The following is a 288,358-nucleotide window of genomic DNA, read 5'->3' as shown; positions in this document are numbered from 1 at the left end:
GTACTTGGGTACATGCTGCTACTGTTCCTGCTGGTGAAGGTGAATCACCAACCAAGTGGGCTGTTAGTCATATAATCTTTGGTTTGCCCAGTTCCACTTGTCCACATATCTGTGGTTAAGTGTACAGTGGGTAGAATGACATTTTTGCATACTTTCTGGTAGAGTTGAGGAATAGCTTTTGTACTGAAATGGTGTCGTGATGGAATTTGGTAACGGGGACACAAGACCTCATGTAACTGTCTAAAACCAGCTGCTTTAATAGTGGATATTGGACGCAGATCTAATACAAGCATAGTCGCCATGTCGTCTGTGTTCCATTTTGCGACTGGGTGACAGCTTTCATACTTGCTGCCTCTTGCAAAGGATTGTTTAACAGTCAATTGTTGAAAATTACTAGAAGTCTTCTTCTTGGTCTGCTTCCGGGATGAAAATTCACCCCATGTGAAAAAAAAGACACCAGCAATGTACCAATAAGTGGTTTGTTATAAGCCACTTAGCATAAATGGTTATATTGAAACTTAATTAATAAAAAGTGAAAGGGCAGCAAATAAAAATGCGGTCTTCGTCATGGATTATTTTAATTATTCATATAAATTGGGAGAATAAACACACAAAACACAAATACCTCTCACAAGTGGTAGAAGATCCAACTAGAGGCCGAGCTCTGCTGGACTTGGTACTATCTTGGTGCCTCCAAATTACTTGAGCGGATTGTCTGCAGCAGCCTACCCAGGCACCTCGTGGACAATTCCCTCCTTGACCCTCTCCAATCTGGCTACCGCCCCCTCCATTTTACCGAAACTGCCCTGGCCAAGGTTAGTAATGATCTCCTATCAGCCAAATCCAAGGGTCACTTCTCCGTACTCATCCTCCTTGACCTCTCTGCAGCCTTTGACACAGTGGACCACCCCCTCCTGCTGCAAACTCTTCTCTCTCTCGGCCTCTCTGGTTCTGTCCATGCCTGGTTTGCCTCATACCTCGCTAATCGCTCCTTCTCTGTATCCACGTCTGGTTCTTCCTCCTCCCCCTACCCTCTCCCCGTAGGAGTCCCGCAGGGCTCTGTTCTTGGCCCTCTACTCTTTTCGCTCTACACTTCCTCCCTTGGTGCTCTCATCTCCTCCTTCGGTCTTCAGTATCACCTTTATGCTGACGACATTCAACTCTATATCTCCTCTCCTGATCTTTCCTCCACCCTCCTCGCTCAGTTATCCGACTGCCTTTCCGCCATGTCCTCCTGGATGTCCGAGCGCTTTCTCAAAATCAATATCTCTAAAACTGAACTCATTGTCTTTCCTCCGCCCAGACTCCCATCCCACAATGACCTCTCTATTGTCGTCAACAACACACCATCTCCTCTGTCACCCAACTTCGCTGCCTGGTTGTCACCCTCAACTCCTCTCTCTCTTTTGCCCCCCACATTCATTCCCTTGCCCAAGCCTGTCGCTTCCAACTACGCAACATCGCCCGCATCCGTCCTTTTCTCTCTCAGGATGCCACCAAATATATCATCCACGCACTCATCATCTCCCGCCTTGATTATTGTAACCTCCTCCTCACTGGCCTCCCCCACTCCCGTCTCTTCCCCCTCCGCTCTTTACTCAATGCGGCCGCAAGACTCATCTTCCTCTCACGCCGCTCCTCCTCTGCCTCCCCTCTCTGCCTTGCCTTACACTGGCTCCCCTTCCCCTACAGAATCCTTTTCAAACTCCTCACCACCACTTACAAGGCTCTCTCCAACTCTACTGCCCCTTATATCTCTAACCCCCTCTCCATTCACACTCCTGCTTGCTCCCTGCGCTCGGCCATCGACCGCCGCCTCTCCTCCACTCTTATCACCTCTTCCCACTCCAGAATCCAAGACTTTTCCCATGCAGCCCCCCTTCTCTGGAACGACTTCCCTCGTTCCATCCGTCTCTCTCCTACTCTGTGCTCCTTCAAACGTGCACTCAAAACTCACCTCTTCCTCAAAGCCTACCAACCATCTACTTAACCCCCATCTCCTCCCTTTGCTCGTCCTCCCTTCTCTCCTCTTGCCTCAACTGGCTCCTCTTGTTCCTGGTCTGTTTACCCTCCCTTAGGATGTAAGCTCGTATGAGCAGGGCCCCCTCCCCTCCTGTATCCATACCTGTTCTTCCGCTTCGTCTTTACTGCATATGACTAGCCGGAGTTTCTGAAGTATTGGTACTTTTTGTTCATTGTTCTGTATGGTTTCACCCTGTATAGTCTACTGTTAGTACTGTGTGCGGTGCTGCGGATACCTTGTGGCACCTAACAAATAAATGATAATAATAATAATAATAATCTAATACAACAGCAATTTTACAGGTGATGGGGCATTTAGGCAATAGTATCATTTGACTTGCATTGTAATAAATCCCTCTGTAAGAGAGCTATAGAAACAAACAAGGGACAAGAGCTAACAAGGGACAGTGTATTGTTAAATTAAAGCAAAATGGGAAGTACACACCATATAGCATCAACATTTCTTAGAATAGATATCAACCAATGTAGTTATACAAGAAAGCATTGAAAGTAATAAGGGAACAAATAGAGCATTTAAATTGTTAAAATTAAATATTTTGTTACATTCCTTGTATTTCCATAATGAAGTTTCTAAGAAGGAAATACAGTTAGCAAATATTGAAGCTGAAAAACAGATAATATTGTAACCCTAACCTCAATGTTTTTCAAATACATAAATAGCAAGAAAAATATAACTTGCACTATCGGGCCACTAAATGATAAAGTAGAAAAACAATCCAGGTAATTGGCTGTGTTAGCAATAGCCTGTGCACACAATTCACTATTGTTTGTCTAAATATGGAAGAGGTGCAGTTGCGACCAGGGATGGGGTGGGGGGCGGGGTTCATCTTCTCCCCGGGCCACTTCCATAGTGGGCTACCTTGGGTTGGGTCACTGGGCCACCTGCATTTTTTTCCTTTAAAATGTTTGCAAAAGGCTGCTAAGTCGAGTCTTGCCTCTCGGGCTAAAATATGCCAGCCCCCTCCTGGTTGCGCCAGTGCATGAGCAAGACCGATAAAGCTCCTAGCATCCACACACATGTCCTAAAGGATTTCCCATGCAGATCATGGGAAAACATACTAACAAGCATTGCGAAGTTCAGTTTATCTCAGCAATGCTTATTCTGTTGTCCTCATCTCAGGAATAAAAAATAATCTTTTGAAAAAAATATTTTTTTTCAATGGTCAATATTTTTAAAATAACCAAAAATAAATAGCAGTATGCTGAAATCTAGCTCTGTAATTAGAATACCTGTGTGTGCCCTTAAACCTGCAGAGAAAGGTTTTGAGCAATAAAAAAAAACTCATTGTTTATTTCTGCTGAAGGGAAGTTCCTAAATAAAGTTTTACCAGAATATCGGGTTTATTTAATTTTATTTTACAGTGTGTCTATTACTAGCGAAGTTATGTTTGCCAGCCATTTTTTTGGAGCCCAAAATGCACCGAATCCAATATAATTTAGAGATGCTCAGGCTCGGTTTTCTGAAATCCGAGCCCGCCCGAAGTTAGGGGATCCGAGTAGGCTCGCGAGCCGGCTCATTACTTTTGCGCATCCTTGGATCTGAATTGAGGCAAAACGTTATTGTTGCGTTGTCGGATCTCGCGGGTTTTGGATTCCATAAGTACCTCCCTCCCCAGGAGATCCAGCTTCATTGTTCACACAGAAACAGGGGTAGCAGTGTGCTTGTCACTCTCCAATCTCCGGCGCCATTGCTCAGTGCCATTGCTCAAACAGAAACAGGAGGGGTAGCAATGTTATTGTCATCTGGCAAAAATTGACTGAAAATTTTTGGAAATTAATGTTATTGAGGTTAATAATAATGTAAAATCTAGAGGCTTTGTATTTGTATTTTCATGTCATAATTGTATTATAGGCCAAACGTAACATGGTCAGTCACTAACCTCTAAGCAGACACCATACTCCTTATATTAAACAGCTTCATCAGGCCTACCTGATGATTACAAGGAAATGAAATACCATCCAACACTCTTTCAGATGACCTGGCCGCATACCCGTGTCATGTCTAACTAAAATTTCTCTTTATTGGGGTGCTCCTGGGGACCATAACATCTTTGTCTGGATGAATGCTACCCAGGCATTCCAATGTCTGCAGGAGGTAGTCTGTTAGTTGTAGTCTGAGCTTACAAGGCCCAAATCCATTTCACATTCCTGTGGTCGCTAACTCCCACAGGTGATCTGCCTGTGCAGCCAAGATGCAAAATTTGTAAGAATTTTTTGACCTCTGGAATGTGCCTCGCTGTGTCTGTTAGGGAACTAAGACTGCAAGCTCCAATGGGGCAGGGACTGATGTGAATGACAAATATTCTCTGTACAGTGCTGCGGTATTGGTGGCACTATATAAATAAATGATGAATTTAAATAGTGGAGAATGTTCTTGTGAGTGATTTTCTCCAATAATACTAACCATTGTTGCAAAAGCCTGGAACCAGTTTCAAAAGTCTTTGGCACTTGGTTATTAGCCCCCTCTCTATGTTACTCCTCATACGATGTTCCCCTCCAGATATTTTTCTTTTACTCCTGCCTGGGGCAGATTTTGTCTTGCCATTCCTAGTAGCAATTGTGACACCTGTGCCTCTGCATTTCGTTTAGGTTTTACTCCCACTGTCCTGACAATTTATTCATGAGTTTCGGTTCTCCCATGAACTGTGCATCTAGCCAAGCTGCATACAGACCCATTTGACCCACCAAACTCTGACCTGTTGTTAAAACCCTGCTCCCCTGGCCTTGCTTGAACATTTGCTTTCCTTTCCTGTATGCCTATATTTTTTGTTTTATTCCAAGCAGCACATTCAATAGTACCCTCAAGAAACACCTTGTCTAATAATATAGTGTTTACATTAAAAGCCACTTCTGTTGTTTCCCCATAAACGTCTGCTGCATTTTCTGTTCCAGCTCGAGCTCTTCCTTCAGGCGCCACATTCACCTACCACATCGTACTGAGCAAGCAGTGCAGACAGTGCTTTTTTGAATGTGTCTGTGCTGTTAACTGACCTTGTTGTGGCCCGCAGATTATCATCTCTGCCATATGCTATCTCTGCTGAAGGGTTACCTGATCTTATGACATTGGGAGAATAATACTTAGTTTACCGATTTTGCCTGGCTGCAGGGCGATTCCACATTCATGGGGCAGCACGGTGGCTTAAAGGTTAACACTTCTGCCTCACAGCGCTGGGGTCATGAGTTCAATTCCTGACCATGGCCTTATCTGTGTGGAGTTTGTATTTTCTCCCTGTGTTTGTGTGGGTTTCCCCCAGGCACCCCGGTTTCCTTCCACACTCCAAAAACAGATTGGTAGGTAAATTGACTTTTATCAAATTGACCCTTGTCCCTGTCTCTGTGTGTATATATGTTAGGGAATTTAGACTGTAGGCTTCAATGGGGCAGGAACTGATGTAAGTGAGTTCTCTGTACAGCACTGCGGATTTAGTGGCGCTTTATATATAAATGATGATGGCAGCTATTAAAAGTACAAGGTGCAGGGCCTACTGTATGTTTTAAATGTGGAAAAATAAACATAATTGCCCAAGGGCCCCCAAAACCTATGCTGCACAGCACAAGCAGGACCCACTCCACAGGCCTCATTCCTAAAAATAAAGTGACAGCTTTGGTCTTGACTATCTGTGATTGGAGATCCATTAGAGACATTAAGGCGGGTCTCTTAAGAGAAAAAAGTAAAATTGGAAATAAGCTAAAGGATGGGGTAGGGAAGTATAATAAAGAGTATGAAGGGTACAGTGCAGACAGCCCAGTATTCATTGTATAGGTGGCCTGTCTGGAATTCTGCCCAGACCACAGTTTTTCTAAACTCAGCATTAACAAATTCTAGCTAGAACAAAGGGGGGAGTTAGAGGGTCCTTAGGCCTTTTGGATTAATGAAACTATCCTAAATGACTTTTAAAAAGTTGGAATCTTGCACAACACTGCACCCATTCACAGTCTAGTTGGGCTTTGCCTTTATTTACCCTGTTGCAAATTGTTTATGGGTAATATTTTTGATGTGGTAGGATCATGTTTGTTGAGTACATATGAACTTATTTATAGAATCGGTGAGCACAATAAATGTTCCTTGATTTTTTTTAAACATAAAAATTTGAGTCATTTATAGAATATGGAGCCTTCATCTTCCGTTTTTACCAACGCTTGGGCTTACAGTTACTAGGGGTAGCAGAGGGAGGAAGAGGCAGGCCAGTTCTGAGCTAAGCAATCCCAGCAGACTTGCCAGATTGGATGAAGATACTGTGGAAGGCAGTTCAGAATTGGTAGAGTTGGATGACACTGCTTCCTCTAGCAACCAGGGGAATGGTCTCTCCAGCACAGAGGGGACCAAAGTTACTCAGGGACCCAGGCAGATTGTGGTGGTAGGGGATTCAATTATTAGGAAGGTAGATAGGGCAATCTGTTCCCGGGACCGTGCATTCCGAACAGTGTGTTGTCTCCCGGGTGCTCGGGCTCGGCATATTGCGGATCGGGTGGACAGATTGTTTGCAGGGGCTGGGAATGACCCAGCGGTTTTTGTGCATGCTGGCACCAATGACCGAGTTAGAAGAAGAATGGGTGTCCTAAAGAATGATTTCAGTGACATAGGCGCAAACTTAAGGCAAGGACATCCAAGGTAGTATTTTTGGAATAATGCGTGGCTAAAAGACTGGTGTGGGAAGGAGGGTTTTGGATTCTTAGAGCACTAGGCTGATTTCTCGGTCAGTTGCCATCTTTATTGTCGAGATGGATGTATTTGCACCTGAATGAGGAGGGGGCTGCTGTGCTAGGGGAGGAGATGGTTAGAAGGTTGGAGGAGATTTTAAACTAGGCTCCGGGGGGCAGGGGCAAGCAAGTATTTATGGGATAGACATTGAGAGTAGTAAGGAGGAATTTAACAACGGTCAAGGGGGTGGAGAGGGGGGAAAGGGAAGCATAGCCGATAAGGAAAGGCCCTTTTTAAAGCAAAAAGAAATACCTAAGGGAGGCAATAGACTTAAGTGTATGCTTGCAAATGCAAGAAGTCTGACAGGTAAAATGGGGGAGTCAGAACTAGTAGCAATTAATGAGCAGTATGATATTATAGGTATTATGGAGAGCTGGTGGGATGATACACATGACTGGGCAGTCAACTTGAAAGGCTATTCTCTCTTCAGGAGGGATAGGTAAATAAAAGGGGAGGAGTATGTCTTTATATTAAGCCAGAATTAAAACCAAGTATTCAGGAAATTATATACAAGAATATTGGTGATAATATAGAGGCATTGTGGGTGGAAATATCCAGCAGAGGAAAAAGTTCAGAGAAGTTGCTGATAGGGATATGCTATAAACCGCCAGATATTAGTACGATTGAGGAAGCCCAACTTCTACAGCAAATTAAAAAGGCTACACAACTAGGTCAAATTTTAATTATGGGGGATTTTTTAATTTGATTGGAGTACTGAGACCTGCGGTACAGCTAGGGGAAATAGGTTTCTGAGCACGCTAACAGACCATTACATGTCCCAATTAGTAGAGGAACCAACTAGGAACCAGACTATACTGGACCTAGTAATAACAATCAAGGTAGACGTAATATCAAATATTCAAGTAGGGGAGCACTTGGGAAACAGTGATTATAATATGGTCTCATTTGAAATTAGTTTCCAGAAGCAACGGTATAAGGGATCAACTAGGACTTTAAACTTCAGAAAGGCAAATTTTAATATGGTAAAGGAGTCTATAAAGAGCATAGACTGGCACAAAGCCTTTAAAGTCTTTAAAATGTTGTTGGAAACATCCACTTATAAGTTCATTCCTATGGGAAATAAATGTAAAAGAAGTCTAAACCAATGTGGCTAAATAAAAAGTTAAGGGAAGAAATGCAAAGGAAGAGGCATGCATTTAAATTGTTTAAGTCTGAAGGGTCAGAGGAGTCCTTCCGTAGGTACAAGGAATGTAATAAAACATGCAAAAAGGAAATTAGATTGGCTAAATTAGAGAATGAAAGGCAAGTTGCAAAAGAAAGTAAGACAAACCGCAAAAAGTTTTTTAAGAATATAAATGGCAAAAGGTTTAAAAAAGATAATATAGGACCCCTAAGAAGTGAGATGGGTGAATTGATGAATGATACTAAGGAAAAAGCAGAGGTATTAAACACTTCCTTTTCTTCAGTATTTACTAGAGAGGAACAAATGGTAGTAGTAATACATAAAAATGGAAATTAAACCATACCATTAATTAATATTTGCTTGTCAGAGGAAGAAGTCCAAAGGCGACTGAAGAATATTAAGAATATTAAATAAAGCTCCAGGTCCAGATGGCATACACCCAAGGGTCCTTATGGAGATAAACTCGGATATAGCTAGACCGCTATTCTTAATTTTCAGAGATTCAATCTCATCAGGCTCAGTACCAAGGGATTCACGAATAGCAGATGTGGTGCCGTTGTTTAAAAAGGGGACGAGATCACAACCAGGGAATTATAGACCTGTAAGCCTCACATCAGTAGTGGGGAAACTACTGGAAGGTATTTTAAGGGATAGTATTTAGGGTTACTTGGTGCGCAATAAAATTATTAGTGGGAATCAACATGGATTTGTGAGGAATAGGTAATGTCAAACTAATCTAATTAGTTTCTACGAGGAAGTTAGTGGGAACTTAGACCAGGACAGCACAGTAGATTTGGTCTACTTAGTTCTTGCAAAGGCCTTTGATACAGTGCCACACAAGAGGTTGGTTTACAAACTAAGGGAGCTGGGTCTAGGAATCAACATTTGTACTTGGATCGAAAACTGGTTAGAGAATAGGGAACAGAGAGTTGTGATAAATGGAACATTTTCTAATTGGTCAAAAGTCTTAAGTGGAGTACCTCAAGGTTCCGTGCTATGGCCACTTCTTTTTAATATATTTATTAATGACCTTGGTGATGGTTTAGAGAGTAAAGTTTCTATTTTTGCAGATGACCCTAAACTCTGTAAGGTAATAAAATCAGAGCAAGATGTAGCTTCTCTACAGAGGGACTTAAACTGGAAGATTGGGCGGCCAAATGGAATATGAGGTTTAACATAGATAAATGTAAGGTTATGCATTTAGGGATCAAAAACAAGAACACAATCTATAAATTAAATGGAGTAACTTTAGGAGAATCTATAATGGTAAAGGATTTGTGAGTGCTCGTAGACAGTAGACTTAGCAATAGTGCTCAATGTCAAGCAGCAGCTGCAAGGGCAAACAAAGTATTGGCATGCATAAAAAGGGGCATAGATGCAAGGGAAGACAGTGTAATATTGCAACTGTATAAATCGTTGGTAAGACCTCATCTTGAATATGCAGTACAGTTCTGTGCACCACTGTATAAAAAAGATAATTTGGAACTAGAAAGGGTTCAGAGAAGGGCGACAAAATTGATAAAGGGTATGGTGTCATTAAGTTATGAGGAAAGGTTAGTCAGTTTAGGCATGTTTACTTTAGAAAAGATGCGTCTAAGGGGAGATATGATTACTATGTACAAATACATTAAGGGTCAATACAGAGAACTTTCATGGGAACTTTTTACCGCAAGGGCTATACACAGGACACGTGGTCACCCCCTAAGGTTAGAGGAGAGGAAATTTCACAACCAGCAAAGGAAGGGGTTCTTTACAGTAAGGGTAGTCAAAATATGGAATTCATTGCCAGGGAAGGTTGTGATGGTAGATTCAATAGATGTGTTTAAGAAAGGGTAAGACAAATTTTTAGCGGAAAAGTGTATCCAGGAATACGACCGTTAATTAAAATGAAGGATAGTAGTGGATATAGGGTAAAAATAGGACTGCAATATTGAGTCTGTGGGGATTTTCACCATTGAAACAGATTAGCGGTTGCTTACTCTGGATCAATTTCAAATATAAGTACAGGATCGCACGAGATCCAAAATAGGTTGAACTTGATGGACTGGTGTCTTTTTCAACCTCATCAACTATGTAATGCTTTAGCTGAGAGTTGGGTTGGCTTCCATCAACAATGGCAACATAGAACTTTTATCTAGTTAATTCTAATATGAATTGCTCATCCAAAACTTTAAAAAAAAAAAAATTTTGTGAAAATATGTTGTTATTGTTTTCATTGAAGTGGTCTGAAATTCTTAGATGCATTTGATGTAAAATCCAATAGCTTGGTATTAGTTTATTAACATATCTGTAAATTTCTGTTATTTGTGTCCTGAACAGTAGTTGTGACATTTCTTTTTTTTACAGGGACCTCCAGGTTCCCAGCCATCACCTCATGCACAACCTCCTCCGCACAACCCCAACAACCCCATGATGGGTCCACACAGTCAGGTAATGTTAATGAAGAAAAACTCATCTAGCTGTATTTCACTGTGGCAGCAGATTGTTTTACTGTTTTAGTTTCCCAGCCCTTTGCTCTTGAGAATGAGGGGCAGTTGAAATAGCTTAAACAATTATGGATAGACTTCTCAATGAATGAAGCACTGAGGATGTGCAAAGTTCTGAACAGCAATAACTGAAAGATAATAACTTTATCCAGTCATGTCCACAAGGTAATCAATCCCTTTCCCTTAGTCTTCATGGTAGCTGTGAGCGTAATTTTAATTACTAATCTTTCCCATCTGAGTTAATCTCAATTACTGTTAAACTACTAATAGGTACAAAGTTGCAAGTTTTATTTTTACATTATGGGAGCAAATTATCACTACTAAGCTCAGTTAGGCAATGTAAAGTGATGTAGGTTAATTACTGGTACACAAACGATCTGGCGTAAATAAACATAGGTATGTTGTCTCAGCCAAATGTACATTAATTACTCATAGTAGTAAAAAAAAAAAAAAGTCCTCAAAGCTGCTGTTCCTTTTGACACTGTATTGTCTTCAAGTAACCTTGAATGCAAACTAGGTGTAAGACTACAACAGATTTGTTGATATTGGCTGACTCCACTAAGCTGAATATCCTCCTTGAAATCTGAGTTTAAGCATCCTGCTTGATAAACTTTGACACTAGAATGACATTCATGCTTTGAACAAAACAAATGGTCCACATTTGAAGATAAACCAGGTGAAGACTTATATGTGACAAAAAATAGTTTAAAGTTTGGTTAACTTGTACTGTTTGAAATATCTTTCCTCACAGCAAACAGACAGATTATGTCTGTGTTAGGACAAACAGAACCATTGATGGGAGTTTCCTCTTAAAGGAAAGGTGGGTGTGTCACCTGCCCATCAAGCTAGGTCTGTGGGAGGAGTGTCATGTATAAAACCTTGCTTGTTTCCTTGTTCAGGGAGATCAATGCTGGGGAGGCTGGCTGGTCTTTGTGTAGCTAGTGTTTAGGGTCTCAAGAAATAGTTTGAAATCTGTATGGTGTCAAACATATTTACCATCCTGACATTAAAACTACATAAAAAGGAAGAAGTTGTTCGCGTGTGCTTCAGTACTAGCGGGTTTTTGAAACAATATATACCACCATAATGGTTCAGGGGAGTACTCTTCATCAGCTGTGACAATGTATAGTATTAGTTGATTCTCTACCTGGTGGCACATGGCTTGAATGCCAATTACATTAATGTTATGGTGTGTTTCATTAGGATCTGAGCACCTTGTTGTTTTCTATCTTCTACTCACCCATGTGTACTTTGTTTATTAGCCAGTTATTGAGAGTTAGATAGTGGAAGGAGCAGGGTCCTAAAGCACAGAATGGTGATGGGAAACTCCAGTTACACTGAAGAGGACAATTTTGGTATCTATCCAAATCAACACTCATACATCCAATTTGTCTTCTTTTTTTGTGATCTCCACAACTATGAAAACATAACAACTTCCATTTATTAAACCCTCCATAATATGTTTATAGCATACCATATTGGACAACACTAATAGATTTTGACTTATTGCTTGCAAAATAATAATAATATTGCTACCAAAACTATGCTAGGTGTGGGCTTCATTTTGTTTCATCCTTGAATGGTTTAGGTTACTTGTTAAGGGTCACTAGTTACATCCTGCACATACATTTATGTAAATAGATGAGGTGGAGAAGAGATGGCAATGTTTAATATTTTCCCATATATTAGGAGACTTTTATCAATATTTGACTCCCTTTGTCTATGTAAATGGGTTAACATGATGCAGTATTAGTGTTGCATTTCCTTCCTATTGTATCCTAAGAATAAGGCACTAATTTCTATATTATGAATCATAGTATATTGATTGTATAGTTATAAGCATATCCACATCCTCCCTGTAATATCGCTGATTTTTTTCTACTTAATTCTAGGGACACATACTCACATTTGTATTTTAATATTGACTAAATTCCAGAAATTGTTCTGTGTAGCTCACACCTCATATTAACTCCAGAAATAAAAAGGACTATGTCCTTGGAAAAATCATAGGCTTCTATGTATGTCTTGTTGAGATTATTTTGGTAACGATAGCTGCCTCACATCTTTCCCTGTGCTTTCCCTAGCTTCATGCTAAACATATCTTAACAGAACTGGGTAACAGTACAGTCTCCTGTGCCCATGATTATCATTCTTACTGTAATTTAGCTGAAGAAGTCATATTTTTATATAATAATCTAAATATATCATAGTATAACGTAGATCACAAGTGTATTTTCTGCTAGGACCAGTGTTCAAAGTGGGTGTGTATATAGTGGTATGCCATAATCCTACTGCCCTCATTGTAAAACTATCTAATTCCGTTCACTTACATTATATTATACATACCACCACTTCTACATTTCCATACCGCCGACTGTAACTTATACCAACTATTTCTGTGTTTCAGCCATTCATGTCTCCTCGGTACCCTGGTGGCCCTCGACCATCTCTCAGAATGCCAAATCAGGTCTGGTTATAGTCACATTAATATGTTTATTCACAGATGCTGTACAGGGGAGGGCTGGCAGACTTTAGCCCAGGGGCAAGCACACAGCACTGGCGCATAAGTAGAGGCCCATCTTTAAAGGGTGGTTTTTGGTACAATATATATTTATCTATATAAAAATAGGCTATTTTAGTGTTGCTTAATCCATATATATATTTTTATGTCCAGACCCAGAGCTGGATTAAGGCTCTGGGGGGCCTGGGCACTTTAGACAGGGCAACTTCCTATGATGTAGCATGGTTATCATTTTAGACAAATACACAGGCAATACTGTGTGCACTACTGTTAGGTGCACACAGTTCTGCATTCACGAGCAGTACACGGTGAAGCGGGACATACCTCCCACCTGTCCTAAGCGAGACAGTCACCCAAATTCAGGACTGCCCCAACAGATTCAGGACAGTTGGCAGACTGTCCTGCTCTCTCCTACCTGTTCTTGTCACTTGTCACCACTTGTGGCTGCTGGTTTCTTTAGCTTATTAGCTCTTTAGCTCGCTTGTCTGGATCCTGGAAAATTGGAGGCCCTATTTGGAGAAATAAATGTGTACATGAAATTTAGAAAACTCCAACTAATAATAATATTCACATTGATAAATAGACCTATTTCCCTCCAACTAACCCTGACATTAAATTAATAGTATTCCCATTTAATAACTAAACCTATTTCCCTTCCTCCACATAGCCCCAGCAATAAATTAAATAGCATTTACGTTTAATAAATATAACCATTTCCCACAACTATCCCAGGCATTAAATAATTCATAATCACTTTTAATAAATAGACCTCATTTTCCCCAAACAGTGCCACATTCAATTAATAGATCCACCCCAGCATTAAATTTATAAACCACCACAGCATTAAATTAAAGGTCCAATTACCCCATCTTAACTTCATAGGCCCCACTGTTAAATTAACTTGCCCCATCATCACAACACAAATAAAATAGCAATACACACACAATACACTGGCCCCTCTCTCACACACACACACACGCAATACACTGGCCCCTCACTCACACACAAAATACACTGGCCCCTCAATCACACACAGTATACTGCCCCTTCACTCACACAAAAAGCACTGGCCCCTCACTCACACACAGTATACTGCCCCTTCACTCACACAAAATGCACTGGCCCCTCAATCACACACAGTATACTGCCCCTTCACTCACACAAAATGCACTGGCCCCTCAATCACACACAGTATACCGCCCCTTCACTCACACAAAATGCACTGCCCCCTCAATCACACACAAAATGCACTGGCCCCTCACTCACACACAGTATACTGCCCCTTCACTCACACAAAATGCACTGGCCCCTCAATCACACACAGTATACCGCCCCTTCACTCACACAAAATGCACTGGTCCCTCAATCACACACCGTATACTGCCCCTTCACTCACACAAAATGCACTGGCCCCTCACTCACACACAAAATGCACTGGCCCCTCACACACAAAATGCACTGGCCCCTCAATCACATACAGTATACTGCCCCTCACTCACACACAAAATGCACTGGCCCCTCACTCACACACAAAATGCACTGGTCCCTCACTCACACACAAAATGCACTGGCCCCTCACTCACACACAAAATGCACTGGCCCCTTCACTCACACAAAATGCACTGGCCCCTCAATCACATACAGAATACTGCCCCTTCACTCACACAAAATGCAATGGCCCCTCACTCACACACAAAATGCACTGGCCCCTCACTCACACACAAAATGCACTGGCCCCTCAATCACATACAGTATACTGCTTTTTATGTCAGTGAGATTAGTGTGATTATAATAAGATTCCCAGTTACATTATCTGCAATACTTTATTTAAATACTTGATTTAAAGTAGAAAGATGTGACTCATTGAATTAAACTAATTTTTAAATAAAATGCATACATATTTGTATTATGCCACTGTTAGAATAATTATGTGTTTTTCAGCCCCCTGTTGGGGTTCCAGGTTCACAGCCTCTGCTGCCAAACTCTATGGATCCCACACGGCCACAAGGTACATAACCATACCCATAAATGTGCAATGTATTGTATTATTGAATATTGTTATTTTATTGTTTAGTGTCCTGATAAGACCAAATGTTATGACATTATTAATTAAAATCCACATTTGTGTTTAAACTGTTATGACAAAACCCTATGCTTTTCTGATTCTTTTATTCCCAAAACGTTATGGTGTGGTACAGTGACACAATGATTAGTATACTGGCAGTATAATCTGCTTCCTATGACACTGGACTTGGTTAGTTTTCAATACAATAAATAATATCTATGAAATTGATGATGGAAGAGACCCCCTTTAATTGCAAGGTTTAAAGTTTCGAAAGTGTTGCTCATTTCTAATAACTATACTCTGTCTTCCATCGTTCATCTAGTTGTTCATATAATTCAGTTCTGATAGACTCCTAAACCTTTTACATCTCCTCCATTCTCTTATAACTTGTCAGTAGTACTTTAAATGAAATACCATGTGTATGCATAGTGGCCAACTGTCCCTGCCCTTAATTTCCAGTGGAAGGTTTTAAAGATATATATATAGATCTAGATATAGATTTAGATTTATAGATATATATTCTTCATAGACACCATTAATGAGTGCAATGTTTACAACTGGATGCTAAAGTAAAAACATGTACAGAGCCGCCACGACAGCAAAGGGCCCTTTATTCTTGAGGGCTCTGCATTTGTGATTATATGATGGGACAGGGCCTTCCCCCAATATGTCTTGTGAGATCTCAGAAGTCTCTTACTGGTGAAAGTGGGTACTTGTCAATGTCATTTTTTGTCTCCTCGATTCAGTAGTTCAATTTACTTTGGCTTTACTGAAGCGGTCACTGACAGAGGTAAAGCTCCATTTGACAATACTTGGCAAATCTAAGCTCTTCTTTAATCCGATTACAGCATAAGAATTGCCACTGTGACTACCAGTATCCCCTGGCTTCAAACTTCAGTTCTGAATCCCCCATTATGTGTGCGTTAATTGGCTGGAAAGACCACAGTCCACATTGAAATACAGATACCCATGGTGCAAAGTTGTAATTGGCAGTCAAGGAAGTTTAACCATTTGTGGCTTAGATTGCTTACAGTTATACTTTACCTTTCTTAGGGGACGGAATTAATTTAATAGTAATGCTAGCTTAGAACAAACTTTCACCAGACCACAGTAATACCAATATTAAATTTGTGTGTGAATTCCTTATAGCTATTCTAAAAATAAAAAAGAGAAAACAACAATTCATGTTCTGCATACAGATTAATGGGACATGAAGCTTTGTAGCAGCTAGATGCAGCCCCCATGAGATATATCTGTGCACTTTAGTCATACTTGCCTGCTCTCCCTGAATTTCCGGGAGGCTCCCGAATATTGGGGAGTACTCCCTGACCTTGTAAAATGACGAAATTCACGGCATTGAATAGCGGGGGCGGGGCTTAATCGCGTCATTAAGCCCCACTCCCCGCTATTCAATACTGTGAACTTTTTGTATTTTATGGTAGAGATGGGGATATAGTGACATAATGACATCGTCACGTCCCCTCCTGCCCTCTGTCACATGATCTGTACTCCGATTTCCCAGAGTACAGATTTAAAAAGTTGGCAAGTATGGGATTAGGAACTACTCTTAGTGATTCTGATCCAGCATAGTGCAAGCCTTAACATAAGAAAATGTTGTGAAATTATTTATGATAAATATGTTGGATACTTTTTGTATTGTTCATTTTGACATATTAACAATTACTCAAATAATTGGTTAAATGTTTGGGGTTTTTTTAAATTATTTTTCCCATTCAGTCAGCACTTTTTTGATGTCGTAGACATCAGAAAAATCAACAATTATATCTCTAAAGTTCAAAATCAGATAACATCTATACTTATTGAAATTATACAAAGTACAATAGCTGCTGTATTATTGCATTCTTTTTGCATTCACCTTTTCTCTTTTTTGTATTATTATTGAACAAGATATTGTTACATGTAGAAAAGGTAGTTTGCTGGCCTGTATTTGCATAACTGTTCAGTTAATCTTAATTAGAGTTTCAAACATTGTTATGCCTGAAAGATGCTTGGTATACACCATCATTATGCTAATTAACTTGGATTGTTTATTGTTGGCCACAAAGAAAATTTATTTCACTTGTGAAAATTGTCATAACCTCACATGGTACACTTATAAAATCTGATGCTGAGGAAATAGCTTTGTTAGAATTGCTCTGAAAACTGTCTGTTTTCTAGCACTATAATTTTTTATTATTATTTATTAAAATGGTCAACAAATAATAACAAACAATTGTGCAAGTAAAGGAACATTGTAAATGTTATGTAACCATTTTTATTTTTTTGGTACAAAATTTTACAAAATAAAACACAAAATATTCTTCAACATCTAGAAAATATGAGAACATGTTATTAAATGAAGTACCTATAGTAAAGGATAGGGGTGGACAGAGAGGGGAAGGGGGTACGGATCTAGAAGAAAAAGCCAACTTGGGTTCTAACGTTAAATAATTTTAAGAGCCTAGAGGGTTTTTGGTAGCGTACAATACAAATACACTATGTATAGTGTTACATCAAAGACAGAAAGTCGAGATTTATTAATCGGGGGATGGTTGACCATGGTTCTGATATTCAATAAAAATCAATAGCATCCACAGCAAATACTCTATGTACCAGGCACGGTTTTAAGCCTCACATTGAGGGGGTTGAGGGTTTTACCAGTTTTTAACTATAAGGCTTTTGGCAGCTGCTAAAATATGAGAATTGTATCACCTGTTCTTGGTTTTCTTCTCGACACAGCACTGTGTTCCTCTACAGATGGTGGTAGGTGCAGTGAAAAGGGAGTGGACTAGTCAAAATTAAATGTGTGGTAGGGTTAGGTGATGGTGGAGCTGTCCCAGCAGTGTATGGCAATGCACGTCCGTACCTCTGTCATAGACTGTCAAATAGCTCCGGGGTGTGATGCAGTGCACTGTGAGGAAGGTTACTCACATGCAGTGGACATTGACCAACTCTGGAATCTCGCATTATTTACTGTACTTGAATCAAAAATCTGGAATGTCCTACAGTGGCTCACCATATGGCAATGTGAAGTGAGCAACAGCAATATCAGCAGCAAGAACTTTTAATAATGCCAGGGAAATTGGACAGGCAGTAGACAGCTGAGACAATCATTAACCCTCCCTGGCTCTGGGGTGTCTCTGGGAACTCCACCCTCTGGACTGTTGTCTTGCCTGCTTTCTCTTCTCCTCTGTTCTGGAATCTGTCTCTCTTTTTCTATGTGGCAATACCACGACTCCCCCTGCCTCTCTTGCAGTTTCTACCGGTCCATTAGCACATTAATCTCTGCATATAGCAGACTCTTCTATGGGATTGGCACTCTCGTCAGATTGTCTTGGAATTAGCTCTAATAGTCTTGCCTGTTTGACTGACCGTCAGTCTTCTTCACTTTTACCCTTGTCGGTTACATGGAAGCTCTGTCTATTTCTAGGGCAGCTTGCTCCATGAGACTGATCTCTCACTTTCTGTAAGGGGACTACTAATTAAATGGCAAAAAGCCATATGAACTTTGAAAACATATGTTTTTAAAAGTGTTTTTGCTCTATACATCAAGGGGTCCTCACCACTGATAGCAGTGCAATTACCAGCGGTAGCCCCTGATGGCAGTAAGATTTGATGTGTCTCACCAGCTATTTCCCATGCAAAACATCTGTCTCAGTCCCATAGAGCTCAAATGAGCTCTTCTGTTGAACATTATGAGAGAGGCATGGATTGACTCCCTCTTTTTGCACTGTGTGGTCAACTCCTTACTTTAAGTAACAGTGTGGAGTCTGGGGACGGGGATTAACCTTTAATTTGCTTCATGGTGGAGAAATGGTAAAGATCGTGGGGACTTCCCTTATAAGTAATAGTCTGGCAAATTATAATAAGTCTGCACTTACAAGGTAAGGGAAGAAGGTGAAGTAAGGAATTACAGAGGAAAAGAGTAAGATATGGAAGCTGTAATCTGTCTGCTTATATCCACTAATAATGATATACTTATTGGGAAAGCATCTACTGCCTGGAACCAGAAACTAGCATATATCCATCAACAGTCTGTATCCATGAACACATCCCCACCATCAACAGTTACAATTGTTATTACTCTACCTTATATATCAAGTGCACCCCACACCTCTGACCGTAAGCTTAGTTGTGCAGGGCCATCTTTACCTTTTGTTTAGTGTCATTGCATGTCGCCCGTTGATATAATTATCCCTTTAACATACAGCACTTTGTAATATGTCGGCACTTTATAAATAAAAGACAACAGTAGTGAGTGATAGTCTGCTCTGTTGTTTTGACACTAGGCAATGCAAAGTGCAAAAGGATGCACCACAATTTCTGTCACGTACAAGTACTCGCACTGGCACTCCCTTTGCAGGCTGGAGGTGTGTGTGTATGTATGTATGTGTGTGTATATATATATATATATATATATATATATATATATATACACACATATACATATATATATATATATATATATATATATATATATATACATACATATATATATCTACTATATAAATGCCTAGTGGCGTGTGTGGAAAAAAAAAAGCTGCAGCGCCATCTGCTGGGCAGAGTTATACACTGACCTATATATTTCTTGAAGGAGAAGTGACAGTTGGGAGTGGTTGGTGGTTGCCGGGGGTGACAGTGGGGAGTTTTTAACACCTTAAGTAGCTTGATGAAGGATGTGGCAATGAAGATGAAGGATGAGGTGATGGAGAAAAATGATGAGGTGGTGACATGTGGACAAAACCACGTTAAAAAAGGGCGCTTGCGTCGGGAAGTAACGCTCTTCCCCTGAGGAGGCATGGGCTAGGCCCAAATGCATGACAAGAACCTTAACACCTTAAGTAGCTTGATTTGACTAGAATGCATGAGTATCATGCACGGGTTAACTTGTGTGTGTGTATATATATATATATATATATATATATATATATAGATATATGTAAGCTCCAATGGGGCATGGACTGATGTGAGTGACCTTTCTGTACAGCGCTGCGGAATTAGTGGCGCTATTAAAATAGCTGATGGCGAAGAACTTCCTGGAATAACCGTATGAAAATGTTATATCTCGGTTTCATGCAGTGAGCTCCGAAGAGTCCCAGATCCAGAGCATGTGCCTCAGTCTACATCCATATTGATTTATAATCTGACTAGCTACTGTGGATGAAATGAATGAAAATGTCCTGTAGCCAGCTTTTCCAATTATTAAAGATATAGTTAGTATGTTTAAGTGTTGGGTATAGTTTTGGAATAAAGCAGGTTGCAGGGATGAATGTGACTTATGGAACAGAGATGTTGAATAGCTTGGATAAATGGGAGCCCCATCACAATTTTGCTATGGGGCAAAGATATTTCTTGTTACTCCTTTGATGCCTCACATAGTTGCTCTATACTAAGTTTGGGGCATTCAAAACATATTCGAGTGTTGGAATAATTTTTGCATTTTTCAATATATCATGTAAGACACATAGCACAAACTAATTGTGTTAAGATTGTGTGTTTTATAGTGTCTACATATACTGTACATGCTATATGTATTTGCTGACATATCTTTACTGACTTTTGGTTGTTTGTTTTCCAGGACATCCAAACATGGGAGGACCTATGCAGAGAATGAACCCACCACGAGGCATGGCAGCCATGGGACCTCAGGTAATGAGTCAAGAAAACCACTTTGTTTAATAACCCAATAATACCTGGAATAAATATATTGGTAAATGTGTTTGTTCTCTACCACTATAAAACAGTTTGAAGGAACAGGATGCAATTAAACTAATAACTTTTTCTATTTAATTTATTCTTTCTGTGTCCCAGAACTACAGCAGTGGAATGAGGCCTCCTCCAAATTCGTTAGGTGGTCCTGGCATGCCAGGGATGAACATGTAAGTATATGCACATTTGGTTTCATCTCCAATTCGGGTGTATTCACTCTTTAAACAGTAATATTCCATTTTTGATTGACTGGAAATAAATCATAATGAAATTACATGACAGCATATAAAATATTCTTTTCTTACAGGGGTCCAGGGGGGAGAGGTCCCTGGCCGAACCCTAATGCTAATTCGGTAAGCATATTTTAATAGGGATTGAAACTCAGTTTGAAATCACTTTGAGGGCAATCTATCATCGGAATAAATGCTCCGATCCCCCTCCCCCATCAAAATAAATGCTCTGCTCCCACCCTCCTCCATCAGAATAAATGCTCTGCTCCCACCCTCCTCCATGAGAATAAATGCTCTGCTCCCACCCTCTCCATCAGAATAAATCCTCTGCTCCCACCCTCCTCTATCAGAATAAATCCTCTGCTCCCACCCTCCCCATCAGAATAAATGCTCTGCTCCCACCCTCCCCATCAGAATAAATGCTCTGCTCCCACCCTCCCCATCAGAATAAATGCTCTGCTCCCACCCTCCCCTATCACAATAAATGCTCCGCTCCCACCCTCCCCTATCACAATAAATGCTCCACTCCCACCCTCCCCTATCACAATAAATGCTCCGCTCCCACCCTCCCCTATCACAATAAATGCTCCGCTCCCACCCTCCCCTATCACAATAAATGCTCCACTCTCCCCTTCCCTCATCAGAATAAATGCTCTCCCCTCCGCTATCACAATAAATGCTCCACTCGCCCACTCCCAAATTATAATAAATGCCCAATTCACTTACCTGTTGTTCACACGATGCAGCAGCTCCTGGTCTCTGACAGACTCCCTGTGGTGCGCACTCTGGTGACGTCCTAGCCTAACAGTGTGCAGGAAACGCAGCAACGCAGAGGAGGGGAGAGGCGATCCGAATAAGGGACCTAGATAGACCAGGGGGTCTGGACAGATGGAGGGGTCTGTCTGGGCACCTCACAGCTGTACCGGCCATACCTCCCTGATGGCGGCCATGATTACTGTCCTCAATACCACTGTACTTAATTACTCCCATGTAGGAAAAGTTGTATAATCTGTTATGTAATAACAGGAACAATGGGTTGATATGTGTGACATGTTTTTTGGAGGCTTGTAAGAATCAATGTAAATATTCTTAATGCATTGTTATATTCTTATTTATTTATAAAGCAATTATGTGTGCCTTACTGCCTTTATCCAAAGAGATTTAATTGTCCATTGTTAGAATTGTGCATGGTATGGTCATGCTGGGGTCTATCTGGTGTAAAGATTGTTTGTTTTAGTTTACTTATTATTACTCACTATTTCCTTTTTTTCTTCCACATGCAGATAGCGTATTCGTCGTCATCACCAGGAAATTATGTTGTAAGAGGTTTTTTTTGTTTCTTGTTTTTGTTGGGTTTGAGGCTGTTTTGCATATACAATGCTCCATCTTCATAGCGTCCCTATTTCTTATTAAACATTTGTCTACCACCAGGATTATTCTCTGCATATACATGCATTCAAGAATATTACTTTCATTATAACTCACCATCCTTATAAAGGCACCCTCCCAATACTACCAGTTTTAGCATGTGTTTTGAGCTGGTGGACTAAAGGGGGGGGGGGCTCAACTGCCCTGTAATTATATGACATATGGAAAATAAAGTCACACATGGGCCAATAAATATTTACCCTTTTATCATTTATTTTAATTATCTGTGCTTATTTTAGAATGCTTGTTAACATAAAAGTTATCTCTCTTTTGCTTCTTTATTTAGGGTCCTCCAGGTGGTGGCGGCCCCCCTGGAACGCCCATAATGCCCAGCCCAGGAGGTAATAATATGTTAATACAAATTATTTGTGTGAGGTGCTGGCTAATGCCCCCATTTATTTTCCTATTCATTCCAATGGTGTTGATCATAAATAAATCTACTTTGTTTATTTAATTGTGCTGTAGAAACCAATGAGATTCTAACCCTGATTCATCTTCTTTGGGATAGACAAATGAGAACTGTTGTGGCTTATACACGTTTATGCTATTTGTGCTGAATGTCCAGTACCAATCAGCCAAGAAGCAAAAAACCAGACTGCTTGGAGTCAACTGGTATTTTAGTGAAATAGTCAAATAGATGCAGACTTCCCAAGTAAGAACTGAATGTTTCCAGTGGGAAAACTCTTCTCTAAAACAAATAAATGTATTCAGTGGTTTTTTTCTATTATTAATAATGTACTACTGTATGGAGTAGTGTTTTAATCACCTCTGCCTTATAACTTGAACTTGGCAATTGAAGCACATTAGCAGTACTATAAGAGCAGGCTGTTTATATACACAGAACCAAGAGATTGTTGCCAAAATGTTTTCTCCCGACATGGCCTAATCCGGACAGTTAGACTCCAGACAACAATAGGACTTGTCCTCGTGAAACATTTCCATGGTCGCATAGTTGATATTTTGGCCAGGGATTGTCTTCTTCCATCTGCTTTTGGGATGTGTCTGAAGAAAGTAGGTCACCAAGGACAGAGAACAGGAGCAGGAAGGATCCGTGAGCCAACCCTGTAGTATCACACGAGACACAACAGGAAGATACACACAGCAGTTTTCTTTTTTTTAGCAGCTTATTAGTACATGTGCAGATCACAAATAAATAAATCATCTAAACTGTGAATATGAGTGCTACATATTCAGGCAGCCTGTTATGTGTATATACCAGTATATCAGTGTGTTTGTATTGGTCTTATCAACATGTGGCTGTATGTTTATTGGTTGGTGTCGTTATATGTGATTATAGCCAGGAGGTTTACATGAACTGAGGCAATCCTCAGATCTGTGCATTGTGGCTCTGGTAAAGCATTAATATGTGTTAATGTCACCTGATCTCTGCAATAAAGTGCTTAGTATAGATGAGCATAATCCCATCAGTTTATTCTAGCTTTATGTCTCCTGATATCAACTATAATGTATAAAGCTTACATTTGTCAGTAACATGGTGTAAACGGCTACCAGTGGTACTAAATCAACAATATACTCATATTAATATTACTTATCTTTATTTATTGTTTGTCTAGGTGTAGTAAGGTGTGTAAGGGCCAAAGGTGTATACACCCTTAATAATGTAACTTACGCAACGGTGTAGACTGACCATTTCTTTATGTGTTTTGCATGTCTATTATTATATACATTATATCTGTCTACACATGTTTCTACTTATTCATTCTAACTCTAACACACACTACTAACTTTAAAACAAACAAAATGAAAGTACATACTATTGACTACCACATAAAGATTGAGTTCCATTTACTGTCCATTATCTCCTGTAACATTATATTGTGGCTGTTCTAGTGACGACCGGTAGACCATATGTTGCCCACCATGACTTTTTGTGACCCTACTACCCACCTTTGTTGATAACCTCCAAAAACTCTGTTGCTTAACATAGTTTTTTTTTAAATAGTACTCATTCCACAAGTACAGAGTTATGCAGCCACTCTGCTGTCTTAATATAAATGCTTAGGTTATTATGTTGGCACACTTGGAGGTGTAACATTACATAACTGGGCCTGCTTCATTCTGTTTGCTTTAAGGCGATAGTTGGTGCAGATTGTAGCAGAACTACCGCTGTTGCGGGCAGTCTGGCGGCCTACCTCATCTCCAGGCCACGTAGATGCAGCTCCACCTGCAATAGTACTTGAGTGAGAGGGGTTTAATTCAGAAAAAAAAATGATTTCTAGAGCTCGTTTAATGCCTTATTTACTTAAAACTTGTAAATATGCAGGTAAATAAGTTCCTCTATACAGAACATTATATATCCACAAGATTAAAAGCTTTTAAATGCAAGCCTCTTCATCTATCTTTTGTAGAATAAACAGTACTCAAATTGAGAATAAGCAATCCCGAAGAAAAACACTGACAGCAGGCTCAAACTTTCATAGTGAACTCTGTGCAAACTATGGGCATGAGATTATAGGACAAGTTGCATCCCATGCTCCATCCACCATTCACCATGAATGCCTTTGTCTATTATCTGCACATTCTTCCTAAAGATTAATGATGCTGATTCCAACATAGCTTAGGTAGAACATACAAAATGAATTGGGAAAAGGGCCTTTCTGAGCAGATACTACAAGTAATGTTACATATTTTTCATTTCAGCAGTTTATTTTTATGGTGGACCTTAAAACCATTGTATGCCTGTATTGTGTGTTACAAAAGTGATACAATCTCTAAACTTGTTCAGAGATTAGGTTTACACCCATTATATGTCTTATGTCTTATGCGTTATAATTGGTAAGAAAAAAATATACAGGGATATGCAAAAGTTTGGGTGCTTTTGGTCAAAGTGCATGTTTCACTGGATGTCTAAATGAAAAGAAGTTAATGCGACCTCTGCAGAGCACTTACTTAAAAATGACCCACTCTGCACAATAATGCACAATTACTATTTGTTTGTTGGAACAGATTTGAAAATAAATAACACTTGGCATGTGTAAAAATTTGATTATTTTATTAAAGGCCTCAAAACTTAATTGATTCATGTAAATAGGCCAAGTGAAGACAACTCCAAATTTCAATTAATACTCTCTGCTAAATTATCAGTATGTTTTGCTTACTCTGAACAACTCTAAGCAACTGACTGAGAACTTAAAAAAAAATAAGATAATGACTGTCACAAACTAGTGTATGTCTATAAAAAGATATATAAATGGTTCTAGGTTGGAAACACTATTAAGAAATTGACGCAAAGGACTCCGCACCCATTGCCTCCTTCCGTCCTACCCTTCCCTCTAGTACCATCCCTGATGGGTAATAGTTGTCTACATCCTTGGATCCTTGGAATGACAGAGAACTGTCTCTGCATGTATAATAACAGGTGAGCTTGCAGTGACATCTCATATTGTGTCCCTACCCAAATCTTGCTTGTGGTCCTCGGGGCAATAGTGTCATCAGATTCTTACCAGGGGTCAACTTGGGAAACCCTCACCTGACTCCTGAATATTAGTTACTTAATAAGGGAGACACACAAATGATCGAGGACAAGCCACCTGGCACATTAAAACTGCATACATTAAAAAGGGTAACATTGTTGGGTTTTAGGAAAATCTAATGACAAGATATGACACTGGTCTCCATATTGCTAGGGTGAACAAATAACTTACATTATGTACAATAACATGTACATGATCTTAGGGCAGAATGACTGCCTACTATATAAAACATAAATACAGTCTCTGAAGGTGGTCCCAGACAGATTGAGCCTAGTATGGAGGGAGTTGTCTTTGGCTACTATTTTGCTAAAGGTAGTAAAAGTAGTAGTACCTTTGGGTGAGAGGCGTTTAGGAATGTATACCTCAGGCTCAGGCTGATAGCCCTGCAGAGGTTGAAGAACTTCTTTTCCAATTAGATATTCAGGGCCTGATTCAATAAGGAGCGTAAATACCGATACATGTGGTATTTTTCGTATAATTACTCTCCACTTGCCCAGAAATGTACTATATAGCTTTGTGCACAAAGGACCATTATTACAGCCTATGATTTTAAGGATGGAACGGGAGGGGACTGGCTTATGCACGTAGTCAACGTACAGTAAGGACGTGCCAAGCTCCAATGCACACAGCAGTCCCCGATTCAAGCTTTGGGCATCTCAAAGGTTCATGTTTTTCTGTTGTATCACATGCACCAGCTGCAGGTCGGGTGTAAGTGCCCAGTGATAGTGATTACGGTCTTGTATGCATGCTAGAACATGTGTTTGTAGTCAACTGCAACTATAAAAATGCATTTTATGCACAGTAGACATTAAAAACAACATAATAAATGTATGTTATGGGGGCAAAATAACCATGTTCATGTTTTGTCATTAATGACTATATTATTAAAAACTGACATTAATTGATTTTTTTTTTTACCTGTGTGTTCTGATGGGACTTTATATTCCACATATATGTATTGAACGTTTCCTGTGGTGTGTTGTCTGTCAGAGCAGAGACCCGTATTTAACATGAGACGTTTCTTCAGATATGCTCCTAGTTGAATACATACATGCTTATGCCTGATCTACGTGCGTTCAAACTCCCTCCCCCCCCCCCCCCCCCGCACACACCCACACACAATTTCCGCTTGTTTTGCGTGCATTTATGAATCAGGTAAAGATGCACTGTGACCAAGCTTTTGCATACAGCTATATATTATTTTTGAACCTCCCAAAGGTCAGTCCTGAGTGCTTAAGTTGGTTATATTCTCTATGAAAACAAGCACATGTGCTGATATGTGGAGGACAAACCCTGGGAGTGCCCAAGAAGATGAAACCAGAGCAGGTCGCGAGTTTGCTCTCCGCAGCCCTGAATATAGGTGTAGAAGTTGAGTTTTAAGAATTGAATGTTCTAATTATGTCTGTTCATTATTACTTTTTCTCTGCAGACTCTACAAACTCCAGTGAGAACATGTACACAATGATGAACCCAATTGGACCCGGCGGGAGCAGGTCAAATGTAAGTAAACCAGATGCATATATGACTGACATAATGATAGAAAGGCAATGTATTCCACACTTTATTTGAGGTTTAGGTGGATGGGTCCTGTTTTCCTCCTGTGCTGCTGCTTAAATTAAACATTGTCTGTGTGAGCTGAAGAATTACAGTCAGCAAGTTACGATGATAAACATAATCACTCTGTTGTTACTAAGTGTTCTAATTGTATCATCCACATAATGTTAAACATCAGAAAACAAAACTCCACAGTTTTTTAATTCATACTCCCACATGAAACATAATACCACAATTTGCAGCTTATTATTAATTGTCTAGTGCCTTGTATGTTATTTTATGTTTTTTTCGAACCCAAAATAAATAATTAGGGATGAAAACTAAATGTTGAAATGTTGAATACTCATGTCTTATCCCATGTTAAAAAAAAGTATATTCTAACGGCATGTAACTTTGGTAAAACATAAAAAAAACAATAAAAACATAAGAGAAGAATTTCCCACAATATGCACTCTGACAATCACTGTTGATTTATAAAACTTTTATTGATTAAACAAATTACAATTTAAAGCACCATAAAATAAATTAGAGTTCAAATGCCAAATTAATGAGACCCTAATCAACATGTAAATATGGTTTAGTCAATGTCTCGTCAAGTCGATGTAAAAACAAAATGAAACACAGTGATTATGTGCAAAAGCTCAGATGTCGTAGCATTGATAAACCACAATCTTTCAGTAGTGCATTATAAGATAATTCACACCCACTTTGCGTTCTGTCTATGTTTTGTCAAATAAAAGCATAGCAAAATGGAATTTTACTTTATACTTATAAGCGGGAATTCAATTAGCTTCGAAGTGTCTCGCAACCATTTCAGAGACATTTCTGTTAAGATCTCCGCTCATTTTTTTTCATTTCACCCCATAGAGGCGGGAGAAAAAATGAAGAAAGATTTCTACAGTAACGGTAAAAATGCCCATGCCCGGTGTTCCTCAGAACATCGCGGCTAATTGAATTCCCCCCATAAAAGTTAAAAAATATCACAATACACTGATGCAGTCGGAATCCAAAATATACTTTTTTATAGTGAACACAGCTTGTCATAACATGCATATGGACAAACTAGATGAGGTGATGCACACCCAACTATAATCAAATCCTAATATGTAATGATGCAAAACATGAATGTTCATAGTCCATTGGTGAAATTATACATAAGTGACCCAAATGTTTGACTGTTGCTATGATATCTAATCAATATCGGCAAACACATTTCCATCTCATAGTATTATATTATATATACTGATGTTGGTGAAATGATCAGATAAGTGATAAATATGTTATAACACAGTGACATATAGTGCTGGTGTTAATATGACTTGTATCGACTTCATATACCTTACTACACAACCAGTCTAATCACTGCTATGGCAGACAGAATTGAAACAGTGCAATATGTTTAAAAAAAACATAAGATAAGATACTTCATATACCTCACTGCAGAGCCGTAACTAGGGTGGTGCGGGCGGTGCCGTCGCCCCGGGCGCAAACCCAAGAGGGCGCAGCAGCCGTCCGCTACCATCCCCTCCCCGCCGGCATAGTAAAAAAAAAAATTACAGCAGTGTTAATAAAGATTTAAAAAAAATAAAAAAAGTCACCTGACCTCCCGGCGCCTCCCGGCAGTCTCCTCGCTCCCACTGTATGTCGGGCGTGACGTCATCACGCCCGACGTAATTTTCAGTGAGGATTCAGCGAGGAGCACTGCTGGGGCAAATAGGAGCAGCAGCAGCGCAATACAGGAGAAAGAAGAACAGAAGAGATAAAGGCGATGGAAAGGTAAGTGAAAATGTATTTATATTATGTGTGTGGACAGTCTATGTATTTGTAGTGTGTGTGGGCAAGCTATGTATTTGTAGTGTGTGGTTAAGCATTGTAAAGTACAAAAAAGAGCTTGTACTTTTGGGTGGAATGGTTTATGGTTCTCTCCTGTTCACTTTAGGAGTGTCTACTGTGTGCTGTTTCACAGATCCTGAAAAAAGTCACAATGCCCCATTGTAAGCTGCTGCTAGCAGCAAAAGGGGCACCATGGTCCTGCTATCCCTCTAATGGCTTCAGTTTCTTCATCTATGCTAGCCATCCTGCTAGATTTAAATCCTGGGCGTAACAAGCTGCATTTGATTTTGAGTGCCGACTGTGCTGAAAGGATGCTTTATATTTTGCTGCTATGTTCTGTAGTGGGATTGAAAAGTGAGGGAGGGTCTGCCTCTGGGTGTTGCTTTGGCTACTGCTCTCTGCATTAAGGTGTGTTCTGTTTTTGGGTGCAATATTTATATTTGGGAAGGGTTCTGCTTCAGGGTGCAAAGCTGTATAATTCGGGGTGATTTATAAAATGTATCTAATAATTTGTAATTATTTGAGTATTAAGTGCATAAAATATTACAATACCTATCACTATATATTTTTTGCATACATATCAGAATTCTTTCAGTACATTTCTAGCCACACCCACACATTAGGTTGGCCACACCCACTTGTCATATGCCACTCCCACTTAGATGGGGGGCGCCGGTGCCCTGTCTCGCCCAGGGCACTAAAATGTCTAGTTACGGCACTGCCTCACTGCAATAACACTCTAATCCCTGCCTACACTATCAAGGCAGCATAATATGCTTCCTGATCATTTGAATAAATCTGAATACAGTGTTGAATGCATGGTAGGAATTGCAGACACACTGTCAAAGTTAGAGACTGTAAAGATAGGAAGAATAGTTAGGAACAGTGGAGACGTGACCCTGGCAGTGGCTCCACGCTGATGGAAGAACTCACTTGATTCAGCCCTTGTCTATGTGTGAGGCATATCCGACCCGACTATACGCACCCTTCATTAGGGCTGGGAACGTCATAGCATCTTAATGGCAGCAAACCCAAACTGAATGAGAACAAATTCAATTTAAAAAATAAAAAATATATAAGAACATATAGTACTGCAAATCTTTCGGTAGATCCATTGTGTTTCTTTCTGCCAGAGTCTCGTATTAAATTCACCACTGCACATTATAAAGGTGTAGGCAGTCCTGGGATACCATGATGACTTGCAAGGAAATGAGTAGCTATCAGAATAGTTCTACCATTATGAGCATCTCCCACATGATCCAAAATGTGCCATTGGAGTTCACTCTTGACCATTGACCATTAGAAATACTCCTCACTTGATAAGTTGAACGATATCTGGATGCATGCAAAAGTGCTAGCGGTTGCTTTTCAGAATAAAGAAGGGAACCAGTCATCGGATATTTTGTGATATGCTGCAAATCAGTATGTCAACATTTCCACAATAGGTTAAGAAGCGCTACCTAATAGCAGTAATGGAGAATAAAGTTCAAGTAGGTTCTGCATAAAATTTTAGGAATAATGTTCAATGAATTCTGCTGCTGCTCTAATTGTGGAATAACCTGGACCCGATATTACCGTCACACCGGTGTAATAGAAGTATTCTGTATGGTATGGATTGTGTTGACAAGAGGAAACCTCTGGTAGAACAATTGATCCTGTTCATTAAAGTCTCAACTTAGACTGGATCTATTGGAAGGCCCTGTTGTGTTTAGTAGCTCTCCAGCTGCAATTAGAGGGAATATCTTCCTATGAAGAGTACACTGCTCATACCATGCCAGCTTTTAATCTAAGATTGTGAGTGCATATGTTTTGCTTTATTACTATATTTATTTACCCTACACTGAATTTGTCAGAGATTTCCTCTTTTCAGTGCTCTGCGTACCATATACCTTCAAATCAAGAAAAGTGTCCTTTTTGTAGATGAACTTTATAGATAAGAAGCAAATTAAAATAATTTGTACTTTGTTTATCCACAAATTCAAGTAGCCATAGAAAGTCACCAGACTAATAAACACAAACGTTCTAAATTATCTAAAACTAAATGTGATCCCTGTGTTACGAGCCGCGGCGGTGCCCAGCTGCCGCGACTCCCCTACCTCCGTCCCGGCCGTCGCTATGACGACCTGGACATCACTTCCGGGGGCTCGTCCCGGCCGTTGCCTAGGCAACGGTCGGGACGCCTAGAGAGTAGCGCCGTGTCCCAGCAAAGGAGAACTGCTGGGCGCATGCGAAATTAGGCAAGTCTGTGGGCTAATTAATCAGGGGCTGAAGTTACAGGCATCAGCCTGCAACAGTGTGTGCCTGTCAGGGTCTAGCCCTGGTTGGTCTGGAGCCATATTGCTGATTAGTCTACAGGAGTGCAGGCAAGCTCTGATTGGGCCATCTGTGTATTTTAGGCAATGAGGTCTGCTGCCTCATTGCCGGTTATAGCTTCTGTTTGCCAGTCTGCTGACCTGTTCTCTGCCTTGTTCCTGTCTGCTGGAAATTCAACTGACTACCCGTGTATGACCCTTTGCCTGGATTTTGACCCTGCCTGTGTTTCTCGTGACCCTGACCTCTGGCTTGAATACCAACCTCCCTGTCTGCTCGTGACCCCTGACCTTGGCTTGTTTATCGGATCTGCTACCTGCTGCCAGCCCTTGACCTCTGCTTGGACCTTACTCCACTTGCCTGGGTTCTCCCCAGCCGGTACACACTTCACGACCCTCTGTCAGTCTGCAGCCCAGTCTGTCCCTACCATCAGGGGCTCCAGTGAACACCTGATTGGCAGAGTAGACTCCGGGTTGTGTTGTGCCGGCTGGAGGGGTTCCTAACACCCTGTAAATATCATGTTGATTTGTAAACACAATTTGTGACTCCCACCACTGTAAGTGAAAGTTTACATAAGAGGTAGCACATGCTGCAACTATAGATGTGCTTGGTGTTTGTAGTAAAACTGATTTCTGAAAACACAATAATTATGTTCCAAAACAATCAAATTATGTGAGGAAAATAAGTGTCCTTGGGACATATGGCGCACACTGGAACCAAGATAGGAAATTCATATAAGGCATATGTAAATTATATAATTGTTCAGTAGTGTTTGCCCTAAACAACTTATGGTTAGCTGACATGTTCCCAATTTATCAGTTATATTAGTGCCTGGCAAAATTTTTGACGGCCAGATATTCCTTGTCCATTCTACTTATTGTGTGCTTGAGATGTGGTAACACTAAGCCTGTAAATGTATTCCCAAGACCAAAGTCTTTTCAAACACGGATAATAATAAAATGCATAAGGTCAGAAATGTTATTAAATGTCACTATTGGTTTAATTTATTTGGACTCTGATTATGGCAAGAAATATGAATGTGAAGCAAAACATTGAATCCATAGCCACATTTTGGATCTTTTGGGAAATGTTCTTAACTATAGAAATACTTCAATGGCTACTCAAGTTCTTGCAGGTCATTATGGCAACCTGGAGTGCCTGCACTTGTTTGGTGTGCAGCGGGGTTCAATGAAGATTTGCAGGGGTGATTTACCAGTCTCTGACAAACAGAATCACAATGTATCTACCAATCAGACACTTACCTTATGTTCCTATAGCTTTCAATATGCTTTTAATTGAGTTTTCATTGGTCCATCTGACTATAAAATGCTCTAATGTTCCTTGATCAGTGTCTGACTAAGGCATGAAGGGCCCACAGGGGGAGTGCAACGGTAGGAGCCCACAAGAAGAGGTGTGGCCAGACACCATAGAGGCGAGACTAGACACTAGAGGGGGAGTGGTCAGCTTATGAAGGACATAGCTAGCGGCATAGTGTAGTATATAAAGATTGCAGTATATATAAAGAGTGCATAGTCTAGGCCCCACCCCTTAGATTGGGACAAAGTCATGCCCCACTAGAATCAGAACAGTTGTCAGACTGTCCTGCTCTATCCTACCTGTTCTTGCAGCGTTCACTATCTGCTGCTGCTCCTGCTGTCTTAAGCTCAGTTGTCTGGACCCTGAAATTTTGGGGTCCTGGTTTGAAAAAGAGATATGTACATTAAATCTGAAAAGCCTAGCCTTGAGGGCACACTCTAGCCCCCTTCCCCAACCAGTCACAATGTTATATCAATAGCTCTCACGTTTAAAGGGTGCGTTTGAGTGTGAAAAGCACTAGGCCACTCCCCTACAGCAAAAAACTTGCATTGTTACGTACACCATCGACAGAAATGTACACTGCCTGCTCAAAGAAGTGTGACATGTCTCCCGGAAGGCAGAACAGAATTCCTGCGTTTCAGGGACAGTGCCCTAAAAGCACTACATACGTAGTGAAAGGTATGTAGATGTTATAATGAAACGGACAAATATGAAAAAATAATGTTTCAAAGAAAGACAAAAATTGAAAACACACACAAAACACATATACAAGCAGAGGGGCACCTTGTCTCAGAATAGTCACAATTAATCTGTGTATGCGCATACTATTATTACCCTTAGTGAGAATCTACAGTGCCACCCCCAACCTTGGCTCCATGGGAATTACCTTTGCTGTAGATCAGGGATTGGCTAAAATCTAGTCAAGCCCAGGTGTGCCAATTGTGCATTGAGATTTTATATTATATACATATTATTAATAATAATGGAACCAACAAATAAACGTTCATATTATGCCACACAGTAGTGCCCCAGTTCAATTTATGCCACATTGTTCAATTTATGCCACAAATCATATTATGCCACACAGTAATGCCCCCAAACAATATTATGCCGCAGAGTAGTGCCCCCAAACAATATTATGCCACAGAGTACAGCCCCAATCCATATTATGCCAAGTACAGGCTACCCCCCCCCCTCCGCCCCACCCCCCAGGTAAAAAGGGAACATTGTCAAAAAAGGAAGAAAAAAAAAATTACAATAAAATAAGGTAAATGTGACTTACCTCCGCTTCATCTGCTCTCTGTGGTCGGCTGGGCAGAGTCCTCGCAGCTCCTGTACACTGCCAGCATCGCAACGTCATGACGTGTGCAACTCTTAAAGGTGAAGGTCACTTGCGCTTAAGCAAATTCTGGACTTCGGTGGGTCCCACCTACACAGGAAAGGGCAGGGGCAGATTGGGAACTTAAAGTGCCCCTGGAAAAAAACCTGAAAGTGACATCAGGCCAAATAAATGTTAGGTGGAGCCCAGTATGTGTGTGTGCCTACTGTATGTACCTGAGTATGTGTGTCCTTATCTTGTTGCTTTCCTGACCTGTGGCTGCTGGTTTCTTTAGCTTAGTTGCTGCTTGTCTGGATCCTGCAATGTTGGGAGTCATATCTGGAAAAAAAATGGGTTTTAGAAAACTCCAACCAGCCCCAGCGTTAAATCAATAGTACACACGTTTAATAATTAGGCCTCCCTCCAGCCCCAACATTAAAATAAAAATTATTCACTTTTGATAAATAGATCTATTTTCCCTCCAACCAGCCCTGACATTAAATTAATAGTATACACAATTAATAAATAAACCTATTTCTCGACCTCCAAACACGCCTAGCAATAAATAGCATTTAAGTTTAATAAATATAACTATTTCCACAACCATCCCTGGCATTAAATAATTCACATTCACATTTAATAAATATCCCTCCTGCCCAAACTTAACCCCATATTCAATTAATAGCTCCAAACCACCCCAGCATTAAAGGTCCCGCCACCTCATCTTAAATTAATAGGCCCCACTATTAAATTAAATTGGCCCACCATCACCCCACAAATAAAATTGCACACATTAGCTACCACCTACCTCACACCCACATTATATTACCACAAGCCCCCCTGCCCTTACCCCCAATTTCAATTATAACAAGCCTCACCCCTATCCTCATCCCTATTTCACTTATAACAAGCCCCCCCTGTCCTCACCCCTATTTCACTTATAACAAGCCCCCCCCGTCCTCACCCCCATTACATTGCCACATTGCCCACTCACACATAACACACACATTACCATAACACACACACACAAATTCATTTCTCATACACACAATTTTCATACACACAGACACACACTAGAGACATTCTCTCTTATACACACACTAATAAATTTATCATACACACTGACACACATTCTCTCTCATACATCCAGACACATGATCTTACCTTTCCTGCTTTGCTTCCTCCATGGCAGTGTGGGTAGGACGCATGTCTGCTCTGATTGGCTGAGTGACTGTGTTAGCCAATCAGAGTATAGCAGAGGGGGTGATGGGAGACAGTGAGGAGTTCCTGCCTGAGCTGGAAACTCCTCTGCTTTACCAGAAGCGCAGGTTGCTACTGCAATTACTTCTCAGTGGGGGCCCTGGTGATCGCATTCTTGCCCTGGTGGTTGCTTCGGACAGTGGGGCCTACCGGGTATTTCCCCGGGACCCCGCCAGGTCAGTCCTTGATGCCTCCAACCCTGATGAAGCACCTGGAAACCCATATTGAACATGTGTCAGATGCAATGAACATGAAGACAAGGGCCAGATCAAGCAAGTTCTTCCATCAGTTTGTCAACATTTGTCACGTTGTTCTGAGACTTTGAGCAATGGTAAAATATCAGTAAACTATCCAGCAATGCTGTTTATTTAACAAATCATAAATATCAACACAAAATAGGTGTCATTAAGCTTACTATGTTGTTCTAAAAAATTGTATTGAAGGTTGGTCTGCATCTCTTGAGTAGTCATGGAAGAAATCGAATTGATCCTCTTCTATAAAGCTGCTTTCAATATTTTTTACCATATACCTTAAGTGCAACTTCATGTGACTTAATTGTATGGCTTAGTAATATTTGCAGAATGTAAGCAAACCCAATATCCCTGAAAATGTATTTTTGCCAGATCGGGTCTCTTGGGTTTGGGTATCTTTCCTCCCCAAATAAAGGTATTTCAATACAACTTAACAGTATTGAGAGTATTATGAAAATTCTTACTGGTAAGGTTTGAAAAAGGTACAGTAAACGGGGCACAATATTCATTTTAACCATTTCAATCTAGCCTATCCATGAAATATAGAATAACTCCCAGGTCTCTAAAGCATGGTTAACTTTGCTAATTAAGAGACAAAATTTGACCTGATAAAGTTGGTTATATTCTCATGTAATGGAAACTCCGATATATCGAATAACAATCATGCTCCATAAGAACTTAACATTGAGCTCCAACAATGTTTTCACATGGCTATGAAGGTGAATAGCAAGTGCCTTTGATTGGAACTATTATTTTTATACCCTCACATGGATTCTGTAAGTTCCCAAAATAAATAAAGATAGTGATTTGTTGAGAAAATGGACAATTGCCTCTGCAAATTATAGTATTATGTATTGGTCTTGGGGTTACCCCCACGGAGTCGGAGTATAGTTCTTTCTTTAGAAAGTGCAAAGATAAGTGCAGAGAGAGGGCGTTTTTTTTATCATCAATTTTTTTTTTTTTTACATTGACTGAATTATTATTAGGCATTTGCTGATACATTTAGTCTCAGTATTTTGGCAATTGAACCATGAACGCTAATTGATTTTATTGTATTTTGCAACATCAACAGAGGTATTGTAATGCAATAGTGATTGTCAGAGTACATTTTGTGGTTATTCTTCTATACTTGGTATATGTTGTTTCTAACCTATATACTTGTGAAGGAGAGATTTCAGTTCATATGTGCCAGTGCAGTTTGAGGAGAATAGTGGTCTGGGTTTTCACATGCACCACCTTTCTGTATTCACTACAATTTAGTGGGCAAACATACATCAAGGACAGTATAATTAAATTGGCCCATTACCGGCCTGCTTATGATCCAAAACAATTATATTTCAGAATGATTCAATAAAGGTCTATCTGATAGATAGGTGAGTGCTGTTGGCCTGGGTGCAGATATGTGCCAACTACACTGACTAGCTCTTTGTGGCATCCAGCCGCTTGGCCTGAGCAATGAGCAGCCAGGTCTTTCTAACTTGCCTATTATATGAGAAAACTGATCCTGTTGCTTGGTGCTCAGACCAAACAGAATGTTCACTTCCAGCATTGTTGGGGTCCTCATAATGGAATTGGCTCATATTAGTCAGGTGATACTGTGACAGACTATATGTGACCAGAGTTTTCTTGCAGTTCCCAATGGGTCCTGGTCCGGATGGTCCAATGGGAGGAATGGGTGCAATGGAACCTCATCATATGAATGGATCATTAGGTAAGTGTCTTACAATGAAATATAGATATATGTGTATATTGCAGTTCTATATTGTCTTTATGTAACCAGTATTCTAATAGTAACTTTGTGTCTGACAATAGAATATTGAAGATCAAAACCAAAAGATGAATAACTGAATGTGGTCACTATGTACTCAGAAGTGTAAATTGTTTCCTCTAAATGTGGGGAAAATAAATGTATGAGATTTAACGACCACACTCATATTAAAATGGAGGCAGGCATAAAAGAGATAGTATGACTTGCATCCAAAATACCAGACAAAACGATTCTATACAGCTTAGACATTTTTTTAGAAACCCCACTTCTTAGCAATAGAAGATTCACTCCACAAATGCATCGTATGTAATATTATAATTTTAAATAGGTAATGAAGAGAATTTTTTTCTTTAATCAAAATATGAATAGTCAGAAGAATGGAAAATTACAACAAACAAAAATGATAGCAATGGAATTTAATTTCAACAGCAAAATAAAATGTCAATAAATAACACAACATCCAAATAGAGGCATATGTGTAGTATGTGACAATTTGTCTCAACATCCTTAAATTCTGATGCAATGGTGACATCTTGTGGCAGTTATTGTAACTGCAGTTGAATATAATATACAGCAGAGATGCTCACTGATCCCCGTGAACTGGTTTTGGTTTTGAATCTGGATTAGCTTTGTGTTTTGTTTTTGGCAAAACCGCCCTCGTGTGTTTTGGTTTTGGATCAGTTTTAGAAAAATTCCTAAAATATGCTAAATCACATTATTTTGCTGTTTTTTTTGTTCCTACATTATTATTAACCTAAATAACAACAAATTTCAAGTAATTTGCAGTCAATTTTGACCACCTCACAAATACTGCAGCGACCTGGCTGGATGGTAAGCGACAGAGCAATTACTCAAAAACACTACCCAACTGCTCTACAGACTGTGCTACTCTTTCTGTTTCCCTCTGTGAAATGGCGCTGGATCGCCGTGGAGAGCGGTACTTATAGAATCCAAAACTCGCGCGATCCAACAACATAGCAATGACTTTTTGCCTCGTTTTCAATTCTGAAAAAGCTTGAAAGTACTGATCTGGTTCGGCTCGGTACTCGGATCTGCTAAGTTCGGGTATGTTCGGTTGTCGGGAACCGAGCCTGAGCATCTCTAATATATACTAGATAAATAAAAAATGTGCACACCTGTACAATAAAATAACAATAAGATAGTGCAACACGGATGTAAGGGAGCAACAAGGACTTGCTCATTTGAGTTCATGAAATACAGGGAACCTTCACATTAGGCACTGTGTGGTTAGCTACACAGTCCCAGTAAAGTAAAACATGTGGATCATATGTAAAATATGGCAATTTTCCATCGACTAACACTAGAAAATGAAAATAATACAGATGGTGGATAAACATGTGGAGCTGCCTTTAAGAGTAGATTACATTGGAATATTAAAAGCATTCAACAGGTCAAATTTTCCTAAAAACAGTTGTAAATTTGGCCTATAGTCTGAACCAAATGATTTGTTGATTTAAATTCACGATTTATACTTTTTAATTAAAAGTCTTGGTTTTAATCTTTTTTTCTCTATGTATTACAGGCTCTGGAGATATGGATGTGTTGCCAAAGGTACTAAAAATATATATTGGGCTAAGAGTTATGGAAAATGTGCTTCATCTGAACAGTAAAAAAGAATCCTTATAGCACAAGTATTATTGTTCCTAGTCTATGTGTGTTGAGGGGGTATTTTATCACAAAGGTGCTAAGTTTATATGGGTAGAGACAAGAACCTTAAGAAAACATAAATGTTGAAAAAAGTATTGAATGTGATTTTATTAAATCCAACATTTTTATTTTGTATAAAACTGCCATACATCTAAATTTTTAGTGACACTGCCATTTTTAGGATTTAGAATATTTTGTAATGATGAACCAATGAGGAACAGACCAAGTGTAAAACTATATATGCATGTAATAAAATGTTTGAACATTCATGCTTTCTTTGTAGAACTCTCCAAATAACATGGCAGGGATGAATAATCCTCCAGGAACGCCACGTGATGATGGAGAGATGACTGGGAACTTCTTAAACCCCTTCCAAAGCGAAAGCGTAAGCGCTTTACATTTCTGTCTCAGTGCCAAATAGTACAAAATGTATAAGTCCTGTAGGTGGGCCATTTACCCTTTGGAGGCTATTATTACATTAGCCATAACCGTTTTATAGCTGTGACTTTCTGCAGGATAGCATGGTCATGAGCAATCAATGTTGTTGTCAAATGTGTTTAGAATTAATACAACACAAAATAAGTCACTGAAATGATATACCAGTTTTCTGAAAACTCCACAATTTAGAATCATTGATAAATTGAAGTCTATCATTCATAATAAGGTGGCCTAATTATTTTTTGGTACTACTTGGAATTTATACATATTTTAAGCACACTTTTCAAGATCCTTGTGAATATACCATAATGTGTAAAGATAGGTGCACACTTTTTTTCACACATTTTCATGAACAGAACATGCAGCAAAACAGGTGCCTTTTCCGGTATATATCCTTTCATTTGAACTGCAAATCGTGTACGGATTTCTACTGAATATAAGACAAATCTTTAACCTCTACACAGTAAATCTAGCAACATGTAAACAAATTGCCATCCCACTCCACCACCAAGTGTGGTAACACAATTGGTAACAAAGTCAACTTTCTTTTGTGTTACTTTTCCCATCTCTTTTTCATGTGGACAACCCGCCTGAAATCCAGATGTTTACCAGTAATGGGTAGATTAGCCCAAAGAGGGGATACTACCTTGGTACACATGTAAGACTGTCAGTGTTGTCAGGGATGTATGTAACTAAAGACCAAAACGCAATGATAGTGGATGTATTTCATTACTGTTGGCCATTGCATGTTCACTTTTCCAATAAACTTCATGAACATACTGAAAATACTGTTAGAAGGTCTTGTCTACACATGTCATTTTATACAATTACACAATACATAGCTGTCTAAATAGTTAATAATAATAATAATAATATTTATGCCTTCAGCAAGATGTATACAATACAAAACATTTCCAGACATTAACTGTCATTTTTTTCTCTGCACAGTACTCGCCCAGCATGACCATGAGCGTGTGATATCCTCCGATACACCATTGAGCCTCTCCAGCGGAGGACTATCCGTGTCCAAGCAGTGGGAATTATAAATTAGTACATTGTATATTTAAAAGCAGGAAAGCACCCACCCTTCAGGCTCCTTGGCATACTTTTCAAAGACACAAAAAATCCTTACAGAGAAAATGATTGGACTGCATTTCTGCAATGACTTTACCTGTTAAACAGTGGTGTGGGAGGAGGACATTTCAGTCACACCTTTGTAAAGTTGTTTCTTACTCTTCTGCCCAAGGACTAGAGGATCTTTCCTGGACTTTCAATAACAACTTGTGAAGCCGGGGGTTCAAATTTAACCTACGTATTGTGATTGATCCTTTTGAATCCACCAAGAATGATAGTTTGGTTTCCAATGAGGAGCATTGGGAGACTTCAACAGTATCATAACATATGGACTTCTTTTGTGCCAGGAAAACTATCCTTCTGACATTGAAGAAGTTAAAGCAAATATCTGTGCAAGTTTCTGATTTTATTTATTATAAAATTTCTTTCTGCTTACTGGATCTTAAGGAGACCTAAACTCCTAATGTCTTACCTCCATATCAGTGTACATTAAATCCAACTGTCCACAAGAAGGACCCCCTCATGCAAGTGTGCCCTGTGATATCCCTGCAGACCCTACGTTCAAACAGGGTAAAGGTTCTTGTAGCCTGTGACAGATGAAAATGGAACTCTGTGGATCTCTCTGCTTGTGTCACTTCCATCACTTGCCCAATTTTTACAGAGTGGAAAAAAAAGTCCAGGGTTTTTATAATATTCCTATATTACTATGTACAACATGGGATCTTGTTGTCTAACACATAGATGAACATTTGTGGAAACTGGGAAGTAGGTAACTGCAAAAAAAAGGTGCTGTCACCCTGTAGCAACCAAAAAGATTTTAACTTTAATTTTCTAGTACAGTTTAAAGGTGAAAGCAAATGTCTAACTGGTTGCCATGGTAAATACCACCTTTTTGCCCATTTATTTGTGAACCATTTTTTTATTTTTTATAAATGTCCTTAAATAGAATAACAGTTTCTTTTCTGCTGTTTGCACAGATAGAGTCTGTTTCTATTGACACTCGGTGCATCGATTGATCCATTGCCTCTATCTGCGCAAGGCTGCTATTGTTGTTCAAAGGAGCAGACATGAAACACAATAGAGTCAGAGTGTGATATGTGGGCACATATTATGAATTTAAAGCGCCCAAATGTGCTACAGGTCTAAAATAATGTGCTCCATCTGTACACTAAACAACCTGATGGTATTATCCAGCAGACAATGATAAGACAATTTCGAGAATGTTTATGAAGAAAGCTACACAGGAAAAAGTGCTCACATTTTCTAAACTGTTCTGGAAAATTAGCAAATCGCTCTGGGTTACAGCAAGTGTCTAATTGTTTGCTATAGGTTACAGTAGTTTTTGATAGGCACCAGTTCTAAGCAACTCTTCAAAGCCTTCATAGTTTGGATAGAAGCAAGCTCAGTGCCATTTGTGAAAACCATAGTGGAAGTTATTACAGTTTCAGGATCTGGAACTAATGGAAGAATATGTACAAGATACAATTTCTATACTGTAGAGGCTTACCTAGATGCAAAAGATACGCCAGATTTTTTTTTTGCCAATACAGGAAACATGTAAACCTGAAGCAATACACTTATGCCAGAATGCAATAGTAAAACAATATAGTAATCTTTGAGCTCCTTTCATCCTGAAAATAAAAAAATATTGCATGGATTCATTTCTGAAAAAGGTTTCGGGCTCCTGCAGGGAGTGCATTACATAGACTCTTTATGGACATTCACTGTTGTTAAATATATAGGACTATTGCCCTCATTTGTAGATGTCTCTGTGGTTTAACGTTATATCAAAGAGATTAGGCAGTTATATTGCAAAGGAACATAGGTGATGGATGTCGTGTGAGGTCTCTGTAATAGTCATGTCTGTGTCTTCCAACAGTCAGGTCTATCTGTGATGGTCCATCAACATTTGCAAGAAATTCCATTAAACTATTGTGACCTTTGATGTGTTCATCAGTTTCAACAAAGAACCCAAGCAAGGTATCCCTCCAGAGGCCGCCCTAATCTGGCAAATAAGTAGGGCTCTCTAGTGAGAGGATAGATCTCCCTCAGCTCCAACTCTGATCTGTATCTTACTCTTCATACTCTACATTACACTAACAGAGCTAGAGAGCAACACCCAACACAGAGATCCCGGGGGTTCCATACATCTTCTGTAATGCAGCCAATCTGGGTGGAAACATTGCAGGTCAATGCCAGCTGATTATTGTCCGTAAATACATAAAAAGGAAAGCTATATAACAGATGTTGTTAGAAATATTTGGGATAGGCCATATGATTATCTGCCACAATTGTTTAGGATATCAGCTACCTGACATAAATGGCTTTATGTCATTCACAAATGAGAAAACCAGTCTACAACAATGTCCTATTACTCCGCCAAGCACCCATGTTACATTGATTCCTTTTTTAAACGTATGTAAACAAAAGTGAATTGTTTTTTCAAAATGTTAAAATATAGATTTGTTTATTTAGCCTTTTGCAAGTTCGAAGGATGCCCAAATATAATTTGGGAAGTTCCTGATTTCATATTGCATGCCATCTTGCAGCCCAGGCTGGGAGTAGTTGTTCAACAAACCGTTAAAGAACCACAAGCTGTCTGCTGTGATTTAACCTGACAGACCTAGTATAAATTAGAGGTCAGATATATGCTAAGCACACATACATATCTCGGACACTCCTCCACATGTAATCCAGGGGCCCCTAGTTAGGAATGTTCAATATGGGGGATTTCTGGTCTGCAATACTACTGTGAAAAATATTATACCAGACACATAAACCCCTTCAAGGCTACAGCAAAGAAGGGCAGACAGGAGGATAGGAAGTAATTGTATATACACTTCACATGGGAGCCTCTCTCTTTCTCCCTCCTTCGGAGCCTGCAGGGACAAGGGATGTTGTAGGGGGAAACATGAACCGTCTTTTACATAATACGGGACACATTTTAACTTTCTTATGAAGGATTTTTTTTCTTTTTTTTTTTTTCTAAACATAAAGGACCTCATTGCAAAAGATGTCTGTGCTCTTTTTGTTGGTTTATTTGATTTTTTTTTTTCTATCGTATCCCAAAGCAACTTTGTACAGGATTATGCTAATGACCCATGTCCTTCCTATTCTTAATTTTTATACTTTTACTTTTCCTCCTGCAATGTCTGCGTTATTCTAGTGTGATGTAAAATACTGTAACATTAGGACAGGATTTAAAAGACAAAAAAATAAAATTGTACCGCTATTTGTTCTTTATATGATGACAGTATTTGGGATATAAAGCATTCTCTCTCAGAGCCTGCTTTGTATTTTGCTCGTAGGGTTAGAATTCAGTCCTAGATTTTAGTTGTCCAGTGTAGAATATATATATATATATATATATATATATATATATATATATATATATATATATATATATAATATCATGTCATTTGTATGTTCTTTATATTGTAAAAATTCTTTAGACTGAAAGAAGTTGCTTATCAAAAAAAAAGAGAAAAAAAAAACAAAACTGCATCAATAAATGTAATTTGATTTTTTTCATATATTTGAGTTTGACTATTTGTATTAAAATTGACATAAACCTAAGGGACATTTGTGAAATAAAAACTCACTCTGACTTTTGCACTAGGTCACCTGGTTTTACATGTAAGCCCCCTCATTGGGGTAGCTGGATTGGGCAGGGGTGTTTCATGCATTCGTGTCCCTAATTTTGCACCGACGTGACAAAAAAGTCACATTTAGGAAGACTTTCTTGTTTTAAAACTATGTACACAGTCTTCCAAGCAAAATGACTTGAATTCTCCAGGTTGACAGAGGTGCAAAAAGTCCAAAATTGCCTTTATTTTTATTGTGAAGTATCGTATTAGTGTGTACGCTCCAACGATCATGTTTTTGTGTTCCAAAGCACATTGGACTAAAAATCTCTGTAAACAATCTAACAGTGTTGTTCCAATTCTACAGTGTTTGCATTAACACCCCAGCAGTGTAGGCTCCATAGAATTTACAGAATTTATGCTGATTGGGACTTTGTCGATGGATTAATGATATTGCATCGGGAGAAATTTTCTATAGTGTGTACCCAACTTTACAGTTTCACTTTTATGGGAAAGCATGTTTCTAGGTGCACTTCGATCAATAGAATAAAACTTTCACATACACACAATTGACAATAGTGTAGTAACAACCCTTTACGCTCACAATTAAAGCATAGATGAGGATAAAGAATGCAGTATTTTGAGAGAAAACAGAAATTAGGGACTTCATTTTTTTCTATTCTTAAAAGAGCCTTTATGTGTTACCTATTTATTTTCCATTCTAGGAGATTATTCAGAATATATTCATAATTTTTTTTATTTTATTTTTTTATTCTATAGTGCTTCTCAAAATACAACAGTGTTGTGTAACCATTTTCTTAGTTAAATATTAGGCAAACTTAAGATGTATGGTTTACTAAAGCTTCTAAAAAGAAAAAGTGGAGGTGTGGCCCATAGCAACTAGTCAGATTCTACCTATAATTTTCCAAAATGTGTTAGATAATAGCTACAATCTGATTGGTTGCTATGGGCAACACCTCCACTTTTTCTTTTTAGAAGCTTTAGTAAATCTACCCTTGGGTGTTTACATGTAAACTGCTTATCGCCTGGAATTGAGATTCAGATAACAAAACAGTAGATATTTGACTGTCTTTGAAATCTGAGCTTGGTGTAGGGTCCTACACAAAACTGGTTATTCTGAATGTGAAACAGAACTAACCTGTAATCCTTAACCAAGATTATTGGTACAATAAATGTGCTTTGCAATCTTTTTGCACATGTTCTTGAGGTGCTTCCTCCTTACTTCTCTTAAACTTAAACTGGTGATTCCCTAGATCCTCTCTATGTTTAATCCAGATGGCAAAATACAAGCAATCTTAGGTGAATTTTTAATATGACACAAAACATGTTCTATTCATAAATAACCTATAAAACTCGACTTTTAATGGCTTTTATACATTTCTAAACTAGTGCAGGCCTGCCAATGCGACATTTTTTATCATATTATTAAACTTCCTGGACTTTTCACAGTAATGTAGCTTTCGTAGTAGTAATCTATATTGATACCGAACAAGCATTTGATAACATTGAATGGAAATATTTATGGGCTAACTTCTTGTATAAGCCTCCTCTTACATGTAATTATATCTGCAAGTACATGCCAGATCACTTCCCTTTTGTAGGGGCCATAGTTACAATTGCTCATTATTCCTGCTAGCAATTACAGGAGAGAAAGAACCATGACATTGTGAGTTGCCGAACATTGAGAGACTTGATACATAGTCTGATGACACAATGGTGTAAATCTTGCTTGAGACAATGAAGTTTGATGCATCTTCAGGCATGAGTCAATTTGACAAAGTCCATATTGCGTCCATAAGACTCTTCTGAGGAATTATCCATAACTCACACCTGGACAATCTGAAGTTATGAAGACTAAGTATTATAGTCATAAGTACCTAAAGCAATTTTTCACACAAACCATAAATTATATATTTGATTATCTATTTTTAAAATTAGGTTCTTGCTCAAAGGACTATGCTTAAAGAGCTTCACCGATGCATATCAGTCAGATTATCTAGACAATCTGACTGATATAGTTTGGGTATCTTCAGTAGTTTGGGTATCTTATAGTTTTATACATAATACTCCGGTATGGCTCTACTCAACAGGAGAGGATTGGCATTACCATAGATCTGTTTTTATTACTTAGTTGATTTATGTGTTGTGGTGGATTATAACCAACAAAAGCAACTTTTCTAGAGGCAGTGCTTGTTGTCTCTTATGTTGCTTTAGCCAATTTAGTATATTTTTTTATACATTCTTTATTTGTTCAATGCGAAAAGACAGAAAATATTTCATGGTAACCCATAAGAGTAGGCACATGAGAAAAACATCTTTTAGATAAACCACATTAGTATCACATGGACACCCACTAATTCCAAGCTTTAACAAAGCTCATTACGCATTAATTTTGAATACAATACTAAACAGAACATTGAGAACACTCCCAAAAGAGGAGGGAGACCTAGAGTAGACATAAAGAAGAGAAGAAGAAAGAGAAACACAAAGGGAGAGAGGGTTAGGAATGGGGAAAGGGTTATGTGGAGCTAGTTGGTGTGGAGCATACCATTTTAAATTCATCTGAGTTTTTAAACTCAATCCAAGACACCCAAGTGGCCGTATATTCCGCAAATTTATCATTGGCAGAGAAAATAATATCGTCCATGGACATATAATAATCAATTCTATTGAACCAGTCCATAATCGAGAGAGGAGTTTGAGATCTCCAGCGAGTGGATATTATTGCCCTAGCTGCATTAAGATATTTTAGTAGTGATTTTTTACGGTCTGCGGGATGAAATATTCGCCAGGTGTCGGCCAGCTGGTGGTCATGAAATTCCCACCTTACCTTGCGGGCATCTCGAAGAGATGTCCTGGGTGCTCCTGTAGAGGAGTCAATCTGGGTAAGTAAGGACCAATTCAGATCTCCGCCTAGAATCACCACCCCCTCTAATTGGTCTTCAATTTGTGCTAGAATTTTGAAAAGAAGGGAACCTGAGAGTTATTCGGGGCATATATATTAACTAATGAGAATTGTTGGTCAGAGATCTTAACTTTGATAAGCAAAACTCTCCCTTCCACTATAACTGTTGAAGAGATTTGGGAAAGGTGTAAATGTTTAGCAAATAAGACCGCAAACCCCTAGATTTAGATAGCGGGTAGTTGCTGAAAAAACCCGTGGGGTAGTAGTGATTAGAGAGTGATTGGGCATGACTCTTTTTAAAATGAGTTTCCTGAATGAATGCTATATCCACCTTGTCTAAGTGTAGTGTATGTAGAAGGTGGGAGTGTTTCTGTGGGACATTTAGACCTCTAACATTGGTAGAAATAAATTTCAACTTATCCATTGAAGAAGGAGTCGGCAGCGTTGGTCATATTTGTACCATCTGTAATATGCAGGGGCGAACCATAGGGCAGAGATCGAAGTTTCCGGCTTGTAGGCATTAAAGGAGCTCCGGGAGGGGGAAAAGAGGGGGAGAGATAGCGAGGAAGGGGGAGAGAGAGGAAAGAGGAAAAAACAGAATACACAAAAAAGATAGAAGAGCATTAACAATTGGTACTTATAAAGTAACATTGTAAATTACCGTCACAAAGACCAGGGGGGACAATATTAACCCCTGGGCAATACGAACAGGATGGAGAAACCAAGGGTGTACTGGGGGTATCGGTACTACCCCAACCAGGAATAAAGTATTGAACTAGAATTTTCAAACAAACTGTAATCAACGTATCAACATAAGCCAAAGTAAACTAAGGGGGATTTATGAGGAATGGCTCGTAAATGGTCTTCGCTGGACCGAACCATCCCTTTACTAATAGCGTTAGTATGTGTAGCAGAAAGAGTAAAGTTATACCCAAGTCTATTGCCAGAAATATCTGGTAATGAGGTGGCGAATGGGGACAAAGGTAAATGATTAGTTTTGTAGTAGCCTTATCAGGGAACTGTAAGCCCAATTTGCATCAAACACTAAAAGTATATAAAGGAAAAAAATTATTCAAGACAAATATAGCCTCTAGGTCAAGTCTCGTTCTGGGCTCCAGCCGGATTCCTTGGACGGGCTCTTCTGTTGTTTCTTGAGACCTTATGCCAACCTTCCCTATTGGATGTGGAAATTGGGAATTGCGATGTGACCAGATTGTCCCAATCTGGAATCTGTAGTTTAGGTAGATTGAGACTTTCACAAAAAGTTCCAACATCCGAGTGGTTGTGAAGTGTCACCGCTTTCCCATCATGGTTGACTTGAATACTCAGCGGGAATCCCCATCGGGACCGAATGGAACATTGTTTAAGCCTGTCAGTAAGGGACTTCAAAACCCGTCTTTGTTGTAGAGTATACCAAGACAAGTCCTGGAATATTTGTATTTCATGGCCGTTGAAATCTATAATTGTCACTCCTCATGCTTTCCTCAGAATCGCTTCTTTAACCGAAAAATAGTGCAGCCTGCAGATTATGTCGCGTGGATTTTCAGATTGGGTGCTCTTAGGGCGTAGGGCTCTGTGCGCCCTGTCGAAGATGATTTGATCGTTTGGGTCCGCTTCAAGAAGCTCATTGAATATTTTGGTGAGAGCGTGCGAAATCCTCTGAGGGGGGATATCTTCTGGAACGCCTCATATTCTCAGGTTGTTGCGATGGCCTCTATTATCAAGGTCGTCCAATCTTTTGCGGAATTCGCCAAGTTGTTGTGTGACCATACTCTGGAAACTATCAATTTGCGAGTCCACAGACTCTGCGTGGTCTTCTATGGCAACAATTTTTTCTGACATCTGAGATAATTCTGGCTTAATTGAAGCAATTTATGATTGTAAGGTCTCCTGGATCCGAGTCTCAAGAGCTTGAAAGTCCGTTTTAGTTGGAAGTGTTTTTAGGTGGGAAAGAATTTCCCCCAAGTCTCCCTTCTCTGACATGGTAATAGGAGATGTAGAAGTTGTGGATTGTGGTGAAGTTGATGGGTCTTGTGCAGGCGACTGTGGCGTTGCAAGTGAAGATGGTGTAGAAGCGTTAGTGGCAAAAAGTTGCTGAAGAGCCCCTTGAGGAGTGGAATCTCTAGTTTTCTTCTGTACTATTTGTGCAGGAGTTTACTTGTCTTTCCCCATTTAGCCGAAAGCTACACATGTATTGACATCCTTAGATACAAATGTTGTCTTACTTGAGCAAGCCTGGTCGGGAGACCCTCGAACCCCCTCCCTGGGCGGGCGTATATTGGACAGACATATTCAGGATTACATCAGCATGGATATGCGTGTGGCGTTTTACCTTGACCTGACATTTCTCTCAATGATAGTGTGGCAGGAAACCAATTTAGAGAGGAACCCAAGAAACTCAGGCTGAATTTTTATTATGAGACACTAGATGGCAGGATTGCACTTAATAATGTTGGATTACAGCCAGTGTGATTATTAGAACTCCACAGTCTAGTATGTCCTGATAATGCTTAGTATCTTCTGTGTTGGAGATCAGGTTATATAGACCTTGTGGCTGAGAGGATCTCACTTTAGGTTGTTATAAATTCTACGTGGGCTAGTATTTAACTTAGCCAGTCTCCCACTCATGGGCTGGAGTCTGACATCAGGCTTTCCGCTAGGTCCCTCTCTCCTAATCACCAAGCTGTAGTGTGACTAGCCACAAGTGCAGGCAGAATATTACTCACTTTTTGACAAGCAGCCTCGTGTGTTTAGGCACTTCTGTGATTCAATGACAGTGGATCCAGACCTCAATTAGATTGCCCTCAGAGTTCTCAGTGTCATGAGCCGCCGGAAGAGACGCAGGCAATGGTGGATCTCACTTCCGTTTTTTCCGGCGCCACCCACGCGGTTGCTCAGATGGAACTATTTTCTCCCCAGTCTCCACTTCAGCCGGGACCACTTCCAGGACACCGCCCGCCTGCCGTGTCATACAGAAGACAGTAGTCATTCACTCACGCCGCCTTCCTCTAGCGCTCACCCCACCAGTCACGATCAGGAGGTGCCAGGTAGAAGTGAGCTCCCAACAACGAAAAGCTGAGACCAGCGAAGGGGGCCCAAGGGAATCGAAGGTGTTCCCCGCAAGAGACCTCGCTTTTATGAGCTGTGTAAATGCTGCACAGCTGTCGCTAACATAGATTTAAGCCCTCAGGCTCACAGAGCTCTTCTCTCTTGCTGCCACACGCTATGGCTGCCAAGCCACGCCCCCAGCCAATTTAGTATATTGAGTTAGGAGTTCATCATTATACAATATGACCTGACCGTAGGCTATAGGAGAGTGTAGGTATTTTGGTTAACAGCCAATCGCAAGTGAAGTGAATAACATTGATTATCTCATTACAATGTCATCTAACAAGGGGTGGGATATATTAGGCAGCAAGTGAACAGTCAGTTCTTGAAGGTAATGTCAAAGTTGCTCAGATCCATACGCATGCCTTTTTTCCTGCTTCCATGACAAGAACCAAATTGTGATGTCTAAATGAATGGGCCAGAGAATTCCCAAAACGGCAGGCCTTGTGGAGTGTTCCCGATATGCAGCAGTTAGTACCTACCAAAAGTGGTCCAAGGAAGGACAACCAGAAAATTAGCAAGAGGATCAAGGGTTGCGTAAAGCTCAGTGATGCGTGTGGGACACATGAGCGAAGACAAGGCCATCAGGTCCAATATTAGGCAATACAAAAAACGTAAACCTCCACTTTAGAGCACTACCATATCATTTTTGTCCTGGAGAAAGCAACATGTCATATGGAACAGAAAATAAGATTTAAACGGGTCAGAGCTGTTTTGGCAGCACGAGGAGAACCTACACCACCTGCTTAATAAGGCAGGTGCTTTTAATGTTATGACTGATCGGTGTATATCACATTGGAAAAACTTAAAATTTCTAGAACTATTAACATTAACGCATTTTTAGATCTAGAAAAATAAAAGCTATTTGAAAAAAATAAGGGCTTTAATATCTGTATAAGAATAGAAATTTTCTCAGTTCTTACAACAAAATTATGCTGGTGGGCCACAGGTGGGGGTTGTCACACATCAGGATCTTAGCCGCACTTACCTCATCCGCCGCTGTCATATCACAGCTACCTGGGTCCCTTAAGGTCGTCGGCAGCATTCCCGTCATCTACACCTCCATTTGTAAACAAACACATACTGTTTGCATCCAAGATGGCCGCACCCATGCAGCAGAACAGTCAGGTGATCTTTCCAGACCAACCAGATTCAGTAGCTGTGATCACATGATCTGTACAGCCAATAGTTGTTTGTGACACCCTATTTAAACCCGGTGCTGTGATCTGTTTATTGCCAGAACAACACACTTCTCTCCAGAGGATAGTTCTTGGCTCCAGTGTTCCTGACAGCATTTCCAAGTGCTCTGTTTCTGACAGCATTATCAAGTGCTCTGTTCCTGTCAGAATTTCCAGTCTTCTCATTTCCCTGCTATATTCTACATTCAGCAAGAACATGAGCAGGAAGATCATCCAGGCTGCTAGGTTCTGTTCCAGTCCTGATCCAGCTGGTCCAAAGGGTCCCGAATCGGATCAAGAAATACAGACGACCGTGACAGTTTGTTCTGGACAAATGGATCCGCTAGTGGAACATCCCCCGAGGGAGGACTCTGTCCAAATATTAGCTAAACGCATTGAGAGACAAGAAACTAACCAGGGGCACATTTAGAGATTCTTGCAGGATGTATCTACGCGTATGGATATCTTGCAGGTATTCCGCAGTCAACCATGCCATACTCCGCCTGAGCCAGTAAGATTTGCTTCACTACCTACTCCATCCGGACTCCATCTTCCCACGCCAGCTAAATACGATGGCGATCCGAAGAATTGCTGCAGGTTTCTCAACCAGTATAGTATACATTTTGAAATACAACCCAGGAATTTCCCTACTGCACGTACCAAAACTCCTTATATTATTTCGCTACTATCAGGGCAAGTTCTGGTGTGGGCATCACCGCTCTGGGAAAAATCTGACCCAATTTTATCTGATATTGATAGATTCCTGTCTACCTTCCGCAGAATATTTGACGAGCCTGGTAGAACAACATCAGCTGCTTTAGATATTCTGCGGCTTCGGCAAAGGCAGCAGTCCATGGGCCAATATGCCGTTCAATTTCAAACACTTTCCTCTGAGCTGTCTTGGAATAATGATGCTCTTGTTGCAGTCTTCTGGCAGGGTCTGTCTGACCACATTAAGGATGTATTAGTGACTCGGGACCTACCTACAACGCTAGACCAATTGATTACCATCTGCAATTGGGTTGATCTTCAGTTCAGAGAGAGAACTCTAGAAAGGAGGAGGCTGAAACACCCCAAGTTCCGCCCTACTCGACGGGTCCGTGCACTGTCCTTTCCCTGAAGGACCAATGCAACTAGGCAAAGCATGCCTTTCGCCCACCGAGTGAGAACGGCGAGTTAGAGAAAAACTTTGCTTATACTGTGCTAGTTCCGGACATCCGCTACATTATTGTCCTCGCAAGTCTGGTAAACACGCCCTCCTAGCTGACGATGAGGAGGTCAGCCTAGGAGTGGCCCTTCGCTCCCCACAAGGCAAGGACTATATTATCCCAGTCACCCTGAAACACGCTCAAGGCTCCCAATACATTTCAGTCATGCTGGATTCTGGAGCAGCTGGGAATTTCATGTCTGCCAAATTAGCTGCTGAACTAGCCATTCCTCTAGTGAAAATTCCTGTGACCATCTTTCTCTCTGCGGTTGATGGTAGCCGTATTCCAGGGGGTACCATTACGCATCAGACTTCTCCAGTGACTCTCCAAATAGGAGTTCTGCTTTCTGAGTCTCTTACCTTATTGGTCATCCCAGAAGCCACTAGCCCTGTGGTTCTCAGGTTTCCATGGCTTCAAACGCATAACCCCCATATCGACTGGTCGACTCCACAAATCTTGGCATGGGCTCCAACTTGTTTTGAGTCCTGTTTACAACGTGTTCTTCCACATTGCTCCACCTCTGCTAAAGAAGTTTTGCCAGTTCCTTCTGCCTACCAAGAGTTCACAGACGTTTTCAGTAAGCAGGCCGCTGAAACTCTACCACCTCATCGGAATTGGGACTGTCCCATTGATCTTGTTCCAGGTAAAACCCCACTGCGTGGCAGAGTCTACCCTCTTTCTATGCCTGAGACAAAATCTATGTCTGAATATATAAAAGAGAACATGGAAAGGGGCTTCATTCGCCCATCCTCTTCACCGGCAGGAGCCGGGTTCTTTTTTTTGTGAAGAAAAAGGATGGCAGATTACGTCCCTGCATCGATTACCGCGGTCTTAATGACATTACCATCAAGAACCGGTATCCTCGGCTCCTCATCACAGAGTTAGACATCAAATTATTAGAGTTATTATTTGAGTCAAAGGTGCCTAAATATTTATAGTTAGATTTCCGCGGGTCCTACAATTTGATTCGCATCAGGTGTGGCGACAAATGGAAAACCGCCTTTAACACCAGGGATGGGCACTACGAATATCCTGCCATGCCATTCGGTCTGAGCAATGCCCCAGCGGTTTTTCAGAATTTCATAAACGAAATCTTTCGGGACTTACTGTACCATACTACTGTGGTATATTTGGACAATATCCTCGTTTTCTCCTCTGATATCCAGTCCCATCGCAGACATGTTAAAGAGGTCCTCAGCCGTCTCAGAAGGAATAAACTGTATTGCAAGCTTGAAAAATGCACCTTCGAAGCTGAATCCATTCCATTCTTGGGGTATATCATCTCGTGGCCTGGTCTCCGTATGGACCCAGAGAAGGTGCAAGCTATTCTTAACTGGCCTCAACCATCTACACTAAAGGCAGTACAGTGATTTCTGGGATTCGCTAACTATTATCGAAAATGTATTCCTGGCTACTCTACTGTGGTAGCACTACTCACCGCCCTCACCAGGAAAGGAGCTAATCCTGCTAAGTGGTCTGAAGAAGCCCAAACTGCTTTTCAGCTTCTGAAACAAGCATTTATTTCTGCTCCCATACTCTGGACAGGTTAAATCTGGTTGCCTTTCTACTTGGAAGTTGATGCCTCATCTGTCGGAGTAGGGGCAGTTCTTTCCCAAAGGCCAGCAGATGAACAATGGCATCCCTGCGGGTTCTTCTCCCGAAAATTTTTACCAGATGAACGAAATAATGCCATAGGGGACAAAGAACTGCTTGCCATCAAATTGGCGCATGAGGAGTAGAGGCATTTACTTGAGGGAGCTCGTTATATTGTCACAATATACACAGATTACAAGAATCTGCTCTACCTTAAAACTGCACAGTGCATGAACCCACGTCAGGCCCGATGGGCACTATTCTTTTCTCGATTTGACATCCATGTCACCTTCCAGCCGGTTTCAAAAATTGCAAGGCCGATGCTCTGTAACGTTTTATGGTGAAAGAGGAAGATTCCATCACTGTGGATTCGCGGCCTATTATCAGCCCACTCAGCATCGCAGTCAGTAGACCTGACAATACACCTCCCCAGGGGAAAAGTTTTGTTCCTGAGAATCTGTGTAAAAAATTTCTCCAATGGGCACATTGTTCCAGAATTGCCGGTCATGCGGGCATCCGCAAAACTCAATCTTTCATATCAAGAAATTACTGGTGGCCCACGCTTCATCAGGATGTTCAGCAATTTGTTTCCGCATGTGGCAGCTGTGCCCAACATAAAAGTTCAAGACAATCTTCAGCTGGTCAACTTTTGCCTCTGCCTATTCCCACCAAACCCATGACCCATATTTCTATGGACTTTGTTTCTGATTTGCCTAATTCTAGTAATTTCAATACCATCTGGGTCATCGTTGACCGATTCTCTAAAATGGTGCATTTTGTTCCTCTCCGTGGCCTCCCATCAGCACCTATACTGGCTCAGCTATTTAAAGGAGATCTTCCGTTTGCATGGTTGTCCTGAAGAAATGGTCTCAGAGGAGTTCAGTTTGTGGCGAAATTCTGGAGATCCTTGTGCCAAGCACTACAGATCAAACTAAACTTCTCTTCGGCCTATCATCCCCAATCCAACGGGCAAACGGAAAGAGTAAATCAGGACCTAGAAACATTCCTCCGTTTGTATATATTCTCTTCTCAAGATGACTGGTTAGATCTGCTTCCTTGGGCAGAATTTGCTCATAATAATCATTATCATGAATCCTCTGCTTCCACTCCATTTCCTACTGTCTATGGCCTACACCCCAGGGTACCCTTGTTTACTCCACTTCCTACAGCTTCAGTACCTGCCTCTGAAGTCTTCCAGCCGGTTTCAAAAATTGCAAGGCCGATGCTCTGTAACGTTTTATGGTGAAAGAGGAAGATTCCATCACTGTGGATTCGCGGCCTATTATCAGCCCACTCAGCATCGCAGTCAGTAGACCTGACAATACACCTCCCCAGGGGAAAAGTTTTGTTCCTGAGAATCTGTGTAAAAAATTTCTCCAATGGGCACATTGTTCCAGAATTGCCGGTCATGCGGGCATCCGCAAAACTCAATCTTTCATATCAAGAAATTACTGGTGGCCCACGCTTCATCAGGATGTTCAGCAATTTGTTTCCGCATGTGGCAGCTGTGCCCAACATAAAAGTTCAAGACAATCTTCAGCTGGTCAACTTTTGCCTCTGCCTATTCCCACCAAACCCATGACCCATATTTCTATGGACTTTGTTTCTGATTTGCCTAATTCTAGTAATTTCAATACCATCTGGGTCATCGTTGACCGATTCTCTAAAATGGTGCATTTTGTTCCTCTCCGTGGCCTCCCATCAGCACCTATACTGGCTCAGCTATTTAAAGGAGATCTTCCGTTTGCATGGTTGTCCTGAAGAAATGGTCTCAGAGGAGTTCAGTTTGTGGCGAAATTCTGGAGATCCTTGTGCCAAGCACTACAGATCAAACTAAACTTCTCTTCGGCCTATCATCCCCAATCCAACGGGCAAACGGAAAGAGTAAATCAGGACCTAGAAACATTCCTCCGTTTGTATATATTCTCTTCTCAAGATGACTGGTTAGATCTGCTTCCTTGGGCAGAATTTGCTCATAATAATCATTATCATGAATCCTCTGCTTCCACTCCATTTCCTACTGTCTATGGCCTACACCCCAGGGTACCCTTGTTTACTCCACTTCCTACAGCTTCAGTACCTGCCTCTGAAGTCTTCCTAAAGAATTTTGCAGGCCACTGGCGCGAGCTACGGGAATCTCTACTTAAAGCGTCCCAATGCTTCAAAATTCAGGCCGACAAAAAGCAACGAGCCATTCCAAGCTTGAAACCTGGAGACAGAATCTGGCTGTCTACTCGCAATCTACGCCTCAGAGTTCCATCTATGAAATTCGCTCCTCGCTTTATTGGACCATTTAACATCTCCCGGGTCATCAATCCAGTGTCCTACAAATTACATTTACCATCTTACCTCAAGGTACCCAACTCCTTCCATATCTCTCTCTTAAAACCACTGGTACTAAATCGGCTTTATACACCCAAAACTGGTTTCTCCTGAAGTGTAGACTGAACATGGTGACGAATATGAAATTAAAGAGATCTTGGACTCTCGGTTTCGACATAAGACCTTACAATATCTAGTCGACTGGAAGGGCTATGGTCCAAAAGAGAGGGCCTGGATCAAAGCTTCTGATGTTCATGCTCCATCTCTCATCAAAAAATTTCACCGCAAGTTTCCAACTAAGCCCGAATCTAAGTGTCCAGTGGCCAATCGTAAGGGAGGGGGTACTGTCATACATTGGGATCTTAGCCGCACTTACCTCATCCACCGCTGTCATATCACGGCTACCTTAGAGAATGAAAAACTATGAATCCTCTGAGATTGAATCCTCAGAAAATGAGGGTGAAAATAGATCATATAACAAAGGAAGAGGATTTCATAGGTTTTCTTTGTCCCCTTTTTAGGGGAAGCTTCGAGACCCCTGGGGGAAGGAGGGTCAAACCTAAGCGAACCAGGAGAAGTAAGTCGAAATCTACGAGAAAGACAACCAAAACATGGAAAGACAGTTACTCTACCAGCAGGAAACAACGGAGGGGCAGATAGATGGAGAATTACTCCATCAGCAAAATATAATAAGACAGACTGAAGAACAGGCCCTACAAATAATTAATCTATCAGATTTAACACTGTCCACATCACATATTAAATTATTAAGTAGAGGACTGTCTTTCTCTCCTACTACCGATTTTGACCGCTTTTCCTGGGAGAGAGATCTGAATCTCTTCACAAGGAAACTTAAATTAACCAAGTTCTTCAATGATATTGCAGTAATAACTTCAACAAATGACACAAATCCAGATAATCAGGATGATTTGAACATAGGATTGGATGCTGGACATCTTGAAAGTCTGAATATTCTGGAAGAATTAAATTTGGAACAGGGGACTGTGGATCTTGAGAAATCACAGAAGAGACCTATTTGTCGGAAGAAGTCCTCATTTTTTCCTAAGGATCTGATATGTCCACAAATTAAAACCTTTGAGTATATGGTGTCACAGGATTTAGATCAATTAAAAACTAAACCTAATTATAACAAATTTGATAACCTCACAAGGGATGAGAGAAAGGCGCTCAAAGATATACGCTCATGGGGGGAGGTAGTCATTAAAAGTTCTGACAAAAGGGGCAATGTGGTGATCTGGCCCACTCATATGTATAGAACAGAGATGTATAAACAACTAAAGGACAGAAATTGCTATAAACCTCTATTGGGAAATCCGATGGAAGAATTCAAGACATCATATGATAGACTCACTCAGAAAGCTTTTGAGGAAGGAGTCATCACTAATACAGAACTTAATTTTCTATGAGTAGATCACCCCAAAGTGGCAACCATTTACTTGTTACCCAAAATTCATAAAAATGCAAAAATACCACCAGGAAGACCTATAGTCTCAGGCATAGGTAGCCTAACTGAGCAGGCCAGCATTTTTGTTGATACTCACCTGAGAGAATATGTAACGTCATTACCGTCATATGTTAGGGATACTATGGATATCCTCAAAACATTGGACGGGTTAATTTTGGATCAAGATACATGGTTGATCACTTGTGACGTGGAGTCTTTGTACACCAGCATAAAACACGATATTGGTATCAAAACAGTGGAATTTTTTTCTACAAAGTAATACCAACCCAGAATTTAGAATTTTCATCTTAAACCTTTTGAAATTCATTCTGAAGAAAAATTTCTTTGTTTTTGAAAACCAATTCTATTTGCAGGTGCGGGGCACAGCAATGGGGGCTGCTTGTGCCCCGACCTTTGCAAATCTGCATCTGGGTCAATGGGAGAGAGATGTCGTCTTCCATGATGATTTGGCCCAATATACAAACAATATAATGACATGGATGCGCTATATTGACGACATCTTTATCGTGTGGCAGGGAGACAAAGAATCATTTGAGAGATTTATTCAGATCCTTAACACCAATGAAAACAATCTCAAGTTAACAAATGAGATGGATAAACATCATATCAATTTTTGGGATATTACCATCAAAAAAACAAAGGATGGCAGAATAGAGATGGATCTCTATAGAAAGAAAACTGCAACAAATAGTGTTCTTCACAATGATAGTTCACATTTCCCATCAGTCATTAAAAATATACCTAAGGGTGAATTTCTCCGATTAAAACGGAATTGTTCAGACTTAGAGGATTATAAAAAACGTTCAGAAGAACTTAGTACCAGGTTGATACAACGAGGATACAGTAAAAGATCAATTAAAAAAGCTATTAATTCAACAACTAGATCAATAGATCGAGTGGATTTGATCTATCCTAAAAAGAAACCTGAACCGGATAATAAAATTTGTTTTGTAGGTGACTTCTGTCTACAATGGAAACAAATTAAATGTATCGTACAACGACACTGGCCTATACTTATGTCGGATGAAAAATTAGCTACATTATTGGGTGAGGAAGCGAATTTCAGTTGGAGACGAGCACCCAACTTAAGGGACAAACTTGTACAGAGCCATTTTAATCCATGAAAACAAATGGTGACTATTAAAGGTTCATATAAATGTGGGTCTTGCAAAGTATGCTCAGTAATGGTTAAAACTACAGAAATATATGATAAGTATGGGCAAAAACATACCATTAACAACTTTATTAATTGCAATACCAGGGCAGTTATTTATGTACTGAAATGCACTTGCGAAAAAATCTATGTTGGAATGACAAGTCATCCCCTAAAACAACGAATTCTGCAACATGTAGGAAGCATTAGAAATGCTTCCACAGATAAACAACGCTTCAAACCACTTACCTCTGTAGCACGCCACTTCTTACACATACATGGAGGAAAATCTGATGGATTATGTGCATTTGGGATAGAGAAAATTTCTATGGGAATAAGGGGAGGTGACATCATGAAGGTACTGCTTCAAAAAGAAAGCAAATGGATCTTCTTACTCCACTGTCTTATACCACATGGTTTAAATGAAAACATTAACTATTCTAGCTTTCTATAAAATCCCAATATAGCAATAATCATATTCGGATATGAGTATAGGCACATGGATACATTTATTTCGTATCATTTTATATGATTATGTTTCCATAATGAGGACAGATTGAATCCCAATTGAATATTCCTGACTTAAGGGCCCATATTGGGATAATATATTAAGAAGATGTGGAATTATGTATATCCTTTGGTTAAGAACAATTGGAAGACAGGATTTTATTAGACAATGATGCCATTTTTAACATCGTTGTTAAATTAATTATTTATACATCAAATGATGAAATAGATATAATTAATTATATTATATATATTTAATATATTTTATAAAAAGGATTAATATATATCTTCTTTTTTACACTCAAGATATTTATATCCTGTCATCTTGTCTAGGCACCTAGGCACTTCCCTTTTAGATGATATATTCTATGTGTAGTCATCATGGTCATGAAGCACGAATAAAGACACGTATACAGTTTCTTTTTATTATTTATTTCTTATTTATAATCACATTTAATATCTTCTGTGAATAATACAATAGAAGATCACTCATTTATATAGAAATAATTAATAATTCATGCACTATATATCATAACAATATGAAAGATACACCAACATTTAAATTTATTCACAACTATTAAAAAACTTAGAAAATTTACATTTAATACTTATTAATAAGTAACCCTCACACAAATCTTAAGGAATTAAGAATATGAATACTTACCTTCTTAACAATCATCATGCATAGTTTATTTTTGTCAGTCACTTTCTCTCTATTTTTAGAGACTTTGGGTATATTCCCCTTCCCTCACTTTCAATCACTTAGATTTTCCTTTTATCACTTTCAATCTTTTATTCCATCATTTTTACACATACATATATTTTCATGTTCACTTCTCAATTGATTACTGGCATTGTATTATACAATCACTTATGAATCAATTTGAATATTCATAAAGTTGGTCATGAATCAACATATAGTCATGGATATATAGATACACCATTCCACCCATTAATCTTCTCTTTGGAACAACACAAACCTCTGTTGAAAGGAATGATATTTCTTATGGACGACATAATCCTCTTTTTGTATGGACTAACATATGATTGGTTAAGATAGACATCAATCACGGAAAACGCGAGACTATTGGCTGCTGGGAACATAAAAGACTCAGTCCTATCCCAAACGGGTAATATCCCATGACTAAGCCTAAGTGGTGAAACGTATGTCTGGCACGTGACGCATGACGTCACAGACCCGAAGGTAGGGAGCTGGTCAGCGGGACTTCTCCACTATCGTGTCTCAAAATCCAGGTCATTACCTTAATGCAAATAGCAGGCAATATCTCTATGTAAGACTAACTTCAGGCTTTAAAGAAAGGGCAATATTAGTTCTATTGGGCATTGCCGATATTCATAACAAGTAGCACAGTCTGGTCCATTGGGAGACACATACCACGAGTAGTACATTCAATAGGCAGTCCACTTATACCCCTGGACATTTATACACGCACAGATAGTGCGCTACATGTTACAACTATTTATACCAAAATCCTCTGCTGCTACTAGTTTGTAGTGGAACAATCCTCCCAGTGTTAGAGAGTTCATTGGGAATTATAATATTGGTCATATATTTTGCAACATTATTACATGAAGGGATACATCTGAGAGCAAATATATCGATAGCACTCAGGTTAACAATCACCCTTTAATGTAACTCAGTGACAATTGTTCAGAACTATCCAATATTGGTCACATATTTTGCAATATTAATGCATGAAGGGATACATTTGAGAGCAAATATATTGATAGCATTCTGGTTACTCTGGTTGACAATGACCCCGTAATGCAATTTAGCAATAACGGTTTGAAAGATTGGATTAATTTTATCTTTACAACAGGGGCTCATTCCACTGTGGTATGTGGACCAATATAGGACATAGATCAAACTGTCTGTTTATTTACATCTAGATTGGGAACATATGTGAAGTAACCATCTATACCTATTGGTACTTTATTATATGCAATGCCCCCCTGGTGGTGTATTCATTAAATACATGAGCTGTTTGCTACCAATATCATCTTCTATAATACACCTTATATTCCCCTTTCTTTTATACATAACAAGGGATATGTAAACAATACATGTAAGTGTTTTTCACACTAATATATATTTATATCTCACTTTGTGTGGGATCTATACCACCCCTTGTTAGCTACAGAGGAGATTGCCTATGCTATAAGGTTTTTTCTGGTGAGACACCTCACACTAGGTCTCAATGGTCTCATGAACTGTTTAATTAAACTATACAATTAGAAGACCAGACCTATGTTGTAACAATCAGTTACATCATAACACGAGTCTTACATTGAATAATATTGATCAGCTCCCCTTCTCGGGTCAATTTTTATTTCTCCTTACACTTCATTTCTACTCTATTCACTTGTATATTTTAAAATTCACCGATCCAGGTGGGATTTAGTTGTCTACTTCTCGTTTTTAAGTACTTATCAATAAAGTTGATTTTATATTGATATATTTTTTCTCTTTGGACAGGAGTGCCTCACACACTACTTTGTTCAGTTGATATCGATTATCACCTGTACTTTTTCATTTTCTATATTCTACATTCAGAAAGAACATGAGCAGGAAGATCATCCAGGCTGCTAGGTTTCAGTCCTGCTCCAGCTAGTCCCAAGGGTCCCGAATCGGATCAAGAAATACAGACGACCGTGACAGGGGTTGCTTGGAGTTACCCTAGAATGTGACGTGATCACACGAGGCATTCGCCTGATCTCATTGACAAAGCCTTGACTATGTGAATAATACAGTAAGTAGAGTCAAGTTGAGGGTGACAAGGTGTCTAACTTATTCACAGAGATACATTCTAGGGATTATTTGATACAAGTTATATTCTACGGTCTCGAATATACAACTTATAAAGGATAGAGTAGTTCCAGCCAGTGATGAACGTTACCAAACAGACATAGGATCACTTATCTACACTATTGGAGTATGCCCACAAGAGACTGTTTCTAGAATAAAATACTGCACTATAGTGACTGTTAGAATTCCCACCACCTCTACAGCAGTCTGTATTCATGGGGTCATAAATTATGTGGTGTCCACTAGATGTGACAGAACCTTAAGCTTATTATTATTCTAGACACAAAAAACTTTTGATAATTTGGAGGAAGCTAAAACTGCCTTATTGCACTGGTCTAAAAGGTCTTTCACAGATGCATAAACACATGTATTAGAAAATAAAAATGCATATTGTAAAAGATAAATGGTTATAACGTGCATGCAATGCAATCAATTATGCATCCTTGTAGAAGGAGGATTTTGGCATAGCAGATCATAGTGCATTGTATAGATTATCAATTGCTAGTTGTATATTCATAAACCCAGAAATATACAAGTGTTTGGAAAGACCATGGGATGGACCCTATCACACATATAATTTTGGGGATAGAGCTTTGGCACATGCAATTATTCATACTATTATTAACAGTGTGGTTGTCTTGTCTCTTCTGTGTCTGTTTATACATTCTTTTTAATGTAAAGATCATTAACCAGGAAAAGAAAAGAAAAAGTATTAAGGGAAGGATTTTAAAGTCTGTTAATTCTTCAGTGCTGCAGAACATACACTCAGTGGCCACTTTATTAGGTACACCTGCTCATTAAAGCAAATATCAACAAAGTATTTGGCAGCAACTCATTGGATAGAAGTATGCTAACGTGGTGAATAGGTTCAGTTGTTGTTCAGACCAAACACCAGAATGGGGAAAAATGTGATCTAAATTACTTTGACTACAGAATGATTGTTGGTGCCAGACAGGTGATTTGAGTATCTGATGATCACCTGAAATTTTCGCGCAGAAATCTCTAGAGTTTACAGAGAGTAGTAGACAAAACCAAAAAATATTCAAAGAGCGGCAGTAATGTACAGTATAGTAATTCATAAAAGCCTAATAAATCTATATTAAAAAACAAATGAAGAAAATCAAGAAAAATTGTTTTATTTTTCATGTTTTGTCATTAATGACTATATTAGTAACAGGTGACATTAATTTAATTTTTTTTCCCTGCAGTGGATTGTCTGTTGGAGCAGAGAGAACCTAGATCCTCAGATCCACTCCTTGCTGAATACGGATGTGCGTATGCCCGATTTAAGTTCGTTGTTTTTTTTAAAAAAACATGCAATGCATTCGTTTTGCATGCATTAAAGAATCAGGCCCATTATCTCAAGCTGATTCCACTAGCATGACAATGGCCTTCACAGTTATCAGATCTCGATTCAATAAAGCACCTTTGGGATGTGGTGGGAGATAAATGTGCAGCGTACAAAGCCGCAGCAACTATGCGAGGTCACCATGTCATCATGGACCAGAATCTCTCAGGAATGTTTCCAACATTTTGCTCCCACAACAGCCTGAATTCTTCATGACATGGATCCAACAAAGCTAAAAGCAGGTCCTATCCAATACTAGAAATGTGTACCTAATAAAGTGGCCACTGAGTGTATGCTGACATGATTACTGAAAGTTTATAATAAGTAGACAGCTGGGGGGCTTAGCTACCATACTGGATGGTCGCATATTAGAGAAGCTCTCTGACTATCAGTGACCTAATCCGATTTTTTCGGGCTCTTCCTGCACGATAAAGGGAAAAAAAAAAAAAAAAAAAAAAAAGAGAAGCAAATATAGTGCCGAGATATTGGGGTACTCGCTGCCCTCAGCTCAGGAACTTGACGACTCTGGTGTCACCTATAGCGAGTCCCCGTATTCGTGTGCTGGCTCTGCATTGCTGCGTGCTTGTGGTCCTTGGCCCCCGGGACCTCACGTGGTTATCTCCCAGTAGAATCAGGCTGCAGTGGTGCTGTCCGCTCAGGCTGCAGAGCAACCCTTATACGTGGCTTTTATTTTGAACGACTACGGCCGGCTGTGTGAAGGTATTGGTGAGAGCCGTGATCCCTGTGGAAAAGGAACAAACCCCTGTCTGCACCTACCATCACTTACCTGCACACACCTCCTGAACGTCGGGCACAGTCTAGCAGTGGAAAATCCCTGGATCCGGCGATACCAGAAGTTGCGGAAGCCATTGCCCAGCTTCTTTTCCGGCTTTCCTTGCACAGCCAGCTATTCGTCTGGAGGCTTCAGCAGGTGGCGCTGGTACCCTCACCTGCCCACATATTGCCAGGCAGCTGCGCCGCTCGGTTGCCCTTGGACACCAGTCTTCCTCTGTGCATCGCAGAGCGCTCTGTGAGAAGAAACAGGCTGGAAATCCCCCTGGGAGCTTGGTGAGTCACGAAGTTGCTCCTGGTTATATTGAAATCAGTTTCGGGCATATCAGCTGTGTGCCTATTCCCACCTGCTGTTATTATTATTATTGGCTCCTTTTAAAGTAAATCTCATTGTCCCGCCCCTGGGTTTGTAGATAGCAGCTGGGATTGTGATCCTGGTGACCTGACCACCTCACATACCTTGTTAGAAAGGGAGTCAAGTAAAAATTCCCCTGAGAGCTCGGTAAGCTACCACACTGAAGGGCCTTTCTCTGCTGGTCTCCTTAAATCTTGGTTTGTGCACTTTGTGACTTAACAGTCCTCAAGACACAGCTCTGCTACCATCTAGTGGCTGATTGGCTATACTAGTTTTAGGTTTTATACCTTGAAGCCTCACAGAGTGATACCGAGAAGAGTTGAAATTGCTTTCTCAGTGTAACGGGAAGCCTGAGCTGACAGCGGTGCGGACAGCTCCTTCTGCAACTACATCAACAATAGCTGGCATTGACGTTGTCGAGATATCTAGATTATCTATCACATTCAGATCTCGCCTGCAACTTTCAACTGCTGTCCTGCAACTGTAAGTTGTAAAGTAATGTCACCTTGACTCTAAACTTAGTGGGTGCGGGATGCACTACATACTATTGCTGTCTTGAAGCAAAGTGTCATATTTTTCTACACAGATTGGAAAGTCATCTATTGTTCTGTACATTTGATTGTTGCAGCTTTTGGTCTCTACACTAACCTTGAGACGATTGTGGGTGCTTTCTACTTGCCAATATGTCTCGCAAAAATAAAAAAATAAGTAACCCTTCCAAACATACAATTATTAAAGCTCTTGAAAAGGCTGGTGGCCGTTCTAAAGCATTGCCTGATGCAGCTGATTTAGGATCAGACTCAGATGACAACTCATCGCCTGAAAATCCACTCACCTCTAATGATGTGATTGCCATAGTCACAAAAACAATTCAATCAGAAACAAGGGCAATTGTTTCAGAGCTTCGATCGGAAATATCAGAACTTTGTTCTCGTACAGACATTATTGAAAATCAGCTAGATATAATCTCCGAACACCAGCAAACAACAAGACATGGAGATAGCTGACCTGTGAGCCGATCTTAAAACCTTTAAGGATCAATTGGAAGATCTATTGAACCGCAACAACATCCGGATAAGAAATGTTCCAGAATCCATTTCCGCAGAAGCACTGCCTAACTACTTGGAGGGCTTATTCCTGCAAATGATAACTGATCTTTCAAAAGACCTACTTAACCTAGACAGGGCACACAGAGCTCTATGCCCGGAACCAAATCCAGATCAGCCTCCCCGAGACATAATTATGTTTCCATTACTTCAAAATTAAGGAAAGAATTATGGCGTCCGCTAGAAACATACAATCAATCCCCTATGCTGGATCGCACCTACAGTTGTATCAGGACTTGACTCCTTCCACTTTGAAAAAACGTAGAGACCTTATTAATGTAACAAAAGTTCTACACAACCATTCGATAAAGTACAAGTGGGGCTTCCCATTCCAATTAATTGTCTCCAAAGATGGACGGAACCATTCAGTGAAAACCCCGGATCAAGGTCTTGATTTGCTCAAGCGTTTTCATCTTACCCAGGACTCTGAACCTTTCACCTCAGCTTCTTCATCACAGCAGAAGACTCCGGTTCCTGCCCCATCCGGGCAAAAAGCATGATAATTGTATATAACTTAAAGACAGCCAGAGAAGGAGACTGGAGTTTTCATGAGGTTCGAGTAATCACACTGTCTTAACTATGACTTTCGTTGTTTATATGAATTTGGTTTAATGTATAACACAGGTTCTTTGTATCCACTATAATACTTAAAATCTATGTAAAGGTAGATTATAGGCCTTCGCTTATTTCTTAGATTATGTAACTTTGTTTTATTTTCTGGTATCCGGTTCATTAGCCTCCCCCCCTTTTTATTTTTTTCCCCTCTCCCTCCTTACAGGACATTGACCTACCCTTATCCAGAATACCCCAAGATAGACCTGGAGTCTCTTTTTGTTTGTTAGTTCTTTCTCCGGTTTATCCGGAGCCTTTATAGAATAGTCCACAGTTCTTGTTCAACCTTTAAAATATTTATGTTTGAATTGTTTCGGCCTCTTTCTACTTGATGTTTATGTTGTGTTACTTATAACACTTTGATTTGTTATATATTCGTGCTGCTTCCCGCACCCATGTGCTCTAAATGTGAGCCAAGCACAGATTTTGTCAGTTTACTTCTACATTTCTCCCGCAATGCCATTGCCCCAACTAATTTTTCCACTACCAAAGAGATAGATGTGGCAGGTTGCATGACACCCTTTTTTTCTTGGTCCTGTAGCTCACATCGAGATCAGGACTGCTGTACCTTTCCATCCCTTTTTTCCTTATGTGTCTTTCCTGCTCCACATCCAGCTACTAGACTCAAATAAAAGCTTCAACCTCAAAGCAGAACTCCTCCCACATCATTATCCTCCATGAATCTTAAAATATTGTAAGGCCATTGTACGTTTCATTGGTGAGTTGAGACTGTTGACATTGAGATTATTTTAAGCGTAAAAACACAAACCTTATTTTCTTGCAAGAACACACACCTTAAAGATCCTCACCCCTCATTGGCTTCTTAATCATACCCACATGCTTTTTACTATTCTGCAAATGCAAAGCGTAGAGGTACGGAAATATTGATACACAGTAGAGTCCCACTGACTATTGACAGATATCTGACTCTATTGGTAGATATGTCATTCTTAAAGGTACCTTAAACCAGAATCCCATAACTTTAGCCTCAATATATGCCCCAAATGTGCAGCAGGGAGCTTTTTACTCAGATTTCTTTCAGCAACTTTCATGCAGGTGGTATGACTATTATAGGAGGACACTTTAATACTATCCTAGACCCAATATTAGATAGATCTACCCAAACGCATGTTTCTGTGGGACATTCCAAGGAGTCTTGAAAGTTGAGGGACCAGTTGAAGTCATTCAATTTATATGACGCCTTGCAAGTTTTATATCGATCTTCCAGAGCCTACACTCATTATTCAGCCCCCCACGACCTGTACTCAAGAATAATTTTTTTGTTGACCACTTGACAACCCAAAAATCAGGAAATGTTCGGGTCTTTCCGGGGTCCTGGTCTGACAATGAAGCGGTTGAGTTGACTCTACATTTACCCTGACTTTCTCAATCACGTTCTAGATGGCGACTTCACGAGTCTTTACTCCTTAAGAGCATATTTCTCAGATATATGTCAAGCTATTACCGAATACGTTTCCCAAAATGAGTTCCCAGAGATGTCACAACCTATTCTCTGGGAAGCCCATAAAGCCACCATACAGGGTATCCTTATCAATTTGGCAGAGCAGCAGAGACAGAAAGAAAGAGAGCGCATATGGGAGCTTGAGCAACAGATACAGCAAGTTACATCTCGTCAGCAAATTTTGCCCTTATTATGGAACCTTTAGCAGCTACAATTAGAAACAAACAGGGCATCACGGGTATCCCCACATGTTCTAGAGATAATAAAATAGCTTTGTCTGCTGATGATGTTATACTTACATTAACTAGCCCACATACTTCTCTACCCAACCTCTTTGAAAGAGAACTGTAGATCAAAATTTCTTTAAACTACAAAATTAATGCGGACAAATCTGACATTTTAGACCTTAATATTCCTCAACATATTACCCAACCGTTTAAAACCAATTATAATTTTCCATGGCAACATAAGAAGATTAAGTACTTGGGAATGTATTTAACCAAGAGTTACTCGTCCCTATATGCAGCCACCTTTCCAGACTTCAGGTGTGATCTAACTCAATGGAATAAATTTCATATTTCCTGGATTGGCCGAATGGCTTCTATTAAAATTAATGTTTTACCCAGGTTACTTTATTTGTGGCAAACGCTCCCAATTCGGGTTCCCCTGCATGTTCAAGTATTTACAACAAATGATATCTAAATTTGTATGGGCAGGATGTAAGCCTAGAGTGCGAATGCAAATTCTCTCTAAGCACCAAACCTCTGGAGGTCTGGGCCTTCCAAACATAATAATAAAATATTATCGAGCTACGCATATGTCCCAATATATTCTATGGCATCCACCTCCCCATCATAGAGTGTGGACTCAAATTGAGGCAGATATATTATAGTTATACTTCCCATATTCCCTACTCTGGATACCATCCCAGCACAGGACTAGGTGTCTAGCCCAACTTCCTTCTGCTCGTTTCTCTGTTTCAATTTGGGATCAAGTGACCAGATTCTATAAATTGCAATTCGATCATCCACTCCTTGTCCCATTTTGTGAGAAGTCCAGTGGTGAAACATTTTATGATCTAAGCCTGGATCAAAATTTTTATTATTCCAACTTGCTTTTTATTTGGGACCTGGTCCCAGCGAGGGTTTTTCCTACATTTTCAGACTTACAGAAAAGCTTAGATTTGCCTCCAAAAAAATTTTTGGGTCAATATCTTCAGTTTAGACACCTTTATCGGCCCCTAAAAGCGCCTCTCCCCTCGGATCTATGCTAGAATCTCTATCTCGCATTTCCCCTACTACTAGAGGCCCGACATCCACCTTGTACCAACTGATTAATAATTTTGATCAGCCGGAAAAAGACCCTCATGAGCTTGCCTGGGAGCGGGACACCAGGGAGACCCTGGTCAAAGATTAGAGCTAATATAGCCAAGACATCTATATCAGTTAGAATTAAAGAAAATTGCAAGATTTTCTACAGGTGGTATATGGTCCCCTCTCATCTCCACACTATCTTTCCTGCTTCTAGCAACCGATGTTGAAGAGGTTGCGGTTTGCGAGGTATCCTGTTGGACGTTTGGTGGAACTGCCCTAAACTACAACCTCATTGGCAGCAAATTCATAAACTTATTAAATTCCATTACTCAGGTTAAAATGCCTGAATCCCCCCCTATACTCCCTCCTTCCTAGACGGCTCCCGAACGCTACTCGTCCCACACAAAAACTCAATCAATCATATTTTAAATGCATCTAAATAATGTTTAATTGCCGCTCTCTTGAAAAAATACCTCTCCCCCCTCGTTCTCAGCCACTATCAATAAAGTCTGGTCAATTTATAGAATAGAAAGCATCACAGCTTTACTCAAAGACAAACCAGTAAATTTCCAAAAAACATGGTCTTCTTCGATGAATTACTACAATACTGAACCTCTAACAACCGTTTGACATCTTCCCGTTGTCTTGACACATGATCCCTACAGGCTTTGAAGGTTTTTCACACATTTAAATCACAGTAATGTTTAATTTAGTTTCACTTTCATACAGCCACACAGGTTACTTTTCCTGTTCTTCATTACCCGATTCATGGAACAATGAGTAGCATATCCTTTTCTTCCCCCCTCCCCCAATCCCCTTTTTCCCCCATATTGTTTGTCTCCCCTTTCCCCCACAAGAAATGAAAATAAAAAAAAACATTATTTATTTTTAATTATTGCATACCTATTCTCCTTTTGCTACTTTGAGTCCTTTTTAATGTTTGTAACCATTTTGTGTATCACATGTATATTTTATTTTTATTCTTTCTTTTGGTATGTTTTACCTATGTTGTTTTGTAGAAAACTTAATTACAAATGAATTACTTTTCAAAAAGAAAATAAGTCGACGCTAATCAGATATATTCTGTTTGAATGAAGTCAGATAACTGGAAAATGTAAATATTTTTAACTGTACCATATCCATAAAACACAAATCAGATTTAAGACTATTTGTTCACATTTCTATCTTGTTTCAAGGCATCTAAATAAATCTAACTTATTATCCATTACCCATAATTGTGGAGTCCACATTCCTAACTTGCCTCATGAGACCAAAATACGACACATTAGTGTCTCTACCCAACTTGTTATGGATTAACCCATGCTGTTACCATTACCACACGCCTACCAAGGTAGTAGATGCAGGAAGGTGGCATTGATTTTCAATAGTGCGTTATCAAGCATGAGCTTAGCAGCTTATGACATAATCAGGTCAGTGCTCAAGGAGCTCACACTGCTGGATGGAACAGTTGGCAGTATGGCACCCACAGCCTGCCCCCCAAAAAGCTGATAAACACCCGTTCAAGATAAGCCTTAGTAAGGAGTGTTGGAACTCGCTTAGGTTGTTCATTTTTAAATTTCTGAAGGGGAAGTTAAATCTGGGACTTTGTGGCAGGTCCCTAATTATTTAAATAAACTTTGGCGCAGGGAGGGTTAGTACCCAGCGCTGGAGGAATAAATCACTGGTGCTAGGCCCCGTGTATTAAGTGAATATTTAAAGGATATTTAAGAAATTCAGAATGTTTTAGATGTGTGCTGTGGTATTAGGAGGGCTTATATCTAGCCCACAGCCTTGAATGGGTTAAACCCTGTTAGAGTGTAGAAACATGTATTTAAATAAATTAATGGAAAATGTATTTTAAAGTATGCGGTGCTAAACGTCGGAGAGGGGGGGTGGTCTGCATGGTATAAAAGCATATATTTAAGTGCTTAATTAATCCAGGAGATGCAGAGCATCCTGGGGGTTCCAGGAGGCTGAGCCGCATGCTGAAGCTCTGAGGCCAGGCCAGGGGCTGCTGCTCCGGGATCTGGTCCCCCTCCCTTTGGTTCTATTTTCAGCCAGGGGGGAGAGCCAGACCCTGGGGCAAAGTCCTGGGAGTATTTTAGGGGGGAGATATAAAAGGTAAATCTCCCGCCTCAGACATTCTGGCACCAGGGAGGGGAGGAAGCCGAGTCACCCTCTCCCTGGCAGATGGTAGACGGGGTGGGGAAGGAGTACAGTTACAGAAGTTTTAAACTTCATCAATTGAAAATAAATAAATACACACATACTATTTCAAGGCTACTGTATGTCATGAGAAAAATAAATAACATTTGTTTGGGTAGATTATAAGATTCCAGGCAATACAAAACCAAGAAATGAGTCTGGTCTAAGCGGGTTAAAAATGTTCAGGTTTCATTGTACAGCGCTGCAGATCATTTGTGGTGCCTTATAAATAAGAGATAAGAATAATAATTTTGAGTAATAAATTCTAATTCTATGATCCCTTTATTACAAAATAAGATTCTGCTAGTTCTAGCTAGAACACAAGCTACTGGTAAGTTTACAGTCAACGTGTATAGCTACCTCCAAAATGTCCTATTTAAGGTGTATGCTGCATATTTAGGCCTCAGTAGTGTACTGTACGGAAAACTCTTTTTAGGCTGATATGGGCTACATTGACCCAATGGCAGCACTAAATTACCATTATCCAGCAGGAACCGTGACAAGGGCTTGTCGTCTGAAGTTCCGTTTATTACTTCAACACATTGCCATTAAAATAATATACGGATAATAATCTAAGAATCAGTGCAAGAACTTCAATTCTGTTTACCTCATACACAACAAAATGCTAATAGGGTCTGTCAATAGGAAGAGACATCAGTGCAATGGTTGTAGTGTAAACTCCAAACTGCTACGGTGATTTCCTTGTAAAAAGGGTCCATAAAAGAAAGATACATTCTATGATGAAGTTGGGGACATAGGTCACAACTAGTTTTCTATGTCCGTGTCACTGCTGCTCACAGTTTGCTCCAGTCCATTACAGTGGCCATTTTTGATGCCTTGATGATAAAAGCCATTCACCTGGCCTGTCCCCTTCTTACTGGAAACAAGATGAGGGGTCACAAACGTGCTGGGTCTTTTGAGGCTCAAGAAACTTCTCTGCATCTTGTGCTCCAGCATCATGTGATTTTGTGGAGACAGACCCAAGCAAGCTCTAGAAAAAAAACACAATGAGCGTCACAAAATGGAGCATGCATAACTATAAAGGTGAACAACAAGCTCCCAATATTATCGAGTAGTTTCTAGAAACATTAAATAAGGCAAAAAACTAGCAATCAAAAGTAAATGGTTTTAGAAGCCAGCTCTGTGCTGCAGATGGGCTATGCCCTCATAATAAATATCTACATTTTGAATGCAAAAGTAGCCACATATTACATTATTTTAGTGGCACTTCCATGTATTATAGCCTCTGTCAGTATGCATATTATATTACCATGTATCTGTAAATTGTGAGCTGGCTCTGTAGTGCCACACATTGCTCTGAGAACTTCTCAGGGTCTTTAACTATGTATGCATGTTCTAACCCTGGGTGCACACAGCAAATATCACAGGATATGCACAAATTCCAGAACATGTGCAGCATGTCAAACATCCCGTCTAGCCCAATTGTCCTGCGAGGCCGGGTTTTTGTTTTAGAAGATATGGCTGGGTTAAGTTAGCCCAACAAGCATTGATGGTTTTGTTTTTATGAATCGACAATTGCATTTCTGCACAATCATATTACTATAAAACTGGATGCACGCATTACAATCCGATTATTTTTCATCAGACCACAGGTCAAAAATTGAATGTTACTTCACAACACTCCAAATTTAACCTGATGGATCAGGAAGACATTTTCCATGCATGTGCATTGTAGAATCATTAGACCATCTCACCACTATTCCTTCAAGACTATATAACAAATTTTTCAAAGTTTGAGCTAAACATTCCAGTTTAAATGGATGGCAGGTAATAACCTGAGCCTAACCCATTTACAAATGCATAAACAGATCCTCACCAAATACAGAACACAAGCAGTACCTGAAGATATTCTCAATGCAGTTTCTCTGTCTGAAAAGAGCGTTCACTACAGGAGTACCCTCCGGCACAAGCGGGGCTTTACAGAGGAAGCTGAGAATGGACAGTACACTGTGGAAGGTCTGGTAGTGTTGGTCTCTTTCGGTGCAGAACGTTACTCTTTGGCAGATTTCAGTCAGCATCACCAAGTCTAGGATAATGGGACTAGCAAGTAGGGAGTCCTGTGAATAAAGGGAGATCAATTAAGTACGTTTCCCACATGAATTATTAAGATAAGCCTGGACAATGATACAATTTGTTATAAACCTAAAAACAAAAAAAGATGATCACTGAGAAGTTCTTGTAAAAGGCCCAATGACCTCTGGATTTTTTAAGGTCATAGAATTCTTCCAGTTATTGCAATATTTATTGTTCTTGTTTAAATTCTTTGTTTGGTGCTCATTTCAGAAAATAAAAGCGGAGGCCTCTAACCTACAACATAATAAATCCATATAATAGCAGACGCCTAATTACTCCTCTCCACAATATTACGTGTAACAAATTGTTTTCTTACAAATGAACAAGCGCAAGGTCCCAATGTTTGGAAAAAAATAAAAATGGAGGTAAAGACATTGGACATAAATGTATATTTACCTCACAGGTGTTGTGAATGACAATGGTGTTGGTTCCCCCCATCATTATTTCTGACATGTACTCATCCATTGCTCTCTTACTGTCTCCCACATATGGGACATATTTAATAACCACCTGAAAATAAACAGAAAGGACATATAGTAATCATCATCATCATCAATTTATATAGCGCCACTAATTACGCAGCGCTGTACAGAGAACTCATTCACATCAGTCCCTGCCCCATTGGAGCTTACAGTCTAAATTCCCTAATATACACACACACACTGACACAGACAGACAGAGAGGGAGACACTAGGGTCAATTTTGATAGCAGCCAATTAACCTACCAGTATGTTTTTGGAGTGTGAGAGGAAACCGGAGCACCCGGAGGAAACCCACGCAAACACGGGGAGAACATACAAACTCCACACAGATAAGGCCATGGTCAGGAATTGAACTCATGACCCCAGCGTTGTGAGGCAGAAGTGCTAACCACTTAGCCACCGTGCTGCCCGTAATCTACCAAAGGAAGAACCATAATTGAAACAGTTGGTACTAGCAATATGGCAGACAGGAAAATTAACAACTGCAGATGCTAAATATATATATATATATATATATATATATATATATATATATATATATATATATATATATATATATATATATATATTCAATATATTAAAGCATCAATGTAACATTAGCTAACTACCTTTTAAGCATGCATCTGATAGACATCTTTCTTAGCAGTCCTCCTACAAATCATTATTATCTTTCAAAATATCTCTAGAGGGCCAGATAAGTATGGCTGCCAGTCACACACACAGACTCACAGCATGTCAAGTGATGGCAGGCGGGAGAATTTATACAGTGCAGACAGTGCTCAGAGGGGCATTCCATAGCCATCTGCTCACTACATCATATGCCATGTGACTGTAGCTGCATGGTAATAATTAGGCATTAAGAAAATAGTGCTGAACTATAAATCATTAATAGCAGCCTGAAGAACTTATAGCCTACCACACTAATTTATGTTAAAAGGCCTAATTTTTTCCTTTAATTGTTGCTTTAATTTGAAATGGAATCGGAAAAGATCCTTCTGCAGAAAACTGCTGATCAAGCTGAGAAATGCGTTAAGGAGTTCTATTTACTTGACCAGCATACTCTTTTAATGGAGATCTTCCGTGGCTACTTATTTTAGTGGATATAGATTACTACCCTATCAGGAAAAATGTGGAGTCAGGACTATATTCCTTAGGAGTGTTTGAGATCTTATTACTGTCTGTCTTTTTGGCTTCTGAGCTAATTGGGCTGGACTGCTCCCAAATGATTTACCCACATCTATATATTATTTATCAGACCCTCTACTAAGGATTTTTATTAAGCTGTGACTATGTTCCTGATATACTGTTTTGGTTTTATCCAACTAAACTTCTACAGAGCGGCTTTTTATCTTGGCCGTTGCTAGTAGCAGCTTTTTATCTTGGCCGTTACTAGTACACGCATACTTGTCTACTCTTCCACACGTCATGGAGGCTTCCAAATTTGGGAGGGTCCTCCCAAACGACCAGGCACCCTCCAAAATCCCAGGTGGAGTCAGGACTTAATGGTACAATATGTGTCAACAGCACGCCCCGCTGCACAATATCATTAATAGTGGCTTTGCATAGGAGGGAAGAGGCCATGGTGACGATCTCGTCACCACAGCCCCTCCTGTAGATGCCACCTGACCTCCCCTATGCAATGTCCCCAGGGGGAGACACTAAAAGTTGGCAAGTATGAGTACACTTAAAAGCAGCAGTGAAATGAATTTTCAAAACAGGAATGGAAAATTTCAACATTTGTACATAAGTTATATGTGCTCCTTAATATCTTTTAAGACAAAGTGTGGGAATAGGCCTTTGTCTGATTAAAATAAGTTCTAGCATCAAATAACTAAATACCACTAGCAGATGACTAAACCATTAAGCCATGATATAAAAGCAGTGAGGTAAGTTGTGATGGAAAAAGACAACCTGCAATAAATGCTAGTTACAAAATCACCTTTTAGATTAAAGTATTTGCTGTACACATCCAGATAATAGAAGCCATGCTCCTAACATGACAAACAATTAACAAATTACAACTTTTTCTAAAACAACCATTAGATGACCATATATTTAAAAAAGCTTCACCCAATTAAAATGGCATAGTACTCACACAGTGGTCTGGTTTCTCATTTGGTCCATAGAGAATAGGGTTAGACTGGACCATGTCATCCACCACATTGCTTTTGGAGATCTCCTTGGAGCGGAACTGCTGGGGAGCAGAAAGGTTCTTCCCATCATTATTACCCAGGTGGTTATAACTCACTATGGACACCGTCTGTGAATGGATGAGCAGAAATTAAACGTAAGCGATGGTAGGACAGGCTTACTTACACCTAGTCCAAATATGATAAAGCTAAATTCACTGAGCACACAGCAGTGAATCACAGCAATAGCTACAGTCTTATTATTCCAGTGCTATGATTACAGAGCTCATCTTGTGGAAAGTTATTTGATACACAACTTCAGATATCTGTCAATTTACTAAAACAGTGACAAATAGCAAGCCTAAGGAGGGTCCCAGAGTTAACCTTTTGCATGCTGTTCTAGTTACCTTTAAGCCAGCACTGACAAGAAAATCCACCAGGACTGATTTGATCTTGGTCTGTCCAGACTTAAAGTCATCTCCACCAATAAACACAGAGTGCCGTATTGCCAGTTCAATTGCTCCAGGAACAAATGTGTTTTGGGGGGAACCATTTATGTAGGCACAGCCTTCCAAGATGCTAGCTACTGCAAACATTGTAGAAGGAGACACCTCAAGTCCAAGCTGTGCAGGATAAAAGAAAAAGAAGAAAAGTTAAAAAGCTACTAAAGACATCTACACATTCTATGCATCAGAATTTTTTAAAAAATAGACCGACAACCAGAAACAAATGATTTCAATTGAATTTCTGGTTATTAAAAAAAAAAAAGTTAACCCCTTTGGAAATTTATTTTTCTGTTTATTGTAAAAGATATAAGGCAATTTCAGATACTTTTTAATATCCTCTAGAGCAGGCCTGTCCAACCTGCGGCCCTCCAGGTGTTGTGAAACTACAAGCCCCAGCATGCTTTGCCGGTAGACAACCAGTTGATAGCTGGAAGGGCATGCTGGGACTTGTAGTTTCACAACACCTGGAGGGCCGCAGGTTGGACAGGTCTGCTCTAGAGCAGCGTTTGTCAAACTCAGTCCTCAGGACCCCTAACAATAATTTTCCTTTTCACCTGGAAAACATGAACCACCACCTGTGGATCTGTTACAATGTGTCAGTCAGTAATGAATACACCGGTGTTAAAGCAAGAAGATATGGAAAACATGCACTGTTATGGGTCCTGAGGACCAGGTTTAAGAGACGCTGCTCTAGAGCAGATGCGCCCAAACTCAGTCCTCAAGAGCTACCAACAGTTCATGTTTTCAGGATTACTTTAATCGTGCACAGGTGAATTCATCTATTTGGCTGGGTCAGTAATTATCCCACTTGTTTCTACAGACAGAAAACAGGTCATGTTTTCTGAGTACTGAGATTCAACACCTCTGTCCATCATAAAAAAATGAAGATATGGCAGAACTTTGAATTTGTTCAGAATGCCCTCCAAAAACTCAGTATCTGTGTGAGAAGGGCACTTGAGGGATACCACTAACATTCTTATAGCAATTCTGAGAAAGCTAAAGACTTCCATGGCAGTGATGGGAGAAACTGAATATAGAACAATTGCCCAGGTAGGAAATAAATCTGATTTATGGGAGTATGACAAAAACGGTTGTAAAAAAAACCCACAGGAAATCTTCCATTTTCAAGAAGTCATGTGGGAGACCAACATACCAAGAGCAGGAGGATAGCCAAACACTAGCCCTAGCGAATGTGGTGAAACTTGTCAAACCAGAGAAAAAAAATTGGATGGCAAAACTTGGGAGGAAATTAAATTATAGATCATTATATGATCAGTAGTAGGAACTCATAAATAAATCCATACTGATTCCACAATGTAAAAAATAAAAGTGAAAAATGACAAGGCAACAGTTGCAAAGTATATAGTGACTAAAAGCAGTAAATATCTCAGGTACACAATATAAAATAATAGTATGGGAGAGATGCCGTTTCTAGAGATCAGACATCAAGTATCTAAAATTTTATGACAATAAACAAGATGTTTTGCGAAACATAACCAAAAGCTAAAACAAATCTAAAATGTACCTAACGCTAAAGCAACTGTCCATGTTTTCAAGACAGAGGACTTTGGCCATCATTCCGTATCACCTGATATGCTGAGGAGGAGGGATGGGGCAGTGGGGATACAACCCATTAGAAGCAATAATTTCATAATTGTTGATCTTTGTTTTCAGCAGATCTACCATCCTAGATTTATCTTTGTCCACCTCTAATTTTGTTCCACTAGTGGAGCATCACTAATTTGTTTATAAAGAAACAAGTTTGTGGTTTCAAATTCATACTTTTTACCTTTTCTTTTAGTGTACAAAGTGACTTACGGTCATGTAGACATGTTTAGGCAGAAAGAACAGCAGCAGAAATAAACCAATTAATGTGTCACTTCACACAAATTTCTATAACACATACTAGAGTTACACAACAATGTATTATGTAAAAACTCTTGGATTTTTCTTTTCCCTCAACGTGTGAGTCAGCAAAAATGACTCATGTTTAGCACTGAAGGATGAGAAGTCCATAGGTCTGTGCTGAGATCAGGACTAATGATGAAACTTGAACCTTGGAAATGCAGATAGACAACTGCACCATGGAGTCACCACTCTGAACCAACCCGATGACTGGAAACAAGAAGATTGGGAGGAACTATACTGCTCATATCTTCATTCCCCACACTACAAACACATACCTACTCTTGGACTTTTCATACCCATTACAATGTACATCCTACTAATTGGTTAAAGTGGCACTAATTCACATGGAAGCTTTATTTTATTCTATTATCACACACCCTTAACTTACAGTCTTCAAAGTCAACTGGAAGTACACAACAATGAAGCACCAGGAGAGTTTAATGCACAATAGCTTGCAGTTCATACAATAAGGCTACAAGTAATGTCTAATACTTTAAATAACCTTTTGTACCCAAAATGTGAAAATAAAAAAGGAAACCGCACAAGCTTGCCCCACATTAATAGAAATGTGGGAGATCTCTAATCTAGGACACTGACTCTCTGCACTAAAGGGGTCCTTGCAAAAATCAGGCCCCAACAAAAATTTGGTCAGACTTTGAATACGCCACAGCCATTAAGGAGAGCACAGAAATTGGCGGTGACCCAGCTCTATCTAAGGTTTGGCCAAAATGAGAGAATTGTAAAGTGCATATTCAACAAATGATCCTTGATGGATCCCAGTGGCAGGATTGCCGATCTGCCAGCTCTTTACATTGCGGTTCCATAAAACCTGCTAATGTGAGAGGTCTATGTCAGAGCAGTCATTCATTCTGCAACTAGGTCATTGCTCATGTCCCATCAGTGTCAGCAGAGGGCGCTGTTATCACTGAAATTGTGTACCGTGTATACGCTGAAGGTTAATAGAACTAGACCCTGTATGGTATATAATAAAATAAATATGTGTATACAGGTATGTGAAAAAGAAAGATTTCAGTTTATATAGCAACTGTTTTTTACAAACAGATGTTTGTTTACTATATTAAATTTTCCATCAAGTGTCAGCAACATGTTCCTTTTTATCAATATATTATACATTTCAATTATTCTCTTGGGAATGTTTCTTTGTATTATCTGTGATTATGTTTAATTATGTATTGCACATATCAAATTTATCCTGCAAAAGTTATTTAAGCCCTGTGTTTTTTATGCCATATTTTATGGTGTGTCTGTCAGATTGCTTTCTGATGAATATACCCATACAATGCTTTTAATAATGTAGCCTCTAATCATTCAACATTCCAATCCTCTGAGTGGCTCATTTCCACAACACATAGGGGGGGATTTCAATTCAATGTGCAGCCCCTGATAGAGCCTCACGTAATGTGCACCTGCACAATTCCAGGTATTACAGTAAGTAAAACATTGTTGATATTGGCTTTCACAGAAAAATGACAAAGGTTTCACTAGCCTAATAGCCTGTGTGATTCCAACAGAACATTGCTAGTAATTGATTTCCCCCCAGCAGAGAAGGATCCATCAGCAGCAGACCTACCTGGACGATTTATATTCTGTTAGGATATAACACTATAAACAGTGTCACTGTATGAACTTTCTTATGGAATCTGTTTGATACCTCCCCACTGTAAACTACAGAGTATATTACTATACCAAGACGAACTAGGAGATTTAAAATAGCACTCGCCTCTATAGCTTTTAGCAAGTTATCAGCAGTATCGTTAATTCCTGGGATCACATCACAGAACCGTTCTGTGTTTGCGGTCCACAACACAATAACTTTGTCTACTCCGCTAGTTCTCTTAAAATCTTGAATATCTTCACGAATTTTCTGAACCTGGAAATAAAGCAGAGCAGTCAGTCAAGTAGAGAGGAAAAATAAATCACTTTATTTCAAACTAGGTATTCAAAAGATAAACAAATAAAATATGATATACCTTTAACAAGTGGAATATTACTAGAAAAGAAAATGGCTAAATAGATACCAAGTTTAATCTCCACGGTAGACTTGTTCTACCTGAATAAAATGTGAACATTAAATATTTAATGCATTTAAAATCTGAAAGAAAAACCCCATTTCAATTTATTTACACAGGTTCGGTCTTCAAGATTATCACTAGGATATCTTAGACCAGTGGTTCCCAAACTGTGCGCCTAGGCTCCCTGGGGTGCCCTGGAGATCTCACAGGGGTGCCTGGGCCAGGGCCAGTGGTAAGCAAGGTGGGGGACTACTTGGTAATTATTTTGGCTTAGGGGTGCCTTGAAAAATTTTTGGAGACCCTAAGGGTGCCTAGAACTGAAAAAGTTTGAAATCCACTGTCTTAAACCATTTCCCTCACCACCATCTTCTATCCCTTCCAATCTACCTATATTTTATTTAATTTGTTCCATTGGTTGTACATACACTCGTTTTTTCTAACAGTTGTATTGTATAGATATACAACTTAATTCTGTTATAATATCTCAGATTTGGTTACTGATTATATCAGACAACTGTTAAAGAGTTTAAAAAAATGTCAACAGGGTCCGATTTATTTATAATATCCAAATAATGTTAATATATGCCTAAACTCCTGCAAATATCTGAATGAACAGCAAATGAGGATGTCTTGCTTGTTTCATTCCCAAAACGTTTAAGGAAAAATACAGCCACCATTGTAAAAAATAAAATAAAACAATATATCCTCCATTCCCAATATACACTGATCAGTCACAACATAAAAATCACTGACAAGTGACGTGACTAACAATGATTATCTTGTTACAATGGCACCTGCCAAGGGATGGAATATATTAGGTAGCAAGGGAACAGGGAGTTCTTGAAGTTGATGTGCTGGAAACAGGAAATATGGGCAAGCGTAAGGATCTGAGCGACTCTGACAAGGGGCAAATTGTGATGGCTAGGTGACTGGTCAGAGCATCTCCAAAACAGCAGGTCTTGTGGGGTGTTCCCAGTATGCAGTGGTTAGTACCTACCAAAAGTGGTCCAAGGAAGGACAAACTGTGAACCGGTGTCAGGGTCATGGGCGACCAAGGCTCATTAATGCTGTTGGGGTGCGAAGGCTAGCCTGTCTGTTCCAATCACATAAAAGAGCCACTATAGCACAAACTGCTTAAAAAGTTAATGCTGCCTATGATAGAAAGTTGTCAGAACACAGTACATCACAGCTTGCTGTGTAGTGGCAGACCGGTCTGTGTCCATGCTGACCTCTGTCCACTCACGTGCCTACAATTAGGCACGTGAGCACCAGAACTGGACCATGAAGCAGTGGAAGAAGGTGGCCTGGTCCAATGAATCCTGTTTTATTTATCATGTGGATGGCCAGGTGTGTGTGTCATTTACCTGGGGAAGAGATGGTACCAGGATGCACTATAGGAAGAAGGCAAACCAGCAGAGGCAGTGTGATGTTCTGGGCAATGTTCTGCTGGGATACCTTGGATCCTGGCATAAATGTCACTTTGCCACATACCATCTATCTAAACATTGTTGCAGAACAAGTACACCCCTTCATGGCAATGGATGATGGCCTCATGATACAGGCTGGCAGTGGCCTCTCAGCAGGATAATGCACCCTGCAAAATTTGTTCAGGAATGGTTTGAGGAACATGACAAAAAGTGTTGACTTGGCCTCCAAATCCCCCAGATCTCAATCCGATCAAGCATCTATGTGATGTGCTGGAAAAACAAGTCCGAGCCATGGAGGCCCCATCTCGTAACATACAGGACTTAAAGGATCTGCTGCTAAAATCTTGGTGCCAAATACACCAGGACACCTTCAGAGGTCTTGTGGAGACCATATTAGGCAGGTGGTTTTAAAGTTGTGGCTGATCAGTGTATATAATACAAAAAATGTAAGCCTCCAATTTAGAGTTCTACCATATAATTTGTAGTCCAAGAGAAGAACAAGATAGATATTAAGTACATTTTATGTATCAGAACTGTGGTTTTGTTCACCTGTTCCTCTTTAGTGCCATGGATGACATGGTCCGCCCTGTCTTCCTGATTGGCTGCAATGAATTCAGGAATGTAGATTGAAGGTCTGGGTTGCATCTTCTCCATGAAAGGTCTTAGCTGCTCCTGAAGCTGCCAATCAAGAACTTCTGCTCTCCTCATGGCATCCGCCAGGTTCAAAGAAGAGATATCCCAACCTAAGACCATTATGGTAAATTACAGTAAATGCATATAAACACATTTAACCAAAAGACTTCTGTTCACAATTTACAAAAAGGAATCCATCACGTTCTGGCACTAGCAACACATACAATAATTATTTTTTTGGCCACTAGGTGGCATGGTATGGTCCTAGTACGGCGGTTCCCAAACTGCGCGCCGCGGCTCCCAGGGGTGCCGCGGCGCTGTCACTGGGGTGCCGCGGGCCAGACATAAAAAAAAACAGCTGTCACTGAATATCGTCAGTAACAAGATGCAGGAGAGAGGAGGCTGCTGGGTCCTGGCGCCCGACGGATTGGCAAGTTTCTGTGTTTTTTTTTTTTTTATGGCTGGCGCGGGGCAGAGTGAGAGGGATTGTGGCATAGGAGGGGGACAGAGGATGGTGACAGCGGGACAGAGGTTGGTGACAGAGGATGGTGACAGCGGGACAGAGGTTGGTGACAGAGGATGGTGACAGCGGGACAGAGGTTGGTGACAGTGGAGGGGGACACAGCGTGAGAGCGGCAGTGGAGGGGGACACAGCGTGAGAGCGGCAGTGGAGGGGGACACAGCGTGAGAGCGGCAGTGGAGGGGGACACAGCGTGAGAGCGGGCAGAGGAGGGGGACACAGCGTGAGAGCGGGCAGAGGAGGGGGACACAGCGTGAGAGCGGGCAGAGGAGGGGGACACAGCGTGAGAGAGGGCAGAGGAGGGGGGACAGCGTGAGAGAGGGCAGAGGAGGGGGGACAGCGTGAGAGAGGGCAGAGGAGGGGGGACAGCGTGAGAGAGGGCAGAGGAGGGGGGACAGCGTGAGAGAGGGCAGAGGAGGGGGGACAGCGTGAGAGAGGGCAGAGGAGGGGGGACAGCGTGAGAGAGGGCAGAGGAGGGGGGACAGCGTGAGAGAGGGCAGAGGAGGGGGGACAGCGTGAGAGAGGGCAGAGGAGGGGGGACAGCGTGAGAGAGGGCAGAGGAGGGGGGACAGCGTGAGAGAGGGCAGAGGAGGGGGGACAGCGTGAGAGAGGGCAGAGGAGGGGGGACAGCGTGACAGAGCAGAGGAGGGGGGACAGCGTGACAGAGCAGAGGAGGGGGGACAGCGTGACAGAGCAGAGGAGGGGGGACAGCGTGACAGAGCAGAGGAGGGGGGACAGCGTGACAGAGCAGAGGAGGGGGGACAGCGTGACAGAGCAGAGGAGGGGGGACAGCGTGACAGAGCAGAGGAGGGGGGACAGCGTGACAGAGCAGAGGAGGGGGGACAGCGTGACAGAGCAGAGGAGGGGGGACAGCGTGACAGAGCAGAGGAGGGGGGACAGCGTGACAGAGCAGAGGAGGGGGGACAGCGTGGCAGAGGGGGCAGTGTGAGAGAGGGCAGTGTGTCTGGATGCAGAGGGGGCAGAGTGTCTGGATGCAGAGGGGGCATTTTTGCATACAACTAAATAAGTATTTCTGTCCTGACCTAAATACTTATTACAATTTTTTGACCCAACTACTTCTAAAACAGGACTGCTCAATAATTATTTTGGAGGGGTGCCTTGAAAAAATTTGGAGACTCTAAGGGTGCCGCGAACTGTAAAAGTTTGGGAACCACTGTCCTAGTACCTTCTACAGATACGATTGATGTTTACTATAAAGCATTTAGATATCACGTTGGGGGGGAGGGGAGGGGGTCGTCACAAAAAGTACCCTACATAAAAGCAGAGTTTATTTTTATTTCATACACCAACATACACACAACTATAGCTTACCATCAAAGACAATGTCATTAGGGTGTACCATAGGAAGAAGGTCACGGAAAGGTATATGTACATCTCCATTAGGCCCACTACCTAAACACACTGTGGATGATTGAAACAATGACCCATAATAATTGGCCACCTGGAATAAGAAAAGCAATACAAAAGGTAAAACAGGTAAATCTATATACAGACAGAAGTTCAGCAGTAGCTGTGCACTCAATAACCTAGTATAGGAAAAGATAGACCTTCACCTGGAATTCTGATAATCCTATCACCAGTATAGATGTGAACTAAAGATATTGTAGTGACGGGTGTCCTACAATTGCTGTGTTCTTTGCAGTACACATTAAAACTGAAGTACAGTAAATCAACAGCAGTGGTTTATCATGGGCTTATTTAAACAGTGATTCCTTTAACCTGATATATAACTGCATTCTTCAGAAGTACATAGATGTATCCAATTAGAAATAAACTCAGGTCAATATAAAAATATATTAGCTTATTTATTTTGGAATACATACAGGATATAAAAAATATAAAAATGTGAGAATAATGTAGTTCTCAAATAATTATATAGTGATGACCATCCCAGATTGACAGTACCAGTTGTGGATAAAAGAGAAGGCTGTTTACCTTCTTCCCTGTCTTGGTCATCCATGAAAGACCCATTCGATTGGCCAACACTGCGGCAGTAACTGTGGTCCCATTGTTTCCACCCCAGCCAACTAGCATGACTCCAAGTTTAGGTACTTTTCTCTCTGTCCTGAAAGTGAACTTGGTGGAACACGGTTTGACCTGTGGACAAATCAAGATACATTTCTGAATGAGCTTCTATTAAACATGAATATACTTACTACGCATCCAACTGGAGATGTGTGTAGATTGCTTGTATAATAAGTACGGACATCACAAGATTGATGTAAGATAACAAATGTGACTTGTATTGAGTAGAGCTAAACAAAATGCACTTTAAAAAAATGTAGTAGATTTGTATTATCAGGCATTTGAGTAAGATTACAATATTAATTACTTTTTTAATTTTATTAGCAGTGCATATCTGCCTAATCTTCCCCCAAAGCCATCATTTGTGAAAAATAGATTAACTTATTTTTATTCATATTACTTCTGCCTATAGTTTGAGTATTTGTAGCAATATTTCAGCGAGAATGGATTAGGCAGAAGATCTTAGCAGTATTCAAAGGTGTTTTACAGACATCGGTCTCATATAGCAATGCTATGCATGTTTTGTGGATACATGCAATATTTATAGAGTAAGGGCAGTTAGCATAGAAAGCCAATTTCAGTTTAAATATTAAACAAATAAACCTTAAAGGATTCACAAGTCTAGTAAGCCAACAAAGAATAGAAGATAAGTATCTAAATGGGCAAGCTTCTTTTTATAACTTTATACACCAATACAAATCATTACATTTCTCAAAACAAGATGTGCTGTACATATAATGCCTATATCAAGTCATAGCTGCAAACCAGATTGCACACATTCACATTACAATATATAAAGTTTTGTGTTCATGTCACTCATTTGCACTAAATGTCAATGTTCTGATGTTAGGATCTCAGGGAAACATCTGAGCAATTTAATGGTGAACAAGAATACATGAGTGAAATGTGCAAATGAAAAGGAGACATAGCTATCTTTAGCAACTCTGAAATCTTCCCAGATTACATCATGATGAGGCTAGAATACAACCATATGTGTAAGAAAGTGGTTAAATAATAATATAAAATTATGGCTGTTGCAAAAGCAGTTTGTAAATCTTAATTCCTAATGTAAGGAAGACTGTTTCAGGTCTTGGATATGTCACCGGTTTTGTAATTTAAGCAATTTTACATACTAAAAGTCTGGTTTATACACAAACCCATCAAAGAAAAAAAACAAAAAAACGTTTGATGAAGGCAAATCCTTTGTTTAATATGCATTGTCATCATTACCTTACCTTGGAAACGCCGTTTTCTTCATAGACTTGTGTAGTAGTATAATGATAATCAGCTTCTATAACATCGTTTAAGTATCGCACGTTTGGGCTTTCAACCTTGAAATTGTCTGCCATGTTTAAACTGTGGGAGGGGGGGGGGGTAAGCATTGTAAATCATCAATGTAAGACTCAAAATGTTAAGTAGTAAGAAAATCAATAGTTTCTGCAATAATATATAAAACAACTTAGTACGGTAATTACCCCTCAATAATGGCAATTTAAGAAAGTGGAAAATCTGTGGACACACAGCTTTAATATTTGCATTTATTCATCTACCTAGGGCATTGATGGATGCACGCCCACAGTCTGCTTTCTATTAATATATACCTACTTGTGGGTCTGAAAAGAAAAAGTTTCATCCTGCCACCACTTTGAGTCCTCTCCCTTTCATGAATTTCATCATTACAGTTGTTTTGCTACCTAAAAAACTGCTTTAGGTTAATTTATGTTTTATTTTATTTATGAGAGTGAGGAGAAATTGGGCCTGAGGAAACCTTTTGTGTGGAAGGAAGATGTGCAACTATACAGGGAATGCTCCCAGGAAATGCACCATCTCCCCCACTAGAATACTCAGGTCGTGCTAACTATAATCTCAGGATTTTTCTATATGGGTAAATGTACCTAGCCCAGAGTCAGCAAAGAACACCCACAAACCTTCACTAACATCACCATTTTTGGCCACAAAATTATTCCCTGTAAAAACAAATGTATTTGTGAAAATGATGTGTGCACAGTAGAAGGATTTTTCATTTTCTAGTAAATGACCTATTCTGCATTCTGGAATATCATGTTACAAGTTCTTAGATAAAAGAATACAGACACAATGAAGTAGACAACATGTACCGAATTCTATGCCTTTGCTTCAGTTACTATAAACTTCTTTGCACATTCCTTGGTGATTTCTATAAACTTAAAGTGTCTTAATTGGTGCTCTCCAGGCATTTGTTTAAATTTAACCTTTTTTTCAGCTTTAAGGGATCAGAAACATGAAATAATAATGCTCGCAAATCATTTTAGCATTTGGAAAGCTTAAAGTTACCAGGTTTTACTGCAGTAAAAATAGAAAGTGAATGAGATATCTACCATCTTTTCCATCTGAAATTACATAGGTCACCTGAAAATCCCCAGCTCATAGCTGGTTAAATAAGAAACAACTTTATATATAAATATTGTCAGAAAATTGAATAAAACATTTGTAAATTAACTTATCATTTGGGGAATAGGGGAAGAGTTTTCTGCAAGCTGAGTTTTTACTTTATCACCTATTATTCACTTAAGCAGCACATGATACCTTATGCAATAATACATACTATATAACCAGTCTGGCCACCATAAACAAGTCATTGAGTTTAGTTAGCCTTTAGCTATGCAAAAAAAAAAAAAAGAAGGATGGTCTCCCAGCTCAACTACTCACATAGGCATTTATAGTTTATTGCAAGATTAGTACATTGTATAAGAGATAATCGCTCTCTTGCACAGTATCCTTGTGGTTTACATAAATGTCATCTTTGGCAGGATGCTGAAGTTTGCTTCATATTCTATATATGTATTATATATATGCAACTGACCACCTGTGTTTCGATTGGTGGTCCAACTGCATTTAGCCCTTGTAAAACTACAGCTACTTATTCAAAAGGATAAAATATGGTGAATGTGCCAACTTTGTCACCTGACTTCATGCCCTAGCTCATGTCATGCCAGGGTGAATACTATTGAGATTTCTGTAAGAAACCCTCTTTAGTGTTAATCTAATGTTAAATCAGTGATACAACTTGATTTAATCCTTTAAAAATAAAATTTTCTGAATAAGAAGCTGGAGCATAAATAAGCAGCTAACTTCAGCCTCATATCTGTGGGTTATAGTTAATAAGGGTCATTGCTAGTAAGTGCTATTGTCCCTGGCTGACAACACAGGAGCTAGGTGTGTACATGAAGCACCTGACAGTCATCGCTTCAGGTACAAGTGGAGCTGGAAGAGCCCCGGGGAGGAGACAAGACATCTGTGGGAGGAACTAGTCTCAAATGAATGAACAAACGCCACGCTACCCAGGCCTGGGGATATCGGCTGGGGGAACTAGTGCAGAACAGGAGCGTGGAGATTTACATAAAATTATTACGTTATATTATATATAAACACGCTTATGCCGCTATCTAACTTCAATATTGTGAAACGCTCCAGACATTATGTCCAGTCTAAATTTTGACACAGGCACCAAGATAAAGCTTTGAACCGTGCTGCAGTCATATGAATGTAGAAGTATATAAACTATTGAGCACTTACCAGTTGTACCAGGAGCTTACAGCAGAAGAGTATGCCGGCTGAGCTGAAGCCTGCTTGTAATGTACGCCTTCAGCTTACAGCTTCATGTCAGCCTTCCTCTTCCCCTCCCACCCAGGCACATCTCTCCACTTTCTGGCCACCCCCACCCGGTCACTCCGCCTTCTGTTACACAAACCGAGATACGTGGGGGGGGGGGGGGGGTTGGAAATATATGCGTGACATTTACTGACTTAGGTCGTGGGTTTGGCACTTTAGGTGGAAGTATGCACACTGAGGCAAAGGTGCACTTACATCATCACGAATGACGTCTAAATGAGCTCAGGAGTATCATGAGCTTTTTGTTACTTGAATCAGTTTCAGAATACAGCTGTCTCGAACATTTATGTGTTATCTTTGAAACAGTAAATATTTTTTGCAAGAAATGGTTTCCTCCTTACAATCATCTCTCCAGGCCCGGCGCTCCCATTAGGCAAGGTTAGGCACTTGTCTAGGGCGCCGGGCTCTGGAGGGCGCCACAGAACTGGAAATTAATTTTAAAACTGTGGCGACCGCTGACCATACCTGTCACGGCCGCCGCACAGCATTCAGATGCATGGGGAGGGGGGGGGGGGGGGGGAAGAGGCTATTGCTCACCACCACCGCCTCTCTGCTCCGTCTCCTCCCCTCCACTCACTAGTAGCATATTCAATTGTCCGCGTTACTCGCAAAAGTAACCGCGGCCTGCACACTATTACCGTTATTACAGTAATAGTGCGCGTAATTACCGTTATTACAGTACCTTTAACGCAGGCTTTCAGCACTGCGAGCTGAAATCCGGCTTAGAATTACTGTATTAACGGTAATACTATTAACGCCGTGTTACTTATCCGAGTAACACGGACAATTGAATATGCCCCTTGTTGTCTTAAAAAAGTAGCGCTCACAGCAGACACTTGCGAAGGGTGTAAGGGTGAGAAATAGGGGCCTATTTCTCAAGACTAAAACCAATGCAGAAGCAACAGTGGCAAAATAAGTGTCAATAGGACTGATGTGAGTGATCCTCTGTACAGCTCTGCAGAATTAGTGGCGCTATGTAAATTAATGATGATGATGATGAATGGGACACAGTCATTATCGTGACAGCCTCTTATTGGAGGTGCTGTCCCGACATGATTGTAATGATTAAAATTGCGCTATTAAGTAATCTGTCATCACTGCGAATAGCGGCAGTGACAGAAATTAACGAACAGGGCAAAAATGCAAGTAATGTATAATAGGATACATCATTTATTGACACAATAAATCAAAGGCCTATTAAAACAATGCTTCAAGTGGGTTCACTTACACAACACACAAAGTTTAAAAGCTAAGGAGTAATCATATCAGGTGAAAAATATATAGTAAATCATATGGAAATTACACACGTTAACACTATTAAAAAGTGTACCTAAAAAAAGATTACATAAATATGGTTTCCTGTGAATACATAGATGATTAACTTTGTTCCCCATTATAAGATAAGGAGAAAACTTAATGCAAATGTAATGTCACCAAAACCTTTGGAACCATTGAGTACTTAACTGCATCCTGCACGAAATGGTCCTAGCTTGCCCCTGCTGCCTCTCTCTCGGAGCACATACTTTTATTTTAAATATGAGACTATATTTTCATATGTTATTCTGGATTTCCATAATTAAAATATTAACAGTATTTCAAGCTTGCAACAATGTTATAGATCACAGGGCAATATAGCGACTGTATACAAGCTTCAAGTTGCTGTTCTTCGTGAAGTCACTTGCCCAGTGCTTTCAATATGGTTCTTTAAAATGGTCTAACACAGATATAATGGTTAGGAAACACTGGCCTAGTAGGAACTCTAATGGGGAAATGTATTAAGCTGCAGTGTTTTGGCGGTCCTTAAAAAGCTAGGGATTTTCAGTTCTAAACCACCTGATATTTTATTATTAATGTTAGTTAATAATTCCCGCGTTGCTGGGTGGATGTACTCCAAAAGAGTTACCAATTTATATGAAGTTAGAAATGAGAGTCCTCTGCAGCTCTAGAATAGAGTGTATGCTCCAATAAAAATTGATTGATATTATTATTAATGGAGTGTCCAAACAATGTGTGGTAAATTCAAAACAACAAACCTGCAAGTGTTTTATTCAAAATCACCAGGAAAGTCAACTTATTTATGGACCTGCATGGTGTTTGAACCATCTTGTCATTCATAACATAAGAGGTGGAACTAGGAGAAAGCCTTTTATTTTGATTAAGTGGGCAAAATTTATTTATAATTAACTTAAGGGGACAATATTATTTGACTATTAACAGTGTAATTCATTTATTATGACAGATGCAAAACATATTTCATGATAGGAGCACAACTTCTACTGCACACTTGTGGCACTACAAACTGCCAGAATGTATTTGTGCCCATATATGTTATTGTATGTGAGGCTTATTTAGAGGATATTGAAGGGATAGTTGCATCTGATGTACTAGGATTTTCTTGGATCATACCATGAACATCGAGAGGCTGATTTTGAGTTAAGATCAAATCCAGTTATTTGATGCAAAATTTGCTCCTTGACAAACCAATGTTGTGCTGTAGGGTGGAGGGGGGGGGGGGCACCTCTGTTTAGGATAAACCTACCTAAAACTGCAGAATGCAAAAGCATGCAGAAATAAATTGCATTTACACACCTCACAATGCAACATGGTTTATCCGGAAGCAAATTTTGCACCTTGGCAACATTTGAACTTAACTAGGGCCACCCGCTATAATTTTGGACCCCAAAACAGCAACTTCTTGGAGCTCCTACGACTACGGAGGCAGGCCCTGATACTTTGTACCTGCTCCTCCCAACCTCCCTCTTCTGCCCACCACCTGACTAAATCATCCCCATTAGTAATTACATGTATGCCATGCATCATTTTTACCATAGCACATATGCCTCCTATTCATGTCCATATTGAACGTAACTATATGCTGTGAACATATTTAAATTAGATTAGATTTTTTCTATCATTTGATCATACTGTAGTAGTATTAAATGCTTCCTTACAATAAGATTTAATAGAAACTAATATCCGTTACATTGGTAATGTTTAATTATGCGACAGAGAAAGCAGGCAGCCACTCTATGAACACTTTAAACTCCAGTTTCCAGGCAGAAGAAGTCTCCTTATACCACTTAATTACACCATATACTGATCAGCCACAACATTAAAACCACCGACAAGTTTCTCAACAATGAAAGTGAACTGGCGAAGCTCTCTTCCCAATGTGTTTGGGAAAGAGACCTAGGCCTAGTACTGGATGAGAATCAGTGGGATCTAGTCTTCCAAAACGCATATTGAATGTCAAGGTGTCTGAATCACTGAGATGTAGTACAAGCTACTTTATAGACTTTACCTGACCCCTGATAGACTGTCGGCCACATCTTGTGAAGCCTAAGGCCTGTTGGCGGAATTGTGGAGGGATAGGAGACATTATACACACTTCTGGAGATGCCCTGTTGCCAATAGTCTGTGGTCTGCAGTATATGCTACGGTATCCTAGGTTATCAAATTCCTTTTACTCCAGAAGGTGGCACTTCTACAGCTCTTTTCACCACAGTAGTCCTATGGAGACCAATATGTAGTTATTCACATATTTATAGCAACTAGGGCAGTGATTGCCCAAGCATGAAGAACTCCTTCCCTCCCCCCAGTTGCTAAGGTAATATCCAAAACTCAGCTAAGTTGTGATATGGAAACATTAGGTGTCCCGTATTCTTCCTCTGCTTCCTCACCCCATATGTTCTGGTTCACATGGATTGATTATATAACTCAATGCTCTGTCCCTCAAGATACTGTAAACACATTAATATCTTCCTCTCAGTAACTCTTCAACATTAGCAAGTGTACTAAAAACTTGTAGATTGTGATTTCAAAATGTACAATGTAAATTCCAGGGTAATGTGCATGTACTTCCATACCCCCCCTATACATTCTCTATTTCTCCACTCATTTTAATGTTTGTTTTCTTTGTTACTATGTAAACACTGACAAGTGAAGTGAACATTGATTATCTCACTAAAATGGCACCTGTCAAGAGGTGAGAAATATTAGGTATCAAGTGAACAGTCAGTTCTTGAAGATCATGTGTTGGAAGCAGGAAATATGGGCAAGCATAAGGATCTGAGCGACCTTTGACAAGGACCAAAATGTCATGGCTAGACGACTGGTTCAGAGTTATTCAAAACGGCAGGTCTTGTGGGTTGCTGCTGGTATGCATTGGTTAGAACCTACCAAAAGTGGTCCAAGGAAGGACAATCTGGGAACCAGCAACACGGTAATGGACCCTGAATCAGACAACTCAGGACTGAAATCTGCAGTAGCAAACTCAGAACTGGAACCGGTCACAGGACACTTGGGATAAAGACCTGCACACAGACCTGGGACCCGCTACAGGGAACTCAGAGCTGGAATGAACAACAACAGACTCAGAACTTTCACACAGTGAAGCAACTAACGAGAGACTGAATCCACAGAAAAATGTGTGAGATGGATGCAGGAGGAGCCGGCCGTGGACAGGACCAGAAACACTTGGCATTGCAGTCAGGAGATACAACAGTCAGGAAGAGTGCTTGGTAATGCTGGTAGGCGATAGTGCAGTCAGGAACAGGATCAGAACCAGGAAACCTTTACCTAATGCATGAAAGTTGTTCTGGCAATGTGTAGCCAGCAGTTCCTGGTTCAAGTAGGGCGCCCTGTGCACCGATAGTCATGTGCCTGGAGTTAAAGGAGACTGGTTTGTCAGAATGGATTGCGTGATGTTATCCAAGATGGCCCGCCCATGAAGCAGAACAGCAAGGAGCATCTGGCACCTACAGACTCAGGGATTGGGGGGAGGGGGGCTGGCAGTGTCCCAACTTTCAAATGATGTGGTCCCCTAGAAGTTATTACATGATCATCAGACAATAACAGCCTACAGTACAAAAAGCATTAAAAAGTCTGGGGATGGGGAGGAGAGCACAGATCTCTCCTATGCTGGCTTCAATAAACTCAGGGGTAAGAGAAATATGTGGCCCCTTAGTAGTTATTGATTGTTGATCACCAGACAACAATAACCTATGCAACAGAAAACATTAGGCAGGGACAGAGATGCGTTGTTGTAATACTTAGATCTCCCCCATCCTGGTTCCAAATAAACTATGGGGACTCCACATTTCAAAGAGAATAGATTCCTCTTTCAAATGATGTGCCTCACTAGTAGTTCTTGTCTGGTGGTCACCAGACTATTACACTCTACACTACAGAAAGTGTTCAGAGGTGGCTGTTATAATGTCCAGGTATCCCCCATCCTGGCTTTGATAGGCTCTGGCGTGACCTCATTTGTTGTGGTACACTGTGTTGGGCTACCCATATTATTCTCACATATTTTATGCATTTCCTTCAAGACTGTGCAAACTAGCAAAATAAAAAAAATGTATATTTAATTATGAAAACCTCATGTTTCAGTTTCTTGCAATTTCAATTACACTATTTTGTCCATTTTGGATACATTTTCTTTGCCTTGTCAAGAAGTTTAAGAAAACCATTTGTATTTTCTGAAAATTCAAATTCTTCTTTAACAGAAAAAACAAGACAATTTGTATAGGTACTGCATAAGCAAATTACTGATACCAATATTTGAATATGACCAGACCAAAAAGTGCCGATATAGGCTCAGCACCAGGGCGAGAAAAACCTCACATGCCGTGGGGTTAAGACATTGTTGCATTTGCTTGTACATAAATGTTTCACCTTATGGATAATCAGAAATAATTAATTTGAATGGAAATGGGTAAAATATATTTACCTGATAATTTTGTTTACTCAACTGGACTCCAATGTAACTCCACCTCTTCCTGAAGTGGAGGCTGCTCTTACAACATCTAATGTGTGAAGACACTCCTCCTCTTCATTCTCTGATTATAAACAAAATGCAGCAATGTCATTTCTTTATTAAAGTGAAAATAAGACACTACCCTAGAGATCCGGGCTTAAGGTAGGGGCCAAGGTAGCTCTACAAGCATTTTCCTGGCTATGGCAAACAATGGTTGCCGAGGCAAGCAAGGGAGAATTGCGATCACCTTTACTTTTTATTTCTGATCTTTCTCAGAACTCTTGAAATGAGAGGGAATATGTATCCTAGATGAACTCTTCAAGGCCTTGTCAAGCAATCTAGTTCTTCTGTTCTAGCCTCCTTGCAGTGACAGAAATACTAACTCAGCATTGTCGCCATTGCATCTATTTGCAGTAGGCCAAACCTTTGAACCAGGAGTGAAAACACCTCTTCTTTAAAAGCCCATTCATCTGGATGAACATGATGTTGGCTGAGGTTATCTGCCAGTATGTTGTCCTTGTCTACTACATGAAGGGCTAATATATTAGGTTGCTTTCTGTCCAATTCATAATTGGTGTCCACTCTTCCGTAATAACTGCATTCTTGGTACCTTCTTGTTTGTTTAAAAATGCCATCACTGTTTGGTTGTCTGAGAATACACTGTGATGATTGTTAAAGGAAAGGTTGAAAATGTAAAATTGCTCTCATTTCTAAAATATTTAGATAAAGGTCTTTTTCTCCTCTGCTCCAGGTACCCTGTACCACCTGTGAGTTTATGCCACTCTGGTTTTGAAACCAGTGTTTCCTGAATTCTTCTTACAGTTTCTTTCCACCAACTAAGATTTTCCTACTTCTCTGTGATCCAAAGACCTGCATGTGATTCCATTTCTTGAGGAAGTCCAATTGTAGAGTTCTCATGTGCACTCTTACCCATGGTATGATTCCGGTTATGGATTTAAACAAACATACATATAAGACTGAGGAACTCGCTTATTGATGAGTGTTGTTGATTGAGAATCTAAAAGATCAGACTTCCCATCCTTTTTCTGAAAGGATGGGAACACTATCCATAAACACTATCAGGACTTTGGTAAAAGTTCTCAGAGATGTCAGGAATCCAAATGGTAGGCAGGTACTTCTAACACTTTTATAATAGAGCTGGCTATTTCCATCCGAAAACACTTCACTTAGAATTTGTTCTGTCTCCTCAGATCCAACACTATCCTGAAGCCTCTGGACTGTTTTTGGACATAAAAAAAAAGTTATTTCAACTTTCAACCTTTCAACTTTTGAAGTGATATTACTTGTTTTTAAAGAAGCAATTGCAGACTGTTGAATAGTTTAGTATTATAGAGACTGGAATTCTGGATCTTATAAAATATTTGTTTGTTTGCAGAGTTTGTCTGAACTCTAGGTTGTAACCTGAGGTTACAATCACTCTTACACTGATCCTGGGTTGTTACTTCCAGAGTCAGTGGTAGGAGGCAGGAGTTCAGATTTTTTACAGATTTGGATCTTGAGTCCTTCGTAAGTCATTGGGGATAATTGGGTCTAAACTTCCTTGCTTTGCCTCTGACTTCAGATGCACAGCCTCTGTACTTTTGATCCTGCTTGTCTGAAATACATCTTGCCAAGCTTATATCTCTTTATGGAGGAACCTATAGATCTCGCCAACAGCATGACCGTATCTGGGGAATACATATGCTTTTTTATGGAGTTGGACCCCCTTTTGCAGCAATAACTTCTTTCACTCTTCTTAGAAGGCTTTACACAAGATGTTGGAGTGTTTCTGTGGGAATTTCTGCCCATTCATTCTGTAGAGCATTTATGAGGTCAGGCACTGATGTTGGACGAGAAGGCCTGGCTGGCAATCTCTGTTCCAGTTCATCCCAAAGGTGTTTGATGGGGTTGTTATGCATGTATTGTCGCTATCCAATAACGATTGTCGAATCTCAATTTGTGTTTCCAACGCACAAATATTTATTCTCAAAAAGTAGCAGAAAAATTCAAGCAAAATAATAGTAAGTACAGCCGTTACTTATCGCAGGTGCTCTGGATCCAGTGAACAGTCATTCAGGTCTGAAGTCTGTAGTCAATGTGACTGAACACTAGATGAGAGCTACTGCTTATATGCAAACAGAAATACAGTGAAACAATGCAGATGATATGGCTTGCTTCTATTGGTCCAGGCTTCAGGAAGGTCCAGGGGGTTGCAGATCATAAGCTGGTTCAATCTAAGGAATCCAAAGGTTGGGGTCATCTCTCCAGGGGATGAGCTCTGTTCTTCCTGCCACAACTTTAATTACAACCAGTCCATTAGCATTTTACAGTCAGTATCATATTAAAGGTTTATTCCCTAACATCAATAACTAGAGTATGCAATGTGCGATCTCTTCGCCGAATGCATTGGACAGCTGCTGATGTAAAGGGGATTAATATGATATTAGACATGACACCTTTCCTTTAACCTGAACCATATGTATCACTAATATGCATATAACTTATAATATTACACATAAACACTACTATATTTCGACATAAATAACTGTGTTGCAACTACGATTAATGTGTACTATTTACAAATGTGTGTGTTTGTGCGAATGTATACAAAAGTGTAAAAAACAGTTATTGCCACATGTTGCGGCTGGATACGCCCTTCCACGCCATAGCGTGCTCTACACATAATTTCGGACAAAGACAATCAAGTTTACTCGATATTAATTGAAAATTACTTTATCCAATTTGCTGACTTCGAAAGGGTTGAGAAAGGGCTTTGTGCGGGCCAGTCAAGTTCATCCACACTGAACTCAAACCATGTATTTCTAGTCCTTGCTTTATGCACAGTCAAGTTGGAATAAAAAAAGGGCCTTCCCCAAAATGTTACCACAAAGTTTGAAACTTAGCATTGTCCAAAATGACTTGGTATGCTGAAGCATTAAGATTGCCCTTCACTGGAGATAAGGGGCCTAGCCCAAACCCTGAAAAACAGCCCCATACTATTATCTCTCCTCCTCCAAATTTCACAGTTGGCATAATGCAGTGAGGCAGATATCGTTTTCCCAGCATCTGCCAAACCCAGACTCGCCCATCTGACTGAAACAGAGAAGTGTCATTCGTCACTCCACAGAACACGTATCAATTGCTCCACAGTCCAGTGTCGGTGTGCTTTACACCACTCCATCCAACACTTGGCATTGGTCAAGGTTACGTGAGGCTTGCATGCAGCTGATCGGCCATCGAAACCTATTCCATTTAGCTCCTGCTGCACAGTTTTTGTGCTTCCATTAATGCCAGTGGAAATTCTGAACTCTTCAGCTATGGAATCACCAGAGCATTGGCGACTTTTACGCACCATGCGCCTTAACAGTCGTTGACATCACACTGTGATTTTACGTGGTCTACTGCTTCATAGCCGAGTTGCTGTTGTTCCTAAATGCTTCGGTTTTCTAATAATATCACTTACAGCTGATTGTGGAATATCCAGCAGAAATTAAATTTCACAAACTGTCTTATTGCAAAGATGGCATCCTATCACAGTACCATGGTTGAAATCACTGAGCTCTTCACAACAACCCATTTTGTATCACAAATGCTTGCAAATGGAGATTGCATGGCTAGGTGCTTGATTTTATACACCTCTGGCAATGGGTCTGATTGAAACACCTCAATTCAATAATTAACATGTGTGGCCAAATACTTCTGTTCATATAGTGTATATGGAGAGAGCGAGAGAGAGCGGAAGCGAGAGAATATAGGTGTAAATGGAACATATAAAAGATAACAAGTGGTGTTTATACAATTATAGTGGAATTTGCACTGTGCGTAATAGATTGTAACTGGAGCAGTGGAGTTTGTGGCGCTGGGTGGAATAAAAGTTGTAGTACTGTATGGAAGGGAATTGATTGGGAATTGTAATAAAATTTGGCATACACACAAATGTACACATATCCAAGGAGAAGTTAATGTATCTACACACTCACACTGATCTTCTATCATCTACACTAAACTTTTGTAAGTTTTGTGTGTAACATTATGTTATACAATAATGTTACAACATATCTTCAATGAGTAAAATATGCTATTTTATACATATTCATTTGCATTGTGACTGTATATTTCTACTGCCTTGGTACAGTAAATATTGTACAGATAACTCTATGAAGATGTATGCTATTTGATGTGGTGAAAGGACTTGAGTAGGTGTGGCTTATAGGGAAAAGTGTGAAAAGTATGTGGGTATTTAATGAGAACATCTAGGAACAATGTATGGAAATAACAAGCGTGTAATTACATATTTAATATGCCCTATTTCCCAATCACAATGTTGAATACAGAATACTAAAAAAAAATGATTTGGGTGGGAAGTAGTGGTTCATCAGCCAGGGGCAAACACAGGATTCCAAGAGGAGGTTCCCTGCCAAGCTGCCAAAGTGGGCATGACCATCTATCATTTTAAACAGTGCTAGACTGATCTCCAACTCTTCCCATCTACTTCAGATACATGGACAATGCTGTATGCACTATTGTTAGGTATGCGCAGCTCCCTCTTCACAAACAAAGCAGCGTGAAGCAGACATACCTCCCTATTGTCCATGCAGTTGGGACAAAATCCTGATTGAGCGGGACAGTCGCCCAAAACTGGGACTGTCTCACCAAAACCAGGACAGTTGGCAGACTGTCCTGTCCCTTTGCTACCTGGTGACTCCTGATCACTGGCTCTGCCTCTGTCTATGTCTATGAATAAACCAATTCTCACTATGCATTTCTGCAAAGCAAGATTATCATTCTATTTGTTTTCATCTACTTGTAGTAGGGGTTGATGACAACATGGTGAACTTATTTGGGCTTGTGTATATTACGCAGCTCAGTAATATACAGCTTTTGAAATAAAGTAACTTCCTGTTTTCTTTATATTTAACACCTGCAACCTGGATGTACCTTAAGGCTTTCTCCACACCGACATATTTTGGGACATGCAGCAGCAATTGGGAGCATGAAAAACAATAGGCAGTGTGGAAATAGATTTCAAGTAAGAACAATCTAGAGGTTAGGTTTTTATCAATATGCCCCAAGAGGCGCTTCATATAAATTCAAGGGGTACTGGAGTTTATTAAATTACTAACATTTATCAGCTTAAAATATGCAAGGTTGAGAAGTGTCTAGAAGTGTCAGATACACTGCCAGCCAAATCTACTGTCTGTCCAGGAAACAACTTTAAGTTCCCGGGTTATATGGGGCAAGATAAACCAATCCAAATTTCAGCGAGACTGCCCCACTTTTTGTCTCTCTGTCCCAGACTCGCTTATCTCCATATATCCAGAGCCAGCACTAGCCATGGTGGTGCCCTAGATAGACCACCACCCCTTTCGCAGAAGTGGCAGCCCCCTGTCCCTGCAGCTTTTTACCTTAGCAGGTAGGATGTGGGGGCAGCGTTCTCTTCTCTGACTGACATATGTAAGAAACTCCCAGCTGCTTCTCCTCCATGGCACCGGCTGGTGCTCGCTCTGTGTGGGGGCATTAAATGCACTGAATGAGTGACTAAAGTATATTTTCATAGTGGATATAGTATACAGAATTCTTGTACACATGATGAAGAATAAGGGTACAATTAAGATGTCTGTTTGGGATGCAAGAATGGCTCCGGTCAGTGCAGGCGAGTTATACCACTTTCATACTGCCGCCCCTGCAATATCCCGGGTTTTTGAAGCCAGGTTTTTGCAGGGTCTCGGAGCGTCCCAGCTCAGAAACACCATTCATACTGCACCTCGGACCCGGGAATTTCCCGGGTTGACCCCATTCATACTGCACAAGTCTGTGCCCTGGCAATTTGTGGGAGTCATCACCAGAGCAGTTTTCATTGGCTGAAAAATGGTGATGTCATTGAAAGGTGACTGGTTAATGCTGGAACACAGCATTTATATGTCTCATAATCTGGGGATGTGATGATTCACGCAATCAATATAATAATGTGTATAGTATTTGGGATCTAAGTACCTTTCTTCATCACTCAGCGACTGAACTTATCATTCTGATTCCTGCACAATATTTACAAAAAGGTATGGTAAGAAGGTGTGTACCAAGATATTGTGATTTAAAGGTGCAAGGATAATAACTATTGGTGCTTAGAATTTAATTTTACTTTATGGTAATAAAACGAGGCAGCAACTTGACATGTACATTGAGCTTTCTTCTTTGTGACCCCTCTGTGACTGAAGAATGAGCATTATACAGCTGCAGGGACTGGCTAAATGACCTTTAAATGTTGATGACCTTTATATACTACTTATAGTCCGAATTTAGTGTACTTGTAGCTCTATTCTGGTTGATGTTCTTAATTTTCTCACAATCCTAACCCAATTACTACATTTTACTCTTTCCCCTTTTAATAAAGAATAAAGAAAACTGAGAGGTCACCTTCAGTTCCAAAAAATGTATGTACACAGCACAGTAGAATCACTGTGAGATATGCTGCACACAGATCTGTACTATAAAACATACCCCTCACCATTGCCCTACAGTTCTTCATGATTCACTGACAGGCAGACAGCCAATCATCTTGTTTTCTGTGCAACCCGGGTTGAAAAACCCGGGTTTTTCCATTCATAGTGCAGGCAACCCGGGTCCGACCCGGGAATTACCCCTCGATAAATCCCGGGTTGAAGAGGTCGTTTGAGCTTGACCCGGGAAACACCCAGGATTTTGGTGCAGTATGAATGGGGTATAAGTGGGTTGTATAAATTCTTCATGTAAAAACTGTACAATAAATCCTTAAAATCTCTGTAAAAAAAAGATTTAGTGGATGACTGCACTTCCATAGGTGTCCTGTAGAAAATACCTGTAGAAAATACAATTATAATTCACTCACTAAAGCTTTAGGCACTACTTGGCCCAGCCCTAGGTAGCCCATTATGGTACCGGCCCAGAGGGCAGATGCTCCACAGCCAGCATGCCCCTAATTTGTGCACATAGTTCCAAACTGTTAGTGTCAGAGTTGTGGACAGAAGTAGTGGCAGACATTCCCTGGACTCAGGTGCTGGAGATTTTATTAATCTGTGAGGGCTGGACTAGTTGGCTGTTTTGGATTGGTTCTGGTGGCTTTTTTTAGGCTCTCCGTGTCATTCACTCACTTCCTGTTCTAGTGTTGCTACCTTGGTGTTCATGCTCTGCTTTATTCTAGTCTGTGTATAGACTTTGCTTGTTTAACATTTACTCTTGGATACCGCTTGTCCTGACCCGGTTTTGCCATTTGTACTGAATTCAGGTTTTTACAATTATTCCAGCCTGTCATTCATAATTACTTCTGTTTTGTTATACCATGGTTTTCTGAACATGTATGTATTGCAGTCTTCTAAAATGCTGTTAAGTATTATCAGAGGGTAGTTGTGACTGGATCACTAAATAACTTATGGTATAAATGTATTTAAAGGAAATAACGCAGGGCACTTATTTATATAATTTCAAATGTACTTATTTTTGATATTGTGGGTATGTTGGTAAAAGAGATTTCTTTATTTCTGAGACCAGATGAAGAAATGCGTTTGTTTTATCTTTTCTAGAGGAAATGCATGATTTCTGAAGTATATATCTGATACAATAAGCCTTTGTGGAGGAAGTCTTGTGTATCGTGATGTGGGGAAATTACTTGTTTGGCGTTCTGTACCTTTCTTTGGGAATGTGTATTCTGCAACTGTCTGAAGAAAGGACCCATGTTAATCTTATGTTAATTAGACCTTTTGATGTGTGAGGGTCTAGCACCTGAAGGCATAGGAAGGTTTAATTGAACTGCTGTTAGATTTCCTGTGTCCAAAATAAGATGCAGGAAATCACAGCAAGTGTTAGGATATCACAGATAAGTGTAAATATTGTTAGCTTTGCATTGCATGTAAATACATGTTTGGGCAAACAAATTGCATCCTGATTCTAAAAATAGCTCAGACCTCAGTGGGCTGGCTTACCCTTAGAGGCTGTCTTCAAATCTGTATAAAATGTTTTGTATTGAAAATTGTTCTTCTGGTTCCATCTGACCTGATCACTGGTACCTTCAACCAGTGTGACTGCAAATAAACATCACTTGCTTCAAAGACCTGCTTGAAAACGTGTTCCATGCTGAAAATCCTGTGATCTACAGATTAGACCCAAAATCTAATCCGTTCCTGGTTGTTTCTGAGGTTTGGACCTAGCATCCAATGCCACCGCTCTGCCTGCTACCCAGCAGCTCCGGCCAGTGTGATAGGCCGGGGGAGGGGGGGGGGGGACCCATTCACAGCAACTCTGAGCCATAGGAAGAGGTCAGGAGTACCAGCCCAGGTACACCAGTAATGGGGTACACTCGCAGCGCCAGTTACCCAGAAGGAACGGGGTTCTGTATGCCGGTAAAGGAGTCCAGTGGTGGCAGCATTTGTAAGCCCCTCCTACTGCGGTGAGAGGGCGCATTTGGGATAACGAATGGGACTGGTAGCAAAGTAAGACCAGCCGGCTCCCAGCAACAACAGACAGGGTGGCATAAGCGGTCCATCCTATAACAGTAGTCTTCTATATTTCCTTGTATGCATCAGCCTAAACATATACAATTGCACAAATCCTGGTGCAAATGAGTATTGATGACCATAGCCAGCTCTATGGGAACTAGGGGCTGTTATAGGTGAAAATTGGTCCTTCAATTCTATAAGGTTATTACATCACTGGTACATTACAGTTACTTGGCAGGTGTACAGAAGTGCAGTATTCTATATAGAGGTTACTATTTCTGTTCAATGTTCATCAATGACTTGTTCTGCTGATGAAAATTAGTTGTAATGTTCACCATAAGAATTTTAATAAGGCAAAATTCAGGAGTTACCCTATAACAATAATCTTTTAACCTCTGCAGTTCAGAGAGAAGGAAACACACATTTTTTCACATAAGAAGAGACTTAAATAAGCAAGGCCATTAGAGCAACCATTCGATTGAAAACCAAGTACATACACTGTATGAGAAGTAATAATTAGTGCCCGTGTTAAAAGTGACAATATTTCAAATAGTTAACATGTCTACACTTATAGTAATGAAAGCATCTGCGCATATGAGTATCAAAAGGCACACAGACCCATGTCTGTAATAAATAGATATTCAAGATAAAACAAAACCAACTAACCCTTAGATCAACTGTTGCATGGTGAGATGATGTCAGGAGTCCATGCGACAGTGGGTGTGAAGAAGTTATCACAACAATCTAAGCAGACATACACAATAGCTACTTTTATTATAGTACTGCTCTGAAAAAAATAACTTAATTTGGATAGAGTTGCTCAATTTTAAAAAGGCCACTTTGATAGCAATTTAAATGGAAAATATAACCTGAAGGTGTGTGAATAGAGAGACAGAACACTATGTGCTGCATCTTGTTGGTGGGTATGTTCCAAAGATAGGGATGCTACCCATTTTGACCAAATGCGATTGCTAAAGTTGGGTGGGGGATGGATCTGATAAACATATAAATGCATTGAAAAGAGTGGCTTAATGTTTTAAGTCACAACTTGCTCTCAAGTCAAGTTCACATGGCCCAGATTGCTGGTAGTTGGCTATGAAGGCGGTAGCTTTGGAAGGGTCTTATTGACAGAAAAGGGTGTGTATACTTGCTTTTTGTAAATCATCCTTTGTGATTTGGTTGTGCTCTCTGGTTTGTACTGTATGTGTCCAAGAAGGTTGCGACTATGAACTTGGCACTGTTCTTAAATGTCAAGTCTGACCACTGATTGGGGAAATCATTAAACAGTAAGATTAGTTCAGATGTAACCTTGGCTCTGCCATTCAAACTCTGCCAAACACATTATTGTAAGTAAACATTAAAAACTACACTGGCATTACAGCCTAAGAGTGACCACCTAGAGAGGTTCTTAGTCACTGAGACGTTCACCAGAGTGCTGAACATGCTGCTATCTGTGGTATTGTCTGACCCAGGAAAGCAGTTTTGTACAAATGTTCATGTTTGTCTTGAACAAGACTAGGGCTATCAGTTTAACCATTAACTGCATAATAAAAAAAATTCTATTTATATTCTAGATTATATAACGGCTGAATAGTTTTCTGTTTTACTCCTAGTGGAGAGGGGATCTGATGCAGACAAATACCAAACTGCCTTTGTCCATTTCTTTGTATACTTGAATTTCTAGTTCTACAGTCTATGCAGGCTGCTTTATTTATATTCAACTACAAGTGTAGGGCAGGGGGGCATAGATAGCCACCAAAGTAACGTGGTCCATTTAATTACACTTTCTAGCTCCACAGGCTGTGCAGCCTGCTTTTTTTATCTTCAAAGTATTTATATTTACAAGCCTTGCAATCTAAATTAACTAGAGGTAGTGACGTGGTAGAACTCCAAAAGGCAGTTTGGAAGCCCCTGTACAAACTGGCTCTATTTTTTAACTGAGTTGTCCCCCCTCCAGTGTGTACTCGGAAAGAGTTTTTAGTGCAGCGGGGAACCTGGTCAGTGAGCGGCGAAGGAGGTTGCTTCCTCACAACGTTGAAAAAATGATTTTATAAAAATGAATAATCAATTCCTCAATGAAGTAAAGCACTGCCCTCCAGACAGTACAGAGGGACCTGTGGTTGTGGAGTCCAGCGGGGACGAATTGATAATGTGTGAGGAGGAGGAAGTACACACTGTAGGGGGAGAGGAATCAGAGGTTGAGGATGAGGACGACATCTTTCCTCAGTAGAGCCTGTTTGGTTTGTTTGGGCCCCCACACCAATAAAACAATTCATCTCTCCCTGTACAAACTAATCATTTCAGCCAAAGTTGTTTGGTAGGCCCTGTCGCTGAAATGATTGGTCTGTTAAAGTGTGCATGTCCTATTTCAACAACATAAGGGTGGGTGGGAGGGCCCAAGGACAATTCCATCTTGGAACTTTTTTTTTTGCATTATATGACCAATCAACAGTCGTTTGCCATGTTCAAAAAGTAAAACCAAATTTAAACAAATTCAAGAAATTAAACCAAAAGTAAAATGCCCTGTCATAATTTAAAACAAGAGGGATTGACGTGCTCTAGAACTACTGTATTGTTGTTTATATTTTATAAACACTACACTTGAAAGCTTGAGTCTTTCAATGAAAAAGTAACTCTCCATTGCACGAATATTTGCAACAGGTACAATTTTAGGGTTAAGAAAGTCAACAAATAACACTTCGACGCTGTCTGTCTTTATAAACACTACACTTGGAAGTTGGAGGAGGTATTGTGGCCCCGGCACCAAATTTACTAACAGGGCCACTCCACTGTGCAGTCCATATTTAGGTGTATCAGATATTAAACAACGGTGACAGTTGATGCCCAATTTTTTAATTATATTGTTGGCGCTGTAAAAAATTGTGTTCCGGGCACACCACACTACGCAGTCCATACCCTTATTTGGTGGAATTCTGACCCGTGGAGGGTTTTTTAATTATATTGTGGCCTCGGTACCAAATTGTGTACCGGGGCCACCACACTACGCAGTCAAGAAAGATAGATGCGTATCATAGATAAAGTACATTCAGTGTTGTGTGGCAAATCGAAAAATATTCAAAATGCACTGACATTATCAAAAACAAGAGGTTTTGACACGCTGAAACTCCAACATGTATATGATGGAGAGGATGGAGGAGCAGCCGTATGTGCAGTGTAATGCAGACCTGTTGAAGGTTTTCTATATATTATATTGTGGTGGCCAATGGCCAGTCCTCTACGCAGTCCAGATACTATTTTTGGGTGTAATTCAGACCTGTTGAAGGTTTTCTATATATTTTTTATTGTGGTGCCCAGTGCCCACTACTCTACGCAGTCCAGATACTATTTTTGGGTGTAATTCAGACCAGTTGATGGGTTTTTAATTATATTGTGGGGAACACTCCTCTACGCAGTCCAGAAAGATACCTCGTTGCAACGTTTTGTACTAAAAAAAAAAAAATATTGTGAGGTGTGAGGTGTTCAGAATAGCCTTTAAATTAGTGGAAATGATTGTTATTGAATGTTATTGAGGTTAATAATAGCGTAGTAGTCAAAATAAGCCCAAAAACTTGATTTTTACACTTTTTAGGTTTTTTTTCAAAAAAAATCCGAATCCAAAAGCTTAAATCCGAACCAAAACCTTTCGGCAGGTGTTTTGCGAAACAAATCCGAACCCAAAACATCGTGAAAATCCGGATCCAAAACACAAGACCTCAAAAGTCACCGGTGCACATCCCTAACTTAAAGTGGACAGGTACTAACAGTTATTTTTTTTTTTCTTCGCTACGCAGTGCCTCATAAACGGTACAATTAATAAAATGCTCTCTCCCATGTGAATAGTGTTTTGGGTATATGATCAGTTAAAAACAAAACATCTAACCACTATAAAAAAAAAAAAAAAAAGGAGGATTGGTTACTATTTTTATATAAACTATTAAGGAAAGACATGGCCTACGGTTATTCTTTTAATGTAAAAAACTGGTCATCTGTTAGTGTCTATTGCATTCCGTCAACTATTTTACTGTGATTTCACCACTTTTCCTAGACCTGGACAGGCTGTGGTTCTCTGTTGTACACAAAACAGCCTCATTGTATTTGCTTTCTGTATTTTTTGACTGACTGCTCAAAGTAAAGGGGCAGATTCAATTCAGAAAATATCCACGCAAGATGCATCCGGAACAGGCGCGAGACACCTGTCAGAAGAAACGCTAATTTCTGCTCGCGCCCTAAATATGCATTACTTTTTTCCCGCAATAATTTTAATAAAGCGCTGCCAATTGAATCAACCCCTTAGGGTTATAAAAAAAACAAAGGAGAAACATTGTTGACAGCATCATAGTAAGCAGTAACCATTTAACCAATACAACATTGGAATAACTTTTAATCTTAAAAAAACAAAGGGACGGATGAACAAAAAATGGGTGTTAGGTTAAGGACATGAGGGCTGATCTGGGTGAAAGGGACCAGGGGAAGACAGACGGAAAGGGACTGAGTGAGCACGGAGGGGAGGCAGAATCTCATTACGTGTTCAGACAAGAATGAATATTCCATGGAAAGAGCAGATAGCGGACGAGAGCTATATTCTATGCAATATTAGAGGTAAAATAAGATTTATATGTTGGTGTATCTTTAAATTCTAGCGATTGAAACCAAATGGTGGTGAACTCAGGAAACGTATCTATCACTGCCAAGGTAATGTCATCCATGGACAGATAGAAATTAATTTGACTAAAATACTCCTTAATGGAAGGAAGTGAGGGTGATTTCCAGTGTACTGGAATAAGTGCCTTAGCGGTATTGTTCTTTATTTGTCCAATTCCTTGCTCTCCAATTACAAGGAGCCAAAACTGTGGGTTTTCTGGGAACTTTGACCCAACAATCTCCTTGAACTGATTAAACACTGTTTGCCAATATGGACAGAGTTTAGGGCATTACCAACATATATGTAGAAATGTTCCCATGCTTTTGTTGCATCTCCAGGAGGAAGCGGAGACAGCAGATTAAAATATATGTAATTGAATTTGAGTCCAGCATCATTTAGATATAATTTTGAATTGTCTCTTCAACATCTGTTCTAGGCAAATCTCAAATCCAAACACCAACAAGTCGAGACGTAGAGTGAGATAAATCATCCAAAAGCAATTTATAGAGAATAGTGAAGAAAGGCTTTGGGAGTGAAGCGGTCATACATAATATCTCAAAGAATGTGAGGTCCCTCCTGAATTGTGTTTAGAGGCCCAGAGTTAGAATATTTGACAATATTTCTTCTACCCAGCCAATAAAGTTCCTGGGGTTTCCATTGTTTGAGATTGTTCCGGACTTTGTTTAAGATAGGCATGACGTTAAGACTAAATAATTTGGAGACATCGGAGGGTAAAATACTCATATCAAAACTGCAAGGGGTGCCAGGAGAAAAATGAAAGGCAGATTGGAGACTTGAAGCCATTCTCTCAGGGATATTTAAACAGAGAGCTAGTGATTTAGTGTAATGTTAAAGTTGGAAATATGCCCATACTTCTTAAATACAACAAGAATAGGCAGTTTAGTAGGGGCAGGTAGTGATGGCCAGAAGGTCATTAAACAACGTTAACTTAAATTAATTTGAGCTCACATGCAGACCCCTAATGGTGGAGACAGATTCATCCATCTCAGGGTTGAGGCAGATGAATCTAGCAAGGGCTTCCATACAGCCCAGTCTAGTACCATTGGAAATGTGACGGCGGTCCAAGAGATAGTCATTTATTATAATTCTGGATGTTTGAGATCTATAAAGTGTAAGGATTCTTTAGAGACAGTTACCCATGCACTCCAGTATCCCAGTTATAAATAGCCAGTTCACACAATCAAAAGGCCTTTTCTGTATCTGTTTATTGACAATAGCAGGGCCTAGGCCTTATTAACTGAGATATGGTGAACAAGATCTATGACACAAACTTCACTATTCAGGACAAAGCCCACCTGATCGCTGTGGAAAAGGGCTGTCAAGAAGGGTTTAAGTCTGTTGGCAAATAATTTAGCATAAAGCTTAATATCGGTATTAAGTAAAGATATGGGTCTGTAGCTAGAGCACTGGTAGGGGTCCATCCCTTCATTTGAGATCACAGCAATGTGCGCTTCCAGCGATTGCTTAGAGAAATGGACTCATTTGAGATCTCATTAAAGGCTTGGAGCATGAGAGCAACTAATTGGTCTTTAAATGTTCTAGAATTAGAGATAGAGAATCCATCCTGACCCGGGATCTTACCAAGGGGGGTGTCTTAATGGCTTCTTCCAATTTTTGAGTAGTAAAAGGTTGTTCAAGAGAAATTTGTACCTCTTTCAAGATCTTCGGGAAGTCACAATCATTAAGATAATCAAGTATTTTATTTTTCCTAGATTATAGATCTTCCTGTGTGAGAGGGACTAAAATATTGTGTAACTTTGTGTTATAAGAATGAAAAGCTCTGGTAATCTCCCTATCCAGATGGTGGACTTCACCCGATGTATCTTTGATTTATTTAATATATGTTAAAAGATCTCCAGGTTCTAAGGGCTTAGCTAACATACTGCCAGGCTTGTTTTCCCATCGGAAATATCTATTCCTACAATTGTGGAAAGGTAATTTTGTCCCATCATCTAAAAATTTGTTCAAGTCTGTCCTCGTCTCCCTCATATACAGACAGACATGGTATACTTATGAGTCATTTCAGGGGTTTTCATTTTGAAGAGCAGAGCCTCTTTCTGGTCTTCTTTTTGTAGCTTGATGAAAGACCCCAACTGAACACACCGTCCACTAGCCACACACTTTGAAGCCACACAGACAGTAATTTTGGATCTTTCACCAATATCATTTAGGGCAGAGGTCGGCAACCCATGGCTCCGGAGCCGCATGCGGCTCTTTCAGACATTTGCTGCAGCTATGGAGTATGGGTGTTAGTGGCAAAGGGGGTGACAAAGCTAAATTAATTACCATTTAAAAATATAAAAAACTAATGGGAGTGACAGAGGAGAGAGCTCCTCCCCCGCCGCAGCTCCCCGCTGGCTGAATGACGCTGATGTGACACTAAGGTCGCATCAGCATCATTCAGTTGACAGAGAGCGCGCCGAGGAGGAGCAGAGAAGAGAAGATCCAGGACCGGGACACCACCTGAGTGAAGGTAATTAAATAATACAAATATTTTCCTGGGGACTGCTTAATAAAAAAAATAGGACCTACAAGAGGGGGCTACATTATAAAAAATAGGACCTATAAGAGGGAGCTACATTCTAAAAAAAATGGACCTACAAGAGGGGGCTGCTTAATAAGGGTTTTGTGGCTCCCGAGGTTTTTTTCCTCCGGAAAACGGGTCCAAATGGCTCTTTGAGTGTTTAAGGTTGCCAACCCCTGATTTAGGGAGATGTAATTCGCTAGGGCCCTTTATAATTGTGTCTTGCAGTAACTATCTTGTATGAGTGTCTCTGAGGCGTCAAGTCCAATATCGGCGAGGAGGGTCCACTACACAAATAATAATATATATTGGTGCATGATCGGACCATGTAATTTTACCTATTTCAGTGTACGCTAATAAATGAAGGTATCTATGGTCTATAAAGAAATCATCAATACTACTGTATGAGGAGTGTACCTGTGAAAAGTAGATGTAGTCTTTAACACCAGGGTGAGTAAGTCCCTAAGCGTCAGGGAGCTGGTGGTCATGGAACACTTGTCTTGTAGCATCCCTTTGCGATAATCTGTTCATTGTACTTAAGTAGTCTATGGGCATCACAATGGCTAAGTGGTTAGCACTTCTGCCTTACAGCATTGGGGTTCAATTCCCGACCATGGCCTTATCTGTGAGGAGTTTGTATGTTTTCCCTCTGTTTACGTGGGTTTCCTCCGGGTGCTCCGGTTTCCTCCCTCACTTCAAAAATATACTGGTAGGTTAATTGGCTGCTAAGTAATTGACGTCCGTCTGTCTGTCTTAGGGAATTTAGACTGTATGCCCCAGTGGGGCAGGGACTGATGCGAGCGAGTTCAATGTACAGCGCTGCGGAATTAATGGCACTATATAAATAAATGGTAATAATATAAGAGGGTCCAATTATGAAAGAAGGTTGGACCATAGTTTGGTGCATAAAATTGGCAACAGTGTACAACTGATTAAAAATGTTTCCCTTTACAAGACTCTCCCTCCCTTTCCCCAGATAAAACGGAGAACGCTGATGCGAGAAGTAAACGCTTTGAAAAAAAAAGAAAGAATTTAAACCTCTTGATTTGTCTTCTGGATTGTTGTTACAATATAGCTGGGGGTAATGTCAGTTGCCAAATGAGGGAGCTGCTGAATCTTTAAAATTAATTTCCTGTTCCAGACTCTTCCGGTGAGGGTTCCCGATTCTGTGTTTAGGGATTTGCATTCCTCCTTCCTAAAGTTTATATGGCGTGCCAAGCCCCCTAGAATCTCGATAGCAGTTCTTAAAAAGCCCAGGGCTCGGGGAGGCAGGGGTTTTCCAGACATTAAATTCTATTTGGCATCCCATTTGACCCAGGTGGCAGTAACCTATGCGCCTTACCAGTCCATAGCCTGGGTGGACCTGGAGACCCACTATGTTGGGGTCCCCTCCATGGCATCACTCTGGGGTTTGGCTAATATAGATAGACCACCAGCAGCCTCCTCTCTTCAATCTCTTAAATTCAGCTTATCCCTCTGGGACTCATGCCGGGTCAAATATAAATTGTCCTCTTCTATCTCACCACTGACTCCTCTCTGGGGCAACCCACACTTCCCTCCTGGCAATTCAACGCAGCAATTTAAACATTGGATAAAAGCGGGAATATGGGTGGTTTCAGACCTGGTGGTTAATCAAACTTGGGCTTCTATGTCAGAACTTCATCATAATTTTGAACCGTTTCGTCCGCTCTTTTTTGAATGCTTCCAGGTTCGATACTTTGTCATGTCTTTGCCCCCCCAGGAGGCTCTCCGGGCCCCGACCTCCTTTGAATACATGTGTTTACATTCACCTCTCACTAAAGGGATGATCTCCCAGATCTATAATTGGCTCATAGATTATACTTTCGATACTTCAGGCCGACATGAGCGGGAATGGGAAAATGACTTGGGTCCTCCTCCAGACGACTTATGCTGGGAGGAGCTCAGGGAGGGGATTGCCAAGACTTCGATCTCTACATTAATTAAGGAAACTGCCTACAAAGTGTACTATAGGTGGTACTACACTCCTGATAAGTTGTCTTGAATGTTTCCTACGGCCACTCCGAGCTGCTGGTGGGAATGTGGCCAGAGAGGTACGATGCTGCATATATGGTGGACTGCCCTCGCATTGTTCCTTTCTGGAACATGGTTCTTACGCTTAAACTCTGTGTCAGAACAACAGATAAGTAAGGACCCCTGGTCATTCCTTCTCTCTCGCCCTATACCTGATGAGAGTGCGCCCTCTAACAAGCTTATTTCCCGTATCCTGGCAGCTGCTAAATCCCCAATAGCAAAACATTGGAAAGACCCTAGGGCTCCCTCTATGCAGGAGTTACAGTCGTACATAGCACATGTCGCAAGCATAGAGAGTATAACGTGCTACCTTCATGATAAATCATATAATTTTGATAAGGTGTGGGCCCCGTGGTACTTACTAGGAAGCCGTAGCTGCCTATCCAATGCGGCTCCTCCTCCTGCAGATGGAACATAGCTCTCGGTCCGCCTCTGGACCCCCCCAGGCTGGATATGGCGCGCTGCTGGTGAGTAATGTCTGTATGCTATTTCTCTTTTGGGTAGCCAATGTAATTGTGTGTCCCAGCTTTTCCTAGCAATGTTCCAAGTTTGCTTGCTTATTTATTAGCTATATTGTTAACAATACTTGTGCCTTTCTACCCACCACTCTCCCTTCCCACTGATATAAAAGTATAAAACTCAGAGGAGACACCTTGATTATTAAGATTTTTCTTGTCAAAAATGTTGTCTGTATTGTTCCTGTTTCCTCTTCAAATAAAGAGTTTTAAAAAAAATAATAATAATAATTTCCTGGATAAAGGCTATGTCCATTTTTTTCCCATGTGTAGTGTGCGTAATAATTTGGACCGAATCATTTTTAGCCTCTTAACATTAATAGATCTAATCCTTAAATTATCTATATAGGTCATTATGGAGGGGAAAAGATCAGGTGACCACCATGACTGGGACCACCCCCACCAGATTCAGGTAGCAAGTCCAGCTCTACGACCACTGGTGACTTGGGTGAAATACTGGACACACTACCAACAAAGCAGGATACCCAAAACCTGCAGCAGAAGCTCCAAGATGATCTAAACTCACAGATTGTTACTCTTAAGTCAAAACTTTCACATGTCACGTCCAAGTTGACAACCTTGGAGAAAACAAGGTGTAACAGGAAGATTTGCTTAGCCATCTTCAAGAAACAGTAGATTATCAAGCAAAAGATGTGTGAAATGCAAAGGCACCTTGACTATTTGGACATCAGAGGTAGGCGCAATAATCTGAGGGTGAATAAACTTTTGGAAGAAGTTCCCCCTACTACATTAATGCTCTCATAAAAATATGAGCCAGGGCCGGATTAAGGGAATGGAGGCCCCTGGGCTAAGGGGACCTCTATTCCCCTGTGAGGGCCCCCCTCCCCGTTATCTGAGCCACCCCCCGGTGAGCTGAGCCACCCCCAAGGCACTTACCTCCTTCTCCTGGCATTGCAGTCCTTCCCCGGCGCGCTGTATGCTCTTTACTGAGGAGATCTCGTGAGAGTGAGACTCACGAGATCTCCTCAGTAAGGAGTCTACAGCGTGCCGGGGAACGACCGCATTTGAAGTGCTTAGCAGCATTGATCGCGGCGCGGGCGCCCCTGACCGATCAATACTGCTGCTGAGCACTTTCCAGGGCCCCCTGGATGCCCGGGGCCCCTGGGCTGTAGCCCAGTTAGCCCTAGGGTTAATCCGGCCCTGATCCTGGCAACGCTCCAGGCCATTGACAGATGAACTCAAGAAATGGAATATCAGATTTCGCAACTTTCTCAGAGGACTCCACTGCCACTTTCTTATCACCGTATATTGTGATGTTAATGTCTTAATGCAGGGGTGGCCAACCAATCAGAGCCTAAGAGCCAAAAACATCCATAGATACAGCAAAGAGCCAATTTTACCTTTTATATACAGTACGTGTGCATATACATATACACAGTATAAACAAGCATAATTTTTTTTACTTTATAAAATATTATGTATCAAACATTGCCAAAATGTTCAGAATAATAATCAACTTAGCTCTTACCTCCCTGCGGTGTCCTGCAGAGAATGGTTCATAGGGTACTTACAGTCTCCCCACAGTAGCTCACAGTGCTTCTGTATCCACAATTGCTGTGGAGGGAACTGTTGAAGAGGGGATATGAAGAAAAAAAAAAAAGAAAGAGGCATAAATAGCCAACATGCCCCTCCGACCTCTTCACATACCCACCAAAGATCACCACGTGCCCCTTACATACACATCAACCTCTCCACGTGCCATGAAATCTACCCACATGCCCCATACATGCCAATCAAACCTCCACACATTCCAACAGATATCCCCAAGTGCCATCAGCCTCTCACATGCCCCTTAACTGTCACACCCCTCATGGAGACGCTGGATCCCGCGCAGAGGATGGAGGGAAAGCAGACAACACACTCCTCCTCCTGATTGGATAGCCTGTCTCTGCATTATGCAGAGGAGGCCACATGACTCGGCTACTGTCAGTCAGCCGAGCTGTCAGCAGTGCTCTGGGTGCAGCCAGCCACAAAGTATTGAGACTATAACCCAGGAGCCTCAATTTTAAAGTCAAAGAGCCGCAGGTTGGCCACCCCTGTCTTAACAGCTCTACAATTTTGTTTATTGTATGCCCTTACAGTAGGATATGCTCTATCTTTTGCCTATTATACCACAGCTACATGGTGGTCCAATTTAAATCCCCTCTCCCCGCCCAAGGATTCATGCCCACCTCTTTCAAAGTAATACAGTTCAGCTAAGCGGACAATAGCTTAAGAAGGTTTTCAAACCATATGAACAAAGGAAGGCTAGTGCTTAGATGCTAGTTTGCACATTTAGATAGGCAGGGCTGCTGAGAAGAATATCAGGCCATGGTGTAGCTGCTTCTTGGAGTTCCTATGCTGCCTACGAGTTACAAGAATAATTCCCTAAGCCTAGGAGGGGTGTGACCACATGGGCCATTAGGAAACTACTACTCCACGCAGTCAATTTAAAAGACTACAGTTTGAGCTGTGGATTGGCTGATGGGACATCAAAATTTGCCTCCATCATCAGCTATTTATATAGCGCCACTAAAGCGTTGTACAGAGAACTAATTTCCAATTTAAATCCCCTAACATACACACACACCCCGAGAGAGACGAAGGGCAATTTAATAGCAGCTAATTAACCTACCACTATGTTTTGGAGTGTGGGAGGAAACCCACGCAAACACGGGGAGAACATACAAACTCCACACAGGTCATGGTCGGGAATCAAACTCACAACCCCAGTGAGGTAGAAGTGCTAACCACTAAGCCACCATGCGTTGATTTTTTAACAACCTATCAACAACAAAAATTAGATTGTAAAGTGTGACCAGGTTTACTGCAACAGAATGTTCTTTGATATCAGAACAGGAACACAATCATAAGGTAAAGACGACAATACAATCGTTGTTGATTAAATCATAACTTACATATTAGTTTAAATAATTCATAGAAAGCAACAAAGAAAAACTATTATATAAAATTATTTATTTGCATTCACTTACATAAATATAAAATCAGATTGATGTGCACTAGAAATGGTCTCACATTTTAAATACTATACTATCATCTTAATGTTCTTAAAAATTAAAGCTCTATTTAGGGGCACAGTTGTCAGAAACCGAAGTAGTCTAAGAGTTCCAGAGAGCTCTGATACTGTTGTTATGGGTGCAGGGTATGTAAGCGGTCAGAATGGCTAATGAACAGCTGGAAGGAAGATGCTGATGGAAATTTCCAGGACTAGTAGCAGCCTCTTATTAGACAGTGGAAATTTCCAGTGCTTGAGCCTGCCAAGCATCCTCTGCTTATATTAAAGGAACAATGCACAGGTTGCAGAATACAGGAAGCTGACACTGCAACACTTATCTCTACTTAATTCTTTATCTATAACCAGAAATCACTAATCCCTGAATCATTTTATTTTAATATTTACTTATTGAAATACTTTGCAAGCATTAGATATTGTATTTATACAAGTCCAGACTTGCTTTTATGAATTTATTGTTGGTTGAGGCACAATATAGGAATGTCGACTGATGTGTCAATTTCAAATATTTACTTGGAAAAAGAAAAAGAAAAAGTAAATGCATATATAAATAAAACCACTAAAAAGCAGGTCAATTAAACGCATACATTTCCCCTTAATATATACAACTTTGTTGGTTGTTAATTATATGGGCACCATGCTGGTCGGTGCTATCCATACATTATAATCAGATCACGCATTAGAGCTTAGCACAGACAAGCAGGGTGTTGTGGGGCTGAGCTCCACCATGTGATATACCACAACTTTTCCTCTTTATGTATGAGGACATTGCATTAAGGGGAAAAAAGGAAAAAGATACCAACATTAGTGAGACAAATTCCTGAGTGCTATTATTGATTACCACATGTTAATGTAAGCGCAATCATAGAAGGTGGTTCCAACTGCACTTTAGTGGACCACATTTTTGGTGAACATATAAAATCACAGCACCTTCACTATCCCACATTTTTAGTAGAGATGCTCAGGCTCGATTCCTCTAGAACCCTACTTAGGGGATCAGAGTACCAAGCAGAGTCGGCTCGGTACTTTCTCGCTTTTTCGGAATCGAAAACGAGGCAAAACGTCGTCGGATCTCGGGAGTTTTGAAATCTATAAATACTGCCCCCCACCGCGATCTAGCGCCATTTGAAAGAGACACAGAAGGGGTAGTACACTGTGTAGAGCAGTTGGTCAGCCAAGTAAATAGAATTGAAAGAGGAGGTGGTAAGCAGTGTTCAAGAAAGTCTACATTGACACTCAGGAGAGCTTCATTGATAATGCTCATTGCAGAAAAATACAAATACTAGTGCTGTCAGGGTTGGTGTAATTCTACTGTGTTATATAGGTAACACACAAAAAGCAGAGCTCCATTGGTAACTTTCTTTGCTGAAATACAAATATTAGGCCTTGCAGGCTTTTCTTCTGAATTTGCAGTCAAAGTGTACGGTGTTATCAAAAAGGATTCATTCACAGCAGTACACAGAAGAGCAGGAGCACCAAGCAACTGCTGCCACCAGTCATGATGATAGTAATCCCTGTATGTCATCTGGTAAAGCCTATGTAAAAGTACACAGTGTATTTAAGTCAGGCAAACAAAAATGTAAAAAACACCTTTTACCTTGTTCAAGAAAAAAAGAGCTGTAATCCAGGCAAAGTTATCTGCAGAAAAAAATAAAAATTGCCAACATGCCATTCAACACACGCAGTGAGTGCGAGATCTGAAACAGTTACTGAGGCATCTTTTTGGAAGGTCAGTCGTGACTAAGCAAGACCTTGTCATTCGGACTTCGAAAGTGGTGCCCAAATATTTTTATGTGTAAAAGCCGAGCTGGAAGAAAACCATAAGGCATTAGGAGGAAAATGTATGTTCAAATTCAGAAATGACACCAATCCCTGAGGAGAATCCATCCATGAGTGCTATGTGTAATCGTGGCCATTCTGATAGTGTACCCATAAAGAAGGCATTTCTGTAGATGTGTGCCTGAACAGCCCGAGTGTAGCCGATGATAGACCAATTGAGGATGCCACTTTGGAATTGGAACAGGATGATGGGGATATTTATGTATCCGATGAGGGCGCTAATGAGGATGTTAATGAGGATGATGTTGTTTGTGTAAGTCCTGCATCGGTGGAAGCAGTTCTGGCACATGTCCAGGCATGACAATGGCCTTCTTATCATAAGACCAAAAAATCCACTTATGTGTGGAATTATTTTTACCCAAATCCTGACAACATAGCCATTTGTAGTGTATGTAAAGCCACAGGTCAGTCGAGGGAGGGACCTGAACCATCTAGGAACCTCATCCATGTTACGCCATTTGATGCGAGTTCATGGCAAGGTATTGGGAAAATCAGAAAGTTATGCTAAAAAAATATATATAAAAAATAACAAGCAGTCCATCAGGTAGGACCCTTCTCCCACCTACATCCTGACGCCTGCAATCTACACCCACAATACCATCCTCGTCAATATCCTCAGTAGCGATCGGAGTAGGTCCTGCATCCAAGTTGCTAAGGCTAGATGACTTCTCCACTATCCTGGATTCCTCAGAAGAATTCTTGAGCGTTAGTCCCACTGCTGCTACTGTTGCTGCTGCTGGGGGTGAATCTTCATCTCAGAAGCAGACCAAGAAGAGGACTACTAGTAGTTTACAACAATTGACTGTTAAACAATCCTTTGCAAGAGAAAGCAAGTATGAAAGCTATCACCCAGTCGCAAAGATAATCACAGACGCCATGGCGACTATGCTAGTATTAGATCTGCGTCCAATATCCACTATTAATGCAGCTGGTTTTAGACATTTATTTGAGGTCTTGTATCCCCGTTACCAAATTCCATCACAACACCATTTCAGTAGAAAAGCTATTCCTCATCTCTACCAGAAGGTTCATAAAAATTATTGGGCTGCAAAATACCATTCTACCCACTGTACACTAAACCACAGATGTGTGGACAAGCGGAACTGGGCAAACTACAGATTATATGACTGTAACAGCCCACTGGGTTGGATGTCATTGCAACATGGCTTATCCCGCTTGGACTCTCCTCAGGATATGTCATTTCTGATAACACCACGAATATTGTCAGAGCATTACAGCTGGGTGAATTCCATCACATACCCTGTTTTGCTCACACAATAAACTTGGTGGTGCAGAGCTTTTTAAAAAATGACAGGGATGTGCAGGAGATCCTGTCTGTGGCCCGTAAAATATCTGGACTTTTCTGGCATTCGGCAACAGCGTGTAGGAGATTGCAGCAGCTGCAAGAGAAATTTAATTTGCCCTACCACCAACTGAAGCAAGGTGGTGGTGACAAGGTGGAATTCCACCCTGTATATGCTTCTGTGGCTGGAGGAACATCGAAAAGCCATCAAAGCTTACTCCACAAGCCATGACATTGAGATAGGAGGGGGGATGTATTTTAGTCAAGCGCAGTGAAAAATACTTTGTGCTGTGCAAGGTGCTGAAACTATTCAAAGTAGTCATCTGTGAAGGGAATTCAGACACTGCTAGCTTGAGTCAAGTGATTCCCTTAATTAGACTTTTGAAAAAGCAGCTTGAGAAACTGAAGGAGGAGATTAAACAAAGCAATTACGCCAAGTATGTTGGACTTGTAGATCAAGTACTTTATTCACTTTGCCAGGATCCAAGAGTTATCAAAATTTTGATATCTGATCACTACATTTTGGCGACTGTGCTTGATCCTAGGCTTCAGCGTTATGTCTTCTCTTTGTTTCCAACTGACCCAGATCTGAAGGAGATGCAAGGAGCTTCTGGTGAGCAAGATGACAGCTCAAGTGTTACGTGACAGGATGGCGTCTCCTCCTCCAATTTGTCACTCAACTGCTGCTAGGAAAAACAACTTGGCTTTCCCAAGAGACCCAGGGATGATGCAGATGACTCAGCACAAAATTTTCACGTCTGGTCTGGTCTAAAATAAATGACCAAAAAACGTGACACCTTTGCCGTAACTCCACCTGATCCTACTATCAGCATCCAGAGAATGGTGGACGATTATTTTCACGACAGCTTAAAAATAGACACATCAGACCGGTAGGAAAAAAACGGAATTTGGAGACCCATGTAGCAGCTCGCTTTGCACTGGGAGTTTTCAGCGCAGCCGGGAACCTTGTCAGCGGTCGGCGTAGGAGGCTACTTCCACAAAATTTGGAAAAGATGATGTTCATAAAAATGAACTTCAAGTTCCACGAGGAAGGCCTTTCACACCAATTACTTCAAAATACTGAGACTCCTGTAGCGGTGGATTCCAGCGGTGATGAATTAATAATGTGTGAGGATGATGTACACACTGATGAGGGTGAGCATGACGACAACAACATCTTGCCACAGTAGAGTTAATTAACAGCACTATTACCTTAGGTGGCTTTAAGGCCATTGTTACCTTGTTTTGTGGGGGCCCAATCAAAGCACTTCAGCCACAAAAGTGTCATTACTTGTGGCTGAAGTGATTGGTGTGTTAAAGTGTGCACGTCCTTTTTAAGATCCAACATAAGGGTGGGTGGGAGATCCCAAGGACAATCCCATCTTGCACCACTTTCCTTTTCTGCCACTGCTGTGTGACAATGTGTCTTAGATGACAGGAACTGCCGTGTGTTTGAGTCATTGCTCTGTTGCTTAGCATCCAGCCAGGTCACTGTAGTATTTGTCCGAAAGTGTATGAAAATAATAATGTGACCTGTGAGGTGGTCAAAATTCACTGCAAATGACTTGAAATTAGTGTTAGTGAGGTTATTAATAATGTAGGATCAAAAAAAAAAAAAAGAGCAAAATTTTGTGATTTTAGCATATTTTAGCAATTTTTCTAACAGATCCAAAACCACTTCACGTGGGTCACTATTTTTACCCAAATGTATGCCCACTTCTGCAAATTACTTGGGGCCTGCCAAGATGTATTGAAAAATGGGACAGTGTTGTATATTTTTTTAAACAATTTCTCAGAAATTGAAGTGTTCATTGAGCAACTACTTAGTGTTAGATTTACTAAAACTTCTAAAAAGGAAAATGTGGAAGGTTGCCCAGCTGAGCTTACCTTTGCTTCTCCCTTGGCTTGTCTCTCTGCCTGTTAACCCTGTATTTACCAGTCTTTGCTCATTTTGACAGCTGTCTCTCAGATCCTGATTTTGTACTGCACTATTGCCTGTGTACGAAAACCCGTCCTGTTATTAGACTTTACTTCTGCATACTGATTTTGTACCTTGCCTCCGCCAGTATACCAGTCCTCAGCTAGCTGACCTGCATTCGGATATCCCTTTCTCTTCGCTTTGTTGCGCCGAGTTGCTGATCAGAGGGCCATGACCTGCTTGTTTCCAGTCGCAAAAGTCCATCCTGCCTTGCGGTGATTCTTGGTGAAGACTGGGGGACCCGTTAGACTCTGTGCCTCTGTTTGGCCAGCGCTAACTCAGGCTAACACGTGTATTCAATACCCCAGGGATCTCTTGGTTACAGAAAACGAGACAATTGTTACAAATGTTAAATTAATAGCACCTACATTTAATAATTAGGCCTACCAACCCAAAACCATCCCAACATTAAATAGCCTCCACATTTAATAGACATATTTCCCCCTGATTAGCCCCAGCATTTGATATAGCTTTATACACAAAAGTGACACCTGAAATAAAAACAGTCATGAAGCCCCATCATGCTCATGGTTTATTTAAGCCATTAATGAAGATAAAACAAGCAATATTTGAGGAGCAAAATTAATTTCAAATTCTGAGATTTTTGATGTTACATTTACAGGTTTTCTGATTTTCCCGCCTCTCCACAAACCAAGGTGCACGTTTTTGGTTTGCCAACAAGTCTCCTGTGAATGGAGAGTAGGCATGTACCTTGATGTGTGCTGGGCGGACTATCTAGGCCAGTGTTGTGCAACTTGATAGACTTCGGGGTCGCATAACGCAGCCCCCTAAACTTCAAAAAGGGCTGCACATTACCCTCAATCTCAGTGATAAGTTAAAATAATATATTTAATAAAAGAAAGAAATGTATGCATAACAACATATCAGCAGGCATTTTCAACAAGTGTTACAAGCTATAAAACAAATAAATCTAACAAAACAGAAAGGAACTGGGAGCTACAGATAAGGGCTTGGAGGACTGTCCAACACTGATGTAGGCACACCAGTGTAAAAACATCAAGGCACCCAGAGCACTTTGTAAAGTACAGTATAACAAGCATTTCTAGTTCCAGATCTCAAGAAGCAAAAAACTTGGAATTTCCTGGAAAAAAAAAAACAGGACACATTAAAACAAAGTTTGTGGCTTTCCCGTGACACACAGCTATTAACCAGCAACAAAGCTGCCATTTCTACTTGTACATAAAACTGCAGATAAGCCACCTGCCATGTCACGGTGGTTTTGCCAATAGGGTGGTCCTAACTCCAATTAGTCCCTATTTTTGGGATATACATACATAACAAACAATAACAAAGATACACAGTGGCACGTAATGCAATGATTGATTGTCCAGGTAGTCCATCATTTATAAACACTTGCTGATGTGCAGGCGGCTGCCAATTCCCAGTTGTACTAGATGGTGTTTCTGGAAAACATCTAAAAACAAGAGAAAAGGGATAGGGCACCAAAATTGTGTAGTACTATTAGAATGACAGCAATGCTTTTATTAACTAAATTATGCATACCAATAAGATGGAATATTACAAGTATATCAAATACTTTTTCCTGAGTATTCCACATCTCATAGCAGACTCATAGACCGGGTGAATCAGAAGCATATAGGACAAGAGAGAGTGCATAAACCTTTGTGATTTAACCAAATACAGCAAACCCGTCCAAAGGTGTATGTGCGTACCAGAAATATAAACGTTATAGCTTATCTGCATGTAGTCCTGAAGTCTTCATGTGTTCACTGTTACTCTTTCACTGAATCTGCAAAAAATCTTCACACTCTTTTTTTTTTTTTTCAAGCATCTGCTGTTAACCTAACATAAATTGATTGAGCAACTTTCCTTTTTGTTTTGGCTTTCCCCTGAAACAGGATATTCAGTTTTGGTAAAACAGTATATAGAAAACACATATACAAAGATATATTATAAAACAAAAAATATATGATTTAAGACTTTCTGATTCAATAACAAATCTAATACTTACAGATTTGACAACCCATTATATAGACTCATGTACTTTTAAGCAAACCAGAGGCAGGGGTTTGCTGCCGGCGGCTGCACACTATGTGCAGGTCCGTTCGGCAGTGACAGGCAGGGACAGTGTGCTGCCCGGCCACTCCGATTGTGTTTTAAACACAATCAGAGCATCCGGCCAGCACACTGTCCCTACCTGTCACTGCTGAACGGACCTGCACATAGTATGCAGCCGCCGGCAGACTCAGATGTAAAAAAGGGGCGGGGCCTAAATTGCCCCGGGTAGAAGAATTCTCTAGATCCACCCCTGACCAGAGAGCACTTTTGACTACAACTGCCCTACATATACTAATTTTTAGCCTCGACAAACTGGGCACACACTACAGGTTTTTCACCCAATTATCATGCCAATCGTGCAATCAACACCTGTTAGGACTGATATTGCATTAGTGCGTACACTACCACAATTATGTTTCATCATACCAAACCACACCGTATCGTTTGATTTTATAAACGGACTATAAAAAAAAAAAATCACAATCAATGATGGAACAATGTCTGGCAAATGTGGAAGTGTGTATGCACTCACGACCAGCAGTGTAGGCAGATCTCTACAGAGTTTACAGATTTAAAATCTTTTCAAGTCATTAGATATCTCATCGTGAGAAATTTTCTGTAGTGTGTACCCAGCTTTATCTTCGCCCATTTCATAACCTTTAATTCTGTCTGAGAAGAGGAAGGGAGAGCAAAAATAGTTCAAATAATAAGACAAGATACAACACACAATAGTGCATTTGTGAAACAGAGATTACATGTGCACATATCAAAAAGAAACCGACACATAGAAGTAAAACGAGAGGAATGGAGTCATTTTGTGTAAAACAGACTTGAGCAATAATGTGCTGCTAATTGTATTAATGCTAATGTACCAAGATATTTCTGCTTGTTTAAAAATTTCCAATAAACAAAAACACTGTGCACAGACAAGAAGAAATTAAACGGTTTTCTGTAAAAGATAGTTACACGTTTGCATTGTTAATAAAGATGTATGCTCATATTATTTTACAGAATACAATTCAGACATTGCAGTGCTTTGTAGTATGACACAAAAAGTATCTGCAATCTGTCACTTACTTATACTACTGCTAGGTCTATGGTACAAATTTAGGACACAACAGATTAGGAGTTGTTATTCACACAATATATCCGGGATTAGGATTGCATCAACATCACTAAAGATTAAGATTTAATAGCTATGCCCTGTACATTTCACTTTGAAAATGCCTTCACAATGTAATTCTAAAAAGCCTCAGGTAAGCAATTCCTAAAAACATGATAATCAGATAACATTCATCTTTAAAATGTGAATGAGAATGATACACTCATGCACACCCTCACCTGATTGAAGTATCAGTAAGTTTTGCAATAAATACTTAAAGAGCAAACAAAGATAAGTCAAACATTAATATAATCAAAGACTGAAGATGTCTCTGCTTAATATAGCTGATGTAGCTGAAGCAGCATCCTCAGAAAATGTGTTTTCATTCTGTTCACCTACTTGATAGAAGTTGACATATTGAGATACTCTTCCCCACTCCCCCCTGCAAAGCATTATCTTACATTACCCAAGAACGGGAATGAGTATTCTAAAAAGTCAGTTTTGAACAATTAACAGATACTCCATACAGATTCATACATGTAGGCATGATCACAAGCAGGTGAAGGGGAATAACTGATATGCTCCCCCTTAAAATGTTGCTATCAGCTCCATAGCTGCAAGACAAACTGCATGGCACATACTTCAATCGCTTTGCTTTCTTTTATTTTTTATTACTTTATGCACATATAAAAATGAGAAAATGCTCAGTGTCCACATGGTTTTGCATGACATTGTACGTGCTCAGTGCTATAATAGTATTAATAGGCTCATAAGTGTCACACGCCGCTCCCATAATCTGGTCCCGGCTCTGTGACTTTCCCTTTAAGAACCATGATTCTGCTTGCTTCTCCTTCAGACCTTACTTTCACAGGTGTTCTCAGCTACTGTGATCTGGACCACTCCCTAAACCTTATTGGTCCTGGAGCACTATATTAACCTCCCAAGGTTATGGGCTTATAAATACTCATTTATTGTCAGGGGCTGCGGCGGCCACGGGCACCGCCACGACTCACTTCCTCCCACTACGAGCGTCCCAGCCGTCTCCATGACGACCGTGACGTCATTTCCGGTTACTCGGGCCCGACCGTTGCCGAGGCAACGGCTGGACGCCGAGTGTACTGAGCAGTGTGCCCCGGCAAGTGCTGCAGCCAGGCGCATGCGCTAATACTGTGCCTGTGGGCTAATTAATTAGGGGCATCATTAATTATACGAGGCCTGATAATCATTACATGGCTAAGCCCTGACTGGCCAGTATCAGTATATAAGGCAGGGAGGGCTTAGCCTCCCTGACTGTTATAGCGTCCAGTTTACCCTGTCGGCTAACCTGCTCCTGTACTATCTTGGTGATATACCTTTTTGATTGATTACTGTTTATGACCTTGCCTGTGACCCTGACCCGTTTGTCCGTACCTTGGACCCTGCTATGTTACTCGTGACCCTGACCTTTGGTGTGTTATTGGACCATCCTGCCTGCTAGTGTACCCTGACCTCAGCTTTCGTCTGATCATCCGCTGCCATCTACTCTGTCTCCTGGCCTGCAGCTGCGGTTTAGTATAACGAACCTACACTACATTGGGGTTAAGTCCTGGGGGGCATCCGAGTACCTGTGAGCGTGTCTAGCTCTACAGGAAAGGTGGCTGCTATAGGTGAAGACCTCCGCCTATCAGTTCTGCAGGCTCATTATCTGACCAGACAGCCGAACATTTATTTAGAAAAATCATAAAAACATGGTTAGACAAATACCCGTACATTTAGAATAGTATGCGCTTATCTGAAATTGTATCAGGTGGTATCACCTAGGGAGCGTATTCCAGGCCTAAAACAAAAACATCCCAAAGCTAAAGTAGCACAGAGTCAATCCTTCTCATCCCCTGACATGTTTCATCTGATAAGATATTCTTAAGGGGTATGGGTAAAGGTAATACCCTTTGAGAAAGTACCACTAATCACAGGTATTCAGAACTTGGCTTTATGCTTTAACGTGTAATCGGGTATGAGGCACAAAATAGGGAAGGGAATTAAGTGTGGGAAGGAAAGAGGATGGAGTGATTGCAAACTGAGGATGTATGTAATGAATATGCTGATGTAGGTAAAAAAAAATAATAATAAAAAAAAAAAAATAGATTACTTCAGTCCACAAACCCTAGTTTTCCGTGTGACAGATATACAAAAGGGTGCCCATATATTACATACATCCTCAGTTAGGAGCAATGTTTCTCTAACTACCTGGATTGTACTCAACAAAATTAACTTCATTAACCCCAGGCGTTTAATTTATCCTCATTTTTTATTAAAAAATGTATTCATATGCTTGTGTATCATTAAAAATTTTACTTCATTAGTTTTTATATACAACATGCTATGACGTAGAATATAACAGCAGTATACTGGCATGAGGCTAGTTCTCTGGATATGTAGAATGGAAGACACATTACCCCTATGGTATTTTGCCAAAACCATTCAAGCTGTTCTCACTCCCTCAATCTTGGCAGCAAGTCTTTGAATATCTAATGTCAAACGGCAATTCAACACAGCCTTTGTTTCTCAGTCTGCTACAAAACATGCAAATATTTTCTACTGGGGAGAGATGATCAGGAGACTAAGGGGCCAACCACTGCAAAGCTCCTGCAATTTAAACTAACTGCCAGAAGAACAAGTTTCTCAGTGCACATATGAGGGAACAGGTTTTGTTTTTTTTTGTTAGCTTTTTTTTTTTTTTTCAATGTTCCATGATGGGAGATAATGGTTTGCTTGATTTACACAAATCACAAAAGTAAAGAAGAGTTAGTTATTCTGCAAAATCACTTCATCTGTGTACTGCCAGTCTTACAAACATTTCTACACTTTGAATGATTTAGAGTGATGAAAACAAGTTTTGGGAAAGGAACTATACTTTTTGTAACATGGGATGTTTTCAGCTGTAGCTGTATATTTCCAAATATACATTTTCTAATTACCTCTCAAGAAAAAAAAACTAACAAAAAACGGTAATTTTACAATTAAAATGTTGCATATTGTGAAATATGAAGAGGATGCCACAAAGTTGTGAAACCGGTCGTTATTTGCAGAGGACACCTGCTGATAAAGTCCACACTATTACCCTACTGTTTCTTACTTCACTTATCAAATAAATATTTACTATGTGGTGCAGAGGTAATCGAATCCAAGCTCGTGTGTATGTATATACACACACTAAATATACATACTGTTGAAGTCAGCAAATTGGATAAAGTCATTTTTCAATTAAAATCGAGCAAACTTGGTCTGTCTTTGTTTGAAAAGATGCGTACGGCACGCTACGGCGTGAAAGGGCACGCTACGGCGTGGAAGGGCACGCTACGGCGTGGAAGGGCATACGCAGCTGCAACAACAGTATTTAGTCTTTTACATACATTCGCACAAACACGCACACTTGTAAAATAGTACACATTAATGGTAGTTGCAACACAGTCATTTATGTCAAAATATAGTAGTATTTATGTGTAATATTATAAGTTATATGCATATCAGTAAAACATATGGTACATGTTGAAGGAATCATGTCATGTGTGGTATCATACAAATCCCCTTTACATTTGCAACCGGTTCACTCTACGAAGGGATTGCAGAGTGCATATGCAAGTTATTAATGTTAAGGAATTATGGACTATTATGATTAGAAATCTTGGCGGGAAGATCAGAGCTCATCCCCTGGAGAGATGTCCCCCCCCCCCCCTTTGGATTCCTGAGCTTAAAACTAGCCTATGATCTGCAACCCCCTGGACCCTCCTGATGCCTGGATACATAGAAGCAAGCCACACCTTTGCATTGTTTTACTGTATCTCTGTTTGCATATAAGCAGCAGCTCCTCATCTAGTGTTCAGTCACCTAGACCACAGACTTCAGGACTGAATGACTGTTCACTGGATCCAGAGCGCCTGCGATAAGTAACGGCTGTACTTACTGTTATTTTGCTTGAATTATTCTGCTACTTTTTGAGAATAAATATTTTGTGCGTTGGAAACACAAACCGAGATTCTACAATCGTTATTGGATAGCGACAAAACACTCATAACAATACATATATATCATATATATATTCATATATATATATATATATATATATATATATATATATATATATATATATATATATATATATATATATATATATATATATATGCCTAGCGGCGTGTGTTAGTGTGTGTGTGGAAAAACCTATTTTCTCAGAAAGGGCTCATCCAATTGACCTGGAATTTGGTATACTGACATTATTTGACAAAAAAAATTTAATAGTGAAGTCAGTTAACTTCCATCATAAAATAGGCCACGGAAGAAAGACATAAGACGGCCTATTTGGAATAAGAATCTAAACAACACCTTTTATAAGCAGTCACACAGAGAACCAAAAAGATCATTTTAGGACATGTTCACAATATGTATAATAGTGTACCCTTCTCAAGTAAAAACATGAGATTTAAGGAACTGCTGCTTGAATCCTGGAGGGGACCAAATACCAGGAAAGATAATGCTTGTAAATGTTTTCCTTAATCCAAACACAGAAGGGACTCTTTATAACATTCTGTCTAATTGTGGCCCAATCTCTCTTGTCCTGTTCCCACTTCAAGCTGTGGAGGTCTTTGATCTCATTGTTGAAATTAGGCCCTTAGAAGTCATCTGGAGTCAACAGAGAGACAGAGGGATTTCAGAGGTGTTCTCTGTTGGTATGAACCTAGCACGGATAATTATCCTCATCATCATCACCACCATTTATATAGCGCCACTTATTCCACAGCGCTGTACAGAGAACTCGCTCACATCAGTCCCTGCCCCATTGGAGCTTACAGTCTAAATTCCCTAACACACACAGAGACTAGGGTCAATTTTGATAGCAGCCAATTAACCTACTAGTATGTTTTTGGAGGAAACCGGAGCACCCGGAGGAAACCCACACAATCAAGTGGAGAACATACAACAACCACACAGATAAGGCCATGGTTGGGAATTGAACTCATTACCCCAGCGTTGTGAGGCAGAAATGCTAACCACTGAGCCACCGTGCTACTATCCCAACTACAGGTACCAACAAGAACACTACCTTGGTAATGTGTATCTTTTTTTGGGAGCTCTTGAAATGAGGGGAAAAACCTCAACATTACTACTTCATTAAATGTAATGTTATTGCTGACCCACAAGGTGGGGGAAAGGAGCAGGCTAGAGGAGTTTAAATTTCACGGTTCCCTTGCCACAAATGGATGAGGAAAGGCAAATGGATGTTACCTATAATAGTATATTTTAGCTAATGAACCAGTCATGTTATCTACACTAAAATAGGATTCTATATCAATCCAGAGTTTAGTAAAATGGGTCACATGTCATATGACACACTGTGTAAGATGAGTGTTCAATACTTTCTAATTATTGGGACTCCCAATTCCCCCTCCGCTTTGTTAATTTGCACACTGTTTTAAATCTGACCTTAGAATGTCCACTTGACCAAATCAAATTTGACAATGACAACAATTAGGGCAGGACATTGATCTTTATTTTGGCTACCCCTGACCAATTCATTTATTTTCTTTAAATCATAAGTTATTTTTATAGTTCCTACATATTACAAAACCCATTACAAAGAAATATCAAGTCATTCACATCAGTCCATGGCCCAGTGGAGCTACAATCTATATTCCCTACCACACACAAGCTAGTTTATTTTGTCAGAAGCCAATTAACCTACGAGTACGTCTTTGGAGTGTGGTAGGAAACCCATGCAAGCACACAAATTTCAAGCAAATAGGGCTTGGAATCAAACCCATTACCCAGCAACGTAAGGCAGCTATGCTAACCCACTGTGCTAGCCAACGTATGAAATAAAAAGCTAATCACATTCGGATACATTTTATGCATTGTTTCTACGAGGGGAGAACAATTTGCAGGGTACAGTTGACTAACCTCTGATTATGCAAACTCCTAAATATTTATAATTGCACGACTGCAATCTAAAATGAATGCAAGTCAGTAGTCATTTTTTAACTTGAGGACCTTGCACATCTAGTACCAGTCTTGTCAAGGTTAATCTTGAAATATTGAAAATGCAGAACAAAGGCAATATGAAATATGAATATTTCCTGGGTGAACATGTCCTCCTGCTACACATTTTGTATTAGTGATCCTTCAGCAGGAAACACGAGTCCAATATTATAGACAGTTTAAGTAGCATACACCAAACTACTTCTGCAGGTAATCAAAGGAACCCAACACGAATATATATACACACACACATACACACACACACATACACACACACACACATACACACACACCCCCTAGCCACAAAAAAGTTGTATAAATACAAATAAAATTGGTTTATAAAAACACATTCGTCAATTCTCCAGGACAACACTAAAATCATCAATGAACCCCAAAGTATTAAGTGTATATCCAATAGGTCTCGCATGTTCTTAAAATGCAAGACAATCCCCTCCTCGATATAAACAGACATGCTCAGTACCAAAGCCTTCTAAATGAGATGGATCAGCATTAAGAGATTCACTAAAAGGATGATATATCGTACAGGTCGTGCTTTTAATTTTAATGTTCCTCTGTTGTTCATACTCAGAAAGTTTTCTGGCCTATATACTGTATTCCACAAGGACATTCTAGTCTATAGATTAAATATGTTTGGAAATCAATTCTCCATTTTATATGAAAGTAACATCCTTTGACATGAAACGCAAGTTTAATCCACCACAAAGTCGCACATTTTACACCTTACACAATGTAACCACCTATTAACATTACAGATAATTTGACCTTCTCCTAGAGGGGGATAGGGGATAGTTTTGATTTAATACAAACACTTTTCTCACTTTTTTTTTATTTGCCTCTGTACCAATTGCTCTGTGTAACATAATATATGAACATTTTTAATTTGTCATAGTTGGAAAAATGACATTAGATCCTATATGTGGACTGCACAATAAAAAAAAAAAAAAAATGATGTATACATCTCTATAAAAATGTATAATTTGATATACGGTACCCAGTATCTGTGGAAATACCTGTACATTAAATTAAAGATATCATTAGAAGTGATATGCATATGAAAACATGTATATTACCTCAACACATGTACTAATGCAAAATTTACCACCCAAATCTCTATGACAAATATTTGCTCATGTGCTATGCATTGTTTTTTAGTATATAACATAAGCCTCATTGATTTATCAAATTTTATTTGCAATACAAATTTTTTCCTTTTATAGTTTTTGAGCACTCTTCCAAAGGATAATATCTCCAATGGATATTTTAATCATAAGTATTATAAGAAGCAGACATCTCACCTGGATCTGTAATTTAATGTGCAAAATTTAATTACAAATTACAATATAGCCACACTTATTTTTTTGTATTCATTTAGTGGTGTCTGAAGAATGTATTGGGGACATACCATACATCACCCCAAAACACCTGCAACAGGCAAGTTTGATAAACATGTGAAGTTTTCTCATCGCAGACATTATACATTTGTGGTCCATCCACGTCCGATTTTAAATTATCCCCAGAATTTTATTTGGCATGAGGAATAGCATTGGATTACTATAGCATGCATATATATATATATATATATATATATATATATATATATATATATATCTCTATCTATCTATCTCTATCTCATTTAAGTTAAAATATGGGAGCACAGTTGTATTGAAATGAACAACCCCTATACCCTAGGTTCTCAAAGTGTGTGCCGCGGCTCCCAGGGGTGCCGCAGAAAACCCCCCCACAAAAAAAACTAAAAAACAAACTTACCAATCTGGCAGCGCCCGGGACCCAGTATCCTCCTCCATCTTCGCTTCTCACTGAATGTCGGGCGTGACGTCATCACGCCCGACATTCGGTGACAAGCGGAAGGAGAGAGGATGCTGGGTCCCAGGCACCGCCGAATTAGTAAAACAGAAGAAAAGACAGAGGATATAGAAGAAAGGTCAAGTATGGTAAGTAAATAAACGGAGGGGAATGGCGATAGGAAACAGCAATGGAGGGGCAAAAGAATGGAGGAGGGCACAGTGCCCGTGGAGATGGAGGAGGGCACAGAGCGCGTTAGCTGTAAATTATTTGACAGAAATATAATTGAAAAAAAATATATAAATCCAACGGGAAAGAATATTTTTATGTGTATTATTTTTGCATACAACTAAATAAGTATTTCTGTCCTGACCGAAAAACTTATTACGTTTTTTTGCCCCAACTACTCATAAAACGGGACTGCTCGGTAATTATTTTGGAGGGGTGCCTTGAAAAAATTATGGAGACTAAGGGTGCTGCGAACTGCAAAAGTTTGGGAACCACTGCCCTTTACCACAAACACAACATTGATGACAGTCTGGTATGAAATGGACAAGCAGAATTTAATGCATTTACAAGTTCCAAAGAAACAAATTGAAATTTACCTCCAACTCCCAAAATTAGGAAATTGCATTACTAGTGGTCTTACATTAGAGTAGAATGAAATGTCACCAACAATGGCTGCCAATAGTTATGTTCATTATTCAAGCTGTCCTCGATAAAATGGAAAAGCCATCTTTTAACAAAAAAACCCCCCAAAAAAACAAAAAAAATAAATAAATTGCGTATTGTAGCAACAAAGGCACTTTGGACGTTTAATTAGAACACTATAATATGATGATAGACCTTTAAACTTAAATATAGTGTTTTTTCACATTGTAAAGGCATGCACCTGTATCCACTACACTCAGAGATCCAAATTATAGTGCCTTAGGAAAAGAAAGAAAGAGTATGACACCTACATATTATTTACGCTGTTAGACCTTACGCATGTAGGAAGACTTGCAACACTTGCCTTTATGAAAAGGATGTCAAAATAAAATCAATTTAAAAACATATATGCAGTGCTATCACCTTTTAAATATTGGGAAATAAGAATAATACACTAGGGTCATGGTATTGCTTTTTCCCCCACTTTATGAGCTTTACTAGCAGCTCCAAAGAAGGAGCTGGCAATCTGGATCCAGAGCATGACTATTGGGGATATTTAAGAGAAACAAATGAAACTGCTGCATGCCCAGAAATTGCAACTGTTGAGAGGGCCACAAGGTGACAAGTATTTATGATCCAACCATGATCCTCTAGGTGTTTGAGTGTTGTGATCCATGTCATTGTTTCCCAAACCCAGTCATCAGGGCCCCCTAACTGTGCATTTCATAACTCTACTAGAGCACAGGTGCAGTCATTACCGATTGACATTTTGAAAGATCCACAGTACTTGTTTTCCATGTCACAGGTGAAAAAATTAGTACAACCTGTTAGGGGTCTTGGGAAACACTGATCTATGCACTATATTACAAGAATATTGATCAGCTAAGGCCGAGAGCAGCCATAATAGCCACTAGTACCTAGGAAAAGGGTCTGGGAGATGTTGAGCGGCCAACTGGCAAACAAACTGGAAATGGTGCCCTAGGCTGAAAAATGTGATTAAACAATTGATTTACAGTGCAATTGTAATGTGCAGATAGGTATCCTGCAGATCTATTTATGTCTGTAAACTCTATTCTAAATGCAATAGAAGACAATATCCTGACTCCATGCGGAAATGTCGCATGCACAAATTGATTGAGTCTTCTCTGATCAAACACTGGTAGAAAAGCAGTCAGGAGGCTTTCACACCGAGCAGAAGTCGGTGCCTCTGAGTGGTAGGTTCGTAGAAACATGTAATTTCTCTAGCGTGTCTGTAAGCTGCTGTTAAATGCCATAATTTTCACAGGGTATGGTAGAGTCAGCTATTTCACAAATCCTTTTTCTGGGTATCACTCAACTCTATTTTATACACTTGCATGATGTTTACAGGCCTCCGCATACCTGGCACTGCAGCCACCCACCAAACCTGCTGGAGATCGTGTTGGCCATGAGTCATTGTGGTGAATTAGTAACCAACTTCAAGACCGTTAATCTTCTGCCCAGGAACAGAGCCAAAGGGCTCCTCTAGCCCCTAATGCTGAAGCTACACTTCTGGCAGAAAGTGTGAACACATCCACTGTTGCTTCACAGTCAATTTTTATTTTCATACTCTTCAACAAGAGTACTCAACTTACTTTTTCTTGAATGTCCTATACACATTATCCATCCAGATTCTGAGTACCCGGGAAACGGAGGTCATGGCTACTCCAGATATAAGCAATCACAAACTGAGGAGATGAAGCTTTTTATAATATTTCTCAATGTTCTTATCCATTGGGTCTCTTAATGGACCTTCATCATCTAATGAAAAAGCAGTTTTGCCAATAGACAAGCTACTACAATATGAACTTTAGATACAGGGTTTCACTTCTTTTGATACAAAATATGTCAGCATCCAGTTAATCAGCTCCTTATACTGTTTTGGTAACTGTACCAGTTTTTCTATAAGAGGCATACATACACCCCACACAGGAGTAGGCCCTTATCACATACTCCTCAAATGTGATTACAAGCGTTGCTAATCGTCTTCCCTTCTACAAGCTCTAAAAGAGCAACAGGGAAATACAAATAAGAAAACCATCTAACTTCATGAAAAAATACTCCTAGCTAGGGGTTACTTATAACTGGTGTCTTTTGGCTTTTTCAGGACTGGTTCCAGATCAATGTTGTAGGTTGTGCACCAAAAAATAGCAATGCACCTCCAGAATTGGCAAACTCCCACTTCTCAGTGTGAGCAAGGACACGGAAGGGACATCAGCTACTCAGGTCATGTTGCAAGATGATGCGGCAGCTACGTACATCTTTTGAAGTTGCCTCTCAGAGCTCCAGTTATGCCTGCATTTACTTACTGGTAGCGAACTTACTGATTGTGAAACAGCTACCCAGGGAGTTACCCCTAAACCCATAAGGTACGACACTGGGACCCTCAAGATCTTCACCAGTACCATAGATAAGCCCACATACACGGAAGTAAATAAACTCTCAGTCACTCGCCATACCAGGATTTGAAGAGAAAGAAAACTAACTTCTCAGGGGTATCATTTTTTCCCCCCGTGCACACACATTTTATATAGTGATTTTTTTTTTTTCACCTGGGAACTCCAAGCCTTTCCTTTCCTTATTTGCCCTTTCTTCATTCCTCCTCTGCGCTCCCTCAATGTCAAACTTCTCCTAACCCACCAACACTCAGAGTTTATACAAAAGTAGTACAAAAAAATTTAAAAATATAAAGACAAACATTCTAATAAAAAGTGGTAATATTCAGAGTGTGTGTAGCCCGCCACCCCAAAGCTCTGCACTACATGATATACTTATAGCTTGTGTGCCTACACAGTCACTCTAGAATTCCTGCGCAAGGCTGCTTGGGGTATACATTTTACTTAAGAGCTCACAACCAATCATATGCTACCATCTACAGTAGAAAATGCATTCTACCCTTTGCAAGCTGCTAATAGCGTACAACCCTTTTATGGTTCTTTAACCTATAAGCAAATTAACTGCAATGAATACTGCTTCAAATAATTGGATTTTTTTTTCTTAACTTAAATCGATAATTGTAAGCCTGTGACATACTTAAATATAATACACAAGTTAGGTTATTTGCTGCCATAAATGACATCCAAGTTACATTTGATGTGAAGCCAACACTTAAATGCACACCTGAATCAATAAGCAGAGGTGCGGACTGGCCATCTGGCAAATGGGCCGATGACTCATAGGGCCATTCCGGCCGCTCTAGCAACTGCATCTCCCGGCACGCGCAGAGGAAAGGGGGTGTGCAAACTTCTCTCAAGCGGAGACCGTAGGGACTAAATCACCTGCAGCTAAGGTACCTTCACACAAAGTATCATGCGACTGCAGCGGTCACACGATACACCGTACTGGCTGGCTGCTGCACTTATTCCACCAGTGACCATCAGTTACACAGAAACAGGAAGAACTAGTGAAGAAAAAGGCGAGTAGTAATGTGATGCAGTGGCATGTGGGCAGAGGGGGGGAGTTTGTGTGATTAAAGCTCTGAAAAAAGGGAGTGTGGTATGTTAATATATTGTGTGTGGGAGGGGGTGTATTATTAATATGTGAGAGATGGAAGTGGGAGGTCATAATATAATGTGGGTGGGAGGTAGGCTATTCATTTTATGGAGTGTAGATGGGGGGTAATTATTTTATGGATGCTATTTTATTTCTGGGGTGATGGTGGGACAACTTAATTTAAGAAGGAGTGATGGGACCTTTAATTTAAAGCTGGGTGGTTTGGGGCTATTGATTGAATGTTGGGCTGAGGTCTATTTATTAAATGTGAATATGAATTATTTAATGCTAGGGATAGTTGTGGGAAATGGTTATATTTATAAAACTACTTATCTAATTTTATTAACCATTATATTTATTAAACTATTAACTATGATATTAATTTATTTATTAGATGAGAATACTATTAATTTAATGTCATCGCTAGTTGCAGGGAAGTAGATACATTTATCAAATGTGAATATTATTATTTTAATGTTGGGGCTGGATTGAGACCTAATTAAACGTGGGTTTTATTGATTGAACGTCAGGGCCGGTTAGAGTTTTTTTAAATTTCATGTACCCATTTTTTTTCCCCACAAATAGGGCCTCCAACATTCCAGGATCCAAACAAGCAGCAACTGACCTAAAGACACCAGCAGCCACAGGCGGTGAAAGTGACAAGAACAAGTAGGAGAGAACAGGAGTCTGCCAACTGTCCTGAATCTGGTGGGGTGGTCCAAAATGTGGGTGACTGTCTCGCTTAATCAGGATTTGGTCCAAATACAAGGACAGTTGGGAGGTATGCCTCGCTTCACAGTGTAAGGCTTATGTGCACGCAGCTCTGTCTTCACATAACAGTAGTGCACTCAGTATTTCCTGTGTATTTGACTAAAATAATAACCATGTTACATAATAGGGGCCCCCCTGTCTTAAATACCCCAGGCAATCCGAGCCTTGATCCAGCTCTGACTAGCAGGAGGGAGCTGATAGCTGCTCCCAATCTCTGGATAGGACACAACCTGCAGAGGAAGCCAAGAAGTTTCACAAGATTTGGAAATCTTGTGAAGAGCTTCCCTGTTCAGTCTTAAGGAAATTCCCACCCTGATGGATAGATAAGTACAGTGGACTGGGGGTGTTATAATGTGCCTGGGGGTATGGGGTGATGTGGCTGGGAAGGGCGTGATCATTTTTTATTATAATGTATGTATATACACCCCATGTTGACGGCAACCCCCTAACAATGTGGTCTCACTTTTGGCGGCAGCCAGTTAATTTCCTACCAATCAAAAGAAATAGGCCTGTGCGCTTGAAATGCCAGGGCAAATTTTTACTCCCAGTTCCAGCCCTGATTAAGCATTAAGGAGTAATTCGATAAGGAAATTAGCAGGGTAATTGACAAAATCTGGTCTGAAGCATAGCATTCCTGGATTCTTTATTTTTTTCCGTCTTCTTATTTCCACTTTGGATTCCAGCAGCAATACAGCTATAATATAAATGACACTGTATTTAATGTTATCTGTAGATTATGTAAGTGTGCATGGTAGAAGCAAATACCATGTTATGAGCTGGACCTGATTTCTCTATTACGCGTAGCTATACCCCCAAATATACCTAGAATACATTCTAGGAGACAGTATATATGGGATAAGGTATTTGAAAGTTTACAAAGGATGCGTCCACGAATGTGACTGTGTCAAGTGTGTACAACTGAATCCAAGGGTCCATATCGGAAAAATTGCCTTTATCCTACATCTAACAATTGATTAGCAGATGCCTCTGCTAGAGTGCATATTTAACAAGTACCTTATGGATCTAATGCACCATCTTTAGGCAGTCAGGTACATGCAGTTCTGTCTGCATCTGGCTCCCACCAAGAAATCAAACTCCATGTAATCAGGTTTATAATGGAGAAATGTGAATAGCTTTTAGTCCATTTAAACTGCTGACCAACAGGTGATGCGGCAGTGGGGCCAAGCATAGACAGAGAAATGCATACCTCCTTTAAAAGGAGACTGGATCCATAATATACTAATTAGAACTCTAGGGTTAGCTCACCTACATAGGATTGGAGTTATAGATACAAACCAACCCTAATAGTTAATTGGGCACATTTAAAGTTCCCTGATCTCAAATAAGGTAAAAAAGACAAGGAAATGTTTTGCTTAAATTGCTAGTTTGAAGATCTGTGGAATTTCTTCACCCAGCATTTGCTTGAAAACCACACATACAAAGTTTCTTCATACATTTAAATGCATTGTTTTATTATTGGTTTCCAGCAATAATTCAGGAAATAAAAATAGCAAATCCTCTTTTGCATTGTCTTTTTGATATTAGTCCAACCAATGATAAAACAGGAGGGTGGACGGGAATAAAAAAAATAAAACTGGTTTTGTGGAGTAGCTTCCACTACTTTGTTTGGTAAGTAGGAGACTGTCAAGAATTGAACATAAAGGTAGGCCAACTGCTCCTTTCTGTAAGTACTTTCACTGGTGCTGTCGGAGCTATGGGTAACTGCAAATCATTTACCAGAAGAAAAAAAAGGGAAGGAAAAAACAGTTATGTGCCCAGGTGCAAAGATACTGCTACCTGGACATGGGCATTAATGCAAACTCTGGACCTGCTGTTGGTCATATTGTGCAATCTGTTTTTTTATGTGAGCCAGTTTATTGTGGAGATATTCACAGCGGTTCTTCTCTTCACTGTATTTTGGATTGGACTGTAAAACAAGAGGAAAAATAAATAAATTAGATTGCAGAGATCAATACATTTACAAGTAAATCTAGTGAATCAGACCAGCAAAAAACAGTTGCATTAAAAAACAATCAACAAGAGTTTCCTTGGTGGCAGAGAGAAAGGCATTTGATAATGATATGGACATAAAGAGACCTTCCACACTTCACTAAAACACTCTATTGCTGAATATACCTGCAGATACAGAGCTTACTTTGGTTTTTTAAGTCAATGGCCAAATTCTACACACTGGCTTTTTGGTGGCCAAATTGGGAGAGATCTGCCTGTTCCTCTCCTGTGACCAAGCAGCTGGATCACATCCAGTGTCAAGGACAAGTTAATGCCGTGGGAAGTACGCACAGGCCAATACGTAATCATTCAACCATATTTATCAATATACCCGATCATATAAATACATTCATTATCTGGCATCAGTTGTTTTTGGGCCATTCAGTCTGCAATATAGAACCAACTGGCCAGAACCCACAGATACATTACAGTGTATTGTGTTGAACATAATCAACATTAATTATATAGCACCATCAATTAGAGGATGTGACATTCACATTAGTCCCTTTCCCCCCATTAGAGCTTACAGTCTAAATTCCCATACATTAAGGTTACTTTAGTCAGCAGCCAATTAACCTACCAGCATGTGTTTGGATTGTGGGAAGAAACCTGAGCATCCAGAGGAAACCCAAGCAAACCCAAAAAGAACATACAAACACCACATGATTAAGGCCCTTTATCAGGAATTGTACTCAAGACACCAGTGCTGTGAGGGAGAAAACACCAACCACTGAGCAACCGCAAAGCAAGTGGATAATCTAACACCACACTGGCTTTCAATTACAATTTCACATGTCCAGAACAAAACACTCTGCTTAAAAATATATCTATACAAGTATTCAACAAATCACAGCTTATACTTCTACATACTAATTACTTTTATCTTGCAGTAGGAATTTAAAAATATATTTACATAAGCTAACAATTATTACTTCAAAAGCAAATACTTGGGTGGTTTTGTTTTCATTTACTTACCAATCATAACTTCTTGTTTATAAGAAATTTATTGGAGGACAGAAGGAAGAGGTCTTGAAATACCATAATAGCCAACAGACTTCTTATTCCAACCAAATTCTTACTCTATTTTGAGGATATTGTATGTAGGTATGACAAATCCATTTTAAGGTACTGTCACAACAGCAAACAAGATGTGAGAACACAAGGTGCTCTTAGGGGCAATATTCAATTGTTTGAATATCCCGCGGCGTTAAAACTATTACCATTATTGCTGTAACAGTAAGCTGGATTTCAACTCGCGGCTCAGGGAGCTGCGAGCTGAAATCCAGCGAGAAAACTACCGCTATAACGGTATTTATGAGCACTATTACCATAATAACGGTAATAGTGCGCGCTGCGAGATTTTTGACATTTCGTCAACATGAATATGCCCCTTATAGCTGAACTGCTCAACACACTGTAGTGATAAACATGAAATCCATATTTCCCATAGAAAGCAGTGTATTGCAATACTAGGTTTGAATGTTTGACAAACACTTGTGTAACTACTATCAAGCAGCTGGAGTTCTAGTTAGAGCTATCACTAGAAACTTGTGGGCTTAAATGCAAAATTTTCATGGGGCATCCTGAGTTTCTAAAAAGCAGCACACTCCCCATTGTTACCTTTAAGAGCAGGCGCCGCTCTACACTTCCTACTCAGAGACATGGGGAACATCAGAGTTCTCTTGCCCTCTGAACAATTCAATTTGGCAGCCCTAGAATGTTAGCTTGCATACACTTTATTCTTAGCCTTGCTGTGTCTGGCACACAGCAGGGTTAGTGGTGTATGCTAACCAGACACACTGATTTTCCTGCAGGTGCAGTGTTCAGATGAGAGAAAGAAGCAGTGTCCATAGAAGCACAGGTGGCATACACACTACTGGGGTAGTGGTGCCGGGCTCCACGTAGCGCCTAACCTCTAACTTCACTAAAGGTCAGATGACACAATGTGGACTTCAACCTAGAGGTTATAGGTATGTGAAACAAATTAAATGTATGATATTTTAATTAGAATACTTACTTTCTTAATTTTTCGATACTCTTGTAAGATCTGATCATGGATAGTCTAAAATAAAACAAAAAACCCCCCAAAACAAAACAGAATAAGAACATGTATTATTAAAGCATTCCGGATGCAGATATTGTGCTGACCTCTAGTGGTCAAACTTTAGTACTAAACTAAGAATTTATGGTTACTGATGAAAACAAAACTTGAAATTTTAAAGCTGCATTACCATTATTCAATTTATTTTGTTATGGAGACCCCTCCCATAGCTGGACCACCGGGTGCTAGTACAAGCAACTGGCAAATTCATTTTTGTTAATTTAAATGGTGGCAAGGAGGTATTTGAATGGGAGGACCTCTGCCTACTCTACTCCCCCCCCCTGTTTTCGGCAGGAGAACATCATCAGCTATTTATATAGCTCTAATTCACATACAGGTGATGCCTTGACATTGGCAAGAAAGTTTATCCAAATATAGATATATTGTGCACAAAAAATTCTATTTATGTACAGTATACGCTGACCGTGATTTATATATATATTATTTTAGAGCATTTGACTAGATTTTCTTTTGTTCTCCCATACACAGTGGTCTTAAGATCATTTGAAAAGTGCAGCCAGGACAATTATTAACTTGTACACATTTCATTAATTTAAAGAAGCACACCTTGGTTTCAGAAATTTCTACTCTGCACACAATACGAAACATAAAATTTAACACTTTAAAGAAAAAAAATCTGGACATTAACGGGCCAATTTTTATTTTATCTTTTTTTTTTAAAAAAAGAGTTCAAAGTTGAAAAAGAAAACCATATCTTCACCACTCATAGTAAGGAACCCCTTCCCATGATCATTGTGAAAATCCATTTGGCACTGATAACCCTTGTCCTTTGTATAGTCATTGATACATAAGGTTACACACATTTTTAAAAATGGGCTTTAAATATATTTATGCATAATTAGTCATCTCTATGACCCCCCCCCCCCCCAATCCACAATAAAGGGAAGGTAGGCCCATAAGTATGAGGTGGCATCTGCACACTCAAATTCTCCCACTCATTACAGTGAGGTGTCTAAATAGTTATACTGCTTCTTGAATATGAGGTACAGTTTTGCTTTCACAATGGTAATACAATGTTCACATCATGTGCACTCATGAATTAATTGTATATCCCAGGATTTTATTTGCCTTTGCAGCCACTTCCTGGCATTGTGTGGTATTACTCAGTTTTCTGTCAACTTGTATTCTCAAGTGCTTTTTCACCTCAGTTTGTCCCAAATATACTTCATTTAATGCGTAAGTAGCATAGTTATCATGGTTTAAGTGCGTAACCCTACATTAAATTCCATCTGCCATTTAATGGCACAGTTTGCAATTTTGTATAATTCTTTCTGTAGCAAGTTACATGCTGCTATGTGCCAATACATGACCTAGGTGTCTATTTGCTGATGACACTAGGCTATCTACAAGATTAGTAAAAAGGCAAAAAAGAACCAGGCCCAATACCTATTCAACTAATAACTAATCCAAGCTGCTTAGGGTCCACGTATAGCATCACTGTCTTCTATATCCTTCAACCTGTTCCCTTCCCATATAAATACTCCCCCATCCTTGCTGGCTCCTGAGATTTGTCTACACCTGTTCCAAAGTTCTTCCCAAGAGCAGCAAACATGGCAAATTAGCTGACTGAAGCAAGATATGGACTCTTCTGTACCTTGTAATCTTCAGTACCCGGGGAAAGTTGTTTCAGCTGAGAGTCCAGCTGTGTAAATCTGCTTGTTATTCTCTCTATCCTTGAATATAAATCTCTGTATTCATTGTACTCTGCATTGAAGTCATTCTTGAAACTCTGGCGTTGCTCCTGAGATGAGATTACTGCGTATTTCCTAAAATATCACATGATAAAGTGTGATTCAGCAGCAGTATTAAATAGTAAAAATTTAGGAGGGGAAAAAAAATTATACTTACAGGATGTAATCTGGCATTTCTGATGTAGACGTTGGAATACTGGAATTACTGCACGCTCTGTTTAAATCTAGAAAAGGGAATAAAATATTGGGATGCTTTAAGAAAAAAAAAAAAGGCAGGGGTGAGAGCGATACATGTAAACTACAGAGGGCTGCAGGGGACAAATTACACAGGTGAGGATGGTGTTGGAGAATTAAATTACATGGGAGGTTGGTTGGCAATGCACAGGGGAGAGGAAGACTGGTGGAGTAAAATTGAATTACAGGTGATGGGTACAGGTGCTGGGAAATAAATTACAAGGAGTGTGGAGCAATGCTGAAATTATGTACTGCTTGGATTACATATAACTCATGCCTGTGGTGAACACATCATGCAGTAGTATAAACAGTAAACAAAAAGACTACTAAACATGTGTCCAGATTATAGTATATGGTTAAAGTAGGGTAGATGACACTCTGCAAATAGTATCCGAATTTAAGAAACAATGAAATCTACAAACTTTAAATCTTTAGAATTCACTTCTATTCCAAAAAGTTATAATTTCATTGTAAATGCATAGATTTGGCTATTGGTTTATGGTGTGCCTCTTGTGAAAGTCTTGCATTAGTACAAAACTCATACTCTCTGGAAAATACAGGTTCCTGTAAGGTGCCTTAAAAGAAAAAAGCAGTCATTTTTGTCAGGGGGCTGAAATATTTTTAGGATTAATGATCCTTTAATCAACTTAAAATTCCAATTTAACGTTACTCTACAGATCATAGATAGGATACAGAAAACTACTCAATTGACACTTCTTGGATTTGCTTGTCCTTTTTTTTTTTTTAAGGCGGCTCATTTTATGTTACGATAAATATAAAGATCCCATAGCAGAACTTGTAGTTAAAAGACTCAAATGCTACTGAAATGGGTAAAAGTGCTTAAAAATGTTAAACTGTACTATGTTCAACTGATTGTTCAGATATTGTTATGCATGTGCAGATAGATCATAGTTAACTTGAGCTTCTGTGAATGGTGCAAGTTTCCCTTCATTTCCTATTCTGCTGTGAAAGGCAAAGAAGCCCTATACAAAAGCATGTTAGACAAATTAAGTTAAAGGGTCCGAAAATACTTATCTACACACACTGTGTGGGTACTTATGTCTGTTTCAGTTTAGTTACAATTAAGTGCCCAGTATTTAGCTCATAAAGCCTCTTTCACTCAATGGTTTAACTGCTATGAGTCTGCTGTAAGTCTGCTTAGGATTGGGTTTAGCTAAATGGACTAAACACTGCCGTTTGTTTTACACGTCAGGGCATAGAAAGCCAAACACTGTGCTGAAAAGAGGTATCTCGCTATATGTATTGGGCATGCAAGGATTCAAAGTAAATTCTATACAAGTGGTTAAGCCAGATGCATTGTCTACCGATAACTGTATAAAAGACAAATTCTTCGTAAATTTAAAATATAGCCTCCTGCCCTTGAAAAGACAGCTGCACATCAAGCAAAAGCAGAACACCATAAAAAGAACAGAATACCAGGAAAATATATGCAATAGATTAAGATAAGCTAGCCTCATTACCTATAACAAGCCATTGGAGGGGATTCCATGCACAGACACCAGATTAGTTAAGAGTTCGGCTACAGTACTTCTGCTTTGGTCCCTAAATTCAGACACATAGAACAGACCATACAAACAGCATCTAGTCTGATCTGACAGAGATACCCACAGTTCTTGTTAAGAAAATCTCAGCGTTCAAGTAACCAAAAATATGTTTTCTTCCACCTTAGTAGCCAGCATACATAAATAGTACATTTAAAAAAAAAAAAAAAAAAAAAGCATTACCCTTACACATACTGACAGTCTACACTTCTTTAGGCGTCTTATGACAAATGGCATTCCAAATTAAAAACGACACATTCCTGTCCCTCAAACCACGCAACAAACATCATATAACACTGGATTTCAGATATTAGGCCAACAGGAAGTTATAATCATATCTGTTGATGCCAACATCTTGCTGGAGATTGAAGACCATAAACAATGTCCTTAGTAACTACAAAACATGCCAAGTAGACCAGGCTGACCACATCAACATCCATGCCAGATTTACAGGCTTGCATCAGTATGAAAGGTTAGATGTCGCCCATTATGGTGGAAAAACCAACATACCCATAAACCTATGAGAAAAGAGCAAAGATATAAAAAGGACTAGAAAAATGTCAATAAGCAAGCTATGTAAGACTAGAGGAAAGCAGATATATCCAGCTCTATGGGAATCTTTTTGGTACACATCTCCCAGAGGAAACAGTATCTCAATATTTACTATCTGCAGCCTGAAGGACACATCTAGAAAAAAAACGGCACACTTCTCAAATAAGAGTCAATACAGATGTATGAACTTAGTGCATATAGCATTGCAGAACACACACACACACACACACACAAAAGTGTCCCCCCATGACCATGCCCTAGTGACAACATGATCAGTTTTGGTACCCCACTTACTGGAATAGCAACACAGAATATTAAAGTGACCAAATTGCATCCCAAAGGCAAAACCAAAAACACTATGACCTCATAGGTCAAGAAATCAAACAAGTTGTGGATTATGATGGTTGTAGAGTTATTATGGGATTATCATCAACTATTCTGTTGAGAATCACTTACACACATTTCACACAGACATGGTCAAAGCGCTAGCCTCAATTTATGGGCACATCACTAGCTGCTGTTAGCAGTATAAAGATTTGCAAAACCCATGCAGAAATACAGAAGACAAGCCACTGTGCCCATATAGTTTGAAACATCTGAACATTGGCCATGCCAGCATGAAATGGCCAGGATTACTGCAACCGTGGAAAAGCCAGTGGTAGCAGAGTGTAAAGACTACATAATCAAAGGAGACTGCTCTCTCTCTGGTACCGTCCTCCCTCAAATTAAGACCTTAAACCAGCAGTTCCCAAAGTGTGTGCCGTCAGGGGTGACGCGGCCAGGGGACAAGAAAAAAAAAAAAACTTGGCAAACCGGCGGCGCCCGGGACCCAGTGGCTTTCTGGGTCCCGGTCACCACTCCCGACATATTTAATAAGAAACGGCAGGAGAGAGGAGGAGGTCCCGGGCGCCGCCGCATTGGTAAGGAGATAGAAGAGAAGAAGAAGAAACCGAAGGGGCAGACAGTGTGTGTGGATGAGGGGGGCACAGTGTGATGATTTTTGTACATGTTTTATTTTGTTTGATCTTATTCCTCTTATTAGCTGTAAATTTTTCTTTGACAGAAATAGAATTGAAAAAAAAAAAATGTAAAAAATTCTTTTCCCTTGGATTTATGTATATTATTTTTACAAACCACCAAGTATTTCTGTCCTGACCTACATACTTATTACGTTATTTTGACTCAAACACTTCAAAATAATTACAGAGCAGTCCCGTTTTTTTGAGAGGTGCCTTGAAAAAAAATTATGGAAACTAAGGGTGCTGGGAACTGAAAAAGTTTGGGAACCACTGCCTTAAACCTATCTGGATAAAGGGAATTGTCGCTTGACACCTGATTAAACTAATGGTGAACTAGGGTGTGCAGAGAAATGAAGGTCAATTTGCAGGTACCAGCTGTCACAATACAGCATGGATATTTAGCAGAGTTATTGCAAAACATATTCACAACTGGCATGGTCAGGCTTATTATAACTTTGGCAAAGGGTCCTTGTGACCACCCATTAAAAGCATTACCCAACGCACCTGAAACACACTCAGTTAACCTAAGGAATGTGATGTATGCACAGTAGTGGAAATGTAATTACATTCATATCCAGTCTATTACCATTTATTTATAGAGCACCAATCATATGACGCAGCACTGTACAGATAATATCTAATCATTCACATCAACCCCTACTCAGATGGAGCTTACACACCAGCCAATCAACCTACTAGCCACTATGGGAGGAAACCTATGCAAACAGAAAGAAAATGCAGACACCACACAGACTGGGCCCTGGTTAGAACCGAATGCATGACACCAGCCCTGGGTGCCCAAAAATGTTCAATACACTGCTGCAATCTTTTGTCTACCTGGCCTGCCGTGCTCCTAAGCAGTAGCTTCTCTAGCAGCTAGTAGAAGTAGTAGTAGCTGCTGACACTTTACCTCTCATGGTCTCAAGTACTATAAATCCATTCATATTATGAGAAATTTTCTTCTCTGGGAACATATGGAAGAGTTACCAACACAGTCAAATAGATTATAATTCACCTGTGTAAGACTAAGGAAATCCCAATATCACCTGTCAAGAGCACTTAAGGATCCACATTGAGAAAGCTTGCTCTCTCTCTAAAGCATTTGTTTACTGTAAAGCAGAACAGCTGTTATCTATATAAAGGCTCCAGACCAAATTAGATTAAAAAAACCTTTAATACCCCCAATATTACTAAGATTAGGCTTTGAAAAGTTTTGATTGTGATCAATGAATTGATATATTGTATATGCACCATACATAGCTCCTGTTTAATAAAGTCTTGAATCTGCACTACTAATAAAAAAAATAATTCTCTAATAAAGGTGCCCCCCTTCACCTAGCTAGAATCCTGGCAGCTGCTGTAGTCGTATTTCCTGCCACTCTGACAGATCTTTAACAAGTTTTATTCCCCAACATCAAGAATCGAGACACGTTGTACTCACCCAGGACATCTTGAAGAGTGCTGCTGATTAAGCCAGAGCTTTTTCCCAAGCTGCAGTTTTTGCCTTCTGTGTCCTTCTCCTTGGTACGCTCTCGCTCTTTGTGCTTTCTGGATTTCTTTTTGGGCTTCCCATGTGTGGTATTAGAGTTCAGTTTGGCAGCAGTGGGAAAGTCTGTCTGAGGTGGGTGGCTAAGCCTCTCTGAGGCTTCCTGGTTATCACAGTCTTTATGTTGTGTATCAGTACTGGAGTCTGAAAGAGGATCATGTGGTGGTGGTAGGTGGGAACTTGAGCTGACTGGATCCAAAGCAGGAGGCAGCGTTGGGGGTGCTGGTGAATCCTTTCCATTGGAAGAATTTAGCTTCCCATTGAAAGCAGGCTGTGATCGATGTGTGAAGTGGGAGATACGGGGTTTTTTGTTGGCTAAAGGGTCGATGAAATCTGGATTTTGTGGGGGTCGTTTCTGAGGTTGGGAAAAAAAATTACTGTTTAATGACTCATTTAACATATTAAGCATGCTTTACTTCATTTTATACCATGTTAAGTACTATGATCTTTTCCAACACCAATTTCAAGCAGATTAATAAAACAATGCACATGCAAGTACCACAGACCCCAGCTGTGCAAATGAAACTAGAGATCATGCAAGCTATAGTATGTAAGAGTTTACACATTAAAATGGGAAGTTAATGCAATTAAGTACTCAATGTGAAAAGCAAAAAATTATATACACAAATCTAACAGCACCTTATGGGGTCAACTCTACGTGCAAATAGGCTGCCAAATAGAAGAGGAATTTTTAGGACACAGCAACGCTAACATATTTAAAAGGACTTCTGGTGTAGTGCACCCTGGGTAATGGGAAACACCCCTCATGAAAGGGAGATTATACAATCCACACAAAGGTTAAACCTCTTTTCCAAAGACCAGGTGGAAAAATATTTATGGTCATTGGCTGGTAATTCCACAGCTTGAGCAATGGCACAAGACATACAAACATGACTAGGCCAAGTCTGCTAACAGACGCAATCTAACTACTGAACTCTTTACTTCTATAGATATAGAACACGCAGGCACAGACTGTAGGACTGTTAAATAAAGCGGGGGACATCAGCTGACTGAAAACACAAAAGTCCAATCTGGTAGTAGCTGCAGAGACAGATTGAGAACTTGGAAGATGTAAAGAGTGAACCTTAAATTAGTGTGTATTTTATAGAAATACAGTGACCCTATCTATCCATGGTGATAAATAGAGCACACAAAAGTTATCCAGCCAAGAGTCATAAGCCTCAAATGGCTAATTTAAAAAAAAAAGAAGGAAGAAGCAGCTTGGGCTACGCACAACAACCCTGGAAATGAGTGGAACTAAGTTGTCTGCGACCTTAGGTACTGGATTTCCTGCATCTCTCTTCAAAAACCAAGTGGGGGAGAACAGCATCAGTTTTGGGATATTCAGAAAAGAACTTTTACTGTTTACCTATATTTTTTGCATGTTATGGATCTCTAACTAGTACATAGATTGTAATATACTGTTTTTCTCAGTGAAACAAAACACTACAACACCATCAGTTCCAACTGCAACATCATTCATATTCATTTATTTCAATGCCAGCTGGAAAAAGCAACAGTTACATCAAATATAAAGTGAGAGTTTGCATTTAGTTATAGAACAAGTGCAAATTTGTTCTTAATTTGCTAGATGGGATTTTAAGCCTAATTCATGTGGCTATATGAATTTAGAGTAAGAGGTAGAAGAGGAGCTTTCTGGTCCCCAATTCAGCTTCTGAACAGCTTTAGGTTTTGTAGTGCCCATTTTTTCCTGCATAAGGACATTGCATATTCTTCATTCTTAACAGGTAACCTGCATTTTGGAACATTATTTACTTAATCAGATATTAATGATTATGGTAATATTATTGCATAAAGGAGAAGTTTGCTGAGTATATAGTAAAAGTTATACTAACATGTATTAAAACATTTTTATAGGAGATATTAAAATATGTACCCATTCAAATCGATGAACAAACCCCTGTATAAATAAAAATGATCTTAAACGTTGCAGCTGGTTACTGTGCTTTGGTATACGATGCAACACTGTAGCTTGCGAAAGGACTGTTAAATACAAGAGGATCAAAAGAATCGCAATACAAACCTACTATTCATTACCATTTGGTGTTTGTTTCGTGGTTTGTGTGAGGGCGAGGGAGGTTTTTTTTGTGTGACCCATCGAACAGGAGGGGGTATCCACTATTGACTAGACCAGGGTTGTCCAACCCGCGGCCCGCATGCGGCCCAGCACGCCTGTAAATGTGGCCCAGAAGGAGTTTTGGTTGTGACAAGCGGGCAGCGCTCTTAACGGGGAACAAAAAAAATCCTGCAAAAAAGAAAAGAAAATACTTACCTTGCGGTCACGTCAGCTGGTACTCCGGCTCCCTCCCTTGTCTCCTCCTCCGTGCGGCGCTCGCAGTGAATGTCGGGCGTGATGTCATCACGCCCAACATCCACTGGGGAGCGCAGCACAGAGGAGACACCCGCGCGAGAAGAACAATCAGCACAAGATTGGAGAAAAGAAGAGAAGAGGACAGGAGAACAAGCCGATTAAAAGGTAAGTTAAGGGGGATTTTTTTTTTTATTATTTCAAGGGACGCTGACAAGGGAATGAAAGTCACCTGGTCCTGGAGCATCAGGGACCTCATCTCCCTGCTACATACTTCTATTTGTATTACTAATGGGGCATTATATAATATTCTCTTTGGCCCTTTAGAAGTTGTTATCCCTTAACTAACATAGTGGTGTAATTAGCAAAACAGGTCACAATTTGGGGTCACAGTGGTGTATATGTCAGGTACCGCAGGCCTGGTCAGGGCACCCCGATATACAATGAAGGCTCCAAATTATACTACATTTACATATCTTCCCACTTGGTCTGGTTATTATTATTGGTATAGACTCCCTCTTTGATTTTTGTTCGTCTGCCTGTCTACTCGCAAAGCCAAGGTCATTTGAGAGACTGTAGTTATTGGGATTCTTAAAATACTGGGAAAAATCAATTTTCTATAGTACGAGTTGCCAAAGTGATCTAGTAAAATATTTTAATCGACTAAAATCAACCACAATTGTGTGTGTGTGTGTGTGTGTGTGTGTGTACACCTTTCATCATCTTATTGGTTTTGAGACCATATAGACTGTACAAGCTTGTTGTTGACGATTTCCACTGATATCACTCACTATTTACTAGATTATCTTTGTGCTATGCCTAAATCTGGGTACACACTACACGGTTTTCGTCCAATAATCGGCTCAAGCAGCCGACATACGACCGCTCGTTCAAAAGTCGGGTCAGTGTGTGTAGTGACACGATGGTCGAAAGTCTGCCCAAATGGACGATTGTCGCCTCATTTGGTTGGTCGTACAGTTTAATATTTTCGTTACAATCTCGTTTCCGTTGTGTAGTGTGTATAAACTTCCGACCGATCCACAACAGTGAGTACGAAATTACAATCATTGCTCACGACAACATGGCTGTAAAAAGTCGCTAAAGGGACGTCCGCTCTTCCCTTTATCGTCCTAAACAAGGCTAGTGTGTATGCAGTCCATGGACCGAGCGATCGGAACATCGATCGCATGTAAAACCGATCGGCACAAAAAGTTGGGGGAAAATTCTGTAGGGTGTACCTAGCTTTACAATGCAGAAATTAATGGTTTGACATTTTGCAATGTCTGTTGTGGTTTAGGGAAGTGATTTTGATGACAACATAAAATTTGCCTTTTGTGTCAATGTATACATGTCAAAATTATTAAAAGTTATGGGTCATTTTCACCTCAAAAGGACCAGCTGCAGATTCTGCTTGCTTTAATGCATTTCTGCATTACACCAATCCATTCAGAATCGCACATGAAAAAGAAAGTTAATATTTGGGTGTAGAAATAACCACCTACTCTGTAATAAGTGCTGAATAGGGTATCAGTGATTAGCATGATCATCTTCCAACATGCACATGTCATATTCTGTCTCTCAGACTGATGTGTAATGGGAAGAAACCAATGATCAGCTTAATAAATTTTTATATTATGGAACACTCCTCCTCCCAATTTTTCTGGTTGTTATTTTAACTCAGGCACTATTTCACATTAGATAGACTAAATAGATCTCAAAATCCCATTTATTGCTGTGGATTTGTCACCACAGCAATGGTTAGTGCTCACTTCAGAATTATTTCAAAACATTCTGTAGAGATAGAAATGATCTGCCAGGCTCTCATAGTAAAAAGCTACATTCTATATTAACCAACCCCTTAGATTAAACCTCTGAAAACTTCAATTTTACACCAAGTGCAGAGATTTTTCACTTCTCCGTGTAGCGATTGGCTTGCATGATCATCAAAAACTCTTCAGAGTATAGATCAAATTTATAAATGTACATTTGCCAGGGGTCTGGCAAGCTCTATTAAATGTTTCAATAATAATCCACTTTTACCATGTCAGAATCAGATATTGTTGTTTTTGGGTTTTGTTTTTTTTATAAATATCCCTGATAGAAGATCTTATTTAAACCTGGAAACTGGAGGAATCCCATAGGGGCTGTCAGAAGGGTTCAGATCACCCTAGGCGTTATGCTCATAGCATCCCCTGTCCTTCCATGCCAGGCTGTGAAACCTTCTGAGTGGTAGAAATAGCACCAGACAGAAAGGAAATATATACATCTGTAAATATCTGACACCAAGTGTCAAACTACAACATTACTAGAACAGCCTACTATATGTAAAGCAAATTTCTGATAAGCTGCGCAATTTGAAAAGATCAGTGGACTGTTGAACAAAGAGGATTTATGGAATCCATGGAAATTATCTACAATAACTAGAAATGCAAGAGAAAGAAAAGGAACTGTACTTCCTTAACCAATTATTCCTATATCCAATAAGGTATGTTATATCAAATACTTTCAAAAGGGGTATGCAGATATTCCAATTTCTACATCTAGCGCAATCAGATGTATAGCATAGAGAGTATAGATAAATTATCCATTACACCCAACAGTGAAAAAAAAAAAGTGTGCCAAGAATAGAGGTTATTAAAATATACCAGTGATTCACACACTATCTTTCTGATAAACACTGGTGAACTACACCTTCTAACTCACAATGGTCACACAAACACTTGTGCCAGACACAGTAAGGGACTGACAGGAGACACCCTATAATGAGGTTACAGGGCATTGTATGCATTAGAAAATCCATTGTGCTCTCTTCCCAGAGCCACAAGAGATTACTCAGATACAAAGTAGATGGAGAGAAAGATGAGGGCTCAACAATCTGAGCGAGAAGAACACCGTGGCCTCCAACCAGGATCATGGACCATCCTGTCAGCAACACGGCCAGTACAGCTACCATTCTCCACTCAGTCGCTGACACACCTGACTTCCTGTTGTGCTGCACTTTGGGACATGTTTAACTAGAGAGAACTATATCACTTCAGTTTTCAAGACTGGAAGTCAGGACGTGTAATCCTTATGGGTAACACATCACATGATAATCATGTCTTGTGTTAGACTGGTGGCGGGCAGGGTGATGTTATGGATTGGAACTACATCATTGTCAGGTAACATCGGCTGGGGTAGCTCTTCCTTCTCCTCTGGTAACATGAATCAGAGGTGATAGGTGAAGGTAGGGACACCTTAGTGATGATCAGCAGTGACAAAAACATGGAGTTCCCAAAAACCATGTGCTCTACAGATCCGTTCCTCCCGCCTCCCCCTATGCCGAACTTGGCAGGGCACCTTAGTCTTCTTTCATAGTAATTTCCTGGACTATGTGTGATCACCTCATGTACAGACATGAGAAAGCAGTTAATGGCTGGCCACTGTTGCAATGATATACTGACAGGAAGAAATGAATGCCAATAGCAGATCTTGTTTATCAAAAACAGTAAACGCTTTTGTGTCCACCACTATGGACTGCAGGAGGTTGATGTAAACTGATGCATTTTCAGAATCAATAATAGTGCATATCCCTAGTAAATATCAAATACTATACCCCTGTATGTGGCAGATCAATGTATTATTTACACATTGTTTATAGGCCAGTATTCCTAGTATATTAACATGGATCTGTTCTGTGTAAATCGTAAGCCTGTTCTGTACTCTGTATGCCCCATGTGTAATATGCAGGGGAAGACTGTCAATCTAAAATACAAGTGGTCCCACATGTGCAGGAAGCAAGAGGCAGACCGAGAAGTACGCCTCTCAAATGTACAACGTTAATGTTATGTGGTTGGACGTGTAGGCTAATAACTTAATAGTGGGCTGTAGATAATAATTTATTGGTGGGTTGATGATACTTTGATTGTGGAGCTATTTGACTTAATAGTGGTGTCATGGTAGTGCCTATTAACACATGTTGGGGTGGTTTGGGGGCTATTTATTAAATGGAAATACTAATACAATGCTGGACCTGTTTGGGTGAAGAGGGAAGGGGGAGGGGTAGAATTCACATTTAATAATTACACCTATTAATTTAATCTCAGGGCTGGCTGGGAGGGAGTCCTAGGGGGTTCACGTCATTCATTGCTAGACTTTCCATATTTCATGCACCTATGCCTTTTACAAACAGGGTCCCAATACGCCAGTATGCAGCCAACTGTCCTGATTTTGTGCGCTTATCCAACTCAGTCAGGACTGCAAAGAGAGTTGGAAGATATGTCCTTATTCACACTGTCCATAAAGGGAGCACTGCAGGCACTTCTGTTATATGCATTGCCGTATATTTGAAGTAGGTGCAAAGGGGTTCGAGAGCACTGGCTAAAATGAAAGCCACCCCACAAGCATGACTGATGAGAGGGAGATTGAGGTGGTTGAAGGGAAGTTTTACCTATGCACTCCATGATGCTGGCCACAACACCCCCTAACTTTTAATATGACTATTGTACTGTTAAAAAGCCAGACATGAACTACCACTAGGTGGCAGTACTAGATAAAGATTCCAATCTACAACTGAACTGAATTTTTGAGAGTTGATTAGGTAATGTTCTCCTTTACTGTGAAATCAGTACGCACCAAATAAAAGGATACATTTCACAAGAGTTTCTACAAATATAAAATTCAACTTCAGTAAATATTATTACAACAGCAAAACCACCACATATGGTAACACGGTCAGGAAAGACATACCACACCTGCACAGTACATGGTGATCATGGGTCCGTGCACACAAGTTGAGATGTAGTAGTGACCACATGTCTGTACACCATGAAGTTAGTTGAAAGACCGATGCATTGTGTTATGGTGTGCAAACGGTATATCCATATTAACTGTACAGGGGACACTATACTTTCCTTTGCCACACCATGCATGCCTCAGCAACTCCCCAAATCAGTGTCTTTGCTGCCCTTCATATTAAAAGAAGCTTGATCCTACTGCATTAAAGCAATAATAATGCAGCAATTTCTACATGACTGAAGAATGCAATCCAACTGATCTGGTCCCCATGCACATTGTGCAAGTTAAAGCTTGCCAGTGAGTGTCTGGTTCCAGTGGCGAGTAAAGCAGCACTGCCACTATCTTCTTCTGGCAGTTTATCTAGAGTGGAAGAAAACAGGATGTAGATGAACATTCTGCAAGCAGTTAATCTTGGAGGTAGTTGGCCCAGTTGAGTAGGAAGCTGAATCAGACTGGAATTTGGATAAAGCCATGAGCTATAATCTAAGAATGATTCACATCCTGCAGTCATTTACCTTGATTAACATTAAGCAATACTAGAGTCATACAAGTTTATGAAAATACTTTAGTCTTCACTTGTCAACACAAGAGAAAATGCTTGCATGCACAACACACACACACACATATACATTTCTTATTAATTTAGGGGGTCTTAACAAATAGACCCCTTAGTGAGATAACATAGTAAGATAAAAGCGATTGAAATAGGACTTTCACTCAGAAAAGTAAGCAGATGTAGGTGAAAATGGAGGTAGTTCAATTTTAACAATTTAAAATACAGAAAAGAGCAACCATAATGGTTTAAACACTGCATATACATGGAGACGCTCACGTGCCAACTGCATAGCATGCAGACTGCTAAATCTAAACCAAAAACGTCCTCTCTAAACGTCTATGTGTATTTTACTTTACTCTGACTGCTGCCATATGTCTGTTTCAAAGTGTGAAGACTTGCTGGAAGTCATGTAACATGTATCCATAACTAGATGATTTTATGTAACGGAAGTCCCAAACAGTGCACCATTTTGAGAACTCTAAAACACAATTCAAACAAATATTTGTAAGATATCCTGTAAGATATTACTGAAAGCGATCCAGAATGGAATGCATAAATGTCAGTGAGGGTAACGCAGTCTTTTACAGTAAAATAAAAATGGATTTGGATAATGCTACTTGGCCTGAGGTATTGTACTTGGCTTGTACACTGTAATGGACTCCATGGTGACATTGAATATCTTTAGACTTCAAAACATAGGTAGATCTGCATTATAGTCATGGGAAAATTATTATTTAAAAAAATAAAATAAAAAAAAAATCTTCCCTCCGCTCTGGTCCCACTGCTGAATGATATGCAATTATGCTATCAATTTTGGAAAATTGACCATAATGCAGCTTTTCCACTTTTCCATTTAAAGAAGACAAACATATTCCACAGCATGTCCAAAGTTTTTAATCAAGCATCAGTCCCTTCCACGATCAAGTTTACAATCTAATCTACCAGTATGTAAATACGAACATAGGGAAAACAAATTCTAGGGAGCCAACACCCTGGTGGAAAGGCCAATATGGCACATGGTACTCAATATTGTTAACAGTGATGGGATAGTTCCGGCCAAGCAGGGAAGGAGGAAGTTCAATACCAGGACATGTAAGGGCGCTCAATTGGGAAAAACGTTACTTATATTATTGGTATAAGTATAAAGAACATACTTTGCTGTACATAAAAATTCTGCCTTTAGAATTCCAGCACAAACTCATACAAACATTCACACCAGTCTAACAGATTTTAGGAATACCGCATAAGAGACATGAAGTCAGCAGTTCTATCCACCACCTCAAAACCTGAATAGCAAAGTAGCACTTTTAAATTTGATTAAAAAAATAAAATTGAAAGAGCCTCCCACGTTCTCACTCTTTCATCAAAAACTTTAGCATATTTTTCATATGGATTGGATTAAAACTTCATTACAGAAAAAGAGCAGAGTTGAATATTTTTTCAATACATGGGAGAGTTTAATAGGTTTATTGCAGCAAGATATACGTATACAAGTGTGGAGGAGTTCCCACAGTACAGAATGGTACGAGTTAAGAATGTGTGCTGGTGACCGTCCGATTGAACAAACTTCATCCGATTAGTCAAGGATTGTCAGAGGGTGTCAGCCTGTATCCCTGCGCTTATACACGTATTTATCTGTTCTTCAGATGCCAAAACCAAAGCGCTCTTTGTACGTGATATTGGGTTATGCAACCCATCTGTAACATATATGTAAGTGACCTTATGCCTGTAAGCATATTGTATGATACTCTGCTCAATGTAATCAATGTGCTTTATGTTAAGGTCTACCTCAGAAATAAATAAAAAAAAAAAAATAATAAAAAAAAAATATTCATATTATTTAGTTTTATGGTAGTAGACCAAGGTTAGTCCCAATTGCAGACATACACGCAGAGAGAAATGGACCAATAAATATAATGTAATGCATGGCACATGATTGTGCTGTAAAATTTGGAACCACTTACCTGAGGAAAAGGGGATGAGGAATTCACATTGTCTTTAGGGGGGCTCAGAGGTGCATTGTCTCCTGCTGATCCATCCAGATTATGTGGTTGGCACAGCTTCCTAAGGTGACAAAGAACAGCACACAGCTCACATAAAAGGAAAGGAGAAATGGTGAATCAAATCAAACATCAGGTGTCGGATGTGTGCCCTAATATTAGAAACTTTGATGGTGCAGGTCTAGTCTCTGATAACGCTCTGAAATGGAAAAAAAGGGAGGAGCAGTAGTGCACAAAAAGCTTTGTAGATCCAAGCAAGTGGGGTGTAGGCTCCTAGGTAGAAAGAGTTCTTTACAGATTGGTGGATTCAAACACAAAGGCAGGACCAAAGAGGTCTTCCTGTGACTAAAAAAAAAATAAAAAAATAAAAAAAAAAATACATGACTAAGAATGGTGTAGTTTTCAATGGGCATTTGTCCATTTCAGTAACGGTTTAGCAACTGATTGCATGCCATGGATATGGTTTTCAAAATCTTGTGATCTAGGACTACTCTAAAACATTTGTATAAAAAGTTGCAATCTAAATCAAGTTATTAAAAACATTATATTTATTGCGAATTATATTTCTTCCTTTATAACAAGGTGGTTAGTTTTCTTCCATATAAATTTTCCTGTAATAGAGAGCACAATTTACCGGACAAGTATCCTTTTTAGCAGCTGCTGGTCTCCTTCAGAGTAACCAGGCCAATCCTTCTGAACCTCTTTGTACATACAGTCTTTCAAGGTGTAAGTGCAGTCTTTGGCACTTCGATTTGCCACCTGAAAAATGATAAATTAGGAATAAAATACACAAAAACCCCAGCTGATCAAGCTCAATTTCAGCTTAATCAATGCATCAGTCTATACACTCAGAGAATTGAAAAAAAACAAAAGCCTGCAATTAAAAGAATAGTCATTAGAGTGGTAAATATAAAATGACAATACTTGCAGTAGTACCACTGCAATTACTGTAAAGACTAAACTATGTAGCTGGAGATAATTTATTGAGTTTGGAAGAAAGATGATTTAGTCTCGAGTCATCTGTCTAGAACTGAATAGATATTTTTTTTTTTTTTTTTTTTTAAGGGAAATGACTTTTATACAGCAATAACCCCATTTTGAATGAACACTCTTTAAATGCAAGTTAATATCCAGAGATTTTACTCCCTTGCCAAGTCTATGACCTACAAGTAAACCAAAGCTGTTCACCACGGGATCATGGATTAACATTGGAGAAGCCATTAAATTCAACGCTACTTGTTAGGCAATTTATAAGCCAATGTCTGAATATAAGCACAACTAAATAAAGAACTCACTGAAGGCAATATTTTGCACTGCCGGGTAGCAAGTTACTGAACCTCTGGTAAACAAACCAACTACTTTATACAATGTTCAAGAATGCGAGTTGCAAGACATGATTTCCTCTATCAACGTTTAACAAACAGGAAGGGACTGTTAAAAGCTGCATTTCTACTATAAAAGAACCAAAAACTTCAAACACTAACTAAGTGGGTTTTTGGAAGGTTAGACTACCAAGCACAAGTTTATCTGATGTTACACACTTATGGCAAATTGAATTTCCCCTGTTACTGTAAAAAGTAACGCGGCCTGCCCACTATTACCAATATTATGGTAAGTGTGCATAATTACCGTTAATACAGGAATTACAACGCCAGCTTTTTGAGACGCGAGCAGAAATCTGTTTTGAAAGTATCGAATTAACGGCAATAGGCTTACCGTGCATGTATTCTGGGGGGAATTGAAATTCCCCTTTAAAGTGGTTTTCTGAACATTTTTTTTTTTTTTTTTTAAACCTAAAATTAAAAAAAATGCATAATCTGTAGTTTCACTATAAAATGAGTACAGAATGAGACAACCCCTTAAAAATGCAATATAAAACATACCTAGAAATAAACTATACTAAATGTATAATTATTAGACATTGTAGTACAGGGAAATACATCATTTTACCAAATCAATAGGTGGAGGGGGGAGGGGGGGGGGTCTTTAAATAAGAAGTTAGCAGTGAACTGCTTGTAGCCGACAGAACGAAGACAGACTGTCTGCATGTGACTGGAATGGGTCTCAAACCATGTGCCCATCAGCCAATCAGAGGTGGGAGGCATGCAAAAAGGAGCCTTTCAAGCGCACGGCTGCAGCCTGTGAGACTCATTGACCAAAGAAAAGAGCTGCCGAGGTGCACTGTAAAAGACCGACATGTGGTTAGAGGACACATCAACCAAATTAGAAATAGTTGTGAGGACAACAGAGAAACAAAAAAAGGGGCGAGGGAAAAAGAAGCAGTTGTAAGGTGAAAAAAAAAAAAGGGGTTGTTAGAAGAGAACTTAGTGGGTAAAAAAAATGCAGAATGAGAAACAGGTTAGAAATGGAGGAAGTTGAAAGGAGTGCACAGACTGACAAAAAAGGAAGATTTAAAGACTGTGCCTAATAAGAGACCACTACCAGCAGGTAGACATAGCTGAGGACCTCCTGTGATGCTTAGCCAATTTACAAAGGACTGGCTTGGCAAGTGGCAAGACTTCTCAGACCGCTTCTTGCTAGAGCAGTATAGATTGGAACAGTGCCATAAAGAACAAGTTATTTCCAGGGCATGAAAATTAACAGTACAGAGAGTAAAGCAGCAGCCACCAGAACTACAACCTACAACCAATCCAGCAACCAAAAGAAGAGTGAATAGAGTACCCCTGCCGGAAGCTCCAGCTCCATGGCTGCCAGAGAGGTTTGCTGAACAGCCTCCTGGATTCAGATGAATCCAGGAGTTGCAGTGCCTCATGAGGGACCCAGTAGGCTAAAGCTGGGTACACACAACAGAAATTTCGACCAACTTTTTATGCAGAGTGATTTTACATGCGATCGATGATCTGATCGCTCGGTCCATGGACTGCATACACACTAGCCTTGTTTAGGACGATAAAGGGAAGAGCGGACGTCCCTTTAGCGACTTTTTACAGCTATGTTGTTGTGAGCAATGACTAATTTCGTACTCACTGTTGTGGATCGATAGGAAGTTTATACACACTGCACAGCGGAAAGGAGATTGCACCGAAAATATTAAACGGTACGACCAACCAAACGAGGAGATAATCATCCATTTGGGCAGACTTTCGACCATCGTGTCACTGCACACACTGACCCGACTTTTAAACGAGCGGTTGTAGGTCGGCTGTTTGAGCCGATTATTGGATGAAAACAGTGTAGTGTGTACCCAGCTTTAGCCGCATACTGGAGCTCAGGAAGCTCCAGCTGGGGACTTCTGCCAACAGATCTGGCTGCCCTTCCCCTAGCACCAATTTCAGCAAGGGGGAGAGCCATGTGCAGGCTGCATGAGTCAGCCTGGATTGGTTAAAGGGGCAGGAGCCCTGTTGTCCATGTAAAATGCAGTACTCCATCTGTACTTGTGGATTATCACTAGTACCTCCACTAGTGTGTAAAGGTCCTTGTCAGGACTCTTGAGGAAGAAAACATCACTGCTTGAAGATTCTGCCTGAGGCCTATTACCTGCTATATCCTGTGACCAACAGATAAGAGCTTACATCCTAATCAAGTTCCTGGCTGTCCTGTGTTGAACCCAGCGTGTGTGTCAATGCTTTGCCCACTCCCAGAAGTCCTGATCCATAGTAAGCGGTCACAAGGTCCCAGCCAGCCCACAGCAAAAGGGCACTGCAGCCGCTTTACCAGAAACTCAGAAGTGAGCAGTTTTGGGTGCTGTTGAAGGAGCCTAGCGATGGCAGACAAATTTTCCTACGACAATTGCGCAGTTGGCATTAACAGTTGAGTGCCTGATGGCAAGGGGACACCAGAAGGTCAGTAACAGAAACCCAAAATAAACTGCAGGAAGAACATCCCACCCTCCATCCCTTCCTCCTCCACCAACAGAAGGGCTGGCGAAGTAAGCCCATCCGGTCACAGTATGTTTTTCACACAACTAGGTACGTACGTACTTAACACTGAGATTATAGAATTGTACAGAAATTAGTATATAGGTATGCCTCTTTAAATAACTTAGAACTTTATACACAAGTATCAAATTCTAAACTGTTATCTGGAGCATGAGAAAGGGTGAGCATAGGGACAAAGATCATTCCTACAGGAGTATCCTGTTATTTTGGGGCCCTCACTTTTCTGCCTCAAGGTTAGTAAATATGTAGAGATAGAAGCAAAGCAGTCACCAGTGAAAACAACCCAACAAGAGCACCACAAAGAACAAGTCAGTCTGGGACTCTGAAGTCATTAGAGCCAATGCATTGGCAGTGTTCAGCAGCCAATGTAACATTGATATACAAATTTTAATAAATTCACTATTACAAAGCTCATGCTTCATTTATCAACCATTTTGGAAACACAACATCTATCACTGGCAGACATTCTCTTGGCTCTCTAAGCATCACAGCACTATTTACAGTGAGATTTTCATTAAATTTAAGTAGAATTGAGAAGTATACTGCTTTAGGGATACAAGTACCTCAATAATGAAGGCATAAATCAGAAAGATGGCAAGTAACCAAGCAAACAGGTCAATACCAGATTTGCCATCTTGCCAGTGTAAAAATGCATGCACTTTAGTTAAATTTAAGATTTATTTTTGGCCAAAGTAAACCATTAGATAGCCAACAGTCACATTCTAACGCACACAGTAATTACCCTTGTTTAAGTGGTAAGACTCCCCAGATGTTTTCATCTCAGGGTGCTTAAAAAGGAGCTAAAGAAACCAAAACTATCACGTATGGCCTCATACTGTCTTTGACTACCACATGTTGCTAATCAATTTATTCTCCCTTCTATAGTTTATCCTAAAAAATATACATCGAACTGTCTCTTTACCCACATCTCATCCCCTATATATGGTGCTGTGGAACCCCTGTGGTGCCTAATGAGATTTTGTTAATAAATCTCCTAAATCTCTCCAGGCTTATAAAGTAAAAATAAATATCTCTATCTATATATATCTATCACATCACAAACACTATATATGCACATACATACACAGTCGCTTTTAAAGAGGGCTACAATAAGGACAAAACGCCTGTATGTTATCTTTTATTTCCCTATTTATACCTTGTGTATTTGTTACTCTTGAAATGTGGCATTCTGATGCTCTCTTACTGCTATATTACAAAACATAAAAAATGCTTTTCTCCTCACCATAAGAAAGTAGAGCAACAGGGTCTCAGAACATTGTTGTTAAACTTTGCATGACAGAAGTATGCCCATCTATGATTGTACCTTTTCAATGAGTTAATGCTCCACACCACAAAACTAGGAAAACCCTGTCCAGGAATACAACTGAATTCAGCTTATTTTGTATACAGTTATGGCCAAAAAAATATTGGCACCTGAGCAGTTTTTGCCATCAACTGTTTCATGGATGTAATTGTGCAAATGAAAAAAAATATCTTGGGGCCCACATATGTGTTTGATTTGCAGTGGAAACCAAAACACAGTAAGAAAAAGAACAAAAATAGCTTAAACACACAGAACTCATTAAATGGGTTCCAACGAAACTGCTAACATTTTAATGAATGGTAAGCAGTGTCCCCCAGACTGGATGAAAGAGAAATAGGTTTAGTTATGTTGTGGGTTTGCTGTGCTTCATCTGGTAATGGGTGTTTTTGAACATCTGGATATTACAAAGCCATTTTGGAGCACAACGTTGAACCCAGTGCAGCTTGGAGGTCTCCTCAAAGGTTATAGCTCTGCCAAAAGGACAGTGACTTAAACACTTTAAAAAAGCACCCAGGAATGGTTCCAGACAAGACACGTGACAGTCCAGCAACGAGTCCAGAACTAAATCCCATTGAACACTTGTGGAGAGATCTGAAAACAGTTGGGAAAAGGCACCCTTCAGATCTGGAGCAGCTTCCACAAGAGTGGACCAAACACGAGAGCACAGAGAGCTTATCCACACTACATGAAGGAGTTAATTGCAGTTATTTTGACCAATGGCTGTGCCAATAAATATTAAGTCTAGGATGTCAATGACATTTCTTTTAAGTTTCTTATTTAAAAGGATACAGTATTAAATTTAGAATCAAAAGTGAAAGAATTGGAGACTAAATACTGGTAGTTACATCCTACGTTTAGAGGAAAAGTTATTTGGAAAAAGTGAGCGGATGTCAATATTTTTGTTCACGACTGTACAGTTTCTAGCAGCACGTACTACAAACCCAAAACAGTGTCCAAGTCTCAGTGACGGAGATAACCATTTATAATGTTGAAGGAAAAAACTGTTTCAGAGGACAGATGATCATGTGTGTTTACCAGGCCTACCATACCATAAGATAAATAAAGTTAGGAATGATCATTGTTGCATAATCCACTTTAGTACACTGTTAATATACACTGACCTGTTGCAGGAGGCCATCCAGCAAATCCTTGTCCTGCATGGAAATCCCATCCTTTTGCAGGCGCAGAATAAGCTCAGGCTTCTTGTACGGTTTAAGCGCCAGTAAGTGCATCACCCTGTCTTTGAAGGGTCGATTAGATAGATTGGTGGAGCTTTTCTTGATTGCGCTGGCCAGGTTGACTGGTGTAGGTCGCTTTCGAGACGGAACAGCATCTGAGACACCTGGAGCTGGTTTTCGGACTTGAACTTTTCTGCCTGAAGGAAGGAGTCATTAATAAGTTACATCAGTAGTAATCCGTGCGATCAGATAATGATGGAACCATTTGTGGAATGGTAAAATTAATTTCAAAATAGTTACTCCACTCTTTTCACTAAATGCCCTAAACCTATCTGATGCTTTAGTCAGTCAGTCATTCTTGTAAGCCATATAGTCAACATATCTTCAATATACTTCTACAAATACCTTTCTAACTGTACAACAAGTTAACAGACCTGGGAAAGGAATTGTGTAGCCACAATCTTCTGTATTTATTTAGAATGCTAAAATACATCTCCAGTAGAATGAACTAGCAGACAATCAGCTATGAAAACGCACATCATTATGCAGATCATTTTCTCACCATACTAAGACTATGCTCAGCTTTAAACACAACGGTCCACATTTGAGGACTGCAAGAGGGTAAAGGTTTAAGTTGAGTGGATTTAGGACATTCCTTGCCAAGCACAAGAAATGACACAGATGTACCTAGTTTTACATAGCAGTAAGTAAAGGACCAGAGAGAAATTGACATGGGATAAAGTGATTACATATTTAGGATGTTCCTTGCTGTGTAGAATGGAACAAAACCACTTCTGTTCTGAAAAAGGACTAGCTCTGTGCAGGTAGGCACCTGCCCCTGATAATTCCACACACACAATTAACTTAAAATATAAATAAGGTTAAATCAAAACAGTATTTATTTTTTTGAGGGGGAAAACAAAGAAAACAAGCTAAATGGAAAAAAAAAAAAGTTTGATCGCAAAGTGATAGGAGGTTGAGACTTGATAGGTTTACACTTTGCAGACCTCTAAAGAGGTACACTGCAGTGGTGGAAAAATCCGGTTGTAACACAGTAGGAGGTGCACACAAAATAAAGGTTCTTTTTGATGCTCAAAGCAATGTCATCTCCCAGAACTACACATTTCATTGTCAGCCTCTTGCTTGTTCAGAACACAAATGTGTTAAAAACAATTATTAATAATGTCCTTAATGGAAGATCCTTAATATATTTAATTCCTTGTCTGCACTGATATGAAAGTTGCATCTTTAACCTCAAATCTACTAAAAAAAAATAAAAAAAAATGAAGGACTGAAATTATATTGTTTTTCTCCTTATTTCATAAAGCTTTTCCTGTTCATAATTACAAAATAAAGTTTGAGGTTTATACAATGAATTGTTTACTTTTGTTGTTTATAGTACTAATTGAAATGATTTCCCTTTTGTTCCATTATTCTTCGATCCATTCCCACAAATACACTTGTTCCTTTGCCTAGTAGGATGTCACATTACCCCTGACAAAGTCTTTCTAGCTAATGCGTATTCACTCCAGGACTAGCAGCTTGGTAATCTTCCAGTTCCCTGGGGCCAAGAAGCGTAGAACAGCTCAATACTACACACTGTACAAATGTAGGCAAACAGCCAAGCAGTGCTGTCCAGTGATGTCATCTGGCATGTGTAGAAAGCCTACAACTTCAGCATACTCACCGGGATAGTTGTGGGATGAAGTCATACAACTAGAATCCTAGCCAGCTGAAATGTTTAGCAGAAGTCCTATAAACACGACTTAATATGTGGTGAGCTAATCTAGCCATGTGAACTACAGAAACTCAGATGGATCTTTAAATTTACTGGAGCCAAGACAGCACAGTGGCCTAGTGGTTAGCACTTTTGCCTCACAGCGCTGGGGTCATGAGTTCAATTCCCGACCATGGCCTTATCTGTGTGGAGTTTGTATGTTCTCCCTGTGTTTGTGTGGGTTTCCTCCGGGTGCTCCAGTTTCCTCCCACACTCCAAAAAAACATACTGGTAGGTTAATTGGCTGCTATCAAAATTGACACTAGTCTCTCCCTCCCTCCCTGTCTGTGTGTAAGTGTGTGTCTACATTAGGGAATTTAGACTAAGCTCCAATGGGGCAGGGACTGATGTGAGAGAGTTCTCTGTACAGCGCTGCGGAATTAGTGGCGCTATATAAATAAATGATGATGATACTGTCAAGGATCACATTCAACAAGCCATAAAAAAAAGAAAATTTAAAGTTAATTAAGTCTCTAAACAAATGTTAAGGGAATGGGTTTCATAAATTGAAAAAAATATTTAACAGACCCTAAACATGGTTTTTGTTTGTATATGGATTTTTTCCTTTTTGCAAAGTAGATGTTTTGTCAACTTCTAGCCTATGGAATGCTCCTTGCAAAAACATCAATGCAATCAGTAAGAGAAGAGATCTCAACATCCATCACAGTATGCAAAGATCACAGTATGCAGCACCCATAAACTCGTAAGCTCATAATGAGCATGCATTTAGGCATACATCAGGGAGTACAGCAAGGGGAGACTGGTTTTTTCTCTTCCCTTCGTAGGAAAAAAAAAAAAATCACAAGTCAACTCTCATCGATACCAGCAAGAAGAAACCCTGGTGTATGCTGAAAGGTGCATTTTATATTCTTTTTTGTGTTTGCATAGGTGGCTTAACAAAAAAAATAAAACGGTCACAAATTTGCAGAGGATCTTAATAAGAAGCTAGGACCATCAGTAAGACTAATGATTAGGCTGCAGTGCTCAATTGTGCCAAATGTATGGTCTTAGGTTTCTGTCAGAGGAACCAATGTAAAACCAACCCACCCGCTGCCCCCGTTAAACAGACAAAAAAAAACCCCCAAAAAAACAAAACAAAAAAAAAAACACCACACATACCTCCATAACGGCCACCCATTTTGATGACTATGGCACTTCTGCTCTTGTTATCCTCTTCAGCCTGCGCCATGCTCTGCCGCGCTTTCTGATATGAGTCATCTGTGGCACATACAGTGATTTTATCCTGGATGCTGCCCAGACAGTCCAGCGTGATATTTCCATTGCTAGAGTGAAAGTTTGTAAAAAGTTAAACATGGCCCCTTTCTACCTTGCAACACTGGCACAGCTGTTACTATTTCTGCCTCGCAGAGCTGGACTTTAATTCAGACCAGGGTCCTTATTTGTGTGGCGTTTGTTACTTAGGGTTTGCATGGCTTTCCTCCCAACGGCCAAAAACAGACTGGTAGGTTAATTGGCGCCTGACAATGAACAAGTGTCTATGTATGTGTATGGTAGGAAATTTAGATTGTAAGCTCCAATGGGGCAGGGACGGTTGTGAATGACTGCATATTTTCTGTACAGCCCTTCGCATATTTTCTGTACAGCCCTTCGCATATTTTCTGTACAGCCCTTCGCAATATGATTGGTGCTACATAAAAGATAATACATATGCATTTGTTAAAGTCACTTAATTTGACATCTTCCACATCCATACTATAGGATGCAATGCTACCAAAATGGAGATTGTTTGATAAAGATTAGGAAATAAGCTTTTCCATGAGAAATGCTTTCTGAAAATGTTATTAGAGCTTATAGAAGTGATCACAGCAACCAATTAGGTGGGCCAAATCGCTCTCAGTTGATGCTTGCAGGTCATACCCCAGAGCAAGTTATTTATAAGAAGGCACGGGGGGTTTAAAAGATTCCCAGGTGCTGATCCAGGTAAACAAGTTGTTAGCAACACTGCTCAGCATGAGCTCTATGGGACTTGAGCTGGGGTAGGGGCACAGCAACAACACACATGCCCACCGCATCTGTATTTGCTTAATATGTTGTGCTACACCAATTACTAAAATTCCTTAATTTAATGACCCAAATTTATAAATTAAATCTATAAAACCACTTAAAAAAAGACTACTAAACCTAAGACCCAAGTTCCCTGGCATAAAGAAATTACTAATAACATTCACTGACAAGCAAGTGTCCAAATAGCTTGCCCGAACTGGAGACATTTCACATTGTACTAAGCAGTCAAGAGCAAAATATTGACAACTATTATCAACCATTTCAGTCTGCAGTACCCTTCAACTGAATTTATGACAGTTTCTGCTGTGTATACAATTCTCTCACTCCAAGATCCCAAATATATTCTGTTATAAAGCTCTCCTGATGCTACGGATACTGTCTGTTTTTTATTTTCTTTTAAATGCAGCTTTTATTTTCGATTTAGTTAAACTTTTAAATTAAAAACCACACATTTTGCAAACATGACCATAATATAAATCTATTAGATAGTGTAAACTAAAAGATACATAGAGAGAGTGGTGGGGAGAAATCTACAAAGACTTATGTGGTGTGGTCCTACAATGTTGAACTAACAATGTTAGCTTTTAAACTGTTGGACTTTTAGTAAAACAGGCCAATCTCTGACCTACACCCTGCTTATTTAGAAACAGCCACTGCACACAGTTTTATGAGTTACAAACATGGGTTTAGGGGAGCAAAAGGAAGTTGAGCAGATATTTGGGCCTTTGAATTTAATGTCTGAGATGAGAATTTTTAATTCAAAATACACAATGGGGAATATTCAATTGTCCAAAAGTCCCGCGGCGTTAAAACTACTACCGTTATTACGGTAATAGTTAGCTGGATTTCAGCTTGCGGCTCAGGGAGCTGCGAGCTGAAATCCAGCAAGTAAATTACCGTATTAACAGTTTTTCCGTGCACTATTACCGTAATCTCGGACCGCGAGATTTTTCGCTGACAATTGAATACACCCCAATGTGTTCTGAATGCTCAAATACAGTTGCTCACTGGAGGGATAAGATGTTTGAAAAAAAATGTATTGGCAGTGATGCCAATTCAACTTTTCAAACAAGTCAGTCACTTTAAGCATCATTGCTTTGGTGTAGCCACTCTGCTCATACAAGCAACAAAGTTCTGTGCCCTGGGCATTTCAGAATTGTAGGTGTAAATTTACAATAGTGTTCACAAAAGGCCTTTCATTTGCACGGGTTACAATTCTGCTAAATTGGTTTAAACAGGATCTGGAAAGACTTACAAATGTCCGAATTTCCATAAAATGACAGAACACTACAGGTCTGTCATTCTAATTAAAGACAGGAAGTCTGGAATGAATGCAGAAAAATTGACCCGGAAAACCACAATGTGTGATACCCCATCATAAAGAATCAAAATTGTACTTTATTTCATCTAGCAGAAAGCAAAACTGGTTCAGTCGATGACCACCATTGGAGCATGCAGGATTATATCAGAGCACAAAACATGAGCAGATAAAGTAAGGTAGCGGTTAATATCTAAAATGTTACCGAGAAACATAATGCATGAATTGGACATGGTCAATAGCATCTGTCAAAGCCATGGTACCTGTCCAATACAGTAAAATCTTCCAGCAAAAAACTTTTGCTTTTTTAATGAGATCTGCATCGTGTGAACGGCAATCCCAGATGTTGGCCCTTATTCTGCTATTGGAAGGAATCTTTTACCCAAATAAAAAATTGATATATTAAAATACCAAAGTATTCTAGCCATATAGCATAAGCCTCCCAAACAGATTATTTTACCCGTTTTGTTGGTAAGGTACTACAGTACAAATTTTTAAAACAAGACAGATAAGTTTTTCCATCCCTTACAATGATATAGCAGAAAACTGTATAAGCAAAACTATTGTGGTCTTCACACAGAGCTTTGTCCAAAACCTGTACACTCACTGCTGCTCTCTGATTATATATATTTCTTAAACATGCAAGTCTTTCAGTTGTCGTATGGAGAAGAAAAGCAATAAGGTTGTATTCAGACATAATCAAGTCACTGAGGCAGCTTGAGTTGGACAGAACTCACCTTTGAATGTACTGCTGGATGCAGTCGAAACTCCCTTGAGGGCTATCCCTGCCAACATTTGATAGATAAAACGTGAAAGTTCGCACTTCCGCAGGGCACTCTGGTCGAGGAATGGTGATTTGCTGTGATAAAAAGGGAGGGGGGAATTTAGAATACAGTCAGAACAAAAGCAATACAGATTTATGAATCAACACATGAAATAGGGACCAAGAGGGAAAAATAAGCTCAATGTGATGGCATCAGAATGAAAACCTCACGTGGAATTGTACTCATTTACAGGAACTTTCGTTACATGTATAAATGTATGACAACTGCTTGGCCCTTCTTCCACTCCTCATTACAGGCTGCACTACATAAATGTAAAAAGGAAAGGGCAGAGTCAGGTCATTGGAAAAGCCTAGTGTGAAATGGTCTTAGAACTGTAGATTTCATTTACACTGAGCAGTGTAAGCTTAAAGATAGGAGGGGAAAATATAACTAGAGTGATTAAAAGTGAAACAATTTTTTTTGTGTTTCCTATAACAAGTCCTTAGTTATGCAAATAAACAGGTTCCTTTCAAAGATTTCTAGAGTTTCTTGAAGGATAGGGTCCTTGAGTTGTGAAAAGGTTACCAAGATCACCATGCCACCTGGCAGAATCTCACTTTTAAAAAGTCATTGCAAAAAAGAAAGCTAATTACATCAGTGAATTAGAGCAATGCCAACTCATTAGAGTATCAAATTTTTATACTGGGACAGCCCAAGTTACATCCACTAGGACCAATGATCGGCCAGTTTCCTCAGCCACAATATACAGATAATATGTTGACAAATTTCTGCTCAGAAACAATAATACAAAACACTGTGGCCATATTAATTGCAAACAGCACTGCATTACAAAGTAACCTGCACAGGATCAAGCCGAGAATCACTATTACAGGACATTTACATTACAGTAAATTATGCCAACCAACATTTTATACAGCAAATAAAGCTACCACCACTTTGGAAGTTACAGGAAACATTGTGAAATATGTAATTATTTCTTCATCTACGCTTTGTTTCTCATGCCATACATAGCCTGCATTTAGCATTTTTTAGGAAGTGCATAATGAAAGTGGAAACCTGAATAGTGTTAATGGAATTAGCAGCTGATATAGATATAGATATATAGATATAGATATACACACACACACACACACACACTTTTTTACAAGTTACTGCAAGTCCCAAAACAGGGACCAAAGTCCACAGCCTTATCTTTATTTAAATGTGACATTTAAGTCAAATTCAACATTCCATACATTTTTGGGAGCCACACAAATACATGGTTGACAGGAGTAATAACTCAGGACAGGTACTTTTTGCAACTTTGCATTGTACAAAGTCTATTAAGACAGATTTTTATTTTTCTACATTAGAAAGTGTACTGTTTCAAGCAAGTAGTGTTAGAACAGAAATACCACCATAACGTATGGGGCGTGGTGCTTGAATAGAAAGTGGGAATTACTGAACAGAAGGTTCACACAAAATAAAAGTCAGATCACCTACAGTGATTTACCTACAGTATATACAGCTCTTGACAGGTGCCAATTAGTGGTGATGCATGAGCAACACTGGACAATTAATGCAGTTTTGAGATTTTGTTTGTTGCTCATTTAATCTGAAAATAAAGTTTAATTTTCTTACAAAAAATAACTGGCTACTTACTGGTCTAAAATGCAATTTATTCTTCATCTAAGCCAGAGGGCCCAAAACCATTGGCTCACCTTGCCATGCAGGATGGATTGCTATAATGCAATTTAAAAATCTCCTACATGCAGATACAGCACTAAGCTGACATAACTTTGTACATTTTACCATAATGGACAATTTGTAAGCCGTAAAGTAAAAGGAAACATGCAGTCAATGCAAAGCCTAATCAATCGGAAGAAGCATTTATAGGAGTTTTTTTTACTGCAAACTGCTAAGTGCTCTAGCTCTAAAGAAAGCTACTGATATTTGCTCACTGAGATACAGAAATTTTTCTCAATGATTCAAGATCAGCAGGGAATCTTCCAATGTAAAGAAATAGACCTTGTAATACTCCACAATTATTTTTTATTATTTATTTATAATTAAGCATTTGTAGTGCAAAGTTAGTATTTCCTTCAGTCAAAGTCTTTGACACTGAAATCAACATTAATAAGTTTCTTGAAATATTGAAAACAAGCTGGATGTATGCACTTTATTTCATACAGACGAACGTTTCACACTGAAATGTTTGGTCAGAACAGAGGAACCTGCTCACAAGCTTTTAGACCTCTGTTGAAACCGCCCACTTGAAGGTGTAGAAACGAGTCAAGCGACACCGGCATAGGAGGGAGATACATTATACAGCACTGTCCGTGGGAGTAATACTACGTGAAGATTACAAACCTCTTCAACATACAGACTATGTTTTCTTAAAATCTACATAATAGGATTTTGCCAGAGCTCTTTTCAAGAATTTTCTACAGTTGTGGACTGCCGATAGTATTAATAGTGTCAAATAAGACAACATTGTGGCATAACATAGGAACACTATCATCCCCTTGATTGGGAACATTGGAGTCAATTATACATACCATACTAATGGATATCACCAGTTAAGGACAATAATTTGTTATAGCACAGACACCATCACTTAATGATATCAAATTGTTTGGAAATATTTATGATTTTCTGCTATGCTAAGCGTATTAATATATTGCATATTTATCAACGTATAATATATTTTTATTATCGTCTTAATAAATTGTAATTAAATTTTATTATCAGCGTTCTTCTACATCTATATTTCTTCATTTCTGGGATTTGCATAACAGACAGTATCTGTTAGTTTGTAAGAGCTGCAGTTAATAATTAGTTACAGGATAGCACCGGTATTTCACTAGCGCCTGATACATATTTTTTCTTGTTCCTTTTCACAATCTTTCAGTCTTTGGCTTTCTGCTTACCACTATTCTCCTTTTTTGTGATATTGCTCCTGTAACAGAAACTCCTAAACTCACTTAAATCACACAAATTGATAGGCCACTAGCTCCTCCAATGTCAGCATAGTCCAATTGTGAAATATTAGATTATTCTGGCTAGAAAAAAAAATAAAAAATGTTTAAATCCATTTAAAAAAGGAGGACGGAAGATGTACAGAAAAGAGTGAAAACAAAAAAAAAAAAAAAAAAAAAAGTGTTCAGATCGTAGCAGAACAAACCTAAAAAGTGACAAATTCAATTTCTGGCCTGTAAAACTAAAAAACAAAAATATACTAAGAACATTCAGAGTGATTGGTGGATAGATAATGCAGAATATCCCATGATGCCAGCTCATCGTTGAACACAGCAGGAACAGGACATACCACAGGCGCATGAAAAGCTCCAATGTACATACTTCAATACTGTAATAGATGATTGATGATTACACTCTTTGAATGCTTCTACAAAAACTGTTAAACTTTAATAAAAACACTTCATTTTCATGTAGATGTTTATCAGAGAACAAACACCTTTTGATCAGTTGGACATTTCAAAAAGGAGGGGTTTTAAACATATAACACAATCAAATACCTAAAACTGGAACTTACCCCTTGACTACCTTGAAATCGGATTGCCGGCTTCAAACTTATTGAGCCCTGAAATGGAGACAAAGATTTGCCAATGTAAAATCTTGGGTTAAAAGCTTGTGTAAATTTGAATTTTTACTGGATAACAAATAGGATTACATAATAGTTCATTTTTCTAAACCACAAAAGTAATGCAAGGCACTATAGATAACTTTATATACTAGGATCTTCAATACATTGTTTTCTGTCATAGCTAAATCAATACATATAGTTTACCTCATCCATTTCCAGATGCTTCATTTAATAAAGCCCCTAGTTTGCTAATGAAGAGGCACTGACGCTATAAAACCACATTAGTTATATTGTTTTCATGCGATACAATCGCAATTCTAAAATTGGTGACGACAATGGGATAAAACTTGGAGGTCTTCTGAAATATATTTCAGAAAATAATTTACTCAGTGACTGCATGGATCTATGATTAAGGTAACTGCCAAACTTGATCTTTGCAGTACAATTGATGCAATATCTGGATTTTGCAAAAGCATTTGATACTGTTCCAGATAACAGTTACATAATAGGAGAATAATAGAGCCAGGGTAAAGAGTACACACATGAGTAGAGAACAGGTTGAAGCATAAAAGGTCAGTATAATTACAAAGTTACTAGTGGGGTTCCACAAGTATCAGTACTGAATAGTGTCTTTAAACCTTTTTCTTAATGTAACTTGAAAGATTATGGTAAACTTGGCTAGGAAATTGAATTTACATTAAAAAAAAAAGGTAGAGTTATGCACCTAGGCCATGGTAATAACTATGTTACTTACACATTAAGTAGAATATAATTGCGGAAATTGAGATGTAAAAAGGACCAGAGGATATTAGTAGAGAAAAAGCTGCTGCAAAGACTAAGTCCAGGAATGCATAAACAGAGGGGATAAATGGACATGAAGCAAACACATAGCAGTACGAGCATATAAACAAAGTCATTTGAATGGAGGGTACAACACTGGGCACCTCATAAGCAGCATCTGACTTCTTTTGCAGCACTGATGAAGTTTGTGGTGTGATAAAAAGCAGGCAAGGGGGAAGTGGAAGAACCACACAGCCCTCAAGTTTACTTACAGCTTGTAGAGACAAACACTATATCTAGGATACGTGTGCCTTGTACCAAGCACAAATTAGGCAAACATTTTAACGAGTGCCTTTAAATATTACGCTTAATATAGAGCCAACATATTATGCAAAGCTTTACATATATTTTACAGCTAAGGTATGTCTGTTCGAAGACCCATAGTATCAACTAGCCCTTTAAGAAAACATACAACTAATTTGTTTTCTAAGCCCCTAAAACACTTATGTTACTATCTACTTTGCCAGGTATAGCTTCTCTATTAGTTGGGAATGGACCAAATATTTACACAGTGTCACTTTTCACACAGCAGTCATAAAAAGTCAGTTAATGCTAGTTTTAATACAGATGTAGACAAAATAAATCCCAGCCTGTCCAGCTCTAATGTATTAGAAAATGCCTTTCTAAGCGCAGAAGGGCCTAATTTCCAGCTCATAAAACAAAAACACCAGATATCCAGCTTAGTTCACTTACAAACGCATAGCAGTTTCTCTCCCCATGGATGATTCATCGGGTAAAAAAAGAGTGACTGGCAAACAGACAGCCTTTTAAACTACACTTTACAGGTGCAACCTACTGTCTGACTGGTAGGTGTCAGAAGACCTGAAATGGACCAAATAAAAGGATACCAAGGTCAGAAACCTACAAACCTGCGACTTACACAGAATCCATCAATGAGACACACTGCACCGCAAACAAATAGCTTTAAAGACTCAAAATAAGTTACACAAAATATGCCAGAGTGTATGTTATAACCATTGACAAGGAATGCACAACATGCAAGTTGGCATGGTTGAAATTGTGCTGAAGTACATCCACTTCAATGAGTGGACATCAACCCAAAAAGTCAGAACAGGCCAACTACATACCAGACCACAAAAAAAAAAAACACAGTTCAAATACAGTTTACTTACTTTACATTTTTATCAATGTCTCTCGGAGAAGAATAGTTTCTAAACATCACAGTGCTAATTTTTTCAGATATTGACACTGGACAGCCACAAAAACCTGATTTCAACAGCAATTCCTTTATATTCTAAAACACTTTCTGATTAGGCTAGATGACAAAGTATGCATACAATGGCTAAATTGCTCCTGGAACTTAACGAATCCTGTGCTAGCCATCGACAGATGCAGAAAGGACCCTCAACCCCCTCCCCCCCACACAAAAAAAAAAACCAAACAGCACCCTTCTGTTTTTGCACTTTTGTACAGGTGAAATGGAGATGCTGAATTACAAGTCAGATGAAAAGCCTAGTCAAACTGAAGTGAGCACACCACAGCACTTCAAGATCTGTATCATACCTTAACTATTCCCTAGAGAGCATGAATGGGGACCATCTGCTGGGAAATCCCCAGTGAGGAAAGCTCTTGAAAGATTAACTGAAAGCCATGGGGTGGTGCAGGGGAAGCAAGCTTGAAAGTGGTGTATGATTTACAAAGCAGAATATGTCTAAGCAAGACTTGAGACCATACAACAATGAGGTGTCTTTTTGATGGTTGCCCCGATTCAGCTGCGGGGCACATTATAGTTCTGGTACTGGTCTGGCTGGAGAATAAAAAAAAAACAAAACCCAAAAACAAACAAACTTATAAATCCATACCTGGTTGTGCCAAGGTATAATGCAATAAGACATTGGTTAACTAAATCATTACCAAGTTAATATTTACATTAAAACGCCAAAAAGCAAATATATAGGGTTAAGTCACCTTTAAAAGGCGGTTTCACTTCTCATGTTCTTTGGACATATCGGATGATCCATAAGAATCTACTTTTAACAATGTGGTGTGCACATACAGGGACTGGTTTATGTTTAAACTCAAATGTGAGCACAACCCCAAAAGCACACAACTTGCAAAAGTTTTTTGGAGATCAGCTTGTATTTGAATACGGGAGTAAGTGTATGCATTTGAATCTGGGTATAAAGTATACTCTGGCTATAGGTTACTTGCCGCATGCAGACAGAACGCAGGATAGGCATATAAAGTCCTATCAGAACGCATGCAAAATATTTTTATAAAATTTACAACTCTTAATAAGCTACTATAATTAATACAAAAATAAAATGCTGAATATAAAATAAATTTTTATTTTCTCTTACTTGCAAACATTTTCTTGCATGCATGTGTGTCAGTCGACACTTACACCTGCCCTGTGGCTGCTGCAGGTGATAAGGCTTTTTTAAAAAACACATAGCCAAAAGATGCCCTGAACTAGAATCAGTTGCGTGCGCTCAACCTCAGCACACCCTTAACTGTACACATTGCCTACAATAATCTGCCCAGGCAGACAGTGAACACAAAACCTAATATTTGAACCTTGCATGTCCAAAGACTAAATGAAGAGCTGCTATGTGCTCCTGGTGAGAAAGAACATTGGGCAGAGAAGTGCAAATGTGGAAGTGCCACGTTTTGCACCTACTTAAGAGTTAAACACAAAATTGGGTAATGAAGGAAACCGTGTTAAAAAGTCATGAAGTCGCATAGCTTGAGACTGCACCATTATACCGCCATTCAGTCTTTGGTGTGGGTCCATAGTTTGTACACACAGATGTTTGGGTTATAACAAATATTTACACAATGGTAGGCCACATTTTATATTACAGCAGATTGCATTTGGCCTTTAAATCATTAAAGTTTTAAATAAAAAAATACATATGTGCATAAACACAAATAAAGCCTTACAAGGGGACTTCTGTAATTACATTTTCCTACTTTCAAGGTCAGTTAGAGGCCATTTTACTTTAACTTCAAAATATGGCATATATAACAACGCACGGGTAATCCATGGACCTTTTGAATCTTGAGACGTTAAACAGGGATCTTCTTAAAGTGTATTATCTTAATTATGTTCTCATTTCACAACAGTACCAGCAGTTTTATAGTATGTCAGTATTTGCAGCGACTACTTAGGCTACAATTTTGTCAAACTAGATAATTTAGAAGACAGTTACACTTCACACCCACTGGCCTTTGAATACATTTATAATGCTTTTCTCCCAATAGAACTCAAAGCAGTTTACATATTTTGCAGAAACTAGGTGCCATATCAGCTGTGCTCAGATCCTATATAACCAACGAGTAACATCATCAGCCTAGCTTGGGGACATCAATAGGGGACATAACCGGTTTATATATGTGGTCTTGCAAACGCAAGTATTTGTAATCCTTAAAGCCTCGTACCCACAGGTGTCAATCCCACCTAGGGTCACTCTAGAAAGCATGTGATAGTTTCTGCTTGTTACCACAAGAGTGTAACTGGATTTTAGTCCTTATTAGTCACAAAAGTGGTCTTATAGTTGTAGAGGGCTGGGTTTTTCGGTTATGAAAGGTCCAAACCATCTCTTGCTCACCACATATGACCAATAGGAGTTTGAACTAAACTTTTAAATAGAACCCATGGTGTTTCTCCTTATCAAAGGGTGAAAAGCCCTAGCAAAGGTTTACCACCAGCAATAGAACCGCTATAGCAGGAGATTTCACCAGTTGGGGCTAAGCACGGGTAACAAGGATCAAAGCAGTACTGCCTCAATTTTATTTATTTTACCATTTTATTTTTAAAAATTAGTGGAACTGAAAGTCCAAAAATAAATACAAAAAAGACATCACAAGTGTGTGATAGAGAAAATATATGTATATAACATTTTACCACAGGTATTCTGAATTACCTCTGAACTGCTTGATGCTTTACAAGCCACAGAGGTAGAATACAGGATAAAGTACATCCATAGAGCCTGGATAAAACAGCAGTAGAAACAGATACTCAACCACATGAAAACTACAGTACTCTTAACAGGACTAGTTGAGCATGTGGACTTTTTTTTTTTTTTTTTTTTTTTTAAATCACTCATACTTTAAACCTGACCAAATTTATGGTTCTAAACATATTGCATGTTTTGGAGAATGTTCTGATGGAGAGAGTGCTTAATAGAAAGATGTGCACTTATGTTGATTACTAAAGATTTCAGTGAGCTATGTATAATTTATCTTAATATTCAAAAAATACAAAAAAAAAAAACAAAAAACAAACTTTACAACAATCTTTACAGCGTTAGATTTTTCTTAATAAAAAAAAAATGCAGTCGTCTTGCATTCATAGTAGACAGTCACACATTCCTCACCTTCCACACTGGTGAGGCAAGTGTCTGAGCACAGAACAGAATACACTCATGGCAGGAGAATGCACATCTTATACACATACATACATACATATCATATTATCCATAACAATTAAGAAGTACAAAAGTTAACATCTTGCACAGCATGGCGACATCTCAAGATGTTACAATGTATATAAAACAGCCGTATAAATTGATATAATTATTATTGACCTAATGAGGTCAACAATGTAGGCGGTATTTCCGTACATACAAGTAGCTTAACTTTTCCAGGCAACCAATATTTCTGTTCTACATTTATGTCCATTGTGGCCACAAGAGGGTTACACATTGTAACATTAAATCATTTGTTTGAAGCCATTTTAAACTTTACATTGTCCAGATAATATTTTTAATCAGCTGGAAGTGGATATAAAGAAAAACAAAACAAAAACAATGCAGTCTTAAAACAGTCTAATGACTATTTTGGTTGTGTGTAAAGAATCCTTATTATAGGCTGGAGATGTGGTATGTCTACACCGCAGACTAGAAACAAACACCATCCCCCTGGTTGTCAATGCTAAAGGGCAAAGAGTTTTAGTGATAAATGGTGGAAGCGGAGAGGTAAATAAAATCTATGAAAACCTTGGCGAGGTGAGAGGATCTAACACTGCAAAAATAACTTGTGTAACCTTTACGATGTCTGGAAAGATAGGGTTATCAGTTTCTCTTTAATAAAAGATTAGTTATGCAACATTTAAGTTGCAGTACAAAGTATATCTGATTGTACAAGAATGTGTTCAAAATACAGTATTGAACTTCTGGGCTTGACAGTTCCACAAGTGCTTCTTCTATAAGCAGAGCATTAAGGTTGACAGTCTCCATTTTCAATTGCTTACAGGACAATTTAATTAGATAGGCAACATACTCGTCAGCTAAAAATGCAACAGTTCTCCATCTCCATTATTTTGTCTACCCTGTTGCTGTGAACATAGAGAACTTACAGTTATTTATAAGGGTTAATCCATCACATAATTGTGGGGCATAAGGCCTAAGTCATAACTGCAGTGTAAATATGGAATATTAATTGAATCCATTGATAAGTTCAGCTACTAAAGTGTAAAATGTGAAGACAGAAAGTCTGTTGTATGTATATTTGATTGCTCTGCACATTCCAGTGTGAGAAGATAGGAGTGTCACCTGTGGCAACTTCAAAGAGAACCACCTGTGAGATATATCCTGGCCTGAGATGGAGTTTTGACATCTTAATAGAGTTTTAGGAACCGCTCATCATGGTGTGGCTCAAAGAGCCCATGTGCTGACTTGGCTATATGTGATAGACAAAAATAATAATTCAGTTTTAAAATATGCCACTTAAAATTAATAAAAGTAGCGATCAACCACATATTCCTCAATAGCATGATGAAGGGCAGCTCATATGTCAAATTAAGAATTCTGCCCCAGAGAAGTAAAGGAAATGAGTGTAAGCTCTACGAATACAATTTAGCTGTGTTTGTTATCAAAAGATGGACAAATTCATAGGGGATTTATTAATAAAATTGGGTCTGTGCGACACTCCACAGAAAACTTAGGTCACAGAGTAGAATTTGTTAGTAAATCAGACAACATGCAAATGACTGAAATAAGCACAGACCACAACCACCCAGGAGGTGGGATGGTGTAAAGGTGTCTTTAAAAAGCTGAGACCAGTTACAACAAATTGTCAGACTTTTGAGAAAATAAATCCAAATTGATAGGCTGTCCATCTTCCTACCCAATTTCCCATAGCACAGATTATACAACTCATGTAAGTTATACTCTGAATGTAACCCTTTTTTATTTTAAACTGATTTGCTTGTGCATCTAACATCAGTTGTTTAATAGTTTCTTTACATCTGAATGCCCTGTACTTTTGTATATTCATCATCATCATCATCATTTATTTATATAGCGCCAGCAAATTCCGTAGCGCTTTACAATTGGGAACAAACATTGATAAGACAATACTGGGTAATACATACAGACAGAGGTAAGAGAACCCTGCTCAAAAGCTTACAATCTATGGGTATTAAATCTAGTTTAATATGTGGATTCCTTGATACTCTAACAAATCCATTAGCCTGTTAAGAAGAATATAGATCGAAAAAAGTTAACCGTTTGAATGCTGGTGTGTGATTTGTTGATACATTTGATTAACAAGCTTAGTGAGCTTGCATTTACATTGTGTAACAGTCTGGAAGTGTGAAGTTAACCCTTTGTTTGCTGGTGTGGGCCTTGTTAGCCTGTGGGTAGCTAGAAGCCTTGTGTGCCAGTATATTGGGGTCCTATGGCCCGTATTCAGTAGGTGGTGGCAAACCTGAAGTGTGTGGGGGTGACAGCTGTTGTGGGGGTCGATTCAGCAGGTCTATAACTGTGCAATCGGTAGAGAGAGAGACTGCGGGCTGGAAACGTGTGTAACCTCATACAGCAAACACTCAAAGTCACAGCAGCTGGGAGCGTGTTCGTGACACATGTATGTCCCTATTTTGCATTAATAAATCCACCCTGAACCAATTTATGCTTGATAGAGCCATGAAATCTCCATAGTGAAACATTAACAGTACAATGGGTCATACAGAATCTCAGTGACTTTCAACATGGCACTCATGTTGAAAATCACGGCAGTCAAATTTCTGCCCTGATAGAGATGTCCCGTCAACTAAGTGCTGTTAATATGAAGTGGAAATGTCTAGGAGAGAAAAAAAAAAAAAAAAAAAAAAAAAGAGCTCGGACAAAGCTGTAGGCAACACAAGCTCACAGAATGAGACCTCCAAGTGCTGAAGCATCTACTGCATAAAAAAATAGTCTGTTCTCTGCAACACTCATTACAGAGTACCAAACTACCTCTGAAAGAACTGTTCAACTGGCTCATCATGGATTGGGTTTCCATGGCTGAACAATTACATACAAGCCTCGGATCACCATGTGCAATGCCAAACAACTGAAGTGATGTAAAGTGCATAGCCATTAGCCAGACCGACTGACAAATCTGGGTTTGGTGGATGCTAGGAGAACACGTCCTACCAGTGTACGTACTGCCAATTATAAAGTTTAGCAGAGGGGGTCTGGGGCTGTTTTTCATGGTTTGGCCTGGGCATCTCCGGTTCCAGTGAAGTAACGAAGCTACAACATACAATGACATTCTAGACAAGGCAACAGTTTCAGCAGTAAAATGCCCCTGTGCACACAAAGGTCAAAAATGGCTTGTAGAGTTTGGTGTGGCAGAGGTTTCATTGCCTGCACAGAGCACTGTCCAACCACATCAAATACCTTTGAATGAATTGCAACTGCTAGACAGGCCTTATTGGCCATCATCAGTGCCCGACGTCACTAATTGTTTTTGTGTCAAACCCCATTGTTAGAACGGCTTTCACTCTCTTGGAAAATGACAAAGTGGGGAACAACACCATATTTAATGTCCATGGTTTTGAAAGTTATGGTTATGTTCAACAAGCACATAGGATAGGATGTTCAGTTGTCCATATACTTTTGGTCTTGTAGGGTATATTGGGTTATGTTACTTGTGTAATTTAAGCAAATCGGTCAAAGATTTAATTTACCATTTGTTTAATATATGTTATTTTAAAATCACAGAGAATAAAAATAAGCAGACTCCACCACACACACACATACACACACATATTGTAGTCCTTTTGTATCTGATCAACATGCATAGAAAAGACTGGCATGTGTAAAAACCCCTCCCCCCAATTTCCAGCAATTGGTTTTACAACAACATGTCTGAGTCATGCATAATCCAACAGTGCAATTTCTGGCTTGAAGATTTGGCACAAGTCCTAGACTGACTAAAAAAAAGAATGTGTTAAATAAAAGTAATGTTTTTCACTCAGGGAACAGCAATAACTGAGAGAAAGAAGATAGTCCCAAAAATCAAATACATGCAAAGCAGGCTTGATTATTGGAATTTAGCACAGAAGTCTGCATTATTACAATAAAAACACATACCTTTAAAATAAAAAAGTGTAAGGGATATGGGTGTAGGAGGAGAACATTAATTTTACAGAAATACTTCAAGTTGTAGATTATGGTATTTCCACAACAGACCACAATCATGCACATGCGACAAATCAAACTTAAAGCTGTCTGTGCATCCACCCAGATCCATTTTCACACTTCAAGCCCGACATGGAGTTAAGAGCAGCAAAAAAAACAAAACAACTCAAAACAAAAACAAAAAAAAAAGGAAGGGGGGCAAATTTGCTCCTGGACTAAGCATGTTGCAATGCAAGGGGGCGAAAGTGCATTTTATTTTTTTTGCTTGTAGGAATACTGCTGCTTTTGCACATAGAACACAAACACTGAAGAGCTTTATTTTTAGACTGCAATTTAGAGTGGAGCTAGAGCATGCCCCTTTCCAGCTCCCAAACCTGTTTACATATTTTAAATTTGTCCAACCTGCAGTGGAATATGATGTGCCAAGGTGCAAATATGGGCATCAGTGTTCTTCCCAGAAAATGTTTACAGCTGGGTGGTGGCAGTTGTAAAATTTTGGAGATTATAGCCCACACCTGCCAGGACTGGTCAGACTGGTGGTCAGTGGTCTAACACACACTGCTGGCTGTAGTGCTCGTATACTGCTTGTTATAATAGGAGAAACAATGGCTTATTCTATTATAATAGGACTCTGTTAGGCTCCAAGAGCTGGGTGGCAAGTAGAAACAGCCAGACGGAGCAACCGATATATAGGTGCTGGGGAGAACACTAGGCATTTTATTTTGCTATCCTCTTACTTCTAAAAGGAGGCCCTTAATCACAGTCTGGAATTCGTTTGGCATTCACACATTCATCTTTAGAGCCCTCCACCCAAAAAGTAAACAACTAGGTTACAAAAATATAAAGTGAAAAAATTGAAAAAAATTCTCCTTTGCAAATGCTTTGGTAGTTATTACAGTGTGACAGGATGGACCGCCTATGCCACCCTGTCTGTTGTTGCTGGGAACCGGCTGGGCTTACTTGCCACTGTTCCCTTTCGTTATCCCAAATGTGCCCTCTAACCGCAGTAGGAAGGGCTTACAAATGCTGCCACCACTGGACTCCTTACCAGCATCTAGTACCTGGTTCCTTCTGGTTAACTGTTACTGCTAGGGTATCCCCCTCGCTGGTACACCTGGGCTGGTACCCTGACCGCTTACTATGGAACAAGGTTGCTGTGGATGGATTCCCCCTGGCCTATCACACTAACCAGAGCTGCTGGGTAGCGGGCAGAGCAGTGTTGTTGGGAAGCTGGGTTCAAACCTTAGACAGCCGGAAACGGATTAGATTTTGAGTCTAATCTGTAGTTCACAGAATTTTCATCATGGAAGACGTTTTCAAGCAGGTCTTCAAAGCAAGTGATGTTTGTTTGCAGTTACATTGGTTGAAGGTACCAGTGATCAGGTCAGGTGGAACAAGAATGAGGATACATTTCAGTGTACAAGCTTTCTTTTTGTACAGTTTGGACACAGCCTCACAGGGTAAGCTAGCCCCCTGAGGTCATAGTTATCTTTAGTATCAGGATATGAAATATGTTTCCCAAACATGGATTTACATGCAATGCAAAGCTAACAATATTTACACTACTCTTATGTGCTGAAACTTTATGCTTGCATTATCTGAAATGCAGCCACAGCAGCCCCCTGCTGGGTATACAGGCTAAACAGGTGTTTGCTAGAGAAGTCTGTTTGCTGAAGTAACAAAGTTACAAATCCAAATAATAACACTTCCACACAAAACACATTCCAATTTAACACGATAAGTGCATTTCAAATTATACATTGGTGCCTGCACCTCTGATTGAAATACATTTCTACAATAAATTATTTCTACATGATCCAGCCACAAAAAAGTTATTTATAAGTGATCCAGTCACATACAGCCATTAGTCTTTTTGGAGAAGTCTGTAAACGGAGTACAGATGGAGCAAAATATGTATGATCCAGCTGTCATCAGGTACTGCAATCAGAAGTTCTCAATATAGCATACATTTTTATTATTTCTTTTGTTGCCCTAATTCCCTTCCAATCACAATGTAGCAATTGGACTCTTGCGGTGAGCTTTTCAACTTTGAGACCAGTTTATATATTGCATCTACTTTCTGCGCAGTCCTATTCCATGCATCACTATGTCAGGGTCTTCCAGAGGAAGTAAACATAATCCACAGAGGGGATACCAGGTAGTACAACTGCTGCACTGTACTGTGAAAGAGCAACTTCGGTAAAATGAAAGAACCCAATTAGATACTTTACAATCCTCACAAATAATGTTGATCCAGATGACTGTATATGTAACTCCGTTGATGCGTTTCCTCACTTGGCAGGGACTTTTTCAAATAAATCTGACGCCACCAAGTCCAGGAGATTTAACTTTATATTCCTCCCCTCCAAAAACACACCCTCAAAATTAAAACCTGAATTAAATCTATATGCAGAATGAGCAAACTCTGCAGACACTTGCATTTTTGCTGCAGTTAGTTGTGGAGATTTCAGGAAAGCAGGAAGCAAGTTCAAGGTCTGAATTTAGTGGATAGTTTCCCCACCACAAAAAATAAATTTTATTTAGCAATATGTAGAAATATATATAACACTTGTCTTTGGTGGCTATAAAGTGGTTTGTTAAAACAAAAAGGTTGTATTGGCTCTACAGGCCTTTACTAGACAATATTTAAATATTTTTTATGTAAAGGTGAATATCTAAAGCAGGGGTGTCCAACCTTTTAGTTTCCCTGGGCCACATTGGAAGGCGACAAGTTGTTTTGGCCCGCACATAAAATACACTAACACTAACGATAGCCGATCATCCAAAAAAAACATAGCTAATGCTCCTTGTTGTTGCTCTGTGCTTCAATGACATGCTAATGGCTGCTGTCAAACATCAAGCGATATTGTTACAACATTTTATGAAGGGCTTCAATACAGCAGTCATTAAGACAGGAAGATAAGGTCCGTGATGCTCCAGGACCAGGTGAGTTTATGCACTAGTCAGCGTCCCTTGAAATAATAAAAAATAAAGAAAAAAAAAACAAGAAAAAAAACCCCTAACTTACCTTTTAATCGGCTTGTTCTCTGATCCTCTTGTTTTGTTTTTTCCATTTCAATGCTGCTGATAGTTCGCGCGGGTGATTCCTATGTGCTGTGCTCCGCAATGGATGTCTGACGTGATGACGTCACGCCCGACATTCACTGCGAGCGCCGCACGGAGGAGACCAGGGAGGGACCGCGTGACCACAAGGTAAGTATTTTCTTATCTTTTTCTGCAGGATTTTTTTTTCTTCATTAACAGCGCTGCCCCCTTGCCACAACCAAAACTACTGCTGGGCCACATTTACAGGCATGCTGGGCCGCATGCGGCCCGCGGGTTGGACAACCCTGATCTAAAGCACTCTATATATATTTAAGTTATGTTCATATGTAGGACCATCACAGGTTCATGTGCTGTGTCTGGCCAAAAGGATTGCAAGATTAGTCTGGCTACATTATCCATTACTGGGTGTTAAGTTTCTTGCCAAAGGGATATTTTTAGTACAGAGATTGTAACCAGTATATTTTTCTACAAAAAATGTACAAAAATTACGGAGTAAACAGAATGTATAACACAACCATTCAACCACATCTCTCAAACACGTGAAAGAGTAGCACTGGTTTGATAGATAACTACTGTACTGCATTCAGCAGCCAATAAAAGTTAAATTTAAATTTAAGCAATAACTGCTCCAATATATAGTGGTCAGTCAACAATAAAGTATTTTGTACCTCCAGCAATGCCTTCCTTACACTGTAAAAAAAAAAAATTCATTATATTTGTATATCATAAGTTTTACTAATCGAAGTTATTTGTAGCTTGTACCTGTCCCAAAGATAAAGAGCTGGAAGGGGTTATATTTGTGTCCTGACGATATCTCAAGTGTTCTTCCCTTTGCGGGAAACGTTGTCATGATGTGTTATTCTAGATTTACATTTTTTGGGGTATGATGAATGAGTGCCCTAATCTAAAATATTGCTGGGCATCATTGTGAAGCTTCATGGGAGAATGAGTATATAAGTAAATACACTAACAAAGACAACCTTGATGGAGACCCCACTTAAATTCCTAGTGTCAGCTCTATAAGAACTTGAACAAGTCACAATATGGTGTATATGCAATCTATTCAATCTTGCAATAGTTAATTAAAAAGCTCTTCTACATCTATTGTGCACTGTAGCTCAAAACAGGCATCAAAACATGATTATTTTTCTCTGGGAGAGGTTTAAAAGCAAATATCATTTGTACAATATTACTACAAATATCTGCTGTTCACATATACATTTAACCATCATACTAAAAATGAGAAAATTAAGGTGGTAGTAATGGTTTTCAAAGTACTATTCTTGATCGATATCTTCCACTTGTGCTCACTGGAATAGACTACAGCAAGCAGTATTTTATTCAGAGGAGAGTAGCACATCTTTCCTGCATAGCTATTGATACTGTAAAAGTCACTAAAATAAGGTATATGAAGGATACATCTAACTGGTGTCCTAGTAAACCACTGAAGGAGTAGGACCCTCAATTGTACTTCAGTGCACAGTTTAGAGAAATCCAGTGAAGTTATTTATTGTAGATCCAGTACTGCAAAAAGTGGAAATTTAAGCAAAAAAAAAAAAAAGTAATAGCTCCTGAAATTATGCTAAACCATCACCAGCAACCCCCTCCATGCATAACTGGAAAATAATCTTCTTGTCTGTATAGGACATAAATATGTGTGCACAAGCTAGTGAGTTGTCCATTCAGCTGCAACAACCTTCCACCTTCTCCTACAAATCAGAATATAGTTTAAAAAAAAACAAAAAAAAAAACCACCCCCCAAAGAACAGCATTTTCCTCCATTGTTCTCCAGTCCTACCCAGCCACATCAGGATGAATTGAGTGTCGTTTACTCAGTAATCTTCAAATTGACAAGTACAGTGTGGAAGAGTAAGGCTAGGTACACACTGAAGAAGTTTCTGACCGACCCGTTATCTCCAACAATTGTACCTACAACTGCAGGTCCGATGAGTCTGCCGATTCATGCGTACACAGACATGATTTACCTTCAGATCTGTGTTCTTCATCTGGTCCTCTAATCTTCAGAGTATACAGCACAATATTCTCTCTTGTCACACTGCTTAAAAAGCCTTGTTAAAGCTAAACACGTGTTCTAACGAATTTCGTTCGCTTCTGTTACTCTGAAACAAAGCATTCTGTCTCAGAACGAACAAATGAATTATTCCTTCTACAGCACACTACATTTATACATTTATTCACCGGGACATTCATCACTGGCATCGTCTGAAAAGAACACGACTCTAAACTCTATGGAGATTGTGAGCATGAGTGCACACACACTACATGATCGGTCGGAAAATATTAAACAATACGACCGACAGGATGGACTGCCTATGCCACCCTGTTTGTTGCTGCTGGGAACCGGCTAGGCTTACTTTGCTGCCGTTCCCATTCATTATTCAGAATACGCCCCTCCTGCCGCAGTAGGAGGAGCCGGCTGCCACCACTGGGCTCCTTTATGGCGCCCAGAACCACGTTCCTTTTGGGCAACAGTCACTGCTGGGGTATCCCCTTGCTGGTACTCCGGACCTCTTACTCTATGGATCAGGGTTACGGTGGATGGATCCCCCTGGCCTATCACACTGACCAGAGCTCCAGGGTAGCAGAAGAGCGGTGGTACTGGAGAGCTGGGTCCAACCTCAGAAGCAGCCAGAGAACGGATTAGATTTGGGGTCTAATCTGCAGGTCACAGGATTACAGCAATATTGAAGAAGTTGTCAAGCAGGGTCTTGAAGCAGCGTGATGCTTATTTGCTCTCACACTGGTTGAAGGTACCACTTGATCAGGTCAGATGGAACATCAGAATGATACATTTCAGTGTACAAGACAGTGCTTTTTATACCGATTTGGACACAGGCTATTTTTAGAATCAGGATGCTATGTGTTTACACAAACATGGATTTACATGCATTGCAAAGCCAACAATATTTACACTTAACTGTGAAATTCTAGAAACGCTGTGATGTTCTGCATCTTGTTTTTAGATACAAGAAATCTAGCAAGTCAAAAGGCCTAATTCACATGAATACTTTCTTCAGACATTTGCAGAATACACATTCCCAAAGAAAGGTACAAACCCCAAACAAGTCATTTCCCCCCATCATGATACACAAAGACTCACTGTATCAGATATATACACATCAGAAATAAGGCATTTCCTTTAGCAAGGTTAAAACAAGAAAAAAAAAAAAAATTCTACCCTGGTCTCAGAAATAAAGATTTCCTATATCAACCAAAACATACACAATATCAAAAATAAGTGCATTGACAATTATATAAATAAGCACCCTGCACTATTTCCTTTAACTAAATTTATACCAAAAGTTATTTATAAGTGATCCAGTCACAACGACCAACCAAATGAAACGATAAATCAGCACTTTCGGACGACTTTAGATCATCATGTCACTATACACACTCATACAATATCTGACCAAATGGTCGGATGTCGGCTGATTAGAGGTTTTTTGTGCAATTAATTAGCCTAAGAGAACTGTGAAACTCAATCAACTGTGGAAATGTACAACTAGAACTTAGTCAAAATGGTCTGGTCCACAAAAAGAACATTTGTGAAAAGATTATGGAATAGATATTAGCAAAATTTTACATAAATTGACAAGAGCCACATCATTACCATACGTGAATCCAATAACCCTTTGAAGTTCCACCTAGCACAAAACCAAGGATCAACATATCACAGTACCCTCACCCGACTGCTATATGGAGGGAAATAAATCACTCAATACTTAATAGAGCACATCACTCTGGTATAACAGATTATGTTTTAACGCACCTACACACCACTGAGTTATTGCAATATAGAAGTAATGTAATATGCGAGAGATGACCACAGTATACTAGTGACGAATTAATTCCTTAACAATCCTGAATAAAATAGTATAATTCAGAAATAGTATTAATGCTCAGAAATTTTGAAAAGCAAACAATCACTACTCAGCAGTTAAGCAGAGACAGGGGTGCTTTGCAATTCACTTGCTACACCTAAAACGGAGTGGGGGGGAAAAAAAACACAATAAACTTGCAACATTCTCAATTTTGTCCTAAGTGAGGCAAGATTAGGGATCTACAGTTGTTCAAATGGTCTGACTGTGTACCATAAAACTTGCTCTGACATTGTGCGGCAGATGACAGTCAACATTTGCTTTTATTAGATGCTTTTATATTGCATCTAAAATTGTGATCTTCTACTCTAGACTAAAAGAAAAACAAAAAAACACTACACTCAAATCCTGACTTAGAGTAGCTGGATGACCAGACATTTCCATGATGTAAATATTAAGGTATGGCAATATATATAGAAATACTGCTGGTTTCTCCGTTAGGGCTAGAACAGTCGTGAGGAGCTCACTATTCAGTAGTTACAATGGTTTCTTTTCAGTTCCCCATAATCCATTTATCTCACTCTACAGTTCTCCCATGAATCTCATTGAAGTAATAGTCCTCTCACAATACAGTAGCATGACCTAGTGGCAAATAAGGGGACATTTGAGATGTGGCTGGGACCAGAAGGAACCAAAAATAACGTAGACTCAGCCCTCCAAATTAACCCACAGTCTGAACAGAGTCAGAATGAAATGTCGCATAAAAGGAAGAAAGAAAAAAGTTTTGAATTTCTAGGAAATATACTACCTTTGTACAGTTATCCTTTTTTCTCCTGTCGGTCCTGTATGCAAGTTCGTTTCATTGTACACCGCACATGCTATATTGTGCTATTCACTGTGTTAGGCAAGTGTATGTTGTATGCTAGTTTGCGTCTAAGTATTGCCTGGTGTATTATATTTCTGTATTTGTTTTATATCGACGTACCCTTGCTGTGCGGCGCCTTGTAAATAAATGCAGAAAAACAAAAGCTTACCTCATGTACCTTATAGCACCACATATAAAAGGGTTATTACAGTAAATTTCCTGTGTTCATCTAAGACATGAGCCAATCACTATTGTAAGAGTAAAAGGAACAGGCCTATCAAAAGAAATAAGATGAAAACTTGCCATGTCTTGGCCAAATTTTTTTAGAAGACAGGAGTTCGCAAGAGTTAAAGAAACCCTTTAGTTGTTGTAGCCGATAAAATCTTACATGAAGAGGTATAAAAAGCTGTGCCTCCCCTGTCTTATACCTCTCTCTATAATATAATTAAATCTACATTAGTTAAATTAGCTGGTGGTGTAGAATATCTTGTAGGATAAAAATCCCAAGATACCAATTTCATAGGTTGTGATCATTCACAGCCAGTGCTGAAAATTCCTAGGGTTTCATCTCACATTCAGTTACTCAGATCAAATTAGCATGGTCCTGACACGTTTCAGACCAGCCCAGAAAATGGCCAGGTTCAGACAGGTCTGAGATGAGGTGAATTTAGAACAAGATTACATAAACACCGTAAAAATTGGGATGGGGGTGAGCATGGGGGTGCTGCTTGCTATAGAAACTATTAACCTTGGCAACACTAGAGTTACTAGATTTTATAGAAGGGACCCCAAGTTTTTCTTATTTTTAAATAAAGTTTAGTTTTAAACGGCTACCGGGTCCTCGCATTGCCCCCTTAATACCGCCAGTGTGACTGTTGGCATTTTAAGGGACGTCAATCACACACTGCCTTTTTAGCTGTCGCCATTTATAGCACTGGTGTCGGTTATATTCCCTATCAGTTTTTATGCGAGTCTGCATTTCCTACAAGTGAATTACAGCGATCGGCATATTAGTGTCGCTGTAACTTGTCGGAATGGTGGTCATCATAAGGATGACTACCACTGTAGGTGACAGTACAATAGAGATTATATTTTCATGTGAAATGCTATCAAGTATCAGTTCGGGCCCTGGTAGATAAACATAAGTCATATGAAAAACAGAAGGAACAGCCACAGTGAAGTCAAATAAATCCCACCCATTAGAATGGCTGCCAATAAATGCAGTCCCATGGGGGACAATTGCATTAGCACCATATGAATGTAATTTAAATGGCACTAGCCTCTACTGTAATGCTATTCTATAATAGAGTTGCTCTTGCCAAAAGTAGCACTTCTATTCACTTAACCAACATCCAAAAAGAATGATGTGCATGCCAAAAATGACAGTCTGCTGTATCTACATACATATTTATTGTGGGTGACATCTACACACATTTTATTTATCTTACCATATGGCAGCACATTGGCACATTTCCCCATGCACAAGCTATAAATTGTTTTGCAAAAATGCTTGACTGGCAACATTATATATTAGGTCAACTTGAACACTATCAAAAATGGAAGCTCCGTCACTGAATTTGTCTATGTCTATCTTAGTCTATGTTTCTTAAGTAACTGCATTAACTCCCATTTGAGGAACAGCTATGGCCATTCGGGAACTGCCAACACACACACACACACACACCACTCCCTTTAAGAGGCTACATCAGAACAATTAGACCATCTCCCAGCACCTATTTCCCAGGTGCTCCACTCGGCTGTTTTTACATGCCACCCAGCTCTTAGAGCCTAACAGAGTCCTTTTATAAAAGAATAAACCATTGTTTCTCCTATTATAACAAACAGTATATGAGCACTACAGTGTGTTAGACCACAAGTTTGACCACTCCTGGCAGATGTGGGCAAAAAGTCCAACATTTTTCTTTATTATTGCCAAGTATAACAACTGCCCCCACCCAACTGCTTCTTAATGCCACCCACTGGCAAAATTTTCTGGGGAGAACTCTGATCTAACAAAAACATAACACTGTTAAGGCATCTAGACAGCCACTTTATTTTGCTGAAAGGACTGGCAAAAAACCTCAGGGAATCTTCTTGTGTGAAAGGGCTAGTAGTGGAAACTAGTAATGATGAACCAAGCCTGTGTAGGTATATGTAGGTAATCATAAATTACTGTAAGCTGTTTTGAAATACCAATTTTAGACACCCCATTGACAACCATTTATATTTAATAATGGTGTTGAAAGCGTCCCTATCGACAAGAGAAAAAAAATCTGTCTTCATGACTGTGGCCACCGCACGAGTGTGGTGGCCATCTTGAAATGTGTATAAAAAAGAATCTGTTTTGTATTACAAAGTTGTTCTTCTCATCTCATCTGACCTGATCACTGGCAGAACAACTAAACATCACTTGCTTCAAAGACCTGCTTGGGAACTTCTCTATGCCGATTCCTGTGACCAAACAGATTAGACCCACCTCTAATCCGTTCCCGGCTGTTCTGAGGTTTGAACCCAGCACCCAGTACCACCATTAACAAGCAGCTCTGGCAAGTGTGATAGGTCAGGGGGATCCATCCACAGCAACCCTCATCCATAGGAAGAGGTCAAGGGTACCAGCCCAGGTACACCAGTAACGGGGTACACGCACAGCATCAGTTACCCAGAAGAAAGCCGGTTCTGGATGCTGGTAAGGAGTCCAGTGGTGGCAGCATTGTAAGTCCCTACTACTGCGGCAGGAGGGCGCACTTGGGATAAAGAAAGGCAACGGTGGCAAAGTAAGCCCAGCCGGTTCCCAGCAGCAACAGACAAGGTGGCATAGGCGATCCATCCTGCCACAATGACTAACCAGGGGTGAAATGACCAGTCCATTGATCCAGTCAAGTCTAATCCTGATTTGTTGGCCGAGTGCTGTCTACCAGCTCTCCCAGTATAGTCAGCCTGCTCACATCACTCACCAGGATTAGTGAAGTGTTTCAAGGTCTTATTTGACTTTATGGCTACTTTGAAAACTTCTGTTGGCACTGTATAAATGTAACACCCCCTCCGATGTGGTTATTGATACATTTTATATTACACCCAATATCCATTTCTATAGCACCCATTATGTTCTTGTTTTACATGACTAGGTCTTTTGTCTGACTGCCGACAAATATCTGAGTTTTTGTTGGTTTGTGTTCCTTTTCTCCATGCTCTTAGAGTACATACAGTGATACAAAACACGGAGGAGCAATTTTCACTGTTCAAGCCAATTTAAATAAGTGATTTTTTTATGCGACAGGCTCACGCCAGGCAAGTTCGAATCTGAAGTGAAGGAGAATCACCTACTTGAAATATAATTTACAACCACTTCTAAAAACTCGGTCCAGCTCCATACGTTTGATGGTAAATAACAAGAAACCAATCTAAGAGGATATCCACAGATCATGAGATTGTTATAAATCCACCATGATGATGATGAGGTTCAAACATCAGACAACCACCATTCTGAGACACCCGAGAAGGCACAGCGGCGTGTGCATTCGATCTTGATATCAGCAAAAATAAACAATGTTGAAGAGAAACACTTGCCAATCACTAAAGATGGTACTTAACCGTTTCTCCAAATTCCAGGTTCAGTAGTTTTGGATATCAGTCCCTCAGTTAGTCCGATGTCATGCAGATTGGTACCAAAAGCTGCTGCTTTTGAAATGAACCCGGGGTTATTAGGAAAATACTCTACACCAACTTGATCACTGTTCAGGCTGTTCGCACGATGCGTTTCTCGGCTCTAGCTCAGCAGTCTCATCACAGGTAAAGCGGTACATTATAAATAGCAATTTTTCACAGTCACATGGTCATAATACGCCAATATTCTACCCGATAGTCACATGATGTCGAACCACCAATCATGTAGGGTTCCGATTCATGAGATGTGATCCACTCACAGCTGATAGTTCGACCGTCAGGGTTATCGTCGTCAAGGTTACCAGGATAAGCAAATCTAAAAGTTGTATTTATTCACTCAAAACATGTATGGCATGCATAACATGGAACAGTAAGGCCCCCAGGTAAAAATACCTTATATTAAGAAATTATAACTTAGTTTATCTCGGACCAAGAAAGGTTTCATGTGTGTATAAAATATATATAAATGATAATCAACAAAAAGGTAACCAACAATTTAAAAAACACATCAAAGTATATGGAAAGGCTCAGATTTCTCAACAATGTTGAAACACACACACATATAATATATATATATATATATATATATATATATATATACATATACACACACACACATATATACACATACATACACTTTAAATATATATTTTTTTTCTCTCAACTCCATATCTAAATGCTTAAAACTGAATACATCAATATAAAATACTAAATAATGCTAATGAAAATAGAAATATAAAAAAAAAAAAAAAGATAAAATACAATATAAGAGCAAATTCTCTATGTGACAACCCAAATAAAAGAGCAAAGGCTCCATAAAGCAACCAAAAAAACAAAGTATATATATATATATATATATATATATATTATATATATATATATATATATATATATATAACATAAATCCCAAAAATCGATACAACACATAAAACAATATATGGATAGGATAATGAAATCACATGGGGAAAAATAAAAACACTAGAATATTGGACATATAAAAGAAAATTCTAAATAAATAAAGCCCTGGCGTGACAATATACCCAACGGTCAATTTCTCAGTTTAAAGAGAAACTGTTTTGATATTAATGATTTCAAAATACATTCTGGTAAATTATATAAATCATTCCAGGAACAAGGCTAGCCAAAGCCTATCCTAGATAAGGCTCTTAATGAAACTGAAAGACTGGATAGATCCAATTTGCTTTTACATTCATCTAAGCATATAGATGCTGATAAATCTCTGGTTTTTGTAACTCAATATAACAGTCTTGGTGGTGAAATCAAATCCATTGTGAGAAAAAAATGCTGCATTATTGGAGTTAGAGGAGTCCATTGCCCCCTAATTAAGAACATTACAATATTCAGGAGATCTAAGAATTTAAAGGAGAGCCTAGCGCCAAGTTTTTTCAGGAATGCGGATCCAGCGTCTACACTCCCTCTCGTAAATTCGAAGGTAGAAAAATGGTTAGGGAGATCAAAAGGTTTTGTTTTGGTTTTTTTTTTTTCTAAGTGTGGTAAACTTAAATGTACTACCTGTACATTTGCTGATCATCGATGTACTGACAACCTAAATTGATTGACAACTTACTGATTTTAGATGTAAAATCTTTCGTATCTGGAGAACGTTTCCTAGTAAGTAAATCCTTGGATTGTCAATCCACTTTTGTTATATATTTGATTAACTGTCAATGTGGAATTCAATATGTAGGCAGCACAATCAGATCTGTGGGTGTACATTTTCAGGGAACATCGTCGGAATATACTGGAAAACATTCGATCTTACCGCGTTTCTAACCATGTTAATCTGTGTTAAGGGGCAATTTGGCAGGTTTGAAGTTTAAGGCTATTGAACAAGTTGGGAACACCTTGAGGGGTGGGGATAAGTTCCACTTGTTATGCAAACGTGAGGCCTATTGGATTTTTAAAATCAGGACATTGACTCCACAGGGTGTCAAGGATACTACAGAGTTGAACAATATTTGACAGACCGGTGTTTACGATTATTATCCTATAGAAAATTTTCAGTGTTGGATTTTTATATTTTTTTGATGGCCTATGATATTTAGATTGCTTTATTTAGGATTTTCTTTTTTATGTCCAATATTCTAGTGTTTTATTATTTTTTTCCCCATGTGGCTTCATTATCCATATATTGTTTTATGCAAGTTTTATCCTTTTTTGGGATTTATGTTATATATACACTTTGGATTTTTTGGTTGCTTTATGGAGCCTTTACTCTTATTTGGGTTGTCACAGACAATTTGCTCTTATATTGTATTATATTAGGTATTTTATATGATTATTAACTTTTATTAGCATTTTATATTGATGTATTCAGTTTAAGTGTTTAGTTAGATACGACATTAATCTATATTCTGTGCTTAATATATTATTTATTGAGATTTAGTCTAATATGCTTTTTTATAATAAATTTTTGTATATACGTATGTTGCAATATTGTTCAGAAATCTGAACCTTTCCATACACTTTTATATGTGTTCTATAAATTGTTGGTTACCTTTTTGTTGTTTATCATTATTTATATATACATGAACCATTTCTTGGTCCGAGATAAACAAAGCTATAATTCCTTAATATAAAAGGTATTGTTACCTGGGAGCCTTACTGTTCCATGTTATGCATGCCACACATTTTTTAGTGATTAATTAATACATCTTTTAGATTTGTTTATCTGGTAACCTTGACGACGACGACAACCCTGACGGTCTATCAGCTGTGAGTGGATCGCATCCCTAACAAGCATGAATGGGAACCCTACAAGATTGGTGGTCTGACATCATTTGACTATCGGGTAGACTATTGGCAGATTATGAGCATGTGACTGAAAGATTGCCATTTATAATGTACCGCTATGCTTCTAATGAAACGGCTGAGTTAGAGCCGAGAAACGCGTCAGGCTGTTAGTGATCAAGTTGGTGTGGAGTACTTTCCTAATAACCCCGGGGTTAATTTCAAAAGCAGCAGCGTTTGGTACCAATCTGCATGACATCGGACTAACTGAGGGCCGGATATCCAAAACTACTGAACCTGGAATTTGGAGAAACGGTTAAGTACCATTTTTAGTGATTGCCAAGTGTTTCTCTTCGACATTGTTTATTTTTGCCGATGTCAAGATCGGATGCACACGCAGCTGTGCCTACTCGGGTGTCTCAGAATGGTGGTTGTCTGATGTTTGAACATCATCATCATCATAGTGGATTTATAACAATCTCATGCTCTGTGGATATCCTCTTAGATTGGTTTCTTGCTATTTACCATCAACCGTATGGCGCTGGACCGAGTTATTTTGATATATATGATTTGTTATTTGTTACCAACTAGGATCCATCCTTCATTTTATTTTTTGCAATTTTCATTGTTTATATTTCGGATATTGTATTAAATGATTTTATTAATTACATACTGTAGTTTTTTTAGTTTAGCACTCTTTTGCCATTTTTCTTCTCAGAGATATACAGATTCCAGAGCCCGCTTTGAGAGCTGCAACTAAACCAACTGTATAAATTGATTAATTTATTATACTTTACCTCAAGGTTAATTAGTGCCCATTCAATTTTTGTATTGTATTTCACTTCTAAAAGAGGTGGCGATTTTGATTAGCCTATTTACGGATTTCTGTGTGGAATAAGCCACGACTTAACACAAAAAGCAGAAACATTTATTTCACTCAAAACCAAAGAAATACATTTATCCCAAGATATTTGTTATGGAAGGAGAAACCTTTGATACATTTTGCGATTGCCATGTTATGGAGAAAACTGCTGTTTTTCATGCATAGACCTCTAAGCGTAAACATGAGCAATCATAGAACTCGGATACATATCCAGGCCAGCACGTAAATCCAGTAATACTTGGATTTCAAAAGACTGGTTGAGTTACATTTGACTTTCCAAGTATTTTGGAGACCATCTTTAAGTGGGAGAATATATGGGTGGATAATTTCAAAATGTATAAATGTTGAAAGTTATAACATGGATGGTATATACATAATATAGAGTTTAATATTTTGAAGAATAACACTGTATTCTAATATGGTCAGTTAAACTATATAAAAAAAAAAAAAAAATATATAGATTGATGGATATTTTATTCTATGTATTTTTAATGTCCTCAAAGATTTTTTATCTTTAGAAGTATTGTTTTCCATATTCATATTGCATGTCACAAATGCCTGAGAAATCTTTTATGTACAATCTGTGTTAATCTACCAAATCATTGATTACCCTAAAGCCCCAAATCAGGAAAGTCCTGGTGTAATTGAATTGACTACAAAGACTGATGCCACCATCTCTAATTCTCCGGTTAATTTTACAGTCCTTCTCTTATCAAGCAAATAGGCCATCACCAGGCATACCTTTCCACACACATTGCAGATCAGACCCCAGATGCACATTGCGATCCACCTGTTGCACAGACCCCCTCTACCCTCAAATACAGACGGTCACCTTGCTGCACAACATCTTCTAGCGACTCAACATGCGCTAAGTTTTCTGGGGTGTTTCAGGATTGAGCAAGCTCTCATTGGTACTGAAGGAAGCTTAGTGCTCATGTCCCAATGACCATGGCATGATGCAGCGATAGGGCAGGTAACTGCAAATATTGGTTTTCAAAGTTTGCTGCTTCAGTGTTTTTAGACCTTTTTGTCAGATGTTGCTATGGTATACTGAAGTAAAACTACAAGCATTTCATAAGTGTCAATGTAATGGTCAATAAAAGCCTTTAAGTTTATGCAAAGAATCAATATTTGCAGTGTTGACCCTTCTCTTTGAAGACCTCTGCAATTCGTCCTGGCATGCTGTCAATCAACTTCTGGGCCACATATTACTGACGGATGCCCATTCTTGCCTAATCAATGCTTGGAATTTGTCAGAATTTGTGGATTTTTGTTTGTCAGGATTGACCACAAGTTCTCAATGGGATTAAGGTCTGGGGAGTTTCTGGCCATGGACCCAAAATTTGGATGTTTTGAGCCCCGAGCCACTTAGTTATTTTTGTCTTATAGCAAGGTGCTCCATCATGCTGGAAAAGACATTGTTCATCACCAAACTGTTCTTGGATGGTTGGGGGAAGTTTCTCTTGAAGGATGTTTTTGTACCATTCTTTATTCATGGCTGTGCTCGGAGGCAAAATTGTGAGCGAGCCCACACCCTTGGCTGAGAAGCATCCCCACACATGAATGGTCTTCGGATGCTTTACTGTTGGCATGACACAGAACGGATGTTAGCGCTCACCATTCCTTCCACGGACAAGCATTTTTCCTGATGCCCCAAACATTCTGAAAGGGGATTCATCAGAAAGAGTGACTTTACCCCAGTCCTCAACAGCCCAATCCCTGTATCTTATGCAGAATATCAGTCTGTACCTGATGTTTTTCTGGAGAAGTGGCTTCGTTGCTGGCCTTCTTGACACAAGGCCATCCTCAAAAAGTCTTCGCCTCACTGTGCGTGCAGATGCACTCACACCTGCCTGCTGCCATTCCTGAGCAAGTTCTGCACTGGTAGTGCCCTGATGCCACAGCTGAATCCATTTTAAGAGACAGATCTGGCACTTGCTGGACATTCTTGGGTGCCCTGAAGCCTTCACAACTATTGAACCGCTTTCCTTGAAGTTCTTGATGATCCGATAAATAGTTGATTTAGGTGCAATCTTACTAGCAGCAATATCTTTGCCTGTGAAGCCCTTTTTGTGCAAAGCAATGATGACTGCACATGTTTCCTTGCAGGTAAACATGGTTGAGAGTGTAAGAACACTGATTTCAAGCTCCACCCTACTTTTAAAGCTTCCAGTCTGTTATTCTAACTCAATCAGCATGACAGCAAGATGTCCAGCCTTGTACTCATCAACACTCACTTGTGAGAACAAGGGAATCACCTACCTGATGTCAGCTGGTCCTTTTGTGGCAGGGCTAAAATGCAGTGGAAATGTTTTTGGGATAAGGTTCATTGTCATGGCAAAGAGGGACTTTGAAACTAATTGCAATTCATCTGATCACTCTTCATGACATTCTGGAGTATATGCAAATTGCCATCTTAAAAACTGAGGCAGCAGACTTTGTGAAAAATAATGTGCGTGTCACTCAAAACTTTTGGCCATGACTGTTTATTCCTGATAGGATGGACATCACTTGTGAGTCTAATTAAATCACAGCTGCGACATATTCATTATAAAAAAAAAAGTATAGCATTAAATAGTCCTAATTAAAAACACCAATAGCTGATGCAGGGAAAGGCACATGGAGGTACATAATATGTGTTATTGTTTAATCCATACTATTTCACAAAATGCTTAGTACAGAAATAAGGCTGAAATGCATGTGTAGAATTCTGGAAAATAGGTAGAAGTTTTCCTAAAGTGTACAGCAACTTTAAATACTACAAATTTTGGGACACTTATTGCAAAACAGAACAAATTGTTTGATAATCCATTTGTTTTTTTTTTTTTTTAATATATTTATTTTTAAGAATGCTTTCTCATGAAAACATTCAAACATTCTGGTTCAATGGAAAAGTACTTTAAAAACAAATAGAAATTGGCTTCATAAACCACCACAATACTAGCATGTGTTCCAAAGTAAGATAGCATTTTCAAGAGAGATAAGAGCAACAATCTCATGGAGGATAATATAAATATTTAATAAAATTAATGATGGGGGCCATAAGAACAATGTTGGCATTTATCATTTGCTGCCCCCCCCCCCCCCCTCCCACTTCAAACTGCTCTTAATGATGTACGTTTACAAAACTACCATAGCAACAACATTTACATAGCATATGATGTAGAGCGAGATTTTTGAATACCCCTCTGAGTTCTGTCTGCACACCGACACCCTCCGCCAAAACAAACATTAAGAGTGGTGTAGCAAACGAATGTCCGTTAGCCGTTTGTTTTCGAAACAGAGCTTTGGAAAAGGAAAATAGGATAGCTAAGAAAAGTGGATGCATGCTCAATAAAAAAAAACTTAACTTACTAAAAAGACTAATTAAAAAAATAAAATATAAATCTAAGTGGGATTGCTGCATTAAGTTGCAAACAATAAGATATAGAAAATCTTCCTTTGCAACTACAGAAATTAATCCCTCTTGATTGAAAAGGAAAGAGATGGGGGACAAAAGAAAGAAAGAAAAGAAATAGGGGGAGATTCATTTAGCCGCAAGGTTCCATGGTACCCCTCACTTGTGTCGGCAATGATCTCGTTTTGCAAATAATTAGCAATCTTAGTACCCTACCTATCGTAATCAACGCAGAAACATAATGTGCCTGGCTACTATGGAGCATCATGGATAATAGAATTGCACCCATTAGGTGGAAGCATCCATTTTTGTGTGGTGAACAATTATGCTGCCTATCAGGCTGTTGGGAACCAGTTACCTCACCGTGGTTCTCCATACCTAGTATTTTTGAAGCACTTGATACAAGTAAATTAATGCACTACATTCTCATTACTACATTAGCTTAGTAAATGGTATTGAACTTCATTACAGATATTTAGTAAAAATAACCACCACCCCCCGCAGGAAAAAAAACCGGGATATATAATGTGCAAAGGAATGGCAACTGCACGCTGCTATACACATCCACAAACCTGTCAGGCTGTCAACTGTGATGAATGGTTGCTGACCACAGCAATTATTCTTGTGAAGTGCACATGTGCTTATAGAACTACCAGGAGCGCACATGCGTCTGGAACTTACATTAGCGCACAATTAAAAAACAAAATGTAACGCAACTTTGTTTAACTGGTCACTGGCATGTACGTTCGCTCCAGTTAGAGCAAAGAACAGCTGCAATTGTGTCTCTTAAGGTCTATTCTGGTCTACTGGATAACACCGAAATAAGATAGACATATACAGACATACAATAGGTGCCAAAATAAACATCTTTTAGTTTTCACAGCTAAATGCACCTCTACGTATTCCATGTTATTTAATACAACTAGAACGTTAAGTTTAGTTATCCTTTAGCCTATATTCAACACATGCACTTGGAAAGATTCCTCCTCCCTTAGAAGCATTTTGTATGCTTCAGTTTTACTTATATACACCTCATTGCATTGGTTAGTGCATGAAAATCAGATTATGCTACATAAAATCTTAAACAATCAAAACTACTCAAACTTTAGTTACCTGTTTTACTTATATGTCAGCATTGTTAAATGCATGTACTGTATTTATGAACAAACACTAGGATAGTAAGTTCCATTTTCCAAAGAATCATATCCAGGAAAAGTCCTTATGGTCTTTTCATCAACTTTTAGATAAATTGTTGGGTAAAACCAAGCAGTTGCTGAGATTATTACTATGCCTTATAAACATGACAAAGCAGCTATCAGTAATGCAAATACTGTAGAAAACCCTTATTGAGCATGATATATTACTAGGTGAGAGCGTTTGTAAAAGCGTAGGTAGCATTCTGTCTCTGCACAAGAATGCATTATGCTCTGATTATCCAGCGTTCGGAGCATAAACTCAAAGGGCTTCTATGTAAATCTCCACTGAGTGGGACAGTATACGTTTCACCACTTTCAGGACTAATTGAGAACATACCAAACATTTTTAAGTCCAAAGTCCACAGATTGACAGCACACCTTTGCAGGGGCAACAATAAAAATAAACTTGTTTAGATTGAAAACTTGCGAACAGGGCCCTCTTACCTTTGTATTTCCCAGTATTGTTTTATTACCGTTTGTTCCCAATTGTAAATACGCAATGAAGTGTGCACGTCCTGGAGGAGATATGGCTATGCAGTGGGTGTGGTCACATCACATAGGGAACAAGCCATATCCCTCCAATGCAACACTTCAGTTCCATGTAAACAGATTTGCAAAGCTTCACTCTTGAAGGGTCATATCTCCCTACCCACCTATACAGTGCCAACCTATTAGGCAACAGTTCAGTTGAGCCTACAGTATAAACCCTAGGTTCCCAAACGTGCCGTGGACAGGAAGAAGAGGAAGGAAAAATGAAAAAACTACTTACCAATCCGGCAGCGCCCAGGACCCAGCATCCTCCTCCTTCCTCACTGAATGCTGGGCGTGACGTCACGCTCGGCATTTAGTGAGAAACGAGGAGGATGCTGGGTCCAGGGCGCCGCCGGATTGGTAAGTAGTTTTTTTCTTCCTGTCCACGGCAGGTGCACAGCGAAGGGCAGAGGCTGGGGGCAGAGGCTGGGGGCACAGCGAGGGGCAGAGGCTGAGGGGACAGAGCAGGCGTGTATGGATGCAGGGGGGCACCGCGTGTGTGGATGCAGGGGGGCACCGCGTGTGTGGATGCAGGGGGGCACCGCGTGTGTGGATGCAGGGGGGCACCGCGTGTGTGGATGCAGGGGGGCACCGCGTGTGTGGATGCAGGGGGGCACCGCGTGTGTGGATGCAGGGGGGCACCGCGTGTGTTAGCTGTAAATTATTCTTTGACAGAAATATAATGGAAAAAAATATACATAAATAAATTATTTTCCCTTGGATTTGTGTATTATTTTTGTATACAACTAAATAAGTATTTCTGTCCTGACCTAAATATTTATTACGTCTTTTTGACTACTTCTAAAACGGGACTGCTCGGCAATTATTTTGGAAGGGTACCTTGAAAAATTTTTGGAGACTCTAAGGGTGCCGCGAACTGCAAAAGTTTGGGAACCACTGGTATAAACTACCCAAAAAAAATTCCACTATGGTTTTGGACTACAAACTGACAAACTCTACATAATCATTGTGACTGGATCACTATTAAATAACATTTGGTAAAAATGTATTTAAAGCAAATAGCGCAGGGCACTTATTTATGTAATTGCACATGCACTTATTTTTTGATATTGTGTATTTTGTGAGATAGGGAATCGTTATCTCCGAGACCAGGGGGAAGAAATTTGTCTCTTGTTTAACCTTACTATAGGATATGCCTATTTCTGATGTATATATCCGATACAATGAGCCTTTGTTTACAAAGCCTCTTGTGTATTGTGATGTGGGAAACTAGCTTGTGTTTGGGTTTTGTTGTTCTGTGTGAATATGTATTTCGAACGGTCTGATGAAAGGCCACATGTTAATTAGATCTTTTGATGTGTGAATGTCCAACATTGAAGGCTGGAACTTTAAATTAAGACTGGCTCCTGGATTTTTTTGCATCTGAAAACCAGGTGTAGGACATCACAGCGTTTCTAGAATGTCACAGACAAATGTGAATATCGTTAGCTTTGCAATGCATGTTAAGTTTTGTTAAGCAGGGTAACATCCTGATTCTAAAAACACACTTTCTGGGGCATATTCAATTGTCCGCGGAATTGCCAAAAATCCTGCGGTTCGCGCAGGATTACCGTTATTACGGTAATCCTGTGCGAAAAAACGTTAATACGGTAATTTACTCGCTGGATTTCAGCTCGCAGCTCAGGGCGCTGCGAGCTGAAATCCAGTGAGAGATTACCATATTAACGGTAATAGTTTTTCTGTGCTTGAACCCGCGGACAATTGAATACCCCCCTCTGAACTGTATAAAAGATGAGCTGTGTGAGCATGTAAGCGTTCTTCTGATTTCAACATCTGACTTGATCACTGATACCTCTAATCAGTGAGAGCAAATAAACATCTTGCTTCAAAGACCTGCTTGGAAACATCTTCAATATTGCTGTATTCCTGCGATCTACAGATTAGACCCTAAATCTAATCCGTTCTCCGGCTGTCTCTGAGGTTTGGACCAAAGCGTTTCCAGTACCACCGCTCTGCCTGCTACCCAGCAGCCCTGGTCAATATGATGGGCCAGGGGGCATCCATTCACAGCAATCCGGATCCATAGTAAGAGGTCTGGAGTTACCAGCCCAGGTACACCAGCAACGAGACACGCTAGCAGCGTCAGTGACTCAGAAGGAACGTGTTTCTGAGTGCCATAGAAGGAGCTCAGTGGTGGCAGCAGGCCCCTCCCACTGCAGCAGAGGGGGCATATTTGTAATAACAAAAAAGGACGGTGGCAAAGTAAGCCCAGCCAGTTCCCAGCAACTTTAGGGTGGCATAGGCGGTCCATCCTGTCACAATCATCATCTATTTATATAGTGCCAGCAGATTCCATAGCGCTTTACAATTGGAAACAAACAGTAATAAAACAATACTGGGCAATACATACATAGAGTTAAGACCCTGCTCGCAAGCTTACAATCTATGAGACAATGGTTTAATACACAAGGGTAAGTGCTACATCATATTGAATATTTGTGCAGCTAGAATGCAAAGGTTACAATTTAGTGGGCTGTATGCTTGGCCACATCTATGTTGGTCAGAGTTGTCTTGGGTTAGCTGTGTAGAGGGTGGTAATATGGTAACCTAGGGAGATTACGAGGATGGTAGGAGGCATATTATAAGCTTGTCTGAAGAGGTGGGTTTTCAAAGAATGCTTGAAGGTTTGAAGACTAGAGGAAAGTCTTGTGGTGCGAAGTAGTGAATTCCATAAAGTGGGTGCAGTCCGAAAAAAGTCCTGTAACCGGGAATGGGAGGAAGTGATGAGTGGTAGAGAGACGCAGACCTTGTGCAGAATGGAGGCGTTGAGTTGGGAGATATTTTGAGACAAGTGAGGAGATGTATATTGGTGCAATTTTGTTGATGGTCTTGTATGTTATTAGAAGAATTTTATATTGGATTCGTTGAAAAAACAGGCAACCAATGTAGAGACTGAGTGACTCAGCATATGTAAAATGATTTGCAAGGAAAATCAATCTAGCTACTGCGTGCAAAATAAATTGTAGGGGCTCGAGTCGGATTTTGGGAAGGTCAGTAAATAAAGAATTACAATAGCCGATGCGGGAAAGGAGTGCATAAATTAAAAGTTTTTGCAGTGTCTTGTGTGAGATATGTACATATTCTGGAAATATTTTTTAGATGTATACAGCATGATGTAAATATAGTTGATTTGGGGAACAAAGGATAGTTGCGAGTCAAGGATTACACTTAGGCTGGGAGCTTGCAAGGTGGGATTTATGGTCATGTTGTCAACAGAAATAGAAAGGTCAGACAGTAGGCTTCTATTGTTGGGTGGGAATATTATGCTGTTTTTGAAAGGTTGAGTTTTATTTGGCGAGAGGACAATAAAGATGAAATGGCAGAAAGACAGTCAGTAATGCAAGACAACACAGATGGTGAGGTCAGGAGAGGATAGATAAATTTGTGTATCATCCGCATAGAGATACTGAAAACCAAAGGAGTTTATTAGTTTTCCAAGGGAAGTGGTGTAGATAGAGAATAGCAGAGGACCTAAGACAGACTTCTGGTACTCCAACTGATAAAGGAAGCGGAGTGAAGGTTGTTCCAGAGAAATTAACTCTGAAAGAGCAATTCGATACGTAGGATGAGAACCAGGATGGGACACTGTCTTGAAGACCTAGGGATTGTAGCATCTGTATGAGGGGAGTGGTCAACAGTGTCGAATGCAGCAGAGATCCAGGAGAATTAGAAGAGTAATTGGCTTTAGTTTTAGCTGTGATCAGATCATTGGCAACCTTGGTCAGCGCAGGCTGTGGAGTGTTGAGAGCGAAAGCCTGAATGAAGAGTATCAAAAAGGTTGTGTGAGGCGAATTTAGGCAATTCGCTCGAGAAGTTTGGAGGAGCATAAGAGCTGAGAGATGGGGCAGTAATTTGAGAGAGCTTAGGTCAGAATTTTTTTAAGAGTAGTAGTAATCGCTACGAACTTGAACAGTGATGGAAAGATACCAGTAGAGATATAGATAACAGATTTTAGTTAGAGGTGGAATAAGCACAGGAGACAGGGACCTACCAATTTGTGAGGGAATGGGATCAAGAGAACAGGAGGTAGAGTAGGAAGACAAGAGTAGAAACTTCCTCTACATTTGTCAGATCAAATCAAGAGGGTGTCAGAGGATGCTGGGACGGAATGGAGTCGATTACTAGTCGAGGGAGATACCACCATTTCAAGTCTGATCTTATCAATCTTGTCCTTGAAATAGGAAGCAAGATCCTGGGCACTGACAGCAGTCAGAAGGTTTGGGGTGGGAGGATTGAGAAGAGATTTAAATGTGTTAAAAATGAGTTTGGGTTAGAAGCCTGAGCATAGATGAGATATTGGAAGTATGTTTGTTTAGCAGTGTCCTGAACATTTCGATAGGAGTTTTTAGATAGCACAAAGTGTCTATTGAGTTTATACAGGTCTCTTTATCTCTTTATTAGTTTGTAATCACTGATATAGTTCCTAATATATTATGCATCTATTAATTATTAATGTACAGATAATATTCAGTCAGTCATTCACATCAGTTCCTGACCCATTGGAGCTTAGCATATAAGTTACACACTAAATTCCTTAATCAAACACACACAGTACAGTCCATTTTGTCAGAAGCCAAGACTGTGGGAGAACCTGGAGGAAATCCACGTATACATTGGGGAAAAACATACAAATGCCACACAGTGCCCTGGTTGGATTCAAACCCATGACCTCAACTCTGAGGCAGCAATAACAGACATAACCAATACATGTCGGCCAAACTAAAGATAATGGAAAAAAGGTTTCAATAATGCATGCATCGTTTTAGGTTTATTGACAATGTATACTTTTTTTTGCAGATGTGTCACAGTTAAGCTGGGTACACACTACAGAATATGACCACAGATGCCATTTCTGTAATGATATTACCAATGACTGAAAGTTCCGATCAGAATTTAGATTTGTGTACACACCTATCTGATTTACCTTCAAATCTAAACTTCATCTCTCAACCATCTGCTGAAAATATCGTGACTCTGCACGCTCTATAGAGATCGACCTAAGCTGCTGGTCATGAGTGCAAACACTTCCACATTTGCCCGACATCGTTCCATCGTTAATAGGGATTTTTATTCAGTTTATAAAATCAAACAATATGCTGTGCTTTGGTACAATAAAACATGATTGTGGAAGTGTACATACTAATGCAATATCAGTCCTAACAATCGTTTATCGTGTGATTGGCACAATAATTGGTTGAAAACCTTGTAGTGTGTACCCAGCTTTACTTGTTCAGACTGCACAGATTTACACTATTCACTTTAGTCAATAATGTACTCATCACAGCACTAAGTGATGGGGTGTCCAATATATTATAAATCTTTATATATAGCCACACCATTTAAGCCGCCTGTCTAATATTGCGTAGGTTCCCCTCGTGTCACCAGAACAACTGACTCATCAAGGCACGGACTTCACAAGACCTTTGAAGGTGTGCTGTGGTATCTGGCACCAAGACATTAACAGGAGACCCTGTACGTTGCGAGGTGGGGCCTCCAGGGCTCAGACTTGTTTTTCCAGCACATCCCACAGATACTCAATCAGATTGAAATCTGGGATATTTGAGGCCAAGTCGACACCTTGATCTCTATCCTGTTTCTAAAACCATTCCTTATCTGTAAGGAGTTTGTTCTCCCCGTGTTTGCGTGGGTTTCCTCTGGGTGCTCCGGTTTCCTCCCACACTCCAAAAACATACTGGTAGGTTAATTGGCTACTAACAAATTGACCCTAGTCTGTGTGTGTGTTAGGGAATTTAGACTGTAAGCGCCAATGGGGCAGGGACTGATGTGAATGAGTTCTCTGTACAGCGCTGCGGAAATATTGGTGCTATATAAATAAATGGTGATGATTCCTGAAATTTTTTTGCAGTGTGCATTATCCTGCAATAATAAAAAAAATATTTTTTGCTACACATTAGTACAAATTGCTAAAATAGTTAATGTGGGCTATGATAGAAAGGTGTCAGAACACACAGTGCATTGCAGCTTGCTTGCCTGATGAAGGGGCCTCTGTGCTCTGGAAGCTAGCAAATATCTTTATTAGCTAATCAAAAAATATATTGTATCACTCCTATAAATACTTTTGTCTGTTTTGACACGAAAGTATTTAACATCATAGCAATTTGTACTAAAATAGCTCTTCTGTGGGATTTAGCCAGACGGGCTAGCATTCTCTCCCCACACACAATCAATAATCTTTGGGCAACCATGACCTGTCTCCGATTCACTGGTTGACTTTCCTTGGACCAGTTTTGGTGCATACTAGGAACACCCCACAAGACCTGCCGTTTTGGAGATGCTCTGACCCAGATGTCTATAGTCATCACAATTTTTCAAAATCACTCACATCCATGCCCATTTTTCTTGCTTCCAACATATCAACTGAAAGAACTGACTGTTCACTTGCTGCCTAATATATCCCATCCCTTGACAAGGGCCATTGTAATGAGATAATCAATGCTAGTCATCTCAATTGACAGTGGTTTTAATGTTGTGGCTGATCGGTGTATACAACTGTAGCTCAGTTATATACTTTATGGCATATGGGATTCTGCAGGCATTAAAGCTATGAATAAAATAAATAGGTATAAACACATGCATTTAAGTATTAAACCAGTCATACATACCGGCATTACAAGTTTTCACTTCGATAAAGTATCTGCACTAAACATACATACATTAAGAAAGTTTGCAAAGTGTTAACAAGCTAGTGTTCAGAAATGAAGGTGTAACTTCAAATAATTTTGACAACAGTTTTGCTACCAACTCCTTTCCATTGCTGCCTAAATGCTGAGAAGCAAATCAATAGATCTGATAAGCAGTTTTCTTTAATCGACCGATATGTACTGTTTATATGCATACTGCACAAGTGCAGATACATGTATGTAGATTTGAAATACACCCACTCATTGGTGAAGACAAAATATCAATAGATTTTTGTTAAAGGAAAAAAAAAAGGGACATCCTACATCTGCTACTAGCAGTGTGGGTCCTAATACTTAAAAATATTGATCTGTTATCTTGTTGCTGACAACTGAGGTGCTGTAAAGAAAGCGTTAAAGACATGTAGGAGCATTTATAGAAAAAAAAGAGAAAAAAAAAAGCACAAAACTTGTTCCTACAGGGCAAAGGAGGTACTACAGAAATTACATATAAAAGGCAGGCTGTGGCCCTTTCTACTGTCAAATGGGCAGCTATCTTACAGAGCTATTGGCAGATAGGTTAAACAAGTTAGTTGTCACAGAGAGGCCAATGATTTACTAAGAGTTTATACAAGTCTCTGACAAGCCATATACGGTGTAGAAAGAAAGCATTTGGTAGGACTCATACTCATGTAAGACACCATATTAGGGGGGGGGGTCAAGCTACCTATATCGTGTAGCTATTAACAGATGTGCAAAGAGGTCAATATAGTTAGGACCCAGGAATCATGACTCTGATTAGCCAGAAGTTATAGGCAGAGAATGGTCACCCAACAGTGGTCAGGAAACAAGTTATGGTTCAAAACTAACGTGAGGGCTGAACAGGTCAGCGCAGAGTGGGGCTGGAATGTGAGGATTAAAGCGCCGCCTTATAAGGAGGTCATCCAACTCTTGTAGGCAATTCATAGGGACAAACTAAACAGGGCCCTGGCTACATTCGAGGCTGGAGAAGCAGACAACATGGAAATATGCCCCATATATTGCCCCTCACTAGCAGTGCAAGAGTTAAAAAGCCCGGGCAGTAAGAGGAACCCCCCCCAAGGAGGTCACCCAACTCCTGCTCGCCTTCTGGCTCTCTGCCCATTGTACCTGGCTGTTCTGGTAGCTCTCAAAGGCCCTCAGGGCGCTGTCGGTGAGCTTGACGTGGAAGACGGACACCCTCCCTCCGACCCTCCCGCAGGACAACCCGTAACTCCGTTCCTCCTGCAGCGCCGCCATCTTAACAACACCATTCCCACAGTCGCCGCTGCTCGCCCTGCTCCCCACTTACTGGCCACGCCCCCTCATTACATTATTAAATAGGTCCCACCATTGGCTAACGGTGTTGTCACATTTCTGATTTTGCCAATACTTTGCTACTCTGGCAGAAAGAGGGCGTGGCTTACTGCTTTATTGGTAGGAAGTGAATGACGACAATACCGTATTTATTCAGGAAGGTTTGCCTGGCGCTAATTGGCTATAGTGTAAGCGGAAAAGGGCGTAGCTTAATTAGCTCCGTTTATAACAGTGAAAGCCGATCTGCGTTACACAGATGATTGGCAGGCAGAAAGTCAGCTGTGTACTCCGCCCTCAGCAGATCCTCGATAGTAATTGGCACTCTCAGAATGGGGCGTGTCTTATTTTATGAGCGTAATCGAAAGGATGGTATCTGAGGATAGGCGGGGTTATGCAAATTAAAGCATGGGAAGTCTGACAGACAAGATATCAGCTGGCTTTAAAGTAATATAGTCTGTTCAGGATAACATGGAAAAACCACTCTTTTATGCAACTGTTTCATATGTGAGGACATTTAAGACCTTCATTAACAGGCTATTGCTGATGCACTCATTTATTTATATAGCTCCACCAATTGCGCAGCACTGTACAGAGAATATTTGTCATTCACATCATTACCTTGGAGAACACATATGCACAGTTGGCACATGATGTTTTGTTGCACACATTGCCAGCCATTATGGTAGGAATCTCTGCTCATTTTTCTGCCCACATGTGCTACAACATCGGTGCAATGTGGCTCCATGGACACATTGCTTTGAACTGAAATTCTCCCACAAACCAGGGTTACTTTGTCAGCAGCAAATTAACCTACTAGTATATTTTAACCCACTCAAACATTGGGGGGGGGGGGAAAGGGGGGGGGGAGGGGGAGAGAAGACATACAAACTCAACACCAATAAGGCCCTGGTTAGGAATCAAAGTCATGACACAAGTGCTGCAGTGGAGTCTGCAGCTACTGTGAGCACTGTCTCCCATTTGGCTTATGGTGCAATACTCATAAGTTCATCTGAAAACACGTTATTTAGAATAAAAAAGAACATTGGGGAGGGGAGTGACACTGTTTCTGCTTTTATAGGTTGAAAACCAACCTCTGTCATTTCAGTCATCAAGCGTTCACCAGGTTATTCACCAATGGACCTGATTGTGGAAGACATACTTTAAAGATGGAGAACATATATACATATATATATATGTGTGTGTGTGTGTGTGTGTGTGTGTGTGTGCGTGTGTGTGTGTGTGTGTCAAACATTGTCAGTGTGGTAAGAGGCAGTTACAGATACCCTTAGCTGTACTGGGATGTGTTATGTGTATGCTTGCTAAGAATACTCATCCATTCATAGCTTTGGAGCACTGTCTGGAATCCCTTGATGTCATATAGATTGATGCCTGGAGTTGTGTTGCACAAAAGCCAAAGGTCTGCAATATCATATATTTGTGGCATGAAAGTTGAGTAAAATATAATTAAGGATTATATTAAATACCATAAAATGACAATATAAAATGTAATAATACAGCAATATAAATAAGCAAACTGTGTCTTTAGTGGTCCCTGTATTATCAAACACACTTCGCCACTGGTATAGGATATATCTTTTGCAAAAAGAATCCACTGAGGAAGCCATATAGTAGTTGTGAAAAACATTACTATACTTTATATTGTCTTTTTAGTATATTTAATAACATCTTTATTTATATTTTTTACTTTTTATCTTGTACTGTACACATTATTCATTTTATTTTTCCATCTCATCTCCCTCATCCATTTATTGTACCATATACATATCCTTCTCATCAGGGAAGGACTGCTAAATTTTAGCCTGGGGAGCAAGACTAAAATCAGCAGCCTATTAGGAACATTTTAAAGGACAAAAATGCAGGTGGCCCAGTGACACAGCCCAAAGTAGCCCACTATGGGACTGGCCTGGGGAGACATATGCCCAGGTGCCTGTCCCTGCTTCTCATCTAATCTAAAAAACCTAATACTTCCACAATCTTCATTATATTTTAATTCCTGCACTAACCAATATTTGTGTTCACAGTAGCTATACCAAGAGGATTATACTTAATAGGGTTTCCCTTCTACCCTTCTTTCCCACGCTCGTTTTTCACAAGTGTTGCTTTAAGATTTTTATTCTTCTGTACTTTTCCCTTATATTTTCTTCTGTCCACTTTTCGATTTCACCTTGAGTTCTACTAGTTTTATTACATACACTTTCTACAGCTCTCCTAACATCCTTGGTCCTGCGCCTCCTAGCCCTCTGCTCCTGGTCCTAGACAATGAAAACTATAAACGACTAACTCAGATGAAACACCTCTCCAGATGTAATCTTCAGGACATCAAGGGACTCCTCACATCGCACCACTGCTATGTACAAATAACTGTCCATGTGGTCTGGACAATTTTTTTTTTTAGGTGATCTCTGGCATGATTTCCTGGTTCATTTAAACAGTGTACTCATGTGATCTCTCACATCACTTCCTAGTTTGTCATGCGATTCCTGTCACATGACAAGCCCTCTCAGCTATTTAAACCCCACTCTGTGCAGTAATTACTGCCAGATTGTCAGGTCTCAACTACTCTAGTTTTCACTGCAGCTTAACAATGGTTGTGAATGGACTTCGTTTGACTATTGATTTGAACCTGTGTCACCAGCTTTCGCTTGTCTCTCATTTGGAACCTGCACTTGTGACCGTGATCTTTGGTTTGCTACACACACTGATTTTGGCTACTGATTTGACACCTTCCTCCTGCCATCTTTTACCAGCTAGTCATAGGCATGTCATGCAGTTAGAGGACTGCGGGCTTCTGGCAGCAAAGTCCACACCACCTTGCAGTGGTTTCTGATGAGACCGGGTGGTCTGTTAAACTTTGTGCCTGGACATTGCCAGTGCCAATGCGGACTACCGGAAAAGCCTAATGTGTGACACTGGTCTTCAAAAGGCACCCACACAAGGAGGCAATCGACTTTGACATGTCGCTAGCCCCAGACCGCCAACTGAGTAAGGATGGACCAAACCCAGAGAGTGATAAACAGACATGACAAGAGGTCAGGGTAAGCAAGTCACACGAGCCAAAAATCAAGGGTCAAAGATAAGCAGGAAAGTTAATCCATAATGGAAAAAGGACAGGTGGCAGAATAGGATGGTCAGAAGCAAGCCAAGTCAGAAATTGTATTAAGATGACAAATCAGAGGGCCACACTATAGATGTTTACTGTAACTGTCACACAAGCCCTGCAGCATGAACTGTGCAGGCCTTTTAAGTCTGGCACCTGCTGTCTTCAGTAGGTATGACCTTAAATGCAGCAGCACTCAGAGGAAAGAGAAAGTGCTCAGCTAGGCAGACATTGGGGCCAAAAGTACTGATGATCCTGCATCAAGAGCACTCGGGAACAAGAAGCCACTGTATCTGTATTTTTTCTAACCATGTTGTTGATTACAAATGCTATAAATATATTCTAACTATGCACAAACGTGTAGCTGCTAAGAGATAATTCCATGCCGCCCCCCCCCCCCACAAAAAAAAATATGCAAATGAGACAAAGTAAAATAGTAAAATTTCAAAGTAAACTGTGTTCTTTGGATCCTCCATTTCAGCCTGTGCCCAGATGTCTCTAATTTTCAGTGGCTTTTTTTTTTCCCCGAACTTGGTAGGAAGCTTGTCATGTTACTTACTGTGTTGGACTTCAGGTTGTCTGTCCCCCTTTTGCCCTTTGTGCAAAATAAATTTATACTTTGCATTATTCACTGCCTAAGCTTGTCTTTTTAGCTCTAAATCTTGTTATTTCTTTCAGCAAGATATGTGCATTTCTTACTAGTTACATTTCACAAATATAGATGGCATCCATTATGAAGACATATCAAAAAACACTTTCAAGATGCACCAGACCACGTTTCTAATTTTAGTACTAAGGTCATCATTCCTGACACGTAGCATATAAAATCTTAATACCTGCATTTTTTGTTTTTGCAGCATCCCCTGCACAAGTGTTTCCAGTTTACAAATAAGAGAGACAAGACCAAATAGATAGAGTCCCTGCCACTGTATCTCTTGAAATTTGAAATGTTTCTATGTGCTTAACATTTAATCTCGCTTTGTAGGTCCAAACTGGGAACTCGGGGGGGGGGGGGGCTTCCCAAAAGTTTTATTTTCAGTATGAAGCAGGGGTGTATCTAGAAATTTCTGGGCCCCATATCAAGATTTTGAAAAGGCATCTGCTCAGGAGCGGCTAAAATAAATGAATATGGGACTGAAGTGTGGATCAGGCAGACACACGTTTTTTTTCTTGGTTATATGTCCCGCACAAGTCGCATGAACTGCTACGGTTACACTTATGCTCCTGGTCAACTACGTAACAAACAGGTTTCTTACATCCAGTGATATACAAGTAACATACTGTGTAACACTATGTTATTGTCCTGGGGGTGAATACTTGATGGCTTTCAAAAGTACATGCTGTAAAATGAGAATATTATTTCTGTATTTATTATAAAACTGGGAAAAATACATCATGCTGCTACATTTACTACTGTTTCTTGCAAATGTTATTATTGAATTATTTTACTAATTATACAAAGATGAGGTAGCCATTTTATAGCTGAGCCAATATTGAAGAAAATTTCGCATATCAATTTACAAGGTACTAGTAATATCGAGGGAAGCTGTGCGGAGAGAGCAAATTTATAATTCCACATTTTAAACTGTTGACCTTTGTGGTTGAAATATCAATACCAATATGAATAGGTTGCTAAAACCAGATTTGTGGTTACTTTAGTCTCCACATGCAAAACTATTCGCAATGAAAAGTGAGTCAGACACAACAGCAGTAAATTTAACAATTTAATCATTTATTAACTAGTAAAATGAAAAAAAAAAGTTATATTACTTTTAATCAACATAAATATTGTAGATTTAAAATGGTCATTAGTACAACATATACCAATAATCAGCAACTCCAGTGCTGGCCAAGTTGATGCCGCACTGGTAGATGCATACACTAGGAAATATAAGAGAAACTGTCCTACACGCAAAATCTGATGGCTGCCACTCTTATAAATTAATTTTAACTTGTTGATACAACTAGACAACACTGCTGGTGATGTGCTTTTCTCATTTGACATGCTGTCTGAAAAATAGACAAGGAAAAGTCAGCATTACAAGTTCAGCCTATTCTGAATAAGCAATATAATGAAATATATCAAGACATTTGATAAGATAAAGAACATTTAATGGCAAATGCTCATTGTGGTAATCAAAATGTTAGTTAACAGGCCTCATTTTTAAACTTGAATTAATTGTTGAATAAGGGTGGTATCTTACAAAATAACTATACTGTGTCCTTACTTGCCAATTCTTAAAGTTTTGGAGAATAGGACATACAAAATCAGAAAGAAAACAGGCTTCTTCCTTCCATACCTAAGGAAGACTAATGAAAGGTGGTCCCATAGACTCTCCTGGGATCTCAATATGTGGATGGTCCCACTGAAATGTGTGAAATCCCAGAAAAAACTTGAATGTTGACATATGCAAAAAAGATGACCACTTCAAAGGTTGTGTGGAATGGGCATTACTTCAGTTACAGTATTTTTGCAAGTCTTAGAACCCATGCAACACTCTTTGCCTTCCCTAGTTACTAAATGTAGGAATTACACTTCAATACATGAAGGGACATGCTCTTAGAGGAGAATTGTAAGAATGCTTCTGAAAATAATCTAAACTATAAGTAGAGCACTTATTGCCCTGAAACACCTACATTTCCTTATAAACTGGCCATCTTAAATTGTAATTAACTTGCGGTATCTGTCAACTGATTAAAAAACTCAGACAGCAAAGTCATGGTTGCCTAAAGGGGGGTGGGGGGGATACGTTGCTCAAGTGAAGGTGTCCTAAACGGTACAGATTGTACCAGTCAATAAGTGTATTGCAAAGTCTACAGGACATTGGGTTTTAATGTATGTCTGTCATAATATTGGTAAGTTGCCAGCTCCTACTCGTTTGGCCAAGGATAGACTTCTGGATATTATGGTACACACATAAATGTACAGAACAACAACACTGCCATTATGTTTTTAGATACCTGTCAGAGAACAGTATAACCCCAGTCATGGAATGATTGTGGTGCATACAAAATAATTCCAAATACAGCAGTTTCATTGGTTAATAATTTCACATCCTATTTTGTGGTTTCTCCACTATTCTCCATGAAAAGGAGCACTGTTCCACAGTAATTGCAGGGAGACAAAAAGGAAGTAAATTTTATAACAATAACAAAATTAAATTATTTATTACATAGAATATCTTTTAGATTGTACACTGCACCTTAGACAGCATTTCTCTCAGGGAGAGAGAGTGAGAACTGGTAATGCTTCTAGATCTTCTCGGTAAACAAAATGGCTTCCGTCCTCATAATGAAGCGATGGGAGCTTAGTTGCGGGCAGCTATTACAACTGAAAGGGCTACACCTCCTATTGCTATGGCTGTTGCCCCAAAAAGCCACTTCCAGGAGATAGACTGTGGGAAAGTAAACAAAATATTTCAGTTTTACAGTATATTTGATCAAAGAAATGTGTATATGTTAAATAGGTGTTTTTTAACCTTATTAGCCCAAAATTAGGTCTGTTAAAAAAAATCAGCTATGCAACATATTGTTCACTTTTTCATGAATCATGTTCTTCTACTCTTATCAACAAATTAAGAATATTGTTAAAATTCAAATTAGTGCCAAAATCAAGATTTAAACATCACAATATTAACATCAGAACAATAATTATAATATCATCAGGTATTATGCATTCATTTTGCAACTGAGGATAATGGACCACAATAAACCACAGGGCTATCCATGTTTTGGGTATGTTTTTTAGTTTTGTGTCATTTAAAAGATTGATAAATGTGAACATTTAAGAAAAAAATGTATTCATAACTCACACTAACCATGGGAGTACATAAGGATTCACAAATGGACAAATGCAGGAGTACAAACACATCAAAATGCTAAAATGTCACATATGTTTGGTAACTTACTAGCAGTCAGATATCCACACCTGGTACACTGCCCTGTACTACATTCACAAACTGCAGACCTCAAAATTGTGATCTATTGATCACTATGAGGAATGCTTTTTCGTCTAAGCTCAATGAATGCTGGATGGGTGGTAATCGGATTACCGATTACCACTATTTCGACAACTAGGACTTCTACATAAAATACCTGATGGCAGAAGAAGACGAATGAAACAGAAGCAGACTTACCTGAAAGACCACGAGGAAGATGTCCGATGGCAGCGCAGGCTGACAGGCGCCGATTCCGACTGAAGACCTGTCCGGCAGTGCAGTGTGATGTGGGTGCGACTTACTTAAATGGTAATTTAAAGCGGCAATGTCCGGACTCCGCAGGCTAAGTGTTGAAATCGTCGGAATTGGCGCCAGTCAGCCTGCACTGCCATCGGACATCTCCCTCGTCGTCTATCAGGTAACTCTGCTTCTATTTCATGAGTCTTCTTCTGCCATCTGGATTTTTATGTAGGAATTCCAGTTGTCGAAATAGTGGTAATCGCTCACCGTACCCAACCGTGCTGGATGGACCCTGAATGCAACTTGTCCTACTTTCTATCTATCCAGTGACTACAGAAAAAGCATTCCTCATAGTAATAAATCGATAGCTATTTTAAGTCTCTTTCATCATCATCATCATCATTTATTTATATAGCACCAGCAAATTCCGTAGCGCTTTACAATTGGGAACAAACATTAATAAAACAATACTGGGTAATACATACAGACAGAGAGGTAAGAGAACCCTGCTTGCAAGCTTACAATCTATGGGACAATGGGAGTTAGAAACACAAGAGCATGTGCTACATCATATTGCGCACTGAACCAGCTAGAATGCAAAGGTAAAAGTACAGAGTGGGCTGTGTGTGTACCAATGTTGGTCAGAGGGTTGTTGTCTTGTGTTAGCTGTATAGACGGTGGTAATAGGGGAGATTAAGATGGTGGTTGAGGAATATCATAACCTTGTCTGAAGAGGTGTGTTTTCAGAGAATGCTTGAAGGCTTGGAGACTAGAGGAAAGTGTTACTGTGCGAGGGAGGGAATTCCACAAAGTGGATGCAGCCTGAAAAAAGTCCTGTAACCCGAGAATGGGAGGATGCGATGAGAGTGGAAGAGAGACGCAGATCTTGTGCAGAACGGAGGTGTCGAGTAGGGAGATATTTTGAGACAAGTGAGGAAATGTATGTCGGTGCAATTTTGTTGACGGCCTTGTATGTTAGAAGAATTTTATATTGGATTCGTTGAAATACAGGCAACCAATGTAGAGACTGACAGAGTGGATCAGCAGAGGAAGAACGGTTTGCAAGGAAAATCAGTCTAGCCGCTGCGTGCATAATAGATTGTAGGGGTTCAAGTCTGACTTTGGGAAGACCAGTAAGGAGGGAATTGCAATAGTCGATGCGGGAGATGATGAGTGCATGAATTAAGGTTTTTGCGGTGTCTTGTGTGAGATATGTGCGTATTCTGGAAATGTTCTTTAGATGTATGTAACATGATTTAGATATGGAGTTGATGTGGGGAATAAATGATGGTTGTGAGTCAAGGATAACACACCTAGGCAGCGAGCTTGCGTGGTGGGATTTATGGTCATATTATCAACAGAAATAGAAATGTCAGGCAGGAAGCTTCTGTTTTTGGGTGGGAATATTATTAATTCAGTTTTTGAAAGATTGAGTTTGAGTTGGCAAGAAGACATCCAAGATTTAATGGCAGAAAGACCGTCAGTAACGCGAGACAACACAGATGGTGAAAGATCAGGAGAGGATAGATAGATTTGTGTATCATCCACAGAGATGATACTGAAATCCAAAGGAGCTTATTAGTTTTCCAAGAGAAGTGGTGTAGATAGAGAATAGCAGAGGACCTAGGACTGAGTGCAACACAATGTGGGCAGTGCAGATTAAAATCAATCCATTACACAGAGATAGTGAACCAAATACTGATCATTAAATCCATCAGATTATTGACAAGTGAGCCCGAATCAGCAAATTACAAATGAAGTTTATGGTGATTGATGAGAAACCTTTGATCACAGCTGTCTCTTGAGATGTTATGTGTACTTTTATCTGATGTCTGATTCCAGTTGCTTGTAAAGAACTTTAGAATACTTTGAGATGAGAACTACTTCACAAATATCTGAACAAAATGTTCCCTTCTTTACATCACATTCCTTTTTTATTTTATTTTTTTAACACCAATCTAGATTATGTATGTTCTTTAAATTAATTTGTTCAGTACACTTTTTATAATGCCCTGCCATTATAACACCATGGGGTATATTTACTAAACTGCGGGTTTGAAAAAGTGGAGATGTTGTCTATAGCAACCAATCAGATTCTAGTTGTCATTTATTTAGTACATTCTACAAAATGACAGCTAGAATCTGATTGGTTGCTAAGGGCAACACCTCCACTTTTTCAAACCCGCAATTTAGTAAATATGGCTTGTTTTTTAAGTAAACTATACGAAAACAAAAAATATTAATAAAAAAACACCCTTCTGGGACAATGTTTTACATCTTTCTAGTGTGATCCTGGGAGAGGAAGTTCCTAATGATCTGCTGTTTTGGCTCCTGAATTGGGCAAAAATACCTGTCTCTAAATATAAAAAATCCCTTTTAAAACACATATGTAATGCAGCTAAAGCTGTGATACCTACACATTGACAATCCTCCTTTCCTCCAACCATCACTGAGCGGCTCTCTAAAATTGATTTATTTATGGATAAGGAGGACTTTACCTCAGCGGCAGGCAACGACTATGAATCTTTTTTGTGATACCTTGCTCCATTGGTTAGACTTCAAGGATTCTGCACTGCACAGAAATCAGCTCTCACTTCCTACCAGTTGAGCTACTTATCCCTTTAAGGGTTTAAGTTCTTGGACTTACTGTTGATTACATTTTAGGCTTGTCCCTCCATCTCGCTCTCTTCTCAATGTTCCATCTAGATGATTTGACCATCATTTTATATCTTCTCTTTATGTACAATTACAATATGGTTATATTGGGATGAATATCTCCCCTTTCCCTGCTCCCCTCTCTTTCTTCTCCCTTGTAAGTCCCACCCCATTCACTTTTCAAACCAGTTGGTTTCTTGGCAACCACTGTATTATATAATCTGATCCTTGAGTACCCTGTATCTTGGTTTATTATTAATGTATGCTCTATTTTGTCAGAAGCCAACTAACCTACCACTACAAACTCCACACAGATTAGGGTGCTGGTTAGAATTGAACGCAAGACCTCGGCGCTGTGAGACAACAATGCTAACCCCTGTACTCTATGGTTAGCTACATTGAGGTTATGCACAGCACTGCAAAGAAGGAAAGATCAGGCAAGAAAGTATATATCATTTCCATAAATACAAAACATAAACATTTTAATATTCAAAATCTTATTAATGAAATGTCCTCACTACAAAAATAGGTTTTTGTTTTTTTTAACTAAACAGTGTTGTCAGTTAAATCATTTTCATTTATTTTTTACAGTATATAACTAAAACCTAGTCTACTCTACAGGATGAGAACATATAATTTGCAGGAAGAAGGTTCGATTAAAAAAATAAATCATACCATTGTTTAGATAAAGCCTGATATTTCTTTAGTGAAATATATAGCTATGTTCATACCAGACTTTGGTAGTGATGATAAAGTGGGCGTGCAAATGACTGTCCAAGAAAGGGGGGGGATGAGGTATTGGCTCTTCATTGGCTCTTCTGATTCACATAGAAAGTGAAGGAACCAAATGGAAAGCAGTAGAAGGTGCATTCCAGGGGGAGGAAGCAGTGCGGCTGTTACTATTCAGTGGTTACTTGAACCTTCAAACTCCAGTTGGGACCAGGTGATCGGAAGACACTGGGTGACATCACTATTCAAAGTCTACCAAGCACATGTGCTCAGGTTCAATCTTATAGTCTGTAATATACAGTATGCATTTAACAAGTCCCTGAGCATCTTACTAAGGTGCATTTCACTAAGGTCTGTACACTCTACGCCTGAAACCTCTCTAACTTTAGATCTTCATGAAAATTTGTTACATCTCTTAACCAAACCTGAATGATACTGCTTCAAAGCATGGGTATTACGGAAATAAATAATTTACCTGAAATTTAAAAATAGATGTTCGCCTTTAAATAACTTGGTTTTAAACTATCATATATATATATACAAAAATGCATCTTTGAAAATGCCTGTTGTTATGAAGATTCCAACAATCCTGAGTTGTTGTTAAAAGGCGCTCTTGGAAACTGACAAATACAGAGGCAGTAAACTGATAGACATGTCTGCAACCAGTCTATTATCAGATCACGTGACCAGCTGAACTAACTCACTCGAGAAGTGTCTATTGAGCGGTGTGCTGCTAGCAACGAGAGACTGGGGTGTCTCCAACTTTTCACTATCCTGGATATGTTCTATTATTAACATCTACAGACCGAGATCGATCCTATACTTCTAAGGAGGTTTTTGGACTGAGATATCTGAATTCAACAGGTCCGTTGGTGAAGCATTCACATAACCTATAGGAATCATTACGGAGATCCACTACAACACGGTGTCGTACTGCTTATTTGCTAAATGCCGGATAAAGTTGTTATACCTATAGTGACTGATTTGCCTATCCAGGAACCCTCAGTTTGGGTTTGATGTAGCGGAGACTCTACTGGTTATACATTGGATGGATTGCAGTAACATCTGTGTGTATCATATATTAGCCAGCCGTATAGATCTCTCATCACACTGGCTAGTTTACCTACTTGGTTGATTCGTGTATATAGAACCATTATCGATTTACCAGGCACACCTGCTACATAGACCCCGAGAGGGCTTCATTGATGAACACTCTCAGCTTGAGTCTGAATATTCAAGACACTTTTGATATAGAGTCTTTCTAGGAGTAATATATTGGCCAATATATATATTTTTATTACACTCCGCGTTGGACCATCATCGATCATTGACTCATTAGAGTACTGTTATTTTTGTATCAGCTGGTCTACTTAGGATAAATGTGTTATCCGTTTTTTTATATATGTTTATTAAATGATATAATTTTTATATTAATCCATGTGTTATTGGTGAGGAATTGCAGAATCACACTCAGCGCTGATTGTTTCAGTTTGTATTGAGTCTATTATCAGACCATTCCTCGTGCATGTGTAGAGAAGAAAGTACATGCTGTGTCCTATAACCATAGAGTAAGACAGGCGTATCTACCAATTTACTGCCACAGAGGATGTTGGTTTCCAGGCGCAACCTGTGAACACGGGAATAACAGTCAGCAAGTCAACGACTGGTAGCTGTACTGCAGCAAATTATTGTGCCTCTGGTGAAAACAGACAGTTTTAAGTCATTGTCTTCACAGTGACTGGTGGATTTATTTGCAGGGGCATGACCAGTGATGTTACAGCAAGTTTAGCTGGCATATTGTGCTTTAAATCGATGCTGATATTGGGCAAACAGTTTAAATGGCAGACACTGATTTAGTGCTGTTGGACTTTGATTTTTATTCAAAAATGGTGCAGTTAATCAATGTTGATGAATTTAAAGGTTTTATTTAGTTATTATAAAATAAGCAGGACAGCGTTTCACATTAATTTGCATGAAAGGATGGTCAAAGTCTGCTACACCTATAACTAGGTAGTGGAGACTCTAGTCTGAATATAATCAAGCACATTTTACGATTCATGGTTACTTAGATTCACAATAGCTCATGCAAAAATAAAATAGGGTGAGCTGCCATTTGCAGTCAGGTGGGTTTTAATCAGATTATGTGAAACCAAACTTGTTGAATCAAAATATTTTAGTATGCTGATAAGGCTTTTCTTGCACAGTTCTGCACACTATCCAGTCTTAAATAATCAAAGCTAATTGTATGTCAATACTTGCCCACTTGATTATAGCAGTATATTTTAGCATGCTTGCTGAAAAGCTGCTGAGAATACATGAATACAAGTATATAAATTAAAGAAAGGCCAATAAAACAGTTTTAATGATAAGGGTATATATTACAATATTCCCTTATGCGCATAAGGTAGCCCATGTAAACATATTAGCATGTGTTGCATAGGCCCATACTATATCAAGCTACAGAAAGGAGACAAAAGAGGATAGCATTTACATGCAAATTTGCACAGGAAAGTAATCCAAGTGATTCATGTCAGAAGAATTTGAATGGGAGTGCAAACCTTCTGTCTATCTGCACTCCTATGAACAGAAGAGAGAGTGTGTGCTCACTTGGTAAAAGTGGAGCAAATAATTTAAATTGGTGATAAGTGACATGATGTGTTTGGCATTATGTCAGAGGATATAAAGCGTTACAGATTCCCTCATAATAAAAAAAAAACTAAGAGCAGATGGTGATTTAGTTTGGTCACTGCTGATGGAGCAAACTGAAAGCTCTACCTTCCTAGAAATGGTAACACCTTTCTAAAGACAGACATCAATGAGACTATTACCCAATAAGTCTTTGACATGGACTTGTTGGTGGAGCTGCTCACATTTCCCAGCATCTTCTTGTACATGGCAGTTTCTATATTTTTCTGGTCAGCGTGTTTCTTCACTAACTTGGAGAGCTCAGCATGGATTGTCTGTAATAGACAAAAAATATTCAATTATTCAAGAAACAACATCTGTTAAGTATACAAGAGGAGCTGTTCGCTACAGAAATATGACATCATGAGAAGACATGCAAAGTAAGTGACAAAGAAAGCTATTGGAGAAGGCTAAAGTATATCACATGATGGTATTTAGTCCAAAAATATGGCACCAATTTAAATTTAGTTTGTAAATTAAAACTACCTAAAAAGAAGTGTACTACTATTTTATTAGAATAAACACTCCTGTGTAGACGATTCAGCAAAGAGGTACAAGTCCTAGCCTCTTTGCAAAGGAAGTCAGATTAGTGCATAATAACTGATTGAATTGTGTTGGTCTTAGGCTAGGCACACACTGGAGGTTTTTCAGTCCAATATCAGGCCAATCAAACGATAAACAACCGCTCGGCCACATATCACGTTATTGTGTATAATCACACCATGAAAGTCAATTGTTCCAAAGTGGAGTCCAATAGGTAGTTTCATTTGATTTATCGTACTGTTTAATAATCTCATTCCAATCATGTAGTGTGTATGGACTCACGATCATGATCTCCATAGAGTTTACAGAGTCATGGACTTTTCAGCCGATGCCGGCAATGAACATATCCCGGTAATTTAAATGCAGAAAGTGCTACAGATGGAATAGACTGTTTGTTCGTTCCGAGACCGAAAATTTTGTTTCAGAGTCACAGAAGCTAACGAAATTCTTAAGGACATGTTTTAATCAGTGTGACAGGAATGAGTTACTATTGTGCTGTCATTCTCTAAATGACTAGAGGACCAGATGAGAGCAGAGATCTGAAGGTAAATCGTGTCAATGTGTACGCATGAATCACTCAAGCGATTGGACCTTCAGTCCTTAGTAAAATCACTGTAGATAAAACGTTGGTCGAAAAATACTTCAGTGTATACCTAGCCTTAGAGGGGAGTGTAAATAACAGATATTTATGTCTGACATACCTTATTGGAAGGCTCCAGTTTCAAAGCTTTCCTTAGGATTGTTATAGCCTCACTGTACTCTCCTTGTTGGGCCAGTACCTGCAGAAAGAGAAGTGAAAGATTAAAGACCTATGTGTTACGCTCAGTACACTTATATGGTTCTTGATGTTCCTCGGTTATAGGAAAAATAAAATTAGAAGATAAAATAACTAGATGTTCAGCATATTCTGGAATAAATGAAGGACTCTGGGATAAAAGTGCATCCATTTCACCTTAAGCAGAGAGATTTATCGCATCACAACATATCATATACTGACTGAAGGATGAGGAATCTGAACCCTTATTGTATGCTTCAGTTACAGGCCCTTCAAACTAATTTTACTCATTAAGACTGACAGTCCCAACTTTGAACATGGAAATTAATTTAGGTCCTTATAAAGTTTTGTAGTTTCTTCAATGAATTAACTGAAGGCATTAAAATGTTTGTGTAGTCAGCAGAGACTGTTCATGGACACATAAGAATGCTAAAATGTATTTAAGATTTTGCATTTCATAAATGAACAAAAAGGCTGAACTTCGCTATATAGATACTTTTTTCTTAAAATGGAATATGTCTAATCTCAAAATCTTATTTCTCAGTTTTTCTTTTAATCCTTAAAATAACATTTCTCAATGTGAAGTATTATGCCTGCAGGACATTAAAATGAATAGGGAATTCACTGTATAATGGTCACAGACATATATGGGCTATTCTTCAAGCCACACATTTTGATATTGGTATTCAAATATCTGAAAATGTTCATTCGGAGATTGTAATCATAGAAAATTAAATAAAAATAGAGCACCAACTATACAGCATAAATTACATAGACTCTTTTAAAAAGTATCTGTTTTAAATTGTGAGTTAGGGATGGGAATCATATGGATTTTAGACAATTTAAGAGTAAAGAAAAGTATTTTTTTATTTTCTAGGGCGACACCTAGTGAAAATTGTAAAGAATAACTGTACAAAATGAAACAATAACCAGAGGTACTTTTGTTACACTGCAAATTAGTTGAATGAACTAAAATGTTATTATACTTCAAAAGCCTTATTGTCTAGTTAAAAGAAGCACAAAAATGCTTAATTTTAACAAGATTAAAGTATTCTGTTGCCCCTTCCAACAATTTGATAAGTCAGGATTTGTAGTGCCATACAGATAAAAATAAATAAGACAGGCAGCTCACCCACACCATGAGTGTTGCCACAGCAGGAACCCAGCTGAGGACCAGGGAAGGAGCCAACAACTGTTGTTTAATACTTATCCTTCATATTACTATAAATATTGTTGAAAGTTGAACTCTAATAGTTCAAGGCAGAAGAGCCAGAGACCTTTCAAATGGTAAAGGACAATCCCAATCGCCATGGATTTTCTACTGAAAAATAAGGACCTAGATACTTGGATGTTTATGTACGATGGCACATATTGAGGAAAGAAAGGTGCATTAACACACTTTCCTCCATATTCATCTCCTGTTCGTCACTTCATTCTGCTCTCCACGCTAAACAAAGTTATAGAAAAAAAAAACAAACAAAAAAACCAAACTAAGTGAATCCCCCCTCTAAAGAAAACACCAGAAATGTACCCCGTTTCTGTCCCAATAAATGCCTCAGATTTTTCTGTGGTGATGTTTTGCAACATTTATGTTTCCATTTAAGTGGTCTCTGTGATTATATTAAAAAAATTGTATTTCAATATGATCATTATTGGCCATCACAGTCATTGTTGGATCATCAAGGCTCACACTGTACACATGATTTAAAGTTTATAGCAGATGGCAAGATATTGAAAATTGAATTATGAAGTCACTCTCTGAGGGTACTATATATTGTTCTACTGCCCTCAAATACTGAAAGTGAAACTCGTATGCTAAAAGTGCTGAGTGAGAAGTCTCACACACTCTTTTGAATTAACGACAGTTGCAAAAAAGCTGATTTATGCTTAATCATTTGAATATATTTATATATTCAGCAACATATAAACAAATCTAAGGGGGGTATTCAATTGTTAGCGTTAACGCTCTCAAACGAGCGCTCAAAAAATCTTAGCGTTAATACGGTAATTACTCGCAGAATTTCCAGAAATTCCGCGAGTAAACTACCGTATTAACGCTTTTCGAGCGCAATATTACCGTTTCAATATTACCGTATAAACGGTAATATTTTTAAGCGCTCGTTTTTTTGCGTTAACGCTAACAATTGAATACCCCCCTAAGACTCTAATGGGGTCACACAGTTAGTAAGGGTGAAAAAAGGCAAAAACAAAAATCACATGAACCCTTTTATATATATTGTAGTCATGTTGATCAGGAAGATAGTAAACCCATGCTCCAAGTAGAACAGCTGCTGATTTAACCTCACTGGTATAGCTATAAATACCATTCCTACCATCACCACATCCCTCGATAGAAGATTCTATGGCCAGAGCTCCCATAGTATGGCTGCTATGGGTATACTAGAACATGAAAGTGGAATAGCAATGAACAGGGCAAGGAGAGAAATAATACATAGTATGAAAATGATGTGGCGAAAAAAGAAAGATAAATACAAAAGTGATTTGGGGACGACATTACTGCAGCATTACTGTTACCTTCCCTTTCCTAAACAAGGCCTTGATATTTTCTGGCTGTTGCTCCAGTACCATGTTACAAGACTTCAGGGCAGCCTCAAAGTGGTCCAGTTTGAGCTGAGAAGCAGCCAGGTTATTTAGACACTTCATCTTGACATCCAGTAACTCAGCCTCCTCCTCAGAGGTGAAATCAACTACAAATATGAGAAATAGCAAAAATAAAAAGACAGCACTAGTCTTCATGTAATACATTACTAAGCTAATTACATGGTGGTTCAGTTTATAAACAGACTTCATACTATTCACAAGACTATCCATTTTTACAAACAAAAACTTCCCAAACAGCAGAAAATTACTTATGACATTAACTTTATGCGTCCTGCCCTCATTCAAATGCTAATACTAAAGTTATTAAATAAAAAAGCAATAACTGTGACTGACAGTTCAGGAAAAGAAATAAAGCAGTAGTTGTAAAGGTAGCTCTATGTATGTTATATGTATAAAATGGCGCTCAACAATATGAACAGTTCATGCACCATTTGAAGTTTGTTTGCATGTATGTAGTGACACATTGGAGTATGCAATAATAAAGCCAGTTACAAGTAAATTGTATATTTTATGCAGTACACAAGATATACCAAAATAATATACAACATGGATATCACGGGGCAATGAAGGGACTTTTCCTAACATTTTATTGTATTACACATGCTATAGGGGCCAAGTCACTAGAAGAGACTTGGGTACCTCGCTGCCGTTTTGAGCTTATGTATGACTACTTACCTCATAGTTTAAAAGTGAAAATCTACAACCAATAAAATTATCCATATAATGTTATTTAAGCCATTGTAATACTGCAACAATTGAAAGGGTTGAATTTTTTGCTAAACAGCTTACATATCTTTGTTGCCATACAATCTTTGCATTAGGTGAAATAGTTGCAATTAACGCCTGTTGGACTGGTAAATATGTACTAGTAGTAAATATCATTAGGTAACAGCTTCAAGGGTCTATTTACTAAACTGCAGGTTTGAAAAAGTGGAGATGTTGCCTATAGCAACCATTCAGATTCTTGATTTCATTTATTTAGTGCATTCTACAAAATGACAGCTAGAATCTGATTGGTTGCTATAGGCAACATCTTCACTTTTTCAAACCCGCAGTTTAGTAAATATAACCCTCAGTGTCTAACCGTTTGAAACTGCTGTTTTCAATTACACAAAATGGCAGCTTCAACCATGCATTATTAACATGTATTGTTGTCACAAGGAAACGTTCAAACATACTCTCAGAGCTTGCCCCAGTTAAATAATGATTCGTTTGTTCAAAAAGGTAATATAATCCTTTTAAGATATATCAAGTGCTTATTAATAAATATGGTAAAATAGTATGACAGATGAACAGTATTTCACATTAAAATCTATACATCACGATAAGGACGATAAATTCCACCAGATTTGGGCTCCTTGGCTTTACTTATAACCCCTTAGCTCCTGCACCAACTCCTTCCTGTTAAGCAATGGGCATAGTGGGCCTGACTTCTGAAGCTGTTACCCCTGCCCAAATACCTAGGTAATACTCTCTCCTGAACTTATTTTTATTTATTTTTTACAATAAAAGAAGATAAGGGGAAGAATGTTCTCTTTTTATTTTTATTATTTATCTATTTTCTTTAGGTGACGACCAGTGCCCCCTCCACTACCCCCCACTATACTATTATAAAATGTTATTGATGTTTGAATATCCTGAGTAACATTGGTATACTTACCTATTTCCTCAATGGCATTCTGTTGATGTCTTGCATATCCATTACTTAATTTTTTGTTACATTGTTATTTATTCATGTCTTGCTTTGCTTCCTGTTTTGTTTTGTTTTTTTTCTACTTCTGCAATGTACTAATTTGTTGATTCGTATCTGTATATCATTGCGATTTCTCAAAATAAATAGTTAAAAAAAAAAAATCTATACATAACTAAATAAACTAGTGACAGATTCTGAAAACTTCATTTTGTGAATCTTTACAAGTGTTTGAAAGTGGTTAATTCATGTTTGCTTACAAATGGAGCAAGGCTAACTGGGACACAGTTACAAGGTTGTGTTGGCTCGCATTCCACTAACACCACCTACTCCATAGTATCACTGTGCGAGTATGGCGCTGTCAGTATACTGAAGGACAGGCGTTTGATTGCATAGTTTGTCTAATTAAGTCTTACTCCAGCTGTACATCAGTGCTACAATATTTTCAAGATGAGAGCTGCATTTATCCCTCTACAACATATTACAAATATTTTGTTTGCTTCAGTGCAATTTTACTTTGATTCCCCTTTACTACTTCTTCTCGAAAACAGGAAAGAAGTGCTCTACTCACAATCCATATTACAAACACACCTTTGGTGCTGGAATTAACAATCTTCAGTGCCATGTCATAGGAGTTTATAGCAAATACATAATCCGCTTGCTGGTAATAGAAATTGCCACGCTCCCGCTTCTTATTAGCCAAGTCCTGCTTTTCCTGTCCAGTGAGAAGCTCTAGGTCTGGACCATCTCTTGCATCCAACAGAGACACCTCAAAAACAAGGTTGGCATTGGGTGGGATATCTGGACTCCTTAAAGAAGACGACAAAAAAAAAAAAGCGTTTTCTGTAAAGTACTGTAAAGTTTAAACCGGTCATATGCAGGAACAGCTTAGAGAAAGATTATGTTTTGGATTCTCTCATGCAGTAGTAGTGTACTAGCAGAGTAATGGAACCGTCACTCATAATTTGGGTCAAAAAATACAAAAATCTTCGCTATATAATTAGACTGGATCTGACATCTACACAGTAGAGACTGCAATTTGTAGGCCGAATTAAAATGTAGTCTACCAAACCAATAGATGTCACTGAGTCGGACACATGTAGGACAATAGTCTAAACCAGCAGTGGCCAACCCGCAGCTCTTTGAGTTTAAAATTGTAGCTCCTGAGTGTCTGCCAGTAAATTAAGGCTCAATGATTAAACTTACCTTCCGTTCTCTTGTGGGCACCCGCCGAGGACTCCATGTTAGGTCTCCTCCCCTCCCAGACCCCAACCATCTCTTCACTACCCCCTCCTCCCATCTAATAACATAAATGCCGTCGCACACCTGCACTTTTCATTGAGGTTCTTGAAAAGCTGTAACCTTCCAGCCGCAGTTCCCTGGGTGCCAAAAGCCGCAGATCCGACAGCTCAGCTGACCGAGATCAGCTACGTCATGTGACCTCCTCTGCATAACGCAGGGAGGTCACATTATGACAAGCTATCCAAACAGGGAAGAAGAGAGTGTGTAGTGTGCTCTCCCTCCTTCCTCTTCCCGGGCTCCAGCGTCTGCGTGATATGTGTGACAGGTAAGGGGCATGTAAGGAAATCTGATGGCATTTGGAGATATCTGTTAGAATGTGAGGAGGCTGACTGGCATGTATGGGGCATGTGGGGAGGCTGATGGCATATTAGGGGCATGTGTGGAAGTCTGATGGCATGTATGAGGAATGTGGGTAGATCTCATGGCATGTGGGGAGACTGATGGGCCATGTGGGGAGGTCTGATGGACATTTGAAGAGATCTGATGGGCATGTGGGGATATCTGACGGGCATTTCTGGGGCATGTGGGTAGATTTGATGGGAATGAAAAGAGGTTCCGAGGGGCATGTTGGCTATTTATGACTTTTTTTTTTTTTTTTTTTTAACTCAACAGTTCCCTTCACAGCGACTGTGGATACAGAAGCAGCTTGAGCTACTGTGAAGAGACTGTAACCCTTAAAACCCCACTTTGCTGAGTTGATTATTATACTGAACATTTTGGCAATGTTGGATATCTTTTTCACCTAGCAAGATATTGTAAATTATGTTATATTTTCAATGTACGTGTGTGCGGTATGTGTGAGCATATTTATACTGTGTATATGTATATTCACACCTATATAAAAAAGGTAAGATTAGCTCTTTGCCATATCTATAGACATTTTTTGGCTCTTAGGCTCCACCCCTGGTCTAAACGCTCAAACTTTGACTTTGGTAAGCAATAACGTTCTCAAAAAAGAAAAAAAAAATATCTTTTAAAACACTGGGCTACCATTCTGATAATCTACTTTACTTATACAAATCGTGTGCTACTAAAGTCCAATAAATTAATACATGCAAAATATATTACTTAAAAATCGTATTTTGACTTGTCAAGATGATTCTCCAACTAAATCATGTCCCCTGCGAGAGTTAAAATAATAGCTTAAACTTTTCCACACCAACCACCATTGGTGAATTGACAAATCAGTTGATAACATGGCCACCTCTTGTATTTCAGCACTTACTAGAGGAATCATTTCCTTGACACTACTTGCTAAGAAATGAGCAGATACGCATTGCATTTTCTGTGCATTTACAGTAGCTTGAAGTCTGTATAAACCAAATATATATATACTGTATTTCCATTTGTATTAGTCAGGTAACTGTCTTAACTAATTTCATTTTTAAATCTGAATATTATTCAAAATGCGATTGATTTTATTACAATGGAATGGCTAGCTTTTATTGAAGGAGAAAAGGTAAGTGGAAACTGACCTGCCTTCTTTCCCGTAGCAATATTTAGCATCTGCAGCAATAATTGCAGTTTCTCCAATCCCCATAAGTTGCACACACAGGTCCAGGGCCTAGGTAGAAAAATACGAGCTTCACACATCCACTCACTGTAAAACAATTACATTGGCAATGACATATGGTATGAAGAAGCTGCTATGGGGTTTTTTCAGCAAAAAACTGAATTCTACATGGTACAACTCAAGTCTTGTACCATGCAGAATTAAATCTACTTTCTAAGTTTCTTTACGTTCAGGGTTTTGTGTTGTGTGTAATCAGTCCTGTACACCGATATGTGAACAGCTGTATTGTCTATACCCGCAGGTTTAAACAGATTGTCCAGTTAAATTAAACACTTACCCTCTCTTCACTACGCCAATTTTGTTCCTTAATGTTTAATTTGTACTACAGGGCAACCAAGCACTGAGTGAGTGTTATGGGTCTCCGATTCAAGCTTGTAACAGATCCACATACATATTTCCTGCCTTTGTAGTACTCTCTAATGTGCTATATTTAATAGCACACTATTTAAAACCAGTCACCATCATTTACTATAAAATCTAGCACATTACAGTGTATAAGGAGGAAAGCTGTATGGTAACGTAGGTGCACAGACCCATCAAATCCATTACCATGCAGGATTGGAGCAGGAAACTGAGATGTGTAACATATCTATACACTGCTCTACAAGTACTATAAAATAAAGGACATTTATGGTGAAGGGGATGAGTCAAAGTAATGCAGAATCTTTATTTTAAATGGATAACTCATTCAATGAAAACCAGAGGACAGAGCATGAATACAGAAAAACAATGCATAAAACATCCATCTTCTGTATCATTGACTCAGGAATCACTGACCCTTATTTTTGTAGCTAAGATAGATAGAAAACTGGAGTTCTGATGCTATGGCTTCAGTATTCATTAGTAAATCTTGTGTATTATCAATAATGCGGCCCTTATTGTAAATTATTACAGATGTTAGAAGTCACCTCCGATTTCTGTGACTTGTACCAAACACACACTATGCAGTAAAGGAAAAAAATAGCACAAGGGGACCTGTGAGAGGATCATTTTAAGTTGCTGGAATCACATTTCTAATGCACCCAGATGGCATTAATGCCAATCAACAGAGTATCACAAAGAAGTACCTATAAAGCAATAGTACACAACTCAAATGTGACTTCTCTAAGTAGATAGACATCGCTGGGAGAGGAATTCCATGGAGCAACCACACATCTTGTATACACTCAAATATCTACCCAATCGGAAAAAACAGATCCTAGGGAGTCCAGATTTCAAGAAACAAGGAATTTGAAACGGAGCAGCTAACAAGTCATTTCACCTAATACACATTAACCACTCTTTGACCTGTGGAACCAGGTCATCTACCTGTTTGCTGTAAGCATGTAGTGTCAATTTCTGTTAAATTTAGTAATAGGTTACCTAACCCTAATATGTAGAGAGAGCTTTCCTAGATAGTAATTTTTCACAAAACGCTGGAATAATTTGGGCAAAACTAAAATATTGTGGTCAAGGAACCTTCATCCCTACAACTCTTCCAGCATAAGGATAGTGTAGGGAAAAAAAGAATGGGAAGCACCATTAGTGAATGGTATTGTCTCAGCATAATTCTGTAAATGATTTCCTTAATATCAGTGTAGATTGGGGTTTTCTTTGTATTTGCCTAGTTAGTATCCCACATCGAAATCCGCATGTTTCTACAAAACCGTTTTTCCATTTCATAATGTGTCTGTATTTTGAGAAATCCACCATTGGTAAATCTGATAACATGACCTATATTATAAATATTGAGCCTTTTTCATCCTGTCCGCTCATGCAGTACATCTCAAAATAAGAGTTTGTATGGGAATCCTAGGTTTGTAGACTAAAATTGGACACAGATGTCAAAATGTTGCACATTTTAGAATGACAAACCGACATATATATGTACACTTAGATAGATTTTCATTTATGGCGCACACATTGCAATCCCATTTTCTGAAAATTAATCACATTAAGAATGTACAATCGTTTCACACATTATAATATTGTCAGACTTTTGCGTCATGATTAATTGATGCACGTTTCAAAACAATTCACTCTGACCGTTTCAAATTAAGAATTTTCCACAATTACCATGCTTTCACTTTTCTTACAATCCAATGGAAAAAACTGGATTAGATCTCAACACTAGATTTTAACGTTTATGGCCACCTTAACTGTCGCAACTATAACTAATTTGCATGTTGGGGACAAACAGAAAAGGCACATTTTACCTTCAGTTCCCAAAAAACAGTCCTAGGTTTCCTTGACCGGGGCCAAAAAAAGATCCACAATTTTAATTATTATAAACTTACAAGACAATGCTTAGAGAGAGTTGGAGAGGCCTGCTGAAAGCAGACATTAGACTAGAAGGTTTTGATAGTAACATACTTTAAAAGTTTGGAAATTGCGCTGTAAAGTAAAAGGAATTGCATGAAGTGTAAGAAATTATAGGGGTGGAGGGATTACTGGGCCTCCTAAGTAACGTTAAGATGAACAGAACAGGAAAACAAGATTTCGATCAGAGCCTATTTATTAGCCATAGCTCACTCTGAAATAAGATGCAAACAAGTTGATCTGGACTAAAATGCGCTTCAAGAGATAAGAGTTTTGTTCCTTTTATTCACGTCTTCTGTGTAACGGAAGTGCCTACTATCCAAGGAAGTACTGGAAGGCAGTATACACTTCTGCTGACATAACAGATCGTTACAACAGGCTCCAAACAAGGGGAAAATAATGCGATTGTTGACTCAATTTCAGTTATGTTTAAGAATCATGTACCATGCTGATCTTTATTGTGGTAGTAATGTGTACCTTTGTTACGCACCTATTAAAAATTGGGATAGCCAATGTTGATTTAACCGAGCGTTTTTAATCCTGTTCCAAAAGCTTGCATTTTTGCTGTAACTCGAAATGTATGGCAGATACAGTAATGTTGTTTGCATTTTTGGATTCGGGAGGAAAAGATACCTTAAGGGTCCAAATTTCATGGTGATTCCTTAATACTGATACTTGATACTTCAAATAAACTTGAATAAATAAGTTGCGATTAGTAAACAGTTTAATACATTGAAAAATCAATATTTCGGAAACTAATGGTCAGACAGTCGAGATATTTGGTAGAAATAGTTTTTTGGACATGCTCTCTTAACTAAAACAAATTTGTTAAAATCTGAGATGGGTGGTGGACACGCCTGGTTGAAATGACATGGGAATGACCCACAAGCAAGAGAGCCTGGACCATTATTTGTGCTTTGCAGAAAATTATCCATTTCTTGGTTACAATTATGTAAGTGGAAAGCTCATTTGTATGCTATGTGAGCACTACCTAAGGACAGGGATATAGGGCACAGTCTACACCTCTTTGTCAAGGTCACAGTTAATAAATCGCTGTAAAATTTAAACATACTTCCTCTAAATTGGAAAAAAAATGTGGCTATATGTTGCCTGTAAAACGGTTTCTTTGCTCTCAAAACAGTCAAAACAAGGTACGATATTCTGCAAACCAGTATTGGATCTAGGAAGGCCATTAAAGGCCCTATCCATCCACAATTCCTCAGGCCAACTAGGTACCAGCTTTGTGAATAATGTAATCATGCAAGTCACTCAAATCTGTATTTGCTATAGTGTCCGATACAACTGTAATTCTGATATTTTCTGTGCACTCTCTGTTCCAGGTCTTCTTGGAGCCGATGTGGGTGCATTACTGTCAAAAGTAATTCGGCCGACGCACCATTGCTGTTACTATGGTATGGTACTATAGTATTCTGCAAGCAGAAATCAGTGTTAAACATTACTCTACTAACGGTTATAATGCACACTATTACCGTAGTAACGGTGATGGTGCGCTGGCCACGTTACTTTTGACAGTAATGAGGCCAATTGAATCTGACCCTAATATTGCAGTTGTAGCAGTCCTGTAATTTTGTTTGCAGATCTTTTACCTCCCAAACCCCCGCTTGGAAGACACAGAAACTGAAAACAGATAGCTGAATTGATAGACAGAAAATGTTCTATAGCAGGTGAAGTTTAGTTCTTTCCAAACTTTGCCCGCACCATGCACATCTTCGATGGGAGAAGAGAGTACGCTCGGATATCAGATAGCTGATGTTAGCTAGCACCAGGCAAAAAAAGCCAGGTACATTACATCTTAGAGCTCATCTTAGCATGACCCAACATGCGTCTCTCTACATGAAAGTAGCTTAGTAGTAGAACTTTATTAGAGCATTGTTTGGTGATTTTGAGAACTAGGTGCACAGTAAGGAAATCTATTGTGCCAGAGAAACATTTTAGATGGGTAATTAAGTCAAAAACATAATAGCTTTGGTATAGCATATATCACAAATCCATTTGGTGAAGGAGGGCTAAACTGTCTAGTCACGCCTAACTGTGATTTACCTTTTTATGGCATATCCTTAGCAATTACCGGTAACTTTCTGCAAATATGTAATGAAGAGTTAAAATCAAGTTTTGTTTATTGTAACATAGAATGAGCTTTCTGCTGACCATATAGAATAGGACATGCATATCTAAGAATGTCAAGGGTACTGAATTTGTATATTAAACTTGTTTATGTGTTTGTAGCACCAATGAGTGTGTAGTATTACGGCCCCAGTAATTAACTATATAACCTCCTGAGGGAGGAAAGGAATTAGAGTTTTTATGCATCAACTAGGACCATAGACTGTGAGAGTTTCCCTCCTATGCGATTTCCTGGCTTGGGGCAACCACACTGATTTGCTGATAAACGCATTATCTGATGATATATGGTTTTATGTGACTTTTCTTGTACGTCTAATTAACACTTTATATCCAAACAACCTAGTCCCGCTGGAGCACCGTAACATGCACCTGTGATCTGGCTTCTTCTACTTATACATCAGATATCTATCTAAAGGCCGTCTCACCTGCATGACGTCACCGTCTCCCAGAGTAAAAGTGAGAGGGACATTATTTTCCACAACTTTGCCATCCTCCAGTGTAGTCTTCACCTGCACAGTGACATCTTGGCCTTTCTTTGGTCTGCTTTCAGCACCCTTGGTCAGTACTTTTTTTCTCAGGACTCCATTGCCTATAGATATAATGTTATAAAGTTATACCTTGTGTCCATGATTCATACTGTTCATGTTGGAATAAGCTTGGTCATGGAGGTAACACGAAGTTGAGAAAAGAGCATAATGTAATACAAATGTATTGAGAAGATCAGGCATTGAGGAGCACCCAATAAAGGAAGTACCCTAGAAAATGGACAATAACAATGTTTAAAAAAGAAGTATTACTGACAACTTATCATAAGGTGATAATCCCTGGGAAAAAAAGAGTAAACATTTGTCACATTAGTTGTGTCCTATTAATCTATTGATTCATACATTCAATGTACCTGTGACATTATGTTATTGATGTGGAATAAATTATATCATGATGATTTTTGAAGTATTACAAATACATGTTTGTAAGACAGATCACATTAAAAAATACAATATTCAACACATTTAAAAATACAATATTGAACCTCTGCCTGTTCTGCACAAGTTGCAGAGAATTGACACAATGTTATTACACTGCCAGATACAGATGTTGGTACAGCCTTGTCCTTTCACAAACCAATAACACAGATGAAAGGAGATTCTTTAAAGAACTGTCATTTATGGTGATTCCTGCTCTACACCAAAACAAAGCCGATACTCTACGGTACAGAAGATGGCCTTCTGAAGTACATATAAAAGATTGTAGCCTTTGTTGCCAATATCTTCTAAACTACTAGGATATTTACTAACAAAGATGCAAAGGGCAAAAGAACAGTAACACCCATTCAGCAGTTATCTTTGATCGGTCTAGACAAAAAAAAATAGATTTGCCGACAGGTTGCTGTGGATTTCTGCACATTTACCCCATAGCTGGTAAATGAGCGAATATCATTTCTCAACACTGTTGGCTTTTATGCCTTTACAAAGAAAGTTTACCCTATTGTCCACTTTCATGTTATAATCATAACATTCAGCAAATTGGATTGATAGATAGATTCAGCAAAGGATTGATAGATATAACACCTTTATCTCAACCACTATAATTACTGTATATTTGTACTCTCCATATAGAGCAGTGGTCAGGGAACAGGGGTAAATTACCCCAAAGGGGGTAAAAATGAAATTCCTGGGGGTAATGCTGCCGATTCACATGCTGTCAGTTGGATTGTAGACCCCTTTAAATGTGATATTGCTGTTGTACCAGAAGAGCCTCAAGGGTTGGCAGAGGCACTTCTTGAGCTTCGATGCAATAATGAAGCACGTATTGCATTTGAAAACAAAGCAGATCTGTCATATTTTTGGATGTTGACAGCTGCAAAGGCATCCAAAATTGCCCATGAGGAGGCAGTCAAAAAGTTACTGCCTTTTGCAACAACCTACCTTTACGAACAAGGATTTTCCACTCTAAAGAAACATAAAAACAAAGCAGAGAAATCGATTGGACGCTGAAGACTGTATCCAAATTGCTCTGACATCAAAATGCCCCAATATTGATGCACTCGTATCATAAATGAAGCAACATCATTTCTCCAAAACCTGAAGTTTTGAAGTTGAAGCTTTCAATAAAATTTTGAATTCCAATAATTAATAATATATGATTTCCTTCCTTTCAAATCAAAGGGGTAATGTTGGCCTATCTAAATATATTTGGGGGTAAAAGGTAAAAAAGTTCCCTGACCACTGATATAGAGTAACATCATTAAGGAATGCAACTGTATATTTACAATGTCCAGTAGAGGACACAACAGCCCAAACACTGCTAACATGTCCACATTAACGCACACATTATTTTGCCTATTATGTGAGACTATGCTTCAGCTGCAGGAAATTACATATGTTGAGAACAAGTTTGTAGTTTTTCTCTGCACTATCTTATCTAGTCTTCAGCACAGACAGTAAATGAATGCCAGAAAGGGTAGGTAGCTTAAAACAGTACCTAGGATACCAGGTACATCCTCACACCATGCATGCATGTCCAAAACCCTCACCATACTCCAGCTGATCGAGAACACCTGCGCTAGACTGAACAGTACCGCTATGTAACTATCATCCTTCACACTGGCTCTGCAGGTGGAAATGCATCGCAAGAAAGCCAGCAAGACTGCAACCTATTTAATAAAGGATTTATTCTAATACAGAGGTACATATTCCTAATCATTGACTGGTAAAATAAAGCCAATCGAAAAATGTCAAAGTATAAATAATATAAATAAAAAATGTCCTGCAATGTTACTCCTAACCCAGTTAATGGACTGTGGAAAAGATAGGGTTTTGGATATAAGTTAGGGACTTTCTTCAGCAGGATGATAATGAAATATTAACCAAAATGAATGTAAATATTTTGGGAAGTTAAACTAAGTTTCAGAACTTTTAGTGACTGACAGCTAAGGCAGCAACCTACAATGTTAAAACACTTAACTGTTGCTTGAGGTAAAAAAGCCCACATGTCAAACCTTTTATACTCATGTGTGATAACAAACAGTGCCTGCGATGTCCTATACTACTGTAATAGAAACATCCTGCATTAACATATGTCTGGAAGGCAGACTTCATGGTCTCTTTTATATCCATATCCAAGAATTCTTCTATATATTTCCAGAAACTATAACCACAAGATTAGGGTCATTTATATGTAGACAAGGTGAAGATTATTCTGCTGTAACACACAACAGGCCTAGATGTACAGGCTCAGGCAAACACATGCTGCGTACATTTACATGTATGAGTTCTTAAGTCTCTCAGACAAGCTGTGGCATCATCTGGGGAATCCTCCCCTGGGACCAGCAGTGCATTATACTTTTGCAAAATGTATATAACACAAGATAAATGATATATACAAAATACACTTAGCACTTGTAACAGGATGCCACATTGAAATATAATAAATGAGGTTGTCAATTGGAGCTGTACCTTTCAGCACTAGGACACCATATCATACATAATTCCAGGCATCCTGGCAAATGCTGGTTGTGCTGCTAATGAGGTCCCAGCTCAGTGATCCCCAAACCCCAGCCTTGTTATTCCACCTGTGCTTAATAAGGAGATTTAAAGCTGCTTTGGCTGTTCATTTCACCTGTCCTTAAACATGCATCATTTCCCCATATCCTGCTGTCTTACTCCTGCAAATGCAATCTGTCCTCACTGGCTCGCCGGATTATTCCGGCATCTCGTAAATCACCTCCTCCCGTCACACTCGTTGCCTGTAATGGCTTCCTCTGGGCTTCCTATATTTCACTTGGGTGACAGCTAATATATTCCCAGCATCATGGCTCAGTGCTGAAACCCATGGCAGGCTGACTATTAATGGTTTTCTGAATGGAAATAATCATTGACTCCTACTCCCCCTGGTGTCTCTGAATCACCTCACCTGCAGTCTAGGGCATTTGTGCATTATTTAACTCCGCTTCATTAGGAGAACTCTTGAAGAATAATAGACTGCAGAAAAGGAGTTGGTTTAAGGGAAAGGCTCACAGACATGCATATAAACATATGGTTTATTTTGTGAGAATCATTTGTCGCCGTTTTTTTACATGGTTTAGTATAAAAAGCAATTCCTGTGCTTCACTTTTTTTTTTTTTTTAAAGTTATTCATCAGTGCACAGATATGCAGAAGCACGGTATTATTTTATAATCTTCATACACAGTTCTGGGACAGGATGATACAAAAACATTTCAAATTTGTACATTATGTCCTTCAAATCTCCAAATTAATAACAAGAAGGAATTGTGGCCATCTGCAGGTATTGGAACACTCAGAACCTAATGAAGTAGCACAATCCAATTGTTGTGAATGTGAATATAGGATGACATTGAGATCATGTGTAGGAAAGATGAAATAATACTGAGAGGGTTTACCTGCATGGCCAAACCTCAGTGAAAGTTATTAGTAGTATGGAATCATACTTATGGTATCATCCAGAGGCTCGGTATACAGAAAGTTTAGAAAACCAGTGGGAAAAAGTAAATAATTGCTGGTGCTCGGAGATGTCATAGAGATACCGTATATACTCGAGTATAAGCTGACCCGAATATAAGCCGAGGCACCTAATTTTACCACAAAAAACTGGGAAAACTTATTGACTCGAGTATAAGACGAGGGGGGGGGGGGCTTTTTCAGTATAAAAAAAATGTGCTGAAAAACTCAGCTTATACACGAGTATATACGGTACATAATCAAGAGCCTCTTCAGTTACAAGTTAGGAGCACTGTTAACAATTTGATGTGGCAAGAAAAGGAATGTATAAAGATGTTTTAGTTTTTAGACTTAAGTTGCAGAAGCCCCTCTTACTCGAAAAAAAACCCTAGTTCCAAGCATTTTAGATAAAAGATCTCATATCAATATTTATAAAAGTAGTGTTATCTTAGCAAGAGGACGACAATGTATTTCTTTATTTTATTACAAATTAAAAGTTGCATCTAGATGATTCAAGTTGATCACTTCATACCTTTTAGTGTGTTTTGGATATATGAAAACTATGCATTGCATGCTGTGGGGCCATTCACAGATCCTTCTTTTTACCAGGGACAGTGGTTATAGTGCCACATTCAGGATAAAAATAAATTGATTACAGCTTTGGGGAACTAAGCTAAACACTCTAAATAAAACGCGAGTTAGGAAACACACTTTCTTTAAATAAACAATAATACAAAAGTCAGATTATTATAGACTTATTTGACAAAGCTGAAATCCCATATAGACTTCTTTAACAGCATCTTTGCAATATAAAGCCTTTGTCAGGATGTCTGTCTATGGGGGTTCCTGAGAACATCGCAGCTGCGCATATTTACCGTTTGTACGGTAAAAATATCCACTAAATAGGGCAAGGGCAATAATGAGGGAAATATCTGTGAAAAAAATCCATGCAAGGTGTCTCACGGCTGTCCCAGAGAACTGAATCTCCCCCTATATTAACTTAGGCTTCCCTTTGAAAACTGCTCTGTTGAGGAGACTGGCAGGGCTGCCAGTAAAAGAGACAGTTTCTTTGAATGCATTTGATTCAGCTCTCAAGCTGAGTGCCACCTGATCTCTGAAAATGAAAATAAGCCAGTAGTTAGGTATTTTCTCAATGGTCATATGATGAAGAGAAAAAGAATGGGGGATTGCGCAATGAACGAGCAAGCTGAGAACAAAATTTCAAAGCCTCTCTGCTCACTATATGTTATGTGACTATAGCTCCCATGGCAGTTGTGTGGCATTTAACAAACTATAAATAATTGATAGTGGCTTAAATAAAAAACTAAAGAAGACCACGTGGCTCCTAGGCATAGCTGATCAGCCGAGGCCCCATTATGCGCAAGCCCAGGAAGCCCCACACAGACCTGGTGGAGTGTGCCGTGATGTGGGTAGGCACTGTCCGGTTAGCCTTAAGATACGCCTGTTTTAATGTAAAGGTAAGCCATCTAGCAATGGTTTGCTTGGAAGCTGACCAGCCTCTTCTTTGGGAACCAATTAGTACAAAAAGAGAGTCCGTATGTCGTATATCCGAAATTCTTTGGACATAAATACATAATGCCCTGACCACATCTAAATATTCTAAGGAAGAACCTGCGGAAGCATCCTGGAACACTGGAACCAATATTTCCTGATTGATGTGAAAACCGGAAACTACTTTCGGTTGAAAGAAAAAGGACAGTCCGAAGCACCGCCCTGTCATCATGGAAGACCAGGAAAGGCTCCCTGCAGGAAAGAGCCCCAAGCTCTGACATTCGTCTAGCCGACGCTACAGCCAGCAGGAGCACCACCTTCCATGTCAGAAATCTAAGGTCCACTGATTATAGGGGTTCAAAAGGAGGTTCCTGAAGCATAGATAGTACCAAATTCAGATCCCAAGGTGCCGTGGGAGGAACAAAGGAAGGTTTAATGTGCAGGACCCCCTGCAAAAAAGTACTGACTTCCGGAAGGTCTGCCAGACGCCTCTGGAAAAAGTTGGAAAGGGCCGAGACCTGGACCTCTAAGGAACCCAGGCGGAGCCCTACATCAAGACCATTTTGAAGAAAACTTAGCAGCCAGGGCAAATGAAATTTACTTGTATTGTGTGCCCGATCTTCAAACCCCTTAACATAAATACACCAGATTCTATGGTAAATGCGGGCTGACACTGGCTTTCTAGCCAGTAGCAGGGTATTCACTTTTGACCATCAGAGGCTGGCTTCAACAGCCATGCCATCGAAGCCAGCCGAGGCAGGTCCTGATGCTGAAAGGGACCTTGCAGAAGGAGGTCTTGCGAAGAGGCAGACAAAGTCCTTGTCCCTTTGCCATGAAAAGGATGTCTGCATATCATACCCTGCAGGGCCAATGGGGAGCCACCAATATAACTGGGAGTCCTCCCTGCTTGACCCTCCGGAGTGCCCAGGTGGAGCATTGGAATGGGAGGGAAAAGATACCCTAGCCTGAAATTCCAACACATTGTCATTATGTCCTCTGCCACCGCCAGCGGGTCTCTTGCTTCTGCACAGAACCTGGTAACCTGCCAATTGTGTCTGGACGCCATCAGATCCAGATCCGGAAGGCCCCACTTTTGGACTAACAAAAGTGGGTGGAGTAATCATTCCCCTGGCATTGCTGTGTGACAACTTAGGAAGTCGGCGTCCCAATTTAGAATGCCTGGAATGAATATGGCTGACCGATATGGGATGAACTGTTCAAATATCTGCCCATTACCCTTGGACTTCTTGTCCCCCCGTTTGTTGAAATATGCCACCACCGTAGCATTGTCCGTTTGTAATCGTACTGGGAATCCCTAAATTAGGGACTGTGCCCCTTTTAGAGCCATAAACATGGCCTTTAACGCCAGGATATTTATTGAAAGGGAACCTTCAAAGACCCTGAAGGTGCAAATGTAGCGCCACTGCAACCCCAGCTCTTTAGGCTTGCATCCGTTGTTATGATAATCCAGGAGCACTGGGCAAAGGATCTGCCCATGCTGGTGTTCTTGCCTCTTCCACCACCTGAGAGAAAGATGGGCCTCTGGGGACAACAGTATCCTCTGGTGCTCCAAGTGGAGAGCTGAACCTGACCACTTCTTTAAGAGATCCCCCTGGAAATATCTTGAGTGAAACCTTAAATAAGGGATTGTCTCGAAGGTCAAGACCATCTTGCCCAGAAACCTCATGCAAAGAAGCATGGAAGGCTTGTGACTGTCTAGGACCCTGGTCACTAGGTCTTGCGCCGAGCAAACCTTGTCCTGTGGAAGGAAAATTTTCTGCCTTCTGGTGTCCATTATAAGACCTAAGAAAATCATCCTCTGGACTGGTATTAACTGGGACTTCTGGACATTTATCAACCAAACGTGAAGCTGCAGGGTCTCTATAGAGAGCTTTAAATGCTGACAAAGAAGCAGATCTGAGGGGGCTTTGATCAACAAGTCATTGAGATAGGGCACTATGCTCACCCACATAGAACAGAGATGGGCAGCCATTACTGCCATCATTGCTCTAAATACTCTGGGCACTGTGGCCAGGCCAAAAGGAAGCGCACTGAACTGGTAATGGTCCGCTCCTACCGTGAAGCAGAGCAATGGTTGATGCCCTTCCCAGATAGGTACATAAAGATATGCGTCCCTAATATCTATGGACGCCAGGAATTCTCCCCCCTCCAATCCATTTATCACTGAACGAAGAGACTCCATTCAAAACCTTTCTATTCTCAGATGAAGATTTAGGGACTTTAAGTTCAAAATGGGATGGAAGGAACGTCCGGCTTGGAGACCAGAAAAAGATTTGAATAGAATCCCTGGCGCCTCTGGTTCTCTGGGACTGGGCAGATTACTCCCGCTAAAAGAAGAGAATCTACACAGTGCAACATCGCTTGCCTTCTGTTTTGGTCGAGGGGCAGGGCAGTTGCAAAAAGCCGAGAGGCTTGACTTAAAAGATCTATGATATATCCCCTTGCCATGATCCCCTGGAGAGGTTTTCATGCACTGTTCTTTGAACAGTCGCAGACGCCCCCCACTCCCACGGCCGTGAGAAGAGGGTGTAAGTCAGACTGCCTGTTTTCCAGGGAGTCTGGCCTGACGTCTGCTGCCAGATGAGGTCTTTCTTCTATGGGAGAGACCTCTAAACCCAGAAACCCTACCTCTGCTTGTCTGACCTTTAACGGCGCGGCCTACCCGAAAGTGCTGACGAAAGGAGCTAAACCTCGGAGTACGGGGCTTTAACACATTAACGGGAAGGAAAGTACTCTTCCCCCGTCGCCTGGCAGATAAGGTTATCTAACTCTCGTCCAAAAAGTACAGAGCCCATATAAGGAAGAGCCTCCAAGGCCCTTTTAGAGTCTAGGTCAGCTTCCCAGGACCGAAGCCAGAGAGTTCTTCTAGCCGCCATCGCAGCAGCTGACATAGAAGATGACAAGGATGCCGCGTTCTGCGCTTCCTCATACAGAAACCCTGAAGCTTCCTTCAGGTATAAAGCTAGGGGAAGAAGGTCCGAATCCTGCAATCCCTCTGCCAGATGGTCTGCCCAAGTTTCCATTGCCCTAGCAACCCATGCAGAAGACATCATGGATCTAAAGGAGGCTCTCGCTAATCCATAAATGGATTTTAAAAATCCTTTCACCTTGCGATCAGTGACATCCTGAAGATTGGCGGTGCCTGGAACTGGAAGTGTAGTGTGGCGCACCAGTCGTGCCACCGGTGTATCCACTCTAGGAACCTGTTCCCAGCATGCTAGATAATCTGGCTGTAATGGATACAGGAACATAAACCTACGTGGAACCACCATTTTGCGATTGGGCTGCGACCAGGCCGATTCAGCAATCTCCCTTAATTCCATAGAAGGGGGAAAATAAATCATGGGGTTTTTAACCTTTTTGAATAACCCCTGGTTACCTGGTCTAGGCTTGTCAATATCTACCAGGTCTAAAGCACACCGTACTACCAGAACCAGGTTGTCAATACCCTGGTTTCTGATCGAGTCATCCAGGTCTAAGACCTGTGTCTGAAAATCTGACTTATGCAGAAGTTCCCCCTCCTCCTCTAATGACGCCTCAGAGTCCGAGACCGAGAAGAGAGGATGGCTTACTCTGTGTCTCTTGTTTCTAGACCCTGATGGTCCTGGGTAATCTAAAAACCGGTTTAATTTATCTATACCGCTAACCAAAGCACTGGACCAGACCGGTTCCCATTGGGAAAGGCCTGAAGGAGTTAATGAGGATGGAAGGCCACTTGGACCTACCCCTGAATTCTCTTCTTGTTGGGACATTATCTCCATCTGGACTAACCCTACCAACGAGGTAGAAGGGTGTTCGACCACTGAAGTCCCCTTCCGGTGGCTCAAAAGCTGCACCAGAGAATCTACTGACTGTTGTAAAGACATTGCCCACTTCGGTTCCTCCATGGCTATAGGAGCCAAAACCTGAGCCTGCGCGGTCTGGGACCCCGCTTCACAGCCCACACATAGGGCTCCCGGTCCTGTTGTTCCACGGGTTATTTTATTTTACATTTTGAACAAATATAAAATTTAGCTTTGGTAGATTTCCCCTTATCAGACATAATTACTGAATAGGAACAGGATAAACACAGGATAGAAAGTATAATATACAAACACACAGGCACAGAGAGACTCCTAAAAATACTACTAATCCCTGACAAAGTCACCAGTAGTATCTCAGATTTGTTTTTATTTTATTTTTAATAAACAACTTATATATGTATACATTTTAGTGAGTAGAAAACAATATATTAAATTATGTAACTACAACACTAAATTTCTTGTAAAACACCATATACTTCCTCTTGTATAGCGTTATATAGAAAATTAATAATACTTAGCCTATCCAGGCCGATGCTTTGGCCCTGTGGAAGAAACCAACTTGTTAAGACAGGGGGAGCTCTATAAGAACGCCTCCCTTCTGCAGGCCTCCTGAGTGTTTGTGGTGCTTCTCCTATTAAGCCCGCAGACTGCCTCTTTTTTAATGCATAAAATGCATTATCCAAAGTAGCTCCGTCCCCCCCTCTCTGAGGAAGGGACTTGGTAGCTTCCAAGATGGTGGCGCCCATCGCTTCTGCATACCGGCGCTCTATGCTCCACTGAGCAGCGTCGGTCCCCAGGAAATTATGTGGCTGTGTCTTCTCCCTGCACTCGCATGCCAGCATCATACAAAGAAGACAGGGGTTTTTTGTCAGGGTCGCCGCTCTCCTGACCTGACAGCGATGCAGCCCCTGTAAGCAATGCAGCCTTGCTGTCCCAGTCTTCCTATCTTGTTTTTACACTAACCTAGAAAGAAAAACGGCCTATAAAAATAAGGTAACCAGCAGCAAAATAAAAGTCAGCCCAACATCTTAGGCACTTAGACTACACTGACTAGCTACAGGGGGTTGCAGAGGGGAGGAGTCTGTCAGCAGCCACAGTTTAACTAGTAAGTGTCAACTCCACACTCCCCAGCTACAACCCCATGGTAGCAGTGTCCCCCAAATAGGATGAAGAAAAAAAAATTAATGGGATTACAGCTCTATTGGTCAACAAAACAAAAAAAATGAATTTAAATGTATGGGACACAGAAGTAAAACTACATTGTTCTGGCTTAGTCTGACTGTAAACTACAAATTTATTAAAAAGTAAAGTTTAAGTTTAGATATTCCATCCAATCATCATCAGAAACAATTCTAGCCAACCTCAGAACGCTTTAAACTTAAGAATCAAACTTAAAAAGGTACTCTTTTTGAACATGAGCAACAACGTGTTTGAACACTTGTGTTTCCACATCTGTATTTTTATTTTAATGCCTCCCAATATACACCCGCAACCTTAAATCTAGCAAGGATGCATCCCCAGCAAAGATGCATCAACCATCAACTCCTAAACTTGCACCTGTTCTATGTACATACACAATTTACGTTTCATAGTAAAGTATTTCAAGATCCTTATAACTCAAAGAGAAGTGCAGCCCATGCAACATTGCAGTACTTCTTCTCTGTTTGTTTGTTTTTATAAGCACGCTCTTCCTGCTACTAATACTTCTTCCTATACAACCAAGTATTCTACTGGTTCCAGCAACTGCTTGACTACACCTCTTGCTTACCTTCATAAAATCTGAAACCAGAACTCAAAAGTTCCCTTTCCTCTGTTGTTGACATTACAGCAGTAATCATTCTGTATTCTCTTTTTGGATTTTTGAGTCCCGCATGCATTTTTACATGATCATTTATATTTCTGCTTCTATTCCCATAAACTTAATTAGATTGCGATATAATTGGGTCAAATACCTTTCTCTCTTTGTCTGTCAATGCACGTCTGTTTTATTCTCTGAATTTTATTCTAATTGTTATTTGCATTTTAGATTTGGGAAGCACTCAAAAACCAGTAACACTACAGAAACAAAACCTTATAACCAGGGTTTGACAAATGTCTTCAAAACTTAGTAGACTGCAAAAAAACTGTTTCAGAAAACAATTACCTACCCAGCACCTTTCTGTGGTCAATTTCTTTCTTCAAAAAGCCTTAATTTGCTGCTCACATTTGGCAGGGTGAATACCAGTAAGTTATAGACAAACTTTGTAACCATCAAATCCAATCCACTTACCCAGACTACTTCTACTTTAAATAGAGCCTCAAGATATGACCAGCAATTGATGGCTACCTAGCACATCTGGACATTTTGAAAGACCATGAGCAGCTTCAAGAGGCTATTTGAGAGGTGGATGGCCAAACAGTAGCAGCGAGGAGGAGCAGAACAGACTAGTTAGCTATCGTATGTTTAGTTTCACAAGATGAGACTAGATAAAGTATCTCTTGCGAGACTAAGAGCTCCACAGATAGATAGATATATAAATATGTGAGTGACAGCGTGGCAGTGAATCAGAGTGTAGCTGATTCATTCTGATTCGCTGCTAGACTGAGTGTCTCATGAGTGCCTCCACCTCCGCAGTGAGAGCTTTGGCCTAGGCATGCAGTGCCTGCAGCCAGAAAGGAGAGATGTAGGAGGAACCCGGTCAGGTAAGGCGACACCTCTAGACAGAGGTGTATTTTATTGCCATGAAGATGACATGGCGCCCAGGTTTTATCAAGCCCTGCCTTATACACAAAATATTATGGCCCGACTAGTCCTCCACAACCATTGACAAATCCATTATTTCAGGTATATTATTTAGCTCAGTAATTCACAGGTCTTAATGTACATTAGTTCCAAAGTAGTCTTACTCACTGTTTGTTTAAAAAAACTAGAAACAATATCTCCCTAATCAATGCCAGTTTAACAAGCTATGTGACAAAAGTCAGATAAATAGATTTGATTATAGATCTAAACACAAAGAATGAGTCACTGTGAAAATGGCATGCACACATGTGCAAATACAAAACACAAATAAAGTATAAAAAACACTGGGTGCACACACAACGAGAAAATGTAAAACACACAAAATGAGAAAGACAGGCACAAGAAAACAAGACCACATTTATAAAGATGTGTTATATTAGTGGTGTAGAAATCATTATTAATGGCACAATTTCTAAGAGAAATTCTAAATTAATTAAAGCCTACATTTAAAGCGACAAATGTGGCTTAAAGTCTGGTTAATCTTACAAACTTAAAGCTCATCTTAAAATTAAATAATGAAGACAGATATTTACACCATTAGTTTGCCAGATGACACTTTTCAGTCCATTTTTCATATTTGTCACACTGATCAGAAAGAAATATGTGACTGGGAATGTCGATTTAGCTGCCTAGTAACACAACTGTCACTACCAATGTAAAACTGGGAAATGTTGAGGTTCAGTACAATGCAATGTGCAATGACTTAGAGCACGTAACTGTAAGACACTGAATTCACACAAACTGAGGCTGCTAAAGAATTTGCAGCCTTGTTAATTGCAGGAGGTCTGACCAGCAACGCATATTCACCAAAGTCAACAGTGGCATTGGTCACATATGTAATATCTGCATCTAAGGACTGCATAATGTACATGGAGTCAAGTACTCGCTGGGTTACATACCTAGAACATCTAGCCATTCCTCTTTCACATCTTTTCCAGCTGCTTCCTGTGATATCTCCTCATTTGGTTTATTTGGTGCTTTGCTTTTTTCCACACTCTCAACAGTTTCCAAAAGAGGAAGATCACTCAAGTCATCATCTTCCTCCCCAGTGCTATCTATAATTTCAAACTCTTCTGCACTGTCCAGCAGAGAACTTCTGTCTCTTGGTTTGGTCTCATTCTCTGAAAGCTGAGCACTGTCAGACCCATCTTCATGTATTAGTGTGTCACCGACACTGGAGTGGGGTTCATCCGCAGAGGCCATCCTCTGGATGAAATTAGGAAGAGGGAAATCACCTGCAATCAAACGCAAAGAGTTAGAAAAGCAATTCAAATTGACAGAAAAATGTCTAGAGTTTCATCCATTTGTCACTTTCTTGAGCGCTTTACATAGCATGATTCTCTATTAACAAATGGTCACTAATCCCTTGAAGGTTCTTCTGTAACCACCAGCTTCACCTACAATGGATATAGCCTCCCTCTTACATACACATAGACTATTTCATTGTCAATGAAGCTCTATGCTTCATTGAGCTGCCACTTAGTTGTCCAAAGAGAACCTGAAGGAATAGGATTCAACAAATATAGTATTCTTATATAATTGAGTGTAGTGAAGGTGGTAACAATATGGTGAAAGGTAAGTAATAGGGGATGTTGTTACCTACTAAGTGAGGACAGGATCTGTATAGAGCATTGATGCTACCTAGAAAAATAACCATCGCACCAGCCCTGACTTCTGATCTGACCCAAAATGATGCAACATAAAGACGCATCACCCTCTTAAATATGTCTTCTTTGCAGGCTGTCACAGATATCATGCTAAACAGACTAAGCCATTTATAAACATTTCTTTCAGGCATATCATGTAGCTCTATAATGCACATGGTCTTATAAAACCCATATGCTATTGTTTGGCAGTTGGAATAGGCAGTAATTAATTCCACTTTATAGGATTAGTGTGGGACTTGGTAATAAAGGAAGATGATAGACACTGTGCCATGGCTATCAAAGAGTACAATCAGCGAGAGATATAGAAAGGCACCAAGTTAATTTTATATTGGATCCTGCCAACAGTAAGCCAGAGCAATGATTGGCAGTTTACTGGCTATGTTTTCAATGGGTGTAAGCAGCAATAGTTTATATTAGATTATTAAATGAGATTATGTTAAACTGTGTTTGTAATGTGCTGTAATGTCAAAATGAGAGTTGTTAAGTACTGCAGTTTCAGTAGTATCTCCGTTCATTGTAGGTATACCAGTGATAATATCATTTTTGGTATTTCAATTGTAAACTTCATTTTTTTTGAACAGCATGCACAAAAGAATCCAGTCAGGAAGCATACAATTCTGAGAAGAGTCATTTAATGAAGGGAGAAAGTAAAGAGTGTGCTGAAAGACCTCAAAATAATGATAATGGCAGACTGACACTTTTTAGCCAAGTGACAGAGAATACATTTTCCTTTGGAAATACTGTAAGTCCAGCATCCCAGAATGTTTATTGCCACTACAATAAGCTATTTGACAGTCCATTGATTTTTTTTACATTTATTTAATTTTGATAATTCATACTGTTTCCTTGCTGCACTTTTGTAAGAAATGCAGAATAAAAAATGTCCATTTAATAGCCCAAAAAGTTATATATTGCATCATAATTTTCTATTTTTCAGCCATAGTTTATTTTAGGATGATTAAATCTCAGCCTCAACCAAGGAAGACAAGCAAGATTGGGAAAATTATGCTGAAGTCAGGAAAATACAACAGTTATTAATAAGAGACCCACCTGTTTTACAGCCTCTTAAATATTCTTGTGGATATTAAGTTACAACAGCCAGATTTGAGATTTAGAAGCAGTAAGTTGGTAAGAGAGAATTCTCTGCCTAATTAATGTATTCCATGGTTCATAAAGAGCTCTATGAAAAAGTCCTGATGTTTAAATCTGAATTTCTGTTCATTTCCTTCCAAAGAAATTTTATGTGCTGCAATCTTAAATTAAATTACAGATCATTTACGTATTCGGAAAATAAGTATATTTTGTTAAAGAAAAATGAGCCAGAGAAAATCTGTAAGCGTCTGTTGCCTAGTGGGAAATGTCCACATGAATGTTAGTTTTGTGAGCTGTGGTTTGTGGGCATGTTGTAACGGAGGTTAAAGGTGGTATAACCACAATAGTCACCACATAATTTGCTTTGCTAGCTCCCCATTAACTAGTAAAAGGTGGTAGTGCAGCACTACCCCACTTCCCCAGCCAGAACTCAGAGGGACTGCTAAATGTTGAGCCCTGCACTACCATCATTTACTACGTGGTAGTGCAAGCTCTAGGGATGTAAAAAAAAAATATATTTTTTATAGTAAAATCATGCTATAGTAAATATCTTAATATGGAAAATTACACTGTGGTAAATATTTTCCATATTACTAACAGGTATTAATAACTAAACATGAGTTAATACATGAACATTAATTTGTAGATAACTCCCATATCATTTAAATTACTTACCCAAAATCAGGGATAAGCAACCTGATACCCTTCAGGGGCCGCATGGTGCGGCACCTATAACATTCAAGAATATTACCCTTAATCATCATCATCACCATTTATTTATATAGCGCCACTGATTCCGCAGCGCTGTACAGACAACTCATTCACATCAGTCCCTGCCCCATTGGAGCTTACAGTCTAAATTCCCTAACATACACACACACTCAGTAATAAGTTAAAACAAAACATTTAATGAAAGAAAGAGATCTCTATCTGTAATAACATATCAGCAGGCATTTTAAACTAGTGTTACAAGCTTTGACAAACAAATTTGACAATAAAGCAGGAAGGAGCTGGGGAGCACAGGTACAGACTCAGAGGGCCGCCTGTTCACCATCACTGCCCTAAATAGTGAAATTCACGCAAAATTTAGGTGAATCTTATTAACATTATGTAAAAGTACCCTATAGGCAAAATGACGAGGAGCAAAGCAGAAAAAGGATGATGGGTGCAGAATTTACTTCCTCCATTGTCGGTGATCTGTTTCATTTATGAAGATGTGTGAATATCCTACACCGAATAGCAAATTACGTCTCGAGTACTATGCCTGCATGCTATTGTCAAAAATTTCAATCAATCTTGGTTGAAGATATTAGATGCTTAACTATAACAGTATATGTGTATACTAAAAATATATATATATATATATATATATATATATATATATATATATATATATATATATATATATATATATATATACACACATATACATATATACACATACACAGTCATGTGAAAAAAAGGTATGCCATCTTTCAAATGCGTATTTTTACATGTATGGACAAGTAAAAATCACCTGCACCTCAAGAGGCATTATACAATAACATACAGGGGAGTGGACAAAAAGAGTGGAGGAGAGAGGGCATGGTCTGTGAGATCTTATAATGGGGAGGGAGGACATGGAGTGAGAATGTGGGCAGAGGCAGCATATAATTTAGTGGGAGACTGGTGGGCTATGAAGGAGCATATAAAATACCACCAGACTCTCCATCATAGGCTGGTGGAGATCTGAAATGTATTTCGGGGAGTGACATGGGAGAAGTCTTTGAGGGTGGAATGGGATGTGGATATCATTGGGGGCAGTCATTGTTGTCAGAGTGGAGAGAGTGGGAGGGAGTGCAGGAAGAGTAGTGGCTTTGCAGGTGATGGTGGTTACTTTGAATTGGGTTCTGTAGGGAATTGGGAGTCACTGTAGGGACTGGCAAAGCAGTGAAATAGAAGTGGAGAAGCAGTATAGGAAAAGCAATCTCACAGCGGGATTGAGGATGGATTGAAATGGGGAGAGGTGCAACCCAGACAACAGATAATGAGAGAGTGGATGAGAGTTTTCATAATGTCAAAGGTGAAAAGGGTTGTGCCTTGGTGATGTTTCCAAGATAGAAATGATAGAACAAATGCATACAGGGATTTAAAGAGGAAGTGGAGTAGGGGGTGACACTCAGGCAATGTATATAAGGAACATAGGACAGTGTGGTGTTGTCCACAGTGAGAGAGATATTGGTGATGGGGAATGGGGTGTTGGACTGTAAATGGCATGGACACGACCTCCAGCAATTTGGTCTGGATCATTCAAGTTTCTGTTAACTCCATGCCAAGGAGAAAATACATCTAAGAAAAGCAACTGAAGAAGGATGTATCTTCTGTTTCATGTTGCTGCTCATGAATCTAGGAAAGGTAATAAGGTAATTTAAAGCAATACGTCAGTATCCTTGCAAATTTAACCAAAGACCACACTACATGATGCTCTGGGAAATTGCAAAGAACCTAAAAAAGCTACACCCAGGCATCTACAACCCTCTGTCAATACAGCAACTGTTACAATTCATGAGAAAAAGACAGAACAAGTATGTCTTTCATGAAAGAGTAGAAAAGGGAACCTGATGGTGAAAGAGTGATTATTTAGGATAGTTTTGCAGTCACAGGACCTGGACGCCTCCTACCACGAGTCCACCAAGCACTCCTCTTCACAGCGCAGTATACTAGGAGGAAAATGTGAGACCATCTGACAACAGAGGCCTGGCCAAAAATGGATTGTGCAACAGGACAATTTTCCTAACTACACCAGCAAATCTACATCATACTGATTGAAAAAGAAAAGAATAAATGTTTTGGAATGGCCAAGTCAAAGTCTAGACCTCAATGACACCAAGATGCTGTATAGTAAAATGTACCTAGTAGATACATTTTATGAACCTTCTCCCTATCCTAGATGCAGCCCTAGGGGCATCACCATGCAACAGTTTTTTTCCAGTTCTAGAATCACATAATTGTGAAATCAATGTCATTCAATTCTTTAATATGGCAGCAGAATGAATGTCCGAGTGCGAAAACCAATCTAGGTTCTGAACCAGGCATGTGAAAAAAAAAATAGAGTAGCTCCAGAGCTCCTACTACTACATAGGGGTATGGTTCAGCATCTGTTCAAGCCAGATGTGTTTTCCTTCGGCTCTAATCTCAACTCAAGAATATCCCCCGCCATCAGGGTCACACAAGCATATTTTACAAAAAAGCTCAAAGTGAGAGACACAGCAAGCAGAGACCACCAGGTTCAAATATCTGGAGGGCCTCCAATGAACTGTGAACAACTGTGTCACTGTCTCCTTAGTCAAAAAAGCAGATACACCGCATACCACCCTTTGGAGGCAGATATCTGCAGTGTGTGTACAGAGTCACAATCTTTTCAGCGGATGGTTATGAGAAATGAAGATCACAGATCTGAAGGTAAATTGTGTAGGTATGTACGCATGAATTGGCATGCTCATCAATTGTTGGTGAAATCATTACAGAAATTGCATCTGAAGTAAAATTGCATAGGTGTGTACCAAGCTTTAGGCTACACTTTAGGGTTTTCAACCAATCATTGGGCCAATCACATGATAAATGACTGTTAAGCCCAATATTGCAATAATGTTTACACTGCAAAAAAAACTTGAAACCAGCAGAGCCTGAGTACTGCAGGAACAGCTTGGAAAGACAGCAGAGAGGTAAGTGACAGGACCTTAGAGCGCCTGGTGTGTGATAGTATTGTTTCATTTGATTTTTAAACCGGACTAAAAATCTTGATCAACGATGGAACAAAGTTGTTCCAATTCTGCAGTGAGTATGCACTCACGATCAGGATCTCCATAGAGTTTACAGAGTCATGAACGTTTCAGCTGATGGTTATGACAGATGAAGAGCACAGATCTGAAGGTAAAACATGTATAGTGAATACACATGAATCAGCATGCTGATTGTGACTTTTTTTTATCAGTTGCCGGTAAAATCTTTTTAGATAACTCATCAGGGGAAATTTTTGTAGTGTATACCCAGCCTTGCTCGTGATCTAAATCTCCAAAATAATCTGGCTTCATCAACACTGAAAAAGTGTAGCGATCTTGCAGAAATCCAGACAGGCCCTCCTTCCTCGTATTCTCCTTTGTTCATTACACCTTCAGCCCGTTCCTCTGCACATCAGACCAGTTTCTCGATCCCATGCTTCTGGGCACAGATCTAATTTCCCCAGGTATTACTTATCACTTATGCTCACAGTATAGTCAATATCTTAATCAGTGCTATGTTCTCTGTTAATTTGTTGCCGACTGGTCTTTGTATACCTTAGGGTTAGATGTTTTAGTCCCAATTGTAAATGTAGTGTCAATGTTAAATCATTTCAGTTGAGAATCTATCAGTATTGGTTTTGGAAGGATTTCTTCATAGAGCAATTTTACAATTTATTTATTTTTATTTAAATTACTACTAGTTTGTGAAATAAGGAAAAATTATATAATGTGTATGCAGTAAGTAACGTTAACTAAGGAGACAAGCTTGATACTCTCTAAAATGTTATATGACCCAATGAATTGAGGCACATATCTAGGCAAGTTGAGTTTGATATTTTTAATGGAGAGTCATCCTTTATCTCGTGGACAAAGGTGGTGACCAACATTAGCGTACGTTTTGTTATGAGTAGAGGCCTTAAGCAGTGCATCACAAGTTGCTTTCAGATATAAGATACAGAATCCGCAAAGAGATGGTAACTGAAAAGCTAATGAGCATGCGAATTAGACAAAAAAAAAGTTGTTTTATTTGTATATTCATAGACCGCATTATTGTGCGACATTGTTGTGTGCCCACAGAGCTAAATCTGTCCAGTTGTCTTGATGTGAAGACAGATAAAACTGAAGGTAATCTTTAAGGATTTGACTGACCCACTCTCTATTAGATTTGGGATGAAATAGAAAAGACAAGCCCAGTGTAATATCAAATAGCTTGCAGAACGCAATTCAAAACATAGAGACAAATTGTAATCCCAGATCAGAAACTAAGAACATTGAAAATGAAGACAGACAGGCGCGGGCTGGCAATTTCAGCCTGGGGGCGCACAGGAGGCCGCATCACGCGACACGAGATGCGGCCGCGTCATGCGATGACACGCCCGCATCCCATGTCATAAAAATCAGCAATTTTGACTCTGGGGGCGGCCCTAACATCGCTGATTCTGAGCGGCCGGGGGGCCTGTGCCCCCCTGCCCAGCCCGCCCCTGAAGACAGCAGACACCGATGTAACACAACACAGATGACTGCAAAATCTCTTTGGGCCCGATTCATTAAGGAAAGGCAAAAAAATTAGTAAATGTTCTCTGGGAAAAACCATGTTACAATGCAAGGCATGCAAATTAGTTTATTATTTTGCACATAAGGAAAATACTGGCTGTTTCTTCATGCAGCACACAAATACTTGATAGCTCTATGTTTACACTGAAATGTAAAGTTGATCTAGGACATGCCCTACCCCAACTATAAATCTGTCATCACATTTTAAATTTACCTCTCGGTCCAATGCTATATGGTTTTGCTAAGGTGCAAAGTTACTCCTTTCTTTTGCTTTACTTTTCATAATGAATCAGGCCCTTCATCTTTGGCATACAGGATAGTTGTACATTAAATCTTTCTTAAATTGGCTAATAATTAGGTCCTGGTGATTACTTCTAGTTGTTTCTTTATACCAGCGAAAAAAACAATTTACTGAAAAGATTTTAGAGATGCACATACTTGTAGATGCCAATATTTGAAGAGTAACATGTGAATAATTGTGATTTTAAATTACAAAAACAGGCATATGCTATATTTAGCTGTAATTGTAAACACTACAGACATTAAGTAAATAGCTTAGTGTGCATTTTATGAGGTCAATTTAACCAAAAGAACTATAGAATAGTAGTATACAGTAACTGGCTTGACCAGCTAACTTTAAAGTAGATTTAGAAAAACACAGCAATAAAATGTATAGATAAGACAGAGTGTTCTTTCCATTCTGATTAGATACATGACAACTGCAAATGTACAACACTATGGGTGTGTACAGACAGGATTAAAAGGTATTAAATATACCTGGAAGGTCTGTTGTTCATCAGAACTTCAGCCGTGAACTCATCATTTAAACCTAGTGTCTAGTTAGCATTTCTAATTTCTCTGCTGGACTTTCTTTTCAACTTCCATCAAGAACTGAAGTAACAGACTAAATTGACTATGTTTCAGTAAAACCAGTTTAAATCTTCCAATCAATGCTTTCAACTAATTATTTCCTTGATAACATTGTAAATAAGAGTAAATTACTGTTTTGATCACAAGGCAACATCCACTATAACATTCTTGTGGGCATATTCAAATGTTTGTTTTTCGCTCCGCGGAAAAACTATTACTGTTAATATGGTAATAGTTAACTGGATTTCAGCTCGCAGCTCAGGGAGCTGCGAGCTGAAATCCAGCGAGAAAATTACCGTATTAATGGTTTTTCCGCACACGTCGTGCGCGGACCGCAAGATTCTCGGCGAGAATTGAATATGCCCCTTGGAATCTTGGAGATAAGCGAGATTGATATTGAACACTGAAGAGTGTCCACCAGGCCTATCAAGGATTCAGACTCTGAGATGAATGAAGATACACTACAAGGCCAAAAGTATATGGACACCCAAACATTACATGTGCTTGTTGAACATCTCATTCAAAAAACACTTGACTTTAGAACATGGCTGCTTGGACTTACATCCATTCAGCCAAAACAGTAGTAGTGAGGTCAGACACTGATTTGGGGAGATAAGGTCTGGCTCACAGACAGCGTTTTGATTCATCCCAAAGGTGTACAATGGTTTTGAGGTCAGGGCTCTGTACAGGCCAGTCAAGTTCTTCCCCACCAAACTCCAGAAACTTTTTTGATGGATCTAGCTTTGTGCACAGCTTCATTATCATACTGAAACAGGAAAGGACTTTCCCCAAACTGTTGCCACAAAGTTGGACGCACACAATTCCCTAGAATGTCAATGTATGCTGTAGCATTAAGATTTCCCTTTACTGGAAGTTACCGACCCAGACCAAAGCAAGAAAAACAGACCCAGACCTTTATTGTGCCTCCACCAAACTTTACAGTTGGCAGTACACATTAGGGCAGGAAGCATTTTCCTGGCATATGGCAACCCCGTCAATCTGTCTGATGGTGAAACGTGATTTTTCACTTCAGAGAATGCATATACAATTCCTCAAATGCTGGTGTGCTTTACAACACTCAAGTTGGCGTTTGCCATTGCACATGCTGATCTGAGGATTATGTGTGGCTGCTCAACCTTGGAAATACCATTCATGAAGCTCCAGACAAACAGTTCTTGTGCCGATGTTACTGCCAGAGGCAGTTTGAAATTCTGTAGTGAGTGTTGCAACTGAGGATAGACAATGTTTATGCGCTTTTAAGAACTTTGCAGTAGAGCTATTGCACCTCCTAGATTCCACTTCACAATAACAGCACTTACAATTGACCAGGGCAACGCTATCAGGTCAGAAGTTGGACAAACTGACTTGTTGGAAAGGTCTTCAGTACAACCTTTCCTACTGCTAATGTCTGACTATGAAGATTACACAGCTACATGCTTGATTTTATTATGCATCTGTTAGCAATGGGTGTGACTGAAATGGCCTAACACTTTAATTAATAAGGGTGTCCACATCATTTGGCCCTGTTTCAATATTTTCTTTCCGGTGAAAATATTGAAACGCTCCTTTCAAAACATGTCTAAGTTCCACTAAGTTAGGCTTTATAGCCAAACATTCTCTGTTCCCTATGGAAAAGTTTCTTTCAGCAGGAAAAAAAAATTCCACATGGGTGACATTTTCCTGTTTATTGCATTTGGATAAGACCGCCCCTACACTGTTTAAATTGCCCCATCGTTGATACAGATGAGATTGTACAAACTCCATAAATCTAGTTTAGTGAAGACTGTTGCTCAACAAATTTGGTCAACATCAAATTTCTGAGATCAGCAGAAGAGGTCATTTTTTATGGTATTTTTTAGACCAGTGTAGTCAATTCAGAGTTCTAAAGAATAAACAGCACCAGCAGTAGATTTATGGATGAATCCTCTTTCCAGGAATTACGATGACACCATTAAAGGTATAGAAGCATAGAATTTTAAGACACAAAATACCAGAGGACTATCTAGTCTGCACTTTTTTGTGAGTTGAGGGTTATTTGGATTTTCTTAATGTTTTCTATTAAAGTCTCAACAAAAGCAATTGGGGTTGTCCCTTGCATTCTTGATTTTTTTTTTTTTACTGTTTGAGCCCCACCACAATTGCTTGCAAGCTATTCCAATGTCCATCATATTAAATCTCCCCACCCGAGCCTCACAAATAAAACATTTACTTAAGATATTACTCATATCAAAACGCACTATACAGTAGAAAAGACTGTCCGAGATCCATAATTTGTACACCAACTCTTAATGTTATTTTGGTTTAAGGACTGAAAGTGGTAGAATGTCTTCTTCAATTAGTTTTTCCACCAAACTGATTGTGTAGTGCAGGGACATCACCTTGGAAGGAAATTTAATAAAGTGCTGGTCCCTAAATTGGGTTGATCATATATCTCTTCAACTCAAATTATTATGCTGACAAATTATCCACTGCATTAAGGCACCACAACCTGTGATGCATGGTGGGTTCACCACCCATATTTCAAAGAATATACACACCTCCCTTTATACAATTTATATTCCCGTATCGCCATGGTTATCATTGACCATCTGGCCAATCTTGAAGGCCAGGATCTACCGTGTTTCTTAGTAAGACCATGCTTCCATCTGGCCTACCCGTAACATACTTCTTTCACCAACTGCACTTGCACCTGAAGGACATGCTTTATTGGAAACTGATTCACAGATAAATATGTGGGAAGCACATAAAACCACCATAAGAGAGGTTTTCATGGGTTAGATAGCATCAGCATAGACAAAATCTGAAAAAGCTCACATTGCTGATTTAGAAGCACAAATATCTGCACTGCTTAAAACAATAGGGAGGACAAGGCAGATTCCATGCTAGCCAATAAATTAAGGACCAAACAAACCTGCAAAAGAATAAAATAGCATTGTACAATTTGAAGTTTCAGAACACTGAAATGAGCTCACCTAGAATCTATATTACAAGCTGGTGCCTGCTTCCCAAGGTCACAGCTTAGATTCCTCACCAAAGGTATTGCTGAGGAAGATGTGAGGCAAGAAATTAAAGCGTTCAGCCAGGGCTGGACAAAGTTACCATACAATACTACAAAAGACTTCCGAGGCTCTTTCTCCCATGCTGGGTATATTCTTTAAATCTATCTTACAAGGATTCAAACTACATCTGAGCCCACCCAGACAGAGATGTGGTCATTCCAGAACAGGGAAACAACCCCCAACAGCTCAGACCATTATCTCACCTCTATGTAGGTCTTTAGCTGTTCATAAAAATTCTAGCAAAGACTGGGGAGGGTCATCTCATCCTTGGTGCTCTCAGACCAAGTTAGATCTCAGACCAAGTTAGGTTTATACCAGGTTAACAGGTGATGGATAACAGAACCTCATACATGTAGCAATCTCACTGTTCTGGTGGTGGCCCTGGATGCCAAAAAAACATTCGCTAGAGTGGCTTGGCCATTCATGCAAAGGATTCTTGACTGCATGGGCTTCAAGGGCAGCTAAATTAATTTACTTTAATGCAAGGCACTGTAGGTGTGTGCGTGGTGGGGGGAGACTTAAACAGTTATCTACTTGCAGTGCCTTGTATTACAGTTGTTTATATCATTGTTTTCACACTACCTCCATCTCCGTTTCACCTACTCTGCCTTTTCTAAGCATGGGAATAACCGTCAATGGTTATCACTGAACCATGACTCAGTAATAAGTACATAGATATAAACTATCACATGATTGTTTATTTTCTAAACTGTGAGAAATGCTACTGTTTTTCCTTAATCAGACACTATTACCAGTACACTTTTCATGGTCACTAGGGGGTGCTTTTTAGTAGGGATGTGCACCGGCCACTTTTGGTGTCTCGTGTTTTGGATTCGGATTTGCTTGAGGTTTTGGGTTCGGATTTGTTTTGCAAAACACCTGACGAAAGGTTTTGAATTCGGATTTATTTTGAAAAAAAAACATAAAAAGTGTTAAAAACAAGTTTTTTTGTTTATTTTCACTCCTACGCTATTATTAACCTCAATAACAATCATTTCCACTAATTCTCAGTCTATTCTGCAGGTGCTGTGCTGTGCTGTGTTATTTCCCCAGCACAACACGAGATATAGCAGGACAGAGGACCACCTAATACACCCTCCCTCTACCCTGATCAATGCCTGAGTGAAGATGGCGGCGACTAGCGGGGAATTTATAGGATCCGAGTATCGCGAGATCCGACAGCTGGATTATGACTCAGAGCCTCGGTTTCAGTTTTGCAATTGGCGGGAATACCCGGATCTGTCTCAGATCCAGCTCGGATCGCCAACGTTCGGGTGGGCTCGGATTTCAGATATCCGAGCCCGCTCATCTCTACTTTTAAGTCCATACCCTTTAATTAGAGTAAAGAAACACTACTGAAACATCTGGATAAATAAAAAAATCTCTGTTCCAAAATGCAATCAGTTTCTTTTGCTGCACTGGTCTTGTCCTTGCGTATCTGAAGGGAGAGAGGGTTGGATGATATCTGGCCACAGGAATAGTCAGAAATAAGTGTGATCAGTAATGGTAATTAGATAAACACATAAATAACAGTATATAAGAGCAAAATGACCTATTGCTCACCACATGTACACGGTGAACACCACCAATAAATCCAGGGCATGCTGATGGCAGCAGGCGTGAACCCAACACACGGCCCCACATTCAGGCTACAAAATATAACATAGAAGAAAAGGAATAGATTTAAGCACAAACCTTGCGCCAGGAGCTAGGACACAAGATCAGGGGGTAAATGTATTAACATGCGGGTTCTTCAAAACCCACGAGTTCAGCGTCTTCGGCGATTAAATTTCAAGCGGCGCTGCATTGTAAAGGGAAGTTTCCCTTTACAATGCAGCGCTGCTTTAAATTTAATCGCCGAAGACGCTGAACTCGCGGGTGTTGAAGAACCCGCATGTTAATACATTTACCCCCAGGTCGTGTTTCAGCTCACTCTTATCCAATTAGCATAGATGGTGATGGTCATTGTTGCCAGCAAGTGACTTGGGAATTCTGCAGGGTCTGGTTCGTGGTTCATGTCTACACATTCCAAAATTATGTATCATTTGTTCCCCACACCTCTTAGGTTGTAAGCTCTTTTAGACAGTGCTCTCTTTACATTCTATTTCATGTCATTGTAAGTTATTTATTTATATCACGATCTCCTCAGGATACACCACTGTGTAATAAGTTAGCACTTTATAAATTACAAATAATCATTTGTTCCAACACCATGAACAATGCATGAAACATACTTATTTTATCCTGTGCCCAGGCTGCCAGTAATGTCATGACCCACTTTTCAGCAACCCATAGTTTTTTTGCAAACAGCCCAAATTTCCTGTTCTCATTTTGAAAATGACAGGAAACACTGGTACCAACATCTGCATTGGCAGCAATTCGTTTCTCTTTCTAAAAAAGAAAATTGTCATCTGTCTTTATTAGGGAATTTATGCCCCATAAAATTTGCAAGGATCTTTGCATTACAAATAAAAACATCACCTATTTTTACCCTACACAGTGGGAAAGTGCTCAATATCTCCACTCTATAATAAGTCATAAATTAGATCATACATAAAGCTATTATTTATCAGAATCGTTTATTTTATGACATTTGTCCTTTGGCTGCCAACAGTCCACACAATATCTGGGCTACAAAACACTTGATGGCTGTATCCCTAATCCACTGACAGCAGGTAGCGCAAGAAAGTGCACCTGCCGTAGGACTATCAGACAGTTACTGTCCATGTATCACCACCCCCGCCTATAAATATTACCGGGTGCTGCCTGCTGTCACCGATCTCCCCAGGAGTAGGCTCTGGATGTCACCTGCACAGCTCCCACCTGGACTCTGCAGCCCTTCCGGGAACACGATGTAAACAGCTCTGTGATTGGCCACCTCACCTCGCCTCATGATTGGCTCAAAATGTCACATCCCTTTACTGTACTACAACAAGGTTGTACATGCTTTCGTTCTGACCATTAGGTCAATGTTTCATTCTTGCTTCGCTGGCGCTGCTTGTTATACGCGCACAGTTAGAACTTTAAATTATTGTTGTTGCTTTAAAATAAAAACAGACAACGTGCGTACTTTCACATAGATAACGACAATGTTTAGCCAGGGTTGTTTTAAGTTCAGCAAATGAATGTTTAAATGATTGTAATAGCAGTATTTTGACAGACCATTCCTTCTAGGCTAGATATAGAGATGAGAGAGGCTCAGTTTTTAGAAAACCGCTTCCTCGAATCTGACGATGAGGGAAAGCGGCATCGTCAAGTCGTTGGATTTCGCGGGTTTTGGATCACATAAGCCTTCCTCCCCCAAGGAGATCCGGCGCCATTGCTCCCACAAACACAGAAGGGCTAGCATCGGTTTTGTCACTCTCCAGTCACAAATCTCATTCTATCCTGCAACACAACACCTAAATCACTGCCTGACAGTGTGTACTCTACTCAGTTGTCATTTGCTTCAAAAATGGCAACTTTTTTTTCTATTTTATTCAAATTGCACACTAGTGTGTGTACACTATGTGACAGCCTTCACACAAAAAAAACCCACTGACTTGCAGTGTATACTCAACTCACTTGTCAATCATTTGTTGGAAAAGCAATTATTTTAACTTTTATTCGAATTGCACAATGTTCTAGTGTGTGTATCTGACTGCATTGTTCACAAAAATCACTGACTTACTCAGTTGTGTACTCATTTGTCATTTGCAGAAAAAGTTAAAAAAAAAAATTAATTTTTGGACATATTGTGTATGTTCATTGATATGGATCATGATCAGTTGACAGAAGAGAAGGAGTACCAACCAGCAGTAGGCACCAGTCATGATACTAGTCCTTCAACGTCATCTACTATATTCTATGCTCCAGGGCATAGTGAGATTAAGTCGGAAACTTGAAATCCAAAAAACAAGCTTTTCATTGGTAATGAAAAAAACGCCTCTAATAAAGGGAAAATTTACTGTAGAAAAACATAAAATTTCCAATATGCCATTCTACACATGCAGTGGCAATGAAAGATTCAGGCCTTCTCCTTTATTTATGAGTGATAGTTCTGCAACAATCAGTGAGGCGTCTTCTTCTGTCTGTCATGACGATGCAAGACCTTGTCATTCAGAGTCTAGAAGAGGTGCAAAAAAATTACATGCGTAAAATTGGTGCTGAAAGAAACCCCAGTAAGTCTGTAGAACAAACTATGGGTTCAGAAATGTCACAAATCCCTGAGGAGAGTCTATCCATGAGTGCTATGTGTGAGCCTGACCTTTCTGAAACTGTATTCATAAAGAAGCCTCCTTTCACCATTTCGGCAAGTGTGTGGATGAGCAGCACAAGTATAGCTGGTGATATAGAAATTAAGAATGTCACTTCGGATTTGCAACAGGATGAGGTGAATGTTTGTAAAGCTGACAACGACGCTAACGAGGATGTTGATGAGGATGATGTTGTTTGTGTAAGTCCTGCACCAGTGGAAGCAGTTCTTGCCAGTGATAAGAACAAGGCATTGGTCATAAGACCAAAAAATTCCACCTCTTATGTGTGGAATTATTTTTACCCAAATACTGATAACAGTTCTGTAGCAATTTGTAACGTTCGTAAAGCCACAGTCAGTAGAGGTAGGGACCTTAACCATCTAGGAACCTCATCCGTATTCCGCCATTTGAAGCGAGTTCATGGAAAGCTTTTTTAAAAATCTGAAACATATGCTAAAAAAATAACAACAAGCAGTCCAACATCAGCTAGCTACCTTCTGTCAGCTAGATCCTAGCACCTGCAATCTACACTGACTGTCACGAACGCCCAGCCAGTCTCAGATACAGCAATCTGAACAGCTGGCCGTGGCTGGCGTCACCTTAGTCATTTAGCAATGAATACACCTTTTCTGCCAACATGAATCATTTATTATGGTATCCTTACATTCACCAAAGCCACTTATTAATGTTTCACACTTAAATCACATACACATGTAGCATGAGCCTCCCTGGGCTTCGTAAGTTCACAAAGAGCACGCTAGATTAAATGTATTTAATCTGAAAAATGTTTCCAAGGCTTAGTTAAAAATAATAATATTAAGCCATACAATAAGTTGCACAAATAAGTTTCAGAAATAAAATAGGATATAAAACCTATCACTGTCACTACTGAATAGTTAAGACTTAGTATATGTGAGGGAACACAGTTGAGAAAAATGGGACATTTCGGTCTTGATAGACCCCGTCATGAAAATGCACAATGTAATGTCTAAAGCAGAAGATTTTAAACCCTTCTTACAGGCACTTCACCCCCACGTTAGGAATTACATTTTCAATTAAGTCAGATTAATTACCAAAATGACACTGAACTTTCCAAAGTAAATTATCACTAAGATAAATGTTTGGGCAACTCAGAGAATATCTGACCTCTGCCCTACTTGAGTGGCTAGATGGTTTACAACTTTGGGGCTTCAAACTCCTCCGTGATCCTTATCTCTTCCGGGCCTGGCTAGTTTCAAAAGATTATTGACACTTGCATAAGTTCAGACTCATGTCATCTAGCAAAGCACACATTGAGATTACATTCCATGGTTACATACAATATACATTGTCATACCTGAATATTAAGGGAATGAGTTGCTAAAACAGGTTTTTCCCCCGCCAAAATCCCCCCCCCTCCAAAAGGTGCAGCAACATCTGGTTTGGCTGACGGTGAACTCAGGGGTGATCCTCCAGGTTGACTCTCTTTCCACGTAGTTTACCCTGGCGCTACCCAGCTCTTCTTCGTTACAAGAGCCTTGGTAACTATGTACTTGTCGGCCAGGCAAGCAGCCACTTGCGATGTTTTAGGGTCATGATGCACAACCCATTCCCTCAACTCAGCTGGGCACAGGGGGCCTGATTCATTAAGGATCTTAAATGAAGAGGATTCTTATTTCAGTCTCCTGGACAAAACCATGTTACATTGCAAGGGGTGCAAATGAGTGTTCTGTTTTGCACATAAGTTAAATACTGACTGTTTTTTCATGTAGCACACACATATCAACTTTAAATTTCAGTGTACAAATAAGCTATCAAGTATTTGTGTGCTACATGAAAAAACAGTCAGTATTTAACTTACCGTATATACTCGAGTATAAGTCGACCCGAATATAAGCCGAGGCACCTAATTTTACCACCAAAAACAGGCAAAACTTATTGACTCGAGTATAAGCCTAGGGTGGGAAATGCAGCAGCTACTGGTAATTTTTTTAGATGTATTCATTATTATGTTTTTTATTTACATCTGTATATGCATTTTTATTGTACACATTTTTATATCATGTGTGTTTTTCAGTTTAATGCTATTTTGTCATTTTGATGTATGCTTTCATTGTTGTGGAAAATAAAAATATGTATACACATAAAATACAAATAAATTATTAACTGTGTAAGTTGTGAAATTTTCAAATCTATTACTTGCAGTTTGGTGGGGTTGTCAGTTGTCAGGACTTGAGTTCCAGGGTCACTCTCACACGTTTGCAGCCACTATCAGAAAATCTTTTGCACTCTTTTAGGATGTACTGCATCATATTTGCCACAGCCTCTATTATATGTTCATCCTCCTGGAGCCCATATTGTCTTAGCTCTTCCTTGATACACATCTTCACATGCCGGCGCTCCAGTGGCAGAAAGGGGATGAAGAAATCAACTATGTTCTCGTTAATGAGGCTGCTGTGAAAGAATGCACCGTTTTTGTTGTTGTAACCAGCAAGAGAGATTTCAGGCTCCAGATCCTGTAACTTCATCTCCTCCCTGTCTTTCCCCATTTTGAAGTTCTCCAGCACCTTTGTGTTTATCAGGGCGCCATACTCGTTGCTGCTGAAAATGAAGATCACTCCGTAAAAAAAAAAAAAGAGAGAGAGCGTTTTTCAGCCTTTTACTTACCCCGCAGTGGAACGCATGTGTGTTCCACCAACAGGAAGTTCGGCATTTGGAACGTAAGTTCGCGTTTCAAATGCAAAACTTCCTGTCAGTGGAACTCACATGCGTTCCACTGCGGAACTAAACAGCTTAGGGACCGGACACCAGGAAGTTCACCCGTGTATAAGCCGAGGGGGCCTTTTTCAGCACACAAAAATGTGCTGAAAAACTCGGCTTATACACGAGTATATACGGTATGTGCAAAACAGAACACTCATTTGCACCCCTTGCAATGTAACATGGTTTTCTCCAGGAGACTGAAATAGGAATCCTCTTCATTTAAGATCCTTAATGAATCAGGCCCAGTGTGAGGAACTGCTCCTGGAGAATAAGATCCTTAAGCTTATCATAGACCAGCACCTGCTATCCCTCAATCCATTGATGCATCATGGATGATAATTGCGCTAACAGTCCGGGATAGGTATCAGAGGGACTGCGCCGTGAGTCTCGGAACTTCCGCCTGTAAGCCTTAAGAGTTATGTTGAAATGAAGTAACAAGGCTTTCTTAATTGCGTCCTAATCGCTGTCCAGTTCCTGGGGATGGTCTGCAAATGCTTTCAAATCTTTCCCGGTCTGCAGCAGCGCTGTGTTCAGCAGCCTCTTGGAGTTGCTGTATCAGCTGCAGCGATGTCACAGGATCAGCATCATTCAGCTGTTTGAGAGCAGTATGAAGGTAACTCCAGGATAGACTCTCCACTTGATTGAACAGAGGTATTTGTGGTAATGTCCAGTGCTGACTGTTCTCCTGAAGCAGAGAAGTTTTCTCCACTGCCTATGACTCTTAGTTTCTGATTAGCCTCCACAAGCGCTTGAATCAATTGCTCTCGGTTCCTGCCGGGGACGACAACAATTCCTCTGTCGACACACAAAGCCAAAAGCTTGTCCTTTTTCATCTGCTTATAGTCAGTGGCCATGCTGGACCTCACACTTCCACCAAATAAAAAAAAGAAAAGAAAACAAGAAGAGAGGGAACAGAAACTATTTGCGCAGTATGTCTTTTAAAATTTTGTAAGCCTTGAGTGTAATCTCTGGTCAATAAGGATGCTGACTCTATGTAGAATCACACACCACTAATTAATTTAATTTCTTGTGATAAAAAGAAAAATATTATTAATCCCACCAAGCTGCCAAACAGTTTGTCACAAACGTCCAGCCTGTCCCAGATACAGCAATCTGAACAGCTGGCCGTGACTGGCATCACCTTAATCACTCAGCAATGAATACACCTTTTCTGCCACCACAAAGAATGTATTATGGTGTCCTTACATTCACCAAAAAAGACTTATTAATGTTTCACACTGTCACGGTTTGGTAAACTGGATTCTTAGATCTGCCCAACTTGGTACTACTCCTAGTATGTTGCAGGGAAGCAGGAACCGAAGGCCAGTAGCCAACGGTACAGTGGAGTCAGATGGAGCGTAAGCTCTTAAGCCAGCGGCACAGTAGAGACAGGTAGAGCATGAGCTCTTCAGCCAGCGGCACAGTGGAGCCAGTTGAAGCGTAAGCTCTTTGGCTAGAGGCACAGTAGAGACATGTGGAGCATAAGCTCTATAGCCAGAGACACAGTAGAGACAGATGGAGTGTAAGCTCTATAGCCAGAGGCACAGTAGAGACATATGGAGCGTAAGCTCTTTAGCCAGCGGCACAATAGAGACAGGTGGAGTGTAACCTTTTTAGCCAGCGGCACAATGGAGACAAGTGGAGCGTGAGCTCTTTAGCCAGCGGCACAGTGGAGACAGATGAAATGTGAGTTCTTTAGCCAGCGACACAATAGAGACAGATGGAGGGTAAGCTCTTTAGCCAGCGGCACAATGGAGACAGATGGAGCGTAAGCTCTGTTTAGCCAGCGACACAATGGAAACAGATGAAACATAAGCTCTTCAGCCAGCGGCACAATGGAGACAGATGAAGCGCAAGCTCTTCAGCCAGCTGCACAATGGAGACAGATGGAGCGTAAGCTCTTTAGCCAGGGGCCGAGTGGAGACAGATGAAGTGTGAGCTCTTTAGCCAGCGGCACAATGGAGACAGATGGAGCGTAAGCTCTTTAGCCAGCGGCCCAGTGTAGACAGATGAATTGTGAGTAATTCAGCCAGCGACACAGCGGATACAAGTGCAGCGTGAGTAGTTCAGCCAGCGACACAGTGGAGACAAGTGCAGCGTGAGTAGTTCAGCAAGCGGCACAGCAGAGGCAGGTGAAACTTGAATAATGCAGCCAGCGACACAGCAGAGACAAGTGCAGCGTGAATAGTTCAGACAGCGGAAACAGGTGAAGCGTGAATAATGCAGCCAGCGACACAGCAGAGACAAGTGCAGCGTGAGTAGTTGAGCCAGTGGCACAGCGGAGACAGGTAGGCGCTGAAGATCTAAGGTAGAACACACAGGAGACAAGATGGTAAGTCTAACCAGGCAGGTAACTCGATCACTGAGGAGAAGGGGGGAAGTGCCTTTTAAAGATTGGAGCCAGACTGATTAGCTAATAGAAAACATGCAGAGGACATAAAGCATAAAGTCCGCTCATGTGCAGAACCAAAGTCAGGACGCCAGCAGCTGAAGCATGAATCAGTTGAGGAACAGGTGAGCGTGTCGGTCTTCGGTTATGGAAGCCGAACGACCGTCGTGTGACTGTACCCCCCCCCCCCATTAAAGATTGCACCGCACACCTTGGGTTCGGCTTCAACGGGAATCTCTTGTGAAAAGTATTGGGGCATGAACATCCATAGCGCGGATCCAGAAGCGCTCCTCAGGACCAAAGCCCTTCCAGTCCACCAAATACTTTAATCCTCCTTTACAGAATCTTGAGTCCAAATTCTGCTTAACCTCAAACTCTTGATCCAGATGAACCTTGGGCACCGTAGAAGAAATACGGATAGAGAAGAACCGGTTGATGATCAGCGGTTTCAACAACGAAATATGAAAGGAATTAGAAAGGGCGGCTGGTAGAGACAATTTAACACATACTGGATTGATGACTCTGGAAATGGTATAAGGACCAATGAACCGAGGAGCTAGCTTCATACAAGGAGTTTTGAGGCAAATATTTTTTGTAGAAAGCCATACTTTATCACCAATCTTGAAGGCAGGTGTAGCCCGGCGTTTCCTATCAGCTTCAAATTTATAACGTTTCGAAGATTTCCTGAGACAATTACTTGGTTCCAAATGGATACAAATCTAAACAGCATGGACCTGGGTGGAAGGGAGGGAACTGAACTTAGGAAAGGATGGATGCCATAAACAATAGCGAAGGGCGATGTCAATTTGTGGAGAGCGTTGTTATGTACAAATTCAGTCCACGGTAGAAGATCTACCCAATCATCTTGATTTGCAGAGGAAAACATTCTGAGGAAGGTTTCCAAGTCTTGATTGACACGCTCAGTCTGTCCATTAGACTGACGATGATAAGAAGATGAAAAATTTAATTGGATCCCAAGAAGCTTACACAAAGCTCACCAGAATTTGGACACGAACTGGACACCTCGATCCGAGACAATTTCAGCGGGACAACCATGCAACCGAAAGATCTCCTTGATAAATTGCACAGCAAGGACTGAGGAGGAAGGGAGACCAATGAGTGGAATAAAATGGTCCATCTTCGAAAACCGATCTACCACAACCCAGATGGTGTTATGTTTCTTACTATGAGGTAGGTCGGTAATAAAGTTCATGCTAAGGTGTGTTCATGGTTTGTCCAGAATGGGCAGAGGAATTAATTGACCTGCAGGATACTGACGGGAGGACTTGTGTTGGCTACAAATATTACACGAGGAGACAAAGCCTTTGATATCAAGGTGGAACTTTGGGCACTAATAGTTCAGAGAAACCAATTCAGTGGTTTTACGAACTCCGGTATGACCAGCAAAGCGAGTGGAGTAGAACCATGTTAGAAGTTTCTTCCTGAGATTGGCTGGAACAAAAATCTTCCCAGGATGCGGTGAACAGGCAGTAGTCAAAGTAGATGTAAGTAGGCATTTGGGATCCAGAATAGGTCGAAATGTTGTTTCCTTAATATTGGCATCAATACTGAAAGCCCAAAACAGGACATCAGCACGTTTGTTTTTCTCTCCGTGTTTAAATGTGATGCGGATATCAAAACGAGAAAAGAAAAGGGACCATCTAGCTTGTCTAGGGTTTAGACACTGAGCAGATTGTAAATACAGAAGATTTTTATGATCTGTAAAAATAGTAACTGGATGTCTAGCTCCCTCCAAAAGATAGTGCCATTCCTCCGGGGCTGTTTTAATGGCAAGTAACTCTTTGTCTCCAATAGCGTAATTTTTCTCTGCCGGTAAAAATTTCCTGGAGAAAAATGCACAGGGATTAAATTGATTGAGATGAGATTTCTGAGAAAGGACAGCCCCAACTCCCACATTAGAGGCATCAATTTCAAGAAAAAACGGCTGAGAGGTGTTGGGTTGCTGAAGAATAGGCGCTGAGGAGAATGATTTTTTAAGGAATTCAATGGCCTCCGGGGGCCAGGATTTAGGGTTGGCGCCCTTCCGTGTGTGTGACACAATGGGTGCCACAATGGTAGAATATGCCTTAATAAAGCGTCGGTAGTAATTTGAAAATCCCAGAAAACGCTGCACGGGTTTCAAGCCGAGAGGAAGGGGTCACTCAATTATTGCTCGCACCTTTTCTGGGTCCATCTGTAATCCCGTACCAGAGACTATATAGACTAGAAATGATATCCAAGGTTGTTCAAAAAGACACTTTTCAAGTTTTACAAAAAAGTTGGTTCTTGCGGAGTCGTGACAAACCTTCTGCCACATGGGCACGATGCGACTGAATATTCTGGGAAAAAATCAAGATATCATCCAGGTAGACTACAACATACTCGTAGAGGAGTTCCCTAAAAATCTCATTAACAAAACTCTGAAAGACCGCCGGAGCGTTACACAAACCAAAGGGCATCACCAGGTATTCATAGTGGCCGTCACGGGTGTTAAAGGCTGTTTTCCATTCGCCAGATCGGATTCTGATGAGATTATAGGCTCCTCTGAGATCTAATTTAGATAATATTTTGGCTCCCTTGATGCGGCCAAAAAGTTCCAGAATGAGTGGGATGGGATATCGGTTCTTAATCGTTATTGCATTAAGACACCGGTAACCGATACACGGTCGTACAAACCGTCCTTCTTTTTAGCAAAAAAGAATCCAGCTCCGGCAGGAGAAGAGGAGGGTCTAATGAACCCACGTTGAAGATTTTCTTGTACATAGTCAGACGTAGCTAGGGTCTCTGGCAGGGATAGAGGATACACACGTCCTCGAGGAGGGATTTGACCTGGTTGGAGGTTGATAGGACAGTCCCAGGCCCGATGAGAAGGAAGATGTTCAGATCTCGTTTTATCAAAGACATCCAAAAATGAAGAGTATTGTTCCGGGAGGAGTTTACACTTGGTTTCAGAAGAGATGCTAGTAGATGCAAGGGGTCGAACTTGAGAAAGACAGTCCCAAAAACAAGTTGGACTCCAGGATAAAACTTGGGAGGTAGTCCAGTCCATTTGAGTCGTATGTCGATGGAGCCATGGCAACCCCAGGATGACAGGACTGGTGGAGGACGGTAAGACATGGAAGGAGATCATCTCCTTGTGTAATGCTCACACCTGAAGGATGATAGGCTCAGTACTGAACTTGATTAGTCCGTTAGAGATATGGGAACCATCAATAGCAGTGATGGAAACAGGATACTCCAACGGATGTGTAGACAAAGAACCTTGAGACACGAGAGAAAGTGAAATAAAGTTCCCAGCTGCTCCAGAATCCAACAAGGTGTAAGAATGGATAGGACCTAATGGACCATACAATGTAATAGGAAAAGAACAAATCTTAGGTAGGTTGGACAGAGGAGAGGATTTAACATTACCTAATCTGACCTCTCCGGAACAGATTAGGGTTTGGCGTTTCCCGACTTCTTTGGACAATTATTAAGCATGTGGCCCGGGTCGGCACAGTAAATACACAACTTGTTCTCAAACCTTCGGTTGCGCTCCTCTGGAGTCAAGCGTGACCGTCCCAGTTGCATTGGTTCGTCTTCTGAAGTTGGGGAAAAGAAAAGTGGTGTTGGCCTAGGCATGGAACGTCTGGAATTATCCCTTTCAGCAGCCCTTTCTCGAAAGTGAAGATCCACACGATTACATAGGGAAATAAGACCATCCAAGGTAGTTGGTAGTTCCTGGTAGGCCAGAGCGTCCTTGATTTTATCAGATAATCCCTGCCAAAATATAGCCACCAAGGTGTCGTTATTCCAATGCAACTCAGATGATAAAGTGCGGAAACTGATGACATATTGAGCCACTTACCGTGAATCCTGACGGAATTTGAGGATACTAGATGCTCCAGAGGCCGGGCTGATCGGAAATTTTTCGGAAGGCCGCAATAAAGGCAGTGCTGTCAGAGAGAAGTGGATCATCAAGCTCCCAGAGGGGTGAAGTCCAGGCCAGGGCTTGACCTGAAAGTAACGAGATTAAATAGGCCACCTTGGCTCTTTGAGTAGGAAAATTTTGTGGTTGTAGTTCGAATTGAATCGAACACTGGTTGAGGAAGCCTCTACAGATCCTAGGGTCCCCATCGAACTTGGAAGGAGGAGGGATTCGAAGTGTAGAGGAGGAAGTAACTGGTACCTCGGGAGCAGGAGGTTCTGGCGCCGGAATGGTGGGAGGAGCTGTGGAGGCAGCAATCTGAATAGAATTCATTCTAGAAGACAGTGTTTAAAAACATTAAAGGAGCTGCCGCTGAACTCCGTCCTGTTGTTCCACTCGACTGAGTAGGTGCTGAAGCATATCTTTGGCAGATGGTTCCCCAGTAGAATCTGCCATGGCCTGTTGATACTGTCACGGTTTGGTAGATTGGATTCTTTGATCTGCCCAACTTGACGCTACTCCTAGCAAGGCGCAGAGTCTAACGAACGGACGGTTTTCACCAGCGACCACCGCAAGGTGGTTTGGTCTTAGCTGCATACACCCGCAGGTCGCAGCCCTTACCAGAAGTGTAAGCTCTTCAGCCTGCGGCACAGGGAGGACAGGTGGAGCGTGAGCTCTTTAGCCAGCGGCACAGTAGAGACAGATGGAGTGTAAGGTCTTTAGCCAGCAGACACAGGTGGAGCATAAGCTCTTTAGCCAGCGGCACAGCGGAGACAGGTGGAGCGTAAGCTCTTAGCCAGCGGAGACAGGTGGAGCGTAAGCTCTTTAGCCAGCGGCACTGTGGAGACAGGTGGAGCATAAGCTCTTAGCCAGCAGTACAGCGGAGACAGGTGGAGCGTAAGCTCTTAGCCAGCAGCACAGCGGAGACAGGTGGAGCGTTGAAGACCGAATGGAGCACACAGGGAGCAAGACAGTAAGTTTATAACCAGGCAGGTAACACGATCAACAGGCACTGAGAAGAAGGAGGAAGTGACTTTTAAAGTTTCGTGCCAAAATGGTTAACCAATAGGGAGCATGCAAAGGACATAAAAGATAGAGCATGCGCAGAGCTGTAGACAGGACGCCAGCAGCCGGAGCATGGAATCAGTGAGAGACAGGTGAGCGTGTCGGTCCTCGGTTATAGAAGCCGGAGGACCGCCATGTGACATGTACAGTGTTATCAAAATGGGTTTACAGCAGTACACAGAAGAACAGGAGCACCAAGCAGCTGCTGTCACCAGTCATGATCATAGTAATCCCTCTACGTCATCTGGTAAAGCCTATGTTAAAGTGCATAGTGTTTGTAAGTCAGGGAAACAAAAATGTAAAAAAACACCTTTCACGTTGGTCAAGAAAAAAAGGCCTGTAATCCAGGCAAAGTTATCTGCAGAAAAAAAAAATTGCCAACATGCCATTCTACACACACAGTGGCAAAGAAAGAATAAGGCCTTCACCTTTCCCTATGAGTGCTAGTTCTGCAACTGTTATGGAGGCATCTTCTTGTAAGGTCAGTCATGACCAAGCAAGTCCTTGTCTTTCGGACAACAAAAGTGGTGTCCAAATACTTTTACGTGTAAAAGCCGAGCTGGAAGAAAACAGTAAGGCATTAGAGGAAAATGTATGTTCAGATTCAGAAATGACACAAATCCCTGAGGAGAGTCTATCCAGGAGTGCTATGTGTAATCCTGACCATTCTGATAGTGTACACATAAAGAAGGCCCCTTTCAGCATTTTTACAGATGTGTGCATGAACAGCCCAAGTGTAGCCAGTGAAACAGAAATTGAGGATACCACTTTGGAATTGCAACAGGATGAGGGGGAAATTTGTGTAGATGACGAGGGCACTGTCAAAGTCAGCTAATTGGATATGGTCATTTCAAATTAATATCTATCAATCTGATTGTCTATGTCTGAAATTATGCGAATAGCACGCAGGAGCGTAATCAACCGCAACACGTACAAACACTTATACACACATTTACACGAACACATACTTTTGTAATTAGCTCACATTAAAAGTAGTTACAAAACATAGTTATTTGTACTGAATTATGGCAGAGTTTATGGTGAAATATTATAAAACTATATACACGTTAGTGAGATCTAAGGTTCAGGTCACAGGAAACATATCATGTCTGGTATCATTCTAATCCCCTACTTATCCGCAGACGTCCGGTTCAATTGCCGAAAGGATCGCACCTAGTTATGGATTATAGGGAATAAATGATCATGTATGGTATTGTGTGTGTAATGCTAATAGACCAGTTTGACCTAGTTCTTGGTGGGAAGATTAAGTATGCATCTTCTGGAGAGCTGACCCTCAGCCTTGGATGGCATTGTTTCAACTGGCCAATGACCTGCATTACACTGGACCTTCCTGAAGCCTGAACCTATGGGAACATGCAAAATCATCTGTATTGTTTATACTGTATCACTGACTATATATAAGCAGGGGATCTGTGACCAGTATTCAGTCACATTGACCACAGACTTCAGGACTGAATGACTGTATACTGGAGCCAGGATGCCTGCTAAGTAACGGCTGTACTTATTTTGTTTGGATTATTACTCTGCTACTTTTTGCTATCAAATCACATTGTGCTTTGGAACCACATCGCTGGAAGTGGACAATTGTTATTGGATAGCGACTAGACGCTCATAACAGCGCTAATGAGGATGTTGATGAGGATGATGTTGTTTGTGTAAGTCCTGCACCGCTGGAAGCAGTTCTTGCACGTGATAAGAAGAAGGCCATTGTCATTCCTGGATAGAAGACCAAAATATCCACCTCTAATGTGTGGAATTATTTTTACCCAAATCATGACAACAGTTGTCTAGCCATTTGTAGTTTATGTAAAGCCACAGTCAGTCGAGGTAGGGATATTAACCCTCTAGGAACCTCATCCATGTTATGCTATTTGAAGCGAGTTCATGGCAAGCTGTTAGGAAAATTGGAAACTTATGCTAAAAAAATAACAACAAGCAGTCTGTCACGGGCACTAGGAGTCTTGCCCAGGAATTCACCAGATGACTGGGCTTACCAGAGTAGTGAAGTTCACACAACGGTCCTCTGGTAGCAGGGTGACTAGCGGAACATATATCACAGCAGATGGAGAGAGAATGCCAATAAATAATAGGAAAGTCAGTAACTTGCAGCAATCTTGGTCAATGAGTCAGCGACTAGCTGATATTGTGGAAAGGCAGATTTGAACACGGAGATCAGGATGGACGTGAGTAGATGCGGGAAGGTAGTAGGGAAGTCAGTGGTCTGCGTACAGCAAGTTGTACCACTGCTATGGTGAGAAGACTTGTCCAGGTGCAGGTAGGTAGCGGGGAAGTCAGTGGTCTGCGTATAACAAGTTGTACCACTGCTTATGGTGAGAAGACTTGTCCAGGTGCAGGTAGGTAGCAGTGAAGTCAGTGGTCTGCATACAGCAAGTTGTACCACTGCTTATGGTGAGAAGACTTGTCCAGGTGCAGGTAGGTAGCGGGGAAGTCAGTGGTCTGCGTACAGCAAGTTGTACCACTGCTTAATAGGTGAGGATGTGTACAGGTGTCGATGAGTGGAGGCATACAAGGATAATAGGATGCAGACACTGAGAGCACAGAGGAACTTGATCCCAATAGATATGCAGCATATCCAGCAAAGTCTATAACGGTATGTGTGGCGCTGCTTGGTAGAGACTTGCTCAGCAGAGATATGCAGGCCAATAATGGATAGTCAATCACAATTATGCATATAACGACTGAGTAGTATGGTTAATTCCAAACAGGTATGCAGCGTAACAATAACAGTCTATAGCGGGTATGGATACCGCTGCTGAGAGTGGAAACTTGTCCTAGCGGATATGCAGAGTAAATGTAGAAAGTCAATAACAGATAGGCATACCGCTATTCAGTAGAACAGTCTGTCCCCAGGGAGATGCAGGAACTGCAGAGACGCTGGACGGCAGAGACGAGTGTAGGAACCACAGGTGAGTAGATCCAGTAATCAGAGTCCAGCTGAGGACACAGGCAGTAAACAGGAGACTGTAGCAGGTATGGAAACCAGCGATGAGTAGCAGAGGGAATCCACAGGAACTGAAGATACTAGTAGTACACAGGAGACAGTAGCGGGTATGGAAACCAGCGATGAGTAGATCAGGAATCAGCAGGAAACTGAAGACACTAGTAGAACACAAGAGACACCTTCAGAGACTCACAGGGAATGAGACTTAAGATCAGGCAATGAGGTAATGAGCACAGGTGCCTTAAATAGGGAGTTGCCTGATCAACCAATTTAGATTAAAAGCAACAGTCACAAGAGTTCTTGGGAGCTGCGCATGCGCAGACCATCAGGATGGCGGACGGCCGCGGTTCAGGATAGGTGCCGGCAGGAAGGCTAGGGAGCCACGCACCAGCGCAGAGGCACTCATGGTCCGGTGAGTGACACAGTCCATCATCAGCTAGGTCCCTTCTGTCAGCTAGATTCCGACACCTGTAATCTACACCCACAACACCATCCTCATCAATATCCTCAGTAGTGATCGGAGTTAGTCCTGCATCCAAGTTGGTAAGGCTAGATGACTCCTCCACTATCCTGGATTCCTCAGAAGAATTCTTGAGCGTCAGTCCCACTGCTGCTGCTCGGGGTGAATCTTCGTCCCAGAAGCAGACCAAGAAGAAGACTACTAGTAGTTTACAACAATTGACTGTTAAACAATCCTTTGCAAGAGGAAGCAAGTATGAAAGCTGTCACCCAGTTGCAAAGCGGATCACAGACACCATGGCAAATATGCTAGTATTAGATCTGCATCCAATATTACTATTAATGCAGCTGGTTTTAGAAAGTTACTTAAGGTCTTGTGTCCCACGTCACCAAATTCCATCACAACACCATTTCAATAGAAAAGCTATTCCTCACCTTTACCAGAAGGTTCGTAAAAATGTAATTATTGGGCTAGAAAAATGGCATTCTACCCACTGTACACTTAACCACAGATATGTGGACAAGTGGAACTGGGCAAACTAAAGATTATATGACTGATAGCCCACTGGGATGGCGATTCACCTTCACCAGCAGGAACAGCAGCAGCACGTGAGGCAGGCTAATCTGTGTATCACCGTCTTCACTAAGAGGCAGACAGCTGACAATCTGTTACAAAAAGTAAGGGATGTCATTGCAACATGGCTTGTCCCGCTTGGACTCTCCTCAGGATATGTTATTTCTGATAACGCCACTAATATTGAGAGAGCATTACAGCTGGGTGAATTCCATCACATTCCCTGTTTTTCTCACACAATAAACTTGGTGGTGCAGAGCTTTTTAAAAAATGACAGGGACGTACAGAAGATGTTGTCTGTGGCCCGTAAAATATCTGGACATTTCCGGCATTCGGCAACAGGATGTAGGAGATTGCAGCAGCTACAAGAGCAATTTAATTTGCCCTGCCACCAAATGAAGCAAGAGGTGGTGATAAGGTGGAATTCCACCCTGTATATGCTCTGAGGATGGAGGAACAGCGAAAAGCCATCCACGCTTACTCCACAAGCCATGACATTGGGAAAGGAGGGTGATGTATTTTACTCAAGCGCAATTTGACATCTGGGAGTAAATGTATCAAGCTGAGAGTTTTCCGGTGGGTTTGAAAAGTGGAGATGTTGCTTATAGCCAGTGCCGTAACTAGACATTTTAGTGCCCTGGGCGAGACAGGGCACCGGCATCCCCCATCTAAGTGGGCGTGACATTTGCCGAGTGGGTGTGACCAGCCTAATGTGGGGGTGTGGTTGGCACTTTACTGAAAAAATTCTGTTACACATATTTGCAAATGCATGAAAAGCTAAATGCATGTATATATATTTATATCTATATAGATATATGGCACTGGTTCTATATTAAAGTACAAACCAAATTATTGATATTAGAAGACAGATGGAAAATCAAAGGACATTGTCTCATGAGAGATCTTAATCAAAAAGGTACTGACAGAAGCAAAAACAGGATATTTTATAGGGGAGAATACATGATTTTTATAGAGGTGGAAATCAACTTTCCCTTTCACCAAAACAATCTGAATCATATTGGATGTATATAATCTGCTAAATTCTACATTTACTATCAGTAGCAAGCATTAGAGACAAATCCTCTATAAGAAAGTCAGTGCAACTTCATATTTTGCCCACTAAATCCTGTCTGGAGGGGAGATCCCAGGCACATACAGCTCCCTCCACTACCCTCCATTTCCCATCACTGTAATATCTGTAACAAAGATCTACAAAAGTCACAACCTTTCCGTGCGGGATATACAGGGGACACTTTGGTAAGTTGTGTATCCGGGAATTGTGAGTAAGTTGTGTATCCGGGAGGTTACAATTCATTCAGGGCATCAGAAGCAGTGGAACGCAAATGCGTTCCAAATGCTGAACTTCCTGCTTTCGGTGGAACGCACATGCGTTCCACTGAACTGCTTCTGATGCCCTGAATGAATTGTTGCTTGAATTAGAGCGTGGTTTCTTCTGGGCACAGAGGCAGGTAACGGGCGGCTGCGCCCCCTTTGGCTTGCGCCCCCTTGGGCTTGCTCCCTGGGCGGTCGCACCGCTGTCGTTACGGCTCTGCCTATAGCAACCAATCAGATTCTAGCTATTATTTTGTAGAATGTACTAAATAAATGATAGCTAAAATCTGATTGGTTTTTCAAACCCGCTGGAAAACTCTCAGTTTGATACATTTACCCCCTGGTCTGGTTTAAAAGAATTGACCAAAAAATGTGATACCTCTGCCGTAACTCCACCTGATCCTACTATCAACATCAACGGTGGAGGATTATTTTCATGACAGCATAGCAATAGACACATCAGACGATCCCTTTACATACTGGGAGGGAAAAAAAGGGAATTTGGAGACATATGTACCAACTCGCTTTGCACTGCCTAAGCTGCCCACCCTCCAGTGTGTACTTGGAAAGAGTTTTCAGCACAGCCAGGAACCTTGTCAGCGATCAGCGTAGGAGCTTACTTCCTCAAAATGTGGAAAAGATGATGTTTATAAAAATGAACTTCAAGTTCCACGAGGAAGGCCTTTCCCGCTAATTACATCAAAATGCTGAGACTTCTGCAATGATGGATTCCAGCAGTGATGAATTAATAATGTGTGAGGCTGAGGATGATGACTACAACATCTTGCCACAGTAGAGTTCATTAACAGCACTGTTACCTAAGGTGTCTTAAGCCTATTGTTAGCTTGTTTTGTGGGGGCCCAAACAAACCAAGCACATCAGCTTGAAAAGTTGCACTCCTTGTCGCTGAAGTGCTTGGTTTGTTAAAGTGTGCATGTCCTTTTTAAGATCCAACATAAGGGTGGGTTAGAGGGCACAAGGACAATTCCATCTTGCACCACTTTTCCTTTCAGCTACCGCTGTGTGCCAAGGTTACCTACATGTGCTATATACTGTTGTGTGCTTTGCAAAAATCTTAGACACCAATTAATGATGCAGATGACTCAGCACAACATTTTGACATCTGGGGGTAAATGTATCAAGGTCCGATTTTGCCAGCGTGTTAAAATAGCGGCAAATCGCGAGTATTAACCCGCAATTTTAGTCCCAAACTCATCAAATGTATCAAGCTGCGATTTTTACCCTGATCTTCAAATTTGCTGGTCATCTCCGGCGATTTGCAGCGATTTCAAACACACCCGTGTTTGTCAAACATTCCCGTGTTTGGCAAACTCTCCTGTGTTTAGGTGACAATTTACATTGCCAAGACAAAACTCATTTCTCATTGGTTGTCACTTTGAACTGCAAATCCCGCGTGTTTTGAACCTCACTAACTTTATAAAAGCTGAGGTATTTCCTTATTTCAGTTGAAAGGGGTTTAAAGAGTTTCAGAGAGAGAGAGAGAGAGATTTGTTAAGGAGGGTTAGTGGTTGTTTTTCTGTTGGTGTGAGAAGGTTAGTTTTTTGGGTTTTTTTTTTCATTTTGGTTCATTGTCTGCCCATTTTTTTTTTTCTTTTTAGTGGTTTGACTTTTGTTTGCAATTTATTATTGTCATTTCTTTGTCCATTTGGTCTGTTTATTTGTATTAAATAGATAACAAATGCAGCGCTACAGACCTGTCTGTCTAAGAAATATCGTGCAAAAAAAGATGAAACAGGATCACGGAAAATAACAGAGGGCGGGGATTCGCCCGAGGTAACATAAACGCTGAGGGGGCAGGTAAAAGTAAAAGTATAGCAAGAGTTAACTCCACTGGGGGGGCAGGGGTCAGCCAATCAGTGGGGAGGTAGGGGGCAGGATTATGGTAAGGAAAACAAGATAAGGCCAGGTGCTGGTGTGGTGCCCCAAAATCTGAGTACCCTGGGGTCTATCTATATGTTTTTAATTTGTTAATTTAGTTTGTTAATTGTTAAAAGTGTTTATAAAGATTTAAAAAAAAAAAAAAAATTCTTTAGGGAGAAGTGACAGTTGGGAGTGGTTGGTGGTTGCCGGGAGTAACAGGAAGGAGGAGTGTGTGGCATAGCAACAAGTCCACTAACTTTGGTAATAACTGTGAACTCCCAGAAGGCAGTGGGAAGAGGAAAGTTCTAGACTTCTGAGGGAGAGAGATCCCAGTGTCTGCATAGACTGAGAGAGAAAAATAGGGACAGAATGAAAATCGAACAAAGTGATATATAAGCAGATTAAAAGTGAAGTAAGTGTAAGAAGAGAAGAAGATAAGAAGTGAGCCAAAGAGAGGTGTGAGTAAAAAGGAAAGTACTGAAAATAAATAAGCAGTATAGAGATCTGTGACATCACACTAAACAGACTGAGCTATGTACTGAGAACAGTGTGAGAGGAGAGAAAATAGAGAGGTCTGTGAATACACACAAAAGAGACTGTGTAATACAAAAGATCATCAGTTTATTTGGCGTGAAAAAGTAATTTATGGGCCCCAACCACGTGCACCACTTCTACTAAATTCCTGTGCACAGTTCAACCCAGGACTGAGTGTAAAATATGGTAACGTTACCAAGATAATATTGGTGCACCAAATGTTTTAGTTGAATATTAATGTTAAGTGATTTACCTGAAAATTGATTTATTATTATATGTTAAATGCTATTGTGCTCTATGTTGATCAAATGAGTGTTTTGTCATTGCCATTGAGTTGAAGGGGTCAGTGGCGCGGTGGCTTACCAAAATTATCTTTACAGTATTATTATTAAACCCAAGTTATTTGACCAATCCTTGTCCCTCTCATTAAAGTATTTATCTCCTGACCACCGGATGTCCGAATAAAAAAGAACCTGACTCGTGTCTGGAGGACAAGGTAAGGGAAGGAAATTCCATCATACTTGGCCACCACACTGGCAGCCTGCTGCCCCCTTTTCACTGCTGGAGAGTTTACCCACCCACCCAGTCCCTAAAATTGTGTTTCTATAGCTGGTTTGGTATAGAAAATTTTTCTTTTTTTTATGGTTCTCGGTGTTAGGTCAGTTTGAGTGATGAGTTCACGAACAGTTTTCGTGTGGCGGTAAGCAGCCCAGTCAGCAGACAATTTGGTCACACTCATGACGCAGTAGGCACTCTCCCCTTAAGGGGTGCGCACTTATGGAGCATACCCCTTCGAGGTTAGGGGGCCCTGCTTGGGCGGGCGGGCCCCAGCCGTACCCAATCTAGTGGGTCGGAGTAGATAGCGCATGGGTGTGGCTTAGGAGCTGATTGGTCTGCTTATAGTGGCCACCTCTTCTCAATATATTGAACATTTCAATAAATTACTGACCTTTCATTTAGCCAAAACAAAGTCTCTGTGTCTTTATTTCATAGTGGTATATTAACTCTTTCTACAACACTGTAAAGGTAAGATGTCACCCGTTAAGCGGATTATAAACTCGTATATAAATTTATTTTTATTACATATAATTCCACATGTATAAAATACCTATTCCTACTGATTGGAATGTGATGGGAGAGAAACACTCAGAATAAACTCGGTCACCGTTCACCGTGACAGAGATAAATAAAAAACATATACATTGTATATAAAAACGTTGCTCATGAGATATATAAAAAAAAACACAGCGCTACTAATTGAAAGATCGTGACAGCTGTCCTGATGTAGCTGGTATGTGGTAGATAAAATAATCCAAAAAGCCTCAGAAGTGACCTCCCCGCACGATGCTAACATAAGCTGTGATGAATAGTTAAAGATTGATAGTATATCCCATTTGGATGATTAATGATATCCTGATAGCCATGTGCAGTTCTATCTAGACACATATATTATAGAGTCAAAGCTCCAGCCACTGTCGTGTCGTGTAATTCAAAAGTTCTGCTCCATACCCCCAATGATCGAACAATCCAACGTAGATAGATATAGATATTAGTACTCACTGTCTCTGGCTGCAAAACGGTGAACCGCTCCACTCACCCCTTAGGGATAAACTTCAACGGGGACCTTTCTCTTGGATCATACAGATGACCGATAGTAGTAGAGATATATGTCCTGCGGGGAGCGGATCTGTGACTCACCAGCACCTTGGAAATATTGTTCCAACTTGAGCGGAATCCTGAGTAGTGTGCGGGCGGTATGTTGATTTGTCCAAACCCAGCATGTATGTGATTTTCAACCAAGCGGGTATCACACACCGACACAGTTCTAGGTAATCGAGTCCAGCTGGACAGCTGGGGTTGGAGGAGAATCCAAACAGGCAGTTCTCAGTGAAATCAATGGGATAAGGTATAGCAGCTACATGTGCGGTTGCACAAATAAAAAAATGGCAAGATTAGCTTTAAAAGCAATTTTGAGTGGAAAAATAATAAGAAATCAGCAAATAAAAACTATAGAGTTGGCCCAATGCACCTAACGCATTTCATTACAAAATGTAACTTCCTCAGAGGGAATATCCAGACTCATTACAAGTTCAGAAGAGCCTTATAAATGCTGCATCTTCAATTAATCAATCACATATAATTTAACACACACTTTAACCATTCGTGATCCTGTCAAGCAACATACAGCCATATTGGCATTTGTATATATGTGCTTAAAAATAGAGACAAATTCTGCCAAAGATAGATCAAATGTGATCCACCCCATAAAACCCTATTAAAGAGTAAAATCTAAATAAATGTATATATATTTTTTGATACAATTGGAGTCTTATAAATCCATTACATCTATAATATCGTTCTTCAACATTGAAGTAGTAGATATCAGAATCCTAAAGCAAAGAATTACACCCTTCACTGCATAACATATATTAGACCCATGAAGAAGTGGAGATATATAAACAGAAATTGTAGCAATAGTATGGAATCATGCTTTAATTCTAATAGATATGAATGGTAACTGCAATAGATGTAGACATAATAAATAATAACAAATACAAAAACAAATCATGAAAAATAGAAATAAAATAAATATAAAATAACATAAATCAACCAAAAAATAATAAAAATAAAAATGAAAACAAAAATAAAAATAAACGTAACAATAAAATTAAGTAAATATAAATAAAAATGAAAAGAAATAGAAATAACAATAAAAATGAAAATAAACATAAATATGAAACAAATCTCAACAAAATCATAAAAAACAATTCAATTCCATAGATTCATTAAGACCATCAGGATGGATGGAATTCAATTTGTGCTTCCAGACAACTTCTTGTTTGCACAGTTTATTATATCTATCTCCCCCTCTCTCAGTCCGTTTAACATGCTCCAAACCCCATACAGAAAGACTAGAAGGATCTCCATCATGGACCGTTGCAAAGTGTCTTGAGACACCATGATTCGGAAATTTGTTCAGAATATTTCGTCTGTGTTCAGCTATCCTTCTTTTGAGAGGTTTTGTGGTCCTTCCCACATATTGAAGGTTACAACCACATTGCAAAAGATAGATGACATATTCAGTGTTACAGTTCACAAACCCTATGGTTTTAAACTTGTTGTTCGTATTAGAAGAAAAAACTTCCTTGGCTCCATGTTGTATCAATTTACATGTAATGCAATTGGTTTTGGCACATCTATATGATCCATCTAATGGCTGTGTTAACCAAGTGGAAATTGAATCATTATTGTCTTTATTTTTATAAACATTTTTTATCTGACTTGGAGCAAGTACGTTTTTGAGATTACAATTCTTTTTGAAGACCATCTTTGGTCTATCAAAAAGGATCGATCCCAAGATAGGGTCTTGTAATAAAATAGGATAATTGTTCGACACAATCTTTTTAATCTTATGAGATAGATTATTATATTTAGATATAAAGGCTACCTCCATAGGTTTTGATTTATTGAGTTTTTTAGAGGATATTGTACCATTATACGTAAGCAAAGAGGTTCTATCTATTTGTCTGACCTCATCTAAAGCAGTGTGTAAATCATGTAAGTGGTATCCTCTATCTGTAAAAGAGATAAGCATAGCCTGTGTCTCTTGTTCAAAATCTTTAGTGGAAGAACAGTTAAGTTTCAATCGCAGGAATTGACTCTTGGGAATGTTTCTCTTCCAAGGTTAATAATGTGCACTATCAAAATGTAGAAAATTATTCGTATCTACTTTTTTCTTGTAATTACGTGAAGCAATATTAGTCCCATCTACATATAACGTCAGATCCAAAAAGTCTATGGAGATCCTATTAAGAGTATGAGTGAATTTTAAATTAAAAGTGTTTAAATTCATTTGGGAAACAAAATCAATGGCCGATTGATCCGTACCACGCCAGACAATCAACAGGTCGTCTATATATCGGCCATAGAAGACCAGGCTCGCCCCAAGTCCGCCACCCCAGATGCGCTCATCCTCGAACGCACCCATATAGAGGTTAGCGTAACTTGGGGCGAATTTAGTCCCCATGACCGTCCCCATCCGCTGAAGATAGTGCACCCCTTCAAAAAGAAAATAATTATGCGTTAAGATATAAGTGATTGCGTCAACAATAAACTCCTGGTGTGCACCTGGCAGAGTCCCATCTTTACTTAATGTACTACGTATAATATCAATACCTAAATTGTGTGGTATGTGAGTATAGTGGGCCTGCACATCCAACGCAAGAAAGCAATAATCCTCCTGCCAACTAATATCTTTAATCAGGTGAAAAAGATGAGAAGAATCTCGTATAAATGATTTCAGAGACCGTACTAAAGGTTGTAAAAAATAGTCTATATAAAAAGATAAATTTGAAGTAAGACACCCAATACCCGAGATGATGGGTCTCCCGGGGGGGTGACACCAGTGATTTATGGATTTTTGGCAGGTGATAGTAAATGGGTACAATAGGAAACGGAATAAACAGAAAACTCCATATCTCTTTGGTAATGATTTTATGTTCAAGAGCACCATC

At 39.8% G+C, this 288,358-nt stretch overlaps 4 protein-coding genes across 6 annotated transcripts in view; 1 reads left to right on the top strand and 3 right to left on the bottom strand.

Moving 5' to 3' along the window:
- SSBP4 (single stranded DNA binding protein 4) overlaps positions 1–44,146 on the top strand; it is a 396,764-nt gene extending 352,618 nt beyond the window's left edge. Inside the window, exons 6-18 of the mRNA XM_075205294.1 lie at positions 10,236–10,319; positions 12,783–12,842; positions 14,838–14,904; positions 20,540–20,610; positions 20,773–20,840; positions 20,978–21,023; positions 22,184–22,219; positions 22,615–22,669; positions 27,252–27,322; positions 37,298–37,376; positions 38,977–39,005; positions 39,385–39,486; positions 40,488–44,146. Coding sequence (XP_075061395.1) covers positions 10,236–10,319; positions 12,783–12,842; positions 14,838–14,904; positions 20,540–20,610; positions 20,773–20,840; positions 20,978–21,023; positions 22,184–22,219; positions 22,615–22,669; positions 27,252–27,322; positions 37,298–37,376; positions 38,977–39,005; positions 39,385–39,486; positions 40,488–40,517 — 798 coding nt within the window. The 3' untranslated portion in view covers positions 40,518–44,146. The remainder of the gene's footprint in view (positions 1–10,235; positions 10,320–12,782; positions 12,843–14,837; positions 14,905–20,539; positions 20,611–20,772; positions 20,841–20,977; positions 21,024–22,183; positions 22,220–22,614; positions 22,670–27,251; positions 27,323–37,297; positions 37,377–38,976; positions 39,006–39,384; positions 39,487–40,487) is intronic.
- A 27,815-nt stretch (positions 44,147–71,961) lies between these two features.
- Positions 71,962–89,162, bottom strand: ISYNA1 (inositol-3-phosphate synthase 1). Its single transcript, XM_075205292.1, has 11 exons — positions 89,032–89,162; positions 86,712–86,832; positions 85,387–85,548; positions 84,763–84,892; positions 82,827–83,020; positions 80,559–80,708; positions 76,811–77,026; positions 76,370–76,534; positions 74,189–74,302; positions 73,559–73,776; positions 71,962–72,689 (listed from the first exon to the last, which is right to left on the bottom strand). The coding sequence occupies exons 2-11, from the start codon at positions 86,823–86,825 to the stop codon at positions 72,464–72,466; spliced, it is 1,689 nt and encodes a 562-aa protein (XP_075061393.1). The 5' UTR covers positions 86,826–86,832; positions 89,032–89,162; the 3' UTR covers positions 71,962–72,463.
- Positions 89,163–138,611: 49,449 nt separating this feature from the next.
- ELL (elongation factor for RNA polymerase II) lies at positions 138,612–210,831 on the bottom strand. Of its 2 annotated transcripts, XM_075205280.1 has the most exons (12): positions 210,666–210,831; positions 173,404–173,451; positions 169,824–169,945; positions 166,863–167,026; positions 163,910–164,163; positions 158,200–158,324; positions 157,535–157,629; positions 147,800–148,264; positions 143,149–143,215; positions 142,895–143,066; positions 141,196–141,240; positions 138,612–139,095 (listed from the first exon to the last, which is right to left on the bottom strand). In XM_075205280.1, exons 1-12 carry the CDS (start codon positions 210,792–210,794, stop codon positions 138,979–138,981), a joined length of 1,803 nt encoding a protein of 600 aa, XP_075061381.1. In that variant the 5' UTR covers positions 210,795–210,831; the 3' UTR covers positions 138,612–138,978. The 2 variants fall into 2 exon arrangements, with proteins under 2 accessions (XP_075061381.1, XP_075061383.1); XM_075205282.1 differs by lacking the exon at positions 141,196–141,240.
- Positions 210,832–215,680: 4,849 nt separating this feature from the next.
- On the bottom strand, positions 215,681–264,616 carry FKBP8 (FKBP prolyl isomerase 8). Of its 2 annotated transcripts, XR_012690968.1 has the most exons (10): positions 264,500–264,616; positions 250,640–250,975; positions 237,590–237,753; positions 232,624–232,712; positions 230,438–230,655; positions 228,070–228,242; positions 225,461–225,538; positions 224,360–224,491; positions 217,173–217,364; positions 215,681–215,979 (listed from the first exon to the last, which is right to left on the bottom strand). XR_012690968.1 is itself a non-coding variant. In XM_075205271.1 (9 exons), exons 2-9 carry the CDS (start codon positions 250,941–250,943, stop codon positions 217,278–217,280), a joined length of 1,245 nt encoding a protein of 414 aa, XP_075061372.1. In that variant the 5' UTR covers positions 250,944–250,975; positions 264,500–264,616; the 3' UTR covers positions 216,690–217,277. The 2 variants fall into 2 exon arrangements, 1 of the variants encoding a protein (XP_075061372.1); XM_075205271.1 differs by lacking the exon at positions 215,681–215,979 and having other exon boundaries at positions 216,690–217,364.
- Positions 264,617–288,358: the final 23,742 nt, after the last annotated feature.

The sequence above is a fragment of the Mixophyes fleayi genome, chromosome 1, assembly GCF_038048845.1.
Source record: "Mixophyes fleayi isolate aMixFle1 chromosome 1, aMixFle1.hap1, whole genome shotgun sequence".
Taxonomy (NCBI): Eukaryota; Metazoa; Chordata; class Amphibia; order Anura; family Limnodynastidae; genus Mixophyes; species Mixophyes fleayi.
Note: the sequence above shows the minus strand (reverse complement) of the source record. Positions and strands in the feature narration are given on the sequence as shown.

What these genes read in the sequence shown, in the direction of transcription:
- ISYNA1 (XM_075205292.1), bottom strand. Translation starts at nt 86,825, where the DNA reads ATGGCAGACAATTTCAAGGTTGAAAGCCCAAACGTGCGATACTTAAAC. An exon ending in AAGAAAACGGCGTTTCCAAG is followed by an intron (nt 85,549 to 86,711) that starts GTAAGGTAATGA and finishes ATTTGTCCACAG; the next exon opens with GTCAAACCGTGTTCCACCAA. An exon ending in ATGGCACTAAAGAGGAACAG is followed by an intron (nt 80,709 to 82,826) that starts GTGAACAAAACC and finishes CTTTATTTCCAG; the next exon opens with GTTCAGAAAATTCGTGAAGA.
- ELL (XM_075205280.1), bottom strand. Translation starts at nt 210,794, where the DNA reads ATGGCGGCGCTGCAGGAGGAACGGAGTTACGGGTTGTCCTGCGGGAGG. An exon ending in GAAATGCCAGATTACATCCT is followed by an intron (nt 143,067 to 143,148) that starts GTAAGTATAATT and finishes GTGATATTTTAG; the next exon opens with GAAATACGCAGTAATCTCAT. An exon ending in AGTATCGAAAAATTAAGAAA is followed by an intron (nt 139,096 to 141,195) that starts GTAAGTATTCTA and finishes CTTGTTTTACAG; the next exon opens with TCCAATCCAAAATACAGTGA.
- FKBP8 (XM_075205271.1), bottom strand. Translation starts at nt 250,943, where the DNA reads ATGGCCTCTGCGGATGAACCCCACTCCAGTGTCGGTGACACACTAATA. An exon ending in TGTTAATTCCAGCACCAAAG is followed by an intron (nt 228,243 to 230,437) that starts GTGTGTTTGTAA and finishes TCATATTTGTAG; the next exon opens with TTGATTTCACCTCTGAGGAG. An exon ending in CCATGTCAAAGACTTATTGG is followed by an intron (nt 217,365 to 224,359) that starts GTAATAGTCTCA and finishes ACTTTCCCACAG; the next exon opens with TCTATCTCCTGGAAGTGGCT.